This window comes from Aythya ferina (assembly GCF_964211825.1).
Source record: "Aythya ferina genome assembly, chromosome: 7".
In the NCBI taxonomy this organism is placed as follows: domain Eukaryota; kingdom Metazoa; phylum Chordata; class Aves; order Anseriformes; family Anatidae; genus Aythya; species Aythya ferina.
The window spans coordinates 20,478,882-20,730,770 of NC_140302.1; the positions used below are offsets into that span (position 1 = coordinate 20,478,882).

Sequence of the window (251,889 nt, forward strand, 5' to 3'; positions counted from 1 at the left end):
TAACTCCAAAATGCATCATAACAAAGGAGTTACTACTGTTGCTAATAGAAATGTCTTCAAATATGTGAAAAATGAAAAATTACAAATAAAGATTAAGTCACTCTCTGGTAAGTTACATAAATGAATATAATCATTCACTGTAAAACATCATTTTTAGCCCTATAGTAGTTGCACAATAGCTCTACATACTTAATAATTTTTACCACATCTTAGTCAATCCTCAGAGAGAACAGTATATGTTTTCTCTTAGTTAATTAAAGCTGGTAATATAATATAATATCCATGACTTCATCCACATGTTTGTGCCAGCACACTGAAAATAGTTGTATCAAATCCAAAGTAGTGCTTAAGGCTTAACTTCTTAAGTTAATCTTTATGTCTGAAATGAATTGCCTATATTAGACACATAGGATTCTTCTACAGAAAGAGGGGGATGTCTGGGTTACTCAGAGTAGGGTCAGAAAGCAATAAAGCCCCTTTCAGATAACCAGTTTAACGCTCTGTGCTACATGCTTAATACTGCTTTTGAAACTGGGATATGCCTACTGTCTTTGGGGTTCATTCCTAGAGATGGCCTCTGTACCATTTTATTTCACAGATCTCAGTGAGGCTCTTTATTTACTTTGAAAGAGCAATTATATTCTGAGCATTTTATTAAAAAAAAAAAAAAAAAAAATCTTATTGTTTACAACACTCACAAGAGACAGTCCTTACCTTAAGGGTTCCTTACCTTGAGGGTCCATATCCTAAGGGAGCTGTTCTTTAGCTGTTTATTGATAAAGACCCTATTTACCAAGATCTTCTGACTTGGTGTTAGAATGGTTTCCCCTGCTGCTCTGAAAATGATGCTCTTTTACAGGAAAACCATTGGAGATCTGTGGGCCAAATAGAATCTCTAGAGGCTTGATTCTGCAGGATGGGATGATGGAAAATCTGTCTGGGAAATTATAAACTTAAGTACTGGCTTCAGCTCCCAGAATTTTGTCCACAACATTGATTGCACATTTACAGTACATCCACTGGGTAAAAACTAAAGAATAAACAAATATCTTAAATACTAGGATACAGAGTCAAGTATCCCTTCACATCCATTTGCTGCAGTTAACATTGAACTACTTTCTACAAAGTGCCTTCAGTGGAAGGGGCAGACAATGCTTCTGTTGCTCTGTATGGCCTGGTGGCTGGAGTGCTCAGAGAGTAGGAAGTGTGGGTTTGATGTGGGTCTTGATGCTAGATTTTCCTGTGCTGAATAAGTGCTCTGACCACCTTACAAGAAACATAGATACTACAGCTGTCACAACTGTTTCTAAAAGACGGTGACCAGATCTGCATCAGGTAGTGCTTATTGGATTGGTGACTTGGGCAAAGGTTGGTTTGTCCATACTGTGCGTCTCTGGCTCAGGAGGTGACCTCCTTGCCTTGCAGGAGCTTACAGCTAAACAGGGAAGTGGCTATTCAGAGAAATCCATGCTGTGGTGGCAGCCAGGTGGGGCTTTTTGAGCATGGTTCTAGAAATATTTCTTCCAATCCCACAAACTTTTCTTTTACGTTAAGTTTGGATGGAGATACCTTATTCCCATTCAAGAATTACTATCTACTGGTGATAAGTGTGGCAAAAATGAAGCTTGTTTTCACTTTGTTCTCCCAGTAATTGCAAAGCAAGCTTTTCTGTTCGTAGGTCTTGCTGGTTTGAAACAGGTAGCAGCTATTCTGCTGTTTCTCTCTCTGCTTTCTCCTTGCCCTTACTGTCATTTCCAACATCTCTTAATCTTCATAACATTTCATGTGAGAGGTAAGCTTATAGTTGGACTTTTTCCTCCAATGATTCATCTATAAATCATGATAATGAATAAAATAATTTTATTTAGCTAATTGCTACCCCACTGTAAGTTGTTATTAAAATTTAGTTTCCTACCAGCAATTACTCCTCAGAAATTATATTTTATTCAATCTGTAAATCTACTGTGCCATTCACAGTGCTATTATACCTGTGACATTGTAATGGCAAGAGTGAAAATCAAATCAACATTCTGCTGACAGAATAAGAGCAGTAAATGTCAAACTAATGAATATAGAGTAGGCATATGCAAATGGCCTAGGAGAGCAGAGAGGTTCTTGGCATTTCTCATTTTAAGCATATATCAAGCTAAGTTTCATCATGTGAAAGAAGCTTATGTGGTTCATCTGCCCTGGCTATAACTTCATATAAAATGATTTTGAGACGGGCTTCATATTCTTGCTAAAAATTAAGTGATGATTAATAGATGTCTAGCCTGGCAAGAATACATAAAGGGCTGGGATAGCACAAGGATTCCTTTCTATTAAATGGCATAACAGCTAGACTCACAAGGACTGGAACTGGAAAGAAGAGGCTTTGGGGCTCTGCTCCGTTTTGTCCAGCTACCTCCTTAGAGGGACCTGGACCAGTCCTTTAGCAGGCGGCATTTCTTCCAGAAGAGAGTGTTAATTACAATCAGGTGCTCCCTCGAAAAATATTTGGTGACCTGACTTGGTGAGTGAGTCTGTAGGTCTTACTGAACTGTTACTCCCTGGGGTAACAGTAAGTCTGTGTTTTGGGGGCAGACGTGCCCTGTGCCGTGCTCCAGTACTGACTGGAGCAGAAGGTGTATTGGCATGGAACAGAAGACATGTTGTAGTGCTGCAGGAACAGTGAGTTGGAGGTGAAAACATGCACTTGAGTCTTCTAGTACACACATGCCTGTAGTGCACACATGTTTGTACACCTGGATTCAGGTACAGGGCAATATTCCTAGACAGAGCATAGGTATAATCTGCATGTTTGTATTTCATTTGCTCTGGAATATTGAAAACATATCTTGACTTTTCAAATACTTCACTTTCACTGACTTTTCTCTGATGTTATTTACTGTAGTGGTTTCTGTTGTATTTGTGTCTTTCAAATTTCCTGAAGCTGGTAATTGAAACTTCAAGGTATATGTTTTGCTCAGAACTCAAATGGCTACACATAAGAATGATATTTTGAGAGCAGTTTCAAAACACCCTGTCTTCTAAAAATCTCTTTTATGATTTGCTGCAAAAAGTAATCACAGGGTTGTCTCATTTATTGGTTTATTTTGATTCTACTGGAAATCAACTCTGATAATTTGAGTAAATACCCAACTTAGACATGTGGTATTCTTAACAAAAGAATTTGGGTAGTTAGTCAGCAATAAGAGGAGACGTTGGTACAACAGGACGAAAGGGATGAAAATTCTTGCATGAGCAAAACAAATATTGTGAAAGGTTGGAATATTGTTCTCTGTAGATTTCCTGAGATTAATGCCTTTTGTGCAATGAATAGGTCACCAGAGGCATAATTCAGATGTCAAGTATGTACTGTAAAGGTTTGGTTTTCCTAAAAGACATTTAGATTGAAAGGCTGTGTAACAGCATTTCCTAGCTCTGGGCCCTTCAAATTATCACTATCAGTAAAAACTCTGAAAGTGTAAATCATTGAACAAAAATTTTGAAGAAAAAAGGCTAAACTATACAGTATTCATATATGCATCTCTGCGGGGAAACTAATAAAATAAGTGTGAATGGAAGTGAGATACAAACATTATAAAATAGATATTTGTTTGTAGATTAAAATTAATTTGACTACACTAGCAAAGGCCATTGCATTTTTTAAATAAATGTTAGGTTATTAATTTTTAATAAACATGACCAATGTTAGAGGATTTCCTAGACAACAAGCTCTATGACTTCTTTAAATAGAAGTGGAAGGAAATCCAAATCCATATTTATAATGAATAACATTTTTAAAAAGTTTTAGTCAAAATATCTTTTGTGGTCTGAGCAATCTTCTCTTGACTGGAAGACAGCTAACACTCAGGTGTTTGCAGCAAAGTCCTGGCTAGGAGGATTTGGTTGAGTAGCTGAGGACAGAGACAGCAATATAATGTAAAGGATAAGAGCAGCATCAGACAGGGAGATGGAAGAAGGAAAAAGGAAGGAAGACTTGAAGAAGATAGGGTTGGAAAATTTTTTGCATTTTTTTTTTCCTTTCCTTTTCTTTTCCAATATGGCTTCTGTATTTTAACAGCATTTAAAAGAATTTTGTAAGAGAGGAGATGAGAAAGGTGTGGATGCCACTGAAGTATGACATGCAAGGTCGGCAGGACAGGGAACACAGGTGAAATGGACAGTAACATCAACGTAGCAAAGAGAGGAACAGGAGAAATGAACAGAGGAAGAAGGAAATGGGTATCTGCTGAATTTCTTACCCTTCCCTTACAAGGCTTGAGTAGATGAAAGCAGCTTTTGATGTGACAAATCTTGACCTGCTCAACAGGGCCTGAGATGGTGTTCCTCATAGCAGTGCCTGTGCTGAGCAAACAACCTGTTCCTCAGGAAATTCACTCAAATATCCTTGCTCTTATTATTTCAGTTCAGTGCTATCTAACAAGTGTAGGTATCTCTCTTTAACATTTATTTTGATATGGTAAGGATTTAAAGTGTGTTGAACTGAAAAAAACAGACATTTTTTGTAGATATGAATGTCTTCCATGAATCTTAATTAAAATCACTTAAAGAAATGGATTCTCTGTTTTCTGTAGCAGTAATTCAAAGAAAGCATGACACAGAGATTAGTATTCAGTAGACTTCTTATTTTATTGTATAAAAGTAATTACCTTTTAAATACTATCCAAATTAACATTTTAATATCCCTCTGGGCCTTTACATTTTAGAAGCATAATATAACTCAGTACCTAATACAGAGGAACCCTATTTCCTCTTCTACTAAATTAGTCTCCTGTATAAATTTGAATCATTTTCAGAGTAAGCAGCAGTAATTCATACCCTCCCCCCCCCCCCCCCCCCAATAAGACTTACATTAGAACCAAAGACATTCAGCACTTTCATCAGAGGCCACTTACAATTTGAGGAGCTTAATTTCTTTGTATCTGAATTCCTTGGTAAGGTACTTGTGGAAAACAGTCTCTTATGTTAACAGTCTTCTTATTATACTACATTTCATAAGGGAAAAATACATGACTTAAAATATACAGAGTTGCAGCTCAAGTCTGTGATGACTTTTGTGTATGAAAAGCCCCATCTAACCGAAGTAACATATACAATTCAATTTTATGTGTTAAATTTTTAAGAATATCTGACTTTTCATATTATACATAGATATGTGTGTCTTTTTTTTCATACTTTCACATAACGTTTTCAGCAGTGCATCTTCTGATCATAAGAAAAACTTTCATCTTCTGTCATTGTGTTTATTTCATACTCAGGTTGGAAGGAAATTAATCCCTTTGTCATAAATAAAACCAGATAATTTAACAAGAACTTTAAACTAGAATCAGGTGGAATTGGAATCAGTAACAACTAGGAAAAGGCTTTATATTTGTAAAGGACAGATAAACCTAGACAAAAATAAATGAATAAAAAAAAATAGGAGGGACTTGAGATATAATAAGGGTGCTGTAAGCTTTTGAAATAGTTTACTGGCTCACAGACAAATATCTGTTGACCCTGAGAATAGACCTGGAAAGCAGGACGTGCTGGGGCTCATAGTGAAAGATCAAGTGGTTTGCTACTTACAGGGTAGTCATGCAACTGAAATGTCAATTAAAAAGAATATGGAGGCATTCAGGAAGGACAGGCAGGGCAAAAAGAGACATTGCCTTGTGTTTCAAGAAGGAAGACCCTTCCTGAGGTGCAAAACAATTCTTGCTGGTTACAGGTAATGGTTAAAGGGGAGAAAGAAGTTGGTGGCAATCAAGCCACCGAGGCAGCAGGGTGAGTTGGCTGAGGATCTCTGTGAGCAGCTGCATCCGCTGAAGTCCTGGGCCTGGTGGTGGTAGATTTTTCCTGATCAGACATTGCTTGGAAAGGAGGGCTTCAAGACACAGATTGTCTAGATCTTTTCTGAAAAACATGGGTGAGATCCTTGACAGAAGACAAGGAATGCAGCTGAACAGGAGGCTCTTCTAGACCGGACTCTGACTAACAAGGAGGGACCGCCCATGAACTCCAAGGCTAAACAAGTGACTGCTTTAAAGCTGTAATTACAACAGCTGCTGGTATAAATTATACCTAGACCAAACCTGTATCTAGGGGTTGGCAGAATGAAAAACATACATAAAACCAACCATAGATGTTTCCCTTGACCTATGCTTCTTGTACCTCAGGCACAACAGCTCAGGCCTTGGCACTAGGGACGCTTAAGTTTTACTGCCTGCACTCTGCCCATGGGGAAATCCCATGTAAGAACACTTTAAAATAATATTTTTTTAATTCCCTAAAGGTCTTCCATAAATGTTTCCTTGTTTCTTTTCCATGTGTAAAATCCAATCTCTCTGAAATCCAAGATTTCCTTTAGTAAGGTCCAGATAGCTCTCCAAGACCAACATCTTTCAGCTATGGTGTGAAGGCAGTTTTCCAAAATGGCATTGGTTTAGATGAGCTGTTTTCTCCAGCACCTCACTAGTCCTGGTGTAGTCCTCTCAACCTCACTGGTCTGGAACAGTAGTGCTTAGCAGTAAAAAGTTTCTCCATAGCCACGGGAATTACCAAGTAGCAGACCTTACTTTTATGGCAATCCAGAACATATTTTAGGTTGAAAGTAGATTTAATGTTCTGTCTCCTATAATTCCTATAATTTGTGTGATTCAAGATGCCAGAGGATCCTGATGTCAGGATGTGGAGACAGTCTACTAAAATAGCTGTGCCAATATGCATATATACATATATATAAATATATATATATAAATAACACAATATACATTTTTTTTGTTTGCTCTTTAAAAGCAGGAGGCTGAAAATTGTCTAATTTCAAAGAATTATGAAAAACATTTGGGTGGAGCAGGGAATGTTGCAATGTGCATTTAGATAAATTAGAGAAATGTGTATGTATGCATACGGGATGTGGGTAAAAAGCTGACTGATTGTGAAATATCAGGCTGCAAAACTGGGTTGCAAACTCAGCCATAGATGATGATAAGGAATAGTGGTAGTTTTTGCAAGAAAATGCAAAAATTTGCAAAATATGTATTTTTCAATTATTTGTAAAATGTGCAAGGTCTGCAAATTTTTGACCACAAAGTGGGCAACATCTACTTAGTAAGCAAAACTACTTCAGAGTAGCCATATTGATTTTAGAGTTACCAGATGCATATTGAGGAAGCTTATAAGTAACTTAATCTTATCATTTCTCAGTGCAGGTATGCATAACTCTATAAAACATAAGAGTCTTTAGACAAAAATAATTAAAAGAAATGTATGAGATTAATATTGTAAATGCCTTCAGATTTTGAGACAATGCAGAGTTAAAATAAAATAAAATAACTCTGATGAGTTTAAGCGAGTTTAACTGCCAGTTAGGAGACTTTGACTACCTGCTTCACTACGCTTAAATTTTGCTTATGTTCTTTTTGGTCAGCATTTTCCAGAGCAACCGCCTATGTAGACATATAGCCATGACGTCTGGGACTACTTGGTGAATTCAGGCAGCTGTAGGTCTTTGTGCTGAAGCAACGAAAAACCTAACTAGCTTCCTCTTGTTAAGCAGATTCTGCTGAGAATTAGAGGCAGTCAGTCCTGGCTTAATCTGGGATAGTGATAACCTCTCAAAAATATTCAAGTACAGTAACAGTGCTGATAACTACTCCAGAGAAGAGGAGAAGAAAGAGAGTGTTATAGGAATTCAAAAATAGATTAATAAAAAACTGATATTGGAGGACTAGCTCATGAGACTCATGTTGTCTGAGAGGCAAGAGAATATAAACAGTAATGAGGCCTAAAAGATTCTCTGGGGTTAGATTACAATAGTTATATTCCCATGCTCTTTAAAACTAATTAGTCTGTACTTTTCAGTAAATAAAGGTGTTTTGTTTTGTTTTTCCCTAAGCATTGTCAATTTGTAAATTCTCATTTTTCTAAATAATCCTAAGGCTTGAAGGTTCTTCTATGCAATTTTTGTTTTTCTCTGAAGAAGTTATTTCCTTGTTCCTCATTTAGAAAGTTGGGGTGAGCCCCAGCTCACATTTTATTTATTAAAAATAACAAATTTGATAACTACCAGAAGACAGCTTTGTGACTATCACATCCTAGGACAAGATTCGTGACAGAGATAGAAAAGCATCACCTGTAGATCCAGAACTGTGAGTCTGAGCCTTGTTTTCAGCTCTATTCAATCTGTTAGATTTATAGCTGGAGACTTGGATTATCAGTGTAAGGCAGGTGTGTGTATTGCTTTTGTACTATTGGTTACAGAAACTGTTGAAAGCTAAACTCATTATCCCTATAGACAATCTAATGTCTTGACTTCGATTAGCCCTACTTTTCTAATCCTCTAAAATATTGCACGCTTGACTTGCTAGTCTTGAATACATTCTTAGCCTTGAGTAACTCTCCTAGTTACTGTGTGGGTTTGTGCGTTGGTTTGAGAGAGGTGACAGACCTGACAGTTACAGTAGGAAAAAATGAAGTTCATCTTGTATGACAAATTATCAGTACTTTGTAATTCCCAACGTTCTTTTGTGACTACCTGTCTGAAAACTCTTCGATGAAAAATTCTTTAAGGGAAATAAATAAATAATCAGACCATAACTTTATAGGTCCATGATACTAATACATTTTATTCTAGGACATTATCATATTTTTAAATGTTTGTGTTAATTTAATAGATAATAAATGATAGTGATGCTTATTAGATGACAATATATTTGCTTCTTTCTTTTCAAGAGGCAGTATGATTCTAAAATACAAGGGATGGATGTGTGTTGTTATATGTATGTATTTACAGACTTTTTTTATTGTTCTGCTTAAAAATCTACCTTCTCCTTATCCTATTAAGTCCAGTTATAATATTATTTGCCAGTGTAACTCCAACTTCAGCTTGGTTTCTTTGAATATATTCTCAAGTAATTCAATCAGAACCGGTCCATTAGTCATTGACAATAACTGTCCCATTTTCTGCTAAATACTTCGGGCTAACCAAGTAAAAAACATTGCTTTTTTATTCCCTTTAGGAAATAAATTATAAAAAACTCATTTCAAATGCAGAGTTCACAGTGGTTAGTTTTATCGATGGAGTAATGACAATAGTCTTGCTTACCTAGTACTGAAACTATGCTGTGTGTGCTCTTGTGTAATTACAAGAACTGGTTTGGGGTGTCAGCATAGTGAGCTCTCTGTCCCAGGTTTTATATAGGCTTAACAATGAATTAATTTATTTCCATATTTAGCTCTTACTCAAAAGTAATGAACTGACCTTTGTTGGTTTTCACAGTTTCTCCTTATCCAGATAACTATTTTGAACTTGTATATTAATTTAAGGAACAGAAATCAAAGTTGTAATGGCATGTATGGTCATAGAAGTATAGAACAGCTTGGGTTGAAAAAGACCTTAAAGATCATCTGGTTCCAACCCCTTTGCCGTGGTCAAGGATGCCACCCACTATGTCTGGTTGTTCAGGGCCTTGTCCAACCCAGTCTTGAACACCTCCAGGGATGGGGTAAAACAGTGTTTTTTTACCAGAGCTGTTTTTGGTTAAACTGCAAGTAAAAGATTAAATTGCCACAAATAATACAGCTATGAAATTAAGCTGAGTGCTTATACAGATATAACTTTAAAAAAAGAGAGCCTTTAGGAATGATGTGTCCCACTGTACAGTGAATTATATAACCCCATATGATTTAGAAATTTGGAGGGAAAATGAATATGAGAAGCTCAAAAAAAAAAAAGTTATATTTAAGGATTCGTTAAATCAGTTTTCCATGGGACAGATGTTCATTAACACTTGCCTATTTATTTTTGTCAATTCAGAGGGTTTTATTTTAGCTGTAAAATAAACATACACAGAGATGTAAACTCGTTTTGTTCTGTTGCTCCATGTTCTGCGCTTGGATAGAGACAGATGCATTGACTGTTCATTTTGTAGCAACAGAGAAAATGTCACTTATATCATCTATCTGGGACCCTGGATTCCAGGATGAATATTTAAAGAGACATGTTTAAAAAAAAAAAAAAAAAAAGTAACACGCATCATAATTGTCAGTCTTATCTAGCTAGCCAGTAAGATAAAAAGCAAAGTGTTATGGAAATTCTCCAGACTTTTTTTTTTTTTTTTTTTTTTTTTGTAATTGAAATACCTATAACAATTATGCTTTTATTCTATTATTTGGCAGATCACAAAAATTACATTAAAACAAGCAATCCTACTTGTAAATTAACCATGGTGTAATGTGTGTGTGTTTTAATTCTGTCCTTTAACTTTTGCCACTGTGTAACTGGGAGGCAGCTTTTCTTCTTAGCAGAATATGAACTAGACCAACAAGCCACGTTCACCTCACCAAGTAAACAGACATTCATGTATTACAGTGGAACACTTTTACAAAAATCAGTCCTTTATTGTTGCCTTTGTGGATCCTGTTCCAGGTGCAGAGAATCTCTTTAACACAGGCCTTAAAAGCATCCATAGTGTTACCATGTGCTTGAAAATACCTTTCTGTAGTACAACAAAATACATTTGATATTACCGATGATCCCTGAATGTTAAAATCAAAGTTAGGATCAACAAGCACGGTAAACATAAATGAATCTTTTCTACATCATTTAATGCAGTGTAAATCTGCCGAGCACTTTGTCTTTGAATTTTATTTGCTTTTCTTTCCCACCCCACATGCCAAACTTTTATTGCTGAAATGTTTTGGCTTTCTCGGGCAAAAAACTCTTTTCTCTTTTATATAGCAGCACTTTTCTCCATAACAAACAAGATGTGACTACTTCCAATAGAAATGTATTTAATGTAATGTATTAAGCTCATTGAGTATTTTTAGTGCATTCCTATCAAAAGAAGATGAAGCACGTTTCATAAATCTATCCATTTCTTCAGAAGCCAACTTTTCATTTTCCTTCTTCCAGTTCTGGCTTGGCTTTTTTTTCTGGCTGCTTTCATGCAGGTCATGAGTCAGGACTCTTTTTCCCTGGAGAAATCAGAACTTCTCCTTTAAAAATAAAATAAATAAAAGTGGATAAATTAGATGGGAAATGTCCTGGAGCAACTAAAAGTTTGTATTCCAGATGCCACTGAAACAAATGAAAACATTTCTTAAGAGAAAAATGGCTAATGAGGTAATTCTCAGAGGTCCAGTAAAAAGGAGGAAGCTAGGGGAAAGTGGAGGATTTTGGTGTTTTGCAGTCCTTTGTAATCCTCTTGTTTTGGGTTACTGTGAGGACTGAGGAAGTTCCCGTTTTACACAGTTTGGTGGCCGAAACCCCAAGTGGCTGCTGCAAAAGCATCAGAAAATGCAGCTCTTTTCCCTGTGAGCCCCTCACCTGACCCAGCCTCCCAATCCCTGGCTGCAGCACAGATCTGCATGGTGTCACTGCTCACACCTCACAAACCAGAGAGAAAGAAAGGAGCCAGAGCAGTAATGAAGATTTCTTCCCTAGTTTCATAAAATCATCTATAGACAAATAGTTACTGCAAAAACTTTGCACAGAATATTCTGCTTAGCTGTCATGCTATTGTATTTTGTCCTCCCTATAACATTATTCAGTCTGTAATTAGGGCCAATTCCTGCCTCTCCTCTCAATTTTGGTGAGGGGAAGAGCCAATCCCTATACATTAACAAGGCTGAAATTTTCTAACAAACATTTGTGAGATTAGAAGATTTTGGGTGCACCCTAAAACAGTTCTGTCTGTCTGTAGTGAACAGCAAGGTACTTTTTTGTCTTGTTATAGCCTCCCTGTTGAAATTATTGGATTATTCACATCAGCAAATGTACTGGGAATAGGGATTTTACAGACAAACCTGCCCTTTCACTCATTATCTTATTACATGAAAACATATCATGGAAAAAATGTATCCAAATTAAAGGGAGGCAGGCAGGTAGGAACTTCTGAGAACTAACCAGGTAATTATTTCCAATGTTAACACTAGTCATATAGGAAATTAAGGACTTTTTGAAACATTAAATTTAGCTAGTTATAGATGTTTTTAAAATCCAAAATAAAATTCTGGACTTTAATGGCATTTTCTAAGGCAAATTGCATGGCTTTTTATTTTCTGTTCATGTACTGTGTTCATTGAATGAATAAATTTTAAGACAATGCATGGACAAAAGATGATGTGTTAGTTCATTACTGGACCTAAAAGTTTGTTTTTATAATTCTTTCATCTCCAAACTGTATTGGTGCTGCTCATCTTTGTTGTTTTCTGCACTACCAGAGGATTATTTCAAAAAAAAAAAAAAGAAAAGCCATTAAAAAAATATATATATATATTCTACAGTATTAACTTTATCTGATTGAACTGCTGATTATTTTTTTAAATTTATAGTTTATCATTGTAATTTTTAATTTATTTATGATATATATATATATATATAAAGCACCTGTCATCCTATTGATAAACGCTCTTTGGAACCATTCTGATGGCAGCGGTAAGAACAGGTGCTGGTCTGTCAGTACCTCTACACTTCTGTTTCCAAATAATTAAGAAAAAAAAAGTTTTACTCATACCATGATTTTCACACTACTTGCTGTATTTGTGCCTTATTTGAAAAGGGAAATATAAGTACAGCATTTTTGACAAATAAATTGTATAAGCTAAGAAAAACTGTAAATATTCTGTAAGGAGCAGTTAGGCTCTCTGCATGTCGGCAACCAAATATCCAAAAGGTTTCAAGTTCTCTATGCTTGTTTGGATCCGATGTTATCCTTTAATTATCTCTGTTATTCCTTCTTTGAGGATAAATATTTGGACTTCTTTAATGTGTTATCTTGGAGAAGTTATTTGTACCTGGAATATAGAAGGTGTATATCCTATCAAGATATACGTGTATAATAGCATAATCCTTACAGCAAACCCATGCTAACATAAAATTATTTTACTAGACTGCAAAATTACAGCAACTTGCACCAGCATTCCTTTGTGACGGTCTCTGGTAAGTAAATGTCCAAGGAAATCAGTCACTACAATTTTGAGTAAGTAGCTCTTACTCAGTTTGGAAACACTTACCATTAAGATACTAATTTCTGTGTTTCTGTAAAGCAGCTGTAACATTTTGTCATTATGCTGTTCAAGTGTCATGATCACCAAAATGTCACTGCTGGTTTTTTACTTATTAGCTGGGGGCTGTTTTGCTTTTGCAACTGTTGTCGTGAAGTAGATGTTCACTTAATTGGCCTGATTTTATCTTTTCCTTGCAACCATCTTCAGGACAGTAGATTTGTCTGATGAATCTCTGCCATTATATCAGAGACCTGCAGAAACCTTGGCTAGATCAGCCAAGGATGTGAAATTTTCTGAAACACAAATGAGTTTATCTGATTGCATTTTGAAAAAACATGGATTTCCAGAAGGGCTGAATGGGGATACTACACTGTCCTTCTCTTCTCTTGTAGAAAATTAAAAAAAAAAAAAAAAAAAAAAAAGCATAATGTAAACACATTTTTCTGGAACTAACAAGACCACACAACTACTAAATTAATGAAATATTGTTGGTTTTGACTGAGTAGATAGAAAACTACAAGCAAAATATTTATTCAGTCTGGTATGTTGATTTATGAAAGTGCATTGGTCTCTCACTTCTGAAAACATTGACACATCTGCAAGCACTTTTTTTGCTGAACTAACTTGACTAGCTCTATGTGAAAGTTCACAAAAAACAGAAACAATCATTTTAATCAGTAAAGTCATAAAGCCTACAAATCATCAAAATATTATCCCTTCCAGTAACTACATATGAATATCTCAAAGAAATCATAGTATCTCAATATGTTGTGGGTTTTGATTGCTTGGTTTGCTTTTTTTTTTGATCTGTAGCAATGAAAAATTAACAGCAAAGCTAACTTATCTGGGAATTAAACATATTTCAGATTTCAGTGAGTAAAAGCTATTCTGCCCTATTGCAAATATTGCAGTATGAGAATGGGTTTTGGCAGTGCAGCAGGGCAGCTGAAGGGGTGCCAGAATAGTGAGTGTGGAGGATGACAGGCTTATTTGGCAAAATTTTAGAAAGCAGGTATAGAAAATGGCATTAACTCACTTCAAGTTCATGCCAAGCCCACTCTTCAGTGGCAATAACTACTTAAGAGATTAAAATCAGTAAAGATGGATATAAATTTACATTTCTTGCACATTGCAAGGGTTGCTCTTTTACTGCAGTGTTTCTTAGGCTATATCTGTGTGTGTGTTGTTGTATTTCAATTATTTTTTTAATATGCCTGAGTCCTCCACTGTGGTGGGTTTTATTTTTTTTGTTTGAAGAAAAATCTGTCCTCCCCCCTCCTGTCACCTTAATTTTTTTAAATAGGGGGGTGAATGTCTTCTATTCTGGGATACTAATAATTTTGCATATTAAGACTATTCCCATGTCTCTGAATTTCTCCTTTCTCTCTCCCTGTGAAACATTGTTTTAAATGACAACAAATTCTTTAGCAAGCTGTGAAGAAGATTTGACAGGAAATTGATCTTGCACATTTTCTGAGAATGTTATACTTTGAGTAGTTTCTCCTGAAGGACAATAAAGATTATGTAGAAGCTAAGTTGGTAGTGAGAGGAAAGCAATATGGCTTTGCTTCAAAAAACAGTTCTGTGCCTACAGCATCTCAATCAGTGATCCCCAAACTTACCTCACTGCTGCTCTCCCAGAGATGCTGTGCTGACCCCAGTGTTTGGAGCAGGGGCTGCCAGGAAATCCGTTTTCCTTTGCCTGTCATAAAGCGCTCTGTGTGTGTGTGTGTGTGTGTGTGAATGGACTGCAATATTTACAATAATAATTTGATAATTCCTTTTTTGCCTCATTGTAGAAGATTTATTTCACCATCTAACATCTTTCTGCAGGTGGTGCAAGGTAGTAAAACATCTGAACAGACAGTGGGAAAAAAAAATATTTTTCTTTTCATTAAATGGAAGTGTGAAGCAGTAGGCATAAAATAATGAGATATTGTGAATTCCCAATTTTTATGACTCTGGTATTTCTATTTTTACACGGTAAACTCTGACTAAACAGAGGAGTTCCGTGATCAGTGCCAGTACTCTGCCACAGTGTTAAACCTACACACAGGTATGCAGTGGGAGCTGGGAGAAAATGTTAGGAATGAGTCTTCTACCCCAGCCAGTCTCCCTCAAAATAAAAGTACCAAGTGACCAAGGGCAATATAGTTTGTATCGACACCACAATAAATCCTTGAGTTTTATTTGAAATAGGAGGAAAAATACCACGGGGAATACTATAATGTGCTTTTACTGTGTGTATCCCCTGCAGATTATTTGCTGCTCCTAAGAGAGTGAGTGCTTTGCAGGGGATTTGCTGTAACTTGGCAAAGACAGCTCTCAGCAGGAATGGCCATGTAGAAATACAGTCACACTTAAGAACCTCTGAGCAACAGTTACTGATTTGACACTGGCTAAGTAACTCTACTTTTTTTCTAAAGAAACAGAGATGGAGGTGGGCAGTGAAGGTTAAAAAACAAGGCAAACCCTTCACAGAACCATTATACCAAATTCTATGTAAAGGAACTTTTCTGTTCAAAAGAACTTTTCAATACAAGTCTCTTCATCTAAAGCTCTTACTGTAAGCTGCTTTGTGCCCTGTTTATTGAGGAAAAATGGTATAAATATAGTGCATCTGAGCAGGGTGTGACTAGAGGGGTGCAATGGGCTTCTGGTAAAGAACCACCAAGACATTGGCTGCCATCCTGCTGGTGTGAGACCAGTGTAGAAAGGCTATGTCAGGTGAAGGCAGCACTTCCAGGGATCCCTTCACCTGGGAGCCATTGAGAACCAATACTACATTTATGGGTAAATTCTAGAGTTGCATTTTATGGGTAAATTCTAGGCAGTTGCTGGGCAAGAGTTATCTTCTCATGCCCCGCTTTTAATTTTTATGTTTACTTTTGGGCTGTGTTTATATTCAGTAAAATGTGTTTGCAGTACTGAAAACTAGGCTCAGGGAGGGATCTGTAGCACAGCTGTGTCTAAACCCCCCTTTTAGGGAACTGGCTCGCTCAGTGGCTGCTCTTGAGGATCTTCACATACCACCGTATTGTTGAACAAAGGAGGCATATAAAGCAAAGAAACTCTGACTGGCATCTCCCTGTGTCGATGTCTAGGTACTTCTGCAGCAATTGAAGATTTTGGGGCTGTAGCTGAGGAGCATGCCTGATCCTGAGTGGACACTTGTGCTGTTTGAAGAGGTGAAGTAGGTGCTTTCTGGCATCAGCTGCACAGTAGCAGTGATGTCTGCTTCCTAACTTATTCAGGTCCTAACACAGGCTTTGGTGATTACTCCAAAATTTCTGCTTGAGCAGTAACCAGTATCAACTTGTTTCTCCCAGTGCTTAGGCATGGTATAGCTGAGTGGTCATTCCCGGAGCCAGTATGGCTGGCCACATTTCCCCAGAAATATCATCCAGAGAGATCCCAAATAAAGAAAGCCCTAACCTAATAGTGTGTTGTGGTGATTTCTTTCCTGCTTGAACAAGGAGGGGTAAATTCCTACTTGAGAGCTATGCAGGAATTAAAAAGGCAAAGCAGCCTCCTGAGATCATGGAAAACAGACACAAGTTCAATGTGAGAATGAAATAGGAACAACTGTTTCAAAAATTTATCATTCTAGTAAACAGAAGCAAAATTCAATCTCATCTTATTGACACCATCACCATCGAGAAATCACATAGTAGTAGCTAGAAATCAATTTTGGAACTACTGGCCGGTAGAAAGATGGTCTGGGACATACAGCAATATGACTAAGCTTTCTAATCAGAAATGATGAATGTGGGTACTGTAACTAAGAACAAATGCTGCACTGAGTTTCCACAGACAGAAAATCCAGCTGGGGCAAGGCCAGTTCTGCACTATAGCTAATAGGCAAACCCATTCTCTACAATAGTTTTTTCCAGGCTTTCTTGTTTCCCTGACTCTACTGTCCTGTGCACCTGTGGACCAGCTTGAACCTTTCCTGTTGAGCAGTACACAAAGTGACAGCTACCTTCATAGAAAACCTGAGGCTGTGCAATGTTTCAAGTCTTTCAAACTCTGTAGTTAACATGGGATTTCTCACATCTCAGGCTACAGCTTAAGGATGGGACAGATGAAATTTTCCATTACTCCCAGGTGTGGGGTTATAGAGTTAGCTGTCACAGTTGTCCACATTCTTCTCTGACTACAGTTTATAGAGTTGGACAATATGCACTATCTCTTAAAAGTAATTTTTGGCTTAGATTTCATTGCTTTTACATTGGAACAGATGTTACTAAAGTTGATATTCACTTCATGATGGTATTAAAAACAAACGAACAAAACCCAATAAAACACTTTTTGAACTCCAGAGCAACACTGAACTTAAGAGCCCAGATTCCCTTTAAGTAGCGTGGTTAAAACATTCTTCTCACTGGGATTGTACAGTCAAATGTTATGTTTGTGTCCTTATCCTCAAAAGTCAGATAAATAGCATATCATCTAATTAAAGAAAGTACTACTACTAAAGTTAGGTATTTTGCTGCAGTTCCGTTTATTTATGTTTTTAAAAAGTAAAATGTCTTGTTCTTGAGCCCAAGCAATTATTTCCTTATGTGTCTCATTTGAGCCTGTTTCAGTTACAATTCTGTCTGGAAGCTTTCTCCTTCTCCGTGTTACCCACGTGCTTGAGAAATACAACATTGTTGCAATCTTCTCAACTTTTTTACTTTTTCCACTGAATAGTTTTTCTTTCTAAACACACCCAGACGAAAGATGGATGTTTATCTCTAAAAACTTCAAGGACTGACATAGCCCAAAACAATTCTTGTTCTTTCCCAGGATCTTGTTACCTGAAACAGATGGTGGAAGAGAAGAGGAGTCCTTCAGGACACTTTCCCTGAGGAAAGCAATTGCCTTTAGTGACAGTTGAGCAAATGTCAATTTTTGATTCATAAGACACTTCTATATTTCAGGAAAAAAAATCTTATTTGGAGCAACTACAACTTCTCAGACTTTCCCACTTTCCCACAGAATGATAACAGCTGAAACTTATGCTCAGAATTCCTAAATCAGCCTCAGATTTTTAAAATTCCACTTGAAATCTTCACAGATACTTTTGTTTCTATATTCTTCAAAATATCTTCATATAGGAAAAGAAAATAATAGAAAACAAGTGAAAACTTCTCACTCATGGTAGGAACTAAAAAACAACAACAAATGCTTCTCTGATAGGTAACGAAGTCAGAAATATCCATAATTTCATGCTGAATATGGAAAATATGCTTGAATTAACATGATCCTTACTCTCTACTACAAAGCTTGTGGACATTCTTAGTAATTCATTTATTTATTTATTTATTTATTGCCGACTTTTAAATATTCCAGAAGGAACTAAAATCAGAATGTTTAAAATTAATTTGAAACTTTTTTTACAAAAACTTTCTGATCCTGGGATATAGCATATATTTTACTGTTAGAAAATTGTTATGCTTTTTTAAAAATGAGGCCAAAATATAAATTGACCCGATATATCCTGATGTAGAAATCCATCTAAAATGGCTTAAGCTTAAGCAGTGTGCACAGCTCAGTGTGTCGATCCAGGTTTTATTTATTTTGTAACCTCTGCTTACAAGCTCAAGTGTTTGCAGTGATCTCTGCATGCTTTGAACAAGGACTCTGGTGCAAATCTCCCAGTACTAAAATTAATTCACTGATGTAAATCCTGACTAAGTCATTTTGGCTTAAAGAGACACTTGAGAAAGTGGGGACAGAAGGTAACCTAAAGTGTGATTTGCCACCAAGGTGTTTTGATAATGAGCATTGTCTCCTCTGCAATGCCCAGATGTCTGAAAACCCAGTTTCTGAAAAATACACCCTGTGCTTCCTCTGCAACATGGCATGCAGTACAATCTCTCTGTCCATAGGAAACATCTTGTTTTTATATTTTGTTATAAGCTTCTTATTATATTAATATATCACATAATTACTACGTTCGTATTAATATATTACTATAATGCATAAAATAATTAATGCATTTGTTATTGTTGATATATAAAATTATCATTATAATATTTGATTGTGTTCCACCAAGGGAAGAGATTTGTTAACAATATCAGGAGAAGTAGAATCACACAGTTGCAAAGGTGGAGGGAAATAACAAGAACTAAAAATCATAAATGTTCTTGATTCTTACACAAGGCAAGGTTTTAAACCATTTTAAGCAGAAGTGATGACCAACATCAGTTTGTAAGAATAAAGTCCAGGTGTCTCTGAATGTCATCTTCTTACTGACTTCAGAAAGGAAAGATACTCCAAGAAGCTAGAAGAGTTTCAAAATAGGCATAAAATTAACTCTTCTTTTGGAACAAGGACTATCCATTTATCAACAGAAACCAAGCCCTGAGTGTAGACAGTCTCCATATAGATTAGATAAAGGCTCAACTGATAAAACCAAGAGAATTTAAGGGAGAAAAGATGGGCAAAGACCAGAGAGCTCCTGAAACAAACAATTATCACACATTTGTTCTATTAGCAATATAGGGTGAGATCTTTACCTGGTGTAATTACCATAGAAGCAATGCAACTAATTGTGCTGCATGGCAGCAGTAGCTGTAGTCCATGTGAATTTACTCAATCTTATATTCACATTCTAAGTGTAACATATTTTTTCCATGCCATAGTTGCTGTGCAAAGGCAACAAATGGTCTTCATGAAGTACTTTCTTCCCAGGCAATACAGTAAATTAACACTTACTGGACATCTGTTTTTTATAACAAATATTTCTAAGCATTATAACTTCTCTGATTCAGCTTCACCTTAGATGGTTTATTTTTATAATAACAAAGAGGAAAGAAATGAATTATACTGAACTTTTCACCATTCACTGGTCTTTATTACAGCAAAATTCTCTAGGATACAAGCTGCATCCAACATTCAGAGCTACTAAAAGTTTTGTGGGGCCAGGAGCCAAAGGAATGGGTTGGTCTGAGCAACTTTGCTCTTTCCTCACTAGCAGCTCAAAGATCCTGCACTACATTTTATGCTCCTCTTTCTGTTATCTAGCACTTCAGTTCTTCTCCCCTGTGACCAAATTCTTTAGATTGTCATCTTGTTTCTCCGGTCTTGCTAGAACTGGGGGGCTGTACAGGAATTAACCTTATAACCCTCCAGTGTCTTGGTGACTATTAAATGTGTTCAAGAAATCTGCTTCTTCCCATAGCTCTTTCAAATCAAAGCTAATGCAACAAAACAATAAATTACCATAGGAAAGGATAAGTGACCTTACAGAACAAATTCTGGCTTTTCTGCAAGCTTCAGAGCCTCATGCATTCCTGCAGCCGATAGTTTCCGGTTGATATTTCTATATCTGCATTGCAGGAGGTTGCGGTAAGTTGTCCTCAGGTCCCGATTGAAGAAGGCATATATAAAAGGGTTAATGAGGGAGTTTGCATAACCCAACCATAGAAATGTTCTTTCAACCCACAGTGGGATACAGCTGCACGCTGTACCACAGATAAAGGGCCTGGCAGTTGAGAGGAGAAAAAACGGCAGCCAGCACACGGTGAAAGCCCCAACAATAATTCCAAGTGTAGTGGCAGCTTTCTGTTCTCTCTTAAAGATGGAAATGTTTTTCTTGTCGTTCTTCAGGAGTCGTGAAAAGTTAGTACATTCTTCCGATTCTTTGTGCAGTTTTACAGCTCCATTCATAGAAATCCCTTCCATTTCTTCTGGCCGGGGAAAACCAGCAAACTTGTGTTTGGCAGCACTCCTCTTAGCAGCTTTGTAAATCTGATAGTACATGAAAAGCATCACTGACATTGGGATATAAAATGCAACTGCTGTGGAGTAAATTGTGTAGCCAAAGTCTTGACTTATCAAACAAACCTTTTCATCATTTACGTTTTTGGCCCAACCAAAGAGCGGGGGTATGGTGATGGAGGCAGATAGGAGCCATACACACAGGATCATTTTAGCCATACACTTCCCGTTCTGCCTTACAGGATACGTGAGAGGTCTTGTTATTCCCAGGTACCTAGAACAACAACATAGAGTTTTTATATAATGCAGTGGTTAACTAATAAGAATGATTTCTCATAGTCTGCTATTAAATATAATATCTTTAGCTAAGGTTTCTGTTTTTACATTTTTCAATGTATGTATTTCAAACTTGTAAATTCGTGTATATACCTTTCACTTTAAGATTTATGGTGCTGGTATTTTGTATAAAAGCTCTTTCCTAGAGGGAAATCTCTAGCCACAAAGGACTGGGATTTTAATGCAGTTGTGCAATCTTCATGCAGATAATTAATTTTTTGGTTATTAAGGAAATTCTGAAACCCAAGTTTTATTCAGCTAACTTATGCAATCTTGGTGTATAGACAAGTGCATGCTCCACAAACATATAGTATATTTTTTGAGTGGATGTTTAAGTTCAAAGAAGCACGCATTCATCTTCATTCCTTTTACATGTTCATCACTTTTGAAGATCCCTGCCACTAATCTGAGATGATGAGTTGTCTTTCTTAGTTTCACATTTCAGACAGGCACTACAAACTGTAAACTTATGTCAAGAGTAGATTATTTCAATACTACAATAATTCTTTTTAACATCATTTAACTAGAAATGACATTTATTCGATATCCTAACTTCTACCAAACAAAATAGCAATCTATCACGGTGTCAGTTCAGGAAGACCTGTGAAAAAAAAAACAGTTTTACCAGAAGCTAAGTTTAGAATGGTAAATAATCATAAACAGACAAGAAACATGTTTACAACGTATCAAGTTTTCATAGAAAAAATGAAGTCTGCTGACAACTTCCACATTTCCAAAGCTATGAGAGATTAAACCACTTTTTTTCTTTTTGTTTGTTTGTTTCTTCCTAGTAAAACATTTATCACTATTGCCTCATACAGCTGAACAGCAAGATCCTAAACTTGTTTGCTCTCAACTACAGAAGGTCTCCTTATCTTCTCTCTAATGATGGGAGCTTCTCTTAGATGGCATTGGATGTTTGGTGGCTTTTGTTGTTGTAGTTGTTTGTTTGTTTCCACCTAACATTTATACTTGAAATTTGGTTTTTGCTCAGCTGGAACTTAACTTCCTGTTAACTTCTCAAATGGTTCTTTTGTTCCCTCCCACACTGCCCTCCCCCCCCCCCCCCCTCCAAAAGGAAGAATTTTGAGAAAAAGCAATGTGATTCACATCGCTACCTACTCATAAAAGACATGGTTTCACATCAGGTTTCAGAACATGGCTTGGGTTTCAAGAGGTACCAGCATTCAATTATACAGTGAAGGTTTTGGAAGGTTATAAACAAGAAATATGGTAATATGAGTATATTCATTTTTATCTGAGAATTTTTTCCTCTCCCTATTCACCCAGCAAATCAAAATACAAGTATTTTCCCAGCTCTGCAGAATGCTGCAATGTTGATTTTACTGCAATGCAGTAAATTATGGCCAGTGCTGCTGCTTTCAACAAGAACCCAGGTATGCTACAGTATTGGAAATAAAAGGATGCATCATTTCATGATCTGTTCTGATGAGTAACAACAACCACTGTCAACAACGTCATTGACATTTATATTACTGATATGGCAAGTTTTATGCAAAGGACAAACTGGTTTATTGTGTCCTATTCTTGAAAGCAAACACAAGCAAATGACAGCAGTTCTCTATTGTGCCAAAGAAGTTGTGCCTGGTGGTGCTGTGAGCTAGGAGTATTAAAATTGGCTGGAATTAAGACACTAGGATGTATGAACATGGATCACAGCATTAGAAAAGGTTGTTTCTTGTCCACCTCATCATCATCTTTAGAACATAACCATCACCCCAGTGCCAGGGGCCTTGGGCATACTGTAAATGTCACGGAGATTTCTATTTTACACAATAGTAGCCAAAACTAGTTGCACTGCTAAGGAGGAAGACTTTTCCAAATTGAGGAAAGAGGAAAGTTGCTCAAACCAACCCATTCCTTCTGGGACAGCAGTGGCACACCCTTAAAATTTGTCTGAGCATAGCGTGACTTAGCTACAAAAGAGCTAAATGCACCGTTTGTGCAGAAAGCTTCCATATCACTTACAGTGTATTGCTTAAAAAAAAAAAAAAAAAAAAAAGTTGAAAAACTATTACTCAATTGCTCATTAAAAATAACATGATTACGAGGTGAGCTTCATTATGTAGCCAAAATAGTTAAATTAGGTTTCTGTGAAAATCAGATCTGTGGGCTACACACGCTGAATGCCTAGTGAGGTATCAGAATATAACAAAAAGAATTAATGAAAGCAAAAGTATACTGAAAAGACTTAAAATTTATTGGTTTTGCCCTGGCACCACTTTTTTGGGGAAGCTATCTGAGCTTCAAAAGTGCTATTTGAAATTAAAATACATTAATTAACATAAAAATATACCAGCATCCTTTCTGCCTTATTCATTTTGGTAAATGTAGTATGATGGGAAAAAAGTCAGCAGGCATAAATGAAGGAACTTTATCTTTTTATCTCTATATGAAATCTATTACCCTTGAAAACTTACTTGCAACTTCAAAATAATGTAAATCATTGCTGTTGTCTAATACACTAGAGAGTGTCCAAGACTTAATATATTCATGAGTTTCAAAAATGTGTCAAATTCATTGCAAAAATATACTTTGTAATGTTTAATCTTTAATTACTACCTTCAAAATGACTAGAGGTAAATCAGCTGAATTTACCGTATCATTCCAAAAATACGTAACATCTTGAGGCATTAATGCTGGGAAAGATTGAAGTCAAATTCCCCAAAAAACCTATTTCGTGTATCTCAGACATCCACATGTCTGAAAGAAGTGTCTTGGACTTGCTGTTCTGAGATGTTCCTTTTCCATGCCATAGATGTTTGTTTTGATCTTGGCAGGAAAGAATTCATGCCTCAGTTCTCAGTTGTAAGAAAAGGGCAATGCAATTTGCTATTCTTCCTCTGTGGACTTTCCTGAATACACAGCTATGCCAGACAGGGCTTCTTTACCACCTATTCATATTACACCCAGCACAGTGGGGACTAAATCTAGGTTATTCCACAAAAGCTCCCTATTGCAGGCACCTGGCCTTTACTTCTCACTCTGCATTGTCTGATGCTGTGTGCAGCACACCCAAGTGCAGGATCCTGCCCCAAACCACTATGGGATCACTGTTATAAGCACGACACATGGTCTGGTCACAGCCCTGCTGCCTCTCCAGAAAGGCGTGAATGAAAGAGTGAATGGAGGGAAAAGAGCACAGAGAGCCTAGATACTAGCATCTAGAGCATACAACAACAGAAAGAAGATGGGAACTTTTCTTGTACTACATCACTGAAATCTGGAAGACAATCCCTTGCTCAAATAGCTCAAAGTAAAAACAGAGAATGTAGACCAAACAGAGGGAAATAGTGAGGGGCAGAGTAAATTTGTTTTTAAAATAATGTGTAAACCTATGAGCACATCCCCAATTCTGGACTAATTTCTTTTGATTTCTTCTCTTTCCTATTGGAGGAATAGAAATTGCTTCCTGTGCTGCAGTCTTGTTCAGGTGTGAGGCACAAGGGGTGCCCAGTCCTGGGGAGGAATAATCACTTGCCATCCCCTTTCTGTAGTTCTGCTCATACATAGGTGCGAAGAGTTTCCTCCTCCTTGGAGTGCTATCATCGACTATTGTGAACAGCCACCATTTGCCACATTTACAATAACAACAATGTAAAAGTTAAATGAATAAATCAATGAATAAATCTTTTTTTTTTTTTTTTTTTTTTTTTCCCTTAATAAAGATCTGGCTTCCCATGACCTAGTGTTCTTTCCCAGTACCTCTAAATTGTTACAGACAGTAATAAAACCAGTACAACTGTATAGGAGAGCATTCAAGGTTTTCTGTTTGGTTTTGTTTTGTTTTCTGTCTGTCTTTTTGATGTTGATATATTACAATGATCTATTAGAACCATTTTTGTCCCACAGGGCTAACACAGTCTCCATTGTCACTTTAAGTGCAGATCACACAGGCATTTGTTATGAGTGTGCTCAGTATGCTAAATACTACAGAAAGCACTGGGCTGTAGCTTACATGGAGGGTAGGCAGTGTATCACAGAACAGGAATCCACAGACCCTGGTTCCCATCGCTGGCACGTCATTTTATCTTACTGTGACTCTTTGTATTCCTTCTTCCCATCCGTGCTTTTCTTAGCTATTTGCTTGTTGTGATGGCTGTCATATTCTACTGCTGGCACAATGATTATCAGAACAAGAACTGGACTGCTACTGTGTACCACTTGATGTTACTAGATATTGAAAAAAAAAAAAAGGAAAAAAAAAACCAACACCCTACAGGCTCAATACAATTTCTTTTATTGTAAATAAGTTTACTTTATTCTCTAACCTAGAAAACTGTAAAAAATAGTTTGCTTTTTCTCCACTACTGTGAAATGAGTTCACATAAGCATCTCCTCCTCATCAAAAAAATTTCCATGAAGATATTTCTCATCATCTGCTTGTGAGTAACTCTCCATTTGTGACTGAAGCAATTCCATAGACACAAAAGAAGATACAAATTCTTTCTCCAAAAATAAAAAAGCAGCAGTGCCAGGCATGGTAGCATTTCAGGTTAACCAAGCATGACTTTTTTTTTTTTTGGTGGCTTTTTTTTTCCAGCAGAAAATTCATTTTTTTTTTTTTATTTTTTTTGTTTCCACCTGAGAAAGCTAAATATCTGTTATATTTAGGCTGTAAAATGGAAATTTGTTCATAGCTAGACTGGAAATTTTGAGATAGGTATATTCCCCCCACCTTCTGATTTATGAATAAAGCAAACTGAGACAAACTGAAACTTAACAGCTACATCAACTTCAACAACAGAAAGAAAATAGTATTAGGATAGTCCAATTTAGCTCTGTTATTTGTCTGTGACGATAGTCAGAGTTACAGAAAGATAAATAGCTAAGAGCATTAAAACTGTTTGAAAGCCTCCTGAACAACCCAATAGTAAATTGAATCAACCATGACATGGGGATTGCTTATGCTTTTTTTTGAAGCACACGCATATAATTCCTTTGTCTCTTGTCTCCATGTGCTTTATAAGTAGATAGAATTCGATTTTAATTAGTTCACGTTTGTTTCTAAGACTTTATCTGTCTGGTTACTCCTTATCTATCTTATCTATCACTTGGTTAATCCTGAATCAGTTTAGCATCTGCCATGTGCAACATTAAGAGATACTTAGCAAGAATAGAAGAAAAATGCCATTCCTAAAAGCTATCAAGCATTCAGAACCATCCCTATACCAATCTATCTAGAATTATTTTTTTTTTGCTTATATTTTGGTATATTAAAAGACAAAATAAATATAAAAATAGCATACTGAAACAGTGGTCAAATCTATTATTTTTGTTATGGTTACACTGACCATCCTAACAGAATTTGTCTTCTTTTCAGAACTACTGTGTACCCGCTGAATAGGAAATGCTTTGTCCCACAGAACTGCATTTAAACAAATAAGCTATACAAACTGATCAGAGAAATATTATTCTTATCACATATTTAAGTAATTGAGATGGAAGCAAAGGGGCAAAAACACAAAAAGACTTAAGTGGTGACGCATAGGAATTAAAGTGCATGACTATGCACTTTATGTTATGGTTTATGTTATGATATGAAAAGTGACCTTGTTAATTATTGTATGATGGCCTTGATACCTGCCTTTCTGCAATAGAGGCTGGCCTCATAATCACTTCACGATAACTGCCAGTTTATTGTTACAGAAGAGGAATATATTTCAGAAATATATAGTAACAGAAGTACTCTTCTTCACAGAAGTTACTGATTCCATTGCATACATGACAGCTTTCGGAGTATGTATTAGATCACTTTAAAATGTAGACATTAAGTATTGTGCAGTTTCAGAGTGAGACAACAGAACTAAGAAAATCAAACCATTAGTGAGGGCAAAAAAAAGACTTTGTTCAACTTCTTCTGTGCTCCATCTGGCTAAACATTGCATCTTTTTTATGCAGTGAATTAGCACATAGTCTATAAAAAGCCTCAGCACAGTCTCCAGATTCCACTTAATTGCATTTGCTAGAAATGGTTGAGGTCCTAATTTCTCCTTTGTAGTCAATGTTGAATGCTGTAACATGAAAGACCTTAAATGTATGTAGTGGTATCTATTATGTTAGAAGCTTACTCTTCATGTTTCAAGTTCAACATTATTGATACTATTGAAATAGTGATACTTAAATTGTGATGTTTGGAATAATTGTAATGAAATAGTTGCTATGCTTTCAGCAAGGTTAACATGTTCTATTATTTCTCCTTTTGCTCTCAATTAAATATATTTCCTATAAATAACTTATCATTACAAAAGGAAGACATCCCTACTGTTGGAGTGGATATATGTTAAATACAGTATTGTGCTTTTATTGTTCATAGTAAATGTTCTGATGATCTTTCTTTTCCTCAAAAATTATTGCTTATTCTTGATGGGACTCAAGAAGCATATGTTTTCTGGCAGTAGAAAAAGATTAAGTCAATCAAAACTCTTCATTCTAAAGGAATAGAATTTCCCTAGTAGAAGATTATGTTCTCCTCTCTTACCTTTCTCTCAGTTTTCCTGTACTTTCATGGACTCCCTTCCCCCTGTATCAGACATTTTAATATTTATTTTAATTCATTCTTTTATTTCACTGATTCTATTTTTATTTCACTTTCTTGCTCTGCTTTATTTATATTCCTTTCTTAGTTCTGTATATTTCCTTCTTAATTTTTGCCTACTCATCTCAGACTTCTGTTCCACAGAAGTCTGCTGTCATTCTAACCAATTTGTAACAGCCGTATTTCCAGAAAGATATTTGCAATGTCTTTCCATTAAGTCTTTCTCATCTTAGTCATAATTTCTATAACCATATTCCTCTTTCACTTCAGACCTCAGAAAATTTCTTTTAGCTGTTCTAACCTTTTGCCTCTCATTTTCCCATTGCATGATTGTCAAAGTATTTGTCACCAGCTACTGCCTTGTTCTTAGCTACCTGGCAAAACAGTTTGGTAGCCTTTGGTTTTACTCTGCAAATGATATGCTGGATGAAAGAAAAGGTCCCAAAAAACTGTTGCTGATTTTTTTTTTACATATATATTTTTTTGCAACGCATCCTAAATATTAGATAACACATATTTCCTGGCCAGTATTATACAATTACACAAATAAATGTATTATAGAGTAAACCTTAAGGGATCACCTGTTTTCAGCAAATATTCTTGTTTAACATGGTATGTGTGTATTTTCCTTTCTTGTATCTTCACCGATGATGTAAAGATAGGAGAGATAAGAAGGGAAACGGGTTTCATCCCTCACAAGCCTCCTAGAATCTAGATGTATTTAAAAACTGAAGAGGATTGGAAAATAAATACTTTGAATGAAGTTGCACAGTGTAATGGAAGATTTCCTATTTTTAAATGTTTACAAAGTGTCTACATTCTATCTTTGTGGGTTTCTTCATCTCTGTTCTTCCATATATATGCGGTTTGCTTAGTAATTGCAATAGGGTTAATTATAATTATATAGCTCAAAAGCACTTCCCACCCCACTCCTCGATAGATAATCTGTAACACTTTAAAAGTTCTCTAAATATGGGCAAGTCACACATGGGTAGAATCCATTTTTCCATATACTGTTCAACTATTTGCAAAGTTGAGGGAAAATAAATATTTTCATGCTTTTCTAGAAGAAACAGCATAACTGTGTCATGGGGGACACTTTGCCTACTTCTGCCCTTTCTCCCCTGCCAGAGTTCCCTTTTAATTTAATTTTATTTTTTAACATTCACTATTTACCTCCAGTAACGAGCAAGTAATAGTGCAAGAAGAAGTGAAAAGGGAGTCAAAAGGCTCTTCTTAATTTTTAATTCCTTACCAAGAGTGAAAAATTATATAATCAAAATACACAGTAAAGTAAAATTTACTACAACATACTATCTGAGAAGACTAGACCAGGGAAAGCTTTGTTCTAGGAAAGAAAGGGAAAATACACTCTCATTTTTTCCTGTCTGGTTGTGTTGCAATGTTCATGTCAGATTGGGTGTACAGTAAAACAGAAGTTCAGGCTGGAATAAAGCTGGGGAAAGGGATTGTATCTCATATAGCCTTATGAAAAAGGTAGAAAAGAACTAGTTAAATCTGAAAAGGTAAAATGGGTCTGAGGATGACAAGTAACTGATTTGCTGTGACTGGAGAGGGCAGCTCTGTCAGTCAACTTGAGGAGTAGCATAAGAGATCTTGAGCATGAATGCATACGATTCAAAAGCTGCTGAGGAGGGGTGAGGTTTGACTTGAAATGTTTCTTAATGGTGTTACATGGGACTCAAGAAGGGGGAAAAGCCAGAGATGGGCTGGGATTTACTTATGTTTGTTCTCTTATCAGTTTAGAGAATCTGAATCAGCAAGTAAATGGATGGGATGAAGGACCAGACCACTGGTTACTGGTAAGATACTGGCAGAGAAATGATGTGGCTCTATTCTTTTTTTTAATTGCAATAAAGAAATTGGGGAGGAATGTTTTAGGACTGGAAGTTATCTTTATGATGGCCTTTAGTTTCTGAGAAGTTAATTTCATACCCTGATCCTTATACCCAACCGTTTCTATCTCCTGCACAATAAACTTCACTGGTGTTCTTGCAATTAGACACAGTCTGTCAGAAGATGGGCATTAGCCATGATCTTTTGCTGAAAGCCTAATGATTAGAGGATCTAAATCTTTACATGATCTATCTGCTCATTGGCCTGAGCCATTTATATAACTGAAAGCAACCTTCAAGTTCCTGAACTTAATTTGATCCTATGGGCTAACTAATATAGGAAAAACATGATAGCTGGATGTCATCAGGATAACCCAAGTTGCCCAGCTGATAGGCAGAAACACTCCAGACAGCTGATATTGGGAATAGCTGCTGTTAGGAAAAGTTTTATTTGCTGCTTTGCCCTTGCTGTGGGGGAGAATTACTTTAAGCAAAGATGCGGTTTCTTGAAGTATCAGCTGAGATGTAATGTGTATTCTCTTAAACAGAGGCAGTTCCTGAGCAAAAGAAAATAGAGGAATGGAAAAGAACAAAATCTACAGACTAGAAACTGAAAAAGATACCAAACCAATATTTTCCTTTTCTGGGTTATCCCCATCTTACTTCTCCCATCCCTCAGGCCCAGGACCTTCATCAAAGCCAATGAAGATTTCAGGTTCTTGCCAGAGTTTATCCTACTTCTAACATAATTCCCCTCCTCCTTCTTACTGACTTCAGAGGATTTGATTCTCCAGCTCACAATGTAGTAACAGAGCACACATCTCTTTCCCCCTCATATCCTGACTGGTGTTGCCTGTGGTAAAGACAAGCACTTGTGATTCCAGGCTAGCCTGCTGGCTTCAGCCAAGCCATAGGAGATGTGCCAGGAGACAACCACCAGACGTGCCTCAGCTTTGGGACTACCCTGTTCTGTGCAAACATTCAAGTAGACTGTAATAAAAACACCAATGTGTTTTCTCTCAGTTTTGTACTCTGACAGTCAGACACCAACACAAACATCCCTTAGGTGAGCAATGAAGCAGTCTGAAGCCTACAGTGTCTGCAACGTGTTTTGGCCAACATGTCAGTCTAATGTAATCTCCTCCCACAGATACACAGGAACATACATACACAAACACACACACCAGATGACCCCTTTGCATACGGCAGCAAGTGGGTCCCAAAATGTATGTGCTACACAAATCGTGAAAAGCCTAGGAAGCTCTAGGAGGGCCTTCAGAAAAGGTGCTGAAGTGCCTCTGGTCAGCACATGGGATGCTGCCTGTGTGGATACAGCTGGGGCAACCTGGAAACTTTCTCAGGACTAGTGGTGGAGACATACATTTGGGATGGGACACCAGGCCTTTAAATTGTTCTCAGGAGAAAGATGTCCAGGATGTCCAGTTCAACACTACAAAAATGACAAACATGGAACTCCCCAGTTCCTGCATCCAGCTGGGTGCTCTGGCTGTTCCTTGAGCACCATACTGACACAAGATGCAGGCATCCTACACACATTGCTTTTTTGCAGGAGAAGGCCTAAACACACAGGAAGAGAGATACATAGAGCTCTGTTCTGAGCGATCGGGGAGCCTGAATATCAGGGTTTGCCCTGATACCAGGCCTTCAGCCTACATGCAGTTTAATTGACCTGCCCAGAACCACAAATGAGCCTATAAACCCTTATGACAGGGTCACTGCAAGCCTTGGTTAGTGCTTTAATTGCATAACCATTTTTTATCTTTTTGCTTGAGGTAAGCTAACAGGTATCTTCAACTAAATGTGTGGGGGCTTGATTTTAGACCTATGAAAACTGTATTTTTTTAAAAAAGAAAATGCTTGTCAGACTCCCATAATGTAAAAATGGCTAAGGTGATTTTCTCCAGCTTCACTACATGAGTCACACTTGGGTTGACACTAAACATCAGCTTAAAAGGAATTATTTTGAAAGTTATAATGGTGTTTCAAAATGAAAGCCTCCTACAACTTTAACTAGAAAATCATGACTGATCTCTTTAGTACAATTAAATGAAGCATTTCAGAACCTTTCATAGCATAAGTAAGTGATGAATGAAATGAAAAATCACAGCCCATTGAACTGATAATACCACTATATTAAACCAAAGTATCTTCAGGGAATAGTTTTATTTAAATGTGATGATATTTATGTCCTCTCTCTTCCTTCCTTGAATACAAACAATTTAAGCATAATATTTTCAGACAAAGCACTTAAGGAACAACCCCTTCTTCCCTCCTCCCCCTTCTCTCTCTTCCTGTCTCAGTAGAGACAGGAAAAATTCTGGAAGGACCTGGTCCAAATACTCCTCTTTGCTTCTCCATGACAGTGATTTTGCAACAGCCCTACTGAACCGTGATATAGTCATTATGGGTGAATCTAAATACAGAATTGATCTACTTGGACATTTTTGGCTTTGGCCATTGTAGTATTTGCCTGAAGACAAGTTTGAATATGTCAAAAATTACAGCGGGATTTTGCTATATTCATTTGGGCCAGATATGTACAAATCTGAAATGTTCACCTCAAGTGTAAATTTTTTACCAAAGCTCAGCAGGGAAGAAAAACACAGAATATCAATAGATCATGTTACACAGGAAAATCTAAGTTGAAAGCATAAAGCATCTTGTATAGAGTCTGTATAGTGTATAGATTTCTCTATAATATTAGCTGTGGAAATGTCAGCCATGGGTACCTACTGTTCCTAGAAAGTGGGCACCATGGGTTTTAATTCCAGCCCTTTCTTGAAAAATACTTTTAAAATATTGTTGTTAGAGTTCAGTGTAAAACATACTCTTCAGTAACGTAGCCCTCTCACAAAGGAACTCTCAATGCACATAGGTCCGAAAGCAAGAAGAAAACCCACTAAGAGAATAAAAGTGGGAAATGGCAACTCTGGGACTGCGACTGAGGTGCTAAAGCAGCAAAAGTATCTAAGTAATTCAGTTTCATAAAAAAGTTCAACATCAAAAAGTCACTGTATGTCCTCACACGAAGGTATATTCTGGCTGACTAACTTGGATCGGTGATTGTGAGTACTACTCAGTGCTACTCAGTTGTGAGTACCAGCAAGCAAAGCTTGCTTGTAAGGCTTAGTCAATTAAAAGAAAGGAAGAAAGGAAGGAAAGAAAGAAACCATGAACCATGAAAGAAAAGATGAACCAACCAAAAAGAAAAGCATGAGATAGGGAGTTTGTGATAAATTTCCAAATTCTGAGCAATTCAATCATTCCAGGTACCACTCTAATCAAAACAATAGGAGAATAAGCTTCTTCTGCTCAAGTCACATTCTTACAGGTATCTAGCAGTGATTTGTGAAAAATTAAAAGAGTCATACTGTGTTTTATGAAAGTTTTAAAATCAACCTTCTTTCTGAGTTCTATGAAGGAAAAATCCAAAGTTTACTTTTATTATTATTAGTATTATTTTTTATTATTATTTTTTTTAATCCTAAGTGCACTGGTTAGTTATGCACTGGTGGCTGACTCTTGCTTTTCACATTTGAGCAAACAAACTGAACCAGCGTGTTCTGAAACATAAGAAAACTTCAGAAGATAATTCCACTTGTGTTAGTTTCAAAAAAAAAAAAAAAAAAGTGGAAAAATCATCCCAACTGCATAAAATATTTTGATAACAGAATGTGTTGTGTTTATGTGGCAAGGTTTTGATAGTGTAGGGCTGCAGGGGTGGCCTCTTTGAGCAGAGCCCAGCAGCTGCCCCATGTCAGATCAGAGCCAGCTGCAGCTGCTCCATGTCAGATCAGAGCCAGCTCCAGCTGCTCCAAAAAGGGACCCACTGCTGGGAAAAGGGAGCCAAGCCAGAGAGCAATGCTGGTTGGGCCTCTGGGAGGGAAGACTGAAGAAAGGGAAAGAACTGCTGTGCTACAGGAGCTAGCAGATAGGAGTGCTTGGGTGCAGGAGGTAAAAGATGGTTGATGGAGAAGGGAGGGGGGGAAGAAGGTGTTTTTTTTAGTTTGTTTTTAGTATCTCAGTGTTCTAGTCCACTAATGATAGGCAATAAATTACATTAATCTCCCTATGCTGAGTCTGTTTTGCCCATAAGAATAATTCGTGAGTGATCTCCCTGTCCTTATCTTAACCCTTGAGCCTTTCCTACTGTATTTTCTTCCCCTTTTTCTTTGAGGAGAAGGAGTGAGAGAGCAGTTGTGGTGGAGCTCAGCTGCCCAGCAGGGTAAAAACACCACCCAGAACAATCTATTCTGATCTACTACAACTCTATTTTTTTAAAGATGCAGACTCTGGAGTTGCTTCTCTTCTACAGCAGTAAAAACATGTCTCACTTCCTAATGTGAATAGGGTGCTATCATAAAAAGTAATCATACATGGTTTTGTAAGGAGAAGCAGTGGGATGAAGAGAGCACAACTTGAGGGGAAGGTATTAAGGAAGGATGGCAAAAAGTTAGATCAAGTTGTGTATCTGCAGCTTGAGAACCTTTTAGAAAACAGTCCTTTCCAACAGAAACTTGTGCAGTGGGGACTTATCAGAAGATAATAAGGTGATTCTTTCACTCTAAGTCAGTCAAATAGCTATTTGTTTGTTATTAGCAGTATATTGCCTGCTAAGTTTGTGGTACAGAATGAGGTTATCATATCTCATCTTTCATGTCAGTGAGTGTGAGGTCTAGTACATCTACCACATCTCCCAGTCAAACCTCATTTATTTCCTTAGCACTTGTTTAAACAAATTTATTTACAACATGATTATACACCAGATCCCAAGTTTTTCCTTCACTGCAACACTCCTGCTTCTTGTCATTTAATTTGAAAATATCTCATCCTGTGATATTTTGGAACTTCATTCCAATAAATAAATTGATCAGATCAAGCTGTCCTCTATAAACTGGAAGAAGATTTCTGTAGGAATTTAACATAATCTTATAAGCATTTATTCCCCTTGCAATCACTCAGCATTCTCAAGTCTACATCCCCAGATGCCCTTCAACTGAAGGAAAAGGCTGAAGGCAAGAAACATCTAGCGATGAAAGCTAACTGCAGCAAAACCTGAACTGTGGTGGGTAAAATTGTACATTTAGCCCTTCTCAGCCACAGGATATAATAGTTTATTTGCTATAATATTTACTCGTTTCCATCTAGTGGGTTTGAGAATGAAGAAAGTAGCTAACTTGTACTCCACTCCAACAAACTTTGAACCTTCTGGGTCTTGCTCAGACCTGCCAGACTGCAGATTCATGTAGCCAGCATTTTCCAGCTTGCTGCTCAGTAGAATTTCATCTAGATCCAGAATTTTCTACTTCCCATTTCAGACATCACTAGGTCTACTTTTGTGAAGACAGTTCCAAATAGGCTTAGACTTCTCTAAGTAGGAAACCTAAGAAAAATTTAAGTCAGGATTAAGTGTCCTTTTTGTCTCATTGAATAAGGGTCTGCATACAAGAGGCTTCCAGTACAGCATATCATTTTCCTTCAGCAACATCATTCATATTTTTCATCATTTTTAATATCATGCAAAATCTGCAACACTAAATATTTTAATATAGAGAACAAATTCTAACACAACAGAAACTGCTACTAACCAACTTCACAGGCATACAGAATAAATCTTTTGCTTTTCTCCTGTTGAGAAAAGGGGCTTCTGGCCCTCTACACTTGGGCCTTTTGTACAGAATGACAAATTTGAGGCCAGATTCAACTACTGGTTATACACAAATAACCATTTCTGCAGATCAGGGTGTATGTGGAGTCACAATTCTTTTAAAATGCGGGAATCTGGGGAATTTAAAATTCTTTTAAATTCCCCAGAATTTAGAGCTATACCTTTATGCCAAAACACAAATAGGTACAGCTGATGATAGGCCACGTCCCCCTCCCAAGACTTTAAAACTAGTGGGATTTAGAGATTATCAAGGATCCCATTCATTTTACAGATGCTGCGACATACAGGAAAACAGTGAAAGATGTAGAATCAGCAGAAGGAAGCCCTTCTTCTCCCCGCTCAGTGAGTACATCTTTCTTTTGCATTTCTCAGCAACAGGTTGGTAACACTAAGGTTCTTCTGAGATGTGGTGGTATCAGCTGTGTGTAGATAAAGACTAAAATACTCAAGATTTATTGCTGTGCCTACAGTTTCCAGTAATCTCAGTTCTAATTGCTAGACTAATATCCTCAAACATGTCTTTGAATTTAGGAGATTAACTTTGTTATCAGCATGGGATGAATCACCACAGATGAGCCTATGCAGTTCTCAGGTAGCTCACCAAGAACTACAGGTGTTTGGGATATTTGATAAGATGTTCCCTTCAGCACCTAGGCAGCAGTGCAGAGACTTAATGTTAAGTAACAGGTTTTAGAAATATTAAGCCTCCTTTTATATTTAGTTCACAGGCAAATGGTCCACCATGCCATTTTAGTTTGGATTATTTTGGAGGGGAAAACAAAACAAAACAAAACAACAACAACAACAACAAAAACACAACACACTTGTGTTCTGCTAATGACCAAACTCAGGTAGCAAAAATAGCTTTTTAATATGGGACAATAGACTCTTGAGAGACTACAATTAGCATTGTTGATAAAACTGCTTGTGCTTGTCTCCAGATGCATATTCTTAAGGTAAAAGGGAAACTAAAGTATGTAACAAGCAAAAAAAAAGTCTTTAGAGCTGGAGCTGTATTATTTTTAGATCAAAACATCTTATTAGACTACTAAAGAAAAGCTTGCATCTTGCCAGCAGCTGCTTTGGGCCACGTGTTGTTTCCAAGTAATTTGTGGCCAGACAACAGACACTGACTTTGTTCAGTGATTTAGTATTTCAAATATTTGTTAAATGTCTACTTCTACAGCAAATAAACAAAATTTAGAAACCCACATGAAGAACTGTTTACAGAAAGTTATTCTGGCAAATGGTCTGTGTATATGAAATATTTCATGACAATCACAACATGTTTTTATGGTTTGTATTCATGATGACAGTTATGTTGCAAATTATACAATAAGTTTAGATAATAGCTTGTACTTCTGTTAACTGTGCTCATTCCTTCCATTCCCACCTCCTAATTTTTATGTCTATCACCAATTTCTAAATACTGGTTACTGGAGTAAATCTCTTAAGCCAGTATTCTTTAGTTTGATTCACAAATCCCTACATTTCCTAGGGTAGCTCTACATTTCCTAGCTCTAACTAGGAAGAACACACTACAGACAGGCTTTTCTTTCTTTATTTTATTTTTTTTTTTGTAGTCATATTGTGTGTCTGTCTCCAAAGATCTGCAAGCCTAATGTTGAAATACATTGTCCCTAGTTTCTAATGCATCTCTAATGAAAAGCAGTTAAATTTTAAATAAAGTACATAAGAAAGCTCTGTATCTGGGATTCAATTTCTCTTGCAGTGGCAAGAGGCCGTATCTCTGACTGAAGGTACTTAAAACACAGCTCATGAGAAATGATGATTCCAGTGCCAGCAAGGTTACAGATCAGTGTTCTTCAGTGGGAATAAAAGCAGCAGAACTGCATCGAAGGTTACTGGGAGGAGACCTCTTGATGGCCTACATCTTCTACAATAATAATTTCTCCCCAAAAGACTAAAGAATTTTCAACTCGCAAAGGTCAAAATTAATTTAAATGAAAACTAGCAATTTAATGTATTTCAATATGGAAAACTCATCATATGGTGAGTTAGAAGTAAGAAAGTTTGTATGCAATTATCCCACAAGAACCATCCCCTTGCAGGCAAGCCTTTGCTTCTGGTTTTGTTTTTACCCAAGTCAGTGAGTGTATGAGATACAGCAAACTTTTCCTTTGGTCCCTGAGCAGTTTTCCTACCACCTTTAAGACATGGCTAACTGCTGCTTGCTCCTTTCTTTGGATTCCCCAGCTTGCCATCCCCTGCAGACCTACAGCTCCCAGTGCGAGAAAAAGTGTTATCCTTCCACATGGCTCCACGACCATTCCCCGTGGTCTCCTTAAAGGAACATCAAAAAATGTAACAGAAATGGAAAAGCAACTTTCCTTGTGGTTATATTTTTAATCTACACTTCCACAAGCTACAAAACTTGATTTCAAGTTATTGACAGTACCTAAAAACACCCATTTCCTTGATATATCTCAGGAAAAAACTTTGTTGCCAGCTTTTTCATCAAGAAACAATGTACCTCTAAGAATAGATTTCACCCTGGTTTCTCATTATTTTTTTTTTAAGTTATTTTTGTAATGTCCCTCCTTGCTTTTGTCTTCTATACAAATCATGACCATTTTGCTGTATATATAGGAAATAATTGTAAACAATTATGTTAACCCCCTCTGTGATCTCTTGTGCTGGCTCACAATTTGATAGCAGAAGCCAGCATAAGGACTGAAAGAACATCTCTAGAACTCAGTACTGCATGGATTTCCTTGCACATCTCTGTTTGGCGTGATACTGGAACAGCTGGCACTAGTAGAATTTTAATTCTTGTCTCCATCTTGCCCCCCCAAAATGTGTTTACTGTTAGACTTGAATCACTACCTGATTTGTGTATATGCTAATATTTATGGAACCACCCTTATGTATCAGATAATCGAGATGTTCTGTATAAAGCTTCCTGGTTGAATGGCAAGGTAGGAGAGGAAAATCAAAGCTGCTACATTCATTCTTTAATTTTGTTATATTACTTCAAACAAATTGAAAACAAGTTTCACTCAGATGCATATCTTGTAGTGAAGTCAACAAAAGTGAACAGCATGTGAGTAGTGGCAAAGAGCTATGAAAGTTCTTGTAGCTTTAACTCTATAACTGAAAATTTTTACTCTTATCTTTGCAAAAGTTTCAGTTTTGTGCATCCACACTCAATATTTGCAAATGATTTAAATTTGTCACATCATTTTCATCTTCCATTGTTACTTATGGCCAAGACAAGCAAATTTTAAAATTGGGATAACACGGGATTACATATGGGTTGCAGTAATATCCTTAGGCTCATGTCAGAGGAGTTTTCATGATCACAAGGACTGAAAGGTAACTTCTGCATGTTTTGGGGTGATAAAGTTGTCAATATTTTGCCAAGTCTAGCTTTTTATATATTTAGGAAAGCTGTAACAAGCGATACCTACTACGACAGCAAATATTTGCCTCAAATTTGTGATCTATCTCCAATATTAACTCAAGCTTCAAATTAAGCAGGCAGAACCAATGTGTGTTATTAGCATTTCTAGCTAAATTGATGCTCAGACTCATTTAGAAGCAGCCTGCTGACTCCCCCCTCTTCTCTGCACAATCTCTCCTCCTGTCTCCCTAGAAATACAGTTTAGATGTGAAGCATTCCCACTGCATTACCAGCAGCAATCTCTTCGTGAAATTCTGCAATGATGCTATGAGGAATCAAGCGTCTCAGTGTCACTGAGTAGACCTGGAACAAGAGAACTTGCCAGCCTGTGTGTGTCAAGTTTGGCAAGAGTAGAACAATCCTTTAGAAGTAGTTGGCTATGAAGTGCGATGTGAAAAGCTGACACTTGTGAGCTTTCCAGCCATGAGAAGTTATCCTCACCTAACACTAGTGACCATTTGGAAAAATTGCACTGAGCACTGATTTATGGCACTTGTATTTTGTAAAATCAGGTACCAGAATTGGTAGTTTCACTCCCCAATCTTTATTGTATGATAACTGCATCTTGGCAGACTCAGCTGTTTCTCCAGCACTTTTATGTTCATGCAAAAACTGCAACGGGCAGATCTTTCTTCAGATTTCCTATTCTACACGGAAAGGACCAGATCATTCAGATCTTTATGTGATATGCTGAGAGGAAAAAGAAAAAAAAAAGGTTTTGTAGTGGAAAGACAGAGATATGTCATAGACATATATACAATACCAACTGTAGATTAAATGGGATGTTCTGTTTCAAAAGTTGCAACAATTGTTTTTATAAAACATTTCAAACTCAAAAACAGTATTAAAAATAATACTGGATCTCTTTTAAAGAAATAAGATATTTCCTTTATGTAATTTACAAGGAATTTATAAATAAAAAATATTTTTTCAGAGAAAATTATTCCATAAAAAATCAAAGAATATTCCTTGACTAATTTCTGCTCCTTTAGAAGGCTGTGAAAGCATGTTACCAGTAGTGCAGTAGTAGAATAGCTTCAAACACAGTGCAATAACCACAAATACCTGATTGTTTCATTCTATAGTATTTATTCAGTTTGAGAAAAAACACTGTAGGCAAATATAGTTTGATATCAGTGTACAGAGGTTATACTATGCTATAATACCATTCTGATAAGTATTTGTATTTTTGTGATTTATATTAGGAGATATTTCTGAAAGCCCCCTTCAAAAACTGAAGGGAGTGCTTCTAGCATTTTATTATTCCTTTGAATCTTGAAGCAAATCCAATCTCACTCATGGAAACTCTTTTTGTGACCTTGACAGGAAAAATCACTTTTCAAATGTCTCCCGAATGCCCTGCTTGGCAAAAAAGTGAATTAATATTCCCTTACCTCTGATTGTCAGGCTCCTATGAAATGTGGGGATGAAATCACAATAATTAGAAACCCCCAAATCACTTCTGAAAACTCAGCCAGTGTTAAGCCCTGGTAAGAGCAAGCAGAAGATAGTTTCATATGTGGGGTAAGAACTTTTTTTATTACCACTTGTTTTGGTAGTAAACAGACCTCCACTTTATTCCTGAGTTGTTAACTCTTTACAAAATGGCCCATCTCTTAGAATTCTGTTAGAATGCCTTTTATTTGCTACCTCCTATTCTTACAGTGCATAACTAAGCCTAGTTATGAGATATAATATCTGTGCAAAGATGTAACAAAGCAATTCCTATGGCCAAGAACAGATTACAGTGTAAGTAACTCACTTCTTGCAGGCTGCCTGCACGACATAGGAAAAGACACCCGAAGATGCCACAAAAAGGTACCTAAAGCAGTTTGATCATGTTAGCACAGCACAACATACCAGCTTCATTCACTCTCTTGGAACTGGCTGTCAGTGAGAGGTACACATTGCACTACCATAAACTTCTTAAAAACGCATTCAACTTCCAATTCTATTTCTTCAACTCAGGATTTGTGAGCAAGAATTAATGTTGTACCTCTTCTCAATGTAAATATAAAACAGATCACAAAACTGTTTAGCAACAAACACTTTATAAAAAGAAACTAGAACAACTTGAACATCCAAGCTGACTAAATTTGCAAAACTACATGGAAAGGAATAAAAAAAAGCCTTTTTTTTTTTTTCTGAAATAGTGTATGAAAATACTGCTCGTATCTTTTTTGAGCTAGACAAGTTATTTACAGACTCAGAAAGAGTACAGTTGTTTATTGGGTTGACCAATGGAAGGAATGGATCTTGTGATGGTGATAGTATTTAGGAATTTGCTGCCATATTTATTGATCACAAAACTTTATTCTGCAATATAGACCTCAACTCTATCACATACAATTCCTTTTATATTTTTTTCCTCAATGTCTCAGTTATTTATATGTGAATGGAAGCTTTCTGCTTTTCTCAAGCTTTCAGTGACATCAGACCTCTGCTGCTTGCAAGGTGTGGGGAACTTAACCTTGCAAAGATACAAAGGAACACACTTCACATATAAGTCAGTGAAAGTTAGAAGATTCAATACCTACAGACTGTGTCTGAAGAAAAACCTTACAACTCATGACTTTTGTATCCTATATACATCCCATACCAAGGTTCTCTAAATGTAGTGTAAAGTAGGGTGCCTCAGAATGGGAATCAACCAGAGCCAAACTCCAAGCAGGGATCACAGAGCCAGCTGGTGCTAGCCCATAGGGTCTACCAGGACAGTCGTCAACTAAAGCAATGATAAAAGTTCTTGGACTATACTTTGTTCAAGACTGTACACTGAACACATTCTCCTGGACCTGAGGGCACTGAATGTGGGTGTTAATATCTACTCTCGATCCAAAATACATTATGGATTTTTTGATATCTAGCTGTGCATACGTCTACATATAGATTCTAAAGAAACCAAGCAGAGCTAACAGCACAGACTGCAGCCTTTTCCACCCATGCCCTAAGGGCAAAAGAGTTTCATTTCAAACAGGAAGACACACAGGGCTCTTAGGGGCCATTAGACTTAGGAAATTGCTGACAGGGTTTTCAGGTCACATTATCAGTTTTGGATGTGGGCAGAATTTAGACACCTGGATGCAATTTTAAGTGCTGAAGTCTGTATTTGAATTTAGTCCCAAGTTCTTCCTCTGAGGCACTGGGCCTCTTAAGTTCCCAGGCATGCACCAAGGAACCGTGAAATGGGTAAGCATCTAGGAAGGGACATCTTCTAAGGTGAAGCATAAGCATTCGTACTTATTTTGGGCATTGTAAAAGATATCACACAGGGAGGGGCGAGAAAACTGTTCCTTGTCTATAAAAAGCTCAGGAACAACAAAAAGCTCCACTATTGTTCCATTTGCGTAAGAATTGAAAATCCTCATCAATTTAATGCAAGTCTGGAATACTCATGAATTGCTGGATGAGATGCAGACTGGAAAAGTTCCCCCAAAAATATTTCATTACTTATGTGGGTGTGGGGAAAGTGTTATAATTCTTCAGCTATAGTTATGTTACTTTATTACTTTCTAAGCCAAAGAGTTATTTTTAAATTGAATTAAAAATTGCTACTTATGCAGTTATTCAGTGGATAGTCTCCAAAACAGGATTTCTGTAGCTATCTTGGGTCAGAAGAACGTGATGAATCAGCAGGCAAACAACACCAGTTTAAATTCAATTAATTCCCTTTCCATGTTCATTCACCCACTGAAATAGTTTGCATCTTTCCCTTGTAATTCACTCGCAACATTCAGACACTCTTAAATGTAAAGGAATCTAAATGTGATATATTTTATTTATTTCAGAGCCAGCAAAGTGGACCTTCAGGAGAAAAAAAAAAAAAGCTAATAAGAAATGTTTAAAGTAGGTTACTGAGGCACGATTCATTGAGGCACAATTATCTTACCTAAGTCTCTCTGCTACTTTTCTCCAGAGCTACCTCTCATATCATGAAAATAGTGAGGGTAATATTGATTATCCAGGTATCAAGCTGTCATGCCTGTTTGATCCTTACAAAATTTGGAAAGGTAGAAATATGCTGGTCTCCCTGTCATGTCTGTTTTTACTTCTGACAGACCTGTCCATAAGCAGATAGCCTCCTCCCAAAGTGAGGGCTTAAATAAGGTAGAGATAACTCAAAAATAACATGTTCATCTCGGGTCACCCTAACAAAGAAGGGTTTTGTGTTGTGAAATAGAAGGAAAGATATGAACTGAAAAAAGCATAATGGTCCAAAATTTGCATTGTTACAGACATTACCTCATGATTGCCACAAAATTTAGTTCTTTGTAGATAACAAAAATGACTTGTTCAGACTAGCATGTGCACCCTGTACAAAGCTGGAGCTCTGCATTTTAGCGTACTAGCATATACTTCGCAGTCTTAACATTTGTACAACTTAGTGTGGAAGCAACTTAAAAAGTACAAGCAGTTCTATTCAGACTCTTTAAAGAGATTTTTTTTGAATTTTTGAGTTTTTGTTTGAATCTCACATCCTTGTCCTCAAGAGCACTATTCTTGAATTAAGCCAGCCCTTAGACATTTGGTGTTTATATGCAAATTTCAAATGTCAATTTAAAAATGCAGTATGTATGTATCCTATTTGGGAACCTGTGTTTAGACATAGAGTAGTGAGGATGAAAAACTTAATGTTGATGCCTATCCCTGGAGTCAGAATTTTCATGTTTTGGGTCACTCTACTATTGCTGTAAAAGAACATGTTAGTCTCCCATTTGCTGTCCTGGAGGCCTCTCTATAAGCCAACTGTCTACAAACATGAGTGAAGCATTTTGCTGACACTTTTAGAGCCATGCTGTTTTCTCTAGCTAATCTTACACATAGAAATAAATAAATAAAGGGAAACAACAGGGAAAGGAAAAGAAAAAGGCATAATATGAGACATTTCTGGATTATTTCTGGCAGTAACACACTCCTTTGGAACAGACTGCCCAGGATGTGTGCAGTTAGGAAAAAAATGTGTGTTTTTTTTTTTCCCCCAACAGAATAAAACCAGTCCATTGGCAGACTCCGTGATAATCCACATCTCTAAGAGCTTTCCAACTGATAGAGAAATCCAGCTGAAAAATGCATCCACCATTGAGGGCTGTGCGGCAAAATTTCTCACACTTTGTGCAGTAGGCCTGCCAGCTGCTGGCATTCAGTGACACGAGCCAAATAGCATATATCTGTACAAGAGAAACAAATCAAAAAGCCTCTTGAATTTACTCACTTTATCCTGTTTGGAAGGGCTTCAAGCTTCTTTTTTTACAAGCTATATTTGTTTGTCTATCAAACCACACTACCTCTCCCTAAAAACCTTGCCTAACAGTTTGTAGTGACCCCCCCCTCCTTTTTTTTTAAAAGATTAATTCAATAGTAACATTTTTTTCAGCTATTTACCTTGATAAAGGTATATCTGATATCTGCTTCAGGAAGATCTTAGAAGTTTAACAATGACAATGTGAGAACATCTAACTTATCTGCTGTCTCTGCCCTGCCTGCAACAGCTGCAGCTTTCCCTTCAGGAGAGACTTTACTAGATGACAAATGCTTCCAAAACTATCCTAAAGAGCCAGGTGGCAGTCCAGTTCATAATTATTCTCAAAAAAATGTTCAGTTTTACCCTATCTTAATCATTCTCCCTTAGCAAATGTGACAACAGGACCACTTAATTGTGCTACAAGAAGTGTATCTTATGGCACCCAGGACAGTGGCCAAGTTGAAGGATGGTGATGTCATTCACTCCTGACCTGCTTCTGGATTTTCTGGTTGGTGTCATATTTGTATTCTTTGCACTGGGATTATAAGGGCTCTATCACCACAGATCTTCTCCTCCTAGAAAATATAAAACATGCAAGTGTTTGCACCAAACCCATGGAAAAGGGTCCTTGAGAATACAGTCCTTGTGAATATGGCCTGAACCTCTAATGCACTATATACATATACACAGGAGATTTGCAGATTCCTGTACCATATACAATACTTCATCTAGAAGCATTCATTTTTTTCAGAGGTATGTTTCCATCACTGAATAATTAAAGCTTTCCTAACTACACAAATGTAAACAACTGTATGTAAGCTAGAGCCATTAAATCAATCCAACAGTGGTGACATTTCATCGTTCACATTTAATTTTCATCATCTCTTTGGTCTGCACATTTTCAACATACACACTTTTCAAAGATTAGTCAACATCTCATGTTAATCGTTGGTCTGTCTGAGCAGTGTTACGACACTATAAGATTATTTATTTGTAAATAGCATTGCAAATCATGGAGTTTTTAAATTCTTTATTGCCAAGTGGTAAAGACATTTTGCTAATTAATTGCTAGCTTGCCTCCTCTTCTTTACAACATTACCTATCTTAACTACATAATGGATTTGGGTAGCAAAGGTTAAAGCATCATGATTGACAGAATTTTGACTTCAAATAGGGAGTTGACAACAGTATAATTAATTATGAAGAGACTGTGCTCAATAAGCATTCAGTAATAGAAGCAGGAATATGCAAACACTAGAAGAGAATAATTCTGTTTTAAAACAGTACTTGTTAATGAAAAGCAGTAATACATAATAGGTTATATTCTGTTCTAAATATATAGCTGTATCTCTTGTAATTATTTGTTTGGGGGAAAGTGAGAGACCTGATCATTACTGTGACCAGCCCAGGCTCAGCATACAGCAGTGATCTCAGATGTTAAGCTAAGCAATGAAAAAGCATAAAATGGAATTATTCCAATGCTACTATATCACACATCCTTAATTGGATAAGAAAGCTTAATTGTGTTAACCTGTCTTAAAAAGGTTATTAGAGATGGAGAGCTCAGACATGGATCTCAAGAATGATCAAAGAATGAAAAGATGTTGAGAGTGTGGAAAAATGAAATGAGCTATCTTAAAAGTTACTGGGATAGAAAAACAGAATAATGTTGGGAAGGAATATAAGCTTACTCGTATTTTCTTACGATACTAGAATTAAGTTCAAAGATGGCAACAAAAGATTTCAAGGCAACAACAAAATCCTTTGATACTCAAAGTTAGTATGTAGATTTCATTGCTACAAAGCGCTTCGCAGCATTCAGGTAACTGCTAGCCATTACAGAATTCACAAAACAGAGAGCATTCAGGGCAGGAAATGCTTATAAAGAAATGACGTTTTGGAAGTTTTGAAATGAATATAAACTGTGATGCTTCTTGGCAGGAAACAGCCTCTGGTTATTGTGGGAAAGTCTGTTTCTTTGTAGAAACCTAATGCAGAGTTGTATCTAAAAACTTTCTGCACTAGTCAGCCGGGGCTAGATATTGGACTCTGATAAACTATTACAACCTAGTTCAAAAGTTCTTCAGTTTCTGCTAGTTGTGTTGAGTTGTAAGGAAAACAGTCTCCCTCGAGATGCTAAAATGACTGGTATAGGATTTAGGCTGTGGAAGAGGGAAGTTACAGGCTGCATCTGATTTTAGAGTGGGACCTGCATGGAATAAAGGAACCTGTTAGCCGAGAGCAAAATACAAGATTTGACATATGGCTATCAGAAATGCCTAAGTTCTTCTTGCAGTCTGTATACTCCTTTTTGCTCCAGTGCCTGCCTGGAGCTGCTTTTGGAAGACGTGAAACACCAGTGAGGACTGCTTCATAGTGGTGGTTTCCTTTTTTTTTTGTTTTTTTTAAGGGGATTGCAGATACATATACAAAAATGCAAATACTCGAGAGCTATTTTTCCTTCTATCGTATGGTTACTTGGCCAAAACAGTTCTGTTAGTTGAAACTGACCTCATCTCAGGGAGTACTAAAATAACAGTAAAAACCTGATAAGCTGCAAGTCCTGAGCCTTCTCTGCTCTGGTGAAACTCCACTGAACTCAGGCTGCTTATGCTGGCACTAGCTTTAGAGGCAGCCCAACCCTAGCCATACCACGAAGGAGTTTAAGAGGTATTCTGCACATTTCTCAGCCTCTGCAAAGACCCACCAAGTTAGGCAGGGGGTACTGGGGCGTGTGGACTGTGCTGGCAGCAGGCAGCACCTGCTGCTGTGGTGGAGCCCTGAGGGTGCAAGGGGACCCAGAGCTTGTGGCCTGCCCCTGGTGTGGCAGCAGGGCCACCAGGGTGTCAGAAGGGACTGGCAGTGGTCCCACACCTGCTCACCTGTCAATGCTGATCACGCAGAGGGTCATGATGGAGGCTGTGCAGCACATGACGTCCATGGCAATGAAGACGTTGCAGAAGAGGCGCCCGAAGATCCACTCACCGCCGATGAGGTCGGTCACGCTGACAAAGGGCATGACGGCCAGGGCAACCGAGAGGTCGGCCAGGGCCAGCGAGACGATGAGATAGTTGGAGGGCTGCCGCAGCTTCTTCACGAAGCAGACGGAGATGACCACCAGGCAGTTGCCGGCCACGGTCAGCAGGGTGATGAGGGAGAGGACGGCCCCGATGACGACCTTCTCCACGTTGCCGTAGCTCAGGATCTGCTCCCCGCACTGCGAGTCGTTGGCGGCCGCGGGGCCGGTGGGGGGCAGCTCCGACGGGGCGCCCGCCGGGCCCAGCTTGGCCAGGCTGCGGGGCGGCCAGGAGCCGGCGATCATCCTCCCGCCGCCCAGCGCCCGCGGCTCCTCGCCGCCCAGGGGCCGGAGCTCACCGGAGAGGCGGCCGCTGCCGAGGGCGATGACCATGGCGGCGGGAGCTGCCCATGGAGCCCCCCAGCCCACCCCACCCCACCTCTCCCCACCCCGCCTGGCCGGCTCTCCCCGCCGCCCGGCCGGCTCGGGCTCCTCCTCGGGCGCCGCCCGCCCCCTCGCCCCGGCGGGGCCCGGCCCTCAGCGCCCCCCGGAGCGGCCGCTCTCGCCCACGGCGCTCCCCGGCAGGACGGGCGGCGGGCACGGCGCCATCGCCCCCGGCCCGGCGAGGGGAAGGAGGGAAGGAGCGATGGGGGCGGCCGCCGCCCGCTGCCTCTCGCGGCGTGCTCTGCTCCGACGGCGGCTGGCAGCGGAGCCGGAGCCGCTCCGCCCTCCTCCGCTCCCTCCCCCGCCGCGGGACCCCGGCTTCGAGGGTGGGGAAGCGGCCGCCCCCAGCCCGCTTCCACCTGCCGGCGGCGGGAGGGCAGCGGGGAGGCGGCTCCCGGGTCCCCGCAGCCCGACCGGGGTGCTGAGGTGCCCGGGCGGCCCCCGCCGGCAGGAGCCGGGCTGCTGCTCCGAGAGGGCTCCTGCCAGCCGGCCCCCGGCCACACGGGCAGCGCCGACGTGCCCCCGGGTGTCTGTCAGCCTGCGTGTCGGCGGGGTTTGGAGCTCGTCCTTCTCACTGTACTACTGTCAGTTCCATTTCCCATGTCCTCTTTTTTTTTATTAATACAATGCGTTGTGTTCAACTGACTCACTGCCTCACGTGTAATCCTTTCTGCAAAGTTAAACAAACAAACAGGAGCATCGCTTTGAAGTAGCTGCTTTTGTGGCAGGGATTCCTGGAACTCACGCCCTTGCCCACTTCTGGGACTCAGCAGCTTTCTCTGTTCTTCAGGTCACAGCCTTGCCTCCAGGCGCAGGGAGGACCAGCCGTCCCAACTGTCAGCTACCCACGGGATGCCAACAGAAGGTTGCACTTCTTGGTACGGTGACATGCTGGGCAGCAAGTTTTAAAAACAGGAAACATCTGCTCCTGAGTGCCCCCTTGTAGTCCTAAGGTGAACCAGATGAAATAGAGGAAATGAAAGTGGGAGCGTTGACCCCGGATGGATCAGTAACCACTGACCAATTTCAGCGATATCTGACGAGGCGAGGTCCTGCACCAGGCAGAGGGAAGAACTGTACATGTGGCCCCATCCTAAGAGGGACTGCAGCATGAGCTCACGTCATTCAGCCATAAAAATCTGCTTTAAAGAAGGACCTAATAAGTACTCAACTGCCCGAACAAAGGTTATTTGACACTCCTAGGCACTGGTGAAGCATAGATCCATAGCAAGTGAGGTCTCTATACTTGGCTCACAGAATGTCTTGTTTTTAATGAAATCTTCCCTTCTGTCAGCATCACCTGATTCCTGGAACCAGGCTTTGCGTCATGCGTGGCTGTGCATTGGCCCAGCTCCCCTGTGAGGAGGACTTTGGGGCTGGGGTCTGGTGTGAGGAGCACAGGCGCAGCCTTCTGAGGCCAGCACATCCACCAGGCAGGGAGTAGCACTCTGGAGTGCAGTTGCTTGCTTTCCCTTCCACGCCCCACATCTTGATTTGAGGATGATAATAAAATAGGCAACTTTCACGTTGTAAGTATGAGAGCTAGTTGGGCAGCTCTTTGACCATTATCAAGCTGAAAGTGTTTTCCTGTTCAGACACTTATTTTGATGCATTTTTGTGTTACTTGCCTCATTGTGTCCACTCACAATAAAAGCCCTCCTTGTTTAACCACACAGGAAGTATCGGTGAACTGTGAGCTGCAGATGACTTACCCTACCAGGGTGATAAACCCATGCCTTTGTCCCTCCTCCCCAGCAAAACAAATATTAAGAAGAAAAAGAATCTTTACAAATGGTAAGGGTACCTACAAATAAGTTAAAGCATTGAGGCAAAATGTGGAGAAAGGGGAGTATTTCCTCATTGTGCAAATACATTTTTCTACAATAGTGTCTGAAGTACAGTAAAGGAGATAGGAACTGTGTAAATTTTGTTCAAAATAGATCCATATCATAAAAGCTGATAACATTGTTCAGTTTAATACTAACTGTAAAGGCAATTTTTCAGTTGCTTAAAATGTCACTAAGGCAGAGCAAATTATAATCTGGTGCTTCCTGGAAATGTGTTGACACAATTCATTAAATCAGTCACTCTTCTTGACAGCTTTTCAATACATTTCTGGAACGTGACTCTGTAAGTGTACCCAGTGGATTATATGCAGGATCATTTGCATGTTACACTTACCCATTTCAACCTACAAGGAGGATTTTAGCCTCATCTTTTGTTCTGTACCTTAAATTCCCATACAATTCATTAGAAGTTAATCACCTGGTTTCTTTCTTTTCTCAAAGGCTATATGTTACCCTTCTTTGCATTTACTCTCTTGATCTTATCTCTGAAGAGACAAGCCAATTTAAGTCAAAGGGATTTACATGCTATTACAGAAAGTTGTGGTGTTTTTTTTTTCTTTTTTTTTTTTTTTTTTTTTTCTTTGTGTGTGTGTGTGTGTGTGTGTGTTTACTTTTATAGAGGAAATGCAAAATCTTGGCAAGATGAAGCAGCTGATACATCCCTAAAACCTTTTCCTTGAAAGTGTTTCACTGGGACACACCTGGAAAAATGTTCCAGTTTCCAGGGCTGGGCTCAGTCTGGTGAGGTGCTTTCCCTGGGGGTTTCAGAGGCTTTCATATCCCCAGAGCCTGTGAAAGCAGAAAGTGTACATCATTTCATGGGATCACATCTATGCTATGCATTTAAAGGCTATCACACATGAAGTTAGGGGTTGATCCTTCCAAGTGAACATCCCACTTTTGTTTTCAGTGACTCCATTTACAAATTCTGACTGCTGTTCCAGACAGCATATGGAAATTAAACCTATGATTAGCTCATTGGGTGTCAAGAACGACAAGTTGACATTTGTGATACCCCTCTTCCACCCCATGATATTACCTTTCCACCTGACATTGGGCTTCAAAAAATATCATCAAATCAGTTTCATGGCTGAGCTTACTAACATCCTGTCCTTAAGTAATTTATGTTCTTTCTCTATAAAAGCCTCTTCATATTTCTGTGTACCTCTGACTGTGCTACAGCCCTTGTCCCTCATTGTTCATGACCCTGTTGAAGTTAAATTATTTTGGTCACACTTGCTAATATACTTCATTGCATATCTCATCTTTGATATTTCATTCTTGTTATATAGAAATGTTCCAAATTTAAATAAATAAATAAAAATAAATAAAAAGGGCAAGGGAAGCTTTTTCTTTGATTTTTTGCCCTCCAAAAATAGTTGACTTTTTTTTTTCTTTTTTTTTTTTCCCCCCCTCTTTCAGAGATAGTGTTGATCACAGAACATCAGAATTTGTGATTCATACCATGTATAAAATATATCAGTGGGTTTTGGTATCAATTCTTTGCCTCCGTGTTAGCAAAGTAAGGTAAGAGGGACAGTCAGAGGAAGAAAGCAAACAAAATGTCACCAGCAAATGTTGATTTGGTATGTCCATTCTGTTTCTATGAAAATGTTTATGTTGAAAGAACTTGCATTCAATCCTGGATGCTTCATCCCTTTCCTGAGGACTTAATTCTTGCAGAGTCCATTGAATCAGCAGGTGTTTGCTAACTTACAGCCCTCTGACTGAAATGGGTCCAGGACTGCAGCATGAGGAACTTCACCAGCAGAAGAAAAAACACTGACAGCCCAGCACAGTAACTCTTTCCCCTCCACAGCCATGTCCAGAGCTGTGCTTATCTTAACATAAAATCTTAAAGATGCTGCTACATTTTCATTCTTAAATGATTTAATTTTGGATACATAGCAAGAAGGTACCACAACATGAGTACGAAATCTTCCAGGGTCCCTTCCAATGCCTAACATTCTGTGATTCTGTGAAATGTAATAAACAGGAAAATTTTCTTGCTATTTTTCCTTTATTTATCTCTTTTTTGTCCTTCCTTGCCTGAGCTAGTCTATATTCATAAGCTGTTGTTTTCATTTATCTCTTGTAATTTTTTTTCATTCGTTTTCATCTTCTTTTCTTGGAAACCAATATAAGTGTGGTGAGGACCTGCTGTTGGGAATAATAAATAAAGTATAGGTATATGTTTCTTCTGCCTTGGGGAAACATGTTGTCAAAATATTTAGAATATTTTATCACAGATTGGGTAGAAATCCATGGACAAATATTATTGAAACCTTGATTTTTATTCCCAGCATGTAGTTTAGCAAATAACACTCTTGTCCAACTTCTAGCAAAGATGTTGCAGCTGCAGTTTCTTTTCTGTCCTTTCTTGCCTTTGTGAAAATAAATCATCACCACTCTGTGGCAGTAAAACAGAGAGGTAACCATTCACATCTTTGGTGTTTCTTATCATTGTCAAAATAAATACTCACATCTGTGCAAGTTAAATAAATGTGAAATGATGTCTTCCTTCTTTGGAACCAGCAAATACGAACAAAAGCAAGCTGTCATCTCAAAAGAAAACAAACAATTAAGATGAAATTTATACTAGAAATTTCTTTATCATGCAGAAAAACAGAGCTCTCATCCCTGAAAATTCATTCTGCAGCTTTATGAAGGAAACTGTTAAGGTTATGATAAAAAGTGACCCTGACATTTATGTTACTGAGTTGCTGAAATGGGTGATACCAAACAATATCTTCAGCTTCTTAAAGGTGCTAAACACAGAACTAAACAATAAATAAATAAATAAATAAATAAATAAATAAATAAATAAGCAAGCAAAAATCTGTCAGCCACTACCCTGGGCTGCCCATTGAAAACATGTTAGAGGAACTGTTAGAGGAACTGCATAAAAAAAAATACCAGAAAGGACTTCACTGAGATCTAAATATAGTGAGAAAAAATATCTAGAGGGAGAAAAATTGGCTCTACTAGGAGGACTTCAGGCCACAGATAAAACAAAGCATATTAGAGGCTTCTGACATAATAGCCAGAACCATAAAGATGTTTTAAGTAGATCACCAGGGCTGGCCTGAACAAAAATAGTAATATTGAAGTAATTAATGTAGGAAATAAGGTTGCACGCTGGTCTGTGAAAATGATTCGTGATATGTGATGCTGAAAGTGCTTCATACTCAGACTCTTACGCCATCATAGCTAATAGTGTTCTTCAGGATTCATGAAGATCCATTTAAATGTTCTCCATTTTAAGTGCCTCAAGTAAAGGTTTGTTTAGCTTGTATATCGCCAAACACAAAAGCTGCTTAATCTTGTTCAATGTCTCTTAGCACAAGTCCAATAGGGTGTAGTGGGTTTACGTGGCAATGTTTTGGTAGCAGGGGGCCATAGGGGTGGCTTCTGTGAGAAGGATCTAGAAGCTGCCCTATGTTTGGTAAGGGCCCCACTGCTGACCAGAGCCGAGCCAATAAGCGATGTTGTTTTGCACCTCTGTGAGAACATATTTAAGACAGGGGAAAAAAACGCTGTGATACACAGCAGCTGGGAGAGTGAGAGGAGTGAGGAACAGCCTTACAGGCGCCAAGGTCAGTGAGGAAGGAGGGGGAGAGGTGCTCTAGGTGCCAGAGCAAAAGTCCCCTGCGGCCTGTGGTGAGGACCGTAGTGAAGCAGGATGTCCCCCTGCAGCCCATGGAGTACCACAGTGGAACAGGGTTCCACGCTGCAGCCTGTGGAGGAGGCCATGGTGGAGCAGGTGGCCCTGCACCAACGGAAGCTGCGGCCTGTGGAAAACCCCTGCCCAAGCAGATTCCAGGCCAGACCTGTAGCCCGTGGAGAGGAGACCACGCAGGAGCAGGTGACCCGGCAGGAGCTGCTGCCCGTGGGGGAGCCAGGTTGGAGCAGTTTGCTCCTGAGGGATGGACCCCGTGGTACGGACCCATATCTGGAGCAGTTCTGGAAGAGCTGCTGCCTGTGGGAAGCCCATGATCACTTCATCAAGGACTACATCTCATGGGAGGGACCCCACAGCACAGGGGACGAGAGTGATTGAGAAGGAGCAGCAGAGAAGAAGCGCTGTAGACTGACCATAACCCCCATTCCCCTGTCCCCCTGCGCCACTCAGGGGGAGGAGGTGGAAGAGGGTGGATGGGGGGGGGGGTGTGGGGGGAAGGTGCTTTTGGTTTCTTTCCTTTGTTTCTCACTTCTCTAGCTTGTTAGTAATAAGCAATAAATCTTACTGTCTTCCTATGCCGAATCTGTTTTGCTCATCACAATAATAATACTGTGTGATGTCCTTGTCCTTATCTCCACCTTTGAACCCTTTTCATCGTATTTTCTCCCCGTTCCTCTTTGAGGATGGGGAGTGAGAGAGCGGTTGTGGTGGAGCTCAGCTGCCCACTCAAGTGGAACCACCACACAGGGCCACTCAGAAATAATTGATATGTTTATGGATTTCTTCTTACAGACAAGTTAAGACAAATTAAATCAAGTTATAGCATACATAGTTAAAGAAAATCTGAAATAATACTTGAAGCTCTTCTATGTTCATACCCTTCACAGAAAGGCCTTGAGAATACCATTCAGGCTATGCTAATTGTTCAAATGACTGGCAGAGAAGCATTTCTGGCTGATCTAATAAGCAAACACCTTACAGGCTCATATAGGCCTTTGCTGAAATAGCTTGACCTCTACTACTGTCAAAATGGCTGCCATACCTGTGGCAACAACAAAGACTGTCTATCAGTCTGTTTTTTCCCCTTTCATAGAGATGTGACAGAATGTTGTCTACTGTCCCTTAAAGCCACCCTGAGCTCCTATTCTGGTCTCTGCAGCCACAGCTGGCTTCTGTTAATGCCATCTCAGGTCTTTGTAACTCTAGCAAGGCCAGAAATTTGTCAAGCAGACACTGTTGTTTCTTGGTGATCTGTTGCAAAACGTGTGATCAGCGGTGATGGTCATCCAGAGAGGTCCCAGATGACTAAAGACTTGCTAATGTGATGCCCATCTATAAGAAGGGTCATAAGGAGGACCTGGAGAACTACAGGCCTGTCAGCCTGATCTCAGTGTCAGGAAAGGTGATGGAACAGGTCATCTTGAAGGCAATCACACAGCATATGTGGGACAAACAGGGGATCAGACCCAGTCAGCATGGGTTCATGAAAGGCAATTCCTGCGTGACCAACCTCATCTCCTTCAATGACCAGGTGACCTGCCTGGTGGATGAGGGAAAGGCTGTTGATGTAGTATTAGACTTCAGCAAGGCTTTTGACATGGTCTCCCACAGTATTCTCCTGGAGAATCTGGCAGCCCATGTCTTGGGCAGGTACACTCTTTGCTGGGTTAAAAACTGGCTGGATGGCAGAGAGTTCTGGGCCCAGAGAGTAGTGGTGAACAGAGTGAAATTCAGGTGGCGACCGGTCACCAGTGGTAATCCCCAAGTGTCAGTGTTGGGGTCCATCCTCTTTAATGTATTTATTGATGATTTGGATGAGGGAATTGAGTGCTACCTCAGTAAGTTTGCAGACGACAGCAAGTTGGGGAGAAGTGTTGATCTGCTGGAGGATAGGAAGGCCCTGCAGAGGGGCCTGGCCAGGTTGGATTGATGGGCAGAGGCCAACGGGATGATGATCAATATGGCTAACTGCTGGGTCTCACACTTTGGCCACAATAACCCCATGCACCACTACAGGCTTGGGGCAGAGTTGCTGAAAGGCTGTGCAGAGGAAATGGCTCTGGGGGTGCTGGTTGATGCTCGCCTGAACATGAGCCAGCAGTGTGCCCAGCTGTCCAAGAAGGCCAACAGCATCCTGGCTTGTATCAGGAATAGTGTAGCCGGCAGGGCCAGGGAGGTGATCGTCCCCCTGTACTCTGCTCTGGTGAGGCCACGCCTCCAGTACTGTTTTCAGATTTGGGCCCCTCACTACAAGAAGGACATCGAGGCCCTGGAACATGTCCAGAGAAGGGCTATGAAGCTAGCGAAGGGCATGGAACACAAGTCCTGTGAGGAGTGGCTGAGGGAACTGGGGTTGTTTAGTCTGGAAACAAGGAGGCTCGGGAGACCTTATTGCCCTCTACAACTATCTGAAAGGAAGCTGGGGGTCAATCTCTTCTCACAGGTGATAAGACTAGAGAGAAAGGCCTCAAGTTGTGCCAGGGGAGGTTCAGGTTGGAAATGAGGAGATATTTCTTCTCAGAAAGAGTAGTCAGGCATTGGAACGGGTTGCCCAGGGAAGTGGTGGCATTACTGTGTCCCTGGGGGTGTTCAAGGAAAGGTTGGACGTGGTGCTTGGGGACATGGTTTAGTGGGTGACATTGGTGGTAGGGTGATGGTTGGACCAGATGATCCTGGGGGTCTTTTCCAACCTTAATGATTCTATGATTACCTCTTTGGCACAAACAAGCCACACGTCTCAGAGCATAATGGGCCCAAGCTGCACCAAGGAATGGTCCTGTAAGCAGCAACATACCTAGGAGCAGGCAGCACTGCTACCTTGGCCCCAGTGAGGAGCAGTTTTGCCTGGCTAAGGGTACAGAGTTCTATATACTCCACAGATTTTTCTTCATGAACTAGCCCAGTAAGAAGAAAGAGGAAGTAAAGGATTTGCAAGGCCCTGCAATACAACCTCAGAAGTGGGAACAAATTGCAGACTTGCTGTCTTCAGCAGCTGCTGTAAGTCCCCCACACAAACAAACCAAAAAAGTGGTAGTTACCACCCGTATTTCATATACACTCTGCTGGTTATCAACATTAAAATGAGATTTGTGGTTTTGCAACAGCGCTATGTAGTCAATGTGTTTATGTTCTGTGGTCTATTGAAATTCCTCAGCACTTTGGCATTTTGGGGAATATCTCTTGCATGGCAGCCTGGGTCTTTACTTCACAACTTTTTAACTAACATGGGAAAAAAAGACCTTTAAATAACTAGAAAGGACTCTTTTCCTCATACAAATTAGCAGTGCTCTGCGGAGGCCCTATGAATTACGGTCGGTGGCGCTTCAGTCGAGCAGGACCGCGGCTCCACCTGGTGGGCACGACGCCGGCCCCTGAGGGCGCTGGGCCCGAGCGAGCTCGGCTGCCCCTGCTCCCAGCCATTGGCACGCTGAGGGGGGCCACAGCGCCATGCCCCGTCCCCTCCACAGCCCCGTCTGTGGGGTAGGAGTCTGCCCCATCCGCCACGGGGTCTCCTCCAGCGCTCCCCGCCCGGCCATGAGGGCGGGACTACAAGCCCCAGGGTGCCCCGGGCCGGGCGGGGCGGTGCTACGCGCAGCATGGCCGGGTTCGCCGACCTGAACGTGCCGCAGGGCCCGGACAAGAAGGGGCTGCAGAGCTTGCTGGAGGCTGCGGCTCGCCGTGAGTCCGAGAGCGGGGCAGCGGCCGGCCCTGCGCCTGGCCGGGCCGGAGGGGCTGGGGCAGGCGGCGGTTCGGGCCGGCCGGGGGTGGAGGATGCCGGCCTCTCCCGGCTGCGCTGGGTTGGTGTTAGCAGCAGAAGTGTGAATCCTGGCAGAGCTGGGCTGGAGGGGAGCCGAAGGCACCGTGAGCAGGGCTTTCCTTGCCCTTGGGAGGCCGGGCAGTGTCTGCTGTGCCTGATGCATCTCTGTCCTGCAGGGATTTTAGGGCCTCCAGTTGCTCCACAGGCTCTGTAGGCAGCTTGTTCCTGAGTTATTGGTCTTGCTCAGTATGGTTTTTATAGTTTTTTCTTGTCTTGATGGCCATGGCCCCTTAAAGGTAGCCTTGCCCTTTATGTTAGTCTTGTATGTGTTCAAACGTGAGCATGTTTTTGCTCACAGTGTGTCTTCCAGTCTGCTGCTGTTGAAAAGTGCAATATTTCTCTTGCCAGCCTGTGTCTACAGCCATGCTTCCCCTGCCTCACGTTTGGCAGTTCCTAGGTCAGCCCTGCGATGGAGCAGGAGAAAATCTGGCTGAGGCATCAGTGCCCCAGCACGGCTTGGGCTCCTGGTGCACAGCCTGTGTGTCTGCCCTAAGGGGGGCTGGTCCTGGCCAGGAGAGCAGCAGAACATAAGTAGCAGCAAGGTTTTTGTAAGCACAGCAGGAATCCCTGTCCTTAGTTTTCCCATTTTTTTGGCCTAAACCTGCAATCAGTTTCCTTACAGGCCTGTATTTTCACATTCCATTCATTCTCATTGCTCCTCCCCATACTCTGCTTGACCTGCAGTTTTCTGCAAGTGAAGTGACCAAGACTGAGGTCTTCTCAGTGCTGAGCACCATGGAAAGATGGTGTTGTGTCCTGCAGTCTGTATCTATGCCTGTTGATCCAAGTTTATTTTTATTTTTTTTTCTGACTTGGGGGCTTATTTTCCACCTATAATTTCTTAAGACACTAGGTGTTAAGCAGCGATTTGGCTTTGTCAAATGTACAATCATTCTCTAATCGCTGCTGAATGAGAACTTTTCGTCAGTTTGTCAACATTGTTTTGAATTCTAACTTTGCCTTCTAATATAACTATAACTTTCATACCTTTGTGTTGTCTACAGTTTTAACATGTACCCTGAATGTTATTAACCATTTTACCTAAAGAAAGTCATTAATAGGACCAAGATAGGGCAAAATGTCTGGGAACCCCAGCTTGACAAGGAGTCATGAATATCTGCTGTTAATTTTCAACCAGTTTCTTACTGACCTTGCAGTAGCTTTGTCTAGAATGTGTTTTCCTAATGATACTTAGCCTCTCCAATTCACTTGCAAGCCCAGTGTAACACTTAACTGTTCATCTCCTGTATGTGCTCCAGTGCTGGCCATGCCAACAAACCATGCTCAAGCAATCATTTGTGTTCATAAAGCTCTGCCGTCGAGTGAGTGTAGTCACAACTGGGGTGTGTTAAAATAAATTCTTGTACTTTAAGACACTTCTTTGGTGAGTTAATCTTCAGGGGAAAAAAATCAACGTGAAAGGTAAATATGTACATAATTATTAATTTTGAGATATTTAAGTAATGAGCTTTTGACAGGTTTCTGTTTGGCTTTGTTTCCATTAGTTTACTGGACAAAACAGTCTTACAATGTTTTTGTTTTTTAGTGGGATATTCTGCAGTTGCTCTTAATCATGTCATCGATTTTAAAGAAAAGAAACAGGTAATTTCTGTTGGGTTAATTCATTCTTAGTGTTTTCTGTTGTTAAATCTAAATGCCCCTAAATACCTTTGTCTTTAAAATGCTTATTTAGATGTAAATACATGTTTTCATTTGTAACAGAAATTCCATTTTATAATTCAGTATTGTTGCCCTGGATTTAATTTTTAATATGATCCATGAACTGTCACTATTAAATAGTTTTGTTAGCATGGTAAACTTATTTTTAGAATTGGAACACAACTTTTGTTTACATTCTGAACAACCCATTATATTGTGAATAACTTTATTTTGTTCTCTCTTGAGGAAATTGCCAAGCCAGTATCTCCGTCAGAGTTGTTTCCATCTTTACCTATTGTACAAGTATGTTTAGTTACATTCTATCTATGAATTATTACTGAGTTATAATTTTTTTCTTGTGTTTATCTGTGAAATTCTGTGTATTACTTGTTAACTAAAAATGAGAAATTTGTCTGTTGCTTGATTCTTAAAACTCCCAACATTGGAAGAATAACGCTCACATTAGAGGAGGGTCTATTCTTTATTTTAGAAATGATTTTAAAAATGTGTGAATTTTGAATCATATTCTAGTAGAATATTCACAGTGAATACTCTTGAAATTTAGGCCTGAGTTTTGGAAATTTCTAGTTTTGATGCAACAAGATTCGGATAAAATGAACCAAGTCTGTATTTTGAATCACTGATGTACATTAATTCAGGAAATGCTTCTGCTTGCAGTTGTGGCCTGCATGGGGTACCATAGCAGTGGTAATAAAACATGCTCTGTTTTCTGCATGATATTCATTTTTTCTGTTGATCCCTTCCTCAGAGAAACACACTGTGTCAATTTTTAAGAAGGCCAGATATAATATCCAGCATTTCAATGTAAAACAACAAAACTAGGGAATTTTAACTACAGACTTTTAGAAAATTAGCATAGGCAAAAAATTGAGCAAGGCACCATTTTCTTTTTATAGTGGACAGGGTGAAAATCACCACAAATTTTTGCTTTGGAGCTTTTTAAGTCTTGAATTATTTTTCCTTCATAGGGGACATCTAAACAACTTAAAGTCTTAACCCGTCTGACACTTGTTGTTTCTGATCCTTCCCACTGTAATCTCTTGGTAAGTATATTCAGTATATCATTTTTCCCATTTTTATTTCATTCTCTCAATGAAAGAATGAAACTTTGGAAATTGTGCAGGGGAAAGCTTTATGGATTTCAGTACTGATTTCTCAGATTATATCTTTAGAAAATAAAGCATTCGTGAAGGAATGCAGACTTAAAAAACTGCATATGGTTCTGTTGGTCATTTGTCAATATGGGATAGCAGTTCCGTTCTTGGTTCTTTTCTTTGGCATTTCAATTTCTGTATGTACAGTAGAACACTGTGAGCAAGCCCCGTGTTTGTCTGTAGCACTGCATTATTGAAGGAAAAGCTGTGTGTAAATGCCTAGCTAGGTGGATGGGACAAGCCCCAAAATGACTTGAGATAATTGCTCACAGCAAGAGATCTACTGTATGATTAGATGATTATTGGCTTTGGTTTAGCACTTGAAAACGGAAAAGGCTTTTTGTCGTTGTTACTTTGGTCATAATCATTGTGCTTTGTTGTCTGCCAGAAGTCAAAGCAGTAATTGTTTCCTCCCTTTGCAGAGATCAACATCTTCAAATATAAGGTTATATGACATCATAGCAGTATTTCCAAAAACTGAGAAACTGTTCCATGTAAGTACATTCTGATTGTTAATGCCAGTCCTACAACAACTTATGGCACCTTGGACTGGTTTGAATGCATGCGTGGGGCTACTTGAACAATGTAGGCTCCCAGATCAGTGGACAGACTGAAAGGTTGGGAGAAGTTGCAGGAGGGTAACGGGTCTTGACATGACTGCCTGGCCAGTGGATTTCAATGCCTTTGCTCCATGGTTTCCTTTTTCTGTCTTACACTGAGAGTGAGGAGAGAAAACATCACTTATTTATTTATTTATTTGAATATTGTCAGCATTTAGTAAAATTATTTCTTGAACTGTTTAACTTTCCAGACCCTTGACAGATTCCCCCCAAAGCATTTGCTGTCTTCTGTTAGCACTAATTGTTTCTGATTTCTGAAATGCCAGGGAATGTGGGAGAATTTGAAAGGAGAACTGAAAAGGAGAACTGAAGTGGTATTCTGAGAGTTACCTTCTTTCTTTTAGTCTTTGGTCTTCTCTTGGAGGTTTTTCCAAATGAGTAGTTTATCTTTTTTTTTTCTTTAACTTTTCTTTTTATTACTTCGTCTCATTATTTCTTGCTCTTCTTTTGATTTAAAACACAGCTAGTTCTGGTGTCATAGCATCTCAAGAACAGATAAAATAAAATTTCCCAAAGTAAGTATGGCTGATTAAGCATCCCAACCCTTGCTTCATTGCCAAACTGGGATTTTTGGTTTTGTTTTGAATGTTCAAGCTGAGTGAGAGAAGCTTCACTTCTTTGACTTCATGATATGTTTGTTACTTTGCCTGCCAAAAAGTGCACTGAAGCTGTGCAGAAGTAGAACAGCCTTGGGGAAATACACAAAGGGCAGACTGTCATTTTCTCACCCAGGTTTTCTCCTGGCAGTTCAGAGAAAATTTCATACTGAAAACAGCCTCCACAACATTTGGGAGTTTTCAAAGGTGTTGCTATATCAGTGTTACTAAACAGATTCTGGGGTTTGTAGTTGTGGAAGTGCTCAGAGTGTGCCGGTGAGAAAAAATAAATCATGTGAGTCATTTTCAAAACCTTTGTTAGGACTTGTTTGTGACCTTAGCCCAAGACTGCTATTTTTTCACATTGGTTTACATTACTAGAAATGCAAATATTTTGCACAAGAAAAACATCACTCTATCACTTCTGTGATCTTAGAAAAGCAAGGTGTTGCAAGTGTGTTTTAACTATGAATTGATTTGGTCCAATTCTGGTGTACTACTACAGGAGATGCTCACTGTGGCAAGCTGGTACCTAAATACCATTAGGTGCAGTAATTCTTCAGCTCTTAATAATGGCACCAAACGTCATATCATTTTATTTTTCCCATCCTGAATAGACTTCTCCCGTCAGAACAATTACTAGTTTTAAAACGCTGTCCAAAGCAGACTGATAATCAGCTCAGCTTGTGGGGTGATAGGTGTTAGTTATCTCAGTCTTTCTCATATCTTTAATTAAAAAAAAATCTAAAAATGTGGAACAGCAGGTGTGAGTGATTTGATTGAGCATCTGAAAACAGGTCAGCTTTTTGTCAAAATCTTTTTATTACAGAAAAATGAAAATGAAATTGTGACACAGCTGGCCTATGTTGTATCATTAATGCTGAAATGGTGGAGCTTGATAGGAAGGAAGCAGGATTGTCCACGAGCCCATCTTAATTTCTGTCATGATGGTAGTGCTCTTGAGCTGGGGAAGAAACCCAAGCATGTTTCTTTCAGACTGCATAAGGTAAAGACCTTCATCCTTACATGTTCAAATTCAGAACAGATTTGTATGTTTGTCTTTTGTTTAAAGCTTCAAGGTTTGTAAGTGTGAGTGGAGAGCTCTGTCAATTTTGTAGAGGTATCAGCTGGGAGCATCTGGAACATGGAGTCTCAATATATACGGCTCAATATATCCGGCTCTTACGGCTCGGATCTTTCACCGTTAAGGATAAAGCCTTATAGGGTGGGTCTTGCTCCATAAGTTATATTTTTTAACTGGCTGTTGATAACTTTGCGTTACCTCAAGAGCATCAGCTTTCTCACCAACAATTTGGCACTTAGATTCTTCTCCACAGAGCAGGATTGTTCATGTATTTGTGAGACATACGTGACCATTAGAGATGTGCTTTAATTTTAGCGTGGCCTAAAAATAGTCTGTGCCCTCTCGTCACAAGCAAAGGAAGCTTTCCAGTGACTGAGAGGGGCAGTGATGTGTACTGAAAGATGTGCTCAAATTCTACGAGTAATTTGTATCCTCAGGGGTGTGAGGAAGCTCTGTTTGCCAAGATAATTGTAGAATGTGCTTCTTTAAGGCTCTCAAAGAGGATTGTTTGGGGCTGAAACTGGAATGCCCACTCTGTGCCAGCGTTAAGGTCGGGCCTGTTGCTTTTCAAAAATGTTTTGTTCTAATGTTTCTGTTTTATTCACGTTAGTTCTGCCTGCTATTTGCAGGCAATTAGCAAATAACCAGTATCTAAAAAATCATGCTTATTTAAGTCTGAGGATGTACTGCAAACCCAGGTTTCAAAGTTGATTTGTAAAAATGTTTGCTAAAGCAAACCTGGCTGTCTTCAGACTGAGCACTGACGAATTTATTTTTGGCTGTCAGCAGTTTCCCAGCAGATGGGGCTCTTGCCTGCAGCGTGGCCAGAAAGGCACTGGGCTGTGCAATTGCTACATGGTATTTTCTGCATGAAGTTTGTGCACTTCAGATCCTTTTAGCGGACTGGCTAACCTTAACCTGCCTCTGTGTGTGACTTGTCCAGAAGCCAAAGCTGGGCTGAACATTGGAGTGTTTGGAGAAATCTTTTTGCCAACTTTCCATGCTTTCGGGTATTCCTCTTTATGGGGAAGTATGACTCTTAATTTTGTTTTTCCTCGGTGGTGTTTTCTGATGTGTTCTTGTCACTGGAATCCTGTAGTTATCCTGGCACTTGGGTCACTCCCTTTCCCACTGTGCTTAATTTGCAAAATGGAAGAGAGTTTTCCAGTGTTTCTGGAGCTGATTAGGAAAGCTTGTTTTCTCATTGCATGGGGTGACTTGCCTGCTTCTGGTGTGTATTCTTGCTTTCCTTCATTTTTTGTCTTTCTCTCTTTTCTGAATTTCCTGTGGCCTCTTCTCTAGGACGTGAGTTCCTGTAAATCACCTCTGTCTAGATGGTAGTTTGTACCCCACATAAGAAAATGATTAAATTTGGCTACAGAAAGGCTAAACTTGTATTTTAGACTAGCGTTTGTAGTAGATTTAACCATTGTCATGTGTAACAGAGTTGGTAAAGGTAGGGCATGCGGATAAAGGTTAGCTTGAATGGCCTAGTACAGACAGTTTAACATCAAAAACCATGTGGTTGGCATGATCCTTGAATTGTCTGGATGTATGGTGCAGGTCTCTTATCTTGAAAGGAGTGCTATCAACAGCTAAGAAACATTCCTAAAGCTGGGCCTCTGCTCTCATCTCTGTCCAAATTTCATGTGAACAAACTGGTAAAAGGTGAGGTTGCAGAGCTGTAGCCAGCCCTGCATTAGAGCAGAGTGCAGCCACCCTGCAGCCCCATTGCTTTCATGCTGCTGCAAAGAGGGATGAATGGCTGGCACCTGGCCCAGGTGTATTTGGAGCAGTTGCTGGCAAGTTTCTGAACACAAAGTGTTCCCCTACACGTAGAAAATTCCTTTTGAACATCTTCAGCACACTTGATCTTCTTTGTTACAACATCACTTACAGGCATTAATCTGGTTCTGTGTAATAACCTTTACAGGGTAGGCATATATAATTCCAACAAGTCTTGCATGCAAGAGATTATATGTAAATGGAGGGCTCCCTTTTACGTCCCTTTTATGTCCACTTAATTTTCCCTGTGTGTCAGTGTGGACTTCCTCCACGCTTTCTTCATTCTTTCCCACTATTAATACAGAGTATAAATTGCAGTGTGATTTCAGAGCTAAGCTTTTAAACCATGACCTCAGCTGCCATCCTGAGCCTTTTCCAGAGACTGGGTTTTCAGAAGGGGTTGTATCTTTCCTGCCCAGCCTGGGAGGTGAGGCACCATGGATTGGATCCAGTACTGGTTATGTGGCAGCACCCATCACTGTCTAAAACTGCTTCTGTTTTAGTCTTTTCTTGGTTGTTGCCGTTAGAATCATAGAAGCATTTAGATTGGAAAAGACCTCTAAGATCAAGTCCAACCATTAACCTAGCACTGCTAAGTCTACAACTAAACCATGCCTCAAAGCACCACATCTACAGGTCTTCTAAATACCTCTAGGGATGGGGACTCAACTACTCCCCTGGGCAGCCTGTTCCAGTACTTCACAACCCTTTCAGTGAAGAAATTATTCCTAATATCCAACCTAAACCTCCCTTGATGCAACTTGAGGGTATTTCTTCTTGTCCTATCACTTGTTGCTTGGGAGAAGAGACTGATCCCCACCTTGCTACAACATCCCCTGTGCCTCCTTTTCTCTAGGCTAAATAACCCCAGTTCCCTTAGCTGGTCCTCATTGTTCTGTAGCTCTTTCACCAGCTTCGTTGCCCTTCTCTGGATACGCTATAGCACCTTGATGTCCTTCTTGTAGTGAGGGGCCCAGAGCTGAGCACAGTACTCAAGGTGTGGCCTTGCCAGAACCATGTTCAGGGGGACAATCACTTCCTCAGTCCTGCTGTCCATAATATTTCTGATACAAGCCAGGGTGCTGTAGGTCTTCTTGGCCATGTGAGCACACTGCTGGCTCATATTCAGCCAGCAATAATAAATATCTGTTAATAACAAATAGTAAAATATATCTAACTGCTACACTACAGTTAGAGAATGAGGGGCGAGGGGCGAAGGGCTGTTCCTAGGCTGATCCCTTTGTAAGCAGGGGTTGTCCTTCATTAGCTATGAGTTCTTTTGCCAAAAGCCAGCACTGCTTTTGCATGTCCTGTGTCGGATAAGAACAAAGCAGGAAGTCTTGCCTTTGTGCGGTTGTTATTTTATTGGAAAAGCAGTTCTGTAAGTGAGAGAAGGCTTGGGTTTGGGGCCTGAAATGCTCAAGCTTTATACCAGTAGTCCTGCTTTATTGTCAAATCTACAAGGCACAGCACTTCTTCATTTTAAAACTAAGCTCCCTATGGAGAGACATTTGTTGCATTAAGAAATTAAGGAGACTATCAGTGCACCTAATGTTGATTACTTGTTTTTCGACATATCTAATAATCTGTTCCTATTTCTTTGCTATAGATTGCTTGCACAACTCTAGACGTGGATCTTGTGTGCATAAATGTAACAGAAAAGCTGCCGTTCTACTTCCGAAGGCCCCCTGTGAATATGGTAAATTTACATCTAAATTGTTTTCTTGTTATTAAGTTCTGTATTTAATGTCAGCCTGAGTTGAATTCTCTGTAGTTTCCCTCCCACCATTCCCATCCAAGTGGTTCTTTTTATTTTCTCACATAATCTTTAGTATTGTTTTAGATGTCCTTCACTTCAAGGCTTCCACTGCAGTATTTAATACACAAGAATGTGTTTTTTCACTTCCTCCTTTTTGTCCTCCACTTATGGAGGCAGAAATGCTGTTTCCAAGGAATGGAAACAACCTTAAAGCTACTGCTATGCTAACCAGTGACATGTGGTGTGGTTGCTGACCAACCTACCTCCCAAACCAGAAATGATACAGCTGCATCAGCGTAGATAAACAGCCTGTGATTTAAATGAGAGGAGAACGTGAATGGCAGTGTTAATTTGGGAGAAGGATATTGCCTCAGTTATTTGGAGGATGACTCTATTGAATCCATATTTAGAGGAAAGTCTTGGCAAATAAACCAAATGTGGGATTGCTAAATACCTGCTGTGGGACACAAGTTAACTGTCAGCATATATCAAATATTTTGTTAATGCAGTTTTGCCTACTGTAAGTGGCTTGCCAGAAAACTTAATCTGAACGTGCAGTTAGGTGAATTAGTTTTTTTCCTCTGAGTCGAGGTTTGTTCCACATGGGCATTCTTGGCTGGTGTAGTCCTTAGTGGTTTAAAATTTAAAGCTGTAATTGGCCAGAAATCCTACTTCTGTCTTCTAGAGAAGTTTTGACCTAGAATAAAAATAAACAATAAACTAGTTGAAACTGTCTGAAACAGAACAAAAGTAGCAGTTTGGAATTCACCACAGGCTGGGAATTTCAATATTCCACTTGGAACAAAAAAATGTTATGTGAGATGTTTGCAAATACCACCTAAAATTCTAGGAGCTGACCCAGATGAGGATCTGGGAGGCTCTTGAAGCCCCATATATGCTGATATTTTCCTTACAGGCTAATTCTCAGCATTGACACTCCTGACTTGAAGGCAGTCTGTCTGTCAGACTGGTTTTGTGAATCCTGGGGCAGTCAGTTTTGGTTGTTGTGATGCCAGACTGGCAGGCAGCTGGAGTGGTGGGGATGAGGTTAAAAGTCTGTTTACCTTGAAATTGGTGAATTGCCATCACCTCTTTTGATTTTGATAAATTCAGGCTTTTCTTCTTGTCTCCAGATGTTGGGCTAATAAAACATTTGTGTACATAGCTTCTCCTCTGCTTGCGTGCAGAGGTTATGCCTGGATTAATTCCATCTGTTTTCAATTGCTGGACTCTCTTACAGTATTAGCATTGCAGCATTTTCTAATAATATGAATGTAAAACACAGAGCAACATTTCAGGCGAAGGTATTATAGGCCAGTGAACTAGCTTTGAATGGTGTCTTTATCACTAACTCACTGTGTATCCTCCAAGAAGTTGCTTAAGCTTTCTCTGTGCTTGTGAAAACAGCAATACAAGGGTTTTGGTGAGGTAATTTGACAGACAGCAAAGGATTTTAAAGCAACTGAAAATGCACAAAGTATCGCTGTTTGGAAACTCCTGCTGCCCATTGTTTTTTAAAATTGTCACAAATACCACAGTATCCTGTGAGACAGGAGAGATGGAACCTCATTGCTGCTTTTATGCAAGGACAAATTCCTAGTTTGCAAGATGTGGTTACTCTGGGAAGCGGAGCTCTTCCTTAATACAGGCAGTGAGGCTGGAGCAGGATGGTCCTGAAAGTTTCCAGACTTGTTTATAATCAGCAGGGGTTACCTGCCTCCTTCTCTCTGCGACAGTGGAAAGCCAACTACAGTTAATAAGTAAATGGTATTTGTTTATTAAACCTCATTTTTCTGTCTTCCCAAAATTCAAGTACATGTAGTTAGGTCAGAGGTTGGACTCGATGACCTTGAGGTCTCTTCCAACCTAGAAAATTCTGTGATTCTGTGATATGTACCTGGTGTACAGTGAAACTTCCCCACCTCCCCCCCCTTCCACATTTCATTCAATGTTGTGTTCCTGCTGGAACAATTCCTCCTTCATTTTTTCATAACACAGTTAAAACTGAGAATAAGCTGCATCAATAATAGACAGTGGTTGTTAGATTGTTTTCCTTCTCTCCTTTTGATTTTTGATCACTGTCTTTCATGTGAAGGCAATAGATCGAGGCATTTACTTTGAACTTCTTTACACGCCTGCCATCAAAGACTCCACAATGAGAAGATACACAATTTCAAATGCGATCAGCCTGATGCAGATCTGCAAAGGAAAGGTAAGCTCTCAAAGTGAAAGCAACCTAATTAATTCAGTTCAAATTCTTCTGGAGTTGTACAGACTAGAGCCATTTGAAATTAGTGTGATGCTGGGGTTTCTGAAGCTCTGAATCTTTGCCTGTTAATACAAGGACACAACTATTCTGGCTCCAGATACTTCCAGCCATGCACCACTGCACGCTTTCTTCTTAACTTGTCAGACTGCTGTGTTCTTTTTTCAGAACAACCTATCTGTTAGCATGGTATGCAATACCCAGAACAAAAGGAAAAAAGTAGATCTAAGGTTTGCACTAGAGCTGAAATCCATGCATCTTTTTAAAATTCCCAGTTTAAATTTCTGACTGACAAAAAGCTCTTTTTGAGAGTGTAAGTTGAATATGGGGAAAAAACTAAGAAGGGAGAAATCTTGTTTTGTTAAACTGTTAGGAAATCCCCTGTGTACAAAACAGAACCAACAGCTTGCTGGCTGTAAGCCAGGGCTTTGCTGCAGTCAGATTAACTGCATTCTTCCCTGCTACTGAAACCAAGGGAAGAAGTAATCCTTGCAGCTGAGATGCCTGTACTCCACTGCTTTCATACCTCACCTCCTCCCAGGCCACCAGACTAAGCTGCCTGCAGTGTGGCACCTCTCAGGCTATATGCTTTTAACAGAGAAGTATATCATGATACATATACAAGTCAAAAGAGATTGTAGCACCCACCACCATTACTGGAAAAGGCCTCTGCTGTTCTTAGCTAGTCCAAAGAAGCCTTGCAGATCTAGTCTGAAAGGGGGTGTAGAGCTTGGAAGGCCAATTAACAGCAGATTCATCATTACTGTGGTTCCCCTTGGTGGCCTATTTTTGCAGGATAGTGGGGTAGGTCAAACACATGAATTCCCTCAGTGCTACAGAACATAGCAAGTACTCACATGGCCTTCCCTGAGAAGCCCAACTCTGGGAGTTAATCGCACAGAATACTCATTTGGATGTAAGGTTCATACGCACAAAAAAACCTTTCCTGTAGGATTCCTTTTTGCCAGTGCTTCTCTTTCCTCTGTGCAGTTGAAGATGTTTCTCACGTGGCTGCTGATTTATATAGCACCAGCTGAGTTAGCATCACAGACAGAGCAAGTGAGGCAGCTGGACTGGGTACCTGTGACCTTTTTCTTCTGCAGCTGTCAATCTCGTACATCACTTGTACCTGGAAGGTAAACTGGCTAGAGATGGACACAACAATTTGTTGTTAGCCACTGGAAGAGCTAGGAATGGACTGCTAGTTCGTCTTCATTTTTTGCCTCTGGGCTCAGTACAGTGCAGGCCAGCAGAGGTGGTTATTAGCCCTTGTTGGCAGTTTGTCAGTTATATAAAGGCCGTTTTCTACTGAGATGTGGTAAGGCTGCTCCATAGGCTGCTTGTGTTGGTGTCTGTCACATCACTGTCACAGGCTGTAACCTACAGTTGCTGAGCTTGTAGCAACTTTTGGAACCTTTTGGTTTTCTTCTGTTGCATTAGGACAGAGGAATTTCCAGAGGCTCACTGGTCAGGAAGTTGGCCTTCAGCAGAATATCTAGACCATGTTAAAATGCAGGGAATGAGGGAAGGATGCACAGCACTCCTTTACCTCCCACATTTTGGTAACTGAGTGTGGATGCTGCACCCAGAGCAGTGTGCAGAATAGCTGCTGTCTCCTTTACGTGACGAGGTAATGTCTCATCTCTGAGTTCTTCCCTGTAGCTCTTCCCGTGGATTTGCCTTTGCCTGCTTCTCTTTCATTCGCTACCAGTGCTTTTCTTGTCTGTTCCTGTCTCCTTCTCCCTTCTTACCCATCCACTAAATGCTGCCTTTGAATTGGCCATAGAATGTCTGCAATATGCAGCAGTGAGCCACAGTCCTGTAGGGGTGGGCTTAGGATGGCACAGCTGCTCTGCAAGCTCTACAGAGTCTGGAAGATGGGAATTGGTTGTTACAGCTCAGAGCAGCAGACTTAAATTTTCTCAGTGAACTCTTGCAGTCAGCACCACTGAAGCTCAAAAGCACCCTTGGGATCTGTAGTACAGTCATTTTAAAGGTGAACTATGCAGAAAAAAATGTCCTAGGCTGAGTGCTGTGAAGTCACTTTGATGTATGTATTACTTCTGCTTCTGACTTTCTGTATGCTCAGGCAGAGTTGTCTGTCCCATCCTTTCCTCTTTGGCACACGAGGAAACCTTGGGCACAGTGTGAGCAGTGCAGCCATTTCCATGCAAACAGCTCTTCTATGGTTTGAGTTCCAGCTGTGCACAGAGCATTTCCTTCCACTGCTCTTTTTGCTGGGGAGGCAGCAGGACAAGCAGAGCAGTGCGGGGAAGGGATCAAAAGCCCCACCTTTGAACCGAAGGTGGTGCAATGTGTTGGTGGTGCTGACGTCAAAGAGGGAAATCTTTTGCTGCCTCAGTACCAATTCTCATTCCCACCCACTCAAGCAGGAATTCCCAAAGCTTTTTATTTGATATAAGAAAAGGTGCAAGGAATTTTTTTGCTGCTGCAGAGTTTCCACCTGTGCAAAACAGTCTTCCCCAGGGTGAGTATCCATGGAGGTTTAGCATTAGAAGAGAGCTGGCAGCTGAGCTGTGTATCTGCCAGCCCCCGAGCATCACATACCTGTTCTGTAGAAGACTTTAGGGAGAGAAGGGGGAAGGGCATCTTTCTGCTTGGTGATTTTCATGGGGGTGCAAGTGTTGAGGAAAGTCAGCGTATGGTATGAACGGGCTGCCATTGCCTGGCTGCAGACTGGTTTCTTCCGCCTGTGTGAACTTAAGGCCAATGTGAATGGGTTAGGTTGTATTGCAGCACAGAGAGTAGGCTGGAAGTGTGGGAGCATCGAACTGGCTAAAGCCACAATCGGTAAGCTGCTTCTGGGGTATCCTGCAATTCTCTTCAAAGTCCATTTGTGTTGTATCTCAGGTTGAGTTGTGTCATTTGTGTGGCCATGCATGTCTTTCTCAATGTAATGCTCATCAGATGTCTTGTGCCCAACTGCTTTCAAGGGGCGGTGAAGACACATGGCTCCCTGTCTCTTTGAGATACTATAAATAAAGGGGGCACTTCATAACATAGTGTGTTCAACTGTCCATTTCTTCTTTACCCTTACAGTCCTCTATAAGAGGTACAGGTTCACATGTGCTTGCTCAACACCATCACTAAGTTTTATACTGCTTAGCCTATCCCTCTAAAAGGTTATTCAGCTTATTCAGCTCAGACCTCTGCGTGGGAGGTTTATAACTACAAGGGAGAGCTTCTCCCTGTGGCCTAGTAGGGGTTGGGGAGATTGTTAGGGTTTATTCATTTCCGCAAAATAATATCCATACCTGGCTAGAGTTCACTTCATCTGGGGGCATCAGACACTTTGACAATTAATTGGGCTGTCAGCCTAAACTTAGCTAGTGCTCCTGAAGTCTTTGCTTGCAGATTTTCCATTTCTTGATACTGTCTGACAGATAAGCGTTTGTTCTCTTTTGTTTTTCAGAACATCGTTATATCTAGTGCAGCTGAAAGGGTAAGTCCTAGCTTTTTGTTGAAGTCGAAACAATTTGATGGTTTATCTGCAGCTGAAAACACAGTAGTTATTTAAAATTACATTTTTATATGTTTAATATATATATGATTGCCGTCTTTTATGTTTTTAATCAATATGTTTAACTAATAAATCATGCTTGTTTGTTTGTTTGTTTTTACTTTGTTTTTGCTGCTATGGTATTTTCCGTAACAGTTTTTTTCCCAGATAGGAACTCTGTTTTCCAAAATAATAGTCTTTCCTTGATTTTTATAGTGCATCTTCAGCAGCTTGCAGTTATGTAGCATTTATTCTCACCTTCCTGACTTGACTGCTTCCCCAGATAGCCCTGTCCTGCATACTCGCGCTCTGCCAGCCTGTGTGAGAGAGCATGCACATATCCAACCTTCTTTGTTTTGTTCTAGCCTCTGGAACTACGAGGTCCTTACGATGTGGCAAATCTGTATCCTTTTTCCAAGTCTAAGACAGCCATTAATATTAACATGTGAAAGTTCAAATTGGTTTTGAAATTTTCCATCCTTTACACTCCTTGAACTTTACACAGTGATGCTTGTTGGTGACTAATTCAATGAATCAGGGCTCTGAGTGGGTGTGGAAGGAGCAACAGATCTTGGTCACGGAGTGGTGTGAATAGTCGCTGTAAACAGTAATGTCTGAGTACAGCTATAGGTACGTTTTGTGTTGTTATGCCCTGATATTTGTGTTGGGTGTAATTGGAGAAATTAATTAAAAACATAATCATAGTTTTGGGAATAAAAATCAATGGATGTAGACCGAACTAGTAATTACTACTACTGATCTCTAAGGTGCCAAATCTTTGACAGAGGAAGCTATAAAATCTTGTTTATGTCGAGAAAGCAAAAGTTCCTGTCTGAGAACTGGTTACTTTTGTTCTGAATATTTCAGCCCTTAGTTTCACACATACCCTTAAATAAGGGATTGTGTTCTTAATGGAGAGTATCTTTATTCCCTTTCTTTTAGGAATTCGGATGCATTCTTATTCCTCCCTGCCCCCAGGCATGTATCTGGACTGTCCCTCAAAGGGGAGGCCTGCGCTCTGAATCGTGAGAACCGTGTGGGAGGGTGTTCGGGCTGGAAGGATTTTACACGTAACGTTTCCTTCCCCCTTGTAAAGAGCAGCGTGGCTCAACCCAAATTAACATACCTAATTTGGTGCCATCCTTATTCAAGGTGGCTGGGAATTTTTCAACATAATGCTTTGAATCAGACAATCCCCTTTCCCACAAAGCTGATTTTTTTCAAGGCGGTTGCTTTTTACTTGTTTAAACATATAAACACGTTCCTATGTTGACAGACGTTTTATTCCAAAATGACAGCTGCTTGTCCAGGAAAAAGCAACATTGACAGGAACCTTCCAGGAGGGCTCCTGGGGAACTGCAGGCAAGAGAATTGGGTGCCTCAGGTCTCTGCCTCTGGGTAACCGTATGCAAGATGTCACTTTGAGTTGCAGAGTTGCTAATTCCCAGTTATTTGTAGAGTATTCAAATCTGCCATACAGCCAGGCTTCCATGTTCTTTTTGTTCCTCTCTGTGCATTTTGATCCTGAACAAAGGTGGCAGAGGTTTGCTGTTTGGCCTGTCAGAAAGCGAAGCCAAGGCAGCTGTGTCTACCAACTGCAGAGCCACCATACTTCATGGAGGTAAGCAAAAAGCACGTGCAAGCTTGCTTAATACTGGATTTGTTAAGCTAAGCTCCTGTCAGTGCATGTTTTCCAGAGTCTGAGACTGTACAGAACAAGTCAGCTTGGGGTTTTACTTCCCTTGTTCAATGCATGAAAAGGAACTTGTGCAGCAAGGGTGTTTTGTCTTACCCTTGTTGCCACACTAGCAAATGAGTGGCTGAAATGGGAATGCTGTCTGTACTGGAGTACTCTCTTAACCACATTAAGACTCATAAGATGTTTAGTCAAAACACAGATCTGCCTGCTGTGCTGTGTTGTGAAAATGCCACTTTTTTCAGAAGGGGTTGAATGCTGATCTCCATGATAGCAGCAGAAGCTATGTGACTGCTTTGAAACACATGCATCCAAATTTTCCTGTATTTACCTTCTTGCAGCATGACTAGAGAAGCAATTCGTGCGGTGTCCCTTTCACAGTGTTTCACTATGTGGTCTGCTCAGGACATTGGTTGGTGGAGTCCCTTGGGAGGCGGTTCTGAAGGGCAGAGGGGTCCAGGAAGGCTGGGCGCTCTTCAAGAGGGAAGTCTTAATGGCGCAGGAACGGTCTGTTCCCACGTGCCCAAAGACGAGCTGGCGGGGAAGAAGACCGGCCTGGCTCAACAGAGAATTGTGGCTTGATCTTAGGAGGAAAAAGAGGGTTTATAAGCTTTGGAAAAGTGGGCAGGCCACTAAGGAGGACTTTAAAGAAGTAGCGAGGCTGTGCAGGGACAAAATTAGGAAGGCCAAAGCTCATCTGGAGCTCAATCTGGCTACTGCCGTTAAAGATAACAAAAAACGTTTCTATAAATACATCAACACAAAAAGGAGGACTAAGGAGAATCTCCATCCTTTACTGGATGCGGGGGGAAACTTAGTTACAAGAGATGAGGAAAAGGCGGAGGTGCTCAATGCCTTCTTTGCCTCAGTCTTTAGCGGCAATACCGGATGTTCTCTGGATACCCAGTACCCTGAGCTGGTGGAAGGGGATGGGGAGCAGGATGTGGCCCTCATTATCCATGAAGAACTGGTTGGTGACCTACTACGGCACTTAGATGTGCACAAGTCGATGGGGCCAGATGGGATCCACCCAAGGGTACTGAGGGAACTGGCAGAGGAGCTGGCCAAGCCACTGTCCATCATTTATCAACAGTCCTGGCTATCAGGGGAGGTCCCAATCGACTGGCGGCTAGCAAACGTGACGCCCATCTACAAGAAGGGCCGGAGGGCAGACCCAGGAAACTACAGGCCTGTCAGTTTGACCTCAGTGCCAGGAAAGCTCATGGAGCAGATCCTCCTGAGAGTCATCATGCAGCACTTGAAGGGGAAGCAGGCGATCAGGCCCAGTCAGCATGGCTTTATGAAAGGCAGGTCATGCCTGACGAACCTGATCTCCTTCTATGACAGAGTGACGCGCTGGGTGGATGAGGGAAAGGCTGTGGATGTGGTCTACCTTGACTTCAGCAAGGCTTTTGACACCGTCTCCCACAGCATTCTCCTCAAGAAACTGGCTGCTCTTGGCTTGGACTGGCGCACGCTTCGTTGGGTTAGAAACTGGCTGGATAGCCGGGCCCAAAGAGTCGTGGTGAATGGAGCCAAGTCCAGTTGGAGGCCAGTCACTAGTGGCGTCCCCCAGGGCTCGGTGCTGGGGCCGGTCCTCTTTAATATCTTCATCGATGATCTGGACGAGGGCATCGAGTGCACCCTCAGTAAGTTCGCAGATGACACCAAGTTAGGTGCGTGTGTCGATCTGCTTGAGGGTAGGAAAGCTCTGCAGGAGGATCTGGATAGGCTGGACCGATGGGCTGAGGTCAACTGCATGAAGTTTAACAAGGCCAAGTGCCGGGTCCTGCACCTGGGGCGCAATAACCCCAAGCAGAGCTACAGGCTGGGAGAGGAATGGTTGGAAAGCTGCCAGGCAGAGAAGGACCTGGGAGTGATGGTGGACAGTCGGCTGAATATGAGCCAGCAGTGTGCTCAGGTGGCCAAGAAGGCCAACGGCATCCTGGCTTGTATTAGGAACAGCGTGACCAGCAGGGCTAGGGAGGTGATCGTCCCCCTGTACTCAGCTCTGGTGAGGCCGCACCTCGAGTACTGTGTTCAGTTTTGGGCCCCTCGCTACAAGAAGGACATCGAGGTGCTTGAGCGGGTGCAGAGAAGGGCGACGAAGCTGGTGAGGGGCCTGGAGAACAAGTCCTACGAGGAGCGGCTGAGGGAGCTGGGCTTGTTCAGCCTGGAGAAGAGGAGGCTCAGGGGTGACCTTATTGCTCTTTACAGATACCTTAAAGGAGGCTGTAGAGAGGTGGGGGTTGGCCTGTTCTCCCACGTGCCTGGTGACAGGACGAGGGGGAATGGGCTTAAGTTGAGCCAGGGGAGTTTTAGGTTAGATGTTAGGAAGAACTTCTTTACTGAGAGGGTTGTGAGGCATTGGAACAGGCTGCCCAGGGAAGTGGTGGAGTCACCATCCCTGGAAGTCTTCAAAAGACGCTTAGATGTACAGCTTAGGGATATGGTTTAGTGGAGGGCTGTTAGCGTTAGGTTGGAGGTTGGACTCGATGACCTTGAGGTCTCTTCCAACCTAGAAAATTCTGTGAATTCTGTGATTCTGTTTCTGACTCACTTTTCGTTGTGGACCACTTCAAACCTGAGGCCAAATCTGAAGTCTTGAGTGTTTCCTGCTTAGAAGGAAATGTTTCATATAGTGTACCATGGCTTGAAGTGTTTTGATGAAACAAAACTTCCATATGCTCTCACCAGAAGAAGTTCACGGTAGCTTTCTTCTTTTATACTTGATAATTTTAATACTAAGAAAGTAGAAATTTAACTTTTGGCACCCTGCAGGAATCAAAAAGTTTCTAGTTATATTATGTATCTCAGTGTCAGTGCAGCAAAGAAATGTCTCAGTTTGTGTTCCAGTCAATTTAGTCCCTTGCTTTGCAATGTGACCTTCATTCCTCCTTCTCTACCTTCCCTTTCACGTAGTTATTCATCGCTTCTTAATGTTTCTTGATCTTTTTCATAGAATCATTAAGGTTGGAAAAGACCTTCATATCATCTGGTCCAACCATTCTCCTACCACCAACATCACCCCTTAAACCATGTCCATAAGGAAAAGGTTGGACGTGGTGCTTAAACACCCTCAGGGACAGTGACTCCTCCACCTTCCTGGGCAACCCGTTCCAATGCCTGTTGTTTATTCTGATAGCAGTTTAACTTTGTGACTGTGTAGCTATTAATATCTGCCTCTGCCAGGATCTGTTGGATAGGTAGGTTCAGGCATCTTAGTAACATGAGTTGCTCTAAATTGGAAGCACACAGTAGAATTTGGCTTGCATCTTGTTTCAGTAGAAGCAGAGCTTGAATGTGCTGTAATTCCCAGCAGATAGCTTTTATTCCCTCAAGAGTGTGTTTCTGTGAGCAGGATTGTCCAGCCTGCTACTCATCTACATAGTTAGTGACAGTGTGTTAGAATTTTTGTCAAGTGTACGTGGGATTTCTCAAAACCTTCATCTTTCTTTGAAGTTGGTTTTTTTTTTTTTTTTTTTTTTTTTTTTTTAAAAAAAAGTCACTTTGCTGTCCCCTAAAGAATACTAGACCAGAATAATTCAGCATATTTTTGGCAAAGTTCTTGCAGAGCCTCTGTGCTAACAAGAGTATCTGTAAGTAGTTTCATCTACTTCAAATCTTCAATTTTTGCAGGGAAGCCTCCCACTAGAAGTTTTGAAATTGGACTAGGCTCACTAGGTTGTTTAGCAAATATATGAGGAGTTTGAAAGTATGACATAGTAGCGTTTTATGGTAATGCTGAGGGTTCTGTAAATAAAATATTACTGAATACCATGAAGCCACTTATTGGTGTGTATACAGAAGCCTCTGCCCATGTAGCTGTGCCAGCATAGTCTGTTTAAGAATCCTGGGGTATGAGAATATGTTTATTTATTCTATTTTTAAGAACGGTATGTTTTGCTCAGAAATACAGAAATACTTCTTGACTTGCGTTCAGGAATGCATTCTTCTGTGGCTATGGAACTGATGAAGCCTGGCTTGCTGTGGTTCTGCATGTGTACCCCCTCAGCTCCTGCAGACCTCAGTTTTCCTTTAGGCTTGCTGTAATTCTGCACCCACCCTCAGATTTCCTAGTGTATCCCCAGGTCCTGCCCATGCAGGTTGCTTACCTGCTGTGTGTGCCAACTGGCTGGCTGTTAAATGTGTTGAATTGCACTTTTGGGCACAGACACCTGAAGTGAGTATGTGTTAAATGCAGTAGAGTGATTTTACATGAGCTGCTACAGCTTCTGCTTGTATATTCCAGAAACCCGGAAGAGTGCCTGTGGGGTGGTGTACACAGTGAAGAAGCTCCGCAAGGTTGAGGAGGAAGAAACTGTGCCAGCCTGCAAAAAGGCTAAAACTCAAGCTTGAGAACTGAGCCAATTGACAACAGGAACCTCCATCCCGTCTTTACCCAGTACTAAATCTTCCCCCATGCTCCAGCCAGCTCAGTTCCTCACTTGGTAATTTATGTAGCCCAGAGAGCTATTCTTCTGGTGTAAAGTGCGGAAGGCTGTGGGAATGGGATTGCCATGAGTAGTTCACCACATCTGGAAGGTCATCCTCTTGTTGGGCTTCTGGCCAAGGTCAGGAGGGCATCTCTCCAACCTGTTCTAGGTTTCTTGGAGTCAGTAGAAACTTGACAGAACATTTCAAGCACGGAGAAACTTTCTTTTGTGTAACTGTGCTCTTTTTTAATAAAAAATATTTTGAAGAACGCCTGCCTTTAAAGTCTAGCTCCTACAGTTTTCAGGTTTTGAAACATGTCTCTGTACTAAGCTGTGCAACTAAAAGTCAGTTTAACTTCTGTGGCCTGGGAGAATAATTGTGCAGTAAAAAATGATCTGCTTTCCTTTTTGTTTTGTGACCAATGTCTATAAAGAAAGTTCCAGCAACTCTCACTTGGTAGGAGATACTTTAAATTTGTATTACAATAGTACTGAGTGATTTGACCTGTTGGACACACCTTCTACAGGCCATCCCTGTCCCAAAGCACATGAAACCCAACAGTAACATGAGACAGTTGCTGCAGATGGAAGGAAGAGCCCAAGGTGACATCGAACGTGTGCTCAGCATGGTATGCTGTAGTTGCAGTGTTTCAGCTGTCTCACCTAGGCCTGAGTGGTCTCCACATCACATAGATGTTACTGCATCATGTCCCTTTTTTCATGTCCTGGTCTGGCAGTGTTGCCTCAAAGGGTGTTCATTTTGCTGCCTCCTGCCTTTCTGTATCCCTTCCTGTTACTGCTTCAGTAAACCTAATCTGGCTGCCAAAAAAGCAGTCTGTGGTGGTTTTACCGTGCTGGGCAACTAAACCTCACAACCGCTCTCTCACTCCCCCTCCTTTAGATGAGGAGGGGGAGAAGTAAAGCAAAGAACAACTCACGGGTTGAGATAAGGATAATTTAATTAAAGGGAAATAATTATAATAATTAAATAAAGACTACCATGAACTAAACAATTTAACTAAGGGGAAGTAAAAGGGAAAAGGGGAAAAGGGAGGAAAACAAACAAAATAAATGAAAGCTATATGGAAGTGCAGAGGAAAGAAATTACTCTCTACTTCCCACAAATGAGCGATGATTGACCACGTCCTTGAAGCAAGGCCACAACGCACGCAGCCGGTGTTCGAGAGGAGGACTGACGTCTTCTCAACGAGAGCCCACCCCTCCCCTCTTCTTCCTGTTTCCACCTTTTATTGCTGAGTGTGACACCACATGGTATGGAATATCCCTTTGATTGGTTTAGGTCAGCTGCCCTAGTGATGTTTCTCTCCTCACTTTTTGCCCACCCCCTAGGAGGGTTAGAGAAAGGCCCAATGCTGTGCTACTGCTGTTCTAGCTACAAGTACAGAGTACGGCACTGTATGGGCTGCTGCCGGGAAAGTTAACATTCCAGCCAGACCCAGTACACAGTCACAACAGATTTGTAATCCATGGAGCCTTTTCAGATCTCTTCCAACGTTTTTCTTTTGATTAAATCAATATATATAAAAAAAAAGTAAGATACTGTACTTAAGATACTCTTGAGCCAGCTTTACTTTGAATATTTCAATTCTCTATTTGTATCTGACAACTAGCTGAGAAGTGCAAGCTGTAGCATGTAAAATACTGCAGAAATCTTGCAGTGGATTATCTCTGAGCTCTCAGTAACTGGACTAAGCAGAATGAGAATGAAGTTCTCAGTAGTCTAACAGTTCCATCAAATGCTGACGGGAGTCACAACAGCTTGTGCTTCATTGAACAAATAATTAAATACTTTATCCTTTGTTTTTATTTTGCTCGTTGACTTTGTGATGTGAGTGTTTTATTACTGGTATTGAGATGTAATATATACACTGGTTTGTCATTTATGCACTTGTATCCAAAATGAAGCTCTAGCCAAACAAATAATCAGTGGAAATGTGCCTGGTAGTGCAACTTTCTGAGTTACACGTTACTGTACCTTGGTGAGGAAATAATCAGTCCTGACCATGAGAGAAGTTATTTGGTGACTAGCATATGGAAGGAGGCTTTTGAACGATGAAGATCAAGTCTTGTTTGACTTCCTTAAAAAAAAAAGTAAATAGTCCCTGCATCTTTGCATGCATGTTTTTAAGTAGATATAGTGCTTCAGGAACTGATTGAAAATATGTTTTCCCCTCTGTTTCCTGGAGCATTGTTCTGTCCCCTCTGGTGACTGAACAATTGATCTGCTTATGAAGTTATGAAGATAAACAAAACGAGTTAGCCAGCACTGGTCATTTCTGTTTCCTGCAAGGTATGTTCCCAGTGTCTGGGTAATGGTGCAGAACAAGAAGTGAAGTAGTTGCTTGCAGAGAGGGACAGCAAGTGCAGACATGCCGTGGTTCTTATGGAAAAAATCATCTTCACAAATAAAGCCTACAGCTGGCAAAGTGACACTGACAAGTTACAGTGCTTGTGTGAGAGAAGTCTCATCTGTCTAAAGCTGCAGCTTCTGTCTAAGATAGCTGGTTGCAGATAGAATAGGCATTTCTTGTTATTCCTCTATGGGGTTTCTGTAAATTCACTCCATCTCTGAAATTGATGCTCCAGTGATAAATACTCATTGATGCCCACTCCTGACCACGCTTCATTGCCCAGGACTTTGTTTTGATCAGACTATAAAGTGTGATGGTTAGAAGCCAACTTCACCAGCTGGTGAATGTTCATGGGAGCCCGTGGCATATGTCACTGGGAGGCTGCTCTATGGGGTGTTAGGACTTGAACTGAAAGCAGCATGTAACGTCCCAGTGAAATTGGGCATCGATGTCTCTGCTGGTGGTACTGTTAAGATTGTTCTGCCTCTGCTGAAGCACAGGGGGAGATGCCTTTCTTTCCTAGCAGGACTCCACGTCTTCCTTGGCTGGGACAATTGAAGCTGTCTTGTGTGCTCCACACAGTAAGTACTGACTTGCTGAGAAGCTGGGATTTTTAAATAATAGTAATAAAGCTGTAGGTTTGTATCTTACTAGCTACTCAAGTACTGGCTTTTTGTTTTTGTATGTATGTTTGTATGTAAGGAGAAAAAAGTTAGAAGCTGTATTTTTCTAACAGTGGCAGGGAGGTAGCTAAAGGGCTGGCTGCTCTGTGCAGCTGAGACTTTTTATTTTTGAGTTTATGAATTTTACAGAAGCCAAGATGGGAACCTCAATGAGAGACAGAGCTGCCCGGTGCATGTTCACTGCTCCATAATACACTCCGGCAAGTACAAAGAACCACTCCGTTTATTCTGAAATAAATCAGTACAAAATGTACAGAAAAAGCAGTACAAATTTACAAATATACATCATGTGTTTTTTTGCATTCTTCAATCATCAGGCTTTGTAGTCATCTAGTTTTAAAGTTCCCATTCACAATACTGTCTCCTCTCACCTTCATAACATTGCATCTGAATCCTGCAGTCCATATGGTTACATGATGGTTGGAGCTCTGTCCTTGAGCTCTTTGTCAACTACAATCACCAAATGACGTGTAAGTCCCATTACTCAACTGTTCCTCTAAATCCACCTGGCATCTCAGTAGCCCTTCTTCCCTGGCTCTCTCTCTTCCACGTACCACCACACATTTAACATATTTTTCTAATCGTGAGAATTTGGCAGGTACAAGACAACAGTTGTAAGTATTAGCTGTTTAGCACTATGGGAAGGCTTGAGGTAAATTGCTAATGTAGTTGGTAATACTGCCATCTAAGTCAAAAGTGTTCATGTTATTGACAAAGACTGCATTAGAATTTAAAATGATTAAAAAAAATACGATCATTAAAAATTACTTTTAAAATAAATAAATAATAAATAGGAATAAATAAAGCTGTTTTAAAACCAGTGGATTCTTAACACTCAATCTGCCATTTAAAATAATTTATCTGCATGTTTGGCAGTTTTCAGTGAAGGCATTTCAAATATTCCAGTACAATAAATATCTTCAATAAATATACTATGTTCAGAGCTATTTTCCTCAAGTTTCATATGAAGCATTTAAAAGCAGCAAAAAGAGCAGTCTGGTTTTCATCTCTTCAAAACTTGTTTAGATGGACGCTCTTGTAGGAATTGTCTTTCAGGCTGTTGAATAGCTCTTTGGTGCCGTTCTGCCACTGAAGAACAAGGTCCATAGGGGTTTTCCCTTCCTGGTTAAAATAAGCAGGGGAAGCCAGACTTAATTTCAGCCAGTGAATACTAAGTCCTTTATTCCTCCTGAGATATTCGTACAGTGCATCTGTCTGATGTGAGAGCTTTCTGCACACACAGGGTCAGCTGTACTCTCATCTCAGATCTGGGTCCTTTGGCACTCCAGATCTAGTCCTGTTTCAGTGGCACTAAGCCATGTTAGCAAATACTGTGGCTAGCAGAGCATGCTGGTGTTTCTTTTGATCCAGTCTAAACTGATTGGGAGTACATTTAGGTGAAACCTCAATAAGCTACTCTTCTGTTTAATGGAGAATTCAGGTAAGAGTTCGTGTTGGTTTAATTAGAGAGGTTATGAACCACATCTAAATAAAACAGGAGTAACTTCTATATGCAGACAAAGCCTGAGAGAGTAAGTATTTTGCCTTTGGGACTGTTTTTCCTCGTTTTCATACTCTGGTGAACGATAATGCCTAGAGTGGCCTTGCTTTGTCTTTGCTTGAGCAGAGAGAAGGGGCAGTGCAGATGGTTGCAGGGGCAGGTTTCTTCCTTGTCCCCTCCAGTTTTAATTGATTGCCAATCAAAAGCATTGATCCACGTTGTTAACGTGCACTGTCCCTGCTGCTGTTATTTTTTTTGGATTTGGGGGAGAATGTGGTCTGTTACATCTGGTATTTTGATGTGGTCACGTCTGCTGCTGGTGAAGTGATTATCAGCAAAATCTCGGGTGTTTGTTCTTAAATGGAAGCTGATGCTGTGGGTGTAGCAGAAAGGAGCTCTCGCAGCCCCCCAGGGCTCTCGTTGTCTCTGGTGGCTGGAGCCCAGGAGCTGTACAGACAGCAAGTGTCTGTATGCTTAGATTTCTTTAATATATGATCTGTGTAATTAAAATGTGGTGGTGTTTTTAGCTGCACCTGATGGGTTCTGGTTTTAGAGCAGGTAATGCTTTTTGTGCTGCTCCCTGACCTCCCCCAAGTTACACTTTCTCTGTGTCAGCTCTGCTTTAATTAACTCTGCAGTGATCTAATTAAGTCTGTTCACAATAGTCTCTTCTGGCCTCAAAACCTGTGATACTGCTCCGAATGGGAAGCTCTGCTAAGTGTTTTGAATTACTTACGCAGTTCTTTATGGTCAGGTCCGCCCCATAGAGAATCAGCAGCCGGATCATTTTGTAGCGGTTCAGCCTGACAGCGTCATGCATCGGTGTGTCACCTTCCTAGGGGTGTAAGACACGGGTCAGAGTCCATCCTGCCATCAGTGCCATGGTCCCAACCCCACAGCACCACCAGGAATTTTTGCAGGGCTGTGGAGCTGTAAATGGGGCCAGGAGCTTGGTGCTGCAGGTAAGGAGGTGGTGGCACTTACTCTGTCTCTGGCATTAAGGTCTGCTTCACAGGCAATGAGGTGCTCTGCGCAGTCGTACTGGCCCGTCCTCACAGCGACGTGCAGAGGCGTGCTGAGCAGCTGAGGGGGGTTTGAGAAGGCAGTCAGTGGCACGGAGCAGTGAAGGGCTGATCACGAATGGCCGCCAAAAATGATCCCCTCAGGTAGGGATCAGCTTTCTCTCTCTAAAAAGCATCAGAGCCCCAGAAGAACATACCTTGTCTCTTGCATTTCTGTTTATTCCTTTGTCCAGTAAGAACTTTACAACTTCCAGGTTTCCTCCTCGGCAGGCCCAGTGCAGGGCTGTAGATTGAAGCTATGGCAGGAAAAATAAACGTAATTTAATTCACCGTATTACCAAAAAAATAAATAAGCAAACTTCATCACATTTCTAAATGAATTCAAAGTCATTTTTCTTGCAGTTTAACTTAAAGCATTTCTCTGTGATCATTGTTCCTGTTGTTTCTACTAGCAGCCTCTCTTGCTCAGCCCTTCACCTCCATGATACCAGCCTTTCCTTGCAGCTGGCTGCAGGGGAGCCACCATTTCCTCATCATGTCCTGCTCTGCTCACCACTCCTGCTCTTATGCTACCACCAGCACGGCTGCTGAAGCAAGGGGAAGCGAGGCTGGCCACTGCCAACTGGTTAGCAAGGGGCTAAGCAGAGCTGGGCGTGGAGGATCAAATAAAAACAGCTGCAAAAGCTGTGGATGCTCAGCTGTTCCAGAGGAGCGGAGGCCTCTCCTGAGAGCAGAGTTCAAATCCTGGTGGAGATCGTACATGCTGTGCTGGGCCCTTGATAAACGCGTGGGACCATGGCATCTCCACCAGCTGCTCACAGCCCAGCCTGGTAGCCTGAGCTCAGCAGTCTTGCCATACTTTGGGCCTTACTGTTCTAGGCCGTCTACTGGCCAATGTGCTCCTCCGCTTCCTGCGATTTCCAGCAACAGCTTTGGCAAAGCAAGGCAGACACCACCTCCTGAAACCTCTTCTCAGCAGTGTTATTTTAAGGATAAACTTAAAAGACACTCTAAGGCCTTTTAGTGCTCCTCTCTTGTGTGTTTCTTTTAGCAGTTATAAAAAAATGAGTAATTTTTCTGAAGTATAAGTCAATGGGCATACCATGTCTTTCAGTTCAAGCTGGGCGCCAGCTTCCACCAACTTTTTCACCACCTCTAGATGTCCTTCAGAGCATGCCCTGTGCAATGCAGTGCGCTTGAACTGTCAATTAAAACAGTGCAAAATCAGATATCGAATATGGAACAAAGATCTCTTAAACTTTTCTCTCTGCCTCCCTGGGATGATGGCAAATACATAGTTTATGCTGATTCATTTTCAAGAGCTAATACTTTTGAGACATGAAATCTACTAAATTTTAATAGCATCCTAATAGCAGAGGGCTGCCTACCTGGTATTTCAAAGAGTGTAAGGAATATCAGCAGTGTGACAATCAAATTTAAAATGATGCCTGTTGAGTTCCTCCTTCCAATGTGCTATGCTACATTTTGCAAATGCAGTTTATGCATTATGGAGTATGAGGGCACATGGCATCATTTTTTTTTTATTTTTTTTTTGTAGTTCTGAAGACAAATTTCTTGTCTGTTCATTAGTAGCATTGGAAGACCACCTGTTGCTGAAAATCAGGGTCTCCTAGTCACCAATAGCTTTCTTTGAAATAAATAAATAAATATATCTTCTGAAGTAATATTACTTTGGAGGTTCCCAGTGGCCCCTCTATCACTACAGAACAATATGTCAAACTCCCAGAATTTATTTACTTCTCCCCCACTGTTTTTTTCTCCTCATAAGTGTGGAAACTACAAAATCTAGTGGTAAAAGGTATTTTTGTTCTGTAATAATCTCTTTTATGTAGCAGGTGTGAAGTAAGAAGAGAAGAGTGTACCTCATCACAGACATTTGGATCCCCTTTGTCCGACAAGTATTTTTCAATTACTGGCAACTTATTCTCCAAGGCAGCTCTAAAGAACATGGGTACATCCACTGGTCCTGTCTGATGAAGAGTAATACACAGGTGTTAAATATGAGTTGCACCAAGGCCCAGTGGTCCTTTCCCAGAGGAAGGTACCTCCCATCAGAACTTACAATAACTTCTGGTTTGGGTTCCTTTAAAACGGGAGCTTTCACCTTCTTGCATTTCTTCTTCTTCTTCAGTTGAATAATTTTTTCAAGGTCCTCCAAGCTTTCAAGTTTTGATCTCTCCTCTAGTTTTTTCTTCTTCAGCTGAAACAAAGGAGGGAAGCCAGAAAGTTGAGCTGAGGGTGAACACCTCTGTCCTTCAGAGTGGCAGGACAGTGGGTGCTATTGTTCAGCCAAATCCAGTTCACATTAGGTGAACTTTGAAATAAGTTGTCTTTTGTTGCTGGTGGTTTGTTTTTGTTGTTGTTCTTAACAGTTAGGGCTAATTGGAGTAAGTTTCTAAATTCTGCAGTGTGTATTCTTCTTTCATACACAATTGCACCTATTTCTAAAGGCTTTCTTCAGCTGTATGTTGTGGGATAGCATGAGCTTTTTGGTCCGTATTAGACCAGGAGTCCAAGAAGTACGACAGTCCCTTCTGGCCCAAGAACTTAAGAAATCTCCCGCAGCTTAGGCTTGGAAGTCCCTGCAGTTTTAACTGATTTCCACCACATGTTTTGCTTTCAACCACTTCTCTCATGCAGCCACTGATTTATTATAACATAATCCTCTTTGATAAAAAAAAAATACCCTTAAGTGAAATGCAAGGTTTATGCCAATTTTAGCATTTCAGATGGTAAGTGTTACATTTTGGTAAACTACAGAGAATGTCCCCAGTGTCCTTGAAGGGACAGTTCAATAAATGCTTAAGACTACTTCAGGCCTGTATGTTAAGGCATATTCCTGCATGAAGTGAGTATGGGGCACTGCTAACATCAAAGACCAACGTGTTGCCTTCACTGAAGGCCATGGGGTGTCCGTGGCTTTGGAAGAGTGACTAACAACCAAGGAGTACCTCATGACAAAGTCTATCCTGTGGTATCTGTAAGGGTAAATACGCTGGTGAGACCCTGCCATATTTTTTCAACTAAATTCTGATTTAAGTAAGTTATTTCCCCCTCCTCTTTTTTTCTGCATTTGGGGTTTGATCGTCAATGGCAAACACTCTGTTGGCTGGATAGACTGTGGAAATCAACAGTGAATCCAAAAGATTCTTAGGACATTGTGGTTGTTTTAGAAGAACTCAAAAAAAGATCTGTAGCAAGTAATGGTCCTCTAGTTGAAGGTGAAGGTCAGTAGCTGTATTAATTTTAATATTTTTGAGGCTCACCTTTCCACCTTTCTTTTCCAGAACAAAGTCTTGTTCTCCCTGCTAGTTAAACTTTTTAATTCCCAAATTACTTACATTTTAAAGCCAGTTAGTTGTTGACCCACCACGTAATGTAAAATGTTATAGCTACAGTATTTTTAGAAAAAAGCATCAGTTCTTAAGGCTATGGAGAGAATTGTCATGCTGCAGGAATACAAAATAATATTCTTTTGTACAGCAATATCACTTTAATTTGTATTTTTTTCCCACAAAATGTGCTAGTAAGCACAATGCAGACTTTTTGTAAAAATTGTATTTTTGTGACAGATGAGGCTCCTGGTTTCAGAAAGTGCCCTTACCTCTTCCCTGGCTTGGCTATTTTTGGTGGCAGCTGTTAGGTGTGCAGGCTGAAGGTGTCCTTCTGTCTGCATGCATTCCCCTCACCAGCAGCTGGCAGGCAGGGGTCGTGGGGAAGGGGAGGCCCCTGGGGTTACAGTCAGATTTTAGAGGGGGAGAGTCTGGGGGTCTGCCTCATGGAGACAGTGCCTGCATCCGTAGGCTGCAGGAGCCAGCAGACCTCTGCCTTCAGGAGGCTTCAGAGCAACCTCCTTTGGCAGCGGTCTCCTCAGGGTTGTTTATCTAGCCCACCATGCATGTATTTCTAATTTGGAAAGGGACAAAACTTCACGGGCAGCTGCAGAAAGCACACACAGGATGATAAAAGCCTAAGCAAAAGCCCAAGAGCCTACCTCTGCCTCTAACTTTTTCTCCTTCTGGTAAGCCAAATCTCCTTGGGTCAGTACGTGTTCAGAGACTGTCTTCAGGTCATCCTGCTTCTCTAATCTCACAGCAGCTTCATACTCTCCATTTTTAAAGTCCTCAGGGAGGAAGCTGCCAGTCTCCTTATCATCAGTTTTCTTCCCAGTCACCTGTAAAAGGAAATATAATGCAATATAAGTAGCAGTTTCGTGATGGCAGCAGCCACCCCCTGAGAAGCTGGATTAGCTAGGGGCTCATTACATGTCACTCCTGTCCTGCTCTAGGAGAGTGTGACAGACAGACTGCAGACCTCGCTCGGCCTGTGCCTGGACTGACTGTGTGTGTGTGTGAATAGCTAGGGCAAGCTCGCTTGCAGCCAGACCTTCCACGTCCACACAGCAACTCCCCGAGGGCATCTTCAGGGTTTGGGTCAAGATCCACGAGGCGGCCTCAGTGTAACTCTGTGCTTGACTGGCACCGAGCTGCTGCTGTACTGACAAAAGCCATTGAGCCAGGAAGAGCATCTTTTTTGTTCAGGATTTTCTTGCATTTTCACTTGCCAGCATGTGTCAGACCCCTCAGAAAGAGGCTCTGGTGGAAGGAGCCACCCCGACAGGCGCCAGCACCTTGTGAGTGCAGAGCAGGGGAACCGAGCAGCTAGAGTGGGAGGAGAGGCTTTCTCCCTTGGGACCTTACAGCTTAATTGAAACACATACAGTGCAGTTAAATTGGTCTGCTGAGTAATTTCAAGGCTGATCTTACCCATTGCTGTCAGAACCAAAGTCTCCACTTATAGCACTTAGCAAACAAGCACAAGGCAGTTCCTGTGCTGAAGCTGTGTGATGCTGCCCTCCAGCACAGCTTTGCATAGCTTTTTAAAATATTTTGGATGGTTGATTAAGTATGCTTAAAGAGATAACTTGTTAAACTTAGTGGAGGCTATGGTGTATTTTCAGAGTGGTTCAGTAGATGTATGTGCTCTGGACTGGCTTCCCATTCAATCACCCTTGTATAGCTGTGTTTGTTACAGAGTTTAACACTAGATAAATTCTTGGGGCCTTCCCAAAGATTTTAAGACAGCATTAACTAGTCAGGCTGTATGTGAATTTCATCTCAACACCTGGGAAAAAAAGGAATTCCTGTATAATGTCCCACTGCTTTCCTGGATTGTTCCTGGTTTCCCAGTTTGATCATTTTAAGTCTGAACTCTGCAGTACAAGGGTTCCATGATTTGTGGTCTGGTTTAGATATTATTTTTCAAAAGCTTATTACAAAATGAACAGCAGTGGGCATGATAGTGATGCCTAGTGCTGGTTTACAAGTGGAAGGAAAATGATTTGGTTTCACTGCATTGCTACCTCCTCCCCACTCTTACTGGATTAGAATTAGTCAGAGTGATTGTAAACCTAAGAGCTTTAAAATTTTTTTTTTTTTTAAACGAACCAAGGTCAAAGGAAAATACACAGCTAAATTTTAGTCATTCTGTACTTCCTGGTAAATTATGTTTTGATGCAAAATCCAAATGATTACGTAGCTATACGAGTGATGGGTCCCCTTATGAAGGAACAGTTAAAGTGAGAATATAACATGATAACATTTTATTTTATATACAGGTCTCATGCCTAGAGCAAAGCAGTGCTGGTAGCCTCATTGCTCCACAAAGGTTGCCCCTCTCTGCCTGGTGTAATGACAGTCTAGAAGGAAGCGTAATTATGAGTAAATGAAAGAAGATTGCACCTACCAGGTCTTCTACCTTCATCATCATCATGTCTGCCAGTGTTTGAAGGCTGTACTCCTCTATGGATGAAACTCCCAAGTGCTCAGGCAAGCTCTGCAGGGACCACCACGCCAGCTTAGCTTATATATCTTTGGGAGAACTGTGCTTGAATGAGATAATCTTCCAACCTGGGAATCCAAGTGTGCCCCGTGGACTTGCCAGCTGAGAGGTAGGCTCGCGCTCATTCCAGACATGTTAACTAGCCAGATCTGGTGTCGAGGCAGGGCGGGGGGGCGTCAGTTGGGCGAGGACGCTCGAGCCTCGCAGTCTAACCACACCGCGTATGTGCATCGGAATGAAATGTGAGCTCATCGCTCCTTTGGCAGTGACCACACGGCTCAGCAATGCGAGTCATCCTGTGTTCCCAGTGCCCACTAGGACAGCTGTCTGTTGATAGAGCATTATAACTTCATCTTATTTATTTATTTATTTATTTATTTATTTTTTATTGACATTCAGATGACTGCAAGGGTAAGTGGCTTATGTACAACACCTGTAGTCATACCTTCCTGATAAGTGGATTATGACCCCCTAAGTCTCGGAAAGCCATTCTTTGCATTGCTATTTATTCTTGGATGGTAAACAGTTTTAGGGGAAAGGACTCTTCTCATCATGATGGCAGTTTTCTATATTTGTTGGAAGGAATTCTCTGAACGGATTACTAAACCAGAATGATGTCTCTGGTGCTAAAAGGGCCTATGACATGATAAGTTACAATCAGTGTAAGATCTCAAAACAGCAAGCTTTGCATTTTTCTGGGATGTTGTCAGTGGTCATAAGGAGAATAATGAATTATATCCTATTAGGCCAAATAAAACACAAAACCCAACAACAAGCAAAGAAAGCCTCACCTCTTTTCTCAGGTGATATTTTCATTTGAATATGAGAGAATAAGGGCACAAAGGTGATTGTTCATTTTTGGCTGTTAAGACAGGGTACAGACATAAACAGATGTGTGTTTGGGGAACAAGGAGTTAATGGAGTCCTTTAGGAGAAAAATAAAGGGGCAAGCTTTCCTTGTGTCATGAATCAAAATAGCCTGGAAGCAGGAGAATGAGCTGCAGCAGAAGGCAATTTTAAAAAAGGAAGATGCACTAATCTTTGCACTTGAAGAGTGTGGATAAACGCCAAGGAAATCAGTTCTGTCACTCTGCAACGCTCGGAACCTCTGTCTGGTGAGGTACAAGTCTGGCTGCTGGCACGCAAGTCACCTGGCTGAAATAAATACAAGCACTCAGGTGCTTCAAGTACGAACAACATGTGCTTCACCAAATCAAGATCTAACTATCTTGGGTGTTGTTTATCTCATTATCATCATTAGCATGCTATGTTCATGACACTGACCTTTCAAGGTGTCTCTCCTCTGAACTATCTACCAGTAATCTGAGTACTTCCAAACTTGTCTTGTAGTGCCCATCATACCTATGCCCTCCCTTTCCCTGAAATGAAGCTGGATATCAGGTGGTTCCTTTACCACTCAGAATATATATGACATTACAGGATGAGCCCCAGAACTAAAATAGAGTATGTGCCAGCAAGAGAACCTTTCAGAACATATTTTTCCAAACCCAAGTAGAGCCAGGATATCATTCCGTGAGAGTGGTGTGTCCTGAATCACACTGCAGGGCTTTTTCTCACAGCAGTGCTGCTCCTGCTACATCTCTCTGTGATAAGAGGTAGCTCTGCTTGTCTTTTTCTTGTTTCCACATGTGCAGTAACAAGTTATCTCACTTTGCTTCATTCTGTGACTCTTATCTGGGGGATAGCCTTGAAATCCACAGCCCTAATAGGATGGCTGCAAAGATCGTTCCTTGTTTAGTGGAAACAGATCACAGCAGAGAACTGACATGGGAAGAGAGAGGTAGGGCTTGCTACAAGTTTTCCTGAAGAATAAAAACTGTAAGAAGCTACAAGCTACCTCAGGCCCTGTTATATTTGAATACTGCTTTTCTTTCTCCTTTAAAAACAAAACAAAACAAACAAACAACAACAACAACAACAACAACAAAAAACAAACACCAACCTGGTGTATATAAAACTGAGTCAGCAAAACCTGACCAAGAAGGTGTAAGTGGGTAAATCTTTCTCTGCAAATGGTAGGTGAATCCATACCCCACATGAGCTTTACAGGAAACCTTGGTGTTCTGAGGGGAAACACAAATCCACTTCTCGGATCATGAGTCTACTCTACGCTGCCAAAAGCCAATAATTAAAGCTTCCACTCCCTGCTGACTAAAGAGAACAACGAGGATTAAGAGTGAATCTTCCCTGAAGATCCTGAATTTCTGTGTAAAAAAATGGCACACACAAAACCACTTTGAATAAAGGCAGCAACCTAAATTAACCAAACAGTAAATGATTTTAAGCTAAATGTCACATTAAGCAGGTTAATCATTCTGAGATAGTGAAAATGCACAGATTCAAATCAGCTAAGACTCTAGCCTGGATGCTTATCACTAATGCTTAATATTGGAGGGCAAAGTAGCTTTCAGCCTTGTGCAGGACTATAACCACTTAGTCACCTTTCAACAAGTGACTTCTCACATCTCCGTTAAGGTGGTAATAGCAGACAGTCAGTGGGAGATGCATAATGGGGATCTGGAAAACACTTTCTTGTCTGCTAAAGAATAAGGGCAGAGCAATGATCTGCAAGATGTAAAGCGACCGATATTGTCTCAAAAAACTTCAGAGAGAAAAACAAAAAAGGACAGCAGTCACAGCATGGCGGAGAGGAAGCTACAAGGCACAGCCTGTTCTCTGCTATCAAAGGAGAGATTGTCAGGGTAGTGTAAAGAATGTTTGTAAGCAATTTTTTAGAGAGGTTAATAGTAGAGGGAATGCATTATGTGTGATACAAATGATATTGCCACCTCCTGTCAAGTGTATTACCATCATGTTTTCAGTGCCGTCACTGCTGTACTCAGCTGCCTTACATTTTCCAGCCCTCTGCCCTTGGCTCCGTCCTTGCACCCAAAGATGTTGCCCTATGCAGCGCCGCTGTGCCTGGCTGTACCTGCTGCCAAAGAGGCAAAGGTAGGAAAACAGCAGTGGCTGGGAAATGATTATGCACTGCAGAGGGTGTGAATCCAGCAAACCTTTTTCCATGAATGTGCAGTCATGGATGAATGCATACCCAAGATACAGCTAAGGCAGGGTAACCCATAGATTTCTCCTGTGTTAGGGATCTGTTGGTGTGCAATGGCTTGTTTCTTTCTCTGTATGACCATCCACATGTTGCATATATTCACACACACAACAGAGCAGTAAATCACAGGATATTGCAAGAGCTGAATTTGCTTCCTCCTTATTTTTAACCATTTGTTTTCCATGAAAGGCACAAAATATTTGTCTAATATAAACTCTGATATTTATTGTCACAAAGCATAATATGAAAATTACATCATTCAATGCCCTAATTTTTTCAACACATTGGTATGTATGTATGTCTGTTTTATCTAAAGTGATCAGGGAATTATTACATCATTTGTTTAAAATGACTTATAGCCTTCTCATCAATTTCTGTTTTTGTGTATAAACTGCTAAAGAGAAAGATTGTCTCCTTAGAAAAACAAAACAAAACAACAACAAAAAACCTACTTCCCCTAGGAATGTAAAGTTAGCTTTTAACTACAAAATTAGAGTATAATAAATTATTAAATTAACAGCAGGATGTTGTTATAAGTTCCATTTGTTCATATCACTTGTTAAAGAAATAAAGTCACAGTCTGGCAGGTTGTTGGTCTGGGCAGCACAGTCCTCTGGTGTGAAACTCAAACCAGCAGTGAGTCATTAGTTGCATCACTTACTGTAGGGTTTAAAAAAAAACCCTCCTCAGTTGACATGTGGGCTGGGGTTTTCACACAATAGGAAAAAAAATGCAATGATTTGTATTTAAAAAACAAGGGATTTGAACGTATCTGAGGCCTTGAGCTTTATCATGATGGCATTTGTACAAAACCTGTGAAATAGCTAATTCACCAGAATGGCTCTCAGTTAAGTGAGTGGAGTGAAAGGCACCAGAAGGGTTATTACTTGTGGTCAAAGGGGTTTATCTGCTGGATACTTACTTGACTGTCACAGTCAGCAATGTAGGTCAAGGTTCTGCTTATCCAGCACACCTGTGCCATTGTTCTGTTCACCTAACTTCTGACTACCTCTTTTTGTGCTCAAGTAAGGACAATATTCCCTCAGCTGTAGCAACAAGGCTTGTTTGTGTCAATATGGAGTTGTCTAAAATGTTTCTCTCATTCCTAAATACTGCAGAACAACTTTAATAAAAAGTTATCATCAGTGTGATAAGAGCATACCTTCAAATCCTGGTCACCTGGTCATAATCCAGCAGGTACCTGCAGTGGCAACTGCAACAAAGCATACCCAGGGCTTTAGACTGGCAGCAAGGGAGAATTCGCCTTTGCTTCAGTGACATTTTTTTTGTTTTCCCTCAGTGTTTTATTTTGAAATATTGTCTATCTTAAAGCTTCCTGTTACTGAATCTTTACCTCTGCCTGACAGTCTGTAAGTACTGCTATCCCAGTAGTACGATGCCTGTTTGCTGTGTAAATGTAAGGGGATGTTAGTCTGGGGGAAACATCCCTCAGAAGTACTTCACAGCATGCACAAAACTCCTCCTTGTTGATGCAGAAGAAAATACAGGTCCTGGCTTTACTCCTGTCCACTCACATAGCACCCACAGCAGCTCAGGAGGTACAGGAGGGCTCCATCGGGCAGCTCTGCCAGACTTAGTGGGCTGATCCTGGGGAGCAATGGTGGCTTCAGCTCTGGGAACAGCACTCTGCAAAGTTTTGTGCCAGGCTTCTTAAGACAAATAACATTTTTGCTTTCTCTGGAGAACCTCATAGTCAAAGGCTTGTGCTTCAACCCTGAGATGACATTTGCAATGCTCTTTTGAATGCTCTCCAGGGTTTTTACTCTTTTAAGTCTGGGCATGGTATCCTGCTAACATCTACTTCTCCCTGAATGCCTTGAAGAATTGCATCCAACTGTTTCATTTCCCTGCAGCAATACGTTACAGCACACATTGAGGTATTTACCTAACAGGTCTCTCAAATCTCTCTCCAATCAGAATCAACCAAGTTATAGTCACAACATGCTCTAGCAGAAAGGACCTTGGGAGGTCATCTAGTCCAAACTTCTGCTCAAAATGTGCCTGAGTATACTCATAGTGATTTATTATTTTTTTTTCAATAATAATTTGAAACTTTTCCTCTTTCAATTAATGATGATGGTCTCATTCTCCTCCCTTAGACCTCTATAAAGAGTCTGGCTCTGCCTTCTTTGTAACTTCCTCATATGGTGCTACTAGGTTTCTGGGACCTTCTCTTCTCCTGGCTGTACAAGTTCAATTTGTACAGCCACTTCTTTCACATTAAGTGTTCCAGCCCCTGACCATCTTGGGATTGATTTTACCACATTGTTTGGACACGTGACGAAAATACCCAATGATGTTGGACCAGGAACTGATCCTTGTGGGAATCTGCTAGAAATAGTTCCACTCATTTACTCCGTGCACATAGAGACTGACACGCTGTCAGGGAGCTTGTTCTTAGTTCTTCCAAAGTACATCTTTTTAATTCCATATAATGTGTGCTTTTTAATCATACCAACATATGCTATGAAGTGAAATGCTTTGCCAAGACTCAAGTAAACTGCATTAACATGAATGTGACTTTCAACCAGATCTGTCATCCTGTGGAAAAAGGCATGTTTAACAAAGCCTGCTTTGCATCTGACCATGCAGACGATGTTCACTACATTTACAGAGGTCTGATTCCTTTTTGATAAACCTTTAGTCCATCCTTTCTGCTCTTTTCCCAGAATTGCAGCAGGTAAGTCATCCTGTCATCTTCTTTCATAATTTTCAGCCATTTGAAATGCCTTGGGAGAGGGAAGGGAAGGGAAGGGAAGGGAAGGGAAGGGGAGGGGAGGGGAGGGGAGGGGAGGGGAGGGGAGGGGAGGGGAGGGGAGGGGAGGGGAGGAGAAAAAAGAGAAGATACCCATCACTGGAGCTGGCCTGTGAGAGCTTTGGATGCAAACCACTTAGAAGCTCTACCTCAGGAGATTCCTATATTTTGTGAATAGAAGAGAGCTCAGGGAGTCATAGCAAGAGAACTGGGTGTATTTTCCTTAAACATGTGAGAATAGTTTGGTAGAAGATTGTTTGTGTAATGTCTTTGCAAAACAATAGTATGTCTAGACACTGGCCTAAGATATGCATTCAGGTATAGCAGCTTCTCTCTTTCTTGTTGTTTGAAACATTTCCCCTGAAACATTATGAACAGGTTGAAGAGATTTTTTTTTTTTTTTGGTGTTACCTGGAAAAAAGCTTTTTTTTTTTTTTTTTTAATATATTGCAATTAAAATATAAATGTATAAATGTGCTTCACATTAAAGTTGCTGAAAAGCTTTTTCCCCCCATTTCATGGGACGAGGTTTCACTGGCAGTGAGATACTGTTGGATATGCATGCAAGCTATTTTCAACAAATATCTGCTTTGATTGCCGTAATACCACTGACAGTAGAAAAGCATTGATGCAACTTTGGAATTACATTACTTCAAGTTACGTTGGTTGTCCTCTTGGGGCTAGAGGGTAAGTATTTCTGTGACTGCAAACACAGATAGAAGAACTGATTTTCTCCTTTTTATTGATTTGCTACAGATAGAGTGCATATGCTAAAAATGCAATTTGAATTTAAATTTAGAGAAGTCTAAATAAAGAAAAAAATGACAAAAAAAACCCTAGTACCCTTTTCTCTGAAGTATCATAATCGGAGAAAAATTTATGTCAGATGATGAACTGGGAGAAAACCCTGTGCCCTCTGTAACACAAAGAAGCGTTAAAGGAATCTGTTATGACACTTTGTCATGGATTTCTGTATTCTGTTTTATTTCAGGAGAAAATGCAGGGAATGCATGAAAGAGGAAGAAAGAGGAGCAACTGATCTAAATTGGTTTCTCTGGGCCTGCAAACTGCAATGTATTAATCTGCAGACACTATTTTTAGTTAGTTGCTATTTCACAAGAGAAAATACCAAATATTTCTCCCATAGCTATTTTCTCTCACTAAAGGCATCTTCACACCAAATACAGTTGGATAGGGAGAATGTGGTGTAGGCCTTTGTCCCTCAGTATCTGTGGCTGTCCATGGTAAGGTATGCACAATGCCAGTTGACAGCACCTAGACAGCTATTGCTGAGGCTGAGCTAAGCCTATACTCTGCCCATATACTCTGCCCGTACTAAGCCCTAACTCACACCCTGTGCAAATTTTCTATGAGGTTTGCTTTTTTTGTGTGTTTTTTTTTTTTTTTTTTTTTTTTTTTTCAGACCATCCGCGTGCCAGGATGAGTGCAGGGGCATGCTGTTCCCCATAATGTGACAGAAACCAGGAGAGCCCCCCCTTTTCCTCCCATGGGGCATCGATGAGGAGGATACAGAACAGCCTTAATACAAATGAAACACTGAATTTCATGGTGAAGAAATGTAGAAACAGACATATCCCTTCCTTTTCCTGAGGGATAGAAGAAAAAGAATCAAGATACTGAGAGCAGTGAAGCACATTTTTGTTTATCTGCACCTGCCTTTTCAGACAGACAAAGGTTCTCGCTAGGTGACTGCCTGTGATGTTCCCATCCAAAGAAAAAGAAGAGGCCACTGCCTTCTCTGATGCTCTGATCCAGACCACTGTATTGTCTTTTTTTCAAGTGGGTGGCCATGCAATTATGCTGAGTAATCCAATGCTTTTATATTGCATTGCATTCTAAAGAGAGGAAAGGGCATTGATTTCCTGTTTCACAGCAGGAGTAGGAGGACTGGTCTGGAGGAAATCAGAAATCACCCAGACCTTTGCTAAGAAACTGCAGCCTGTGAAATGTAGCAGAGTTCTACGTGCTTTTTACTGCAATGGTCATTTCATTTTTGAGTGCCACTGCCATTCACTGCTTCTGTCCCAGAACAACCATAGAGACTCCAACAGTGAATTTGTGGTAACACCCCTAGTAAAACCTAAAGAAACGGATCCCAAGAACATGCATCCGTGCTTCCCTCAGCTTAATGCCTCAGGTTTCATGGAAAATTGTATAGCTCAGCACTGAAGTTGGAAACAGTGCTGCTTTCACCAGAGGTTTGTAAAGGAGGAAGAGTACAACCATAACAGTCATAAAATGTTGATGAGAAGATGAAAGCATCTTCTTGTTGAAAACGAATGTTTGGTAAAATGAGCTCTCAAGTATTGCAGTATCTTTAACGGGTATATATAAAGCTGTGAAGCAGACCTCCAGCCTGTTGAACCAAGTGAATTAGTTACAAGTAAACTATTAGAACTGTCAGTGCCACTTGATTGAGAAAGTAAAGACAACTATTAAACACATTCTGCAAGTGCAGGTAACTTTCTACTTATGATTTGCGCAACCAGGAACTAGTGGGAGAAAATGGTAGCTTTTACATTAAGATGAAAAATGTGTAGATGAAGCAGTTCCTGGATATGAAATCACAAGGCTGTAAAACAAGATTTTACTTTTACTGTCTGGACCTATTTTTCAGAAATGTGGAATAGTCATGTGAAGATGGTCTTACCAAAGACAGAATTACTAGAATTACAGAATTACTGCAGTGTTAAAACGCTCAGATTTAGAGAAGTCCTATCCTTTCTGCTCTGAAGTTAACGTCACGCATGTGTAAATACTTCTGCAGCCCCAAAGTCACTGAAGAACGTGTGTTGGGTGACTCGTTTTCTGATGCTGGAAGGGAACAGTCAGAATGCTTCTTCCTACACAGGCTGCAAGTTAACTAAAAAAGCAACCTTCACATTTCAGATAAGATGATGGAAGGATATTCACATTTGTAGTAACTTCTGACTTTATTGCTTAATTTTCCACTGACCTTTCAAAGAACTGCTTTTTTTACTGAGCTCTAAACAGTAGTGTGCATGTGTTCATTATGTCCTAGGGCAAGAAAAGGTTCTAGAAAATAGATGAAAGCAAATCCAATTTTGCTTTCCTCTTCTTTATTACAGAATTCTTGGTGCATGCATAAAAATAAAGATTGTGTATTTATATGCTGTCTCGTTGTAACAGAAGGAAGACAATGAAAAAGTTGTCTTTATCCCTGAGTAGCAGAAGTAATTCATAAATAAAACTAGGAAAAAAAAAAAAAAAAAAAAAAACTACCTTAAGTAAGGGGTTAATTTTCTTTTTTCTTTTTCTTTTCCCTTTTTTTTTTTTTTTTTTTTTTTAATTACAGCTGTACATATGAGAATGGCACTTGTTAATCTCTTATCAAAGCGTTTTATTTTTCTTTGATCTAACTATAATTTATTGAGAGCAGTTGCCACAGGCATCTGTAATCCGTCTTTAAATCCCTGTATGCATTCCACTCTGTTCCGTGCTGGCCTTTTTCCATCCACTGCAGTGAAAGTATTCTCCCTTTTGTCTGTATGTGCATCTCCCATTTGTCTCCATTGGAGTCTCATGCGCTCACATACACATGAATAGTCCCTTTGAGCATATGTTTTCTTTGTATTTATTTTGCTTGTTCATTAATTAATATGTTTCTTTGCTACCTAGGGAGATGTCACTTGTATATGTTAATGGAGCCTTCAGAAACGGGGGAAGAAAACAAACGTTTTCTTGCTTATTATTGTCTAAGAACAATGGTATGGACATGTGGTAGCAGCTTTCCCAGAGTGATACTGTTTCATTGACAGCTGCATGAGATTTTTATAAGAAAAGAGAAAAAGCAAAAGTTTTGAACCTCAGACTAGGAGCTGGAAAATGGTGCAACCTCTGCCACTTGTAAATGCCAAGGCAAGTAGGATGGGCAAGTTTGAAGCAATCCCATACTTGTTCTGTACTTGCAGTGAGGTGCCAGTTATTGTTACACACAGGAGGCATTTTGCATGGATAGACTGTCCCAAAGCCTTTGAATTGGCACGGAATTATTCCAGTGAAATGTACAACTCTGAAAACTGTACCTAACACACTCAGAGACTAATGTACCTATTTGTTACTGAAAATAAAACCAAGCACAGTGTACTTAGCCATTGCTTAGCCATTGGAAATTGTAAGGGACATGGGTGTCAACTGGGAAACTGAACCCGGCAAATTGCAGTTTCTCGGCCTGAGTGCACTTCCGTGTTCATAACATGTTTACATTTGGGTGGAATCACGTGGTGCCTATAGATTTTTTTAAAAGCATAAGCTTACAGATATGTAACTGAACAGATGAATAGTCAAGCAATTCTGTGACCAAGATAAATTCCTGCACCATGTTAATCTAGTCATGGTGGGCATAGCTCCACAGGACACCAGCGTTAGGCAGACCAAGGGGTTGTTCTGGCCTGCGAACTCGCCTTGTTCCCCAGCTCCCCGCAGTGACTCACATGTGAAGATTTGCATGTTGGCTTGTATTAAAGAAACACTGCTATGCAGGAGTTATTCTTATTTCACCTTTTCCATGGTAACATAGATTGTTTCCAGAGATACAACATAGAGGTGACTGATAAAGTATTCACAGTACATTCTGAAATCCAGGGAAGATGCTCCACTATCCCAGTGACAAGTCAGAGTCTACCTTTAACAAGTTACTTAAAACTGCTATCACACTATTGCAGGTGAACCAACAATAAATAAATATAATTTAAAAGATGTGGTGTCCAGATACTGTAAAAAAGGAGCATTGTTTCATCTTCTGTTTCATCTCTGGCACCTTTATCTCACATGTTTCTGTTTCTTATCTGTGCTACAGCATGGAGACTTAGTCAAGACCAAAATATGAGACACGTGATTTTCACCCATTTTTCACTTAGGTGGTTTCTCCATGGAAAGCAACTATATGTGGCTTCAGGTCACATTAGCAATTTAAGAGCCAGAGAAAGACATGTACTTCAAGACTTGCAGAAAGACTTCCTGTTTTCTTTGTGTTAGAGACTGCCTTTTTGGATTTAAAGGCCGAATGCCATCCCCCATATTACAGATTATCAACCTCATCCTGTTCTTTCAGCACACTTTTTTGAGGAAGAACCAGGCCACCAGTGAGCATGATCTGATGATTTTTCTAATCATAGAAAAGATAATAGAGCTTGAGAAAATAGACATGTAGTAGATGGAAGATCCAAGCTCAGCAGAAATAATCTTTTACTGGAAACAAAAACAACAACAAAAAGCAACAATTAATAGCTTAATGAGTACTTTCTATTAGGCATGCATTTTCTTTAAAGCAGATACTTCAGTGGTCACAGCATTCGTTGAACTGGGACTAAGGCGAGATTATGCTACATTCTATTAACTTTTGGTCTGAAAACATGCGTTATTCATCATTAAATGATCATGTTTACTTCCAGGCTGAAGTCAAATCTGTATTTATGTTCTTCCCCACCTTGCTCAGTAATAAAATTTATTTTGATGGTGCTTATTTTTTTAACAACTTATGCTAGCAGTTTGTTGTTCTGTCAGGTGCTAGATTTTAAGTCTTTAGTAGTCTTCCTTTACAAGCATAATTTCTGACAAAACACCACACGTGTAGCACCATAAATTCAGTCCATACAGACAGTTTATAAAATGTAAGTGAATTAACGGAATATGGGTTATTGAAATATAACAAGTTTAATGAACTATTCATCACAGACAGAAGTGTTATCCCAGGCATAAACTATGTTTTATTTTGCATTATTATGCTATAAATGCAGAATGACCAATTGTTGTAGGCCCCGGAGCCGATTGCCACTTGCCGAGGAGATCGGCTCTGGGGCAGATGCGTTCTGCAGCGGAGTGGCGGATCGGACAGGCAGAGCTAATTTTTCCAGCACCGAGCCCACTCGAGGGAGCCGCCAGGACCCGGCAGCCCTCGCCCTCGCGAAGGATCTGAACGAGGAGAGAACGAGGCGTAGGCGGAGCCAGCAGCGCCCCCTCCCCGGCCGTTCAAAAGCTGCCCCTAGGGAGCGCGAGCGACCAGGACGGGCAAACAGGGCGTGGTGCAGCAGTTAGTGCAGGCAGGGAGGGCAGGGAGGGCAGAGCGTTCCCCCCAGCCCATACGAACACCTCCTCTAACGGCGGTCTGCCGGTAGCTCAGCTGCAGTGGTGTACACCAGGCACAGTGCGCTCTCCAGGAAGTCTGTACACACCCAGACCGACTGCCCGCTCGAAACTGCGGCAGTTCAGGTCTCCAGGTGCAGGGAGTGCCTGAGCCTGTTGCTACCACCTGTGGGGGGCAAAGAGACTGTGTGCGTGAGGTGCGAGCAGGTGGATGACCTGGTCTGCCTCGTGGCAGAACTCAAGGAGGAGGTTGAGAGGTTGAGGGATATCAGGGAGTGTGAGCGGGAGATAGACTTGTGGAGCAACTCCCTGAGTGGCCTGAAGGGCAGGTACCGGGGTGAGACCCCCCAGATGGGGGTGGACCCCCTGCCCTGCTGCTGTCGGGCAGAGGGAGGGGACCTAGGAGTTGAGGAGGAATGGAAACAGGTCCCTGCTCGACATTGCAGGCGATGCCCCCCCCCACCAGCCCCACCTTCCCAGGTGCCCTTACACAACAGGTTTGAGGCCCTGGAGCTTGAGAGACTGGTAGCTGAGGATGAGGTAGTAAGTCTACCCAGGAGGATGCCTAGGGCAAGGAAGTTGACTCCACACCTCAGGACTGCCTCCACCAGGACAGAAAGAAGGGTGATTGTTGTGGGCAACTCCCTTCTCAGGGGAACAGAGGGACCTATTTGTTAGCCTGACCCTACCCGTAGGGAAGTCTGCTGCCTCCCTGGGGCCAGGGTCAGGGACATTGCCAGAAAGCTTCCCAACCTGGTTCGCCCCTCTGACTATTGTTCTCTTTTAATAGTCCAGGCTGGCAGTGATGACACTGAAGAGAGAAGCCTGAAGACCATCAAACAGGACTTTAGGGGACTGGGACGGTTAGTGGATGGAGCGGGAGTACAGGTGGTGTTTTCATCCATACCTATGGTGGCAGGGAGGGGTACAGAGAGGACAAGAAAAGCCAACCTGATAAACACATGGCTCAGAGGCTGGTGCCAACACAGAAGTTTTGTTTTTTCTGACCATGGGGTGCTTTACTTGGCACCTGCCCTGATGGCCGCAGGCGGGTCCCTATCTCTAAGGGGAAAATGGATCCTGAGCCAGGAGCTGGCGGGGCTCATTTAGAGGGCTTTAAACTAGGTAAGAGGGGGGACGGGGCTGAAACAAGGCTTGTTAGAGCTGTGCCAGGGGGAACAATGGCAAGGCTGGGAGAGAAGGCAATGGAAGGGGACTAGTAAAACCACCGTACTGGACTTCCGGAGGGCTGACTTTGAACTGTTCAGGACACTGGTTGGCAGAGTCCCTTGGGAGGCATTTCTGAAGGGCAGAGGAGTCCAGGAAGGCTGGGCTCTCTTCAAGAAGGAAATCTTAATGGCGCGGGAGCAGTCTGTCCCCACGTGCCCAAAGACATGCCTGTGGGGAAGAAGACCAGCCTGGCTGAACAAAGAATTGTGGCTTGAGCTTAGGAGGAAAAAGAGGGTTTACAATCTTTGGAAAAGAGGGTGGGCCACTCGGGAAGACTATAAGGATGTTGCGAGGCAGTGCAGGGACAAAATTAGAAAGGCCAAAGCTCATCTGGAGCTCAATCTGGCTACTGCCATCAAAGACAACAGAAAATGTTTTTGCAAATACATCAGTGCAAAACGGAGGACTAAGGAGAATCTCCATTCTTTACTGGATGCGGGGGGGAACTTAGTTACAAAAGATGAAGACAAGGCAGAGGTGCTTAATGCCTTCTTTGCCTCAGTCTTTAGCAGCAAAACCAGTTGCTCTCTGGATACCCAGTACCCTGAACTGGTGGAAGGGGATAGGGAGCAGAATGTGGCCCTCACTATCCATGAGGAAATGGTTGGTGACCTGCTACGGTACTTGGATGTACGCAAGTCGATGGGGCCAGATGGGATCCACCCAAGGATACTGAAAGAACTGGCGGAGGAGCTGGCCAAGCTGCTTACCATCATTTATCAGTAGTCCTGAATACTGGGGGAGGTCCCAGTTGACTGGCGGCTAGCAAACGTGACGCCCATCTACAAGAAGGGCTGGAGGGCAGACCTGGGAAACTATAGGCCTGTCAGTTTGACCTCAGTGCCAGAGAAACTCATGGAGCAGATTATCTTGAGTGTCATCACGCGGCACTTACAGGGCAACCAGGTGATCAGGCCCAGTCAGTATGGATTTATGAAAGGCAGGTCCTGCTTGATGAACCTGATCTCCTTCTATGACAAAATGACATGCTTGGTGGATGAGGGAAAGGCTGTGGATGTGGTCTACCTTGACTTCAGCAAGGCTTTTGACACCGTCTCCCACAGCATTCTCCTCAAGAAACTGTTTACTCATGGCTTGGACTGGCATTGGACTTGGACTATGCTTTGTTGGGTTAGAAAATGGCTGGATAGCCGGGCCCAAAGGGTCGTGGTGAATGGAGTCAAATCCAGTTGGAGGCCAGTCACTAGTGGCGTTCCCCAGGGCTCAGTACTGGGGCCGGTCCTCTTTAATATCTTTATCGATGATCTGGATGAGGGGATCGAGTGCACCCTCAGTAAGTTCGCAGATGACATCACGTTAGGTGCGTGTGTTGATCTGCTTGAGGGTAGGAAGGCTCTGCAGGAGGATCTGGATAGGCTGCACCAATGGGCTGAGGCCAACTGTATGAAGTTCAACAAGGCCAAGTGCCTGGTCCTGCACCTGGGGCGCAATAACCCCAAGCAGAGCTACAGGCTGGGAGATGAGCGGTTGGAAAGCTGCCAGGCGGAGAAGGACCTGGGAGTATTGGTGGATAGTCGGCTGAATATGAGCCAGCAGTGTGCTCAGGTGGCCAAGAAGGCCAACGGCATCCTGGCTTGTATAAGAAACTGTGTGGCCAGCAGGTCTAGGGAAGTGATTGTCCCCCTGTACTTGGCTCTGGTGAGGCCGCACCTCGAGTACTGTGTTCAGTTTTGGGCCCCTCACTACAAGAAGGACATCGAGGTGCTCGAAAGAGTCCAGAGAAGGTCGACGAAGCTGATGAGGGGTCTGGACAACAAGTCCTACGAGGAGCGGCTGAGGGAGCTGGGCTTGTTCAGCCTGGAGAAAAGGAGGCTCAGGGGTGACCTTATCGCTCTTTATAAGTACATTAAAGGGGGCTGTAGCGAGGTCAGGATTGGTCTATTCTCCCATGTGTCTGGTGACAGGACGAGGGGGAACAGGCCAAAGTTGTGCCAGGGGTGTTTTAGGTTGGATATTAGGAAGAACTTCTTTACTGAGAGGGTTGTGAGGCATTGGAATGGACTGCCCAGGGAAGTGGTGGAGTCACCATCCCTGGAGGTCTTTGAAAGACATTTAGATGTTGAACTTAGTGATATGGTTTAGTGAAGGACTCCTTAGTGTTAGGTCAGAGGTTGGACTCTATGATCTTGAGGTCTCTTCCAACCTAGACAATTCTGTGATTCTGTTAGGGGGAGCTGTAATTCTTTACGTGTCAGAGTAGTAAAAAAGTGTTTGTCTAAATGTTAGGTTAAAACAGAATTTTCAAACCCAGAATTTACAAACATATTTGAGTGGACATTTTAACTTATTTTAAATTGTCTTAAATTTAATTTAATTTAATTGTCTTTAATTTAATTAAAACAAACAAGTCAAAGTTTTCACAATGAGTCGATGGTTTTACTTTTGGATATTCCATACCTCAGGATATTTTCTCCTTTTCTTTTTCCAGGCAGTAGACTCTTCAGTATGTAACTTATACGAGTTGAAGACTATAGCTTAAAGAGTTGTCGGCCTCCTGAAATACTGTAAATGAGCCTGAAGCTTCCCCCATAATCAGTTCTTACCTCAAAATGGCTAATAACTAGCTGTCTGAAGCTAGCGTGTCCAAAACGGAGATGATGCTAACAAAAGACACCTTTGAGCTATTCTGTTACTATGTAAGAGCACTATCAGTTAAAAGCAGAAATTCCCAAATCATCAATTAATCTCCACTGACTTTTAGTAAGCACATATGTGCTACCTTCAGCATTTTCCCAGTAGGTTGTGCCATATTTATACCAGACTTGTCTCTGGTTGCCCTAGTTCACTTAAGATGATAAACAACCATTTTACCCTCTCCTTGACCAGCACACAGCAAATTTATCTCACTTACATCCTGCTGGTTCTGAGCTGTCAGCCAGTGAGATGGCTCATGAAGAACTGTCACACGAGTGAGAGCATCAGCATGGAAGGCAGTGCTGGATGCCATTAAATGACCACAACCATCACCAGGTTGAAGTGCATGCCTTGTCTCTGTGTCAAGGCTTTTCATCACTCTTTTAGGTCAATATTTGTCCAAAGCCAGCTAAACACAAAAACTCAGATGCAAGACTTCTTTGCTGACAGGAGCTAGCTATTAATACCAGTTGGGCTCACAGGAGAGAGATGGGAGCTGCTTATCTGAAAAATGCACCAAGTACTGCTTGTGCTAAGTGTGGATGAACTTCCTCAGTCACCTCTTACTAGTCTGCAAGGACAGATAGCTGCTGGATTCCTGCTAGGCTGAACTACTGTAATAAACTCTTCAATCTTAGCATACTACCTACCTCATTAAGATGGCTTTAACATGAGGGATGAAAGGCAATAGGCACTAACACTATTTTAAAAAAATGAAACTAGATATTTGTTAGTCATGATAGTCCCAAGTGAGAAAGGAATCAAGTAACTATCAGAAGCAGGAATCAGAAACAGATAAACTTGGGTATTGTGAGGAGCTGAACATGGAGCTGGGAACACCCTTCCCTACCAGAGTGAGTCCAACACCACCTCTTCTGCTGTATGCCCACGGAGCAACTAAGCCCAGGCAAAATATACAGGGTCAGAGACTTGCAGACTTTGAGCTGAGGACTAATAACCTCAGCAGCTGCTGGCTCTCCCTTCTACTCAGTACACACAGGGAATGCAAGCCCTTCACACTAGAAACTATTCCCAGCTGCAGCTGTTAGGTATTCATAACAAATGTCTAATAGCTAAAACTGTGTACTGTGGACAGTGTCATCTTTCAAGTCACATGGGGACAACTGTGTGTACCCCTCTGTGTTTGGGATACTGTGCTGTCACCCTAAAGTCGTCTGGAGCAGCGCTCCTATGCCAGGCCTGTTACTGAGCAGGAAGTTCTGGCCATTGCTGATGTCTCCTTTGTGCCATGTCGCTGGCTTCTAGCAGGATACCAGACCTTCTGCATTATAGAGGCCCATTACTCAGAGCAAAGAGGCACTGTGATGTCTGTTGTCAAGCAGGGGAAAGGCTTTGTCCTGACACAGGCTGAGATCACTTGCCTGGTGCTGAGCCACCAGACTCCAGTGTGTCAGTCACAGCTGAGCTTTTGGTATTCGAGGATGTACCCATACCGAGGCTGATGTACAGGGTCCTGGTTAAATGCCTACATGCCCTCCCTCTTCCCTGCAGTTTAATTCCAGGATTTGACATGTATAACTTGTGTCCCCCAGCAGTCACACACACAAATTAAGGTGCAGTTGTTCCTAGCTGATGAGAGGTGGAAGAATTTCACCATATCTGAATATTTTCTAAAGCAGAACAGCACTGTCTGTCCCAAGCAAAGACTAAAAGCACTACTTTCAGGCAGTCACTCCTTCCCCTTTCTCTGATGCCTTTCTTAAGTGTGCATTCCCTCTTCATGTATTAATATAAACTTTCATTACATAATAAAGAAATCCCTGCAAAGCCTAGTATTTCTTAAAGTTTGCAAGCATTTTGTCTCCATATTTGACTTGGGTTTCGGACTGGGTTTCTGTTGTTGAAATTATCACAGAAAACAAATGAAACCAATATATGACTTATTCTACGTGGATTTCTAAATTCACTTACACATATTCCAAAAGAGTATGAAATATTCTTAAGGGATGTTTAGGGACAAACTGCCCTTCTGAACTGGATACCAAGAAACCTGCAGGTTAAACGTAATGATGCAACTGGGAAATAACCCTAAATGCATTTGCAAATCTGGGAACTTGTTAAGAGTTTAAGTTTATAGGGGATCTGATGTTTTGTCTTTCATGTACATGAGAAGGATCCTTCCCAGTCCCCTTTCATGGTGGCATTCTATCTGTATTTATGACTGTCCTAAATAGATCATGCTAATTTGGAATGAAATCCATTTACAATTACATTTCATAAATTGACACTCACAATAGGATTCATCATGAATAACATTATACAAAAATAAAAGGAATGGTGATTAATTATAATAAATGTAAACTGGACATTGCTCTTAGCTATTCCTCCACTATTCCACTGCTGTGTTTCTTTTGTAACATTTCTAACAAGACAGTGAAAGTGAGTCTCTAATCCATAACCTCTAATATATGATATGATAACATATTCTAGCATACTAAGCTGTTCCTGAAATAAAACTCTTTAGTTCCTTACGTCATTTGTATTCTCCATCTCCCACCCACATGTTTGGAAGCATTTGAAGCATAGTATATGTGTTCATATCACGACACAAAGACATCTATCCACAGGGCTGCAGCATTGTGATATTAATTTACGTACGGTAGGTACTTATAAATCATAATATACTTCTCTATGACAGCATGATTTAACATAATTTATTAGCATTCATACCATATCTTCTTAAAGCAATTGGAAACTCTGCTACTTGCATACTATTGTGTTTCATAAAATGGTGTAACAGTTTATTACAGTGCTAGGATGCTATTGATCAAGCCTGAATGCAGCATAAAAATGCCCATTATAGCTCATTGATATGTAGATTTAAAACAAACTTTATAAAGCACCATTAACTATATCGTTTTGTTTTAAATCCCAGCCACCCCTGCACTCTGACAGCAAGCTGTGCTGAACTCACAGGTGTTTCTGCCAAGGACAACTGGCTTGCTGGGCTCCTGGTGGGTAGCTAATAAAAAAGGAGAGGAGAGGGGTGGAAGTACCTATGTGAATACAACCTGGAGGAGAATAGATCTGGTTGCTGGTGGTTGTGGGGTTGTGCATCTAGGCCTGTGAACTGAAGTAAGTGCTGTCTTTATTTTTGGGTTTTGGTTGGGGGAAATCTGCTGGATTTGTTTACAGAAATATGTTGTAGGTTATTTATTGTTTTTGTGTTTAATTGTCATGTATGATGGAGCCCCAAAGGAGTTCTGCTTTGTGATTATTGCTTGTGTGATTTGTGGTGTTGTGCAGATGATGAGATGTTTTTTAAGGGTTGGGTTTTGTTCTTCAACTGGCTGCTTTTCCCCAAGGCTGACTGACCAAACAAAATTCATGCAAAAACTTCATTTCTGTAGATATGTAACTCTAAATCTTTTGCTGTGCTTTTAAGAATTCCCTAATATCTAGGACAGAGGGTAAGTAGGAAGAGAGAATAGGTATAACACCTGTGCTTCTTGTAGCAGCAGTGAAAAAAGGGATGAGATGTGACTAGAAGCCTTTGGCTTATGTGATAGACCACTTGCAAATTTTCTGCAGGAATACTTCTTCAGTGGGAAGGAGGAAAAATCCCACGTTTGATGATTCCGCCTTTCTCTGCTGCAGCCTTCTGAAGGAAATGTGTGTAGGGTGCTCTTGTCAGCTCTGGAATTCCCAGTTTTCATGGGAGCTTCCATAGGCAGAGGTGCCTGAATGGGGCATGGAAGAGCTCTGTAGCTGGCTGTGTGTAGTCTCACATCTAAAGGCTCCATCTCCCCTGATGGAGTCCTGGGGGCAGCAGGTTCCTGTTGGTTATATTTTGAGAGGCCCTTACTGAAAAGTGACTGCTGATGTTAAGCTTTGTTTTGGCTGGGAGTGCTCCAGTATCCACCGTGGTATTTAGCCTTTAGTCTGAAGGAAAGTGAAGAGTATTTGAAATAGCTGCTGAGCATGGCAAATGTGAAAGAAGTTGACTATTGTAGGTGTTTTTTCTTGTCTTGTTCCTTCATTGGATTCACAATGGTCTCTGGGCATCTCTAGTCTCTTACCCTCTGCAGCCAACAGGAAGTCAAAAGCTCTTGTCAAAAGCTTAACTTTATTGTTGAGCTTTGAATGGCAACAGGTCTACAAACAAGGCAGGATGCTATGTGCCTTGTATCAGTGCTAGTGTGTTGTGGCTTCCTTCTTCATCTCAAATACTTTGAAAGGCCATGAATTTTCCTTTGCACCTCCTGTGCCTGAATCCTGACCTTTCTGTATCACCTGGAGCAGGTGAGCTGAGCAGCTAAATTGTGCTTGGCTGAAGTCCCCTGGCAGAGTCTTCCTGTGGCTTCCTATCTCTGCCGGTAGCCTTCTACCTCTCCCCAGTGCCTTGTTGCAGGTGCTCTTGTTGCAACACTGATCCTTCTTCCCCTCCCATCTCTCAGCTGCAGAGGAATAACACACAACAAACAGTTTGACTCATGCACACCTTTAGCCTCTGCATTCAGCAATAAGACCTGCATTTGCACATTGGCTTAAAGAGGAATGATTTCCATAGCAACAGCAAGGATATGTGGGATAGTACTCATGCTGCCTCCGATAGCATATAAAGCACCTTCTTATGAAATAACTGACTGCACAGGCACTGGGAAAACATTCACAATTGACTATGTGGAGGAAGCGTTGTATAATATCTTTAAGCAAAAAAAAAATAAAAAATGATTATATTCATCTTTTGTTTCAGACAACACTTTAAAAAAGTCTTGGCTATAGGAGATGGGGGGCTTTTACTTTGTTTATGTCAGGTGTTAGTGAATGCAGCTGGTATAAAAAACTGATGTGATCACTTCTTCTCCAGCAGCACAGTGAACTGATGTTCCTAGTGAAGATCTAAAGGGCAGTCACCTGAGGTGGGCTTTGAGTGGGGGAATGACAGCTCAGTTGACTGGGGGAGGGAAACAGGCTGAGCTGGCAGCCTTTTTAAATACTAGGTTTTGTGGTTATTACTGGTGGGCAGGCTTCTTGCTGCTGGGAGACAGGGAGGCAGAGCTCTAGTACTTGAGGATGCAGAGAAACAAGACAGGAAATGTATACGGAGGAGAAAATGTTTAGTTTCCCTGTTTACATGCACAGGTCTCCTTTACTTGTTTCCATTGTCCTCCTGCTGCTTTTTTGCTGTTGTTCCTGCATTGTTCTGCTTTACAAAGCCCCACGTACATACAGAGCCGCCCTGTTTGATGTCCTAGCCAGATCTTTCTTGGGAAGAAGTACAGACAAACACCCTGGCTTCTGTGGATCCAGGTGTGACACCACTTCAGAAGAGTTGGCCCTACTTGGTCCCACCATGTGTCCCTGAGCAAACATCTGCAGCAAGCTTGGCATGCCAGCAGTAGTTACCTGGGTACACGTGGCTGCATCTGTCTGAATGGCATGGGAGTGGGACGAATTGCTTCAGCTTATTATAGGTGGCATGAATAAGAGTAACTGGGCTGATTTTATCGTTTCCTAAGCAAGAAGATACCTAATCAGCTCTGCTGCACTGCAGCACAAGTGTCTTCAAAATAAGCAGTTCAGTATGGGGGAAACCTCCTTCATTTCATACATTTGATTTAATCTGTTAAATTTATTAATGTTTGGGACAACTAAAACTGTTAGAAATTGAGTCTCCCACTGGAGTTGTATGCTGCAATAGCTCTCCATGTGCTGTGGAATTCCTCTACCTCCCACAAAATACAGATAAGTTTGCACAGCCTGCCTTCCTCAGCCTGTTTTCTACCTTTTATTGGTAAATGATCACTATTTCTGACAGAATTTACTTGCTTAAGCAACTATCCAGTACCCTCTCCCCACCAGCCTGAAGGCTCAGTCCTGTCTCTTTCGTGTGTGCATACCAAGCTACAGCAACAGTGAGGTTTATGATCACCCAGCACACTGGGTAAGGGATGATGATCTCATTTTTATCCCTTTGGTACTTCAATAGTGGATGCCTATGTGGGGATGGTGGAAGTCAGCTGAGGGCTCTGCACAAGCTCTGTGGGCAGAGGTCTGCCTGTAAAGCAGCAGCTGAAGAATGAGCTGGCCCCTCGATTTGCAACCCCCTTTTGGAAAGGCATGTGCTCTAACCCTGGCCCTTGTGCTGCAGAGGGATCCAAGACCTGCATCATTCTCTGGGAAGAGGAAGAGCAGGGCTGCAGAAAGCAGGTGCTGGCTTTCTTTGGGCAGTGCTGCTGGGATGGCAAGCCCTGCCTGTTGAGACCAGTAATGGTGTGCTGTCCCACAGGACTGCTGCTCTGGGGTTAGATCTAGGAACAAAGAAAGCTATTTTCTTCTAATGAATGTCACGTACTCTCAGCTTACGCTTTAATAGGGTTAACCACACTCAGAATGGTCTTGGCAGGTTTGCACATACCCTAGGGCAGGAGAGTCTAGACTCTGTCTGCCCTGGACATCCTCACCTCTGGTGCTGACATACAAGGTGCACAGCTCTGGGGACACCTTGCCTGGTGCAGTGTGGTTGAAGCAGCCTTTTATTATGCAGGCTGTTTTTCTGGGATCAGGTTATCATCCTTTAAGCCTGAGTTGACCTGGCAACTTGAAATAATAAGGCAAAAGATGATCCAAAATTCTGCATGCACTGGTGCAAGCCTTGCCCTGAGGGAGGCAGCTATTTGAGGAAAGCTGGTCAGGAAGCAGTGCCAATTCATCCTACTTCCCTGTGCATCTGGAGGCCAAATCCTGAACTTGGTAGTTCAACCAACCCAGAGGCACTTCAGGTTTATGTCCAAGAAGGTCAGAGACTGGTAGCAAGGACAAATAGACTTCATATCTACCAACTCTTCTGCCAATATCTGTGTGGCCATGCTCTGAAGGGTTTATCCATGGTTAGGGGAAGCTGGTAACCTCACTGCAGCATGAACTGTCCTCTTTAGCTGCTCTGCACCTCCTAGGGTGAAGCTGGTCCTAGTGCTCCTCTCCCACTGGACTCTGAAATGCTGGTCCCTTGAGTGGGAGGAGTGCCATTGACTGGGTGCTAGTCCCAGGATAACCCACTGGTACCCAGGGCTGCAGCCAGCCCTGGTGGGGGAGAGGCAGCTGGGAAGACTTGGTGGGCTTACTCAGAGTTGAGGACTGTCCCTGAGCATCACTGCTTGCTTTCTAGCAGATGCTGTGTGATCTGCCCATGCTGAAGATGTTGCTGTGGCTCCTGCATGTGCTAGGAGCAGAGGCAGGTGCAATTAGCAGGATGCAAGGGAAGGAAAGACAGCTTGTCTATTTGGATCCAACAGGAGTTGGTCAGTGTGCATGGCCCAGGCTGGACTGCACATGTGGATAGTGGCAGAGGGAGCAACCTGTGCTCAGAGTTGCTTTGTGCTCATCCTGTTTGCACTCCTGCAGAGGTGCAAACAGCAGGGCACAGGATGCAGTGGCTGCCAAGGAGAACCTGCTCTTTTTCCTGAAGTAGTCCTTTCCTGAGGCTTTCTGACCCCCTTCTCATTGTTCCTTCACTGCGAAGGAAGTACAACTTTGTTTACTCTGATGTCCCAGCAGCTGCATCTGCTCTGCTCAGATGCTGGTTCTCCAGGTGGGCTTGAGGTATGGACCTGCCTCACTGCCTGCCCAGCAGATGCTGCTGAAGAAGAGCATGTGCAGTGCCAGGGATGGAGACCTTACTTCTTGCTGGTGCCTCTGAAAGCAGCTCCGGGTAAGGGACCTCCAGTTAAAATCAACAACATTAGAGGACCAGTGCTGGAAGTTTTTTTTTAATCCTATACATCCACCCTCTTCATGGAAATGCAATGTGTCTGTCAAGGTTACAAAATAGCTCCTTTCCAGAAACCAATTGTGAATCTATAATAATCAGATGTCATTGCCAGCATGTGTGCTGAACAGAGTGGGGGGGGAAAGCAACAGCAGCTTGTGATAAAATTCCTTTTACTGAAGCTGTAAAGAGCCATGTGATCTTCCACCTACCCTTTAGGATGGTAATAAAAGTGACTCAGCTTAACAGCACTGGTAGCAAGTGGTAGATGGCTTTAGAATTGTTTTGTTAGAGCAGGGAAAAATGCACATTAAATACAGCTTTGGTCTGTCAGATATTGGCTTCTGAAATAAGCGTAAGGAGGAGGATCTACCCTCACTGCCCCAAGGTTCATGCTAAATATGCCCTATGAAAAGAAAGCATCCTCTGCTGCTCACCCCACTTTTCTGCCATCTTTCTGGGAAAGTATGTGTAAAGCAAATGAACATGAGAACAAGAAAAAATTAATTCTTTCCAGAGGCCACAAGGTGAGGCTGTGGCAGAAATGGCAAGAGAAGGCTCTGTCCAAATGCTACATCCCAGACTTTTTCTAAGTCAAATTATTGCTTTGAGGCCTTGTAGAGGAAAACTCTGTAGCAGGGTGGGATACTGAACTGTTAAGTAACATCAGGAAAAAGGGACCTCTTTTTCCCACTTTAACAGAGCTGTTTTTATATCACCTTCTCCAACCATTGCGTGTCTGCAGGAGTTTGCATAAAAATAATCTAGTGATGTGCTTATGTGAGACAAACAGGCAAAAAACTGTTTACAAGGTACCAGAGTAGATGGAGCAGAATGATTGTGGGGCCAACTGGAAGCACTTATGAGATTTGCAAGCAGGTCTGGTGCTTCTGTGCTGAGGAGGGCTGTGGCTCCTGCAAGGGAAAGCAAAAGGGTTATGGTGGGGGAGAAATGGATGTGGTAAGCAGCAGAAATACTAAGGTAGCTGGTCAAGGTAGGGATCACTGAATAAGCAGCAAATCTGTTGCTTGGTGCATTTTGTGCAATTACTCACCTACTGAGTGTACTTGTTGGGCATGCTCATTTCACCACAACATGGTGGTGTTTTTCATCATCTTACCCCACCAAAAGGTAAATTTCAAGCGGTCCTTGTATCCATCCTCATCTTTGACTATTGAGTGCACAAAGCTCTGCTTTCATCCTTGACAGAACGTACCCAGCTTTGGCTTTAGGCCAGGAAATCCTGCAGGCCTGTACTTGAATCCAAACAGTACTGCTTGGTAGTTTAATTATCTGCCCCTGTAGGATGTGCCTGCAGGTAGCTGCAGTTCAGACTCAATCATCTGCAGGGAGATGCCTTGAAGGGTATCTTTGAAGCACTGAGTTAGTGCCCTGTGGTGCTGCTGTGTGAAGTAAAAGATGGCACCAATGGCTTTGGGGAGGAGGTGGGGGGTGGCAGGCAGTTCAGCCTGAAAACACTTTAGCAAGTGAAAGCTTTATTAGCTCAGCGAGATGAAAACATGCTGAAAGCTGAGGAGTGGAGGAAGAAAGGGGATTTTTAGCAGTAGTGCTTGAAATCCTTGTGTATCTCAGCACTGGGGAGCAGTCCAGGTCTACCGATGTTTTCTTAGGGACAGAGACCCTGAACTCCTGCCTCTGCTGGGGTTTGCAGAGCTTCTTGGGAGAGTGCAGTGCAGCAGGAGAGCCCTGGGGTCCCAACCAGCAGAGGAAGAAGAGCTCTTGCTAATAGCTGCTGGGGAAAACTGCTCAGGTTTTCCCAGGGCACTTCTATGCTGTGACAGCTCGGTTAGCAGCCTTGGGGATGAGAAGCTGGTCAGCCTTGTCATTTGGTAAAGCAACAGCCCTGTTAAACAGACGTCTCATGGACAAAACCTCATGTACTGCATAGTAAGTGAGGCCTCTGAACAGCAGCTCTACAAGGGTGGGAGCCATCCTCTTGCTTCATCCACCACTTACACTGTTAATGCTTCTGCAGCTCCTCATTTTCTACAAGCAAAACTCCAAGTAGTTCCTCCTTTGTTTCAGAAATTGTGCATGAGGGTTGTGGGTTTCTAACATGAACAGATGCTGATACCCCTTGAGAGCAAAATAAGAGTATGCCTGCTTCATGTGTGCAGCCAAATACCCCACACTTGTTCTGGGCTCCATGTGGGGCAGCTCTGTGCAGCCTGACTGTTCCCTTGGGCTCCAAAGGCACTGGGGCTATTAGCAGGGGTGCAAGCAGCAGACTGGCTAGTTTGAGTGCTGTCCCACATGGGTGTTGCTTCTGTTTTGACGCCCACCTGGCTGTGTGTGCTCCTGCTCTGTCCTGTGCTGCTGAATGCTCTGGCACAGCTGTATCTTTGTCACAGAGCAGCTGTACCTGTAGCCAACATAGAACTGGGATTTTTCTTGCTCTCAGTTAAACTATCTTCCAGTCCTCTGCACTGATATCCTCAGGAACTGTTGGTCAAGCCTCTGTGGTCAGCAAGAGCACTCTCACATGCATGTCTTTAAAGGACATGAATCTTTCCTGCGACTGTCCCCAGGAAACTGAAATGATTCAGCTAGTTTACAAACTAGAAATAATTGCTGCTTTTGACAAAACAAATCCCAAGAACAAAGCACACATCCTCCTGCTAAACAAAGTAGTATGCATGTTCTCAGGGAAAGTTTATCAAAATAAAGCATTCTCCTGCATGTGCCCGGAGAGGTAATGCAAAAAAACAGCATGTGACAGACTTTAGCTGTGCCTTCTAATGCCAGGCTGGAAGGTGCTCAGCTGATAAGCTGGATGTAGGAACCTAGACAGAATAGAATGTAAGATTTCTGTGGGTCAATGCACTTTGGTTACCAGGGCATTAAGCAGTCTATTTCGGTCCTCTTAGATATTCAATTAAAAAAAAAAAAAAAGTTGATTCAGCTCTGAAATTGTTCTTGGAGGTTAAATTAGATTTCTAAGAGGTGGACATGGAAAGGATATGTGTCAAAGGTATCAGATGTACAAAGTATAACTCCAAGCATTACCATGGGGTGAGCAGAGCATTTTACTACTTGTTTTTTACTAGAAAAAAGTTCTTGTCCATGTTTTCCTAAATGAGTTTTGAGTGTGGTAAAAGAGGAAAAACTGAAGAGCAGAAAACATCACCTGTGAAAACTATGGTGAGCAGGTATCTAAAACATGAGCAAGAAGAGAGGGCAGGTGAGATACCAGAAAAGTCAACTTGCTACTCATTGATGCAAGAAAGAAAAAACTTGCCCCCCAATATAGTGAATAATCTTCTTGATTAACGAAGAATCATTTGAAACAGGGAACGGGCTATGAAAAGATGGAAAACTTGGAACTTGTTTACCTTGGGATCTTCACCACTGATTTGGTCCCTCCCCATTTCTTTCATTGTAACAGTTGATTGTCTTGTTCCTGCTGTTCTTTAATCTCATGATGTTGCAGGGTTTTTGGTAACATAAAGTAGTCCAGATGTGATGGGTGGGGGAACATAGGTATGTGTTAGAGTTGCTGTCTGTGGATGTAAGCTTGCACAGCTACTGAGTCTACTCTGCGAGCTCAGGCCATCACAGTGTAATCCTTGTGGTATTGCTTTGGTTGGGACACCTACAGTCCTTCTGCAGCTGGCTGAAGACACAGAGGTTACCATACATATGTCCATAATTCCAGGATATGTTTTCTCAGCCTAATAGTCAATGCCCATCTGAATGAATTTCACTGCTTTGCCTTCAGGTCATGCTTTTTGCAGCAGGCTGTACTGATGTGACAGTCTGACTCCTTCAATTCAGTGAATTTTTATTGTTATGGGTATTGAAGCCAACAGCGGGCTTCAGCTGTGAAATACTGGGGGGATTATCACCCCCTGCAACTACAGCAGTAGTTGTTGGTGATCTTGTAATAAGGCGCCCTTGTTATGTGAATAAGTTGTGGTATTAAAATTACAACTGTGATAAACTTCTAGGCGCTTGTCCCAAATTGTTGGCCACTGAGTAAGATAGGGTAAAACTTCTTGCTGCTAACCTTTATCAGGTGCTTCAGGGTCAATGCTAGTATTTCCAATTGCAGTAAAAGCAGTACTTGTTTTCAGGTCAGATGAAAAAATTATTTTTTATGGTAATGACAGGAAGCTATCAAAATGCCCAAGGCAAGTAGGAGCTTAGGAAAGATCTTTAATCCAAAATGGAAAGAGATCATATTAAATCATAAAACCTCTACAGAAGTTTGTAGGCTGCTCTTATCTTGTTTTGATTTTTTTTATTTTTTTATTTTTTTTACTTTAAGACAACTTTATCATTTGTGTAAACAAGAAGTTTTACTCCTTGGCTTTTCATACTACTTTGCCTGTTTATTTCTTTGATATAAAAGAGGAGGTGATAGAATTTTCCTCCTATTCCAATTTTTTCATTTTCTGCTCTCATTTTAAAACAATCCTGAGGGTAATCCTTCCCTGAAGGATCTAGTTTTCAAATTTCCAATAACTCTAAGTTCACCCAACGTAAGCTTATTCTCTTTGTGCCTCTATTGCGCATGCTTTAAGTACTGCTACTGCACATGTGGCAATTTTTCTTTGTTTGCTTTCCATTTCCCCCTCTGCCTACAGTGTATTTCATGCAGCACCCACCAGATATTCATCCTTCTGCAATCTTTGCCACAACTCAGGGTCTTAATGTTGTCTTCTTTCCATCTCCATTTCTCTCAAAACTAAATCGAAATCACAATCTCACCTATGCCTTTCCTGCACTCCCTCAGACCTTAAATATTGACTAGAAAGTTTTTATCTTTTTACCTTTTCTGTTTTCATGCTGTTCTGTTTAGATCTTTCCAAGAAGTTTTCTTTGAGCTTGCTCCTGCCACTCTGTTCCTCCAGTGTTGAAGGATTTATATAACAAAACAGTGGTGTTTTTTTCCTCATAAAGCTCTAAACTTATTCTGAGTTTCTACTTTTGAATTGCATATTTGTCATGTGTGGAGGCTTGCTCAGGGAGCTCTTGGTTGGCACTTGTTAAATCTGTTTTCAGATTACTAAATCCTGTTTTATAAAAGCACATTCATGTAGCCAGGGGCCATATGGATACCTAGATAAATGCTCATGTGGATAAATAGCTTCTAATGGCTTTTTCTTTCTGTGCAAACAACAGTTACCTTTCCTGCCAAGGAAAAGTATTGAAATAAACATAATACAAAAATATCAACAATTGGAATTAATACTATCAATTAAAATACTTCTGCAGAGATAAAACAAAACTGTGAAGCATTTTAATGCCATTTGCATGTGATGTTTGGCATTTGTTCTTCTCAATAGGAGATTACAGCAAGTACAGAAATAAGAGGAAAGTAATTTATTCCACTGATGCGTGCTTGGATATCTGCTGTGGTGATGTACGATCCTTTCTTAGGGAAAGCAGAATTTGTCCCCAGCTGGGGACATTCCTTTCAAACTTGGCCCTAAAACTGAAGAGGCTCTTGTTTTGAGCCCTGCTTCTATCAGAAATCTGAATAAATGCTCAAAAGGCTGAGTGATAAGCAGATGTTCTGCTTAAGATGCTGTAGAAACTTGTAGAGATGAGCAGGAAAGAAGTGATTACAGTAGGAAAATAAAGAAAATGGAGACTCCTAAAATGAAGTGCTTGAGATAGTGCTGAAAGTGACTTGTTTTACATCTTCTCCTGCCACAACTGTACCTACACATTTATCTCATTCTTTATATATGCATTAGTGGAGAAGAGGGAGCGTAAATTAAGGAACCACCTCAAATGCATGTTTTTTTCTTTTTCCTCCAAACTAGTTAAAACTCCTTTGACCATTTGTAATGTCTCCCTGGACTCTGCCCTCTGCTTCCCCATAAATGCTTTTTTCTTGTGCTCAGTCCTTGTCTCTCCTGCACCCATCCATTGACACATCCTTGTGAGGTCTCAGACTGTTGATTTACTTTCACTTGAAACTGCTACACCTGATGACCATGCCTGCCTTGACCAAGGGATAGTGCTTAGCTGACAGCTGGGTAAAGCCCTCTAACATAATGTCTTGGCACTGTAGCAGGACTTCTGGCTGAGGCTTTCAGGTACTAAAGGAACAAACAAATAACCACACTTTATCATATTGCTGTGTGTTGTTTAAGCAGTCAGCTTTCCCAGAAACTCAACAATAAGTAAAACATGAAATTATGCATTTAAACTTATTCTAAGGGACTCATGCTGATGATCTGACTATTTTTCTTACATAGCTGTTTGGCAACATGCAGAAGGATGAGAGGAAAGGGCTTATTAAGGAAAATAAGTCTTCCAGGGCACAGTGGACAGTCACTGCAACAGTCCCCAAAATAATAATGTAACTACCTGCAGGCAATGCTGGCCTACAAGAGAGCAACAGGACTGCTATAGTCTCTGAATGCTAGTTACTCAGCTGCTGGGAAGCCAGCGTTTACTGGCCTTCTACCCACAATAGCTGTAACAAAAAGGCTGCCAGACAAACAACTGACTTGCTGGGCACTCCACCAAGCTTTTGAAAAAGTGACTGGTTTGGAGTGTCAAGGCAGGGTGGTGGAGTTGCAGGGATGTTAGAGTCTTTCATGGAAGGACTGTGGCTTTGCTCAGTTCTAGCTGTGTTGGCTGTGTCCTTGTGCTTGGAGGTTTATGGCCTAGGCTGGCAGTGAGGATGCAAGGTTGCTGCTTTTCCTGGTCATGTAAAACCGTTTCGTGCCATGACATCAATGGCAATTTGAAGAAGACGGTCCTTATTCTATCAATGTTACTACATTCCCATGCTGTCTTTCCAAAACGCTTAGTGTCCTCTAATGCCATCTCTACATATGTTTCTGTCCCATGCTGTCTCTTTGCTCCAATACTTCCCCATGCACTGTTGTGTGACAGGTGTGCAAACTTCTCATGAGCGGCTCAAAATAGTAAAGTAGGTTTCAAGCTTACCAGCAAGTTGCAGGGCATGTACCAGAAAGCAGCTTTTGGAGTGCAGGTGGGCTGGTGCTGGAGGGGAACTGGAACTTGCAGCAGGTCCTCTGTTTAAATAAAAAAAAAAAACTGGCTCTGGCTGGAGGAGAGAACTTCACCCAGCAGTGAGCCCTGAAAGTGACATGTCTGTAAACTCATTTTAGAGTGTGTTACAGCATTGTAGCCTTGTGTTGACACCCCCTGAAACTGAAGCTAGAGGGAAGAGGCAAAACAGGCTTCTGTCAGCAGTCATTTTGATGCCGAAGCTTGCTACTACTTACTTTCACTTCTGTATTGTTCTCATCTTTCTGCAGCTATCCTAGCATCTCCATTTAAGGCCAGGAATGTGCACCAAAACAATGACTTGAAATAAATATTTTGGAATCTGGGTAGAAAAAATACAAAAACTGTAGTCATGGGTAGTTTCATTGGGAAAGATGATGCAAAGTGTTGCTTGTTTTTGACAGCAGGGAATTCATCCGTTGGTAATACCTAATATGAAATATAGCTTGTGTTGTCATGTCATGTATTTTTTCATCTTTGAACATGAGGTATAAAGAGAAGGGGAGGGGGCGGAGAAGAGTAATACTTCAGATAATTTCTTAAATTTTTTAACAGAAGCTCAACTGATTTCCCCCTCTCCCCTCCCCAAAACCAAATGTTGTGAAGGGAAAGGTAATCATAATCATTCAAATCATACTAGTTTCAGCAAAAATTGGGAAGTCTGCCACCTCAAAGTAACAGATTTGCTCTCCCAAGCACCAGCTGATACAGCTGAGAGTACAGGAAAAAGGGTTAAAGCATACAAGTGTGTGCTCAGTTTTTTTTTTTTTTTTTTTTTTTTTTTTTTTTTTTTTTTTCCTGGTGGTAGGAGGGGGAAGATTTAAACAGCAGACTTCGGTAATGGCCACTTTAGTTTCTTTATATCTGATACTTGCAAGTATTTTTCCCCATTGTTTTCAAAATCAAACTACTTTCATTCTTCCACAGTCCAATAGTAGAGGCACAAGTGAAAAATTTTGTAAGAGGTAAAAGTAAAAACGGGATAATGTATTCATTCCAAGGCTTTGATTTTTTTTCTGTCTGAATATTGTCATACTCACTGCACTTAGCTGCTGTTGGACCAATAGTTAAAGGTATACTTTTATTTGGTGATAAATAATATCTGTTTATTGGTGTTAACAAACCTGATTAGGGTCAGGAGATACAGAAATGCAATGAAATTACACGTTCAACAGGTGTCATCTACAGCATAACTAAATTATCTTCAACTCCTTGCTAGTCCTTCAAGTTGGAGTGAGAACAGTACCTGAATCAGCTGTCAAAAGTATCTTCATTGTTTTTTAAAGTCAGAATAATACCTATTCATCCTACTTAAGGTTTTTAAAACCAAACTGAAGTTAGACAGCATGAAACTAATGTTAGACAGCACCAGCATCATTTCTTCTTAGTGACTGATAAATTATCTGGGCTCAAATTGTTTTCAATGTTAGGCAGCTTTTGCTACTCCAAAACTGTATTTTAATAAAATTCTTGCATCTTTACACTTGTTCAAGTGCATGTTTTTTACAAGTAGACTTCATTAATTTGAGAGGGTAAAAAATCAGAAAAACCAATAACTTTGGATTTATTAAATTAGCATCTTAATTCTGAAGGGATGGGATTATAATGGTATAGGTTTTCATACAGTGTCTTGATGGTTTTGTTTCTGCCAGTGAAACTTGGGCTATGAGCAAAAATGCCCCCTCACCAAGACCTTAGTGACATTTTTTGAGATCACCAGGACCTTAATGACCTTTTTTTTTTTTTTTTGAGTGGTGCCAACCCCACTTGGAAAATTCTTCTATTGCTGATGAAGTGATTACTCAAACTTTTATCCTTTATTCAGCTATACAAATGTTGCTGGCAATGCAGGAGTACTTGGTCTCCTGAAGGTTCATGCGGCTGAAATAGGTTCTACACCTTGGATAACTTAAATTTACATTCTTAAATTGCACACTGAGATTTTTCTCCTTTAATTGATGCAGTTTCTCCTATAATTGAGCCTATGAGCCATTCCCCTCTGAGCATCAACAAAAGCTTCTCAAAGCTCTGCTTCTAGAAATAAGCCAAGGGAGTAGGTTGCAATTAGGGATGCCTAAATAATCAGGGGCTTTGGGATCAGTGGCTAAACTGGAATATCAAAGAGCTGTTGGGTTGACTCAAAGTGAAATTCTCTTGATTTGTCTCCTTTTTATATAAGGAAGAGATCTCCTTACAATTTGGCAGTTTTCAAAACAAATGCCAGATAATTGCTAAAATAAAATATTGACTTGCCCATTTTCCCTCCTTGGCCATCATTATGTGCTAAATCTGAACTGAATTCCTGAAGGCTACCTGTTTCATCTTCCCAAGGGAAGTATCTTTCAACAAAATATTCAATGTATTATATTTAAGCCCAAATTTAGCTGCACAACTCTAGTCAGAAGTAGGTCTTTGAACAGGATGGGTGCTAATCTTTGTCCAAAGGATGATCATTTCAAATATCCTCTAGTGTTCCTACTTGATTGAAGATTTAGCTAGCTATTTAGCTTGCATACTGAAAGCCTAGCCCTGGGAGGCTCCAATTCTCTTGGACAAGGCTGGCATTTTTGCTCACGGAGTGGATTTTTCTGCTCTGGTCCCATTGTGCCAGGTGCTGCACAAACACAGGAGAAAGCTGGGCCCTGCTGCAGGAGAGGGGATTTCCTCTGCAGGTGTGTGGATGGGTGATACTGAGGGATACGAGCTGCCAGGATTCCCAGGAGAAGGGGTGGCAGTGTCCAGGTGCCAAACAGCTGCCAGCTGCTGCTAAAGTGAGATGTTTGATGAAAAGGTTCAGAAGGGGATGAGGAGCTCCCTGTAACACTGCAAAACCAGCTGTCCTTAGGCCTGTGGTACAAAGCAGCAGAGACAAAAATGCCTATTTCAAACCTCAACAAGTGAGTGACAAAAGCCAAAAACAGTGTTGTGCTAAGAGCAACACATCTCCCTGGCATCTCCATTTCATTTGTGCCCATCTCTGTAGCAGATCAAGCCATCCTGTTGAACAGTGACTTGCCTAAGATGTCATTCAAACAAATCAGATCTCTTTGTGCTTTGAGTTTGCATTGATTCTGGACCTGAGTGCCATCAGGATCAAGCATATTGAGTCCTCCTCTGATTTTCTTGCTCTGTCTCAAACGTGGCCAGATACCAGGTTAAGGTCATGCTGATTCACTCGAGTTTCAGTGCCCAGGAATCAGTCTAGCATCTCCCAGACCTCATGGAGTGGCTCAGCCATATTCGGTACCTTATGGGAATTGCACAGCCCTCGGTCCCCAACTCTCACATCGGTGACATCCTTGTAACAGTCTCAGCCCACTAGCTGTGTGCTTCAGAAAGCACTTCTCATGGTGCTTCTAGGGCAACAGAAGTGTGTGAGTTTGTGTATGTAGTCTGTGGTGAAAATGGTTGCTTTAATCAGAGTTAACTTTAACAGTAAGGCTTTGTGCATTCATTGGTGTTGCTGCCAAATTTGTAAATGGAGTGATTCAATTATTTTTCTTCTTGTATTGTGATAATGACAGTAAACGAAGATAATGTGAGAAAACTATAAACTTTCTTCAATGCTTAATTGTAGATGTGGAGTATTTGATTTGATGGATTCATTAAAATACTTAAATTTTTAGCTTTCTTCATTCAGAATGAAGGTTAAAATCACAACTTGAGCTCTCACAGAATTTTAGTTAGGAATACTGTGAATTATATTATCACATCAGAATATTTTAGCACTTGAGGAAAAAAAAATATGGCTAAAGAAAAAAAACTTTTAAACAGATTTTTGTATGAAGACCATTAAAGCTTTGCATGTTTTCTTGTTTGTTTAGATTTATCTTAAAGCTTTGAAACACACTTGGTATTTTATGAAAGCCCCTCAGCTGAGGCTTACAAACAATGTTAAAGAGGATGAATGCTAAGATGCCATATGGAACTGCTGCAAAGCAGTATGGATATTCAAACCAACCCTTAATTTCACTGTTTTTGTATCTCAAACTCTGGGATCATCAGCCCTTAAGTTACCTGCTCACAGTATACCCAGTCGCATGCTAAGCTGCAATCTCCTCTGCCTGCTCTGGTCGTCCTGGGAATGGGAATCTGTCCTGCATCCACAGTGTTCCTAATCCACTAAACCCAAAACACAGCTTTCTTCAGCTGGGCTCTGCAAACTGTGTAAAATCTTTCCAAGTTTAGGCCTCTGAGCAAGATGCTTTGAAATCCATGATCTAGACTTGTAAACTTATAATACAGCTCTTATCTCTTGCTAGGCCAGCCTCTAGCTTCACAGGTTCCTAATTCTTATGAAATAATAGCCCCCAGGCCTCTCTGGTAAGAGTTGCACTTCAAATGATCACCAGCCAACCTATTTCTCTTTCTACTTAGTGCTGGGAAACAAAACTCAAGTTGCACCGTACCAGGAACGCAGGGGAATGTCCAGGCCAAAGATGATACAAGATGCATTCTACTGTGGGCAGCAGAAACAAAATCTGTATTTTTAGACTAAAATACATTATGACTTCAAAGAAAAAAATGAGATGCCATGAAAGTATTAGCTATAAGGGGAGAGTAGCTTTTTGTTTTCCTGTGTTTAAGGGAGGAAAAAACTGGCAATCAACCACTATAGTGAACTACTTACCTCAGAAAAAGGTGCAAGAACTACAGTCAAAGGTTAGTGAGATAATATCAACCTCTTGGTAACCACAGTAGTATCTGGAAACATGTATCCTTCACAGACAAGACAGATGTCTCTAGCATCATGAAGATCAATCTGATACATCACCACATTTTTCCTTGTAACGAACTGCAAAAGAAAGGTCATTTGGAGACAAGTCTATGGTAATATCCTGTGAGTGCATGAAGTCTCCTGGATGCTTTCTGTCCTACTCAACAAAAAAGCACTTTTTTCATGCCTCTGGCTGTGGAAGAGAGACAAGAAATCCCAAAGGAGCCTGCAGAATATGTTCACCCAACTTAACCATTAATGAGCTGACACTATATGGAAATATGTCCATGTTGACAAAAAACTGCATCAGGTTTTATTTAATTTGTGGCCTAGCTTTGGTAACACAATAATTAAAATGCACCATCCTCATTAGAAGAAAGGAAAGGTTTGTTGTACAAAAGACTAATTAGATTACTTCTACTCTCAACATCAAGAGCTTTTGAAATCAAACCAATAAGTATGTATAATTCATGAAAGGCTTGTTTTTCTTCAACATGTAATTACCAATCCAGAAAACAGCCGCAAAATGGATAGTGATTTACTTTTGGGGAGTGTGTAGCTCCTCCTTTGTGAATTGAAGGAGTAAATTAGGCCTGATCAGTTCAAATAAAAAAGGATAGCATCACAGGTAGGAATCTAGACCACTCTCTCCACAAAATAGGAGACTGTATTCTTCAACCCTATTGATATGCTTGCTGGTGCTCTGTCTACCACTCCTGTTGAAAGCCAGTGTTGGTGCATGTCCCATGTGGTGCCTGCAGAATGTACTGCAGAGCTTTATTAAAAGGATGATTTCTGTCCTCTTGGGCTGTATATTGCCAGTTCCTCTGGGATGTGAGATATATAAGCCCCTTTCTATCCAGTCTGTTCCTACCGTAGTGATCAGACACAGCCTTGATGTTTCTACCAGCACTCTGTAAACAGCTCACACAGTACAGGCCTACTTAGCTTAAAATAAATAAAAATAGAAGAAACATGTAATTGAGATGTATCATTAGGGGAAAAAAAAAATCAACCTCTAGAGCTATTAACTTAAACTGATTTCTATTGAGACAGTGAAAGATTTCCATCCTTATTTTAATTGCATAATTATAAAATTTGACTCAACTATTGTGTTTTATGGCAGCTCAATCTGACAAGACTAATGAAGATGGTGCTCAGTGATCAGAGACAAAAATCACATGGAGGATGCCTATTCAGTTGTGTAACTTCATGGCAGTTTTGCCTTCTGGGAATGAAATGTAGGAGTCCTAGTGATGCCAAAACTAGTGATACATTATCTGATGACCAAAAGAAGACTGAAGAAGCTCTGGGCCGGATCTAATGCAGCTACAATGCTTTAAGGCGATTGATTTGTCAGTCTACGTTAGCAGAGGATTTAATCCTCTGTGTTCAGATGACATCACACTGGAAAAGCATTTCCAAATGAAAGTGCTTTTTCTCCCTCTCCTCTCCACCCACTCTTCAATGGTAAGAAGAATGGAATAGCAATGTTAGCTGGCATTTTTCTGCTTTTTATTTTTTTTATCCCCAAATTTCAAGATATGTGAAAACTGCCTCTTCAATGGCCCTGTGATACACAGCTTAGGTACTTGCCCAGGCCTTTGCCTGGCTGGAAAACATGCTGCTGTTGAAAAGCTCCTGCCCTTTCTATGTCTTTCCTGTCCAGTGCTGCAATAAACACTAGTTGGGATTGGGCTGTTGGTGTTGTAGTTTCACTGCTACAATACTATGGGTTTGGAGACTCCTTAAATCAGAGGCAAAAATAAGACAATGAAAAGTTAACCTTTTCAGATGAATGCAGTATGCTGTACAGCTTCCCAAATCTGGCCCTCTCTCTGAAGATCCAGGCAGAGCCCTATAGGCTCTGATTTGTGCTCAGGTCCATTGCACTAGAAGAAAAGGGTAGGATGCTGTGGATAAGTAATCATGTTTGCTGCTGCAGTGGAGAAAAGATGTCAGAATTATTACAAACTCAACTGCTAAATGGTTAAGTGCAAAGTGGCTCTGTTGTTGCCCTGAACTCTAAGGAGGAAAAACTCTCTCCTGTTGGTTTGCTCATTGTATGTCCTAGTTATGCAGGCTGTGTGCTAGGGGGTCGGGATTTGAGCCAGCATTTGGCAACTCCAGAAATCAAAGACTTAGCACTTCAACTCATTTGCAAGTACCATATAATGAGCTTTGAGAATTCCTCTTTAGTCTGAGATGCTCTCATAAGGAGTTCTGTAGTCCACGTATATTAAGGCAGCATAAATGACAGATGAGTCAAAGCCTTATTCAGTCTTTTCTCTTCTGAATCTGAAGAACAGTCTGACTTGACTGCCTGTGCTCTCCTGAAATTAATTACAGTTTTACTTTCACTACCTCAAGTTTGAGTGAAACTTTGTTTCTTATTCATCACAGCAATGATCAAAATTGCCTTAAACAATATTGATCAGCAAGTTCAGCACTTTCTGGGTTCCATAAGAAACCTTGTAGTTGAATTTGGGTTTTCCCCTTTCTATTTTCATATTTGAGGAAGATTTCAAATCTTGAGGCTGGCAGAAAACTCCATATAGAACTGGGATTCACCTTTGTGGAGATTGGAGATGTGTCCAGAGAGCTAAAGACAACAGAACCAAGCCAGATCATAACTGAGGTGTGATTCAAGGCTCTCTGTGTGAGCCTACAAACTGCATAGACCAGACACTGGTATGGTTTTGTTCTCACTGGCCACATTTTGAAACTTTTAAAAATTTGAGATGCATTTCAGACATCAGTTTTTAAGAGCACATGATGTGACTTACAATGTAGTCATCAGGAGCTTCAAATCATGAAGTGTATCTGCTGGAGGGTAGAAAGGCCCTGCAGAGGGACCTGGACAGGATGGATCGATGGGCAGAGGTCAATGAGATGAGGTTCAACATGGCGAAGTGCTGGGTCCCACACTTTGGCCACAACAACCCCATGCACCACTACAGGCTTGGAGTAGCTGGAAATCTGTGCAGAGGAAAAAGATCTGGGGGTGTTGGTCAATGCTTGTCTGAACGTGAGCTGGCAGTGTGCCCAGATGGCCAAGAAGGCATCTTGGCTTATCAGGAATAGTGTAGCCAGCAGGACCAGGGAGGTGATCGTCCCCCTGTACTCTGCTTTGGTGAGGTTGCACCTCGAGTACTGTGTTCTGCTTTGGGCTCCTCACTACAAGAAGGATACTGAGGCCCTGGAGCATGTCCAGAGAAGGGCTACAAAGCTGGTGAAGGGCCTGGAACACAAGTCCTATGAGGAGCGGCTGAGGGAACTGGGGTTGTTTAGTCTGGAGAAGAGGAGGCTCGGGAGACCTTATTGCTCTCTACAGCTACCTGAAAGGACAGTGTGAGGAGCTGGGGGTCAATCTCTTCTCATGGATAACTAGTGATAGGACTAGAGGGAATGGCCTCAAGCTGCGCCAGGGGAGGTTTAGGTTGGAAATGAGGAGATATTTCTTTTCAGAAAGAGCAGTCAGGCATTGGAATGGGTTGCCCAGGGAAGTGGTGGCATCACTGTCCCTGGTGGTATTCAAGGAAAGGTTGGACCTGTTGTTTAGGGACATAGTTTAGTGGGTGACATTGGTAGTTGGGTGATGGTTGGACCAGATAATCCTGGAGGTTTTTTCCAACCTTTATGATTCTATGAAGTGGCCATAAACCAAGCTCATCAGAGTAACCAGTGGTGATGAGAAAGAACAGTCCTACGGGGAAGTAAGGTGACTCCCTGGGAGCCAAGCTATTTGGTTAGCAGCTATCTTCTGCAGCACAGACAACTCACTTCTCCAGTGCTTCAGTTACCTCTGCTCAATGGAGAGGAAATTTCCTTACCAGCAGGATGTGAGCTACCTGGAAAGTAAATGACATGAACTGACTCTTATGAGTAATACCCTTCTCTCCAGTGTGATGATGACTAAGGTCTCTGGAGTGGTAACAGTATTTTCTGGCATTGCCTCAAAATCAGGGCCGCAAGTGTCTGACTTAATATTATAGTCAGAAGCAACGGTGTGACTCTGTACTTAGCTACAGATCCCAAACTTTTCTCTGATTCACACCTTAATATTCCTGTAGATGGCAGTGGTACATGTTCTGGACACAGGACAACTCCCAAAGATACAAGTTGCCTTCTGGTAAATGGTGGTTATCGTTTTTGCTGTGGTAAGAAACATTTTCTTGAAGTTCTTCTTTGGAACTTACAGCAGATTGTGTGACTGTCTGCCTACTACTAGCAATCCCTTCCCACTACTAGTGTCCCTTCCTGAAATCACCTATAAGAGGAAAAGGGGGAGCTCTGATATTGGCAAAGTCCATCTAGAAAGTGGGGAGGATGAACATGAGCAAGCTATTTGGACCAATAAACTCCAGCCTGCTTCTTATGCAATTAGGTAGCCCACCCCCTAAATAGTCACATAGACAAGTGTCTTTTAACGTCCACTTTCTTTAATTAGACTGCATTTGTCTTTAACAACCCACAATCTGAAGTTAATGTTCATAATGCTAAATACCAGCTGCTTCCTCGTAGCATCTTGGTAAGGACAGATAGGTCAGGGCAGGGGGAAGTATGAGGCTGTTGCTATTATTTCATGTGTGTATATGTACATATAGTATTTATTTTAATTTTTATTTTAATTGTTTATCTTTTATGTATTATGTATATAATCGTACATGCATAGTTTCTGAGGCTATGTTTAGATTTCAGTTTGGACAAGTCCTTTTAAAATTTGTGTTGTTCCCTGGGTGGTTCTTCCCAAGCAGAGCCAACCACACTTTCAATTAGAGCTTGTCAGTCCTGCCTGATAATCGCAGCTTTTGTTGAGAGCAGCAAGAATTAATATTGTCGTTTCACCTGCTGTGACTCATGATTTAAAAGAAAATAATTGTTTGAAACACTGATTTCTTATATTTAGAAATTAAGTTATTCTGTACCCAAATACCTGGCCAGTTTTAATAATATAACCCTGCTAGTGATCACTTAAAATGAAATAAGAGGATCCAATACTTAAACATATTAAAATATCTATTCCTGTGAAAATCTTGCTTTGCTTGATTGCTGTCTACTGCCTTTCATCCTCTTAGCTCCACTACAGTAAGCAGTATAAAATATACCATTTCCACATGCCCTTTGAAATGCTTCTTGTTGTGCAGGCAGAATCAAGAGCAACACTTGATGTAGGTTATACTGTGAGCTCTGATGCTGCATAACAAAGGGTAAAAATAGGAAAAGAAGGATTTGAATCCTGACTTATGGTTTAAATGGAAACAGAAAAACGTTTGGGGGAAAACTTTCCAGAACTAAAAGCAAGTCCTTTGCAGTATGACATGTTTGAGCTAATGTGTAAATGAAGGAGTTTTTCTATTTTTAAAAGGTGCATGGACTTGCATCATCCCATCTCAAAGGAGACCTAAATGCCAAATCTGAATGTTTCATTGTGGAATAATGATAGAAAACTATTTGTACGTGAACTTAAGATAAAAATCACCAGAGTGGGGTGGGGAGCTAGGGAATGTATCAAATCTCCAGAGCATAATCTCCTCTAGCAAGAAAGGAAGATGAATCCTGCTAGAGAGAGTAAATATCTCATATTAAGAGAAAAGGGCAAACTCCAATCAGTGCTCATCTGAATCCCCAAAGCTTCACATAACAAAGAACTTTACTCCATTTAGATTTCATCAAAATCTCTTAACTTCTCACCAGGAAAAATGTGATTCCGATCATCAGCATCCTCGATTAAATTCTGTTTTTGTGCTAGCATATTTGTCATTTTATGAGCTGCTGCTCAGTGCAAAAATAGAAATATTAATGCATGCTGATGCTTGTATTGGATCTAGCATACAAAGGAGCAGTTCAAGAGACAGAGGCATCTGGCAGACTGCCATTTGGAGATGAGAGAATAATAATTCAAATGTGATAAGAAAGTTACAAATACCCTGTGTATGAGAGCAGTAAAATTCTTGTCTGCATTAATACCCTGCTATTTCTGGGTTACTCGGAGTCCAGTGTATATTTTGCACAATGTTTAAGTTCAGTTGAAAAAAGTTTGCTTTTAAACCATAATGTAATTGCCACAGACAGATCAAGGTCCCTGCTGGTGGGGAGGGACTGAAATAATTTCATCTGTTCTGCTCGGGTTTCAGACTCATCTGATTACTTTCAGGCTTCCATGTAGCTGATGTAACAGTTCAAAACATAGAAAATGGATGGGATGGGGGCAAGGAGGGTAAAGGTTATTATTAGATAGTTCCTGAATGCGCATTTGTTTCTGCTCTCAGCAATTATAGCAGTCACTGATTCTTGCTGGGGATTCTGTTTCCCTGGGAGAGGAGGCCATCAGAGAAACAAACCCATGGCAACTAGTACAGCCTGTCTGCTAAAAACACAAAGCATGATTGTTGTGACAGTGCTACCTTTATAATGAGTGCCCACTTACATTACTCCTGGAGCTTGGCACTTTGTTAACCCTTCTCTGAACACAAAAACTTTCCAACTGACTGTTTCCACATACCTGTGCAGCTGGTGAGAGTTATCCTCAGGAAATACAAAACTCAAAGTATGTGTATAAGGATGCCTGCATTGCTTGTAAGGCAGAGAGTATTCCATAAAATAAAAAACATTGAATTATTGACTTTAATTCAACCAGTATATATTGTAAACTTTGAGAGAATTAAGCATTAGCACTGAGATAGCAGCTAATTTGGAAGCAAGGAATGAAGAGAACAGAATACTGTAATTTGCTCCTTTGACTGATATTACAGATTGCTTAACCTTTGTTTTTCTCTCTTCTTCCAGCGGCAGATCTAATCTGCCTACCAATGCAAGTACTCACAAACGCACTGCCTCCCCTTTGTGAAGCTGCAGCAGTATGCAGCAAAGCCCACCTAAGCTGAGGTCCTCCAGCAGTGCTGCACCCAGGTGAATCATGTTTGTACAGCCCAGGCAGTCGTGTTAGCAGATGTGGTGCAAAAAGCTGTAAAAGCTGGCAGTGAATGATTCCACAGTTAAAGAACTGCACATTCTGAGCATCACCCACCTAAGCTCACTTCAGTGGAAAAGAGTGAGCTCTGAGTCTATACAAAATCCTGGCATGTATGCAAATGTAGTATGTCACTCTTTGCAGATATGCAGTAGCTCAGAGCACACTGCACAGCACTGCAGTGTCAGTGCAGGGATGACAGAGCATCTTCACCAGCTGCCTTCAAGCTTGAACTCTGCTGTTGCCACTCTGCTCTGCTGTGGCAGCTGGGAAGGAGGCGAAGAAAAGGAGGTGGCGGGAGCAAGCAAGAGTTACAGCTAGGAGAAATGACAAAAGGAAAGATGAGGAGGGGAGATGTAAAGCTGGAAGTGGCCTGCAAGTGTTGGTGTTATGCCATAATTAACATTACAGATTTTAATTTAGAGCAAGCATGCCTTCTTAGTGTCATACAAGCCTGTCTATCATCTGTGTATAAATGTTTCCAGAACAAAATTTTCTTGTGGATGAGGTCCCCATTTAGTTTTCAATAAAAATATGCATTTGCTTGGAAATAGGATTGAGTTAGTTCAAAAGTGAGCTGCACCAGCATAAAAAGTTGCACCAGTATACCCTGGGTGCTGTAGTTCCTACATGAATCATACTACAAAGCTATCCAGAGAAAACATCTATGACTTGTTTCTGCTTCATTGCAGAGCTCTCCAGGTTCAGTAACTCATTCTGACTAGTTGGAAGGACTGAAAATAGCTCATGGGGAGGGGAAAAGGAAGGAGATTGAGGAAGACAACTTTCCAAACTATCCCTTAAGGGGGGGGGGGGAGGAAAAAGGTGAAAGTAGGGTAGGAGGGAGAGGAGGGAGAAGAGTAGTACTTGGAAGGAAGAGGAAAAGAAACTTATCTGAAGAAATGCATTCATACTGAGATTTATTTATTTATTTATTTTACTAACAAGTATACCAGTAAGAGCATCATAAACTATCTGTGAGTTCAGGCAGTTAATAGTATGTCAACTATAATCTCTAGTCAAACTAGATTATATAGGATGTGTTTCTCTGTAAGGCAGGCGTTAGAGTTCCAAAATGTTAAAATGTCTTTCTTCAGTTCATCTCCACCACTGCCTTTCCCTCCATAGAATAAGATCTTTTGAAGAACTGTCTCTATGGACCAGTGTGTCAGTGTGTACATTGTCTTCATAGATCCTATGCTGCCTGGAGTATTCTGAAGTAAAATGTGAGTGTTCATCAAAACATCTGCTCAGGTTGTGTCTTGTAGTGGAGGCATAAGTTACAACATGAAGCAGCAAATCTCCACTGAAGTTTCATGTAGGTCTTGGGGTCAGCATCTGAGTGTGTTCAGAGCCAGCTTGCTTTCATACAGTGCTAATTAACTCAGTTAACCTAAACTGCAAAAATGCAGTTCCTCTACCTATGCAAAATAATCATATAGATTTTCCTAATAATATAGATGAGCCAGCCCAAGATCTTGGGAGTGTGTGTTCCTGCACTGCAGTCCCACCTTCCTTTGCTGCTGGAACCATATCGCTCGCTTTCTTGGGCTAGAAATGTTCTGATCACCAAGAGCTGGTTTGTTAGGTGTGGTGCTGAAAATACCATGTGAGCCTGTAATGCAATGGTTCAGGTACTAGCTGGGCTGTCTCACCTACTATGTTCAGCATTATATATATCGTGTGACTTCACACCTAAAATTCCAAGTTTGTGTAGTAAGCCAATTTGTTCACATGATAAAAACAACCAGAAGTCCTGCTGAAAAACTGGAGAAATACTTTAAGTGCTATTACTCATCCACTCACTCGACTTGCTCTTGTCGTTGTGTTTGAGTGCAAGTTCTTTACCAAAAGCCTATTTTTACCCCAGGTACATCAGGTAAGCACAAAAGTGGGTTGGAATATTTTCATCATTCAGCCTGCAGCTTTGTGTGAATCAGGCACTTGTCTCTGCATAAACTAAAGGGAGGATCGTATACTACAGACATGTATATCCAGATCAGAGCTGCTGCAGAACCACAGAAGTGCTTCTGGAAAGTTTGCTTTGGTCCTTTTTCTAATGAATAGTACAGTGTAAAATAAAACTAAAAGTTAAAACTAAAAGTCTTTAAAGAGATTGAATCCTCATTCTGTTATTTATGTGAATGGAAATACTTGAACCTGACTTCATTTCTAAGGTTGTGTTTTTTGTTGTTTGTTTTTTTTTTGAGAACTAAGATGGATATCTACTGATGTCTCTTTCTACAGTAAGAAATGCCATTCACTAGATAACATCATTTTAATGCACTGTATTGCCTTACTGACATCATGATGATAAAGCATGTCCTTCGGAAGCCCAGTGAAGCTCAGTTAGGAGTAATTGTATGAGAAAGTGAAACTTGTGGTAAATGAGTCATTAAGATGTTTTTAATCTGTGAACAATATTTGCCTCAAGAACTTCTTCGTGTGTGGATTTATTTGCTGTGGATATGAGTAGGCGGTGGTTTTTAGCTGTTGTCAATATATTGTTTAAATTGTTATTTTCTTTCCTTGTGATTTCCTTTTAGTGCATCTGGGAATATATATTTTTTTGTTGTTCTGATTTTCTAAGGAAACAAGGCTTATGCAATCATGTGATCCGGATGTGGTTGTGTATCTGTCTGTCCTGATGTGGCAGCTTTTTAATCTAGTGGCCACTTCTAAGCAAATTTGAGAGCAGCAGCCATCTCCAACAAGTTATATTTCTACAAATTCAGGAAAATCAAGAGGCAGCTACAGGAGAGAGAAGCTTTAGGAGTGGCCCTAATGAGGGGCAGTCCCTCTTCTCAGCATTTACAGCAAGCACATGAGATTCCACACAAGGAGCTATGTTAAAAGTATCCTTACCCCAGGAAAATCTTCAGTTAGAATTCACACCTGGTTTGCTACCAGTGAACTCAACTCCCAGATAACACCCATAACAAAGCAGGCTGCATTAGCTCCCTCGTTCACATAACATTGTTTTGTCTATGTGACCTTGGCCAAGGGGAAGCTAAATCCAAATGCTGTGTGAGTATTGCTAATACCCTGTGTATTTAGAAATATCTGGATTAGATGTGAAGAAATAATCATAAAAATGAGGCATTTTATGATTTGTTAAGCTTTCAGTTGACACTGTGACATAACAAAAATGGCACAAAAAGCATGTCTAGACCCCTTTATTAATTGCAATCTTTCTGGGAAATCTGTTTGGAAAGGAGCCTGTTAGTGCCTTCTCCTCTCTTCCCTTGCAATGGCATGCTTTTTTTTTTTTTTTTTTTTTAAACCTCTCCTGAAGTTTAATCAACAAAAAAGTCATAGGCATTCCAGGTCACAGGTGTTGTGGTGACTAAAACACTTCAGAGTGAGTGTTTTTCATAGACCGCAATACACTTTGCAAACCCTCCCTTTTTCTTGGATGGACAAAGGTAAAAATACTAATTCCCTTGCTGCACTATGTGAATCAGTTTTCTGTTCACAGGTGATTTGTTTCTTCTCTTTTGCATAAATGAAACTGAATGAAATCATCCCTTTGGCACTTTATTGCTGTTTGAATCCTCATTCAGTTGTTTGGCACGTTAACAGTTCTGCAGGAAACTAACTGCAGTGATCCACTAGCCATTTTATGTTGAGCTACTGGGCTTTATTTTCCTGAGATGTTAAATATATTTTCATGCTATAGTCAAAGAAAATACTTTAAAACATTGTTTAATGACTTTCAGTTATCACCTCGATAATACTGGGAAGTTTTCCTGTCATTTTTTATAGGCAAAATTACAGTTTCTGTTACTTTCTTGTTAAAGAAAAGTCTTCAAAAGGAAAACTGAACATATTCAGTTTGATACCTGTAGCATTTCATACCTGTAATAAACACTGGTGTTCCTACCTACTGCTGTAAGACAACTCATACAGAAAACATTTCCCTTTCTTGTTGCTCATCTCCTAGTTATGGTGGTAATGGGAGGTGAAAGCACTTGCTGGCAGTCATCCGGCTGCTTTTGTTTTTCTTCAGCAGGTGGTGACTCTAAAGATCTGTCACCTGTCTCTTACTTCACTTAAATCTCTGGGTGTGGATGAAAGTTGAGCTGAGACTGTTTCTTGATCTGAATATAGTCCCTTTGTGTTCACAAAGGACTGCGGATAATACTTACTGGCAGTGAGTTATCCTTACAGCTTATGTTCCTCCAACAATACTACCAGGGTGCGACAGGTAGATGGAAGTGAAGTTATGTCACTGGGCAACTTTTCAGCAGTGCACTGTTGGCTTTGCTACCAGCTGCAAGTGGTGGCCAGCATTCAGTGACAAGTTACAGTCTGAAGTCTTCTTGACCATGTTGCAATAGGATTATGTCACTGCTGTTGTATCATTTCCACCCTTCTCCATGAGGACAACTTTCTATTTTTTGCTATTAAGGAAACCATACTGTCTGGAAATAAATCTGTATTACAATGACATTATATGGTGTTGGGAAATAGCTTTGCATCTGATTGGCTTGTTCTTAGAAGATTAGGGACTAAGTAGATATGCAAGTATTTCTTCAGATGTCATTTATATTTAATGTACAACTTGAAAAGGAAGGTTCTGCCAAGAGCTGTCTTCAAATATGCTTAAAAACTTTCATAAGAATTGAATACAAGCAGGGAGTGATGCCTGACCCCCAAATGCTCTTATAAAGGTAAGTACTGTGTGTAAGAGGATGCTCTTGGCTCCTGCAGCCCTTCTGCTCTGTTTACAAGAATGTTTCCTGGCTGGCTCAGAGAAGCTGGTTTCCAATGGGAATATTAATGCAACAGGAGAGGGAACAATTGGAAAGATGTGGTATGTCCTCCCCCAGACCTGGGATGCTCCCTCAGCAGGGAGAAATGCCTGTGTTCTGCAGCCTTCAGCATCGTCTGCCAGGAAAGCAGCCATCCTGCAACAGACAAAATCTATGAAGGCATTTTAAGAGAGAAAGGATAGGAACAGGTTTGCACTGCCATCTTCAGCCCCAGGGAAAAATGGAGTTCCTTCATTTAGAGGGCAGAGCATGTGGCTGTATGGGGTATCCCACAGGCACTTGGGTATGTGTACTCCAAAGATCCTCACAAGAACAGTGCTTCTGCTGGTCTTTGCACCAGCCATGCAGGAAGAGATGGAGGGATTTCCTCCATGTAGCCACTACCAGTGCTGTGGAAGGAAAACATGTAAGCCCTCCAAGGTACAGCAAGACTACAAAAACATGGGAGAGAAGTAACTGGTGGTAAAGCATGTGTTTGAGGGAGAGAAATCTGGAAAAAAAAAATGGGGCAGCCTATAGCTCTAGAAGGGGAAGTGAACAGAGCAGTGGAAGGTTCTGGGAAGACAAGAAAGCTTGGTACAACATATTGCCAAGTCTGCGCATGGATTTTTGAAGACTTTTTTTTCTGCTCTAATATAAACACCTCTTTCCTTAATGCAGAAACACAGCTTCACTGATGGTCAGAAGATGCAATCTGGTGATGAAGTGTTTAAACAGCATTTAAGATTTTCCATTACATAGGAGTACTTATTAACCGGAGAAGTTGCATCATTATTGATTTACAATTTTGTGATTTTACATTTTCAAAAATTTTAGCAACTTCTTGGAGTTATGGTGCATGAAAGATTCTGCTAGAGTTAATGGGGTATTTGTATTTAACCACCCTTGTTGCAAGATGTAGAACAAACTTAAGAACTTAAAAAACACTCTGAACTAGAATTCCTAAAGTATCCTAAAAATCCAGTAATACTGCTTTATATAGAAAGCTACGCATCTCTGGAAATCTAGCTGCAGAACAAACCATCACATTACTGTAAAGCTGAATAGCTTTATATACAAAATGCTGAATTTTCAAAATCTTCTATCAGTAGCCTTTTTGTTTTATGGACTATTAAACTGGTATGCAACAGGCTGTCACTAAACATTTGTTCCATGTTTTGCTGAATGAAGTACAGAAATACAAGGCAGCTGAGGCGCCTTCCCTGCAGAGAGTAAAGATGACAAAATTGGGAGCTGCTGCAAGAACTGAAAAACAGAGGTGTGGGCTACATGCTGTGTGTGTTGCAGTGATGGTTATTTAGGGGTTGTGGGAAAAGGAGGCGAGATGCTGGAGCTTGCTGAAATTGTCAGAACTGCTGTATGTTTTATTAACGATCTATAACCTTTTAGATATACAGACTATGCTGCTAATAGCAAAAGCAAAATAACAAAAAGATCTTAATTTGTCTCTTTTTGTAACTGGGAAGAGTTTGATAATGTGTTGGTAGTCTCAGGACACAAACAATCAGTAATGGCTACCAGGAGGCACTCAGCCTGGACCTGGCTAAGTGTAAAGCGTGTATAAACTTCATCACCTAATTGTCACTAGTCATTAACCCACTCTTCTAGCTGAATACCATGTAAGACTGGCATGAAACCTGCTGGATAAAGGAATATGATTTCTCTTGCTAACAATCCGGCACTCTTTGCACCCATCCATCTGCTTATCTGGGAGCTCTGTGGTAAAAGCCATAAAGGAAAAATAGGCAAAACTTTTTGACGAGAGATAGCATTAAAGTAAGCATAATGTCAGGTGGGATTAAACTTGGTCTGATAAAATGTGCCTAAAATCTCTTCTGGAGACAGAAGTCTTCACCCACCACACAGGCTCAGCACAGCTAGTGACAGTGTGAGTGTCTCCTGTCACACAGTGCACCTTTCTTCTTCGTGCAGACCGAGGCAGCAAGGGTACTGTGGCAAGCACACACCTAGTTGCAGTTGTCAGCATCACTTTGGAGTCCCAGCAACTGCCCATGTCAACAGGGTAATTGGCAGAAGATCTTTCATGTGCACAGACACACAAATAAGTTGTATTTTGCATTCAAAACTAAGAAGGTGGCCAAACAGTTTTCCTTCAAGATCTTGATGACTTTGTCTTATTTAGGTATTTTCAGGATTGGGAGAGATTGATTGCAAATGCCAAGTCATGTTATAAAAGCAGTATCAGACACTTTAAGGAGATGGGAAGAAGCATCACTGAAGGATGCAAGCCTGGAAGAATGTGTTTCACAGAGAGAAAACTTGTGGGTAGATTAACATTTTCTGGATAAGGCCATGCTCATTCCTTGTGTACCCCCAGGGATACTATGCACTGGGACCAAAACCTTTGTTGTCTGAATTCTCCCAATTCTTCATTGCTGTAGTGCAGCAGGGGCTGGAGGCATCTGTACCTGGCTGAGGGATCCACACAGGCAGAGAAGAGAAGAGGGGCTCCATTTAATAGTTTAAGAACTACTATCCTAAATAAATAAATATGGCCTCAGGCCAGCCTTGTTTAATCTTTTGAGGCTTTGGAGATATTGAAACATGATGTGATAACAAGCAGCTGTATTTCACAAAATATTTACCAATGCTCAGTGTGTGCACTCTCTTCAAGCCATCCATCCTCTTTCATTATTTCACCAGATACTGTGACTCATTTCTGAGTCTGTGGTACTTGGCTACTGAAATAATTAATCTTGAATAGAAACTAAAATTTGGTTGTATCATGCAGGATTTTCATTTTGAATGAGAGTCCAGCCAGGGATGTCTGAGCTTTAAACTTGCTCATTTCCATCTGTAAAAGCAAATAGTAAGATATTAATAAAATTGCTTGGAACCAAAAAATATCAGCATTCAAAAATCTCCATATCTTTGGATATTTGATTAAAAATTCTGATTTTACTTTGAGTATTTCTGCATATGCATATAGCTAAGAAGCTTTATCCATACAGCAGTTACTAAAACAGGTCTGACCAGCCTATTTTGTGCAGTGGGAACAGCAGGAGTATGAAAATTAGTTTCCAAGTAGGAAATAAGATCAGCCAGGAACCAGACATCTCTTTTCTTCAGTTCTGATACATGAGGTCTTTCAAAATATGTTTCAAAAGTATTTGATAGCTTCCCTTCTATTTTAGGAAAATACATAGACATAACTGCTTTAAAGGAAGAAAGCCGTCTGTAAAACATGAGAACTTGTGGGTTTGTACTTGACTTGTGCACTTTCTCCTCGCCTTTCCAAAATGTCTCTTTGAATTACAACCTCCCAAGAGAGCTATGAGCCCATAACTGAGGCTATCAGCTTAGGTAGACAACTTACCTGTTTCTCAGTGTGCAGTTCAGTGGATGGTTTCTGTGTCCCTGTTTTTATTTACTTTCCCACCAGTGTCTCTAAGCAATTATGAAGGCTTCTCTTTTCCAGTGCTTGGCCTTCATGGCTCTCCATAATGCACTTAGCCTGTCTAAAATTAGTGACTTCTGTCTGTAACTAAGTATATGTGGAGCTGGACTCAGTGTAGCAGAGAAAATACAAACTAAACACAGGGAGGAAGAAGGAAATTGCAATAATTACACAATCATCCAACCTAGAGAGCCAGTTAGCATCATTGGCAGCCTTTGTTCACATGATCTTGTGGGCAACCAGATAGAAAAAAAAAAAGTGACAATTATTCATTTTTCTTGACTTCCTTCTCTGGTGTTTGTGAATGAAATCTGCTAGCAGCATGAAAAAGCCTGCTGCTGCCACTATACCTGCGGCCAGCTCTCCAGTAGTTGCCAGTGCAGCTGAGACCTTCAATTACACAGGCACCTGCCAGTCCTCCTCCCCTCAATCTACTCTTCTTCTTTCTCCCATCTTTTTCCTCATGCTCTGCTGCTCTTCCTCATTTCATCTCCTCTCCAGTTATGAATCTTTTTCGAACATGATATACGCTAGTGAAAAAGTAACACCTTACGTTCAAGATACAAATCAACCCCACAGTGGCACATATGGATCCTGAATTTGGCAGGGATTTAGATGAGATCTTGAAATTTCCATCACATAAAATTTGGTGTAAAGTTTTTCAATTTCATCAATTCGTCTTGTAGATTCTTCCTATTTACAGTTTTGTCTGTGTGGAAATAAGTATGATGTTAAGTTCAGATGTCCACCTGCTTCCATGGATTTGTCACGCAGGATGTCTGTAAATTTGGTTGCTTAAAGCTCTCTTTCAAAACTTCAAATTTAAATGGAAGAGCATTAAGTTCATCTTGTGGCTAATTGCATTACATTATTACATTATAGCAAAGTGGTTAGCTGTAGGAGAACTTCTGAAGGCTAGATCTACTTGGAGTTCAGATGGCTTTTAAAGAAAGACCTGCAACCCCAGTTTGTCCATCTGCTGGCTTCCCTTCCTTAATAATGTTTGAATTTACTGATAATTCCAGCTATATTTGACAGGCTTTGAGAACATGAAGCTCCTGGAAGCTTGATCAAAACCAGCAAGTGGTCAGAGGCCACTGGCCCAGGTTAATGCCACCCACCCAAATTTTAAGGCAGTTTGTCCAGCTGGTCCCTGACACAGAGCACTGTGAGGGGTGCAGAGCAGTGAGGGGCATCTGGGAGCACTACAGAAAAGGGGATCCATGTGCCTGCTGAACATAAATACAGAGGGATTTGGTGGCTGCAGTTCTGTTCAGCACACAATTTGCTGGCTTCCAAAGAAAGCAATTCACGTTTAAAAACAGCAGGAAGGGCGTACGTGCTGAGTGATGAGAGAGACACGTTTGTGTGGCCTCGCTCCCCTACTCCTCACAGGCCGCAGCTACCCAGAGGGGAGGGATGGCTGTCATGGGCATGGCCCCCTGGCAATAAGCTGCTTTTTCTTATTCTGATGGGCAGAGTGCTGCTGTAGTTCTGCGGTCTCTGCTGACCAACTTGCCAGGAATTGCATGTATGCAGTTTGCTGAGGAGTGTCCAGGAGTCCCCAGGTTTCCCAGCAGCCCTACTTATGCTAGCTTTTTATTTGCAAAGCTGAAAATTAATTAGGATATTTAAGGCTCTGTGAAGAATTCAATAAAGCAGTCTAAGGTGTTGACATGCTTGCCTTGAACAAATAAAAGCCACCTGTGATTATTCTTATTGCCTGCTGTGGAGCTGTAGCCTGGCTGCTGAGACAGGGATCCTCAGCAGAGTGAAGTCAGGAGCAATGACAATTGGACATGTGACATTTTCAGTTTGCTATAAATTCATCTGTAAATAGCAGAGCCTGATATTAATGAGACCGGGCATCTCATTAAATAACATGAGATAACAATAAATAATGCTCAATGTGCCATTATGGAACTCTGCAGTACCTGGTTTTGAGTATTACAGATCAAATTATGGAAACACTATGTTTTTTTCTGCATGGATTTACAACTATAGTCTCTCCATGTTTTAATGTGTGAAAATTTTCATGTAATGGGAAAATTTTTATGTGTTTCATAAATCAGAGTACCCTGGTAACCATTCTGATTCAAAGTATAAAGAGCAGTCTGTCAAGTTCTTCGTCCTTATCTCTTGGGTGAAAATCTTTTCTATGTTTGCCAAGAAAATATACTAGTACGTGACCGCCTGATAAGCAAATCTTTCACTGACTCAATTTCAAAATAGATTACTATTAGGCAATATATGTTTTCAGTGGTAACTGTTTGGACTGCTCAGATATATTTTTATAATGGTTTTAAAAATCACTCAGGATTAAAAACTCCTGGATCCTTGCTGTCTGGGATGAAGGTTATAAGGAATGTTACTGTGTTCCAAGTGATGGTGCCAACAGGGACATGCAGGTACATACACATAAAACATGTTCATGATATGAGACAGAAAAATGCAGTTTTGTAGTGTGCATTTTTGTATATGCTACGAAATAGCTTTTTCCTAAGATATTGTGTATGCTGCATCATCCTAAGTATTTGATAGGGAACACGTTGACCCTTAATGATTAGAAAAGCTGCTTCTTGTATAGGAACTTTTGAATCCATCTGTGCTTTACCCTGTGGGAAGAGTTCTTAGCAGCTGCTTCTTTTTAAATAAATTCAAAGAGGATATCTTATTTGTGGGCGGGAGTTGCCATTACAGTTCTTCTCTGCACTGTTGCATCCTGTCCTAAACGAAATCTCCAGTATCCACATCTCTACTAAGCTACACGGAGACCTCAACTGTTCCACCCTAAATATATAGTCCTCTTAAAACTTGTTTGTTTTCAATGAGGTCCGCAGGCTGAACTGAAAATAAATACAGCATATGCAGAACGGTTTTTTCCTCTTTGCCTTTCAAAAAACATCATTCTTACATTCTATCTGACATACCAATAAAACTTTATAATACATTTGCCCTTTTACTGCTAGTGTTTTCAGATGCCCCAGTGAGGACCACAAAAAAACATAAGATGAAACACTTATGACCTTAAAGATTTTGAGATCTAATTTAGAAATTGGTGTAATACACAAACTTGATTGGGTGCAATTTATCTTCCTGTTCATGTTGTCAGCAAGACCCCCTGCAGGTGTTTTATTACAAACTCTAGCAATAACAACAACAAAAGAGATTTCTAGGGATTTTAACAACTACTACAAAAATCTACCCCTACTTTCTTTTACATCAATGTTAACTCAAATCAAAGTAGTCAAAAGAAGATAAAGATTCAATGTAGGAAATACTATTCTTTAGGATAACACCAAAATATCTACATGGTTGGGTATGTACATGATTCATATTTAGGCATCTTGCTTAGATGAGCTGAACGATCTAAGCAGCTACTTTTTTCACTTGATTTATGAGCTGTTTTGCAAGCCATAGGCTACAGAGGGAAAGTACAGGAGATCAGTTGTGTCCCCATCAGTAAATGAAGAGGAAAAGTACTCCTGGAGACCTTGCTCTGTCATCCTCCTTTCCTTCATTCCTTCCGCTTGGTAACGTGAGAGTGACTGTTTGCCTAGCATGGTCTCTGGGCTGCCCAAGGACTGACTGTTCAGTAATTATGCCCTGAATCTCTCAAGAAGCATAGCATCGCTGACAGGAGGAAACAGCTTGGAAATAGCTGCTGTGATTATTGAGCGCAGGAATCAGCCTTATCCAATGTATTTCTGTACCAAAGTCCATCCAACCCACTCAAAGAGAATTGTTAGCATTTCATTCTATTTACCTCTACTATAGCAATTCTCTGTGAGCTGAACTTCCCAGTGTGAAAAAAAAAAAAACAGCTCATTATTAGGAGACAACCTGTCTGTATCCTTCTTCTTTTTGGAGGGAGATTGCCCATAGTCATTCACGTATACTTTATCCCTTCTACAAAATGAGATGTTGTAATAGTCTCATATGTAATGTAATTATATCTTAGTTCGCATTGCATAAAATGATGAAATTCAAATTACTGATGGGAAACACCTTTCCCTGACATTAAAACTCAAATGTTTCACTGTTTCACAATAAACTATGGAAGGTGGTACATTTAATAAATAAATAAAAAAAAAAAAAAAAAAAAAAAGTTAAATGGAAAGAAGTAGTGAAAGTTTCTGGAAAGGCGTGACTGGAGATGAGCTGTCTCAAAGCAGCAGAGCAGGTCCATGGCACAGAGGCTGCTGCCTTCCTTGCAGCAGTGCACAATGCCTGATGTTGACGTAGCTGTGCTCCAACACCACAGATGTTTGTCTTTGGTACCAGATAGAGGCTGGCAACTAAAAGGTGTTTGTCGTTTATTTACAACACACGAATGAATAATATTAAGCATGCTGCTTATCCACTGATCTCAACGGCTTTTCCCTGAGAAGAGAGTAAGCTCCTACATTTTCTTGTAGTACGCTTTGTACCAACTTTTTAATGAGTTAGCTCTTCCAACTGACAAGAAACAGAGAAATCATCTGGCAATTCCTCTTGCTGGAGCTGAAGCCAGGGCTGAGCAGGTGAACGACCTTTTACATTTCTTCCTGCCCCTCTACAACTGAACAGCAATGGGGTACTTGTTTTCTGCTGCGTAATTCATGTGTATTTCAGTATTTATATAACAGAAGTAAAACAATGCTTGACTTAAAAATACCCACCAAAAAGCAGAATCCATAATTTAGTCTCACTGCTGGTGTGAGATCCTCTGGAATCAAGAGTGCCACTAAGCTGTGCTCAGCAAAGCTGAAACTCAAGGGTGCCTACAGCTGATAATTAAACAACTAATAACCTTGCTTGGAGAGCCTATTGCATATGACAGAATAATATGTACAACAAATGGAACTGAAATGCAAAATCACTCTAAAATAGCATAATGATTCTAAATATGGAGTTAGGAGTGGTGATGATCTCTTTCCGAATAGAAGTAGTCATGAGTGTGGTAGTACTTTGCTAAACAAGATAGCTTAGTAGTCAAATTCTGGGTGAAAGGAAAGAGGGACTCATCATTCACTCTGGCAAAAAGTCCTAGCTCATAAGAAAGCTATATAATTATTGCTAGATACTTAAAAGCCATGAATTTCAGTTTCTATGTAAGCTTTGGAAATGGAAAAATGTATCCTGGCAATATTCCTGAGGAGGTAGAGAGGGTATCCGGTGATATTTATGTAGATTAAATCTGAAACTGACAGCCAGGGACCTGAAAGATAAACATATACCTAAAGGTTATGGCTCAACTTTCAGTGGAAATTATGAGGGCTTCTTTGACAGGCAGAATCTGCTAATGGCTCATAAATTAACGTACAACTCTAAATGTAGTAACTGCTGAGAACCAAGCTGAACACTGATTTTGCTTTGGTTTAGTTTTAAAAAATATTTCCCGACCACAAATTTTACAGTTGAAAACCACATTTGTGCCAGTTCTCCAAAGATGCGTAATCAGAGGAGATGATAGATATGTGGCTGTTGCTCTAATCACAATTAACTGACAACTTATACAAGCCATCAATTTGAGGAAACACCTAGATGCTAAAAAGCCCAGGATAAAGAACAGAGCCCCACAGAGTAGTTTAAGGCTCCACACACTACTAGAAATAAAATCAGCAGAGGAAGTGAAAGAAATATAATTAGAAAACTCAGTCCTGAACCAGACAAACCCTCTTGTGTTGTATGCAAAGTTTACTGTGAAAGCTAATTACACTAAAAGCTAATTCAGTATCATCTAAAACATACAATAAAACTGGAATCTGTAGTCAAGGTTTTCACAGCTAATTGATTGACTTAGACTCTTACATTGCAACAAATAGAGTGAGTGGTGCAAGCTCTTGAGCTTGGATTATTAGTTTCCTGCTCTTTGGTGTCTCCTAGGAGCCAGGTAAGCATGTAAGAAAATAAGTTTTCATCTAAATTTACAATTATATATTGTAGTATGTACTTATATTTAAATCTGTGGCCATCTTGGCCAGGGAAGCCTACATCTGTTGTTTAGATAGGGAATACTAAGAGAAGCGATCATTAATACTGAACTGTGTTTTGTATTGCTTTTATTGTATGCCTTCCTTTATGTCTTGTTAAAGATAGCTAATCTGCTCTGAGCTCTGTCCTTCCATGTCTAGACCATCACTGGTGGCTACAATTTCTGCTTCGATTAAAACTTTAGCATCTCTGTCATGGTTTCTCCCATGACCTCAGTGTAGGCACCGGTTGTTTCTCACTGGCAGACAGCACTCTACATGTTACCATATTGTGCTATCATACCTCCCAGGAACAGGGGATCTCTCAGAAGTTTTAAGGAAGGATTCGTTTTCCAGTAAAATCATTGTGGGTGCTTAACTGCCTTCAAATATAGGAGAGACTAGGAAGAAATTTGTTCCCTTTCTGTCCTTTATTTTATTTTATTTTTTTCAGATAAGTGGATGCAGTGAGAACTGCTGTATCTCTCTGGAACTGTTTCATACTCCAGAATCTATTCCTCTTTTGCAAGTGAAAGCTTATAGTCAGAAGTTCTACTTACAAGCAAACAAAATCCCCAAGCAAACAGACAAAATGAAAACCTTTAAGGATAGAACCCAGGTAAAACAATTTGGAGATGTCTGAGTGTTCAGTTAGTCTGATGCAATTGCTTCAAGTATGAACAGCCCAGTTTATTTTCAGTGAAGATTGTCTTAATCTCTAAAAGTACTCTGTGCATTGTGTTACACCCATTGAGTATAAACTCAAAGGAGCTCAATGCACTGTTCTGATACCACAAATCTGGCTGATTATCACAAAACCGATTATTGCTAACAGCTGACTGAGCAGTCACGGCAAACAGTAGTCTGACCAGCAAACCCTTAAAATGTCCACTTTCTGACAGTGCACACTGACATCTAAATAAACGTGATGTTGTGACATGGTCAGGTGACACTAAAACATCTTCAACTCCTGGACAGTGCTCCCAGGAAGGCTTGAAGTGGCAAAAAGGAAAAAAGAAAAAAAAAAAAAAAAAAAAAAAAAAAAAAGGAAAAAAAAACGTTAGTAAGGCTCAAGAGAGCTCTTCCCTAGGTAATGTTTTTGTTTGCTTGCTTCGTTACTTGGAAAATGTCATGGATAGATTAAGATGAACCCTTCAAAACTCTCTCACTATTCCATCTTTCTTTGAGTGCAGACAAGCTTGCAAAGGTGCTAACTTGCAGGTGAATGCTCTGCTGTTAGCACCCGTGGTCCTGACTGCTGGCCAGCTACTGGTTATAGTGAGGAGCAGGTTCTCAACAAGAGCCTTGAGTCCAAGCCCCACGCAAAAGGCAGCACAAGGTGGGTTACACAGAATGATGTTGGTTCTGTCATGACTCGAGGAAGTTGGGTGCGCTTTGTTATTAAGTTTCAGGGAAAATTGATTGAGAAGCTTACTCATTTGTAAGTGAGCAGGGGAAATTCCTGTGGTGCACACTGAGTGCAGACTGGGGATTCCTGGCGCAATGAGCCCTCATGGCATATATGTTGGTATTACTTTATTGCTGCTGTTGATTGCGAGAAGGGATTAATGACAAGGAGCTACTTAACAAGTTAACGAACACGAGTAATGTCATCCAATTGTTACATTCTCTTTAATTACTCGGTTAAACATTTATTTCACTGGAAATTCCCAAGGATAAAATAAGTTACGGCAGAACGGACAAAGCTGGGATAAGGCCTCCCCGGGTAACCAGCCCACAGCCCCCTGCCCGCTCCCAGGGGCGGGGAGCGCCGTGAAGCGAGGACCGGGAGCGGGCAGCGGCCCGGCGCCAGCCTCGCCTCTCCCTCACGGGCATGCGCGACCGCGGCGCAGGGTGCATGCGCCTCGCGGGCCCCCGCCAGCGCGCCGCGCGTGCGCAGAGCGCCGCACCGGGCAGCGACTAGGGAGGGTGGGAGGGAAGGAGGGCAGAAGGGCGGGCGGGCGGACGGCCGGAGGAGTTTTCGCCGTGCTGTGCCCGGGCAGGGCAGGGGTGGCTCCTCCACCTCGGGGGGCTCCAGCGGCGGCCGAGCACCCCCGGTCACGACCGTGCCGGCGGCTCCCGCCCGGGGCAGTGCCCCAGTTTGCATCCAATCACCGCAGCGCGTGCACCGAGCGGGGCGTAAACAAGCCCCGGGAAACCCCCCTCCGCCCCGCGCCGCTCCGCTCCGCTCCCCGCGCCGCCCCGCAGCCTCCCCCCGCCGCCCCCTCCGGCGAGGCGCGCTCCCGCCGCCCAACCGCCTCACCCGCCCTCCCCGCCCCCCGGCCGCCCGCCCAGCCGGCGCCGCCCGCGCCGCCGCCGCACGCACCCCGCTGCCCGCTCCCCGCTCCCGCAACGCGCCCGCGGGTGGGTGCCGCGGCCTCCGCCCGGGGAAGGTAAGGGGCCCACCGGGGCGCGGCTGCGGGCGGGGGGGGGGCGGCCAGCCGCCGGCCGTCACACCGCTCCCGGCGCCGCCGCTGGGGCGGGGGCCGCCGAGGAAGTTTCTCCTTCGTTAATTAGCCGCTAATGAGGGAGCGGGATGCGGGGCTGCCCGAGGGGCCGGCGGGCGGTGACGGGCGCTCCGGGAGCGAGCAGTAGCAGCCGGGATCCCGCGGGGCGGCCGGTTACATAAGGTGCCGGTGGGGAGGAGAGGGACGAGCCCGCCCTGCCTTCCTCCCCTCGGCAGGTACCGGGCAGCCCGTCCCCATCGCCGCGCCGCCCATCCCGCCCGAGGGGGCGGCAGCTCCCGGCACGTGTTGGAGGGGAGGGGGTGGGGGGGGGGGTGCCGGGCTCGGTGCTCATCGCAAATAAACGTTCCGGCAGAACAAAGTTTAAAGAACTTGATTTTTTCCTCCCTCCCTCCCTCCCCCCTTATCCTTCATGCGCGCGGTTCGCGTGATGCGATGGGTGGGGTGAATCATCGGTTCCGCGGAACCGAAGCAAGTGAATCACCTCGCCGCGCACACACCGGGGGGCCGGGGGTTGGCCTCGGCTCCCAGGGCACGGGCAGGGCCCGACCCCCCCCGGGCTGTCCGGGGGCAGCGTGAGGGCTGTGGAAGTTCTACAGCGCTCGGTGGCCGCTTCCTTGGCTCGGTGGTCCGGGGGCAACCTGTTTCTGCATCGGCTGCCTGCCCTTCGTTTTCTCCACGTCCTCAAAGGAAGGATGCTAATGACGAGATTTAAGTAACTGTGCCATTCAAAGTATGTTAATTTAAAGTCAAATTTAACCAAAACAAACAAAACGTGAATGGTATCACACCATATCCATAGCCCAAAACCTGAGACGGATCCCAGGTCCTTTTAATCTGGGATTGGTTTTGCGTAGTTTTGTTAAGCGAAAATAGTTAGTCTCTGGTGCAGTAAATACATAAATACATATTTGGAAAACAAACAGGTTTGTTTAATAAACACGCTAGAGTTGCACCTAGGTAGAGTTGTGCTCCCGATCCTCTTGCCTGTGGCTGTTTTAAATGGGATTAAGGCTAGGTCCTATATATAGTTTTTCTTTCAACTCTGACTTGATTCCAGAGTTGAATTCCATTTTCTACTTCTTGTTGACATGTTTATCTCTCCCTGTACACAGGCAGGACTTTGAATTTTGTAAGATAAATTCCTCTTTTCTTGGTATACCTGCCAGTGCCTAGAAATGAAGTCCCTGTTTATGATGGGGAGGTGGTGCTGGACAAATACAAGCACTCAGTTTTACAATGCAAAAGTATGTGAAAATCTTTGTGCCTCTTACTGGTAAACCATTCTGTCACTTTTGGCATCGGGTATCCTTTATCTTGTCTGCCTGTGTTTTGTACTTCTAGCCATTCTCCAAACAGGAATGGAGAAATAAATCAGTCATGGAAAGGATTGATTCTGGTATTTGCTTATATATTACTTCAGCATTCATTGTGTGGCTCTGAACGCCTCGCAGTCAGAAGATTCTGAAGTTAACCAAGTTAATCCTGCGTGCGGCTGAACAGTTCTCTGAACAGATCCTCTTAGGTACATTGGGTGGTAAAGCCAACAAAAAGCAACAAATCCCATTTCTTAGGTGCATTTAAATCAGTAGTCAGACAGCACCCATCATTTCTTAGTTAATTTCCTTACAAAGAAGGTAGAAGCATACACTACGTATAACATTATACGTGCCTACAAAGAGACCTCAATTGAAAGCAGTGCAGCAAGTAAAGCTGTAAGTGGACTCACCATTCTGCTTCAGCCTTTTCCCCCTGCTCTCTATGCACCCTGGGCTTGAAAGTAAAAGTGAAAAATGCTAGAGTTCACTTTTAAGCCTGCAGAATGTGCAAAATGAAGTGAGATAAAAAGGATTGGTTTAAGGTTGCGTCTGCACAGCGCCATTTTTAGGATTGATAAGCAGCTTACTGTAGGACATGCAGCACAAGTTGGAAAACTGCGGAGGGCAATGCAGATAAAAGTGGAGTGTCTGAACTTTGTATGCTGGCTTTTGTTATGTTGGGATACGTAGGCTTTGTTCTTAACATGGTTAATTTGTGAATAGATATAGTCATGCCCTTTTGTAAATAAAAATGGGGTGATGTTATAATATTTATTTGAAATGGATAGTATTTTGCTCAAAAAGTAGTTCACGGTATCAGCTGCTTTGCAGATTCTGTGCAATGAAAGACTGGTGCCTACAGCACCTTTGCAAGTCCATCTTCTAGCTGTCTCAGCTGGAAATGGATGGTTAACATCCCAACAGGAAGAAGATAAATTAGATGCTTTCTTCTTCACAGTTTTTGCTTTAAAAACTCTTTATAGATAGATGCAGCAGTCTCAAGCAAAGTTTTGAACTACTGGTGTGGAAAGAAATACTGGTGGTGCTGAAAAAGAATCAGTTCTTCAACTTCTTCATTGAAAACTTTGTACCAGGTATACATCCGCCTGGCAGTCCTTTGGTCCCTAAATCCTCAGTTAAAAACAGTTGATGCAGTTTTGTGTAAAGAGAAGTTAAATAAGGTAGTTAATTTCTATTAATAGTCTCAAGTAGGATTCTAAAATATTAAGAAAATTATTAAGTTAAAAAAAAGTTGACACTACAAGTTGTGTCTCTTTCTATCACTTTTGTTATTAGACTTGTAGCCAGTCTATTCTTAAATGTTGGTAAATAGTACCTTAGATATTTCCTAGAGGGATGCTTATTTCCCTGATGGCTGTGTTTTTCATGTTACATTTTTTCCAGTAAATGTAGCGTCATGGAAAGTACCAGCTTGACAGACTTTGAGACTGAAACCCCTCAATGAGCAGAGCAGGTGCAGCACAGGCAGCAAGCTCCACCGTGCAATGGCAAGAGTGTGTGCAGCTAGCTGCATGTGTGCCCTTACCTTCTCTGTCTTAGTTTTGTTGTTTATAAAATAATCGTTGTTGTTTATAAAATAAAACTGTCTGTTACCAAATGCAGGACACTTCTGGAATGAAAGATACATAGTGTTACTTGACCACTATGGTCTCAACAGCTTTCACTATTGGTTCTTACTTGTGAAACAACTAAATTTGACTGGCTACCTAAAGCTGAAACGGTTTATCCCATTATTAATAGCTGAATTCATCTTTGTCTCAGCAGCTTTCCTAACATCTGGCCAAACTGTTCATTTGCTACTGGTCATCAGTCATTTCTTTTCTGTTGTGGAAGAATCTTCTTCCTTTGTTTGTCATTATTTTGTATGGTTAGAGGTTTGGATGAAATAAAATATAAAAATAGCCCACTAATTTGCCATAATGTTCGTAAGAATCCCATTTTCACAAGAGACCTAATAAGGAAAAGAAGAGAAAACTTTCTTTCTCAGAAGAGGTTAAAGATGAGAGTAGAAGTTATTGAAAGGATACCTTTATTTTACCAACTGCTGCAGCCCTGAGAGGGAGGCTTCACTGGGCTTCCATTTGTTGCAGTCTGTTAGGGTTCAAGATCTGCTTTCCTACATTTAATTGTCACTGGCAGTGGAATTTGCACTAATTGTTTGGTTTACAGAGTGTATGTGGGCACTGGGCAGTGACTGCTGAAGAACCATGTTTAGGTATATACATTTTTGTGTGTATATGTATACAAACACAACGCTAACGCTGCAAATGGGGTGCCTTTGGTGACCCCTTGTGCACAGCTTCAGGACGGGTTCTTCCACAGGCAGGAACACCACTGTGCAGTCACACCACTTCAACTCAAAGCAAATTCTTACCAAAACAAACACTTTCTACACAGTTAATCTCTAACGTAGATGTATCAGGAAATAGTGTTGGGATCTAAATGGCGAAACATTATTTTTTTCCTGATTCATTGGTATGATTCATTCTATGCATATTCTTGATGGCAGCTTTACAAAATTATTTTTTGACAAAGATGCATTGTTTCTGGCAACTTTCTGGCAATTACTGACTTCCTTAGAAAAATCTATGGCTCTATGCGTATGGATAGCAGACAGCTGAATCAGTGAGTAAAATCTGATACCAGCAGGGAGGGTTGTAGTTTGTAGTTGACATAGAATTTCTTACGTCCCTTTTCTTACTTCCATCTTCCCAACCCCACCCTGCACATTTGTTTAGCTCACCTATTACAGCTTAGTCTTTGTCCTGCGAGCTCTTGGGGAACACTTTGTCACTGGTGCTGTGTTTGTAACTCCTGCAGCACTTTGGTATTTTGGTTGATTTGGCTTCCAGTCTCTATGGAAATAAGTAATAAACAATAGCTTCCATCTGAGATGTTTTTGCTTAAATCGTTAGTGTGTTCCTATCCCAGTCTAACTAAAAACCCAAACAACTTTTTTGCAGTTTGAATAGGCCATTTGTCTGAAAACCACCACTATAAGTAAAATACAAGTTTAAATAGACAACAGTATGAATGAAGGAGAATAACAAATCTAAATTCACTTTTTTTTTTTTATGACTGTTGTGAAGCTCCTCTGAAGGAGCCCATGAATGCTACCAAGAGCAAACTTAAGCTCTAGGAAAAATAAGACTTCTGTTTTGTTTCAACGTAGTTCAGCAGGAAAAATCTCACAGGAATTCTCAAATGTGATGGTTATGGAAACAGTCCTAGTGATGACCTTCTGCAAGGCACAGATTGGTTGCAATTTACTTACACAATATTTTTATGGTTTCTTCTAGTCCTTCTTAAAAACTAAAACTAAAAATACGATTTGTGATGTTGCAGTGTAGCCAAAATACCTTGTGGTGCCCTAAGTAGAAGCTAGTTGAGCTGCAAATTTGGAATCACACACTTTTCATACCTGAGCTTTACTTCACAAGGGTGTGGAGTTAGAGACTGCTTGCACTGAGTATAGACAGATGAAATTGCTGCAGCTGACTGTTTCCATGAGGAACCAAGTGGTATGGTTATGAGTTGATGACAGGGAAGCAATGTATCTTCAACTTGTAATTAGTAGGGTGATTTCACATTGGCCCTATATCACAGTATAAGGAATATATGGATTTACAACATAGGGTTACCTGGTACATTTATATAAATTTCTCTTTGCAGTGGTCCTTGAAAGTGTTACTGTTCATAGATTACTTTTTAGAGCTAGTGTAATTGTTGTGTAGCAGTTTGTCAGTACTAACAGATTCCATTTCACCAGTCAAACAAAAAAATAACCAACTGAGTTTGCAACAACTGTGAACTGGTAGATGTATGGTCACAGGGGTGAATTTATGACTTTTTATGAGACAGCGCAGAAGTAGAATATACAAGATTTTTCTTTAGAACTATAAAATGGAACATTTTAATATGCACTAACATTTGCATTTCTTTAAGTTGATACCATCATATAAGAAATCAATGCGTTTTAGTATGCACTCATACAGATAGTGTGAAAGTATGAGAGCACACTTGGATTAATTCTTATTTTCATCTACCTAAAGACATTTCATTTTTGCTTTCATTCATTTAAATGTGGAGTTTATTCACAGAAGTAAGAGCTCTTTTATTTCTTTTTTGTTTGAAAAACAATTAAAAGAGAAGAACATAGGCTGTAATATGTATTCTGCCCCAGCTGTTTTGTAGCTTTCACTGAGTGTCCTAACATATGAAAAAGCTGCTGTTGTGGAGCAGACTCAGTTTTTAGTCTTGGCTTTCTCCTAATCACTACATTTTTCACACTTTGTGAATTTGCGATGCAGAAAGGAAGTACCTGAAGATTTAAAGTATTTCTAAGGTCGTAATTTCTATTTTGGCTTTGTCAGTACGATGATAGCACTTACTGGCCTTGATCAATAGCAAGGTTGGAGTACTAAAAGAAGCTCTCCAAATGTTAACATTAAGTCTCCTTAGCAGTTGCTGACATAGTAATACAATGTAATACCGATGACATGACCTATAAAAGGCTATTAATTTCCTGATTCTATGAAGCTCTATGTAGAGGCACTGGAGTTCCTTTCAACAGCAGGAGACTTCCATTGTGCTTCCTAGTTCTGGTTCTTCTTTTTAGCGATACTGGTAAAATACCATCACCTAATTAATTTAGTTTGGATTTGAAGGGTTTGTTAGGCTATTACAGTATGTGTTCAGAGTCACTCAGAGAAATCAACACGTGCCTTTGGGATGTAAAATGTGTCAGGATTATCTATTTATTTAAGTTTCTTAAATACAATTTTTCAGATGACTTTTTGTATTGTATTGTATCTATTAGAATCTTTATGTACTACCAACGCACGTTACAATAATAGAATCCAAACATTAAATACTCTGAAGACAGATTTCAGTGCTAGTTACTACTTATCAGATCGGACAGATAAATTCACTCTGCCACAGAAAAAGTAGTTGATCTTGAGATAAAGGAAAAAAAGTCTTGAGGTCTTGAGTCATTTTTAGAGAAGCCATCACCACTAATTAAAGGAAGTGCAATTATATTTATCTCTTCCTTCAAGAAGAAGAATAGAATATATAAGAAAACAAGCTCTTGATTAATTTTATACTGAAAACACTTTTCTTTTTTTTTTTTTTTTTTCAGATGGAACATCATCTTTTAAATAGCCAATGTGTGGATTGAATGAAGTTAAAGATGTTTCTTTCTTTCATGGTTTTATAAAATCATTATTTACTTTTTTGAAGAATCATGAGTAGTAGCTGCAGAGACAAAAGATCCTTTGTATGTTATAAGTGATATTTTGACTAAGTGCTCTTGGTTGATTCTGGCTGTGGAATTTCCCTGCTTACAAAGTGATTTTGAAGGGCTGCTTAATCAAACCAATATTTTTCATCTTTCTATCATAACGCTTTTGATATATTGCAGATAAAGTAAATTTTCATGCTTTCATTCCACATACTTACCAAAATTTGCAACTGTTTTGTGTGGACAGTGATCACAGAATGCAAATGGATTTGTTTTAAATAAAGTACTCAGTGACAGTTGGTGCCTCACACACGCAAGTGTTTAAAGTCTACTATTGATATGTAATTTCTTTGTATTCACTGCTGAAAATTTGGAACATAAATGTGTTTGGGATTGGTCTACAATTCAAAATTTCCATTAATTGCAGAGGAGCTTTTCTGGTGAATTCAGTGTGAAGCTGGAGGAAACCAGTGACAAACATAATAGAGGAGCTTTTCTGTAACACCTGGCTTCTCAAGTTATAATAGCTCTTGCTAGATCAACTAGTACAATAGGGAAACACAAATGATTGGGTATATAAGCCCTTTGGGTCTGAAACAACAGCAGCTGACTTTGAACTAATGATGCAGTTTCAGAAGATGTCTACTGTCACTGCTACTGAAAGAGGGAAATGCTATCTCAGATATTGAGCCCTGCCAGTCATTGAACCCTCAGACTGATTAAGTTTAACTTAACTAGCAAGAAACTAATACAAATGAACTTACAGATGGATCCCTTTTTTGGTATAACTGTCCAATAGATCAGCTCCACTATTCAGGTAATCGTAGATTTAGGACAAGTTGGAAATAGTTGCTTTGAGTTTATTGTAATTATGCCAATCAAACAGACGATTTTGAGGGAAAAGTATGTTTATCACCTATAAAACAAAGGGAAGTAGAGGGAGAAATCATGAGGTAGTTCTCCATCATGGACAGAAAGAATGTAGAGGTGGTTACTGTAAGAACACAGAAAGCTCTAGTTGGAGGTGAAATGTGGGAAAAGTGTCATTGTACTCTATGGGCACAATGACACTAAGTCTGTAATTGGTGCTGTCTGGAAGGTCTGTGAGTCCTAGTTTCCAGGTTTGACTTGGTGTGATGAGATCTGAGAAGTGAGAGGTGGAATTTTCTGATGAAAAATATTCTTACTGAATTCATTCCAGCATCTGGGGTTCTTGATAATGTGTATTTACATTGATGGAAGAGCTGCGTAAATAGAGCAGTGTATATTGTGAAAGCAGTTCTTCCATATTTCACTAAGGTAATCTCTGGGCTTCCTTTCTTGGATACTTACTAAATTGCTGCCTTGGAAATGGGTTTGGGTTAGAGGGATGTGAAGCAAGGAGGAAGTTAGATGTTCTCTGAGTCCAGACCACTAGGTGCAGACAGACTCCGCGCCTCTGACTTTTTTCCTGGTGGTGGAGAATCCTTCCCACCACCCCCATCTGCCTGTTCCATATGGGGGCTCTCAGGCACCTCTGACATATAAAGAACACTTGCAAAGACCTGGCCCAGAATTGCTGATAAACCACATCGCGTGGAGCCATACCAACTCAGCAGCAGAATTTCTGTATTTTGGGTATGTCAGGGTGTTAGGTGGAAAAATGAGACAGTTCTAATGTAACTATTTTAAGGCTAAAGGACTAAAATAGTAGGATGTTTCATAGTTTAGGCTATTGGTGTGACCATAATTCATCCATGAGTATTATAATACTCATAAATTCTGTTCTTTAAAGGCTTTCTACCCAGCATCTTATTCACAGCACAGGTGTAAAGTATGTGAGGAATGAATAATTACGATTTGAGAGATTGGTTTTGCCTAAAGGTTGTCTATGTAGACAAAGTAGCATAACAGCCAAATTGGGTTCAGGGAGAGGTGCTAGTCATGCAGGTATATGTTTCCGTGAAGAACTTGGGTGTGCTGTTTGGAGATACAGAGGTCCTATTTTATTCCTTCAACTAACTGTGTGTTAGGGCACATATATGTGATTTTAAGCAGCTGTAAGCTCCCGCTGCCTGAGCTTGAAGCCACGGGGCAGCTACCCAACAGCGGTCAGCACAGTGCCCAGGCCGAGCACCCGTGTGGTGGCTCAGTGCCATGGTAACACACGCACAGGCCTTCCCTCAGCTTACTGCACCACACAGCCTTGTCCAGCTGGGGGTGGGGGGGGCAGCTTTCAGGCTTCCTTGTTGATAAAACAAACAAGATTCATGCACAAAACTTTATCAGGAGAAACTAACCGTTGCTTCTAGAGCTGTGACAGCGATCTCATGGATGAGTTCTGAACATGGTATTTGTGGGAAGAGATAGGCAGATTGGAGTAAAGAACTAATGATATAACTGTGTGATAAAAATCCACAATGCTGAAAGCTGGACGATGCAGGGCCTTCCTGTTGTCCCTCAAGAAGTGGGGTGGCATTGCTTACTGGAGTGGCTGAGACTTGCCTTGTTCACAGAGATGAGCCTATGCATTCCTTGCAGGTGACGACTAGAAGTTGATTCCTGTGTTTTTCTACCATTGAGAAAAGCATAAACATTGCTGAGCATCCTGAACAGGGGGATGTCTCAGGAGCCTGTGCTGTAGGAGCATTTGGTAATTCAAGCTAGGTCAGACTGCTTAGTGCAGTACTGCTCTAAAAGTGAGTGATAAAATATTGGCATTAATGATTGAAAGTATTCAAATATTTGACAGGAGTGTTACAGGAACTGTTAAATTGCTTCCCATGTTAGTGTAGCTGCTAAACTATAGTAACTTTTCTTTTAATAACTCAATTCTATTTATCTTGTGGGCTGCACAGGTTTTAAGTAGGGGCTAAAAAGCCTGGTACTCCATCATTGCTCATTTTATGATGTTAACATGAGCAACGCTCGCTTGGAAGTCACCAGCTCTGCATGCATCATTCCCTGGAGCTATACCAAATACACGGATGCAGTGATTCCTTATAAGCTATATAGCTGAATAGTGCAAGGAAACTACTGCTGAATGCACAGTTGCTGTTCTTTTTCTACCATGTACCAAAATCAATCAGTCTAGTATAGCCAGAACCAGAGCAGAGCAGGAGCCCAAAAACATTTTTGAGTGCTACTAATGTAGAGAGAAATCTCTGTTACAGAATAGTTGCTTTAGAAGCTTGTACTTTCCTCTGGACCATACACAGATGCAGGAGGAGATTTTTAGGCTGTTCTCCTTCTCAAGGAGAAAGGCAGTAGATCAGATCTTTGCAGAATACCAGTTTAAAGTATCTTCATAGTTAGGAGGTCCCCACAGGAATGAACTGCATTGCAATGAGTACTTTGTAATTATTTGCACCAGAGGCCACTGGGCTTAATGACTAAGAGTCTTTTTCAAAGGTGTTTTCCTGTAAGCAAGTAAATGATAAATATTTTAAATCTGGAGAGCTGGAATTGCAGTCTGTGTAAATGTATGTTTACCATTCTTTTATTTATTTATTTTTTAAGTCTTAAACTTGCACTTTTCTTTGTAAGACTTCTATTTCTGAGTTAGCAAGGTTTCATATTCAGGGTTTTACTATTTATTTATTTATTTATTTATTTATTTATTTATTTATTTATTTATTTTAATGTACCTGCTTATCTCACAAATGCAAGGGACCAACCAACCAAAACACCAGGTAGAAGATACATTTCAGAATGAGAAGAAACTTGAGTAAACTAAAAAGAAGTCGCAGAAGGGTTGTGGAGCAGAATCTAGAGTACAAGTTCTGGTATGAAATTCTAAATATTTTCCTTGGAATTCAGGTCCCTGCTCTGAAAGGCAGACCTCACTGAATATGGAGTATAGCATGTAAAATAGTTCCACTGAGTCTGTGCTGGCCAGGCAATGATTACTTCTTACTAGAAAAACTAAGTTTAAATGAGTTTAGACTACCATAGGTCCTATTCTTCTGTACAGGTTATCCACCATGATATTTTTCATGCTTTATCTAAAGGTTGAAGCATCTTATAGGTAAGAACAATTTTATGTATAAAAATTGTCTATGAAGATGGAACAACTTTATAGTACTAGATTCTTTTTGCCACTTGCATGATTTTTTTTGGACAGATGAGACTTTTCAAGAATAGTATATCTAGTGTAATTTGTCAGTAATTTATAAGGGTATGACAGGGTCCCTTGTAACACTTGGATGTTTAAATTTTAAATGACCTTTTATCTTCCTTTATGGTGGGCAGTATTCAAAAAGTATATAGAAAGTAAAGCAACATATACCCCTGTAGCCCAGCAAAAGATAGCTTTTGGATACAAGGGAGAGCTATGTATTGCATTTGCATAACATGTTGGTCTCAGTGTAGGTTAGATATGTGCTCAGCGTTATGGTTTTCTGTGAAAATACCATTCCCCATTTGTTCTGTATTAAACCCTTCTCCATTTATATTTTTATGCTCTTTGAAAATAAACATATAAAAGATGTGTTGTTTTAACAACTGATAAAAGCAAACTAGCTAGGGTACGGAATGGTCCAAGATCAGCTTTCCATAAGAGTTCTTTCTGAAAGAAGAGAGATGGACTTGAGTGAATGTCTCTTATTTATTTTGCAAATAATCATAGAATGGTTTGGGTTGGAAGTAAGAAGTAATAGATGCTTGGGAATCCTAAGAAGTCAGGATTCCTGTCCTTCAGGCTTCAGTACAAGAAATAGCATTGCCTCCAGGTGTAATATTTAATTCCCTATAAGAGATGGTTAGCTTGCAACAAGAAGTAGATTACACTTGCTCTGCAGTACACTTCAGTTACTGTCAACATATCCTTGTTCTACCCAGAAACTGGCAAGTTAGAGCAGTGCTTGCAGTCTTATTACTTGGTGAAGAAGGTAGCTTTCTGCCTACCTACTTAACTTCATGTACAAGCACTTGTTAGGAGATCATTGGCATTAGTGAGGCATACAGATGTGATTCAGTGGTTTGCGCAACTCATGTCCAAACTGAGTATTCTGAATTCAACCTTCCAGAGGGGTTTTTTTGTTTGCTTGGTTTTGGTAGTTTTTTTTGTTGTTGTTTGGTTTGTTTGTGTTTTGTTTGTTTGTTTGTTTGTTTTTAACTAAAAAGGACAATCAATGTGCATAGCATTTTGAGTGTGTGACACAGTAACACAGTGTTTATTTCAAGAGTCAAAAGTCACAGATTCCAGTCCCCCAAGAAGTCAGTCAACAATAGAGAAAATTGCTTGTGACAATTTCTAATTTATGGCCCTTAAATTTTGATTTCTATTTTATACATATTTTATACATATTTTCTGTATAAAAACCTACTGTTATGTTTGGGGATTTTTCTTGCCTTTGAAATAGTGCAGCCTTTTGATGCTAGGTGTGTGGACATTAAGAATATCTGGTAATGTAAATGGAGCTTTATGATTGATGCAGTAAACAAATGTTCTGCCTTGGGTTTTGTTTCATCTTTAGTACGTGATGTTTGTAAATGGTATATTCATCTTGCTGAAGATCACCACAGTACTAATTACACCACGTGTCCTACGCCAGATCTTGGGGTTTATGTTGCTATATAATGTCAAATGTGAAATTGGTTAACAAACAACTTATAATGAAATGATAAACAAGAAGAAAGTCAAAGTATTTTTCTGGAAAGCAAAAGTGTAAATAAATTATGGTAGTCATTTTTAGGCTAAAAAAAATCTATAAACAGCTGTCTTATTCTCAAGACATGTTTTTCAAAAAAAGCTAACATTATCTGATGCAGGAATTCAAACACTGCATCTTCTGTTAATATTTAAAATGAAAGAGGTAATGATGAAACAGTGTTAAACATTTTACCGATTATTGTGAACCTGTGGCTGAATTATTTTGAACATATTTTAAGCAGTTTGTCCCACTGAAGTTACTCAAGACTTGAATTAATTAAAAAAAAATAAGGACTTAGGTTTGTCTTGGACACACATTTGTACTTAGGTCAGTAAGTGTTCTGTTTCATTCCTTTTTCTGTAGAAAATAAACTGTGTGTATAGTGTGCATTGCATGATAACTGGAAAAGTATTTTATGCTTAACTTTTTCAAAATAGATTGTTTATTTTCTTGTGCAGGAGTCTCTTAGATGTTTTGCCTAAATGGCTTATGTTTCCACCTACTCATGTCTAACATAATGTATTCCTTTCATAGAGAAATGAGATCTGAAGGATCATATTTGGCAGTTGTCTCTAGTGAAACTGAATTTTTTGCTGGAATCTCCTAAGAGTTTTGCAGGTTTACTAACAGTGCTGTTTTGGGAATAGAGCAAAAAGGTGCCTGTTATTTTTGTTGACGTGGAAGCTGTAGATGTAAGCAGTCTAGCATTCCTCATGTGAGCAGTTTCCATAACAGTCTTTGAATCTTGCATGAAAACCTTATTCTTGCCTCATCTCTGCTCATGCCGTTAGTGAAATGAATCACTGACTCCATCGTGAAGTAAAGAGTTCATGTGGATGCTTATAAAGTACTGAAATATTGAAGGCAGAGTAGGAGGTATTTACAATATGTAACCATCCCATGCTTGGAAGGTGCAAGGCAGGAACTAGAAAAAAGAATGGAAATGTGGTATTTATATGAATATTTTTCTGCATGTGCAGTGGTCATCACAACTTAGCCATACAGTCAAAATAATGTGACATTAAAATGCAGTCTTTGCGGCTTCAAGATTAAGAGGTTTAATAGAGCCGTAGACCAGAGGATCACTGCAGTTCTTAGTATTGTCCACATGCTTCCAGCACATTTTATATTAGATCATTTAATGTTGGAATTTTCTCACTTTGGAATTCTTATAGTAGTTAGAAGGAATGATGCTTTGTACGCCCAGAGTTATTAACGCACTGTGGACACTGGTGGTATCATTTACTTCACATCTTTCCTCATAATTGTTGAGAGATTGTGATACCTGTGCATGTGTGGCATAAGATCAGGCAACTCCAGTTTACAAGTATACTCCTAACCATACTGCAAAAAGTGCAATGATAAAGATGTTATCTTTAAACCTAGCTGCAGAGTATAATAAGTGTGTATGCTTGAATCTGTAATAGCATTCTTCTATTTGGCACCAAAAGTATTTTCAGTTAATTACAAATATAAAGTGAGACAGTATTTCTGCTTCAGCTATTGTTTATTTTAACTGCTGCTTTGGAAATGAGCCTAACTGTGCATTTTTATTTCCTTTTTAATAATGAATGTGTAGCTGTAAAGCAGTCTATCAGTACTTGATATGTATTACCCAACAACTTCTTCATCACAGCAGTGGTAAAAGTACATTTAATTACATCATAGAGACATAAGAATAACTTGTTTCAGGAAGTCATGAAGGCACTGTGTAGGATTAGGCTGTGTAAACAGCAATATTCACATTCATGAGATGTTTGTTAATAAGAAAAAGAAAGATGAGTTGATGGGTCTGATTCTTTGTCATCTTAAGTGGTCATTACTCTTGCTTAAAACAGAATGCAAAAATGCAATCAAAGCACAATGTTCTGTTTCATTTTCATTTTGCAAGTGTATAAAATTATATATATGAATGCACAAACTGGATAAGGTACTGGATAAGGTATGAAATTCCCAACTTTTTATCTTCAACTGTTTTACTTTGTAAAATATCACATACTTGTTTCCACATATTGAAAAAAAAAATTGAGACTTAGCTTTTAATTCCTTAGTGGTACTGTTCTAAAAGTAACTGCAGATATCTTGGTTATTTTCAGGATTTAGTAGTATCAATAGCAATATGAGGCGATGTGTAGGCTTAGTGTTCAATATGACTTTTATGCAAAATAAAATTTCTCACCTCAGAGATTACATGCATGGTTTAAATCCATGTCAAATGAATGTTCAGAAGAAGAATGGTGTTGTGATTAACACGTTGTATTGGAATTTGAGAGTTGGAAGTTTAATTCGTAGGCAGTCATATCTGACTGTGTGGCTGACACCAGAAATTTCTTAGGAAACCACATAGAAGTATTTTGCTCTTTGTGGAAAACAGGCTCAAGAAGGCATCCTTTTCTTCATACAGTCTAAATTGCAGGCTCCTTAGAACAAATGGACTCTCAAAGTGTAAGTTTCCACTGCATCTGAAGGAATACATTTGCTGAATGGATATATTGGTACCAAGCGTGATTGAGATGGGTTTGTTAAATTGCATTAAAAATAGTGTCAGTTATTACAGTGAATGGTGCCCGGCTTGTTCTGGATCCTCGTGTGAGTAGGTTGTGCTCATGGATGTTCCTTGTGTTCACTTCCATAGTTACTGGAGCTAGATAGATCAACAAGTAGATCTGTTTTTTCCTTCCCAACATTTGTTTTATTTTGATCAGCTTTTTTATCAGGACTATGTACTTTTACTGTTATGCAGTGTTCTAGGGAGCTTATGCTAATGGTAAATCTGTCTTTAAATTGTTTAGCATATACAGTGGGAGTTTAATAATTTAAAGTTTCTAGACACATCGTGGACCTCATCTACTTTTTTTTTCTTCCTCATCAGGTGGTCTGTAGCAGACATTCACCACCTACAAGTATTTGGGGAGTACAAAAAAAAAGTCTCTGCTCCACTTTAGCATAGAAAGTAGGCACTCAAAGAGGTCAGCAGAGCTGAGTTGTAATAAGCCTACTATTGGCAGCAGGGCTGTTCCTAGTTACTTGTTTTCTGATGTTACTTCTCAGGGAACAGCTGATACTTCCAAATGCTTTTAAGTGTCTCTGGCCCTGGATCGCATTTAGTAGCCTGTAATGAGTATGTGACTATTGCTGAAGTGATACCATTGGTACACTTGTTTACAAATACACTGATAGAGCATTCCTGCCGTTAACAAATGTACAGATTTCTTTACATTTGGAGTCTGGGATAAACTCTACTGTGCTTAGAATGATTGATTTCTGAGCTCATTGCCACATCCATTATTGGGTATTTTACTGTAAATTAATTATTTGGTACTTTTAGCCTCCACTGTGTTTTAACATAATTTTTATCTGCAAATTGTTTTAAGTGTTTGTCAAGATGAACAGGACACAGACAGCTACATTTTGTGTGCTGAATACTAATACCTTGGTTTTGCCCTTCATGATTGTCATCAAGGTATAGGTTCTTCTGAAGTAAAATTCTCCTGTGCAATCTGCAAATGTCAGTTTATTATTGAATATTTTCAGAATGAAGTGCCTGGTAAAATGATGTCCTGACAGCTCAGTGTAAGATATAATGAGAAGCATCTACACATAGATGTAGACATAGATATTCTGTTAATTAATTGTGGAAGTCAGGAATGCCTGCAGTTTTTATTTTAGTGGGGGTTAGGAGAATTTTGTATTCAGAAATTTGTTTTAACTAAATATTTTAAAATTCTACCCCCAAAATAAGTATTATTTTCAGAAGCTCAGAGGTGGAATAAGCTTCGGGGTCTGTGGTGGGTGCACAGAAATACATCTTTAAGCATAAATTGTTCTGCAGTCTCAAGGCCAGAGTAGCTCGCAGAATCACAGACAGCTTGGAGGGACCTCAGGAATATGTCTGGCCCTTCACCTCTGTTCAAAGCAGGGACAGCTGCACCTGGTTGCTCAGGGCCTTGTCAGGAGTGCTGTGACATTTTGAAAATCTCCAAGCGTGGAGACTCCACAGCCTCAGTGGGCAAACGATTCCAGTGTTTGTCCACCCTCACAGTTGGGGGGGGGGGGGGGGGGAGGGGAATTAAAAAAAAAAAAAAAAGGTACAAGAATTGGTTTAGGTTTAAGTGGGATCTTCCATGTTTCAGTTTGTGCCCACTGCCTCCTGTTCTGTCACTGGACAATACTGAGAAGTCTCGTGCTCCATCTTATTTACTTCTCTCCTCATTTATACACATCGATGGGATCCCTCCTGAGCAAGGCTAACCAATCTCAGTTCTCTCAGCCCCTCCTCATATGACAGGAGGGGCTCCAATCCCTTAATCATGTCACTGGCTCTTCAGGCACTTTGTAAGATGAAAGCCATAAACAGAGGGAGAAAACAATGTGGTGGAATAGCAGTTAACTTTCACTCCTTACTGTCAATATGTGTGTCCTGCCTGGTTATTGTTACCAAGTTTTGTGGCTTTGCAGAAGAAACATTTGTGAAAGAAGTAGATGGGACCTTCATCATTTTGTGGCTGTACAATATAAACTCCTTACAGTATTCTTGTAAGTGGTCACAAGTTTATTATTCTTCAGGCACTAAGTAGCATTTAAATTGGGTCCTGTTTCCATCAATGCCAGTGGTTTGAACAGTAGTGTCATTGATAGGTCATGTAGGGATGCTTATTCCAAAATTTAATAATGTTGCCCTTATTACCAAGTAAAAACTGTGTCTCCAAAGTTTCGGACAGGTGGTTCTAGTCTCAACAAACTATGGAGCTGCTGATCTCTTTCATTAAAATAAGTGACCATATGTAATTTATCTAGTGCAAAACAATACAATTTCAATTTATCTTCTTTATAATGCTCTTTGTCATTAAACTTCCCATTAATTGTACCCAAAATTGTAGACTTCAGAAATCTTACTGAGTCTCCTTGTACTAAAATTCCTATTTATTAGGAAGTGGTTTTGTTACTTCATCTTGAGGGTTTTCAACTGTTCTTGCCTTTATTTATTATTCACTGATATTAAAAATGGGGTGGAGATGAGGAGGAATTGTTTCTCTTGTACAAACGAGGAGACCAACAGATGCAATGAATAAATTTGTAGAACAGATTTAAAACATACTGGATAAAAGCGCAAATTGGCTGTCTCTGTTTGAAGGTACCACTTCTTGAAGTATTTTGTAACAATGATTTCTCTCACAATTTTGGTAAGTTGCTGCTTAGTAGAAGGCATACCCCAAGCATACATATTTTAGCTCCTGACTGATGGAGGGCTATGATGGCAGTAGCATTTCTGACAAGTTTAAAAGACACAAGGATAAAACGCAAGACAGCATTCCAGATTTCTCAGCAGGAAAATGTAAATCTCCTTAATATTATTCCTACTGAGCTGTGGCAACTAAGGTCTTGTATTTAAATGTGAATTATTAAATAGACAGCATGATGATGATAGGAGCAGGATATGTGTTATATGTATCAACAAGTTCGCATAAGCCTGCTACCTTGTCAAAAATTCATATTCCCATCTATGCATTTGTGATAAAGGCAAATCATTTTAAGAGTATTATGTGTTTTATTCATAAAAGCCCACCAAGGATATTAGATTAGGAAATGGAGTGAGATTTGCTTTGCAAATAGAAAGGTGAAAACTTCTAGCTTTAGGCCTACAGAAGCTAAACTTACCACAGCACTGAACAGTCGCATCTAAAAAACTGAGCAAATTATAAACAGGTTGTAGTAACTTAGAAGGGTCAGGTATTGTATGAAATCTTCAGCAAAGTTTATATGAAATATAAATATAGTTCACTTGCCATTTAAGTATAGATACTTCTGCAGTGAATGCAGTGAAGCTTTCTGCATGCACAATGCTAAATAACAGCTTTTTGAAGAGGAGATGAGGATCTCTCTTTCTAAATAGAAATCAACAATCTTAGTAGAATGATCTTAGTTTGAGCATTTGTCAGACTTCATCAGTGTGTCATTAGATATTCATGAACCAAAACAGACATTATTGTATTTTATTCAAACAAATGTATCTCTAGAAGGGCCTTGACTGTGCGAGTGTGCTTATAAGCACAGATTTTATTTTTTTTTTTTACTCAAAAGCATGTAATTTCCTGTAGTATTACCTGCATTTCTTACCGTAATTTTCTTCCTATAGAAGTAGTTCATGATCCTGCCTAGCTGATGAGATCAGACAAGTTAGTAATTGGAGAATGAACTCCTGCAGACAGTACAGCTTTTTGAAAGCAGCATTATGTATAGTCTTTGTATTCTGGGAGGGACTCAGTCTTGCTCTGTCCAGAGCCTAAAAAGAGAGTCCAAAACTGCCACAGCCTGCTCAGCCAAAAGCCACGTGGTCTCGTTAGCACCCCGCTGAGCCCAGACTTCTAAGCATCACAGAGAGGCAGCTTAAGATGCAGGGGTAGTAAATATAGGCTCCAGCTCCAGGTTGATTTTATGCTTAGTCTGATTAAATGCACATCAACCCAGAATATGCTGTTTACATGTAGGCAGAGTCTGAAGGCCATGATTTTGTAATCATAAAACAAAGTAATAAAAAAAAAAATGCATATCTCAGAATTGTTTTATAATTTTTTTTCAAAAACTCAGGTGATGATAATGTCAAACACTGCTTATGCAAACTTTTATGATTTATTGCAGTCGTGGGAATAAAGTTGGGAAACTAGCACTGTTAACTTCCTAAGCTAATATGACTTCAGAACTGGCATATGGTGCCAAGTTAGGGGCTGAGGAGCAATTGTTCACTTGAGAATAGCTTCTGGCTAGAATCCTGAGCTTGTCTTACCCTAAAACTGGTACATTATTCAAATTAGGATTCAATTAAAAGTATCGGTTTTGCTTAATCTTTTGCCATCAGAATATTGGATACAAATTATTAATATTTCAAGATAATGCTTTCAGTAAAATGTTATCTGGAGTGATTCTCATTTATTAATGCTAACTTTTACAAATATCCAAAACAAATGAAGTTTCTATTTTTGCTTAAGCTTAGGGAAATGCACAGATAATGCCTTTAGCTAACTCAGTAGGCCAACTTCAGGTATGACTGTAGCCATATGATCGGATGGACTGGATCACATGGAAAATGCTGCTGCACAGAGTTTGGCTCAATATGTAAGCTAAACTGCTGTTAAAAAATGCCATATGAGGATGTGAAGCTAAGATGCAAGTATCTTGGTTGGCTCCCTATTTTCTCATAATTTATCCAGAAAAAGCACTCTCTACTTTAGGAAATTAAAAATGAAATTCACAAGTATCTATATTAGGTTTCCTCAAGTTAAGACTACTGTTTTAATTGGCAAACAAAATAATGATACCCATGAACAAGTGACTCTTCCCATGTACTGCAAATGAAATGGAGTTCATCCAACATTGTGTTATTAAGTTAAAGGTTTTATTCTTGAGAGGCCTAGAAATACAACTCCTGTTGAAAATCAATTGAAGTAGGGTACTTAACTTACTTAACAAACCCTAGGACATTTTAAATATCATTAATTTGTCTTGTGAAAGATAAGGAAATTTTGTTGCTACTTCTCTATTTGCTTTTGAGCCTCTTTTCTAGTTCTGCCATAACTGGCATGAGTGGCTTTCTTGAGGGTTGGTTTTGCTGAGCTTATTGGAGTTTTAAATTTGTTTTGACTTAAGATCTAGTAGCAAGTCTTGTTTTTAATTTGCAGTGCAAGTTGATTGCATAATTGTGAAGCTGTTTGACATGTGTGATACAATTTGATTTGCATTCCTGCCAGCTTTCAACTGTAAGAAACAAAATCTGTTAGCAACAATTTTAGCAGGAGCCATTGGAGGGTTCTTACAGTTTGTTTTCCATCTCCCAGAGACTGAAAGATGACACTCTTTTAAAGCTATTTGAACACTGCATGTTGTTGTTTAGTTGAGCTGTGTGATATGTTGATGTGAGTGGCTTTGATATTTTCAGGGAAAAAATACTGAAAACTATATAGTATATGTATAGATAGTAAACATGCAGTATAGCATGGGAGAATGCTGATGGAAACAAGGATTAAAAAAAGTTACTGAAATATAGAAAATAGACATCAGGAAGTCCTGTGGAAAAGCATAGATTTTGCTGAGAACTGATTAGAAGACTTGGAACATACAGTTACACTGATAGAGAGCTGCTTTGTCCCTGGAAGGATACGTGTAGGGAGTTGACAAAGAATTCTCCACATGACCAGATCCTGGAAATCTGTGGAGGAGGCACAGTCTTGCTGGTGCAGACAGCAGCTATATTCAGGTTGGCCTATGCATGTTGCAGTGCTTGAGATTTTCTGATAGCATGTCTCTGATTGCCACTGATCTGTTTATTCATTTATTTATTTGCCCATTGTACAGTAACAGGGGGGCTTGAGATAGCATTAATTCCTGAGTAGATTTTCTTGGGGAAGTCACAGAATAAGCAGTTGATAGTGTTGCAGAGAGCAGAGTAAAAAGAAACTGAACTGGCTGAAGCATATAATCGGATAGCAATACAGGTAAAGTAGTTAAAAGTATCTGAGATTATACAATAGCAGCAATGGCAACACAGACTGATGGCCATGAGTTCAAAGAAAGACTGACAAACTATGCAGCAGAAGTGAAATAAGTGGCCAATAGCAGAGACCAAAAAAATGACACAAGACCTTTGTGGTACATGGAGAGCAGCTGAATTAAAACTGGGTCATTTCAAATTATGTGTTGTCTTTAAGCCATTACCGAAGTGTGTGACCTTTACTTGTCCCAGGTATTTACACAGAATTGCTATGAATTTATGTGAAACATGGGACTATAAAGCACTGCTTTGGTCATTCTCTGTGGTTCCCCATAATCACAGGCAACTGTGAAATAATGCCTACTTCGCCTCAGTCTACAGAGCCACAAGCCACAAAACATTTTTTCAATACCCTGAAAGAAACTGAAGGTGATGTAGAAGAGACCAAAACCAAGTGAAACTACAGTGTCCCATAAGGAAAAAATAGGAGAGGTTAAAGATACTGCCAGTGTTTTAGTTCCCAACAGTTCCTAACCCCATCTCAGACCCCTGTTCTGAAACTGAGCACACAAGCAAGTGGATGCAGAGAAACCTCTTGGTTGCACACCTCGTGTCCGTCCTGCTGTTGCATCACTCCCTGTGAGCAATCTCTGATGGTTCAAAGACAAACTCACCTCTCCACCTTGTCACCAAAAGTCAATTAAATATGAAGAGAAGAAAAAACACTGTTGTGGCACAATGCAAGGCTGTATACCATAATGATGAACTGCCTTTGAAGCCAAAATAATGTCAATATATTAGTTCTATTATTCATACCTGAGCAAATATGTGTTAATTCCAAGTAAGCTCTCAGCAGGTCAAGGGAGGTGATCCTTCTTCTCTGTTCAGCATCTGTAAGGCCACAGCTGGAGTGCTGTGTGTCCAGTTCTGGGCTCTATGTTACAAAAAAGATAAGGAGTGAGTCCAGGACAGGGCCACAAAGATGACTGAGTGGTTGGAGCATCTTTCATGTGAGGAGAGGCTGGTGGCACTGGGACTGCACCACTTGGAGAAGAGAAGGCTCTGCAAAATCTTAACAATGTTTGTAAATACTTGATGGGAGGGAATGAAGATGAGGGAGTCAAAGTGTGCTTAGGTGAGTACACTGACAGGGTAAGAGGTAATGGGCACAAATTAAAACACACAAAATTCCATCTGAAATCAAGAAAGCGTTTTTTAACTGTGATTGTAGTCAGTTGCTGGAATTAATTGCCCAGAGGTTGTGGAGTCTCCATCTGTGGAGATGTCCAGAACCTGACCAGACACAACCCTGGACAACCATCTCTAGGTGACCCAGCTTAAGCAGAGCTGATCTCAAGAGGCCCCTTCCAACAGGAGCACTTGAGTCATAAAATGGTGTTTCCATCAAAAGGGTAGAGACTCAATATTCAGTGAAAGTGAATGATATGGCTTCCCTCTAGATGTCATTCAGATTGTTCTACAATGTCTATTAAGAAAATAAGGGATTTTTTTTTTTCATTATTTTCCAGACCAGATGTGTCCCAGTAATTCTTAGGTAACACTAAGGATAACTGTAGGGTGATTGGACACTTGCCTAGAAACAGACTCCAGTGGGGCTCTATATGGATGAAAGGTTGTGCTCTTATGGATTTACTTGCAGAATTAGAAATAGTCACCCATTTTAAGTGGTACTCAGAGCTTGGCTCTATCAACCTATGTTTATTTTCTCTCTGGAGTTTACTTGAGACAATATTACATCAAAAATGTCAGAGTTGCATTAATGAGTAAAAAGAATGAAATATGTGGAGTTCACAAGTTCTTATGTGTGCTGGCTTCTCCTTTAAAGAGATACATTTTATTTGTACGAATGTAAAGAATTACTTTTTTATATTGGATAATTTAGCGGTTCTTCAGGGTTCAACAAACCACTCCTCTACTTTGATAATGCTTAGAAAGAAACCTTTATTTTTTGTTAGACTAGCTCATGTATGTAAAGAAGGACTTAATGGATTCAAAAAAAAAAAAAAAAGTAATTATTGTGTTAGAGGACATGGTACAAGTCAGTCAATAGTAAAGTCAGAGGTTTAAGAAACACAGGGAAATGAGAGCAGCTGTATTTTCATCACTGTCTTGAGGGCTATAATCACCCACTCTGTAGCACCACATTTACTGTAGCTAATACATGATATATATTTACTAGAACTAGCTATGTTTATTTTTCTGATTTTCTCTCTTAATGTGATGAAAATGACCACTTTGTTTGATTCAAACACTGTACCTCTGTTACCCTCTAACTGCAGTAAGTAGATCAGAATGCTCACATCATTTACATGGCCCTGTGTTTTTAAATATACGTATTGTATGCAGTGTTAGGAGTTAACTCCTTTTGAAATGACAATGAATTCACAAGCATATATTAATATAACTTCCTACCTCCTGATATAAAGTAGGAATAAGTATTTAAGGATCTTTGTTATGCTGCTTTCATCAGATAATGAAATAAGAGCTTTTGCAATGCTTCTCACTTGTGCTTTATGTTGTGGTCTTGAAAGGTGCTGAGTGCCTCAGCTCTTTTGGTTTTCAGAGTTAAAAGTATTCAACAGCTCATAAATACAGCTTGGTGGCAGCAGGACCGAGCTCCTAAATTTTAGGGAGATGAAGCAAGAATGTGTCATATGGCCTTCACCTGGCATGTGGCAGGTACCCCTTAACAGAGAGGTATCAGTATGGCTTGTGGGAATCCCTACCCAGTGTATGTTTCGAAGTATCATGACTGCTGTGCAATTATTACTTTATGGGCTACACATAATAATAATGATGTAAAACTGTTTTTAACGTGCTTGAATAGAAAATTGTGTCCATTATTGTGTAAACACAAGCCTAGCTGATATATTTGTTTAGAAAATTTTTGCTTGTTTGTTTGTTTTCTAGTGAGGAGATTTGATAAACCATGTTTTGAAATTTCAAACTTAGAATCCAGTTTATTTTTAAAAAAAGTCTTACTGGCCACAGCCATGTTGAAACAGCCAGGAGAGCATCAGCAGATGTTTGTTTTAAATGTGTGGAAGATTAGTAAGGCACTGTTGTGCTCAGTCCGCTCCCCAAGCTTGGCCACTCCCACTCTCATTCAGAAATTGTCAACTTCTGTGAAACTGACAAAACATGGCTACTGACTAACCTACTCAGTTTCGCTAAGTAAAATATTTATATGAAAAAGAATTTGTATTCTCTCTCCTAGTAACACACTTCATAAGCTTTGTTTTCAAATGAGTAATGTCAATTTAGAAACAATCTTGCTAACTTTCAAGACAGTGCTTCCTCCAAGTTCCTCTTTCAAGTATGGGTACCCTCGGTGTCTTAGTTCCATTTCAGTGTTCTTTAAAAAAACATTAACATCATAGTTTGTGAAGATGACAGATTTTTAAAACTAAGAATTCCAAAGTTAGTAAGAAAAATAGCTTATTTTTTTTCCATGTGCCTAAGAAAAGGCAATTTAAAATATTAGTATTTTTCAGTTTTTGCATTTTTTTACTTAAATTGAAAATATTTTTTTCCGTTTTCCCTGCATTTACCATCATATAAATATACTCAGTGTTGAATATTTTTCCTTTTAGAGTTAAGTACTCTCTAACCTTTGACTGGGCAGAGTGATTTAGGGTATAATAATGCAAAGTGGTTCACAATAGATGGGCAAACCCATCAAAATACAACATTTTCTTAAGCTACAGATGTTTCTGCAAGTTATTTTTAGCTTTTAAGCTCCTGTTCATGTGGTGGAGAAATAATGTCATACGAGATGAGAATTTTATCCGGAAAAATTATGCACGTTGTGTCAATTTACTGTCCGTCAGATTTACCGTGCATTCGCCATTGCACTGTAACTGTGACGCTAATAGATCTGCGCACCTGGCTGAGCCTGGCAGCTGAGCTGGTGTGGATGAAGATCTGTGAGGGCTTCGGAGGCAGGAAGGGTGGCCGGGGCGGGCTGAAGGTACCTGTGGCGCATGGCCGAGGATGAAGGACGGACAGGACGGGAGGGCCGCTGCCAGCTGAGGGTTTCAGACGAGGACAGAGAAGCCAAGACCCAGCACGGTCTCAGGCAACGTGAGGCTCCTGCAGCCAGCACGAGAATTGCCTCATTGCATTTTTGTTATCATTGCTGAAACAAGTGTAACAAATTGCTAGAAATACTGCAGTTGAAAAATACCACGGGGCCCCTTAGCGTTATGAATAATCTCCCGGTATTACGGGGTTTCTGCGGGCGGAGGGGCAGGCGGCGGGTGGGTTTGACGCCGGCGGCAGCTCTCACGTGCGCCGAGCGCTGCTCCGGCCGCTCCGTCGCGGGGAAGCACATGGAGCGGTGTTTACAGCCTGCGGGCCTCACCCCTTCGCTGCTGCCCCTCCGGAGCCCGCGGGGGCCGGGCAGGGCGCTGCCTTTCGGCTTCACCTTGCCGCGACCATCAGCAGCCCAGAAGCGGGGCAGGGGGGAGCCGCCGGGGCGCGGGCTGCTTCGCGCTGCTCCTGCGCTTACCTGCGGCCGCCCTGCCCCTGCCCCTGCCCCTGCCCCTGGGCTCGGCAGCCGGGGGCTGCCGGCGGCTCCCGGCCCCGCAGCGGCGCTGCGGGGCTCGGCCGGGGAGCAGCGCCTGCGCGCCCGTCCCGCCCGCCCGCCCTGGGACCGGCCGCGGCAGCCTGGCGGGGAGGGAGGGAAGGAGGGCGGGAGGGAAGGAGGAGGGCTCGGCGGGGGCGGGAGCCGCACGCCGTTTCCCTTTCTCTTTCGCTCGGCGGCCGCCCGAGGCCGCGGGGCTCCGCCAGGTACGGCGGGGGTCGGGGAGGCGGCGGGGGAGCGCCGCAGGTGCGCCGGGACGGGACGGGACGGGGCGAGACGGAGCGGGGAGAGCGGGGGCTCGGGGCGGCGGCCGCTCCGCTGCCCCCGGGGGAGGGCCGGGCCGCGGCGCTGCGCCGGGGCGGAGGGGAGCGGAGGGCAGGAGGGGACAGGGGGCAGGGCCCGGACCCTCCCCGCGGGGCCTGTGGGGCAGCGGCGGTGCGAGGGCGGCGGGCCGGCGGCGTGCACCTGTCAGCGCGGCCCGGCCCGGGCGGTCGCGGGCTCGGAGCTCGGCCGGGCCGTTACGTAAACGACGACCCGGGCGGCCCCGCCGAGCCGATGGCGACGCCCGGCCGGCGGGGAGGCGCGGCGGGCGGCGCGGTGCTCGGCTCACGCGGCTTCTCCCTCCCCACGTGTGCCACAGGTATGGGAGCGGCCGGCCTGACGCAGGAGCCCGAGGCATGAGCCATGGCCCCCTGAGAGCGCCCGAGCCGCGAGCAAATGCCCGGAGCAGCCCCGCCGCACGGAGCAGCGCCGCAGCTCTGCTGAACCGCGGGCGTCGACGCCTCCCGGATTTGCTCCGCTGGCCCAGAGCGCTCCGCCAGCCTTCCCTGCCCCACGAATGGCTACTCAGAGGAAGCACTTGGTGAAAGATTTCAATCCCCATATCACCTGTTATATCTGTAAAGGCTATCTCATCAAGCCAACTACGGTAACGGAGTGCCTCCATACCTGTAAGTACTTTGCAGAACATCCTTCTTTCATCGGTGATGCTTCCTTGAAGTTTGATTTGATGCTTGATTTGATCTCTGTGTGGTTTCTGGTGGGTTGTCCTAGATGCTGCTCTGCCCTTTGGGTCATCTCGAGGCCATACCAGCTCCCCTTAACGAACTGCAGAGTGAAGATGCCCCTTTCCTTTCTCCCAAGGTAGTGGTGATTGTGCTGGATCCAGCACCAAGATCACTGTGGCCTGGCCGATCAGATGCAAGATCATTAGTTTGGGCGTGGTATTTTGATAATGTAGCTAGTCTGCCTTTGAAACTTATGCTGCTGTATTTGTTGGCAGCAAGTGCTGTGCATACACCAGTTTGGTCAGTACTAGCTAATATTTCTAAGGCATTCCATGGCACACTAAGTAGAAATACTTGAAAGTTGACAACATATTTAGAGAGTAGATCTCTTTGAAATTGACCCAGAAGAAATTGTTCAGGTTGTCTTCTGCTCCTAATGCTTCTAAAATATTTGTATGAATGATACTAAACATATGAATGCTTGTATCAGACTCAGTGGGCTCACTTTCATAAGTGGAGTTACTTAGTTGCATGAGTTTCTTAGATTTATTCCCAAATATAAAACAGTTCACTTGGACCTTCTTGAGAATTTGGCATATTTCCAAAGAAAAAAATTGAACTGTCCTAGAAAAGAGTAAGGGGAACTATGTGTTTTTTAGTAGACTTCCCATTTTTAAACCTATAGTAACTACCAGTTAAAGCCTTGTTTTAGAATTTCCTGTTGTTTTTGTACAGTATTGTTCTTGTAGTTGTTATTGTAGTTGTTATTTTTTACATTATAGTACTAAGTATATCAATCCGTTTGTGTTATGGTCATTACTATATCAAGTACATAAAGAATTAAAACCTATCGTTCCTATAGGCTGTTCATAGTAGTGAGGCCATATTGTTTCTTGTTATATTATTATTAGCTTTTGAGGAAAAATAATTTTGAAATTATTTTTTTTTAAAGTCTAATATCTACTAAGGCTTATAAACTGTTTTGTGGTATTATTCTTCTGAGTTATTTGGTGAAGGAATTTAACTGCAGGACAAACAAAGTTAAGCAAAACACCCATATAATATCTTGAAATAAAATGGGGAGAAGTATATTAGCTATTATTGTATTATCTTTCCCTTTAAAGAAGGTGGAATAGTTTCAGCATTAGTTAATCTTTTTATAGTTGAAGTTTAATGAACAGTAGTAACTTTTGAAAGATTAGGGTGAGGCAAAAAAGTTGCATCAGAAATCAACTCAGACTTTAAAAATAAAACAAAACTTGTTTTTGTTATGGAATCTTTCTGTTTATATATATTTTTTGTTTATTTACTTCTACTCCCGTTGCAAAACTATAATGGCAGGAGGAGCATTTTTTCTCAACAGCATCTATTTCTTTTGTTCACTTGTGGATTTTGAGCTCTTCCCTGAGTCAGTTCTCTTGCTGCCTAGTCCCCAGCTCTGTAGCCAAATTAGTGCAAGTGAAGCTTGCTGAGCTTCCATGTAGCTGCACAGGTCTCCTTGCACAAAAGCTGCCATGTGTTGGGGTTGTTAACTAGAAATGCAAGAAAGAAGATGGTGTTTCTTTAAAGCAGCTTACTTGCCAAAATATGAAGTTTACAATGATGAAAAGGAAAAACAAGAAATTTGTTGATACGGAAGCCTTATGTCTGTAGAGAAAAAGGTGATATGTGTGTTGCAGAGTTCAAGATACTCTGGCAATCTTTTTTTACAGTTTGGCTTTGCAAAAATATACATACACATATATATATTGAAGTGTAGTCATTATTCTTCAGTTATATCCAAAAAGTTATCACATATTAATAACAATTTTAACTGTCCTTTGGTGCTTTGTCTTGTACTGCTGATTGCTGTGATTCAAAACAGCAGTGCATGAGTGATGAAAATCCGCAGATATTAACAGTTTAAGAAGGAGGATAAACTCTTTGGATACTGGGAATACAATGTATTAGTCTGGACAAGATGGCAAGCCTGTATCGACATAGATGTTCTCTGGTGATCTTAGTAACTAATGTGATGAATAGTAACCAAATCAGTTAGTGGTTAATTCACATCTGGGTTCACTGATCACATGTTAAGTGGTGAATTTCTGCTCTTAGAAGTCAGTGCCTTTTTAATAAACAATGTTTCTGATGATTTTTTTGTGAATGCTAGGCAGACAACTGAACTCCACTATTTACTGGGAAGATTAAATGTGACGTAGGCATCAGTAGTATAATTTTTTCCTGTTTCTTGGAAAAGAAACACTTGAAGTACTGTAAGAATAATGCATTATTCTACAAATTCACTGCTTCATTTCTTTTTTGCTACTTTCACCAGATGATTTTGCCATATGTACTGAGACTTTTTTCTAGCCTGTTACATAATTGTCAAGGATTTTAAAGAGCTACTGGTTGAAGCAGGCTAGATGTGAGCTAGTGAGTATGTCCCATTATCTGTCTCCTGAGTCACTTCATTGTTTAGCACAGTGTGCACTTACAAAGATTAGAAAATAAACTTTCCTCAGGAACATTCTTTATTGCCCTAAAATATGTCAGACTGTTTATACAACTATAGAGATGCTGGTTGGAAGAGACATCCAGAGGTTGTGTAGGCCAACCTCATGTGTGAGACAGTTCAGTTGCCAGCACTATACTGGGTCAAGCTATGGCTCTGAATAGTTGAGTTGTGAAAATTGGAGAGCTCTTCCAGTGCTGCACTGAATGTCCTACCAAGCAACAACTTGTAACCATTGACTGTTATACCATTTGCCACTGCTAGGCAGAGATGGTGTCTATGCCATTCACATAGTATAGGCTTATTTAGATCACCTATTAGCTTTGACCATGATTTGCTTTTGGTAAACCTGTGTTGACTATTCTTGATTGCCTTTTCCTCCCTTGTATGGTTGGAAATTGATTCAAGGGACACGACATGTTCTGCCATCTTTCTGGGGAGTTAGAGGGGGCTATTTAGCTAGTTTCCCCAGTCATCCTTCTCATCTTTCTTAAAGGCGGGCAGAACACACTACCATTTTTCAGTCAGTCAGGTACCTTCCATAACCGCCATGATTACAGTGATAAGCTTTCAGCTTAGTGAATCCTACTTCGCTTGTATTTTTGAATATGTCCAGTTTTTGTATGTAGGCCTTAACGTGCTGCTCCCTGGCTGCTGGTCATACCTCTCCTTCCCAAATTATGCTGGTATGCATGAAGATCTGAGTTCAGACTTTGACTATGAAGACCAAGGCAAAAAAGACACTGAGGAACTCAAAACCTTTCAAATCTATTCCTGAGTTGTGTCCCTCATTCCTTAACTGACACGCATTTTCTCTGAACTTCATACAGCTACTAGCCTACTTGTAGAAACCCCTCAAGTCCCTCATTAGTTTTAGTTCTGGCTGGGTTTTGGCCTTCTTAATTTTCTAAGTACCCACACAATGATTTTATATCCTTTTGTTTCCCGTTGTTGTTTCCACTTCACATATGTTTTCTTTTTGTGTACTAATTATGAAGTTTGTGTACCAAGCAGCTCTTGCGCACTAGGCAGTTCTGACAATAATTCCCTGTACAATGGGGTGGTTAGCTCTTGATGTCTGAATAAATTTTATTTAAAAAACAGCCAGCCCTCCTGGGTGCCTCTCTTTGTAATGACTGCCTCCTTGGGAATTCTGACTAGCAGTGGCTTAAAGACGCTGAAGTTCTGAAACATCTCCTGAAGTTAAGAATCTTAACTCTGTTTTTCAATTTTATAGCCTTCCTCAAAATCCTGAATTCAGTCATCTTGTTGTCAGCATGAGGCAAACTGCCACCTGTTGCTGTATTCATCATCAGTTTTTCACTATTCATGAAGAGCAGATGAAGTGTTGCATTACTTTTCTACCTGGCTCCTCTAGCAGCTAGAGGAGAAAGTGTCAACCAGTGCAGTCTAGAACCTTTAGAAATACCCTCCCTTCAGGAAAGCAACCAGAGATAAAATTTTCAGTATAAAATCAGTAATCTTGCAACTTGAGTGTTTTTCAGATCTTGCTATATGCTCCAGCTGTGCATATCCTGTTCTTCTCCTTTACTCCCTGCCTGAAGGAGTGATTAATTTGGGGAGAGGAGGTCATTAGAAGAATTCAAAGGATGAGTTCTGACAAAAAAAATTATCCCACAACTAACTAATTAAACTTTCTCTTTTAGAATATTTTGAAGAAAAATGCAGTTTGAAATTTTATTTTGGTACTTTGGCAATTGGCATTTTAAAAATATCCTCTTCTTATCGAACAATATGTATCTAGAGATGCACAAGATATGTACTTTCTTGTTTGTGTAAGATGGCATACAGCACAGTCCTGATACTTGTATCTGTAAATTTTAGCTAAGTACAAGGATCTAAAAGAATGCGTGAACCAGATATTGCTGTATTGGAAAAAGCAGCATTGTGTAGTATGCTATGGTTGCCAGCCAATTAGCATATGTCACACAAACACTTTTATCAATTGTAGTAAATCATCTTACGTGAGTTTAACTTTTATTATGGCTCATCTGATGTGTCATAGTACAACCAGGAAATACGTGTCCTCATTTCACTGGTATGTGCAGCACATACCTCAAGATTCTACAAACTGTACACCTTTTGTTAATCTGTACCAGAAGTATTAAAGATATTTTTTTTTTCCTGAAGTGGTAAATTAAATATATATGTCATTTAATTTTGTTTAAGGATTGCCTTTTTTCCCTACCCTTTTCACCCAACGCTTAGACTTCATTGCGTTCTCTGAAACTTCAAAGTGACAGGCTTTGAAAAATGTTCAGTGTATCATATTGAGAAGAGAAAGATTATACCTATCATATCTAAAAATACTGGTTGATTATCTTCCTCCTACTAAGAGTATCACATATCAGTTCATTATTCTTGAGTACTAGAATTTATGTGTATTTTTGACTACATTGCTATCAGTAAATCACATTTAGCTTTTGTCAGGCAAGTCAGCATAGCAGCATAACTTTAAGTGAGGGAAAAAACAAAAGTTGTTTTTGATTGCTACAGTATTGATTTACAAATTCAAGTTTTTTCCTCATATAAGATGACCTCATGTTTTGTGTTGGCTGTACAAATACTTGGTCCAGATCTTTATCTTAGTTGGCATAGGGAATACATCCATACAGGGCTGGCTTATGATTCATAATTCTTTATCATGTTTTGTCTGTATGTATTCTGCTCCAAGATCTACTTACACTGAAGATTGAGTTCTTCATTAATCATTAGTATCTTTCTTGAACCACCATGGCTTTTAAGGCTGCCAACTTCTCTGAAAAAAAGGTATAAAGAGAGCACATAAATATATTCAGACTGAGGAATTCAGTTCTTTTCCATAGATTAGTTTGTCTTATAAATAGCTCTTTAAGTTATGTCAGTTTGGATTTTAGTGGGCTTTATTGGTTAGCAGTGTTCAGTATTTGGGAGGTTTAGGTAGTCAATCACCTTACTTTAAGTAAACGTATTAGTTATCTATCATCCTGTGGCATAGAGTTCTTCAGAACAATAATGATTTCAAATTCCTTCTGGGTGTAAATGGAAGTCATGGTTCATACAAGTTCTGTTAGTTTGGAAAACAAACGCAAAGCCATGTGTAAAATATCTTTGCAAGTCAGATCAATGTGTCCTTTTCAAAGGATCACTGTCATCTCATCATAGACTTCAAGAACGTCTCTATCATGAATGGAGCCAAGATCCCAAGAGCAAGCAGAGGGAATTAAATTCTCCTCAAAGAATTTCAGACACACCTTTCTTGAAACACAGGGAAATGTTTTCTGAAGGAGGCTAGCACTAACTGATTACAGGAAAAAAATAAAAAAAAAAAAAAGAAAGAAAAAGAAAAACAAACAAACATACAAACAAAAAACCACTATTGTATTGATACCAAGCCAATGGTAATCATTTTGAAAAACTTTTTGTGATATACTTTTTAGAGTTTCTATTTCAATAGATTTTCCGAATAAGGTAGACTTAGGGCCTATCGGTTCCAATATCAATATTGACCAATGCCAACTATGTTTGTAACATTTCTTCCAAATTTATTGTTCTTTATCAGTTACTGAAAATTGGCATCAGGTAAGAAAAACTGAAAACATAGAGACACTGCTGATCCTACCAAAAAGGAGGCTTACAAAATAAATAATAAATTAAAGACCAACCACTTTATTATAAGAGTTAACACAAGAGGAATTCCATTTCACTTGCTGTTCTTTACTGAAACGGATTTATCCCTAAGCTCAGTTTTGTGAAGGCAAGTCAGATAAGGTCTACGATAAACCAAACTCTTATGTTACTTACCACAGCAACTTTCAGCTGAATTTCCATATGGCCATTATTTGTGACTATGTTAGACTTAATGATTTAGTCATCATACTAGCTTCTCAGCTTTTTTTCCCCCCACATATTTTTAAATTGAGAATCTCCAATTAATGGCATTTCCAAGATAACAAGCAATTCTTAGCCTTGTAGTTCTCATCAGTGTTGTCATCATGTGCCAGTAATCGGTACAGTTTCTCCTGACAAAGGTAGAGTATCATCTCCATCTTCAGCATGGTGTAGATACCAAGATTATGAGATACCAGATGCTGCGCTTCAAGAGCTTGGTTGACAGCAGCATGTTTCACAGATTCCTGTGAAGCTTGGGCAAAATATGGTTATTTAGATTCTCACTCAAGTTGTCTACAAAGTGCTTGTTGTACAACTTTTGTTTCAGACTTATGCTATCTTTTGATTTCAGGCTTAATAAATTATTTTTATACATTTGATTTATATTACCTAGTCCTAATATCTCTACACTTAATTGCTTTGGTGTTCTTTACCTCAATTACACAGAATAGTTGTGCCCACAAAAATGTCCTGATTTTTTTTTTTTGTTATGAAGTAGGAAGCACCTTCTTTGTTAATGAATGGGATAGATCTAATTTTCTTCAGTGAATTACTGTCATTCATGGCAATATTTCCTTTTCTAGACTATCTTCAATAAAAAGTCTTGCAAAAAATAAATGTTTCTACACGGTCTTCTGTTTCCTTTCCTTTTTTTTTTTTAAACAGGGATACATAGTATATTATAGTATAAACTAAAGAGCCTTCTCCATCATGGTTTTCTGCCACATTGTCTTCTCTTTTGATTTTCCTATTGTGCTCAGAGTAGGACCTTTTTTTTGGTTACCTTGTTTTTCTTTGCTCAAGAAGAGCAAGATAAATGAATTACTCAATACTTGGACTGCCTGTTTCAGAAAGAAAAGCTCACTTCACCCTAGCTTTCTCATGAACAGTGTGTCAAAATTTCATATTAATCAGCCATACTGACTGTTGTTTTTTTCTATTCAAATGACGTGGCATGTTCTTGAGCCGTTTGGGGGGGGGGGGGGAGGAGGAGGAGGAGGGAGGGTAGTCTTCAGGACTATTCATAGTATCTAAAAAGTAAAGGTACAGTAATTAATGTTTGAAGATAAGCAGGAATATTTTTAGAGGGTATTAAATAATGTTGTTTGGCCAGCTAATGAAAATCTGTCTCTGTACATTATAAATACTCAAATGCTGTTGTTGGCTGTTTGCAAGTAATTCATGTGAGGACTCTGGTAGGGCTTCTATTTGTTCCTCAGCATCTGTTCCTCTCAGTCATGTTAACAAAAATTTTTTTTACAAATCTCTTTGTATAAAATATATGGTCTAAAAGTTATTGGGACTTGTGCTTTAATTTAAGCATGTCCTTAAGTGCTCTGTTGGACTGGCAGGGATACTTCTGTTTGGGTGATGAAACTCTTAGTACTCTGCATGTATTCTACATGTAAGTGTATTGACCACTTAAAGTCTAAGGGACCTGATTTTAAAATCTTCATATGAAAATAGTGTAGTAGCAAGGTGTTTTGTGTTTTGTTTTGGAGCATTAGTTACAAAAAGAATATAGAAAAGTGAAAAAGTCTTGTAGGTACAGAACACAGGCTCACTGATTCAGGCTCACTTATCTTCACTAGATTTCTTACCCTGGGGAAGTGTTAGGAAATGCATGTGCAAAAATCAATTAGGTGCAGTAATGTAAATTTATGCAGTAAATGCAGTAAATTATAAAAATTATGTGATATAAGAAGAGTTCTGTGATTACAGGTTCTTGTATCTGTATGCCAGTGCTAAATACCTCACACCTCGAGTTTAAGAAAAAACATACTTGTTGTTTTTCAACCAGAGGGTTGAACTGTGCTCTCATAACATCACAGTTCTCAGCTTTGTTCTGGGGACCCCGTGTGTAGAGGACAACATTGTGCCTCACTTACTGGACTTGTTTGGCAGGACTTCTGGGCTTTCTGAACTCATTTTACCAGATCATCAGCAATTTGTCATGCATCCAGCACTGCTAGAGCCATTTAGCATGGGGAGAGTGCCAAGAGCTAGTCAGAGCTCTGCCTGTCGGACTTAAAGGATAAAGTTCATTGCAGTTGCAACCAAATCTATGAAGCTGATGTCCTTCAGTCAGTGTTTTAAACCAGTTTGAGGGGGAAAACAATCAAACAAACAAACAAAAACACCTACACAGAGGTTTAATACCTGTGTGTATTACCAGAGTCAGCTGAAGTGTAATAACTCTTCTGGGCATTCTAAGGTAAAGGTAAGTGCAGACCTAGCTTGTTAGATGTTTGTTGCTGGTGTTTTTGTTGTTGTTGTTGTTTGTTTGTTTTTTAAAAAGCACCAAGATTGTCCTTAAAGATTTTCAAATAATTAAGATTTACTAGTTTGCTTTAGAGGTGATTTTAGTTCTTTAAGTAATTGACGAAAGAAATAAGTGTTTCAGCAGAAAACACACTGCAATTGCAGCAGTCCATTTGTTTTTTTCTTAGTCCATTTACTGAAGAGATCTTGTTCCAGTTTAGGTAGAGTAATAATAAACAGGGGATTGAGTTTACCTCCATTCCGAATGTTATAACACAGTAATAATAGCAGGTATATTTATTCTGGTCAGGTCATGTTCCATTTTCTTATTAATGACAGTAAAATCTGAAGTCTGTAATTAATCATTTGGAAGCAACAGTGGTGTAGCACCTTCTTTAGTTTAGTTTCATTTTATTGGGTTTTAAATTCAGATTGTTGTTGGGTTTGGTTCATTTAGACTTGCAGTGGTCATGATCCTGATTTTTCATGGTAAGGTTCAAGTATTAAAGGTTTACTGTAATTTCTGTCACTGCTTTTGAAGGCCATAAGTCAAAAGGGAAGCATAGCTACTTTGAACCTGTGTACAATTTCTATGAACTTTTCTCTTAAAAGCAGTATTTACAACAGTACTTTCAGTTGCCAACAATTCTGTTGGAAAGAAAACAATGCAAGCGAATCATTTTCAGATCATCTGAAGTGATGATTGGCTCCTGCTGGACTACTACGCCACAGAATGGGCTATCTCAGAACCTATTCTTTGTATACATGTGCTGCATGGCATGTTTTTTTGCATTTTACCACGCTATATCAATTGTAAGTTGTAAAAACACCACATACTCTAAAGCAATGCTTGTCTAAGCTGCTCTGCTGGACTTGGTATCTCGGCAGAGCAGAACTAGCTATGGCTTTGAGGAACAATAAGCGGATAAGGTACATTGCAGTTATTTGCTTTGAAATAATACTCTTTAAATTTTGATGTATTAAGTAGTTAGCTGGCATCACTATATTGTGTTCAATCAGTGTTACTTAGAACTTATTTTTTCTTACTTTTTTTCCTTTTTTGTCCCTCAGTTTGTAAGACTTGCATTGTTCAGCACTTTGAAGACAGCAATGACTGTCCCAGGTGTGGCAACCAAGTGCATGAGACCAATCCACTAGAAATGTTAAGGTAAGGTGACATTGCACAACATTTGCTGAAATGGAAGGACAAACAAACAAAACCAACAACTTTTAATGTCCTTATCCTGAAACGGAATTCAATTTTTTGCCTGATAGTAAAATGTATGTGTTGACTGTGCTTGACCACAGCTTCCGTCAATTTTTCATCTCTCAACAAATTATAAATTGGGATTTTTCACGTATAATACAAGGGGGAAAGACAAGGGAAAGTCACAGTAAGGCTTGATTATATTGTACAAATGAAATTAAATGTTTTAAAACCTCTATTAAACAAATAAATGAACCAAGAACCTTTTACGCTTTATATGAACAGAAATTCAATAGTCCTTTTTTCCTTTCCTCCTACCCTAGATTTAGGGGATTCCAAACTGCATGCAACCTTTTCCTTCTTAGAGCAAAGCAATGTAGAAAAAGGATCGTGCAAATAACTGAATGTTTTCCAAAGGGTTGGTTTACCAATCTGAATTGACAATGCTGTCAGATTAACCAAAAGAGAGTTGTGAAAGTTTTTGACACTGAAATTGTCATTGGGAGATTGTATTTTTAATATCACAATAACATACACATCTTTGTTCAGACAACTTTTTTTCTTGTAATTCTGCATTCTCTTCTGGTGATGTTATGTTGAAACAAAGTGATTGCCGTCCTACAAGTATAGTACAGAGAAATCAAGAAATGTCATCAATAGTAGAATTTCAAGTTTTCCTAGAATGATGAAGTGCTTCCCCCATCCTTATCACTTCCCACCTTCCCCAAGATCTACTAATTTACTTGCTTTCTGTAGTATACGTGTTGGGAGTCTGTTGGAGGTGAAGGACTTCTGAAGAGAAATTCTTTGGGTGAAAATTAGCTAAAGAAAAGAAGCACTGTTTAATGTATTCATTACGGAACACATGCTTGCTAAAGCAACACACTAATAAGTATTTCTCATTTCTGTCAAAGGATCCATTGTACTCTCCTCATCTGTTTTTCTTCAGTTTGCTTTTTAGAATGTTTTACAGGCTCAACTTTCTTACACTGTATAGTTTGCTCCTTCCATATATGTCTGTGTCACCTAATCTGATCCAAGCAATTTTAGGAGAGGTGTTCCATACTTGATCTTCCAGATATTCAGATAACAAACTTAATTGTCCAAACATTGGGAGAGTGAGCAACAGCCCAATCATGCTTGTGAGAACTGACTATTTGTTTATTTTTAATGGAAACTGGCTTATTTTAGCTGGAAAAGAATTTGAATCAGTGATGAGCTGGATCTTCAGAGGAATCTGGAGAAACCAAAGCAGTAAAAAGGAAACTAGATGTTTCTTGGTCGCTGTGTGTGCAGTGAAAATGAGTAAAATTAATCAGCTGCTACCCAGGCAAGGCTATCCTGAGTGGCTTATGCCAATGCTTAAAACCATAATTTAATGTTAGTGATTGGCCCTAAGGAAGCATTGCCTCCTTGTCACAGCTACCTTTTGTCTTCTGTACAAGTGTAAAAGTTGTTGTTGTTGTTTTTTTTTTTTTTTTTTTTTAAAAAAAAAAAAAAAGGGGTACCATTTTTCATTTAGCATGTAATACTGTTGTGAATTTAGGAAGAAATATTCCTGAGTCAACGCTAAAGTATTTACATCTGTGGTTTGCTAGAGGTGGTATTATTTCCTAATTTCCTTGTGTTTGCTATAATTTGTCATATTTGCTTTGATTTTTATGATGGATATGTGTGTGCACATTCCCAGATATGCATGCTTCACTTAGGTTCTAAGAGGGTAGGTGAGAAAGATTAAATTCAGCAACTCTAAGTGGTGCCATTAAGTCTTTGTCATCCAAATGTTTTTGGACTGTAGGGTTAAAAGGGTTTATGTAGATATTTACCATGAGTATTTTTTTTTATCTCCTGTCAGCATCTGATGCGCTGTGTCTGCCGTAACAGGAGATGCTGTTACACAGTACAGAAGACTGCTAATAGTCTGAAAACAAAAGCATTTTAGAAATATGTCTTTTATTGTGACAGGACTATTTCAGAGGAGCTGAAAAGGGGCGTTTTCTGAAATGTCTAGTAGATGTTTAGTAAAATAATAACATGCTTGAAGCAGGAAATGCTCGAAGGGTGAGAAAAGTTAAGATCACAAGCCAGAAATGTGGGAAGACCTATTTTCTCTGCAATTATTTCCTGAAACTCCTTTTAGAGTAATGGGGTTTATTTGTCGACAAACTGCATATAACTAGTAGTTTGCTGGTTTTACTTCAGAAAACAGTTTTAACCATTTGCTAAACAAACTATTGGAAGAGCACATGAGCAATGTAATGGAATTATCTTTTCTGGAAGTTGCCTGAACAACTTCATATATGTATTATACTCTCTCTTTAGAGAGATCAGCCCCATCACTGCTCAAGAGTGCAGTATGTTTTCAAGAAATGGCACTGTACACTCTAAATAGTGTTTTTAGCTGAGATGTTTCAGATAAACTTTATAAACTACTTTATAAACTCGATTCTGAGTAACTTCACAGCTGTTTGAGTTTTTTAGATACACCCTTCAGTTAGCAGTACTTAAGGTCTGTTGAAACTATAAGCATAAGTCTGAAATTCAACATTGAGCTCTAAAATGAAAATTCGCAAAGAGTGTTAAATTCTGGAATTCTCTTTTCTAATTTTGTACAATTATTTATTATCAATATTCAGTAGAAATTTTGTTGGTTATACCACGAAAGCACGCTTCTTAGCACGCTTCTCTGAATGCAGGCTTTCCTGAGTAACAGTCTTCATTTGCTTCATTTCAGATGATTAGCAATTAACAGAGTTGCTTTGATCATAAAAGTCATACAAAATCATAGAAGAGGGGAAAAAAATACACAAAGCTGTCATAATTGCTTGGTGGTTATTTCCATGCATTCTGTTTTGATAGTTGGAAGATGTGGGGGTGCAAAGAGGTGTCTAAAATATAAATGTTTTTGGTTCAGCTTTAACAGGAAGTGTCATAGTAAACAGCTGAGACCAACTTCAGAGCTATCTCAAGTAGTTTCATTTTGGAATGCATTTGTTGCAAGTCACAGAAATACAAATTTCTTAGAGTTGTCATAGGCTTGGAGGGTAGGAGCACTATTGGATGTACCTGAAATCGACAATATTTTTACAGTTTCCTAAATTTGTCCCTTCATTTTCTAAATTCATCACTACAGTTTAAGCTTAGATTTCCTGTACTCAAAGATTGAGTAGGTATTATTTTCTTCCACTTTTTTTCCCTCTGTATCTACTGGGGTATTTTGCTTTAAATAGTATATATAAGGTAGTAGTAGTTCCTTCTGTTCACTCATTTAAGGAAAAGAAGACCATTGAGTAAAGTTGTGCACTTAAGTTTTGTGCATCATAAATTTACTAAGCATACATCTTTTCTTGCTACTTTGCTTTTGGGCCATTGAAGACCAGTTAAAAGTGCAAAGGGGAAATTCTCAGAAATTAATGTAGAAAAGACAGTATGTATATACCATCCTTAGGAATGGTTGGCAGGATTTTTGATTGAAGGTAGTGAGGTTCTCTCTTGAAGTCCTAATTTCTTTTCTCTTAATGTGTAAGTTATGAAGATTGAAGCTTTCTTGCAAAGTGGAATTGTTTCTAAGTAATAGTATGTTTTCAGTTTCTGGGACAAGTTCCCAATCGTCCCCTGTAGGAACTTCACAGAAAGTAGTACCATCTAGTTGCATTAGATATTGAGAGGCAAGAGTGAGTATGCCATTTGGAAAGATAGACCTGTAGGTTCATATATTGGACAGTCAGTGTTTTGATCTCCCATGAATTTGTTTTCTTTCTCATCCATGAGAAAGTGGTCTCTATGCTTCTTTGCTTTTGGGGCAGTGTATTTCACTTGCTGAAATTTTGTTTGTTTGTTTTTGTCTTTATAAGAGAAACAATTTAAAAATGGATCATGGTGGTAGTTTAAATATAAGTATTCTTATTTTATGACTGTCTCCATGAAATGACATAGAGAATTGGTCTCAAAACAAGCTGATTGGTTAATGTGTCTGTTTGTAAACTTTTAATTACAAACACAAATTATTTTAAGAAGAGAACTTGGAATGCTGCTGTATTTAGTATAACACGTGGCTTACTATCTATTAAAATTTTATCCAGCATTCCTCAACAGTAAAATCATCCTATCTTCCTACTCTGCTACCACTAGTGAAAAAGAGATAGTGAATAGTATTTTATAACAGGCCTATAATGTATTGTTAACAGCACATACACATACACGTACAAATAGAACTTTATATCGTATGTGTATGTTGAGATAGATATGTATCATAATTGAGAAGGTGAATTAAGGCAATTTAAAATATAGCAAAGGTGATTATTATATTGTAGTTTCAGGATTAATTTGAAGGTACTGAATTTCTCTGGCTGTATTACTTGGTTTTGTTGTGGGTCTTTGTTAAACTGTGGACAGTGAGTTACTATTCGTAAGAGAAGATGTAGAGAGCAAAGAAGAAAAACGAAATAATGAGAAACAGGAAACTGAAGGATAAGTGAGATGGAGTGTAAAAGCAAATTATATACTAAATGGATAGGAGACAAGTAAATCTCGAGAATGGGAAGACAAATATTTTAGCATCAACAACAAATGTAAATGCACTGTGAACTCTGGAAGGGACTGTCATAGCTATTTTTGATACTATAGAGCATAATAGATCATATCAGATCAGGGTATCGGAATACATACCTATGCTGTGTCTTGTTGCCTGCTAGACAAACTCATGGCAGATATAAATAGAACTATTTATGGTGAATTAACTTGGGTACTGCGAACTGTCTAGCCGGAGTAGCATGGATGCTGTATGGTCTTCTTTATACTGCCCACATCGGTTTGTCAATGTTGTAATGAGTAGGGAACAGGTTCAGTTTTTCCTCAGATGTATTAGAAAGGACTTGAACTCTTAAAATCAGTATGATAATGGAGTGTATCATTTTCATGCTTATTACTCATGACCTGGGCCTTAAGATTCAGTATTCAGTTTTCTAAATTTTCTTTGCAGTTTGTTTTTAACTTCTGTTACATAGAAACACTTTACAGTGTAAACTTCATGGTAATTTCTAGAAGAAATCCATTCAGGAGGTAGTTGAAATAAGCTTTACTACATGTTTTTTTCTCTCAAGCTAAAATCAACTACATTTTCCATGATACATTATTTACCAGAAACACACAATTCATTTTATTATTCGCAGGTATTTGTTTTTTAAAGTCAATATGTAAAATGCTAGTTTCTAGTTAATATGAAATGTTTTTTTTTTCCCTTTGAAAGGCTGGATAACACCTTGGAGGAAATTATATTTAAGCTGGTGCCTGGACTTCGAGAGCGTAAGTTTCTAATTTGGTTTTGGGTACTGGTTTGGGTGGATGGAGGGAATATGACTATTTCTAATGATAAGCCTGTAGTACTGATTTTAAAATTCATATTACTGTTCTTTGATGTTAACTAGAGGAACTGCAGCGAGAAATTGAATTTTGGAAGAAAAACAAACCTCAAGAAAATGGACAAGGTGATGTTTTGTTTTGTTTCTTCCTCCCTAAATGGTACCTCATTCTAGGTAACATTTCAGCTCCTCACGGAGCCCTGATTCTTCAAATGTTAGTGCACGTACATTGTTTTTACTGAATTCAAAGATGACGCAAACTCTTAAAAAATCTATGTAAATATAATTTGGGCCTTCATTTACTGCTGCTTACCTTTTAACCAGTTGTTTTACAAACTCTAGCTGTTTTACCATTATTTTTGCATTTCCTTAAGCTCTCACAGTCATCATTCATGCAATTTTCCATTTGAATTCTTCATTTTCCTAATAATACATGCAGTGTAGAATAACTTTAGTCTTTTTTACAGGTTATTTTCTGTTACTAAGTTTGACCAGCTGTGAAGTAGGAGGCTGTCAAGAATTATTTATGACAAGTAGTAAAACAGTGTTCCACATATGCTAAACAATTGTTTTATATAGATTCTTTTTTCTTTTTTTTTTTTTTTTGTAGTTGACCCATGAACTTTGAGAGCTCATTATTGAGCTGCTGAGTCAGGTGTATATCTAACTGTCTTTAGGCCCCTTTAATTTTGCTTTGGGGTTTAATGACATACCCTACTTGATTTGGGCTTTTTAAATATTTCTGAAAGGCTCTCCTAAGCTTAAAAAAAAAAAAAAAAAACACAAAACCCACTATTTTTAGTGAAGGATTGTTGTCACATGAATGTCTTGCAATGCTTTTCTGCATTCCATTGTTTGTAATATCTTTTTTTCAACTACAGAATATTTCATTTTCTTTCTTACTGGTTTTGTTCAGTCGCGTTTGGCATCTGTTATAAGCGGCTGAGTTCTTCACCTCAGTTATATAGTTAAATGAAAGGTACAGGACAGTTTAAGTTATATTAGTTTATTACAACATGTTGTGTTAACGTACTTTCTTGGTTTAAAAAATATTCAGAAAATATTTATGAAATACAGACCTGTTGGCTGTTTCGAAAAACAGATTTATTGCTATATAAGTAAAGATGCATAGAGGAAAAGTTACATACAATTTGCAAATTTGTAGAATGTGACTTACTTTTAATCAATTCATTCTTCTGGTTCTTACCTTCCATAATTTAATGATAAACCCAATGGAGGTCAGTTACTAAATATAATAAATGATGGAGTTGTTTTTTGAGTCACAAACTCTCACAATATAATTTTAAGCAGCTAAGCAGCTACAGATGTATCCAGCTTTGTTAGGGAATGTGTCATTGGGCTATAGAAATTTGGCTCTACAAACCGTTTGAAAGCCCTGATAATACACTGAGACAAAATATGATATTTTTTTTCTGATATAAACAAAAATTCATAATGTTGCCTGATAATTAATTATTTTATGAGAAAAATTCAGTAAGAAGGAACCGTTTCAGTTGTCAATACTATCCCTTGCTGTCACATAGTCTAGTTCAACAGTCTACCAGTTATGTACCACAGGTCCAGTGCGGTTCCCAAACTTAGCATTTAAGATCTGTGATAAAATCCACAAAATCACAATTTTCACGTTATCAAAAGGAAGAGAAAGAAAAAAGGCAAAGCATATCTCAGGCATTGGAGATATGCTGCACTAGGAAAGTAGTTACTAGAGAGAATTCATGGATAATTGTGTGATACTGGAAAAAAAAAATCCTTCCTGGTACTTTCCAGTTTAAACTGGAGAAAGCAAAGGGCAACCAGCTCTACATTGACTCATTCTCTGGCAATCAGTTTAACACTGACTATCTGAGAAAAACACAGGAAGTAGACAAGTCCCAGGATTTGCAAGAAAGATGAGGGAAAAAATGTGACACACCAAATTATGCCTTATGGAAAGAGGGGTGGAGTTACGGAATTCTTTTATTTTTTTTCTCTCTTCCATTCTTGGCTTGATGTTTTTTAATTGTAGAATGCAGAGTCCATTTTGGTGAAATTAGATTTTATTTTATTTTTTTTAAACTTGTATAATACTGAACTTTAGTATTGTGCCTTTACTGGGCCATCACATTGATTTCTGGAGGTTGCTTCCACAAATATCATTACTTTCATTACAAATATCATTCTAATTTCATCACAAATATCATTCTAATATCAGCAAGAACATTCTTTAGTAAATAGATTGTTTAGCACCTTTTAGTATATGGAGGAGCATTTGAGTTTTTATCAGGATACCTTGTAAGGCATGACCTTTGTGTTGTGTGTACCTGTTTCTGATTTTATGTTTTAACAATTGGAAATTTGCTAATTTCTTTAGTTCTGTAGCTGATTTGCTTTACCTTTCAAGACTTTTCAAACCACATAACTAAATCTTCCCCCAAATCTTTTTTTTTTTTCCCATTCAAAACAAGTTAAAATTTGAAGAAAAAAAAAAACTCATCTTGAATATGGAAACTAAATGAATTGTGAACTAATTACTGTGTCTAGAAGCTTAGGAATAGCTTGATATTCACTGAAGTTTTCATTCTATATTCTCACCTTAACTCTTGTAAGTGATCTAAAAAGTTTGTGGTAAGCATAGGAAAACAGCTAAATTCAATTTTTAACTTTTCCAGGAAATGCAAAAGTAGCTTATCCAAGTGACTTGGGCATAACTTGTGATAATGTTTTATTCCAATAGGGAGCAGACTGTGTTTTAAATCAAAATAAGTAAGTTGGGGATACAAAAAATTATGAATGTATATGGCACTGTTTACTGTATTTCAAAAATGTAAAAATTAGTCCTTTTCATGGTTCTTTGTATGGTTATTTTTTTAACCTATGCCCCACCCTCATGTAGATAGCCTTGCTAGTTTTAGGATTTAGTATTCAGAAATTCAAATTCAGAAAAGGTACCAGTTTTCAAACTTTTAGAACTTCTGAAGAGTTGGATGTTTAATCATTGCCTGCCACATAGAAATGTTTTATGCGTGTTTTACGTTAAAATTTCAGCAGTAAAGCTTCATTTTAAGAGATTTTTTAAAATGATCAATATAAGTATATACTGATGATACATAGTTGTGTTAACATGAAGAAAAATACACTATTGAAAATGAAGTAGGAAAAAGGTTTTTTTTGTTTGTTTTCAGTTAATGTTTGTTGCCACTGTGACTTTTAATTGTTTTACACTTAACTAATACAGTCTGCATATTTTACAGATGAAAGCCCCAAAGCTGATAAACCCAAAGTAGATGAGGAATGTGATGAAAATGAAGAAGATAAAGACTATCACAGGAGTGACCCACAGATTGCTATCTGCCTTGACTGTTTACGCAACAATGGGCAGTCAGGAGATAATGTAGTAAAAGTGAGTAGTAAAAACAATCTGTGTTGTTAGTGTTGGAAGAATAGCAGGAACCAAATCATTCTGTAACAATTAGCAATAAATTTTAATAAGAGATCGTTAGGGGGTGGGGTTGCCCTTTATGTGAGGGAGCAATTAGAGTGTACCCAGCTCCAGCTGGGGGAGAGTGAAGGACAAGTGGAGAGCTTGTGGGTAAGAATTAAGGGGTGGGCTGGTATGGGAGACACGGTGGTAGAGGTCTACTACAGGTCTCCAGATCAGGAGGAGGAAGTCGATGAGGCCTTCTACGAGCAGCTGCTAGTAGCATCACGATCACGAGCGCTGGTCCTCATGGGGGACTTCAATTACCCAGACATCTGCTGGGTAAGCAACTCGGCCAGGCACAAGCAGTCCAAATGGTTCCTACAATGCATTGAGGACAATTTTCTGACACAGGTGGTGGAGGAGCCGATGAGGCGTGGGGTGCTCCTGGACCTCGTTCTTACCAACAGGGATGGCCTTGTTAGGGATGTGAAGGTTGGGGGCAGCTTGGGATGCAGCGACCATGAGATGGTGGAGTTCCAGATGGAACTAGGCAAAGGAAGTAAGGCTAAAAGCAGGATTGCTACCCTGGACTTCCGAAGAGCCAACTTCGGCCTCTTCCAGGACGTGCTTGGGAGTATCTCATGGGATAGGTTGCTAGAAGGAAAGGGTGCTTGTGAGAGCTGGGCTACATTTAAGCAGCACTGCTTCCATGCTCAGGATCCTGAGGAATAGGAAATTGAGGAAGGGGGGCAGGAAACCCGCATGGATGAACAAGGAGCTCATCAATAAGATCAAAAGGAAGAGGATAGTCTATGAAATGTGGAAAAAGGGCCTGTCCTCTTGGGAGGAGTATAGATGTGTTGTCAGGGCCTGCAGGGATGCGACGAGGAAGGCTAAAGTGCCCACCTAGAGATGAGGCTTGCGAAAGAGGTAAAGGATAATAAGAAGTGTTTTTTCAAGTATGTAAACAGCAAGAGGAAGACTAGGGATAATGTGGGTCCCTTGCTGAATGAGGGGGGTGTCCTGGTCACGAGAGACGCTGAGAAGGCAGAGATACTGAATGCTTTCTTTGCTTCAGTCTTTGCTTCAAGGACACTCCCCCAGGACTCCTCGCCCCTGGCAATAGGACAAAGGGTCTGGGAAATGGAGGGCTCCCCCCTGGTTGATGAGGGAGTGGTTCGGGAGCATCTGAGTGGGCTCAACGCACACAAATCCATGGGTCCTGATGGGATGCATCTACGTGTGGTAAGGGAGCTGGCAGATGTGATTGCCAAACCGCTCTCTATCGTCTTTGAAAGGTCCTGGAGAACGGGTGAGGTGCCTGAAGACTGGAGGACAGCCAATGTCACTCCGGTCTTCAAGAAGGGCAGGAAGAAGGATCCAGGAAACTACAGGCCAGTCAGTCTCACCTCTGTCCCTGGAAAGGTATCAGAGCAGCTTGTTCTGGATGCCATCTCCAAGCAATTGGAAGAGAAGAAGGTTATGAGGAGTAGTCAGCATGGATTCACCAAGGGGAAGTCGTGCTGGACCAACCTCGTTGTCTTCTATGATGGCATCACCAGCTGGGTAGATGGGGAGAGAGCGGTGGATGTCAGCTACCTTGACTTTAGCAAGGCTTTCGATACTGTCTCCCATGATATCCTACTAGCAAAGCTGAGAAAGTGTGGGATAGAGGAGTGGACAACAAGGTGGGTTGAGAACTGGCTGACTGGCCGAGCTCAGAGGGTGGTGATTGGCAGAGCAGAGTCTGGCTGGAGGCCTGTGACTAGCAGTGTTCCCCAGGGGTCGATGCTGGGTCCGGTCTTGTTCAACATCTTCATCGACGACCTTGATGAGGGAATAGTGTCTGCCCTCAGCAAGTACGCTGATGACACAAAGCTGGGAGGAGTGGCTGACAGGCCTGAAGGCTGTGCTGCCATTCAGCGAGACCTGGACTGGCTGGAGAGATGGGCAGGAAAAAACCAAATGAGATTTAATAAGAGCAAGTGTAGAGTCCTGCACCTGGGAAGCAACAACCCGAAGTATCGGTACAGGCTGGGGGACGACCTGCTGGAGAGGAGCTCTGAGGAGAAGGACCTGGGGGTCCTGGTGGATGACAGGTTGACCATGAGCCAGCACTGTGCCCTTGTGGCCAAGAGGGCTAATGGGATCCTGGCATGCATTAAAAGGAGTGTGGCCAGCATGTAAAGGGAGGTGATCCTCCCCCTCTACTCTGCCCTGGTCAGGCCTCACCTGGAGTACTGCGTCTAGTTCTGGGCTCCCCAGTACAAGAAAGACAGGGATCTCCTGGAAAGTCCAGCGGAGGGCCACAAAGATGATACAGGGCCTGGACCATCTTCCTTATGAGGAAAGGCTGAGAGACCTGGGTCTGTTCAGCCTGGAGAAGAGAAGACTGAGAGGGGATCTCCTCAGTGTATATAAATACCTGAGGGGTGGGGGACAGAAGGATGTAGCCAACCTCTTCTCAGTGGTTTGTGGGGATAGGACAAGGGGCAATGGCTGCAAGTTAGAACACAGGAAGTTCCGCACTGACATGCGAAAGAACTTCTTCAGGGTGACGGTAATGGAGCATTGGAACTGGCTGCTCAGGGAGGTTGTGGAGTCTTCTTCTCTGGAGATATTCAAGGCCTGTCTGGATGCCTACCTGGGCAGCCTGCTCTGAGGAACCTGCTTTGGCAGGGGCGTTGGACCCGATGATCTTTTGAGGTCTCTTCCAACCCCTACAGTTCTGTGATTCTGTGATCGTTGATAACCTGTCTCCACTTCTACATTCATTTAGTCCTTTTGTTTGAGACAATTCAGTGCATCTCAGAATTTAAAAAAAAAAAAAAAAAGTTTTCTTGTTTATCTTTTTGGTAGATTATACCAAAAAGCATCGATGGTAGATATTACAGATAGATTATAGATAGCTATGTATTACCCAGCAGATTACAGAATACCACACAAATATTAAAAAAAGTTAGCTGTAGGTGAGCTACCTCACGCTTTCAGGATTGTCGTCAGCATAATGTTCTTCATATATGTTGTGCCTTGAATGACTGGGATCCAAATCTTCTTTCAAAGAAGTGAACAAAAATGAGCTATGGTGCTATTATGGATTAAAAGACTGCAGTAAAATATTTTTGTTCAAACAGTAATCATTACTTACAGCTAGCTCTTCTTGACAAAAGATTGCTTACATGCTATTTAATGAAAAACAAGAATGCGTAATTCCATAATTTCTAACATGCTTTTTCTGTTTTGTTGTTGCTTTAGGGTTTAATGAAGAAATTTATCCGCTGTTCCACTCGAGTGACTGTGGGAACTATTAAAAAGTTTCTCAGCTTAAAATTAAAACTTCCAAGTTCTTACGAGGTACATTTGAAAGAACAATGCTTGTATTTTTATTGCATTGCAAAATATTAGATTTTTATGAAACTCAATCATATTTAAACTTGAGGAATATCTTTAAGTCTGAGTCACTAAGTACTATTCAATGTTCTAAGGTATATTTTCTGTCCTTAAATGGAAGTTCACGTTTTATCACAATGGCTAAAACTTTCTAACCAAGAAACTCATACAGTTGTAATAATCTGAGAGATAAATTAGTTTAGGCATTTTTATGTGAAAATAAATGATCTCTCTTTTCATGTGGCTAATAAAAAAAGTTACTTAATGAACATTTCAGCCAGTAGCTGTTGGGGAAAGGAGAGATCTAGACATACACCAAGTTATCCTTCAATTTCATTTTCTTTAGATATAAAAAGCAATTCAGTCATTAGGAAGAAGTAACAAAAAATACCATTTGAATATTTGAATCCTTCAAAAGAAAGAAGTTGTGTGTGTGTGTGTGTATAAATATATACACACACACACCTTTTCTGGATTTACGTGGAATTTCATGGAGAGAGGGGTGGGTTGCAGAGTTATAAACCTGAGTTTAGTATGTTATTATAATGTGCCAACTAGCCATTGTGTTGTCATTTGGTTTTGTTTTACATTAATTTAATCTCACTCTGATACCTTAAAGTCCTGTGTTATGTGGTATCTGCTTATTGCAAAATTTTAACATTTTTTTCCTCTTAAAAGTAGGAAAGCATTTATGGCTATAGTAATGAAAAAATAGCCATAGATTTTCACTGAAAGGTAAACTTAAGATGCTATGATACAGTTTAAATCAGTCATCTTTAACAGTAAGATAAATTTAATAAGATAAGCTTTAAGTAAGATAAGATAAGCTTTTTGTATTATGCCTTTAGTCCTCAAGTTAATGAGGAATCATGTCTTTATACTGAGAAATGCATTTACCATGGAATTTACCGTTATTTTTAAACTACATTTTTAAAGTTAATTCATAACTTATTTTAAAAAGCTGACAATTACAGTACTTCAGTTTTGTAAGTTTGGGTTTGAAAGAGTGTTGCAGAATACCTTCACTATGCAACACAAAAGGCTTTCTCTTCAAAGAGACTCTGTGTGGCATTGATAAGTACAGGAAACATCTACTAGTGATTTTCTACCTAGTTTAGTAGGTTTTCTTCTATCAACATTTTCATTGAAAATGTAAAAGTGAAAAAAATAAATTGGAATACTAGTGTACAAAATAGCACATTGTCAGAATGTTGGATTTGTTAAGATTTGATACATATTCCTGATAAAATTATTGTATAATAATAGAAGTTCTGGGATTAATTTTCAGAGGTTCTCTTAAGAGTTTATTTAGTCATGAAAATGTTGCATAAGTTTGTCTTACTGTTTGTTCTGTTGTATTTTAAGCTGGATGTACTATGCAATGGAGAAATCATGGGGAAGGATCATACTATGGAATTCATCTATATGACAAGATGGAGACTAAGAGGCGAAAATGTAAATGCTGTTACATTATTAATAGATGATGTTTTGGTGTATTTATTGTAGAGAGTATACATACTTTTATAGCTTGACACAGAATATATACCATGACCCTTCAAAAGCTCTGAATTTAAAAATTGTTTTTGCATGTCTTCTGGATTTCTTATTTTAAAAAGGATCTAGTGAGTGAAACTCTCTAGCAAGTATATTGTGTAGAATCTGAAACTTAAAATTAGCAGGTATACAGAGTTTACATAGAAGTCCTGCTCATGGTTTTAAGTCAGCTATCTGAAAACTCCAAGCACGTATTTTCTGCAAATTTCCTTCTAGTGACCTTTTACATCTCACTAGTTAAGGAATCTGCATCTGACAGTTCTTTATTTAGAATTTGTTTTGTTGAGTCAGTAATAAACCATAACACTGAAATTATAGGAGAAATCTAATTGATTTATGATTGCTTCTGTTAATGCTAAACCCATGTAATTTAGCGATGTTGCATAACAAACACTAACATCCATGTAACACAGCTAGAGGTGTTTTTCTTCTTTTATGTGCATATTTTAGAATATTTGATTTATTAAACAACCTTTCTTTCAGGTCTGATATTGTTTGATTTAGTAGCTCTTACAATTACTTGTATGCTAAGTTTTTTTTTATCAGAGGTCATACCTCCATTTCTTCTCTTTCAATATATATATTCATTTGTTTGTGTGTGGCTATTGATTGCTCTTCACTCCTTATTGCTTTATGCTATAAGCAGATTTGTTGCCTGTCGCTACCAATGGGGGCTATATTGGAGCACAGCTAAAGTTATGCACTTAATTTATTAATCTGTAGAAAATTCCGAACTTTCTATACTCTTTTTAAGCTTTCTAGTACTTGAAATTAAAATGCACTGGGACTTGAACAGAGAAGACAGAGGATTAAGCACACTGTGGAGTTAACGATTCAAAAGTCTCTTAAAGATTTACCTTAATCTGGAGGGGGAAAAAAAAAAAAAGAAAAAAGGGTGAAAAAAAATCATAGGAACTAAGGGTGTTAATGTGTGTAGGAAAGTATTCATTACATTTGAAAATAATATTGCACTGAAATTTGATGTTTACTGAAACCCCAAACTGTACCAGTAACACCCGAAGTACCATTTTTCTAGTACTGCCTTGACACCAGTGGTATATGTTTGCCTAGCCATTTTATATTTTAACACTCATTGTACTATTAGGAAATGTTGAAGTAACAACTTTAGTGATACGGTTTTTTTTTCATGAAATTGAGTCCTGCAGACCATGCCTACAGATGGACCTTTGTCAGTTGCACTGGTTTGTAAGCAATGGTAATAGCCATCTCGACAAAAAGGACATTATTTGTACTGGCTTATGTTTTTCAAAAGTCTCAGAACTACCATTTTAACCTTAAGTGAATATAAAAGTTGACAACTTTTGCTTAGATTTATAAGTTATTTTTACATAAACAGAATATAGTCAGGTAAGGGTTCCTCTTTTCCTTTATGTAGTTTTAAATCATTTCCCTGAAGTCAGAGATGACAAACTAAAACCAGTAAAAATTACATTGTGCTGATGATAAATCTAGTAACATCTGGGCTTCTGATTTTGTTTTCCCTAACTTTGTTGGGTCTTGTTATAAAACAGAAGTTGCAATGGTAATTAATTAACGATCTCTTCTTTTGGATGAAGATCAAGTAAATCCATTATCTATGTCTTTGATACTATTCACTGTGAGCTTTTGCTGGCACACCTGTGGACCTTTCAAGAGGTAGCATAGTTAAGGGAAAAGATCAATTTATTCTTTAGAGAATTCTTTCTTGTTTTAAACAAGTAAATAAATTTTAAATTTTACATTTGAAAAATAAATAAGAAAAATTAAAAAGATGAATGTATATGTCCAGCTGTGGATGCCTCTTATCTGATCAGAAAATCATCTCCTTCGCAGTTTCGGTGTCAGAACTGCTCATCTTCGCAAGTCTGCTCACAGGATGGCACTTTTTATCAGGTAAGAGGCACTCACGACTGTACATATTACAGTCAGTAAGATCCTGTCAACACTACAGTTGTAATCCAAATTGTGGAGTTTTTATATCATCTCACTATAAAGTGTGCAAACACCATGAGCAAGGGCTATTTATATTCATTCAAAAGTAGCTTTATCGAATGAATAAATATACTCCATTCAAATTATCAGATTTTATGTGCTTAAAAGATTTTTAATTTCCATTAGGTCAATTATCTTGTTGCTTCATTCTGTAGTTGGAAATCGACATCAGTGTGGAAGTGTTATCTAACTTCATCCTTCTAAATGTTATCTCATCCTTCTAACAAGTAGCATTGGGCAGTCACTAACAAAGGACCAAAACTGAAGAGTGAACCAAAAAAGACCACGCTGGTTTCATATTTTTAAGGCACTTCATCTGTTCTTTTTAATGGAGAAAAGAAGTGTTTGTTGTTTGTTTGTTTGTTTGTTTTCTGCTACTATATTCCTTTCATTTCTTTTCAAATTAGAAATGGAATAATGACTTATCTGTAGAATATAACAAACAAAAACCTCCAGTCTGCAAATTGAAGTTGATTCCTAGATTTCACTGATCAGCTTGGTGTTTTTTTCTCTGTATATCAATGTTTCAGTGTGCTCACTGAGCCTTTTGAATTGAATTAATTTCTTCTAAAAGTAACTTTGAAAGTCTGAAGTAATGTTTTTACTTGGGGGGGGGGGGGGGGGGGGGAAGAATAAAGATAGCAGGTTGCTTCTGCTGTGGATGGGAGTGACCTGCTTTACAGTCATGTCTACCTCACTACCTATACTCGCTCCACCATATTGCATTTTATTTGTACAGTTGGTTTGTATTTTTTTGTAACAGCACTGGTTTACATGGCAAATTTTTCAGTGAGGTCTCTGCCTGTATGCACTTCCAATTAGAGTTGAGTACTTTAGATGCAATTTATATAATCCAAGTATTTGTTCTGAAGCATGAAGAACAAGTGAAATAGCATTTAAATAATGTGGTAGCCATATCCTAGCTGAGAAAATCAGACCAATTTCTTACACTACAAACACATTTGTTAATTACACATGGTGCTCCCTGTCTTCTCTACTAAATGCTCTTGCTACTGCTGAATACTTCTGGTTTTATGCTTTGATTTCTCTGCACTCCAGTTTTTAAATCCTCAGCAAGTATGTTCACATTTAGTTCTGATGATAGTTTCAGTACCCCAGAATGAAAACTTTAATCTGTATAGGTCTCTGCAGTGGTATCTTTCTGTTTTTGGTTTCTGAATTTTGTCTCTTCTTGCATTTGAAGGATGCAGTAAAATATTACTGATTTCAATGGTAACTTCTGTAATAATTCTTGATTCTTCCAAATTTGCAATAAAAAAGATTTAAACTATCTATGCCTTATGGCAGAGGCTACTTAAGCCCATACAGTTGATGAAACAATATTTTCTTCATTTTTATGCTATAGAAAATGATCAGTAAGTTAAGAGGAAAATGTCAGACTTAAATGAAATGCTGACAGAGCGAAAAAAATTAGATGTTAACAACTTCCAGCAACAAGCACTCGGATATTCTATGACACTTTCTGGAAGCCTACTCTTACCTCTCATACCACAACGGTTTTGTGTAACTAAGGGATTCAGATAGTTTATTTGCTAATTTTTCCCAATAAGAACTAATAAAAATGCATTGCTGGATCTGAAGTTGAGGAGTTTGGATTTCAGGGAGGGGGAAAAGTAAGCCCTAATTTTTCAGAAAATCAGCTGACAGCAATTTGACCTGAGTTTATTTGTTGTTGTTTTTTTTTGGTGGTGTAGTAGTGTGCTTTTTTTTTTTTTTTTTTTAATACCAGAGGAACCTAGCTGCCATGAAAATCACACTATACATCATCTATAGATAGATCTTGTTTTACAAAGTATAAAATTTTAGGATTGTATCAGCAACGAAGGCATAAGAGGATTTGAACATTCCAGTATGTGTCATAAAACATAAAAATCATGAAATACATAAAACTCGGATATATGAATTTCATATTTATAACAAATAATTATAGTTTACTTTGAGATAAGGTATAGATTTGAAGTACAGCTATGGCATTAATTGTTGAAATGTATAGAATTATTTCATATATATTGCAATCAGTTTTATTTATATATATGTGTCATAGGGATAAGCTCTGGCTATTCTTAAAGCTAACTTTAATTGCATTTCCTTAGTATTTTTTGTGAATTGTATCTTCATGTTATTCTTGTCTGTTGTTTTTCTCTTGCTTTTGTTTTTAGTCTTATCCTATGGTACTTCAGTATCGACCTAGAATTGACTTCGGTTAGACCAAAGGGCCAGATCCCACTGAGATGAATCCTGCACTATTTGTTTACCCATCGACAGATTGCACAATGAATGGATGTGCCTGGATTAGGGGGACACAACCAGATTTTCAGCATGCAAATAAGGACATTGTCTTTCTTAAAATTGTCAGTTGCATCTTTGTTGTTTCTATTAGAGCAAGCCAAGTGCCATTCTGCTACTGAAATGTGCATAAGATATTTGTGAATTTTACAAGTGTGCTGCAAATCATAGCCAAAATCATGAAGTGTACAGTCAAGATTCAAAAACTTTGGAATATTTTTGCTTGTGTGTTAGAAAATTTTTCTGGTCCTAATATTGATTACACTAGCAAAATGGCAAAGTGCTCATTCCATGTGGTGTTGCAGTTTCACACACTTACTATTTTACTGAATATTGTTGTTTAAATCATAGAGTACTGTACAAATAGCTAAGGATTATACCTTGAAGATATTTTGTATAGAAAATATATTTAGAAAAGTGGTGATTGTGCCACTACCTTTTTCTTGATAAGCTTCTCATGGGTCCAGGTATAGCTCGCTCATGAGTGTGCAAGAGTTCTTTTGTAGTGAATGAAGATTAATTACCCTTAACAAGAGATGTTTAACATGATAATTGAAAAAAGTAATTTTAAATTGTCTAAATAGACTCTGCCAATATTGCTTAAAAGCATAGCAGCCTTTGTGATTGCACTTTTCTATGGCTACCCTAAAGATTGGAATATGGGATACAGCTATTTTTGGAAAATGGCTTCTGGTCAGGTTACATTTCTTCTAATAAAGCCTTCATAAAAATGAGGTTAAAATAATTTATCTATGAAACAAATTTCACTGTCGGGTTACAGCCAAGGCAAAATTTACACATAGTTATTGCACTTCATGGTAAGCACTTCCTTTTAAGATTGGGTGAAGGACATGCTAAGAAAAAATAACATAGCTTTAATTACATTATATATCTCTTGTGACTATCCGGGACTTAGAATTCATTGTAGAAATTTTTCACTAGTTGAAGTCACGTCATAAAACTATTTACATAAAATTAGAGGCAATGCAATACTGAAGATAAGCAGTCTGACCAAAATAATTGTTCAGATCATTGTTTTTTCCTAAGATCTGGTAGTGCTGGATAGAAGAGTGATTGTTGCCTTAGGTATTGCAAGGAAAATTGTTGAAGTATAGAATGTTTATTGAGGTCTCTGGTAATGTTGCAGGGAGCACAGTAATGCATGTTTCCTGTAGTCTTCCATTGTCTTTGCTCTGCTTAAAAATCAAATGAGATTTTTTACTTCAAATTCTGTGGAGATATCTGTAGTTCAGTACCTTTATATAATTTCTACTTCATACACACCTGCTAGTATTGTAGATAGCTATTTACTTTCCTATGCTTTTTGCATACAACAGAAAAGAACCAAATCAACTTTTCAGAAGCCTAGTCGTACTTAGGACAAAGTGAAAATTCTATCTTGAAAACCTTGGGATCAGGTATAAAAGATAGATGCAAGGCTGTAACTCCTTTTTAAATGTATATTCATGTACTTTAGTATGTTTCTGTAGGAGAAGCATGGATGTTGTGGATTAAATCTGGCCCCCTTAGTGTTTGCAGGAGTTCTAACGTTGCTGACCTGAGGAATCCATACATAGTTAGGCTAAGTCCTGCCGTTGCACTCCAAAGCCTGTATGAAATGCAGAAATAAAGATGCTGTCAGTAGCAATCTGTTTAGGAAACCTGCCATTGCAGGTCAAGGTTGCACATATTGTGCAGATGCCAGTGAACCTAGGGAAGCAAAACGTTCAGGAAGCTGCTGCTCCTTTCTGCAGGTATAACGTGCTGACTGGTACAGGCACTGCTTCGCCCACCCTGTGGATGGAAACAGGGCCACGTGCTGGCTGCAGGAAGTGGTCATCTTTTTGTCCATACGGTGTATGATGTGCTGCTGCTTGACAGAAGCGAGAAGAGACTCAATATAGGGAGGGCACTGCTCCTTGGCAGAGAAAAAGTTCTTTGTGTGCATGGAGGTCCTCCTCATGGAGCAGCCTGTCAGATCAGAGCATGCATTCTAATTGCAAGTCATTGTTACCTTTAGTATATACAATTGTTTTATATGGTATAAATAAGATATTATTTGTAAATATTTACATGCACATGCAAATGACACCTTACAGTTTTTTATATATTTCACGTGTTTTTATACCAGAATTTTCACTGTAGATTCACCTAACATAAAATGGCTGTTTCAGTTTATCATGAAACAATACTACTCGTAAGCATAATTTCTGCTTGGTTTGGGGGACAATTTTTTTTTTTCTCAAGAATTGCTCTTGCTGTTTTAACGAGTTTGAACAGATTTGATGTGGAAAAAGAAAAAGAACAACAAATTAATTGTAATCTATTTTCAGTTGTCTTACACAGAAGTTTTCATCTAGTGAGCAGGACCCTTGAAATTTGACTACTTTGATGTCTTCTGAATGACATCCCAATAGAAGATTTGATGTCTACCAACTGTCTGTATTCACAATTCAGAGAACCATGAATTTGTCTTGATCAAAATCAGATACTGTTAATTCATGGTATTTTTGCCTTCTGTAAACTAACTTAAAGCTAGTTTACAGAAGGCAAATCTTCATTTTAAGTATGGAAAATACAGACAGATATGATTTAATGTTCCCAGCTGAGAATTATGGCCTTAAATGCTTCTAAATGCATATAATCTAGCCAACTACCTACAATTTATGCATTTCTGATTTGATGGCACAGCGTCTGAGTGCTGTTCTACTTTAATAGTTTTTGTAGCAGTGAAGTGCCAGTGAAATACATATCTAAACTGGGCAGCTTGTATAACACAGGCATCGCCTTTTTTTTACAGGAAAATTCTCTTCTGTATAGTACGTATGTGCCATGTGTCTACAGATAGGCATATTTGATTCATTTGTGCCAATTAAAAATACCTGAACAACACAGGGATATGAGAATGCATGTACAGATTCATGTGTGCCAAAGATGGAGTAAGTGGAACAAGTAGTAACCGTTCTACTAGAACTGCACCATATTCCATCACAGAGCAGATTACTGTATACAGTGCACACTTTCTGAACATTTCCATGACACAGAGTCACCACTGCATGTTTGTAAAGAATAAAAGAAGTGTTGCTGCAACTGTTTTTCTTAGGCTTTCCCATATTGTCAGTACCTAGCTGCAGAAGACCTAAAAAATTCGACACTACTACCTAACCTTGCTGTCTCTTATTTATATCTTTGGTGCTTTTTTTTTTTTCCTGAAAGAGAAAAATTCTCTGCTTTTGTTTTGAGTAACACATTAATGAAAGTTTTAAGCAACTTTTCATTGGGCATAGCTGTATGCTGCATTTGTCTAGTAACGAACTAGCTAGAATTTACAAGTGAGATCGTATAAAATCTCAAACAGTATAGAATTCAATAATCAAGAAATGTATTTTCCATCACGCCTTGCTACAGTGCTCCTAGCTAAGGGCCTAGTCTTTGAAAACACATTTTTATTTGGATGAAATACCAAATAAGATTCCTACAATAATCTTAAGTAACTCATCACTGCTGTACTTAACTGCTTACATGAGTGCTTCTGGGATTTGGGTCCTAGCAGTATGCAGCACTCTAAGTATATTGGGCATACTCAGCTAGCTTGCAGCTATTATGCAAAAAATAATAATATATGAAATAAAAATATATATATATGAAAAGTATTATTTTGACTTTACCGAAAATGTTATATAAAGTGCCTGATTAGTAATACAGAATATATTTTAAAACCATTATTTGCATTTGGCAGGGTAATACTTCCTTCTGTATCTTATCAATGGTCTTAATATTTTCAGCAAGAGTATTTCATAATTCTTCTGTATTGAGAAGCCTTCTTTCATGTGAAACAAGCAGAAAAATAAATGTTCTGTCAGTTTTTTTCTGTCTCAGTAGAAACTATATGAAAAGAATACCTTTATAATTAAATTATTTTATTTTCTGTGTGAGGTGACCTTGAATTTTGAGTCTTGATCTTTTTTTCTCCTAGGCTCCAAAGATTTGACTCTACTTTTCTCTTCTGCAGTTATCAAAAACAGTTCCAGTATATCTGTAGGAGAAGAGATTATCACATTGCTTTTAGGCATAAGCTAGACTCTCTTCTCCACTGCAGGTGAAGTGATGGTGTACAGTTCCCATCTCATCTATTCTATGTGTAATTTTTAGGCATGGCTTTGTAAGAGAAGTAAAGAATTTCTCTGCTGCTTTCTAAAATAACAGAAAGTGCTAGTGTTTAATCTTTAATTGAACCAATCACTAAATTGTATTGTTCCTTTTGCTTGCAACAGAAGGAATAGTCTCCAGCTCTGCCAGGTACTACAGCTGGTAGAAATTCTGTAGAATAGACAATTGTTCAAAACCAATCTTAAGTCACAAAATAAACATACTGAGTCCTGTTTATAGAGGGGCTGCATAAAATACTGGTCAAAAACATAGAATAATCAAACTCATTTTTATTCTGGAAAAGACCCAAAGCTGTTAAGACATGTTCCTATCCACAGCAAGTATATAAACATTGTAGAGATGCTTAAATCAAGAGTGTGGTCCAATTTCTTTACTTAACCTAGACAAGCTGAATGCAAGTGTTGAAGAAAGTGAATAATTATAAAAGGTTAATTTGATAATTAATTTGCCCTTACAAAGGGACAATCACGTAGGTACAACCACTACTAAGATGGAAGAATGTGTGGCATGTCCCTTCACAGTTACAACCCCACAAATCTTCTGGTCTTGTAGTATAAAAATAGTTTCATAGCTAAGACTGAACAGGATGGAGATTCTCTGAAGAGCCACTATTAAAAGAGTTTGCAGAAGAGAGCAAAGCAAAACAAACCTAGACTATGTGACAGACCTCCTTTTGCAGTACAGATACCAAATTGCTGATTGTTACGGCAGCACCTTTTTGGACAGAGAGCACACCTGAACTGAGTCCAGAAAAGCTCCACAGCGTCAGTTTTCTAGCTCTGAGAGCCAGCAGGTGATACGCTGCATCTCCACTTAGAACAAGTTAGAAGCAGGTTCCACCCTCACATTAAAAAAAGCTAATGCTCAATGCCAAAGAAATTCATGGTTTCTTTTGGAATTAAGTTAGTCTCTCCTGGATTTCACCAAAATGTTCACAGTTCTGCATTTTGAATCTTTTATACCCAATTTGAATGAGATAATGCTTCCATGAGGTATTCAGCTAGAGAAGTTTGTTTGAGGAAGGATCACTGGAGCTTGTTCCAGGATGGATTCCAAGATTCAAGGAGTTTGATTCACGCTAAAGGAAATGTGAAAAGCTTCCGACTGTCCAGCTACTAGTTTTATGATGTATGGGGAGTCTAGTCTTCAGGCCTCAGTTGAAATGTCCTTTTGTAGGGATGTCCTCCAAAAGACTTGTAATATTTTTTCTTTGTAAGCAGATCTACCTGTTTATGTTTTGTTTTTCCACTACTATACTGCCCATAGATCAGGTAAAAACATCATATTTCAGAATAGGAAATCTATTAAGAGATTCTTCCACCCAAGTTATGTGATATACATCTTCTGAAGTTAGGTAGCTTGCTAACACAGTTAAAAAGGATGTTGTTTTGTTCTCTAGCAAACAGTTTAAATCCATGCAGTGCTGGTGTGTGGCAATGAAATGGAAGAACTCTGTAGGCTGGTGGAAAAGCTCAGGCTACCTTTTGTACCTGTACAGAACCAGAGAGCTGTTTCGGTAGACTCAGGGTGGAGGAGACATTTTGGAATGAAAGGTGTCTACAAGTGGATTTTTTTTTCTAATCACATTAATTTTAGCCAAACAGAGGCATTAGTTGGAATTTGCATGTTTATCTAAACCATACAATGTAGTTTTATTTGAAATAATGTGTATTTTTAGAAAAAAAAAATCTAATAAGGTTTAACAATGCGACAGATAACAGGGTGAGATGAACAGAAGTAGTTATTGTGCATTTTCCTTTTTCGTGATTGTGAGTGGATGGCAAAATAAGGGTTAAGGGTCGGTTGTTGTATCAGATAGAAGATTGCTGCAACAGTAAAACATTTGTGCTGCTAGTTAACATACTGAGGTTTGTGTTACAAATGAAGTTGTAATAAAGATGTTTATTATCAAAGTGAGAGGCACATATTTTATGATGGTATTCTACTCCTAAAATTGTGTTTTGTATTATAGCATGTTGAGTAAATAGACATTCTTGCTGTTGTCTCATGAATTTTGATGCAGTAAAATGAAACTTGCCCCCTTTTTTACTGAAAAATGTAACATAACTAATTGATTTTAAAATATTCTTTGTTGTCAGATACTTAGTTTGTTCACCAAAAAAAGTTTCCTTAAAAAACAAACAAATTATTTTTATGGATAATCTGATTGCCTAATAGTTCTAAAGGACTTATTTAATACCAAAGGTAAGCCGCCCAGAAACTGACTTGGAATTAGGCACTGGAGTGCAGTGGTGGAGAGCTACGTCTGGAGCTGGTCCAGCAGAACTCCCTGGTGGTGACTGTGTCTGTCACCCACTCAAGGGGTCAGGCATACCTAGAAGTTTCCAAAACAAACTAAAAAATAAAAACGGGACTAAAGTTAATAGACCTAGAGTAACTCTCTGAGTATAGTTAACGTTCAAAAAGAGCACAAATGCTTGCATTACTGATGTGTCTGCTATACCTGGCCTGTGAACTAATCAAATACTTTGGTGTGCTGTCAATCCTGTAAACCTTCCGAAGCACAAAATATTCACCAAGCTACTTTTGGGTTTTCTAGTTGTAGTTCAGTGATATTTTGGAGGGTGGAAAGGACAGACTTGGAAGATAATCAGAAAATATTGTGTTTTACAGATTTTTATAGATATTTTTTTAGCAAATGGCATTGCTGTCCTCAACATGAGACCATTGATTAGCAAGAAGTCAATTATTTTACTTGTGCAGTATAAAATACAATAAAGAAATCTAAATACCCTAACTTCCTTTTCCAGAATAGTGAATAACTAAACTGGAAAGTTATAGGGCAAGTTAATTATTTAGCTGACTGAAATATTTAATTCTAAAAACTTACCAGTAGTAGTATTTTTCTCAAATACGTGCTTCTTAAAATAAGCATGAAGCAGTGCATCATTTTTTCCCTTATTGCAGACTTAACTGTTGACAGGAAGGTTATTTTGCCTTTTTTGTTTGTTTGTTTTTAAATGCAGAGCCTGAATTGTTGGATATTCCAGGCTCCTGAATAGATGCTATAGAGTTAGTCTCAATGGATTTTCTTTGGGATGGGGGCCTAAGTGTCCTTATATAAGCTGTGATCCAAGTTATGATAAGAAAGGAGCCTATGGTGAGCAGTAATAATGTTCTAATGCTTCCTTGCATTTGATCAGTAGCTATTGGTTTTTAATATAACAGCCCTCACAGTACTTAGGAGCTCATAGAACATATTGTGTTGTTATGTTGCTAATTTGTTTTAAAATATAAAATGTTTTAAGCTTTTTGTCAAAAGTGATAACATCATATTACAAATAAACCTTTTTGTGGTTGTAAAATTTAGCTTATAAATCATTCAAATTGAAGTGAAAAAACACAGGTCATTGTTAATGACAGTCTATCCTACTATTAAGAGTATATGTATTTTTGTAAAGGAAAAGCACTTGTAGATATTTAATCAGTCCAATATCTATCTATGTTAATGTTTTGGAAAAAAAAAAAAAAAAAAAACAAAATGCTGCTTAGAGAATCACTTACATATTTTTATTTGTTGTGCTCAGATGCATTTTCTGTTGATTTATGGAATGTTATTCTGTGTGAAGCTGTATAGTTAGTACAGCTGGGCTAAATGCATTTCTTACCTGAACTTAATGAAATGGATGTAACTCTGCTATCACATATTCTGTCCAATCAGAAACCTGTTGGCAAAATATAGATTGGTGGTGCTGTTTTTCATCTTTGATACTAGCTTCATCCTACCTTAGATCATTTCTACTTCATAATAATTATAAAAATACTAGCAGATTTCTGTGGTGTTTGTGTTTTAATAGATGTTTGGGGGCATATGTGGTTATTCAGTTATATCTTCTTATGCTTATGAACATTTATATAAAACAGTGACAAAAATTTACAGATGATATTTAAAATGCGGTTCCCCCAGATGAAAAATGTGCCAGATTAGACAAGTTTAATAATTTTCCTCCAAAGGAAACTACTGCCAGGTACATGCATGGAATTTGATTGCATCACTAAAGTTTGAGCATTTGTACAAATAGTGTACATTTTTTTTGTTTGTTTTGGTTTTTTAATCCAGAATAACTAATTTCTTGTAACATTTTGAGGCAATTCAAAACCTCATCCTTAACTTTATTTTGACTCAATATAGTGGATTTACAGGTTCAAAAAAAAAAAAAAAAAGATCAAAACAGATAATTTTATTGGAGTATTAGTGGAAACTGGTGACCACATTTGTTTGTAGTTATTGATGTACGGTCTAAATTTTATTTACTTGTTTCAGTGGGATTCTACAGGGTCTTCTCAGTGGTCAAAGTCTTCAGTGGAGTTACTTTGTGTAGTTCTCATTGTAGCTAAGAATCGAAATGGCCCAGATGTCCCACTTCCTCACTGAAATTTCTTTCATGGTTGGCTTGTTCAACGTCTAACTCATATTGTTTAAATTTAAGCTTATTATATTAACCTTCCTGTAAGTAAATAAATTTTGCAACATTCAATGTATACACTAGCAGTAGTTTCAGTGTTATGAACACAGCTGAATAAATACTTGCAGAATTGTGAAATAAGGGGAGAATTTCACTTAAACTATGAATATTTGTCATGACAGTATCTTATTAATACGCATGCTTCACAAAGATCTGTGAGTGATCAGTTTCTAATGTGTTTTATTATTTGAATATTGTACATATTTATAACTTTTGTTAAGAGCTGATTTACGTATGGATTCATTGGGGGTCAACATCTCAGGGTCCACAAAGTAGCATTTTGAAAACTTAAATCCATTTGAGCTATGAATGCAATACCAGTATTGCAGTCTTGTGTCGCCCGAAGAACCAAATACTTTGCATTTCAAAGAGTTTAAACACATTGTAAATTTTATCTAGTTCTACCAAAGGAATGTTTTTTCATACATGCTGACATAATTAGAAACTGAGTTGTGGCCCTGGAAAAAATGAGATGCCTATAACTGAGTTAGCACTAGAGAGCAATTTAACAATTAGGTAAATGAAGTGCTGGCACTAATGTCTATTTTGGCAAAAAGCTGTGGTACTGCCTTTTGGTGCAGAGTGAAGTGTGTATGTTTGAAGATGCATCTACATTTGTAAAAAAGGTTTATTTTAGAGCAGTAGCTCATGCAAACCCTGTAAATGGACCTATTCGAATCTTGTGTATTAAATATGATTGATATGTAGTATTTATAATTATGTAACTACTTGTAAGTTTCATTACCAGTGATGTTAAATGGAGTTCTTCATACTAATGTCAAGAATGTTCACAGCACCTTTATAACCACTGATAACAAATTGCAATTTGGTATGACCCATGTGCTGCAAGATGCCTCTAGCCCAGTTGGATTAATTTTATTAAAAAAATCTAGATGAGCAAGAAGTATAACTAATCTGCTTACTAGCACTGAATTGCTCCTTTCTCAAAGCAATAAATATATTCATGTTGTAACATCTGTTGTGCAGCCTACATTCGAGTTGTTTTGTTGCATTGTTTCTATATAATTTATTTTGTGCAATAAAAAAATCTCTGGTTTTATCTGACTTTTCTCTAATTTTTAATAATACTTCAATAAAAACCTTTGCTAGATTTATGGCTCAGTCAGGGAAGTAAGTGTACTATCAACTCACAGAAACACAAAAATGAAAATGGAATGCAGAAATGTTTCACCTTATAGAAAAAGCAGAACATACTTAAATAGCCTAATTTTGTTCTCATTAATGTCATAGGGAGCATTACCATTTTCATGGGTGCAAAGCCTGCCAAGCACTAAAGTTGACTGGATTTGGCACTCCATCTGCAAAATATATACACATACTGAGTTATTGAGAAGAAAAACAATGGAGGAAGAGATGCTATTCAGGAAAAGTCGTGTTTTTTGTCTGAGGTGAAATCTGTAATACCGCTGCATGAGAGCTGAGATGTTTCAGTTTAGGAAATAATAGAAAGGATTGCTGATTAAAATGATCTGAGACAATAAGCATTTTGCATCCTCTTGTAAAATTCTTCTAGATGCTGGCAGAAAGAAGATGATAACTTCCTGTGAACTCAAAATGTGAAGGTGTATATACTATTTTGCAATATGTACGTATGATTAAGTGAAACACATTTTCCATGACTAGCTTAGATTTGTTAGCAATGCTGCAGTTTGCTGATACACAGGCAAAGAGCAGTTATGTGATGATATTTGCTGCTATGAGAGCCTGTGTAACAGGAGGAGTGCAGCTTATCTGGCTCTACTTTGAAGCTTTTTCTTGTTGAATATTTCACCTCCAAATATTTGGAATATGTTATTATATAAGCTTTGTATAAAGTCATACTCCCTGGCCTTAAAAATAATTTCCCTTCTGTTAAATGTGTTCAATCAAGGAAAAAAAAAAGAAAAAAGGAAAAACTGCTTAATGCTTCTACAATATTTATGAAACAGAAATTCGTTGAATGGTACTTAGCTGCAAAATTCTGCAAAATTCTGCTCCTAAGTAGGGAACAATGATTCTTCAAACAAAATTTCCGGGGGGGGGGGGAATGATTAAAAAGTGTTGCTGATTAAATTAAAGATTTACTTTGTTTCAGGCAGCTAAAAAAAGAATCATTACAGGAAAAACATGCAAAGGTCTAGTAACAAATGCATAATCAGTCATCAGTCCTGATTATGATTTATTGAAGGAGGAATCTGTAAGTCCTTTCTGGAGCCAGAGCTGCAGGTAGGTGGTATACAAACAGCTATTTACATTGGGGTGTAGCTTATGAATTTCCCTGTTAATAGAACTGTGATTCAAATTGTTTTATATCCTGTTTCATTTTTTTATTATTATTATTATAGAGGAGCATGTGCTGTGCAACATCTATAGGTGATTTTTTATTATTTTTTGGGGGGGGAGGGGGGGAGAAAAGTGATTTAGTAATCTAGTTTTCATTAAAGAAACAGAAATTTGCTGGCAATCTGTAATATGAGCACCTCGTTCCAGTGGCAGACTTCCAACATCTTCATTTGGAAAAAAGACTGCTGCATTCATAATTCATAAAAGCATTGGCATCTATCCCATTAAACTAACACAGGAAGAGAAAACATACTCAAAAACATTCTGTCCATCTTTTCTAAACTATTCATAGGTGGAGTTCTGTCCTTTTGTGGACTACACAAAAAATACAGTAAGTACATTTATAGATATGAAAAATAATTACAATAATCAACCTATTGATAAAAAGCGCTGTCCTTAATACCAGGTATGGAGAAATTTTAAATTCCTTGAATTTAATTTCGTCCTTTGGTGACTGAAGATGCATAATGTGTGTGTGCCAGTGCCTCTGCAGACTTCCAGTCCTCTTGTCAGTAGCCTTTACAGATTTAAATGTTCTAGGACATCTGTAGACCTGTCAGACCTTGTTACTAGCCAGTATTCTTCCTTTATATTTTCTGATCATGTTCTTCTCAAAATAGTATAATTTGTGTTTTACTGCTTTCTAAAATATGTTTTATTCTAATGCTTCTCCCTCTAAAGTACTAAAAGCGATGCAGACAAAGAGAGTATCCTGTACGTTCATCTTTGTATCCTTATGCTGCACCCAACATGGAGATTCCTGAACATCTTGAGAAGTGGTCTCAGGAAGTTCAGCATTGCTCCTGTGCTTTGCTGATCTATGATTTTTAAACCATCTTATTACACATGAAGAACTCTGGGCAGGAAAATGGCTTTGAACAGCTGATCTAATGGTATCTTCTGAGACAGATAATGCATGAACCATTGTAAGAAATAAATGATTTTCTTGTTATATGAGGGGCTACTTACCTAATTCCACAGGAGCTGCAAAATTCAACAGAGTATCTTGAAAATCTGGTTCATGTGAACAAATCAACCGTCATCAGGCTTGATGTATTTTACCATTGCAAAAAATAACACTTGTTCTGATGTTCAGCACTAGGGTAGCTGAAAATAACAGATTTTCTACTATTTACTGTAAACCCTGCTGTATAGCATTGTATATTAATTATGTCATAGGTTTCATATTTCATGTATGAAATGGTTTCAGAAGCTATCTATGCTACAGCATCCAGAATTGGCTGTCCAATTGGCGACCAACATCCAGAATAGCACCTGTACCGTGAAGTGTGTTCCTTCATCTTCAGCACTGATTGCATTCTAATGCTAAACAGCAATATCAGGGATTTCATCTAGACCCCTTCTCTTTCTGTAAATGTTTGCCTCATTTTTGTTCTCTAGTAATGAAAATTCTTGGAACAAGAAATAATAGTAGGCTTGGATCTGTATTGGTAAATAAAGTTCTTTAACTTAGAGCAGTCAGCCTACCCCATTCTTCTCATGTTCTGCTGATTGCCAGAACTTTTCTTCTCAGCATGAAAAGGTGGTTCAGGAGTACCTTACGAATAAATGGAAGAACTTTGCTAATCTGCTTGAGGTAAGTGATATATTACCTATTTTTCAGTTACTGAATAACTACAATTTGAAGAGATCTCTGGCTAATATTTTGAGAGGATGAATGTGCTTGTTCAGAGCATTGCCCATCTAATTTGACGAATTATTTATTCATAGAGTGATAAAAAGGTAACAAGCTAGTAGAAATGCGTGTTAACATAAAAATAAATAAATCATGCAATAGCTTATTTAGAGAAGTTCTACTGTGAAGGATAGAATCTGCACTGTTCCTGTTTTCACCAAAGGCTGCTATAATTTGAGTTCTTTACTTGCTGTGAAAAACTCAAGGAATCGCAGCATGATCACAGCATGAAGCCAAAGAAGTGTTATGTAGATGCTTGGTCCTGTAGACAGGCATGTGATTAAAGACTATTCACATGTGTGACCTGCAACACATGTGCATAGGTTTTAGTGATGCTATTATGGAAATATGAATTGGCTTGCTAATGGCATGTTCTCCATATGTTTTATATATTGTATGTAAAACAATAAAATCACCAGAGAAAATAGTTGCCTAGCATGTCAAAGGAATCTGAAGTGCTTTGTAAATTTAAAACATACACATGCAGGAGGGGCTTTGCTATAACAACATGGCCGTAGGTGAAAGCAGAATTGAGTGACCTAGCACAAGTAATACCACCTTCAGCTGCAACTTACGAAGGTAAGTTTTCAAGGTAGCAGTAACTTGAAATCACAATTCACATTGAAATTTTGTTCAGGCCTGTCCCCTGACATTGGAGAACAGTGCCAAGAAAAAAAAGTGCATTAGCAAGGCAGCACTGCGCTGCTGTGCTGGCTGGCTTTGAGCTGAGGTACAAGCACATCACTGGCCATGATGCCCTGGCACCATGCTTCATTGTGCACAGAGTTTTCTCTTGTGATAAACAGAAAAAACTCTGTCAAAGTACATCACATTTGACCGACAAATACATTTTTATATCACTTATCTTAACTACTGCAAAGCCATGGCTCAAGTAGGTGACCAGAAGATAGGCTTCTTAGAAGTCCTCCCTTTTTACTACTACTAAGCTTAGACTTAGACTGCAAACAGTAGCTGAAACTAACATCGAGACTTTCTAAAGGACATGACCTTGGAAAACAGTAGAAGGGCATCTTTAAAGCCTTACCAGAGCAGAAAAAAATGGACAATAAATAAAGTAAATTTGGAGGGGGGGGGGGTGGAAAGGTGTCCCTGGTTATGGCAGAAGATAAAGGGCTTCTTGGCATAGCCATAGGGCTGAAACTGTGAAATGTGCTGCAAGACAGTCCATAGAGTTACAGGTGGCTTGATGATGAATACTTTGGGAGCATAGGTCCTGGGAAAGGAAAGCCACCTGTTGTGCAGCAGCTCTCTTGTCTGGTGTGCTTTCACTTACCCACAAGTGATCACTGGAATAAGAACCTTTATTTGGGGTGGTGGCAGTGGAAAATCATGTTGTAAGAAGCACTAGATAGTGCTTCATACTATTAATAGCTTCTAAGAAAAGATACCATGTCCCAAGAGCAAAAGCATGCTGGGTTGTAGCCTGCTGCTAGGAGAACTTATCTAAATGTAGTCCCCACAGAGGCTGACGATTGTTTCCATTTACTCTCTAAGTCAAATGTGTTTTTTTCCACTTCAGTGCGGGATCAATTATACATATCTCTGAAAGCCCACAGGTACAAGCACCTCTAACTCAACAGACTACAAGGCGCACATACATTTCTAATTTAAGGAGCCAAAGCTTAACCAAATCTGTATTTCCTCATGCATCAGTAATATTCAGAAAAGGAGGAGAAATCCAGCTTTGTTTGAGTGATGACCCATGAAGGTTGCATTAAGAATGTTCAAAGCATCATAGATCCATTCCAAGCAGCACAATAAATGCTCCAGTTGTGCTCCTACAAAAGTCACACAGGGATGGCAGGAGGCTTCCCCCTGACTTCTCTGGGTACAAGAGCAATGCCCAGGTGCTGAAGCCATTCCGAGTAAAAATGGGGACACAGCATCCTCACACAGCTGATCACTATCAACACAGTGGTGGGGATGCTTGCAATGCCCAACTCCAGAGTAGGACACATAGAAAAGAGGAGTCTCCCAAGGAATGGGAGAAGTTCCTCTGTGGATCTCCAGAATCACATGAATGAAAGCTTCTTTAGCCACCACCCACACCCAGTGCTTTTGTAAAGTGTGAAATGCATATGGAGTGCTTGTGCTTTGCACTGAAAGAAAAATTACTTTCTGACAATTTCCTGAAAGCCCCAGGCATTTTTTTTCTGAAGTCAATGGCAAGAAAAAACAATATACTGGAAGGTGAGAAAGCAAAGATCCTCGCTCAACAGTGAGAGACCTTCAGAAGCATGGGGAGGCTGCAAATATAGCAGCAGCAAAGGAAGAGGGTTCTGTGACTGGAAAAAGCCTTATTAAACAGAAAGAACTACGGAAGGTTTAAAATATAGTTCACTGAATTGTACATCAAAGTAGAAGCTAAGGAAATAAGTTGGGTTTTTGTCCTTGTTCATGTTTATTTTTAAAACATTAACTTATTAATGGCTGTATAGATGTCCTCCACGTTCATTAATATCTGGCCTTTTTTCTGTGCAAAAGCAACACTTGAGCCCTATGCCACTAGGACAATTTACTGCTGTTAATTATCAGAGCAGCTGTTCCTTGGGTTCAGATATGACAGTGAGGATTTAAAACTGTAAATAATGCCTTTACACTGGTAAGGCAAAAAACTAACCTTAAATGCAGGAGACAGCTGCCGAGAGTTATCTTAATGTTGGAAAACCCATCTGTGTGCACTCTGTCATCAGTCATGACCTTTAGGAGCTTGGTTTTAGTTAAACAGTATAGCTCCATAGCCAGGCAGCATAACAAACAACACCCAGCACCTCCAGCTCTCTTCTGTGGTAAAGATTTCTGAAAAACATCCTTTATCTCCAGGATCTGTTATTTTCAACAGGTGATGTAGCTGGATCTGGGCTCTTCTGATGGCATTTATGCTGGGCAGTTCTATAGAAAACTTTAAGTAAGTTGCTCTGATACCCTGACAGCCTGCAAAAATCAGAACAAAAAGGGAGGCGGTATTCAGGAGCTGTTGACAGGAATGTGCTGGACCTCCGTGTTTTAAGCTTATTAGATATGATACATCACAGATATTTGGTTCAACTGCTGAAGGATTTTGTTCACCATCTTTTGTTATCAATTCTTTTTGAGCAGCAGAAGCCATGAGCTTTTGCAGTTAATTTACCAGCAACAGAGACTACTCTCTCTGCTCTTCTGGCTTCTGCCAGAAGCCGTACCCGAGGAGCCAGCTGTGTTGTGTTACCAATCTCTGTCCTCTCAGGTTGGATCCCCTAACAAATCAGGTGCTGACTTCTCAACTCTTCTTCCAGAAGAGCTTGTCATTGAAATGTCTTTGTCCTTTTAATAGCAACAGCTCTGCTTCAAATTACAGTGGTTAATTTCTTTGAAGTAGGCTCTCCTGGTGCTAATTGTGTCCACAAGGATGGAAATTGCTGCTAAATCAACAGACGCAGGTATGTGTAGTTGCTAAGATCTGAATGCAAAGCTATTTTAGTCCACAACCACTCCTTCCTTGCCAGCACAGCACCAAAGCCAGGGACACGCTCCCCGTGTAGCCCCTGCTCTCTGGGAAATTCCTGTTCTGCCCGTGGGATGGAGAATGAACCCAGAGGACAGTACAGACCAACCTCCTATGGTCCCAGTTTCTCCCCACCTATGCCCTGAGAGTAGGGATGCTCTGCACTGGCATTGCTTTTCATTCATTTCACAGTGTTTGTTTTGCCCTTGAAATCCCCTACTCCATAACTGTAGTTTTTTTGGTTGTTGTTAGTAACTTTTTTTGACATACAGCTTGAGAACAACTGTTTTTTTTCTTCTTGTTGTTGTTGTTTTGTTTTTTCTTAAACATTATATTTAAACCATCATTTTTTATGTCTTGTTTCAAACTTTACCTAAAGCCAGCTAACACATTCACTAAGTCTTGTTTAAGGCTGCCAATGCCCCTTCTACCAAGGTGTGACTCCCAAGGAAACTCAAACTGGGGCCAACTTCTGTGGTGCCCTTGCGGACACATTAGGATCAGGGAGATTACACATGACACAGTTTTAGATAATGTAAGACTGGAGGAGAACCTAATTCTGACCTTTCTCTGTTTAAATCTGGAGTCTCTCCACTAATACTGTGTTCTTGTAAAACAGGCTAGTTTAGAAATAAATATATGTTTTTTTCCCATTAGCGAATCTTAATTTTATTATCACAAGTGAAACAGATGTGAAAGGAGTGGTGCTGTACGTTTTCCTCATGTGACAAACACTATTGCACATTAATTGCTGCAGGCTCACAAAAACCAACCCTACTCCAGAAGTTTGGAGAATCTTCTCAGTGCCGTCCACACTCCAGCCAAAGCAAGGCTGCTGCAGGCTCTCCTCAGGATCTCCAGGTAAGGGCTTGTTCCCTGTTTGGTGTGGAACCCCTTGCAGAAAGAAACATGACAGTGAGACCAGTTCCTCCATCCCACAACACTTGTAGAAGCTGGTTGACTGTAAACATAGCAAGAGTGGACCAGGGCTCATCAGTGCTGTTTATTAATCTTTCAGTTCGCTAATTAAAGAAGCAGAACACGGCCTTGCTCTCTGCATTGCTTTCTACTGTAGATGAAGTATTAATTTCAGTGTTAACTGCAAGAGGACATTGGCAAGGGATGTTTGGATGTGAGTGGGTTTCTGGCTTTGTTTTAGTCTGTTTGTGAACATCTGCTGGGGTGGGTGGCTGCTTCGGGGGGGAGTGAAAATTAACTTTATTGATTGAGTAATTTCCTTTATGAAGGATCTGAAGGGGATGGCTGCCTGCAGAATAATATTTGTTAAATTGCCATATTTGGAAAATGAGTCAGCGAGAAAATAGCATGCAAATCCCCCAGCTTATCTCCAGAAGGGAAAGAACAGAATCATGCTAAGAAAGGGGGAGAGATGCTAGCCCAAGGGTGCCAAACTAAAATGACCCTAGCATGACTTTTGTTTGATTTTTGTACAGAAAAAACTATTTTGAAATGGCCAATGTCAGTATTTTTTAATTTTTAAACTTTTTCTTAGTGAAAAAATAGCACTCAAATAATTGTCTACCTGCAAAATATCTCTAGGTTCTTGAGTGTCCGTTTATGCTGGGTTTTGCAGCTCTATCCATTACCTACCTTCATTGACTTTTTCTAGAAAAAAATAAAAAAATAAAAAGATATAAAGGAGAACACGATACATTTAAAGTAATGAATAAGAAAAGAAATGGAAAAGAAACTCCTTTGCATTCTATGAACTATATTACCATAACTCACAGGGTAGTCCAGACCCCCCCCACCCCCCCCCCCCAAAAAAAAAATAAAAATAAAAATAAAAAAAATAATAATAATAAAAAAAAAACAAGATCTCCCAGAAAAACCCTCGTGTTTTAGACAGCAAGGCAGCAGCCCCTCTGATTAGCTAAAGTTACTATCTCTTTAGCAGTCTTTTCACCACTGACCCTTTAGCATTTACTGTGAGCCTTTGTAGAGGACGCTTTCTGTTGTCTCTTGTTCTGGCAGCTGGCTCTGTACAACCCAGAGCTGGCAGAAATGGTTTCCACCTTCTACCAGTCTGCGGGTGTTTGGGTTCTTGTTTACTCTTGTGTTCCTCCTGATCCTGAAGAGGTGCCACAGCCTGGCTTGGCTTGGTGTTGATGTGGGTTTGGAAGGACTGCCGGGGAGGTGGCAATGCTTTTGCTATGTGGAAACCCAGAGGGAGGGGATCAGAAATGTGAAGTTACATCAGGGCTTTTGTTCTTGGCCTTGGGACAGGAGTGGGAAATGGTAAATGAAACAACGTGAAATCTGATATTTACTAAGTAAGCTTTTAACACTGGTGCGTTGGATGGGGACACTGCCTGTGGCTCAGAATAGCTCTGCACTGATGCAGGGAACACATTCCCAGACTAGAGCTTGGAGTCGGTGCTGGTGCAGATGCAATCCCGGTATGGGAGCATGGTGGAGGCAAAGCTGCTGTGCCATTGCAAGCTGTGAGATTTTTGTTTGTTTGTTTTGTTGTTGTTGTTGTTTTAAAAAACTCTGGCTGATTTATCCTCATCTGATACCAATGTCATTTTCTTTTCCACCGATGCTGGAAGAAACATGCACTGCATTAATGCAAATGAAAAACTCCTCAGTGTCTTCTGTGACAAGGAGTGTTTTTCAATACACCTGAAAACTGATCTCTGAAGTGGTTTTCCTATACTTTTTCAAAGATGTAACTTCCAAAGTTTATTATAGGAGACCAGTTGATCAGAATGGTATTGACATATTGTGCTGCAAGTAATGTCAACAACTGGAGGATTGTAAGGTGCGAAACGCACACAAAGTAAGCTGTAACACAGAGAAGTGCAATGGGACATGCAGGGTGGTCCTTCATGAGCAGACAGAGGTGTCATGTCAACAAAACATGTCAAAAATACAACTCCCTACACATCAGAGGGAGTTAGCTCTGGCTAGTGAGGGTTATGGCGCTCTTTAAAAGATGAATCTTGTAAAAATTGTATTTAAACCCTTGATTTACATTAAGGGTTGTGTTCTGGTCCTGGACTGCAGAGTGTTGTTATCCTTGCTCTGTTTGCTTTAATAAGATGGATGTATCACCCTCACGTTCCAGTGAAATACAAATTAGGTTATTTCCTTCTAGCTAAAGCTTCCTCTGTGTCTTAATTGGATGTATTCGAATTCGCCTTGTGAGATTAGGGAAGAAGAACATGCTGTGCAGAAAATCCTGCCCAGTCCTGAGGACTAATGAGAGGGCTGCAGAGGTTGCTCCACCATCTCCATTGATCTGCCCCAGAGCCCCCATTTAAGCATCCACAGAAGGAGAGAAGACAATTAAGTGTTGCATAAAAGGGTTGCACAGTACTTAGAGAGGGATGAAGATCTGCACTATTACATGTAACACGATTATTTAAATGGCCTGCATGCCTAGAAATTCCTACAGTCTTCCACTAATGTTTTTCCATGGGCAGCGCATTCAGATGTTGAAGTTGCCATTGCCATTTTAATTCTAAGCACACTTATTCCAGCCTTGAGTTGCTCCCTGTCTGGTAGACACGAGCTACATTTAGGTGGAACCAGCACCGTGAGTGTCTTAGGGAAGTCAGACAAGTATCACTTCTGATCTGTCCCGAAATGGCAAACACCAACATGTGTTGGTGCTGTGTTTAGCAGAGAGGATCTAGTTGGTTACACCAGAGTGAAGAATGAGGACAAACAGCCCTGGGCTCGCACCATCTCCTGCAGTAGTTAACTCCAGCTTTGGGTGGGTTCCAACAGGGGCACAACTGTCTCCTGGGAGCTCACCACTCTTGAAAGCAAAACCCAAGTTTTAACATTTTTTGTGTGTCTTTCCTCCTGCTTTCTTGTGTATTTGGATTTACTTCTAGTAGGAGGACCAGCAATGGTGTCTCTCGTTTTGTTGTTTTGTTTTGAAACAAGTGCAACTATTGACAACTACACTAATAATAGACTAATTCAGTGGTAAGCCACCAAAATGGGGTTGTTTAAGAGAAAAAGCTGAGCATATGACAGAGGAGAATAAAGCTAAGGGTGTGGTTTGTTGTTTTTTTTTTTTTTTTTATCCTGGAGCTGAAAGTGCTGAGAGGATCCAAGTGCATTCTTCTGCTACTGAACTGGATGTTAGGGAGTTAAAAGAGGTAATTTCAGTAAACAGAAACCTCATGAAACACCAAAATTCTTTGAAAGTAGAGGAATAGGGACTGCCACAGAGGTTGCAGTGTGCTGAGAGTTAGCAATATGCCTGTGTACTTGTAGTACCTGTTCACTGCTTGAAGAAAGCCAGCTTAAGGAATCTTATCACATATTCGCTTCTTGAACAGTATCTGGGATTTTCAGTGTTCTTGCCATTTCTGAGCATGCATTACATTCTCTGAGTCTCTGTTCTGACAGGGGGTGGGAAAAATAAAAACTTCAAGTTAGAAGTCTGAGTTTCATGGGAATTGTAAATGTCTCAATGAATTTCAGTGGATCTTGAAACAAGCAAAATGAGACTATTCCAGGGCCTCTGTGTAATCAATTTCTACATTTGTATGACTCAGACCATGAAACATGAAATGCTGGGTTATACACTGTGGGTCAAGAAGAAAAATAAGGTTGTGAATTGTACCTTACTGACAAGTATTATTGCAGGACAGTGGTATTAATATTGAACTTTTAAAAAAGAAATAGTGTAAATTAACTGAAGTGTAGCAAAGCATAAGAGTCTTGGGGTTTGGACATGAGAAGTTTAATTTCATAGTTCTTTTTTGTTGTTGTTAATTTACACTTTTCTCAAAGCACAGGGAAAGCTAATGTGAGAATTTGTGTATTGAATCAACATGATGTTACACACTAAAGCTTTTTTTTTTTTTTTTTTTTTTTTTTTGCTTTTGATGATCTTTTGCACACAGAACAGTAGGGCTTAAACGACTGAGAGAGTTGCAGCCTCTCCAGCCTCTAGGCATCTGCCGTGGGTGCCTGGAACAGTAGGGGCTCCCAGAGCTGTCATCAGTCAACACCCTCACAGCAGCCTCCAAAGCTCAGCAGGTGATGTAAGCCCAGCGTGTGAATAGGTTTGCATTTTTTCCACAAAGATCATGCCCAGAGACAACCTTATGAAGTTAGCAGTTTGACTAGCTCTGAATAATCCGGATCTATGGCTAACACTACTTGAAAAGATGTTATGAGAGAAAAGCACTTTTTGGCACTCCTCAAAAATATCAGCCATATATTGTTTCACCCAAACCCTAAGGTCAGTGTAGTGCTTGTGTGTACTGGCTCAACCCTGAAAGCATCACTGCTACCATATAAAATTTTAGACAAAATCAATGATTTTTACTTTCTAACACTTCAGATTAACAGTCAGAAAGCCTGAGTAAAGGGTCATGCAAAGTCTATACACTCAGCCAGAAGCTGCCCAGGTACCTGAGTACTTGGGTAAAATTTTACCTGAGTAAAATGTCCTGTTACGGGCTTCAAGCTCCAGGAGAAGCCTTCCTGAAGGAGCCTGGCTCTGGGTCTGCCCTGAGGACGGTTCCAGTGTCTGTTCCTTCAAGGAGCAACATGTGCGTTGCTGGGAACATTTGTTGTGCACCTTTCCCAACACAAGAGGTGATTACAGCACTGGCAGAGCAAGCAGCAGATTTGCATTCACGTCCCTGCTCAGCCTAAGATAATTCAAATCCACATGTCCTATTTTCAGGGCGACAGCTTATCCTGGAAGAACACCCTTCCCTCTCCTTTTGAATGCATGCCACCAAATCAAAATTAATTAAAAGGAGAGAAAGCATGAATACAAAGAAACAAAAAAGCTGCAGGACTGTGGGCTAATGCTTAGGGCACTCATTGAGAAGAGGGGAGTCCTGAGCCATGGCTCGTGTCCCTAAGATGAGTTGTGTTTGGCACTTGATCAATAATACATGCAAGCATTTCTGGCAGCAGAGAGTATAGCCAGGGCTCCCTGCCTGCTCTGGAGTGCCCTGAGCATGGTGAAGGCTTTCAGTGAGCTCTCAGTCCTTCCCCAAACAGCCACCAGGGTTTTTGTCTGCGCCACTGCAACCTGCGAGCCAAGGGCACCGTGACTGAGTGGCTCCTGCCACTGGGATGAGCTGAGGCTCTGCTGCTGGGTGTGGACAAGGCCAAAGCAGAGCCGGATGCTGAGCTCCTCTCTCCCCAGTGGGCTGAGACACTTTGGGCATGTAAGGTGGTGCAGCTCAGAGTGCATGGGCAGAGGAAGTAGGTATCTGTCAGAGTTTTCTCCAGTTCTGAGAGTCAACCAAGCAAGGAGAGTCCAGGAACAGGTGCTTGAGTCCTGGCTGGGTCCTTTCTGATGTCTTGTATCCTTTTTTGTCTCTTTCAGCTCAGTTAGTCCAAGTTCCCTCATGGCATGGACCCTAACAGGCCTCTGAAAGGCTGAGAATTTCAAGGCATTACGCATTATTAGTGCAACTAAGCATGAGAAATGCCCTCCTGTATGAGGAAAAGCTACCCTTAAATCTGCTTCCAGTCTCTCCATTAATCTTAAGGCTGTCTGTTCAAGAAACTTCTGACAACAATGCTGTTCATTTCAGTACTTACTGATACTGGCTGTTTTTGGGGATGTGTAAGTTTGGCTGTAATGACTTCTTAGTCTGGACAAGCTCAGCCAGGACATGTTACTGGAAGAGGGATCAGCATTGGCTCGCTCTGCTGTGTTGGCAGGCTTTCCCCGTCAGCGATGCCTGTTTTCTTTGCTGCTGGAGCCAGAGAGAGAAAGCTGAAATGGAAGTTGGGATTGGCAAGGCAGGAGTGAGGTGTAAGGACGTGAATCTCAGCATTCTAATCACAGCTACGGTTGCAGTTAGAGATACGGCAAAGATAAAATATGCAGCGTGCCTGAGGGACCTATATATCCAACTGCTCCTGGATTGCTATCTGACAAGTTAATTAACCATAACAATGTTGAAATACATACTCAGAATGATTGCTTGGGACTGGACTCAGCATTCTCTCATCATAGTGCCACAGAGAGAGCACATGATAGAAACTTCAGGGAGTAAAGGAAGGAGTGAAATAAGAGATCTGTTTCTCAGCCAGGATGAGGGCATTCAGTCCAACAAATCCCACATTACAAGTGATGTTAAAGATGAGTGAGATCCTTCCAAACCACAGTCTGGACCCTAAGCATGCTTGGAGAACTGAAGAGTAAATAACTTTTCCTCTATGGCATGTTCACCTCTAAATTAACTCAAAATAAATAAATAAATAAATAAATAAATAAATCCTGGTTTTAAGGAGGCTTCTTTTCTCGAACTTCTGTTTTCTAGTGTCTTCCAATTTATTTCACCCCAGAGTGGGCATTTGTGAGTCCTCAGGCTTTCTGTGGATGGCAGAACAAGAGCGTGAGCTGGGGAGTGATGATGGAGCATGTCTTCAGGGCGAGCAGCACGAGGCTCTGAGTTCAGCTCACTGAATGAATTGCTTGCTCAGCTGCAGACACTCGGATACACGGTGCTAAGCGTCTGCACTTAGATACATCATGATTGTTGGTATCTGCTGACAGGTTTTGGTGCAGGGGAATGAAATCCTCTCTGTGAAGGAGAAAAGTGCAGAGGTGGCCATAGCTGACGACTTCTGTCTTGTAGGAAATGCTGATGTGTCAGCGTTTGTTCTTGTCTGTGTGGGACAGAAAGGTGAACAAGTTTGATATGTGTGGTTTGCTGGTAGAGAAAAATATCTGTAGGAGATGGCAGGTCGAAGTGAAAATCCAAACCTGGCCACCATTATTTGCCTTGGCTGTTTGTATATATGTTCATCGGAAGCATTCTTAAAATTACCTTTAAAAAATTCAACTTTTTTTTTTCTGTTTTATTAGCTGTAGAGGTATATTTATGCGTAGTTTGATTCATCTCTCATATATCTTGTGCTTTTACAAAACTTCGCAATTGAATGAGCTGCTTAGAAAAATTGGCAGGTTTGTGGTGGGGGTTTCTTCCAGCATGTGAATGTCTGGGCCATCTTAATTTCCTGAATAATTGATGATCAAAGGAAAGCATCTCCTCTGAATCGAAAATTAATTGTAGCCAAATTGTAGGGAACTCCAGCAATGATAAACAAACAACACCACCAAATAAATAATAATAATTAAAAAAAAAAAAAAAAAAACACACAGCCATCTCATAAAAATGAGTTAAATGAGTTCAGTTTTTCTTTTTCTCAGAGATAAATGTCACTGTTTAATCAGAATCTTTTTGGTTGCACTGTTTATTCACCTGAAAGCGAGCACTACAGCATATTCTTCTTTCCTCACCATAATTTGTTGTTTTCTTTCAAGCCACAATACCCTGTTCCAGGAAGAAACCTGGGAGGAGGGCACGGGGAGGGATTAGGAGGCCAGTAGAGCAATATTTGATTATTGCAGGCAGCAGAAAAAACTCGGACGTTGCTTTAACATTACCCCTAGCCAAAGTTCTAAATGTCACTGTGTTTTGGATAGATGTTTATTGAGACAAAACAGTAAGATGTGGTAGATGTAGCTGAACGTTCATTTTCATTTTATGGTGGCTGGCTGTTTCTGATTGAATGAGAAAAGCCAACAATGCAAACAGACCAAAATGAAGTTTTGGAGTAAACATTGCATCTTGCAGTCCTTAAGCAAATTTCCAAATAATTCAGATGGAAATCTTGCTGCAGGAAGGATTGTTTTTTGGCAACAAAATATAAAAGCTACAGCAAAACATGGGTAATTTTGACATGATTTATTGACTTTCTTTCTTGTAAATTACTTTCTTCTTATTTGTGCTTGTAACAAGAAATCTCCTCCTTTCTGCACAGCCACAGAGCCTGCTTTAAAACCTAAAAATTGTTATTGGCCTGTTTTCAGCTGCTTCTCTTGACGTCAGCAGGGAGATCTGGCTCTCCCTAAAACACGTTAAAGTAGTAGATGTGAATGTTATAAATATATCAAGAAATAAAGAGATTTCTTCAAAATAAGGGAGCAGCAGCTCCTACATCAGCAGATACACTGCCATCTCCACTAAGCAGTAGGCAGAGGTATGGCTGTCTGGATAGCTGCCCTTCTTTCTGTGCTGTTGGCTTCTGTTCTAAAGCACATCTATTATTTCTGAAGGATTCAGTCATATCAAGTTAAATCTAAACAAAGGAAGGTCCTGACAAGTCAGACTAAAAAGCAGAATCATTTTACTACAGAGTCAAAAATAAATCAAATGTTTGCAACAACTTTATATTCCCTGTGCAGAAATAATGCTTCCTATTCGGGCATGATGACTGTGTTTTGTTTTTTTTTTTTTTTCCACTGTGCTTTCACATTGCAGGAGATGCAGAGGGTAACCCAGGACATCAGTAAGTGGCTTTTCTTGTAACATGAGATTTTCATACAGCTTGCGTATGAGCAAAGCGTTTGTGTGCAACTCAGCATGAATAATCCTGCAAAGATGATCATACTTGGTTATTGATGGAAAGATGATACAGTTCCTCAGCCACACAGAAGCAGCTCTCCCGATGGTTTGCATTAGTTCATATAGAAGGCATCCAGACTATGTCGCCAGCAGACAGCTCTGCCTTTTTAGGATGAGGCAGTGTTCTTGTCAGAGTCTGCACTTTTCCGTGTTGCACAGGAGCCTGATGAATGGGCAGATGTTATACCAATCTGACTCTCACTTCTTTCATGCCAGATTGATTATGCTGTCTCAACATAACACAGAGCCTCTCTCCCTAGGGTATATGTTGGCATTTCTTTGAGTCTAAATATGTAATTTGCTGTCTTTCTGAAGGCATAGATTGTGTTCATCGCCATCTGTGGGTGAAAGCTATATTCTTCACATGCTTAGGTCCACATAAAATCCTAAAGATTTGTGCACAGGAGGGAGAATTTCTATCTCTTCCCTCGGCCAGCAGGGGATTTTTAATGTGGGAACATCCTGAGGAGGTGTTGTAATATTATTAAGCAATTACTGTTAGGGCTACCTGGACCAGTCAGTCCTGAGCCTTGAATTGTTGCAGAATACACATCTAAAATATTGGACACTGAAATTTTTGGCATTTGGTACATATCTGCTTTTTTTTTTTTTTTTTTTTTTTTTTACTCCAATGAAGTCTGTACTTTTTTTTTTTAAAAAAAAAAAAGGCAGTAGAAATAGCTCCAAGGATACTAATTCTCCCTACTCCCTAAAGAAATTTAACATGATGAACATGATTCTTTGCAAAACTGAGCTGTGATCTACTCAGAGATCATGCCCTGACCCCCCAAGGGCTAAAACTCTCCATTCATAATAATCATGTAATATCTTGGCTCCTGTCACCACTGCTACCATAGCGGCGGAAAAAGAAAAAAAAATGTATTTACAAGAGAGCAGAGCCCAGTGCTTTATGAAAGTGAAGGTGTTGGTCTCCACTTGTGTGAAGCTACACTTAGGCCAGGTGCCTGCAGAGCAGCTGGTCGCTCACCACCTCCTGCGAGCTCAAGGAACAGAAACCTTGCCCTGGTGGAGGCACTGGAGCCTGACCATGGGTCACTGCAGCCCAGAGAACCAGATCAGTCACTGCCACTTGGCACAACAGCACTGTTGAGCTTTACTCACAAGCTTTCCACCACTTGATGCAGTCTGGATCATAATGTTTAGGCAAGGAAGTATCCTGATATTTGCCTCCAACTTCAAATTTATGGTTTTGCAGAAGCTGTCAAATTACTTGTTTGCTCTCTGGTCTAAATTTGCAAAATTTCTGAATGCTCAGAATGCTCAGAGGAAAAAAAAGGGGGGGGGAGGGGGGGAAACACTGAAAATATTGTTCCACAGTAAGCTTAACCAGTTAACTTCCACTTGTAGAAAAAGAAGTCAGACTCCAGGCTGCACAACTCCTTTGAACATCTTCTGACCCATGTTTGCCAGTAATGGATCTTCCTAGCAGGAAGTGTGGGTTATCATGACACTGCTGTGAGAGCACCTCTGGGATCGATCGGTGGTGAGGAGGGAGAGTTTTGGAGTCCCACTCATTTTTTATAAATCACAAAAGAGTAGTCAACCACAGAATTCTGACTAGTTTAGAAATTCTTTCTGTTGCCTAGGTTTTCATTGCAGCCATAACTAACAAAATGGCTGAACACAAAAAGAAAATTCCTCTTGCTCCTTCTCTCCATGAGAAGTCCCAGGAACTGCTCTTGGGGAACCTATCATTGCTATAGTATTTCATTTCTTTTCCTGCAATAAACTGTCAGTTCCAGAAGGAAAACAGTCTTCTCCTAGACTCTCAGTCCAATAGGAGATTCATTTCTCCTAAGGACTTATATCAGTTCTCCTATCTATAGCTTCTCTTACTTTATAGCTTTTGTTCTGTAAGTTTCCCCAGGGACATTCCACAATACTTCCTGCTCCAGACTTTCACCAGCGCCAAAGAGAGCTGAAGTTACACCCATAACTTCCTTAGATTCCTGAGAGAATGCATAATCTCCTCTTTTTTTAGCTTGCTGTAACATGCTGAAGTGTTGCAAGCATTAGAAACTGTTAAAAGGTCCAAATTGATGTCACCAAGAGATGAGCAGCATATAAGGTCCCCAACCTGCATCTATTATGCTGCTCTATGTTAAATATACTGGAGAATGCAATGCCTCTCATCTAATTGAGACTCCACTTTCTACCAAAGACCTGTACTTTTAATTAATAAAAGCTGAAAGAAAGCCTCAAGCAGAGGTGTTGTCTTGTAAATCATTAAATTCTTAAGTCTTGATCTGAAAAAAAGAACAGGTTTAGACTGCCATGCTAGCGCAGAACCTCACTACCTTCTCTCTCAAGGATTATAGCCTTCAGCAAGAAAAAAATGTGCAGAGGGTGTGAGAAAAAGAGAATCAGAGGTGAAATGTAATGCTGACCCGGGCAGTGCACTGTATTTATATACACATGTTTCTATTAACTACTAGAGCTTATTTCTCCAATGTAAAATATTTACAGCAACAGTTACATCACTGCAACAAAATTCTGCTTCCAGTTAAATTTGGAACAATAGCACAAGCTTCTTATGGCCATTTTTACAATAATATCTGCTTAAGATATCTTGGAAAGCCATATAACATTTTATCCTTTTGAAAGACATTTCCTTAGCCATGTACTATACTTGTTCCCCACTCTGCTTTTCTTGGAAACTTTGTATAAAAATGAAGTATTTGTTAGGACTTCCTCACTATGGGTTTCACTTTACTATGTAAGGGAGAAATGACTTTTTTCTTTCTTAATCCCCCTGCAATGTTAGTTGGAAAACTGTTTCAGTTTGAGAATGTCCATGTTGGGGCTGAAAATGGAAGATTATGGCTATAGATCCTGAATAAATCTCAAATAGTTGCTGAAGCTTGAATTATGTAGAAATTGTCAATAGTAGATCCATGATAGTGTCTTCCCTCTGCTACTTGCCTTCTTCAGTCTTGCAAAGGATCTATTAGATCTCCTCAAGGTTTTCACAGAGCACTGCACAAGCTGTATCAAAGAAAGTGGCTTAGGAATTACAATTTTGGGGGGTTATTTGTTTCTGTAAATAGTTTTGTATCTTTTTTTCCCCATTATTTTTAGTGAAAGTAATGGTTGCTAGAGTTGACCACATGACAGCAGTACAATTCCTAATGAGATTCAACCATTTGAAAATATAAAAACTAAAATCTAAGGGTCCCTGAATAATAAAGCTAAGTGCTCTTTAGGTATTTAGGATAAGGTAGATTTGTGATCCTGTCGATTCATTCTTGTACTAAACATCCAAATTCTTTAACTTCTATTTGAGGCAGTGCTTTTGCCATCTAGAAACCTAGAAATTTCCCTTACCCTACACAAAGGTTTTCAAATTTGGAAACACCTCCAGCATGGTCAGTTAAAACAGTTTTGGTGGTGTTCATCTCATGGTTCTGTCCTTGTGTCACGGCAGTTCTGGGAGCAGGGCTGGCCGTGATAAAGGGCTCTGGCCCTACAGCAGTTCCCAGGTCAGCATCTCCTAACAGTCTGGTTACAGCCTGGTCCTATCCAGTTCCCTGAATGCCTACTGGGGGCCAGCTGCCAAAACCCATCTAAGTCCCCAGTGTCTGGACAGTGACTGACAGCTGTTTGTAAACCCTGGTTGCATGAACGCAGCCTGGCCTTTGCTGGGGCCATGGGATCCACAATTCTGCTCCCTGCATGCCAGAGCCACTGCCACCTCATATGAGCCCGTTGGGGCTTCCTGTGAAATCTTAGTCGTGGTGTCCTCCTAATCCACTCCGGCAGGCTGATAAAGCCATTTGCTGGCTCCTGGCTTAGCCCAGCATGCTGCAAAGATGGGGACACACAGAAGTGGAGATAATCACAATGTCAGCATTTTGGAGCTGCCATGCTATGAGATGCATGCTACCACTCGTGCTGTGAAGGCTGATGGAGCTCTGTTCCTGTGCATGTCCTTCAGGGGAAGAAAGAAATAGCAGCAATAGTGCTAGCATTGGCTGCCAAGCTGAGAAATCCACTGAATGCCATGGCCCTGCTCACCTTTGTGCTCCTCCAACATGTGAACTCAGCTGGTAATGGAAACAATTTACAAGGCAATAATTTCTAATTGGTGTCACCTATTAACTGCCACAAACCCAGAGGCATAGCAGCAACTCAGCTGTTATTCTTCCAAGAAATAAATATATCAACTATTTTATTTGCCCCTACAGAGGAGGAGGAGACAGACAAAGAAAGAAAGAAAGAAGCCACTAGCAAACAATTATCTAAAATTTTCTGCTTGGATAAGCAGATAGCTGGTATGAAAAAATCACACTCAAACAAAACAAGGTGGGGCTGTCTTTCATTTTCTAAAGACAAGAAAGCAATCTTTGGCTTTGTAGGTTGAAATGAGTACAGGTTGAAATGAGTACAGGAAGTACAGGGAGAGGTGGAAACTCACTTTTCTAGGACCTTCCCTCATTCTTTCCCCCATGCTTTCCAACCTCTACTAATCCAATCATTTTGTCATTTAGCATAGTTGTGAGCAGCAGGTAGGACTAGAGGACTGACTAGATGGTATCTCTCTCCCTTTTTATTTTAAGGTCCTTTAGGGAATTTCCAGAACTCTTTTCCACGTGATGTAATTTGAACAGATTTTTCTAGTAAGACTTATGACAGGTTCAATTTTAACCCCATTCTTTTTGCAAATGACAATTTATTTAAATTTATTGAAAAGTAACATTAGCACCAAACCCAAAAATAATCTGACATTTTTTGGCAACTGAGGGAAAGCTGTAACACAAGACAGGAAAAAAAGCTTTCCTATGTTATTGACCTGCTCAGGGCAGGTGGAGATTGGCATGGCCACTGATGTAATTTTATCTCAGGCTTTGCTTGATGTCTTGCTACCCCCCGGTGAAGCCTGAAATGCAGCACACTGAGCTGAGCTGTTGTATGGCCATCCTTGTGCTGTGCTGGAAGGAGGGACGGGGCTGACATAACTACTTCAGGAGACATGGGAGATCCTTCACACAGTAAATGTGGTGAATTTTGGTTAAAGTAAATAAAGCTCTTTAGTCAAGGAGCTGTTACGTGAGAATGTCTGCTGAGGCCAGAGTTAGTTTCTTTAGCTTTGAACTTGACATTTTATCTTCATGTTTTTCTAACTCATTTAACTGTGAGACGTTGGTATTGGAGTCAATCAGATATGGAGGTTTATTTGTGCTGTTATTCATATCTGTTCTCATACTTCATTGGTTTTTTAGGCTGCATGACAGGGAGAGGTGAGGTCTATCTTTCTCCTGCTTGTGTGTTAGTTATTCTAGCATGGGATTGATAACGCTCAAGGTTTATTGCTTCAATAATGCCTGCAGAGTGCTTTCTCATCATTGCTTGGATGTGTTGGAAATTGCCACAGGCCTGGAGCAGAGGCTTGAGGCCTGGGTTTCTGCCCATGGCAAAAGAGCTGCTCGGCACAAAGCAGGGTATACATAGAAGCTCCACCAGTGCAGCCCGTGTTGTCACCAGGCCTTGGGAAGCAGGACCAAAGCTCAGCCACAGCCCAGCTGCTGCCTGACCTCCTGCTGCCAGTGAAGGAGAGATTTCAAGCATTTTCCAGAAATATGGTGCTTCCATAAAGGTTCCCCTTTTCATCAAATGGAAGACACTTGTGCTGCTGAGACACTCTGGGCCAGTGGTGGGAGTGAAGGCAGACAGAAAGGTTTTTGTTTTGTGGTGGGGAGGTGGATAGCTCTTCATGTTCAGTTATCGGTTTGAACATTACTTACCAAATCTGACATCTGAAGCATGATTTGGCTTGCTGAAAAACCTACAGTTGCATTCTTGCTGAGGTGATGCAGGAAGGGCAAACAGCATGTAAGTTCTTATGGGCAAAGGCCAGAAGTCCTACATGGTCTTCTCCTGATACATCTTTTGGTAGTTTGAGAAGTTTCTGTATCCAAGATTGCAATCAGGCTATCAGGCTCAGTAGTCTCAGACTTATATATATATTTTAATTTCTTATTAGTCTGTTTAGGCTTATGACCTACCACTCTGCAACAGTCAGTTCAACAATTTAATTTTACAGGGTAAAAAAGGGGAAGAAAAAAACATAATTAAATTCCTCTTTTTTTTTTTTTTTTTTTTTTTTTTTTTTTTTTTTCCCTACTTCTGCTACAGAAAGACCTTGTATTGTGAGAGTGAATAATCATCTCCAGGCAGACATGTCCCTGCTTGCTGTCTGTGCCCTTCTAATGTCCTAGCCTAGCGCTGGATTGATGCCAGTCGTGGATTAACATGCATTTCCTTAACATGGGGAAGTGGGACATCACATGAATATTATCTTTGAATTGCCTCTGGCTGTTTTTGCCAGCCATCTGTCCAAACTCTGCAACAACAGCCATTTGTTTGGGCTGAATACGGTGCTCTGGTTCAGGCCTGTATCACTACTCCTTTCCTTAGGACCTCACTTGCTCCCTCCACTCTAACCAGTACATCCCAGCACACAGCAACCCACATGAAGCACTGAATTCATGTTTTTGTTGTATGCCAGAAGGAGAAAGCTGTCACTGAGACAAGCTTGCTCTAAAATGGCCAGTGGCCTTGGGCTCAAGGCCTACACACCAGCAAGGCAACAAGCCCTGGGTGAAGCAAGGGAGCAAGAGCTTGGCCCGGTCATCTCACGAGTGCCCTGAATGCCAGCTGCTGCTGTTATCAAGACCTCTCTTTCTTAGCTCTGAGTGGAGAAGCCCTTATCTCAAAGCTCTTGCAAAAATAAGAAGAAAGAAATCTACCTTTCCAACTGCTACCCCAAACTATGCAACTGATAGATCCTAAATCTGCTCTCCCAGGTCTCAGTATGGCTCAGTAGTCAGTCTTGTGTATGTGTGTGTATATATATATAAAATAATAATAATAATAAAAAGCTTCTGAAAATATTATACTGAGGCAAGCCAAAAAGGCTATGATTTCTACAGGACAAACATACGAACTGTGCTTTCAAAAGACCTAACCCGTAGTGAAGTACGGTAATTGCCAACATGTGTATCTTATTTTCAAATGGCAATTCAGCCAATTTCAGTTAATAAACTGAATTATGTATTTGTTTACAGTACTCTATTCAAAAGAAAAGTCACATTTATAATAATCACATGCACATGGAAGTTCTTTTATTCACGTCTTATCAGTTGTTCATGCTTTTAGAAGATTCCTCTTATTCCATTTTCACTGAAGCAAGAATTATTTTAGTTCAGAATATGATTAAAGAAAAATTAGTTAAGCAAGCTTGTTTACTAAGCAGCGCAGATGAAATGAGAGTCATTGTTGCTCTGTATCAGATCTGTTCTGGGGTTTCTGCTGACAGACAAAGCTGGTGTGCTCTGTGCCTGCCCCACAAATCTGGCCACGTGCCAGTAGGACTCGGGAGCTGCAGCTGGAGCAGCAGCCCAGTGACCAGCATCACCTCCTTTCCTTTTGTCCCCCTCTTTTCCAGAGCAAGTGAACGTTTCAGACTTTTGACAGATCCAAGTGCCGCTGTCACTCAGTACAACCTTGCAAATAATGTCTTTCAAACACTGCTCTCCACATTGTCCAGATTGCGTCATTCCCACACAAACCAAGCCAAATTAATGTATTTTTAAAGTCCCTATTACAAAAGCATAGAAAGTGTCTACATAGCAGTTTAAAGGAGAAAGGACTTGCTGCCAAAACCAATGGAGAAGTTAACACCATATTCAATTGTTTTTAACAGTTGCAAAACAGAATGTTCTCTTTTCCAGTCCATTTAAGTCTTATGATGGGTTTAGCCAAAATTATGATTGTATTACCAGAAGGAGGTAAGTAGTGATGGATTTTCTGCTGGAATATATTTTTTTCATTGTTGTGCTTCAGCTTTCATGTGAAGAACCATTTTCATTCATCTAGTCTTTACCTAATTTATATATTTATATTCTCTACCTCTTTCCTGTGTTTTGCAATCCCAAAATAAGTAGTTAACCACACAAAAGTACTTTAATATTTCTGTCTGCTGTTGTTCCCCTAACTCCAAGCTCCTAGCAGGTAGAACAACTGCGAGATATCCTTACTCCCTTTGAGTGATGCCTCACTTCACAAATAGCTTTACTGACATCGGTGGATGTCCTCGTTATGTCTGGCAGCAGCTATCAAACAGATTTATCAGCCTGGTGAGATTCTGGCAGTTCCAACAGGGTCACCAGCCTGACAGAAGTACAATTGTTTATACAGTTTATATGGTCGGAAGCCCAACAGAAGTGGGATAAAACAGGAAAAAAATGAGAAAGGCTGCGGTAAAAGCTAAATAGCTGTGAACACAGATACTGTGATCTGCCTCTCATTCGTAAACACTGCTGTTGAATTCTGTGAAACTCCTTTAAGTGTTTTATCATCTAAAATAGAGAAACAATTTTTTGCATTTGAATATAATCTGTGCACATCAGGATGGTTCATACATACAAACATTAAGGACACACTGCAAAGAGCTCCAAATGGCTATCTTCAGATACCATCTCAGCTTTGTTGCAGAAGTCGTTGCAATAGCTTTTATGGACAGATGGAAAATATTATGCCTTGTTTTTTTTTCAGCTACAATGTCATGAGGGATTTTCCTTTAAAAGACTTAATCTTGATCATACCATGCCCCCCCAGATTGTCCTACTTGTTCTGTTCTCCCAAAAGAAGCACCTGACAGGCATTTATCCTTGTGTTTGCTAAATAATACAATAAGAGGTCCATTTAAATACAGAGCTAATCCCACAACATTTCCTTTCATTTCAGCTACTTTGTTGTTTCATCATGTTAATTAAGTATTTAAGAGGCCAAAATCACTGTTGTAATAGTCAAGGAATGGGAGTTAGTTAAGCTCCACATCTAAAACTAATAAACTTGTCAAAATCTATAGGGTCTGATAATAACCGCATGTTGTTTTGCGATGATAACTCCATCCTTATAGAATGCAGCACTTCATAAAACTTGAATTATTCCGTATGTCTGAGTACTATGAACAAAGATGCTAGGCACCTGGGAGACTGGCTGTGGGAACCGGTAAGAGCTAAGAGCATGCAGAGCTATCCAATTCTCAGTCAGAAAATGTTGTGTGTGTGAGTAATGGCCGTGTGTGGCTAGTGAGGGAAAAGCTGTCTGGATTATCTGAAGCAGTGAAGTTTGGTTCCTGAGAATAGTGATTTTAAAAAGTCAGAACTGATCTTGGGCATCCACTCAGAAGTTGAAGGACAAGCAGTGGAAATGTGAAACTCCAGCTCTGTTCTCCTTTGAGGTGTTTCTCCAGCTTCAGGCTGTTCCAGTGACCCAACAAGCAGCCTGGAGAACTTATTACCACTGTTGATCGTACTGTTTGTTGCTCTTTGACTGCAGTGCTCTTAATTTTGGCTGCTCTGTCAACACAGAGCTGCCCGAACCACTTAATGTCCTCACCTGGAGGACTATACCAGCAAGGGGTAGGCAGGCTGCCGCCATGAGCCCTTGTGTTCCTGTAGGCCATTCCCACTGGCTTTTGTTATTCAGGTTCTCAATCTGAGGGTCCACCTAGACGCTCAGCTAGTCTGTGAAGGTCAGGCAGAAGCCAGGACACAGGAATGCTCTATTCTAGTTGTAGCTGATGAGAAATGGTCTGCTGAAGGTTGAATATGAGTAGAGGAAGAAGAAGGATCTTCAAAGGGTAAGATGAAGAACCTGGACTTTACCTTACTTGTGTTTCCCTCAGTGTGCACAGCACATGAAGGAACTGTGACAAGAGCCTCCAAAAGTGTGTCTGAAACAACATTCACTAACAGTAAATGAAAATTTGGTTGTGCACAGAGTTGTCCTGACCTTGGTCAAGGTACATGGAAAATATTTCCAGCTTTGTACTGCACACCTTTTCATTTGATCAAATGACAGTCTCTGAATAAGTGTTGGGTTTTGAAGGTTCTTTTATTACCTCTGGGTTCAGCAAATTGCGAATTTAATACTGGTGGAAGGTTTTTGTTTGTTTTGTTGTGTTTTTACCACGACAGTGAAGTGACGTGTAGCTGAAACTGTTTCTCAGCTCCACACATAGAGGTGTCTAAGCTCAGGCAATACACAGTTTAAGCTTGAAGAGTGAGGAAGGTAGGGATTAAATTTTAATAGTCCTGCTTTTTTTTTTTTTTTTTTTTTTTTTTTTGACTTTTAGCTAATGAGGCCATAGCTGGATAGCTGGTTAAGTGCAGGGTTTCCAAACCCTGTTTCATTTTAAACTGTGCCACTTCTTTAAATGGGGGATTCTAAAAAGTGAAAATGAGGAAACACCAGAAACAGGAACTTTAACTGTTGTATGAAGCCAGTTTTATACTGTAAATGCAGACAATCTAGAGAAGTGACAGGATTTGCCTTTAGTATAGGTCTTGTTGAAATAATTAGCACTAAAGAGATGAAGCTTTGAAGAACAGAGTCCTGATATACCATGAAATATTCATTTCTAGTAAGTCATTTAAATTAGAAGTGTTGAAAAGGGAAATTGTTCCAAGACTTCTCACAAAGTCTGTTGAACACTGAGTTGGGAATAAGGAGGGGGAGAGGAGAAGGAGGGTTGTTTTGGGTTTGTTTTCTTTTTTTTTTTAAATTAAAGCCTGAGATGGAGCTTACCATGTTTATCTTAACAATGAATTCCTTGGTATTTCTCTTACATAGTCATATGATGCTGACCAGAACTCGGAAGGAAATGTTTGAAATTTATACCTAAGCTCCTTTTCCCATTCCAGAAATCTGTATTGTGGGGTATAAAGTAATATGAACCAGCAAGACTGCCCAAGGTGTTGGTTAACACTGTTCTGGAAGATTTATTACCACCCAAAACATGAGAAATTCTTCTCGGTCAACTGACTTTATAGTAATAAGACCTCAATTAAAAAAAAAAAAAATCATTCTGTGGCAATGTTTGAAAAAAAAAATCCCTTTGTACTGTGTTGTAACAGGCTGCCAGCCAATGCCATCCACATGTCTACTTGGTAGCAGAAAAGATTTTCAGCATGTCTTCTTACTAAAATGAAACATTTTATATACATTTCAAAAGCATCTTGGCATTTTAAATCAGATGATTGCATACATTTAATTTTACTTTGAAAAGGAAAACAAGGTTCACACCATTTATAGTTTGGCTTCACTTCATATCACTAACTTTTTCTCTCCCTTTTCAAGCGTCTTTCAGCAGAAACCCCACTATGCCAACCAATTTTAAGCAGAACTGCTTGGATTAAATGCGTCTACATTTATGAAGCAGAAACTAAAGGGCACAGTGCTACAATTTAGGGACGTGCCATCAGCGGAGTTACAGACATGAACCAGGGGTCTGGAATCTGCCTTCCCATGTGAGCTCAGCTCACATGAGCCCCGAGTTCATCACCGTTAATGCTTTGCCCACAAGACTGGAACAAGCAACGGGAACAGTCAGATAGTCACTGGAGACATTTGCATCGTGAGCAAATGGAAAATTGCTGGGGCAAGGATGTCTTGTGTCCTTGACCTGTGCTTCCAGTTGTTCAGCAATCTGTTTCCATCAATTATTCTTACTTGTATTGTGGTAACATCTAGGAGCACCAGTATGGATGAGGACTGTGTCATCCCTAGTGTGATACAAAGACCCAAGAGACCTTTTCTGTTTGGGGTGCATTTGCCATGACCCATGGACACTGACAGCAGACTGGCCTCTGACTGATTCTCATGAAAAATCTATGCCAGAGCCCAAGGTGAAAGGTTTCTGGATGCAGAGCACCACCAGTGTATTGCAAGGAACTCCAACAGGACCACATTCAGCCTTAGGACAGGCTGCTTGACCCTCCTTCATCCAGAAATCCCAGTTTATGGCCATCCAAGAGTTCATCAAGCATGCAAGAAGTATAAGATGAAATATTTCAAACTCACTAGAGACTTAACAGACTTAAGGCTACTGGGGAATTTCCAACCAGATTGTAAAAAGATACTGAGCAAAGTCCTATTTTGGAAACAGTCTATTTGCTAGAAAACAGGAAGCTTTTCTCTTCTCTTCCCTGCAAACTATTTCTTTGGATCACTGAGCAGCCTATAACAACATTATTTCCTTATCTCCATCTGTTAGCATTTATTTATAGTCTTTTGTATCATACACAGATTGCCAGCTTTCTTTGGGACTGCCCTTTTATTCCAGTTTTGTACAACATTCAGCACAACAGCTTTCTAACTGAGGTTTCTAGGCACTCCAGAAACATGGATGAATATTGCCTGCACACAACTCTGCTGGCTTCTCAAGTGCAACACTTGGAAGCATGTATAAAAATCCAAATTAATGTCATTTTACCTGGTTTTTGCCTTTTCATCTGTAGGGGCAGTAAAGTGAAATCTTTCCTTCCAGAGCTGTTGCTCTGCTGACAGAGCCAGTCACCTTCTCAGCAATGCTGCTGAGAAGAAGGGGCACAAAAGAGGCTTCTAGAGTGTCACCTCTCAGAGGCAGAAGGAAATACTTGCAGCTACTTCCTAAATGTGCTGTTGTTCAGGGATGATGTGTTACCCACAAGATCATAGGAAATTCTGCCAACTCATCTTCTCAGGTTTTTGTAAGTGTTGTACACACACATATTAAAGATTATGATTTTTAAGCTAGCTACTCACCTGAGTAGATTTAAATAGGAGAGGAAAGGAAAGGAAAACACCTCTTTTGAAGAAAACTCATTGCTCTTAACCAATACATACATAGCCACCTCTTGCTCTGTGTAGCATAAAAAGTCATTGTAAATATAAAAATGTGACACAAAAAAAAAAAGGTAATATTTTAAAAAAATCACTTAGTACTTTACTAATATTGCTATTCATGGTATAAGAAAAGGGAGACTAATTTCTCAAAATTCATTATTAAGGTTACAAAACCTTTATTGTTGTGTGGGTTTGGACTGTTGATTTTGGGAATGCACCTTTCAGATACATTTATAAGTCTTGTTTTTATGCCAAATAAATGATTACTGTGTTCAAATCTATCCCCGCTGGTGTCCGCACAGTATTACGTTCAGCGGGACAGGCAGTTCTGGGTGCTCAGCATACCTCTCGTGTGCATCAGATGCTGTCAACATTTTGGCATGGAATTCACTGGAGTCCCACCTTCTGGATCCACCCTCATGGCTCTGCAGGGCTGTGTTACTCCTGTGGGCAGAGGGAATAGATGGTTGCATCATCCCCCTCATGCACCTGTCCTGGATGTATTTGCTCTACCTCTTCTGTGGGTGCCAAATTCACGGTCCTACAGAACTGGGATACCAAGGGGTTTAGCAGAGTAGCTTGAAGTGTATGTTGCAACACGGGAGTGTAAAATCACAAGTTTTAAGGGTTATGACTAGAATTATTAAAATGAAGAACAATAACGAAGTAAAGCAATAAGTTTAATTGTTTTTATTGTAACTGGCAATTTACTAAGAAGCAGATTGCTCTTAATGAAACTATTCATATGAGTAAAATGGGCAGGAATTGGTTCTATAGCTCTCTAAGGCTGAAATCTAATCACATTGGTTAATTTGTTATTTATCCAGAACATTTTGTTTATTACCTTATTGTCCTTCACAAGTAACTCTGCGTATAAATTTCTCTGCTCCCTCTCTTCTGATTATATGACTGTGGAACCTGAATGTAGCAATTTAAATAATTCAGTGGCTGCTGCTCTCTGTAATCAGCATTTCAAAAAGGGTCATGGATACCTTTTCTAAAAAGGTTGTCAGAACAACCCTTCTTTTCTGGCTGCTCTCTTAAATCACAGTCATTGTGTGCCACCCAGAGTTGGGATAGCAGAGCCAGGGCACATCACAGGCTGGAGGAGAGCAGTAGTCACTGCAGTCCTGGTATATCAAGCATCTCCTTCCATGTTTTCTCCAGAGATGAGTGACTTTATATACAGCTAAATAATAAAAGACTTCTCCTGTGACAAAACACAGGGAGGAAAGCAACATCCTCAGTAGTTACAGAAATAAAATGTATGGCAGAAAACTGAGATTTAATGTGGTGCACATGCTTACCTTTATGTGTTTTATTTACTTATGACTCGCTTCCAAACAGATCATGTATCATCCTGTGAGGGACAAAGGAGAGGGAGGGATAAAAATGGCAACCTAGTCCCAGCTTACCTTGCTGGCAACAAAAAAAAGGCTCACCTTAAAGTGTTCGGTGCTAAGTTGTCCCTCTTCAGTGGGTGCTTCTACTGGGACTGACATTCCCTCTCCCCCTCCACATGTGATAACACTCTGTATTTCCATGTGCTCAACAGTATTTTTAGCACATATTGCAATTCCCTAGATGGGAAGCAAAACCACAATGTTGTATCTCAGTCCAATGGAAACACTTCAGACTGCTGCCATGAGCTGGTACTTAAGTCATACATCCTTAATTATATCAGATACCTACTCGGATCACATTCTTTGTCCTGGAAGCTTGCTGTGCTACGTCATGTCTCAAATCACACCACAAGCAAAAAATATTCACTGTACCTTTTTTGGGCAGTTCTCACAATATGCTACCTATGTAAGCATTCCCGTCCTGTGCTGCAGGCAGCTGGGCACCAGAAGTAAATTTGGAGTCCAAATCCCAGTTGAAGGGGTCCCTGTTTGAGCGTCCCCCCCAGGTCAATTTTGATGCCCTTTCCTGTACCACACCTACATCAATGGGGTGAACACCAGCCTTGGGGCTGGTGCCTGACTGGCACAGCAGAACCACTGTGCTCAGCCCTGTTGCTGGCCCTCCCAGCACTGGGATGTTTTTTCATGAATGGTCTACCAACTTTCTTTGGTTTTCCCCTTGTTACAGCATAGCCGGATCTCCGGGTGACCACAAAAAACATCTCTGGAAACACAAGGGAAGGGAAGTGGTGGGATGAAAGCAAGTAGCTGGAAGGTGGGGAAGGTAGACAGCTTCTTTCAACACCAGAGCTGGTTTGTGTTACCTGAAATCATTCATGAACAGACAGCCTCTGCTGTCTATCAGCAGGATGAATAACTTACAAAGGAAAACCCCAGCTTATATTAGTCTCATTTGAAGATGGGTAAAAAAGAAATTCTTGGGAGCTAGAAAGCTGTCCTGTTAGGAAAAATGTTAGGGAAAAAAAATTGCAATTTTTAATTTTTCTTTTATCTTTTCAAAAGCAAAGGATTTATAAAGAAGAATCCCTTGTGGGCTTGATATTTATTATTTTCTTTTTATTTTTTTTAAATGTAAAATTAATTTATCATTTTGAAATTGTTAAAAACCACTCAGATTTGTATACTGAGGTGTTTTTTTTTTTTAACAGACATGATTTGACTCAACCTCTAGGGCTGTAGTGTTAAGAAAGTGGATCCCTGAGTTTTCTGTAAATAAGCTTTTAAATAAATAATTCACAGAGTACATAATGACCAGAAAATGTTTGCTATTTCACAAGGACAGCTGTAACAGGAGAGGAGGAGACCTCCTGACAAGGTTCCCATCAAATGATGACATGAGATATGTGACCTTCCTAACAGTATACTGGAGCATTGGTTTGAAAAGCAAGCTCCTGCTGGCATGATTTCAAAACCTGACCATAAATTAGTTCTCATCCACAGCTGTCTGAAACCCAGAGAAATTAAATCAGGTTCTTTGCATTACTTCGTTCTGACAGGAAGGACAAAAATGTTTGTGTGTCATGATTACTGTAGGTGTGCATTGCTAAATCTTGGCTGCTGAGTAGAGCTTGATATGGTGTTGTTACCTATTATTTTGATGTAGCTGAATATAATATGGAGTAATTCTTACAGGAAAAGGTATTGATGAATACCTCCGTAAAGAGGTATAGCCAATGAATGTTGAAATTCTGTTATTTTTCAGAGGAGAAAAAAAAAAGAGAGTAGTGAGAATATTGCATTTTGTATGAGCAAATGCTTCAAATTTATAAGCTTGTGACTGGTCTTGATTCATATTTGTGGCTAGTTAAATTCAATGGAACTAAAGAATCTAAATTTTTAAAAGATATTTTTTTTTCTGTAACCATTTTGGTAAATTCTCTTTGTTTAACAAACATGTGGAATGTTCCTCCCAAAAGGGCCAGAAAAAAAAGAAGCAATCATGCGCATTACCTTGTATTGGCACAAGTGCTTCTAACAAGAGTAAGTTGCTTACTGAAAAAAAAAAAAAAAAAAAAAAAACTAGTTATGAATTTGACAATCATATTAAGTGAGTAAGTTGAACTGAAGACTCATCACAAACTTTGCATCCTGTAAGTATTCTTAAAATTTAGAAAATTAATTAAAACCTAGGTATCATAATAGGGGGCACTTCTGATTTACATTTAAACATGTTTACAAATAATCATGTGCATTCCCTCCATTTGTTACGAATGGAAGCCTGTGCTTGAGGCAGGTCCCTGACCAGATGGGTCCTCATTAGATGTGTTCTCTCTCCCTTCCTGTCTTCCAAGGTGCTCAGAAAAGAAAGTGAGCAGGGTGTACATCACGTTTACACTGACCTGCCCTCTTCTGCCACTGTTGGCAGGGCACTCTGTCCCGTATTTTACAATCTCCTGGTTTCATTTGCTAGCCTACTAGAACTCAGATTTGATAACTTTAGAATGTGGCAGAAGACATTTCTTTACCTGTGTGAAATGGAGCAATTTTCTTCACCTGTGGTTATATGTTTGGTTTATTACGTGAGGGGCAGTTTCTGGCCATTCAGTGTTGTAGATCACTGAATGTAACTTCTGTTGGCATAGATCTGTTTTCTTAACTGTGATGCGTTGGACTTTAATACTCTGTAAATGCGATTGTGGATGTAGAGCAGTGCCCTGCAGTAATCACTCAGAGGAGGCTCTTCCTTGCCTACATGGGAGCACTAGAGGCTCTCCATTGTGCTGAGGATTTTGTCAGTAATGTCATCACTACAGGTATTGTTGTGCTCACTTCAGGTGTTTTGTCATTTTTTTTTTCCCCTTACAGTGAATGCATAAGGATAGTTCTTTTCCACTGCAAATGAGTGTTACTAACAAATTTTGTCAGGGGACACTGCCCTTGGGTTATTATTACCTGTCATCTTATGATGATCAAGGCTGTAAGGTCAGAGAATGGAGGGAGGGAAGAAGGTGCTACAGTAAGCTTTTGTACAGTTAAAAGAGCCAAAAAACTAAGACATCTGCAACTATTGCATAAATAAGCCATTTGACACCTTTAATAGCTTTAACACACTCTTTTTGGAATAAAATTAGCATCTGTGCTGACAGCTTACACGCCAAATTTCAGCCTGATTCAAATTTGAAAAGTCCTGGATAAAAACTGTGAAAAATCCAGAGTTTATAAACACTACCTGATCCTAACTGACATTCTAAATAGATGGTAGTTAAGCTGCACTATTTATATAGTGCACTACTTCATACACTGGAAAGACAGACAGTAATCACCTTCTTTAGAAGTGCTGCACCAAGTATATGACTGGGTCACCTGAAGGGTTATTATAAATAGAACGACTTGGCTGAATACAAATGACATTATAAGTTGTCACTGCTGTTTTGGGAAGGAGACTGTACTCCTGCTATGATCTCCAGTAAATCAGATACCTCTGTACTCAATAACAGTGAATTCTGCAATATCAGCTGAAAATACAGGAGAAGGTGCTATATGCACAGCCACTTCCTTACCCCTCTCTGCTTTGCAGCACAGGGCAGATCTGCACCCATCTTGCTATCTGCGTCTTCCACGGGTCAGAGGTCTACAGGAAGCTCCACAACACATCCTCTCTGCTCATTTCTTCTTCCAGAGAAGTCAGAGCGTGCAAGGTGGAGGAATGGGATGAGCTCCCTCCATCACACAGATGGAAAAGGGAAGCGATGCTCTGCTCACACACTGGCCAATGACACCGTGAGATTAAACCACTCTCAAGAAAAAAAGCCTTCAGATTTATTTCTGGAAGAGAGTTTTGAGTTTCAAGACCAGTAATAACTTATACAGGGACCTGGTATAGCTGTTAGTTTCAATGTCTCTTATTTACATATGAGAAGTGTTTAATGCCAGGATTCTTTACTGCTTTGCTTTGTATCTTGGGGACTCCACTGAGTGTAGGTCTACAGACCCAGTGAGGGTCTACAAGATTATACAGAGGGGAAGATCTTTGTGAGCGATGTTGGAAGAATTATTTATTTATTTATTTTAAGGAGAGTAACTGTGGGTAAAGTACAAATTGGAAACATTTCTTAAAGGAGAACTACTTGGGAAGAGGTCATATACATCAATCCTATTATCTAGAACAATGCTTTGCTTTTACAAAGTTTCCACTACTCAAGTTAAACACCGCTTCTTTTATAGAGGAATTCTGTATGGGGCAAGGGCAGAAAATGTGATTATTCAGTCCTGGGTGAATGTTTCCTCTGAACATCATGACTGAAAACCACAGAAGCAAAACAGCATTTTTGTTCATTTATTAAGTGAACTCAGTTGCCCTTATATTTAGTTGTGTTAGCGCCACTCCTTTTGTTCCACACACATCGATGGGACTTGGTACTTCAAGTTTGAAAAGAAGGTTTACTGGAATAGAGGCTGTTTAGGACGGAGCAAGTTTTGGCTGAAGATGAGTATTTCTGTGAAAGCAGTTAGGCAGAGAACAGAGAGCTGCTGGTGTCAGAGTCAGCACTGCCCAAGGACATGTCCCACAGGCTGCTGTAAGGCACAGCTGCAGGTGGATCCACACCTGCCTGCAGCTCCGTGTGAGGAACAGGATCTGGGGAGAAACATCCTCAGGGCTTGCTCCACTGCAGCGACGGCCCTACCAGCATCCAGCAGCAGAGGCCCCCCTACGCTTTGGGTTTCCGGAGGCTTGTAGTAACAGAAGACGAGCAGGGCTGGTTTACCTTACAGAGCAACCTGATTCACCAGCAAGAACTGTGTCTTTCTGAGGGTGGGAGCAGTAGCTGATCCACCCCTCTGATTTTAGTCAATGTCCTGGGGCTGCCCGGACCTTTTTCTCTGCGAGATTCAAGGCCACTGCAAGTTGCTTGGACCTCCATTTATAAAAGTTTGTCATTGTCTTTAAAAAGAAATAGGAAACACGACAAAGCCTGTCACATTCTGACATTACAGAGGGAACACCAGATAATGCATTTAAGGTATGAAATGCTCAGCAGCCTTCAAGCATCCAGCTCTTAGTCCTGCCACAACCACCCTATGAGGTGAACTGTAGCTCTGTCATCTGCCCTAACAGTTTCCAAGTACTGCATACATAACTTGTCCCCACACTTCTTATTTTTGCGGCTCAAAATCTGAGCATTTCTCAGTGCTCGCTGTGAGCTCAGATCTGCAGCCTGGGCTGGGCGCTGGAGGCAGCTGTGGCCTCAGCCTCTGCCGACCTTCTCCCAGCTCTGCTCCTTTCCACTCTGCCTCAGAAGCAGAGAGGACAAGCAGATTGAAATGATTTACCTCTTATCTCTCACTATTGCTTCAGTTCATGGATGTTTACTTCTTTTTTTTAAAGCAGATCAGGCTGGTCACCTAGCCCAGGAAGTATGCAAAGGTCTGCAAAGCCACACTGAACAGCAATCTTAATTCTAATTAGTATTTTTTAATTTTATGGGTCATATGATGACAAAGGTAGACAAGCAACTTTCTGAATTAAAAATTACATACTGCCTCAGACCATCCCCTCTTTAGCATGGCATACTTTATTATTATTATTATTATTTCATGTTTGAATAGAAACAGGCTAAAATCCTGTGTCTAGTATCTGCCTCTATACCATTTAAAAATAGTTTCCAGATCGGACATGACAAAGACAGAGGGTATCTCCTGGCCTCAGCTTTTGTCCCTTGCAATACTTGAGGGAAGGTCATGCTACTGCTATGTCTCATAAGATTTCAAGTGAAGTTAACTGAAGACTGAAGTTTAAAGATTGAATATGGTGGTAAACATATATTCAGGACAAGAGCAATTCCCAACTAACGCCACTTTTCTGGAGAGAAAAAGAAAAACCCTAGTAAAAGTTGTGTGGTTTCTAAGTTCAATCTCCTCGCTTGGTGATTTTTTTCCTAGCAGTCTCTTCTAATGTTTGCATCCAATGAGTTATCACAGATAACCTAACTCTGCACATCACTAAAATATCCACTGTGTTTCTAAAAATGGAGGACAATGATTTTTTTTCAACCCAAAGGTCCTGTTCCCTGGCAAGGGGTAATTTAATATTCAGCTTGCTCCAGTAGACAAAAAAAAAAAAAAAAAGAGTTAATCACTGACCTAAAAAATCAGCTGTTGCCTAGGCACCAGTGACCACGAGCCTTTTACAGTTTGCTAGTACAAATAGTGTATTGCACCAGCCAGTGATGACGAGGAACCTGAAATGCAAATGTAATGAGGCTGAAAAGGCAGAACTGCGTATTAGCTTTTCTTTCTGTGTACTAGGCAAGCACAAGCAGGATGTATCCCATCTGATGATGCGTCTTCAACCAAAACTTTACCATTTACAAAAGAGAACGATAAAAAGATAAAACTGAGTATCTGATGAGTCAAAACAACACTTCAGTAATTTGCATTAAGTGCCTCAGATGAATTAGCTGAGGAAATCTCTGCACCACTTTTCTAAATGTTTGTAAACTCTTTAAAAACATTCTGAACAGAGGAGAATAGCCAAAAGATAAGTGAGACCTTAGACCAGTACATCTAATGTTAATCATAGGAGAAATTATGCAGACTTAGCTGGGGAGAGCTTGAGTGCACCTTGTGCACATGCCCTGGAAAAGAGAGAGCTTTTCTGCCTTACAGGTAAAGGCACATGATCCAAGGATGAAAAGGTAGACTAAGACAAGCTCAAGTCTGACATAAATTCTTCTTCTCAGCAAGAATACTAACATGAATCGACTAGCTTGTCAACAATGGCAGACAGATTTACAATCATTTGGATTCCATAGGACAAATTTTCAAAAATTCATGCCTTAGTCCAACTTCAAGGGAAAAGGACAGCTGCCAACAGGGGAGGTTTGGCAAGACTGGGATCATCCTTACAAACCCTGAGGATGTCTTGGAACAGGTATGACTTGTGGGCAGACATGGACTTCCATCTTCCCTAGCGGGTGATGTAGGCAGGTGGCACGGGAGGGTAGAGCAGCTGGGGAGTTCAGAAGTCCTGTGGTCTCTGATTTTGACATGATTCACATGGCAAGTGTGGTGAACCCTCCAACTGAGTCAGCAGAGTAACAGGTGGGTTTCAGTGGCACCCTGCCTAAGTTCTGTTAAAAGGTCACTGAAAAAGATGCTTTTTTGTAAAACATTTCTATTTCAATGAATCAGGTCTTTCTGTTGAAACTGAAATGTTTTGCCGAAAACCTGTTATGTTGGAAAATTCCCAACCATTTATCTCTCTCCTACTCTCATAGAGAGGAAATGGGTTGTCTCCAGCTTTTGCTTCCCCTTTCAATGTTTCAGCCATCCTGTGCTTCCCCTTGTGCCCACTCGGGGTCCATCTCATAAAGCACACATCTGTTAAAGGGTCCAAATATTTTTGTACTAGGGTGTGTAAGATTTTCAGACTATGAAGAGGAAAAAAAAAAAGTACTGCTCAATGAGAAAGAAAGATAGAATAGCTGTGTCACGAGAGTATAGCACCAACCAAACAAAAATTCAGCCTATCTTTTCTAAAGGACAAAGGCCACTTCAATTCCCTAAGTGTCAGCTTGCATAAGGGATCTCTGACATTCCTGTAAACACTAGTAAAGCATTTGAGGGCCAGCCAAAACCAAAAATTATTATTATTATAAATATTATTAATCATTAATAATAATAACAATTACAGGCCAAAAACACCCCTACCATTCCTGTGTTAAACCAAGGCTGAGTTTGGCTATGGTTGCATTCTGACTTCTGACTGCAGAGGAACATGTGACCAGGTACACTCAATTATTTGTCACGAAAATACTAGCCAGGAAATTAAGCCTGTTGTGTGTGTGCATGTGTGTGTGTGCGCGCATCATTCCCAAATGCCAGTCTCTGCGAGTGTATCTATTACTTGTAAGCATTTACTAATCGTTTGTGAACAAATGTTAGCAGTTAGTTTGTTTCCATCTGTCATTCCTGTGCCGGTCTGTGCCTGGCCACGTCATTGTGCAGAGATGTGCAGTTGACTTTTTCCCCTTCCTGACGACTCAAACTCTTTGGATAGAAGGAATATGTTTGTGAATAATTCTAAAATAAATTGTTGTGGTCTCCTTCTGCTTGATCGGACCAGCACCCTGCTAAGGTTGGACTGTTCTCCCTTAAGTACAAGAAAATATGCTGAGGGTCATGTACTGCCTTAGTCACTCAAGGGTGTTACTGTGCTTTATGTACGCTTATCTGAGCCAGCAGCAGGGCATGCCAGTGTGGGGTCCAGTGCAGGCTGCAAAACTCATCCAGGAACCAGTGTGAATGTGTAGGCCCAGGCAGCATGTACTTGGCATGAGGAACAGCCTGTGATTTAACCTTAATATTCCCTGACTCCCCCCAGGATAATGTGAGGTAGCTGGCAACATGTTATTTAAGACTTTTAGGTTGCTCAAAGGGATTGAAAGAATCAAGGAAAGGGTCCTTGGAAGGATAAAGGAGGGAACACAGTAATATTGTCTGTTAGAAGACAGGCCATCTTTACCCTTTTTTCTGACTGCTCCATTGCCCACTACCCTTGTTTATCACTTTGGCAATGAATGATTGCATGATTACATGCATTGCTTCATTACACACAGCACTGCTGCAACCAGCTAGCATCCATCCATACTAGCAAATTTAAAGCCAGTTTAGATGTGCCTTTCCCAGCTGTGGTTATATCTTTGACTATGTTGTAGAAGATACTGATATGGATGTAGATGATGATATAAATGTAGATGATACAGGTAATACTGAAATACTTTTAGTTACAAGCCCTAGGCAACAGGTGTATGCTACCTTTATTAGAAGTAGGAAAATGCGTTTATTTCTCCTTCAGTATAAGGTGCTTTTACTCTTTTACAAAAATAGGAACAAAAATTTTTAACAGATTTATGCCAATTTTCATAATTGTCCTTGGTCAAAATATTCCCCTGAGTTTGTTTAGTTCAACAAGGCACTTTGGTTTAATGTAGCACAGGTTTGATATTTCTGTGGACAGCAAAAATTGATATCTTGCTCTGGTGTAGCATTAGTTTTTTGTGAAATAATCTTGCTAAAATGCCATTTCAGTATTTTTGAAGCTATCAAAAAAACAGACCCTTATAGCTCAACAGAAATGAAAAAAAAAAAAAAAAAAAAAAAAAAAGGCATTATGAAATCATTTGTATATCATTTGTATACTTTCTCTTTCCCTCTGCTTCTTCTTTCTCTCTGCAGGCTTAAGGAAACAGACCCTTTCCATGTTTCCAGTTGGCATAGCTCCACAGAACCACTATGCCAATTACTTCCAGTTGAGGACTACCACTGGGTGTATAGCTGCTTGTACTGAAGTTGTTGCAATTACTATCATTATGTTATTTCTCGGCAAGGAAAAGAAAAAAATGAGTGAGTTTTGGGGGGCTTTGTTTAACTGCAGTGAGCCACTTACTCATGCCAACCACTGAGAGCAACTTGGAGGCAAGCACAGTGAGAAGTGAACTTCTTGGAAAGAATGGCTTTCAAATTTAACTTGGTAGGGAGACAAAGGGATTTCTTAATGAAACCTAATAAACTTTAGGTCTGCCAGTTCCTTCACAAATGGAAAGCATTTTTCAATGTGTTAGATTACCACTGCAGTACCAATTATGCCCTTGCTTTTATGCATCATACAGAGATCTTTACCACAGCTCCAACCTGCAGGAGCTACTTGTGTAATGCCAGTTCCGGGGAAAAACTATTGTGTGGTTTACCTCTATCCAAGAAACCATCTTTAAGATTTCTTGCACATAACTATTCGCACTCCTTTGATTCCTGCACTAGGAGGGGAAGTCTCTAGGCTAATTAAGATCTGAAAGCAGCTAGCTTTAGGTGGCAGCTAGTAGTTTGAAGGACCTAAATGTTTTGTTGCTCAGTATAAACAACCACAACAGCCCTCTCATGTAGGACTCCCCATAGCTTTGCTTACCAAGTCAAGTGGTAGGTCAGTACCCCTAGACATCTACACTAGATGTTGTATTATGACCAGTTCAAGACAGCGTGTCTTCTAAACATTATTATTATTATTTTATTTTTTTAAACAGCAAAGCTTCAGCAAGCCCAGGGTATGGCACTGAGGCTCTGAAAATGGGTCATGCCTCAGACGTCCTGAGCTTCTGCTGTTGCTGGATCCTGGCTGCGCTCTGTCTATGCCAGTGAGACACGGAGAGAATCTTTTTATGCTTAGCTTCTTTATTTTCCTCATTAAAGAACGTGAAACTGTAATTATATTACCATGTGGTAACAAGGCGCTGTGACAAACCCCAAACCCTGCTTGCGAGTGTAATGCACACCACCGCTGAGATGATGAGGAACGGGAGCGCCACGCCGGCACCCACCCCGAAGTCCCTTATCCGTAATCCCTCATTAATTACTCGTCTACTTATTCACTCGCTGT

The 251,889-nt window shown here is 40.2% G+C and overlaps 5 protein-coding genes and 1 long non-coding RNA gene across 29 annotated transcripts; 4 read left to right on the forward strand and 2 right to left on the reverse strand.

The window, feature by feature from the left end:
* Positions 1–10,362: 10,362 nt before the first annotated feature.
* Positions 10,363–47,243, reverse strand: HTR7 (5-hydroxytryptamine receptor 7). 3 transcript variants are annotated; one of them, XM_084525894.1, is made up of 4 exons: positions 46,695–47,243; positions 20,833–20,980; positions 20,234–20,736; positions 10,363–10,983 (listed from the first exon to the last, which is right to left on the reverse strand). In XM_084525894.1, exons 1-4 carry the CDS (start codon positions 47,219–47,221, stop codon positions 10,947–10,949), a joined length of 1,215 nt encoding a protein of 404 aa, XP_084382020.1. In that variant the 5' UTR covers positions 47,222–47,243; the 3' UTR covers positions 10,363–10,946. The 3 variants fall into 3 exon arrangements, with proteins under 3 accessions (XP_084382020.1, XP_084382018.1, XP_084382019.1); XM_084525892.1 differs by having other exon boundaries at positions 20,234–20,980; XM_084525893.1 differs by lacking the exon at positions 10,363–10,983 and having other exon boundaries at positions 17,482–20,980.
* Positions 47,244–56,371: 9,128 nt separating this feature from the next.
* Positions 56,372–77,483, forward strand: RPP30 (ribonuclease P/MRP subunit p30). Of its 3 annotated transcripts, none has more exons than XM_084525895.1 (11): positions 56,372–56,479; positions 58,165–58,220; positions 58,524–58,580; positions 59,267–59,341; positions 59,875–59,946; positions 65,147–65,236; positions 67,392–67,508; positions 70,996–71,025; positions 71,448–71,485; positions 72,624–72,703; positions 77,031–77,483. In XM_084525895.1, the coding sequence occupies exons 1-11, from the start codon at positions 56,398–56,400 to the stop codon at positions 77,135–77,137; spliced, it is 804 nt and encodes a 267-aa protein (XP_084382021.1). In that variant the 5' UTR covers positions 56,372–56,397; the 3' UTR covers positions 77,138–77,483. The 3 variants fall into 3 exon arrangements, with proteins under 3 accessions (XP_084382021.1, XP_084382022.1, XP_084382023.1); XM_084525897.1 differs by lacking the exon at positions 56,372–56,479 and adding an exon at positions 56,663–56,804; XM_084525896.1 differs by lacking the exon at positions 70,996–71,025 and having other exon boundaries at positions 67,392–67,521.
* A 2,991-nt stretch (positions 77,484–80,474) lies between these two features.
* ANKRD1 (ankyrin repeat domain 1) lies at positions 80,475–88,708 on the reverse strand. The gene is made up of 9 exons (XM_084525664.1): positions 88,559–88,708; positions 86,808–86,987; positions 84,876–85,013; positions 84,676–84,783; positions 83,895–83,993; positions 82,990–83,088; positions 82,755–82,853; positions 82,507–82,605; positions 80,475–81,391 (listed from the first exon to the last, which is right to left on the reverse strand). The coding sequence occupies exons 1-9, from the start codon at positions 88,583–88,585 to the stop codon at positions 81,281–81,283; spliced, it is 960 nt and encodes a 319-aa protein (XP_084381790.1). The 5' UTR covers positions 88,586–88,708; the 3' UTR covers positions 80,475–81,280.
* A 5,188-nt stretch (positions 88,709–93,896) lies between these two features.
* LOC311440050 lies at positions 93,897–97,764 on the forward strand. 2 transcript variants are annotated; one of them, XR_014695180.1, is made up of 3 exons: positions 93,897–94,440; positions 95,044–95,202; positions 95,939–97,764. It is a non-coding gene; the product is annotated as an uncharacterized lncRNA (long non-coding RNA). The 2 variants fall into 2 exon arrangements; XR_014695181.1 differs by lacking the exon at positions 95,939–97,764 and adding an exon at positions 95,507–95,837.
* An 11,568-nt stretch (positions 97,765–109,332) lies between these two features.
* On the forward strand, positions 109,333–211,487 carry PCGF5 (polycomb group ring finger 5). 5 transcript variants are annotated; one of them, XM_084525667.1, is made up of 12 exons: positions 109,333–109,409; positions 145,564–145,728; positions 146,303–146,448; positions 173,521–173,830; positions 183,606–183,702; positions 188,990–189,045; positions 189,168–189,227; positions 192,353–192,501; positions 195,778–195,876; positions 197,278–197,367; positions 199,300–199,359; positions 201,639–211,487. In XM_084525667.1, the coding sequence occupies exons 4-12, from the start codon at positions 173,719–173,721 to the stop codon at positions 201,684–201,686; spliced, it is 771 nt and encodes a 256-aa protein (XP_084381793.1). In that variant the 5' UTR covers positions 109,333–109,409; positions 145,564–145,728; positions 146,303–146,448; positions 173,521–173,718; the 3' UTR covers positions 201,687–211,487. The 5 variants fall into 5 exon arrangements, with proteins under 5 accessions (XP_084381793.1, XP_084381795.1, XP_084381792.1 ...); XM_084525669.1 differs by lacking the exon at positions 199,300–199,359; XM_084525666.1 differs by lacking the exons at positions 109,333–109,409; positions 145,564–145,728; positions 146,303–146,448 and adding an exon at positions 147,350–147,502.
* Positions 211,488–217,179: 5,692 nt separating this feature from the next.
* On the forward strand, positions 217,180–240,374 carry LOC311439691 (uncharacterized protein). 15 transcript variants are annotated; one of them, XR_014694897.1, is made up of 6 exons: positions 217,180–217,390; positions 217,585–217,708; positions 217,841–217,901; positions 218,724–218,827; positions 218,985–219,098; positions 238,567–240,374. XR_014694897.1 is itself a non-coding variant. In XM_084525671.1 (5 exons), exons 3-5 carry the CDS (start codon positions 217,871–217,873, stop codon positions 238,675–238,677), a joined length of 246 nt encoding a protein of 81 aa, XP_084381797.1. In that variant the 5' UTR covers positions 217,180–217,390; positions 217,585–217,730; positions 217,838–217,870; the 3' UTR covers positions 238,678–240,374. The 15 variants fall into 15 exon arrangements, 11 of the variants coding, with proteins under 11 accessions (XP_084381797.1, XP_084381796.1, XP_084381800.1 ...); XM_084525671.1 differs by lacking the exon at positions 218,985–219,098 and having other exon boundaries at positions 217,585–217,730; positions 217,838–217,901; XM_084525670.1 differs by lacking the exon at positions 218,985–219,098.
* The last annotated feature ends 11,515 nt before the right edge of the window (positions 240,375–251,889 follow it).

What these genes read in the sequence shown, in the direction of transcription:
- HTR7 (XM_084525892.1), bottom strand. Translation starts at nt 47,221, where the DNA reads ATGGTCATCGCCCTCGGCAGCGGCCGCCTCTCCGGTGAGCTCCGGCCC. An exon ending in TGCGTGATCAGCATTGACAG is followed by an intron (nt 20,981 to 46,694) that starts GTGAGCAGGTGT and finishes TTGTTGTTCTAG; the next exon opens with GTACCTGGGAATAACAAGAC. An exon ending in GAAAAGCCAGAATTTGTTCT is followed by an intron (nt 10,984 to 20,233) that starts GTAAGGTCACTT and finishes TTATTTTTAAAG; the next exon opens with GAGAAGTTCTGATTTCTCCA.
- RPP30 (XM_084525895.1), top strand. Translation starts at nt 56,398, where the DNA reads ATGGCCGGGTTCGCCGACCTGAACGTGCCGCAGGGCCCGGACAAGAAG. An exon ending in AAACTGAGAAACTGTTCCAT is followed by an intron (nt 59,947 to 65,146) that starts GTAAGTACATTC and finishes TCTTTGCTATAG; the next exon opens with ATTGCTTGCACAACTCTAGA. An exon ending in TGCAGATCTGCAAAGGAAAG is followed by an intron (nt 67,509 to 70,995) that starts GTAAGCTCTCAA and finishes TTTGTTTTTCAG; the next exon opens with AACATCGTTATATCTAGTGC.
- ANKRD1 (XM_084525664.1), bottom strand. Translation starts at nt 88,585, where the DNA reads ATGATGATGATGAAGGTAGAAGACCTG. An exon ending in TGATGAAGGTAGAAGACCTG is followed by an intron (nt 86,988 to 88,558) that starts GTAGGTGCAATC and finishes TTCCTTTTACAG; the next exon opens with GTGACTGGGAAGAAAACTGA. An exon ending in AACCCAAACCAGAAGTTATT is followed by an intron (nt 84,784 to 84,875) that starts GTAAGTTCTGAT and finishes ACTCTTCATCAG; the next exon opens with ACAGGACCAGTGGATGTACC.
- PCGF5 (XM_084525667.1), top strand. Translation starts at nt 173,719, where the DNA reads ATGGCTACTCAGAGGAAGCACTTGGTGAAAGATTTCAATCCCCATATC. An exon ending in GGTGCCTGGACTTCGAGAGC is followed by an intron (nt 189,046 to 189,167) that starts GTAAGTTTCTAA and finishes GATGTTAACTAG; the next exon opens with AGGAACTGCAGCGAGAAATT. An exon ending in GGAGACTAAGAGGCGAAAAT is followed by an intron (nt 197,368 to 199,299) that starts GTAAATGCTGTT and finishes TCTCCTTCGCAG; the next exon opens with TTTCGGTGTCAGAACTGCTC.
- LOC311439691 (XM_084525670.1), top strand. Translation starts at nt 217,353, where the DNA reads ATGGCATTTATGCTGGGCAGTTCTATAGAAAACTTTAA. An exon ending in ACCAATCTCTGTCCTCTCAG is followed by an intron (nt 217,709 to 217,840) that starts GTTGGATCCCCT and finishes TCTTTGAAGTAG; the next exon opens with GCTCTCCTGGTGCTAATTGT. An exon ending in GCTCTCCTCAGGATCTCCAG is followed by an intron (nt 218,828 to 238,566) that starts GTAAGGGCTTGT and finishes TCCCTTTTCAAG; the next exon opens with CGTCTTTCAGCAGAAACCCC.